The following is a 288,358-nucleotide window of genomic DNA, read 5'->3' as shown; positions in this document are numbered from 1 at the left end:
CAGAAAACGTCTTGTATGAAACTGGGGTTGGTTCGAAATCAGAAAACGTCTAATATAAAGCTGTGACTGCTTAAAAATCACAAAGGGCCTGTGCGAAACTGGGGTTGGTTAGAAATCAGAAAAAGTCTAGTGAGAAACTAGGTTTGCTAGAAATCAGAAACTTCCAGTTCGAACCTAGTCAGTTGAATGTGAAAGTCGTCTTTGGGCACCTTTCACAAAATCAGTAGTTACAATGTCATAAACATATTAGGTTGTGGCTTTTCAAACGATGTTACTTCTCAAAAACATGTTAGAAACCTGTATTTCGTTTTTAGCAAAAAAAAAATAGTTATCAAATAATGGTTTTGACTAAACCTTAGAATGCCAAAGCCAACTTTTGTCACAGTTCAGAATAGAATACCTCGAACAATTTAAAAGTAACAAAGTATCTTCAGGATCTGTCTTGTCAAACAACAAGAAAAACTAAAGTCTTCAGCATATATGTACAGGAATTACATTTAAAAAGTAAACAAATAAAATAATCTTCTTTTTATTTTGCTGTTTGCAGGTTATCAATGAATTCTGGTCACAGAATAATGGTGGAAAAATCAAGACTCGTAAAGTGTTAGCAGTATTCAATCACAAAATAAATCATCATAACAAATATAAAGCTTTTAAAGAGTTAAAGAAATTGTAAAGATAATGAATGATGTGCGCAGGGAGTTCATTATTGTACTGTAGCATTATCAATAACAGTGCAACACGAACTGGAAAGTTTTGCAGCTACTGGCCCTGAAATCTGCATAATTATATAACATTCTCAAAATACATTTGACTATAGCTTTTCTAAGACTGCGATTTTACTGACAGATTGACAGATACATATAAAGAAGGCACAAGGTTTGATACATCATAATGATACATTGTATCAATTTTAATTTTACTTATTAAATATGCATTCAAAAATTCAAAACACATGTATTAAATGCTTCATGAATAAACAAGAATACTGCCAAAAACAGTAATATTAACATGACATCTTACCTTGCATGCTCATTTCATAAATCCTTTTCCTTATTTAAATCATCGGCAATGCAAAGTTTGGTGTGAGATTGGGTAACCCTTTTTTTCTGTTGAACAATCAAATCTTGAAACTGGTTGCCGATTGGGACAATAAATTTTTGAAATCACAATTTATGTATACAATATATACGTAATCCAGTGTCGTATTATCATTTTCCAATTTCAGTTTTAAACATTGCTACTTACTTCCAGATACATGTATATATACTAGTAGACTAGTTATTTGTAATATGTTTTTAGATTAAAGGTCAATAACAGTTATTAGACATCTACAGTTTCATGTGGACAAACAGTTCAGAGTGGTTGTCCAATTGGACAAAAATGTATTTTTTTTTATTTCAACCTCTATAATGTAGCATACCGGCTAACATACTAGCGTTTATATGCTTTACGATTTTTAGTAATAATGTTCCTTTGGTACAGTCATATCTTTGTGTTATTCCTTTTTGAGTACATCATGACACTTGAAATTCATTTTGTGGTATAATTATTTGTATCCAATCCTTGGGGCAGAGGTACATCACAGAATATTGTACTTAATGTATTTCTACGGTGTCTGTGCAAGCTGCCATGAAACGCTGGTCGCATAGCCATTGAAGATGGCTAACCTTCAGAAAACAGCTCAAACTCAACTTTGAAATAATCCTAAGCAACAATGTTGCACATGTAGGGGTAATCTTGTAATAGTTAACATTTTTTTAGCTCAACTGACCATATTTTTGTTGTGTACCTGCCTTGATGATTGTAGATAGGAATTTGTTCATGAGAAGTCTATCTACTAAAAACTATGCAAATTACCTACCAAAAACTATTTAACTGTTTAGGTGACTTTGTCATTTTTAGGGAAAAACCCTCTAAAATTCTAACCAGCTTTAATTTCAAATAGGATTCTCTCTAATTTCTAACCAGACCCAGTTTTGTAAACTGGACCCTTTCTGAATTTCACGCTAGACACTTTCTGATTTTTAACAAATCCCACTTTTCCACTATATGTTTACTACATCACCTACCTGCAAATCTGTGGAAATAATAAATTTAATTAAGCCTAATTACAGATTAGTGATTATGTAAAGCTGGTATGCATCACTCTAAAAAGGAGAAGTCCCCTAGCTGCAGCTAGCGATGTGTCTGATTCAGTGAGTGAAAAATCCAAGACGAGGCTCGCCTCCTATCACAGACTGAGGGGGTACGACACAGAAGGACCAGGGAGGTGGGAGGAGGATGACCTGTGCTGCCCCACCCATCCGGCAGGCTTTGGGTGTCCCATCCTTCCTTTGATCTCCCCCTAAGTTGATCAGAGGGAGAACAACTCACATCAGTGGAACAGGGGAATCTACCTCTCCTATGGAGGTGGACTTCTGGATGGGGGTGCTCTATGCGCTCTCCACCAGATTTCCCACACCTCGCTCAGCAGGGGGGGGGGGTCTTTGTCGTGTCCTGCCCCTTCCTTGTTGGGACAAGCACAGACTACCCAGCCAACTAGGGCCCAGCTGCCCCTTAACAATATGCAGTTAAGAATGCAGCTTGTGAACCAGGCAGTGATTGGCACAAGACTTTTGTTTCGTGCGGGCCAGTGGTGATCCCACCTCCCCTGATTGGGGAACAGTCTTTTAATTCCTTTTCACAGGCGCCCTCCTCTCCCACTGCCGGCGTGGAGACAATGCATTCTCTGGAGGGGGCTCAAAGGGCGATGCAGGGTGGTGATCGGTACCCTTCTGGAGACAAGGACAAGAAGACTGGTTTTGGGTCGGTCCTGTCTCATGCCTTCTGTCGGGGAGCCGATACCCCATTGGGGCTACACAAACCGTCGGATATTCGTACGATGCCACAGTCTCCTCAACAGGTTTCCTGCCCCGATCCATGTACCCATGCCTTTGTTAAGGTGGGTTATGCAGATTAGGGAGGCCATGTTGCATGGTCATTTGACCAGCACCAGAACCTGCATGTGTAGGCGCTGCGGGAAGAACTTAGGCCCATCAACTTTATGGAATGGATTATCTTGGCTTTGGAGATTGAGCTCGCCTTCTTAAGTTCAGGCTGTTTGAGAGCTGAGCAACGAACCACGATAATTGGGCAGATGGACCTTGGCTTGGCTGCACTATGTGCGACATCCTGCAAGTCCCTACTGCCTTTTTGGCAGGAGTGGTTTCCGTTGAGCGGGAGGCAGTACTGAGTCAGTGCACCTTTCCTATTCCAATGGGGGAACCTCAAAGTCTTGTTGAAGGCTTCATCAGCTGCCCAGGCATAGATGGTGGTTCAACTCAGAGTTCCCCACTCCGGAGTCATTGGGCTCAGTCTCCCCATCTTCGTCCTCTCGCACTGGAGGCTGGGGTTCATGAAGCTTTAGCTTCAAACCCCCACCTGCTCCTTCCCGTCAGATTGTGCCTCAGGCAACACACATCAGCTTGGCGTAGAAGAGTTTCCGACTCCTGGACGCTTGCAGTAGTGACTCTGGGTATCAGATTCCCCTTAGAGTGCAAAGTCTGCGAGTTTACCGCCTTTCCTTTTGCTTTGTGACCCAGCTGCTCCATCGATCATCAGTTTATCTGAACCCATACCTCAACGACTGGTTATTGTACAACCGAGATAGAGTGGTGTCAGTGGAGCATGTATGATTAACGTAAATGCTCCTCCACAAGTCCAACTCTATACCGTCCCGCAACTTAGTTAGTACCCGTTTGAACGCAGTCCGAAAACAGGGACCTATGTTGACCTCTGTGTGTCCCTGCTTCTGTCCGTGCGTCCGAACCTTTATCTCAGAAATGCCTGGACCAATCACAATCAAACATATAAACATATATTATACATATGCACATCAATTTGTTTCACGATTTTATTCAAGATGGCCGAATGGCAGCTTTTTTTGTTCAAAATCAAGCATTTATCGGCTGTTTACAGATGGATTGTGTTCAAACTTGATATATATGTTGGACAATATAGGACCTCGATGCACATAATTTTTTTTCAGATAAGATTCAAAATGGCCGACTGGCAGCCATTTTGTTTTAATAAATGTGGTTCTACTGCCATATCTCTGACTTGCTGTGACTGATTATGTTCAAATTTTAAATATTTATTATACATCATGTCATAGATATACAGATATATTGGTTTGACGATCCTATTTAAAATGGCCGAATGGTGGTAATTTTTGTGCTAAAAAATCATAAAATATCAAGCATTTCTTGCATTTATTGATAGATTTTGTTCAAACTTGGTACATACATTAGACATTACGGGTTCCTGATGCACGTTATTTTATTTTTTTAGATCGGATTCAGAATGGCTGCCTAGTGGCCATATTGTTTTAATGAATGGGCTATGCAGGAATTGATGTGCTTTATTGGCAAAATGACTTCATTTTGGCGTCTAGTTCCGTAAGCATTAGCAGCAGCAGTTGCTTACAGGACCACAAGGCCCCCATGTTGAACTTGATGTTCAGGGTTCAATTGTCGGACCAAGCTCTGGCGGCTCTCCCTTGATGGAAGGACGTCCGGAATTTAGAAAGGGGATGTCCTAGACCGGACGGCTCCCTCACTGACTCTCATTATGGATGTGTTGCTCCAAGTTGTTTTGAAGACTCTGATAGGCTTTTTTGCCAGGAATCTCAGGACGTGATTCTTAACCGATCGTCTTCCTACGCTTTACAAACATAGTAGGCATGGAGGGCCGCCAAGGAACGGATTCTATGACCTATCCGAGATCCGAGTTGGTACACAAATCGACCGAGGTGTCTTGGGACAGAGAAAAGTGCATGTTTAGCTGTTATGGGTTGGGCAAGCAAGACCGCCCAGCCTTAAATATATCACCATTTTACGTTGAATTGTTGATATGGTCGTGGAAGCGTACACTTAATGGCTTCTTCAGTGACCAGCTTGAAAACAACACCAGGTGAGGGCACACAAAGTGCGCGGGATAGCCAACTCTTTGGCCTTGATGTCTGGTGCTTTCCTTGAACAGTTGCTTCGAGCAGGGTTTTGGAGATCTCAGAATGCATTCCTTAATTACTACCTGAAAGACCTCCAATCTATGGAGGAGGAAGTCTACAGGTTTGGGCGCCAGAGGTGATGGGTCAGGGAGTGTTCACGGACCCATCTCGCACCACCAAGGACCCCTGCGCATGAAAGCATACTATTTCTGATTTCTAACCAACCCCAGTTTGACACAATCCCTTTTTGTAGCCTACCTCGGTTTCACAGCAGACCTTTCTGATTGATAACCAGCCCCAGTTTCACACATATCCTTTCTGATTTATAACCATACCCAGTTTCATACTAAACTTTTTATAATTGTTAACCAGCTCCAGTTTACAGTAGACGTTTCTGATTTCTAACCAAACCCAGGTTCTCTCTAAACTATTTCTGTTATCTAATAAGACCCATTTTCACACTAGACCCTTTCTAGATATCTAACGACCCCCGGTTTCACACTAGACGCCTTCTGAAATCTATCAAGCACATTTTAAGCTAGGCCCTTTCTGATTTCTAACTACTTAAGGTTTCACACTAGCTCTTTTCTGATTTCTAACCCTAATTCAATGTTTTCTCCGCATCAAGTGTGCATTGTAGCGAAACAGTGCGATTCAGGCAGCAGTTTTTTGACTGAGTTTTCTGAGGTACTCAACGTAAGTGCTGTCTGGCAAAATTACTTTGTTCTTATTAGGGATCCCTGTCTTTTTTAAATGGCACACACAAATGCATGCCTTGTTCATTTCTCAGTGTAGTTATAATGGAAAAGATGAAGGAAAAGCACTCAAAGAAAAGCTCCTCACCTGACTCAAAAAGTCCACTCGGTTTGTGGGAATTGCTACCAGGATTTCCTGGCTTAGAATGCACATAGCAAATGTCACCTTTGTTTAAAATGGTTCAGAGATTTGCCATGAGGGCGTGCCTGCGCTGTAATTGGTATCTCCTGGATAGTTTTCAAAATCGTGTTCATGATGCAGAGACTGGTCGTGTTGCCAATGCTAGTTGCGTGGTCGATTTAGGTGGCCCTGCGGTTGTGAGAATGTTAGTATGGATGGAAGGGGACTGAACAGGACAGGACGTCGGTTTCGTCTCTTCTCTCCTTTCCTGCCAGCTAGGGATCATCAGTCAGAGCCAGTACAGGTCCCTCCCCTTTTGAGGGCTCGCAGGTACAACCTCGGGCTGCCCCTCGGAGTCCATTCTCCAAAATGACTACATGAAACATGTTGTGGGAGTGATGCAGGAAGTCATCGGCACTAGTGACTCGATGTTCATACCCTCAGCCTTGATGCTGAAGCAGTTTCTCTTAGTAGTGTAATGGGTTCCGGGATCCTAGACAGGGGATCCAAGTCAACAACCATCCAAGTCCCATCCACACCCACTTACTAACCTCAGACAGGGGGTTCCTGTCCACCCACTCACCATAGCTATGACGCTGATTAGAGATTCCTTCCTCACAGGTTGGGACGTGCACCTAATGGACAAACAAACCCAAGGAATATGTCCTCTGCATTGGATTCAGGACCACAATATCAATTGACTCGAACAGAAAGCAGTGCACTTCGCATTGATATACTTTCTATGCATAGTTTTGGGCTCTGCACGGACAACACAGCGATGGTCTCCTACATCAAAAAGGAGGGTGGACCAGTCCCATCGCTGTCAGTTCTGGCAGAGCAAATTCTCCATTGGTGCCTGAAATGCAATGTGAAACAAACTGAACTTTTGAGGGGTGCAGATCAGTCAAGCAGACGCCCTCTCGTGGCTCCAGAGCCCGAATTGACAGGTACCCCAATGGGTATCCTCCAGACTGTTTCACTGTGGGACAGCCCAGTATAGACCTATTCGCCACACCGTGGAATAGCAAGCTTTCAACGTATGTGACACTTGACTCCAGGAGCATGGGCTATGGACGCATTATAGATCCTGTGGACCCACATGGTTACATAAGCTTCACACCTTCCCGCTGATTCACTGGGTACTGGAGAAACTTCGACAGAAGCACACCTGCATCATTCTCAGATGGTTTCGCCACTCTTATGGAAAATCAAGTTGTGCTGAAGACAGAAATCAGGTTTCTCGCCAAGAACCAAATCCCAGGGCACGATCCACAGCCAATCGTCATCCCCTGTTTGGCCAATATTGTAGCCCAGGGATCAGGAGGAATTGTTCTATGCCTGGTTCGAGCTTTGAGTTGCTATAAGAGTCGTGCTAGGCAGCCAAGGCAAGGCAGCAAGCACATGTTTATGTGTTATGGCCAGGGTAAGACGAACCAGCCTCCCCAACTTTCATTTCTAGGTGAATCACTTCATAGTGTTCAAGCTTTATGACCGATTGTCGTCCTTAGCACAGGGTCTACAGAAATACCAAGGACGAGTGCATGAGGTTTGTGCAATTGCTAACTCATTAGCTCTTGCGTCATGTACCCCCCCCAAACACATACTTAGGCCAGGCTTCTGGAGAACGCAAAACGTCTTCATCAATTATTACTTAAGCGAATGCAATCCATTGAGAAGGTCTTTTTAGGGTGGGTCACCATCATCGTGGGTCAGACATTGATTGGTGAACCAGCCTGATGACCACAGGAATTACTGCGAATAGGCGATAGAGCAGTCATGATTTCTGCTGTCAGAGCTACAACATTCTCAGGCCCCACTTTCGAACTATGCCTTCATGCAGAACTGTTTTTGAAATGCTGGTTACTCCAAAAATAGGGGTTGGGTCTAGCGTACTCTGGCAATGCCAACTCCGTCACCCCTCAGCAGTATGCTTTTACTATTGGGAACGACACTTACAAGATAAGACACCATTTTTACTGGTCTTAGCTAGCTAGGTTGTAGTCATAAGTAAAATTTGTCCCGGGATCGGAGTACTTGAGTACTTCTTTATTTCTCATTTGCTCGGAAACCCACCACCCCTCAGCATCTGACTCTGCCTACAGTTCAAATTAGTAATTTTGACTGACCGGAGTATATGGTGGGTAACTGAACATGGTCTCTTTCAACAACCCCACTTTCCGTAGCTATTGGTTTTAAGTCCTCATATACAGAGAAAACAGGGAGTGAACATAATACAAAATGGCACTGACCTCTTGACCTCGGTCATGTGTTACGTGACCCTGACCCAAATTACTCTCTCCGTCATTGGCTGAATCGCATATTATTGCCTACAGTTTAAAATAGTCATTTTGTCTGACCTGAGTCTATAATGGGTATGAACAGAGGTGCCTCTGGAATGAACTAGGTAAATGGGCGGATTGAAAACCCTATGCCTAAGTTTCACACAGACCCTTTCTGATATCTATCTAGGCCCAGGTTCTGACTAGACGTTTCTGATTTCTAGTCAAACCTAGTTTCTCTCCGATTTCTAGCCAGTCCCAGTTTACAGTAGAACTTCTGATTTCTAGCCAGCCAGTGTTTCACACTACCCCTTGGGCTAAGTTCTAACCAGTATTTGGTTTGAGTTTTATCTTTGTGAATCCTTGCTGTGAGATATATTGAAAATATTTTTGTCATAGTAATTAGTCTTGTTACCTTAGTCTAATAACTAACTATATTCAAACTAAATCTATACTATGTACCGTCTATAACATACGTATTAGCTCTATTCCAGGCGCATTGTCAACATGCCTAAACAGTAATATGTGGCAATTCTGTTATTAGTTGGGTCACACTGCCCTGTTAAATGCACAGTTAACTTTTTAGCATATACACAGTAAGAATATACAAAGCCCGATTTAGTTCTGATGGGCGGGCTGGTACTTATGCCACAGAGTTGCAGGAGGCCATGTCAAATGATAGTGATATTGAAAGTGTGGTAGTGAAACCTCTCGAAAAGAAAAGTCAGTTACTGGCAAGCCGTTGGTCATCCATGAAACTGGCGAGGCTAATATGGTGGTATATATCTTGAGTTGTTAATAATAATATATTGTATGCCAGACATAACTTACAGCTCGTATTTATTGATAGAATAGTACGATAGGAAAGCATAGATTTTTCTGCCAGTATGATGCTGCAAACAAGTGGTTATTGTTTCTCCTAGCAGTGAGATAATAGTACCATATCGTAAAGCGGATAAGAAAAGTGGTACAAATGTGGTTGGATCATATACCATATACGTTTAGCAGAGTGCAACTGTGGTAATAATGGCGTTGTTGGTAGCGGTAGTTACAACGGGGAAAAGGTGAATATGTGCTGGACATGGACGCACAAAAAACAGAATAGGAGCTGTCTTTTTACAGATCCAGGAAAGAGTGGATAGTGAAAGCATATGACAGCAGGTTACTCGATCGGCAAAGTATGCTGTAAATATTGAGTCACAAGGAGTGTATAATTGGCTTTGGTGAATTCAGTACTTGTATGATAGAACTTATCATTCAGATAAAAGGTAGTTGTTTAGATTCAAGCGTCTGGAGGGACACCTCTCCAGGTGGAAGGAATTCCTTGGGGGTAATATAACTTTATGGTAGTGAACAGACCAGGAAAGATATGTGATCAATTGCGAGTTCGAAATGCTATTCATCATTTCAATGTGAGAATCAATGAAAACTTATAAAGTATTGAGTACATAAATCAGAAATAGGGCAAATTTAAAATTGCCACAAAATTAGCCTAAATAAGACTTTTAAATTGAGAAACATGTGAAAATGCTTAAAATTATTATTCACAGATTGTAACAAGAAACAGATTAGTTCTGCGCAATGTCCCAGGCCATATATATAGTATCAAGTTTTATTGAAATTTGGTAGTTCGTAGGAAAAAAGCTAAAAGATTACAATTGTCTAAATAATATGCAAATTAGATCGGATTTCAACTAAAATATAACCAGGTTTCTACATTATCCCAGAGCATATAATAACCAAGTTTCCTTGCAATATGTTGAATTGTACCCGAGAAACAAAAAAAAAACTTGTTTGGGTAATTGTTTCTGCTCACTGAAAAGCCAGTCTGACAGTTCCTATGTTGATTACAAAATACAAATCACATACAAACTTACACAAAATGTTGTATTGTTTCATGTTTTTGTGTGAAATTGACTTAGGTATCGTCTTGCATTGCAATGAACGATGTTTTAAACTCAGGTGGATCTACTACTGAGAAAGGAACATCATGTGTCACCACGCATGCACAACCATTGTATTTGGCATCCTCTATCATCGTTACCACGTGATCACCTATCACATATGGTCTGTAAAATAACACAATAATATATCATATTTATATATTATCATTATGATAGTTGATGATCATGATATACATGGGATGAGTTGTTTAGATGGCTTCAGAAATAGAGAATAATGCACCGTCTGGAAGGTCGCCAAAGATAGACTAGAATAACGAGCATGTTTAATCAATATCCTTGCCGAATGCAAAGTATTGGAAGTGTCATTTCCTCTGTAGAAGACGTACACAGTTAATTCACTAAGGAGTTTGTGTCGGCAGTAAGGCATCATCACGTTACCCCGTGCTTGGGCCTAGAGTAAATATGTATTTGCTGATACTAGTGAAGTTAAATATATTGTTATTTGATTCATATCTGCTTTGCACTTGTACATTCAGCGGATGATAGGGAGTACGTTTTGTGATGCTAAATAATACATTCACTGTGTTGAGTGTAAGAAAGTGGTTCACATGGCAGTCATCTTGCGTTCAGGTGTTTTTTTACTGCGTAGTTTGAGTGAAATACATTACAGGTGGTGACGAGTTTGGGGATCATAACATTAGGACACTGAATCAGAAAGCTTCTAACCAAGAAGGCCTTGACTTTCAAACAGGCGGGCAGTAGTGTAAACAAAGTAGTTGGTAATGGTAGTGAAATGAAATACAGACACAGTAATCGTGATAGGGGGAAATCAAGAAATGGCGGATTCAAAAAGAGTCAACCTACACAGGTCAAAAGTCATCTCAGCCAGAATTTGACCCCTAAACTATGTTGGAGATGGGTTTTACAAATCACGATGCAAGTTCTTGTTGATTTCGAATAATTGTCATACTAAACAAATGTGCCATTCATAGAAATATGTCCATGACGTGACCTGTACTACCAGTGACAGAGACAAAACAAGTTCTGATGATGAACAATTGAGAATTTACACAGTATATACAGTTTGTAAGGGAAAGGAGGAACTTTCCAGTATACATGAACAATTAGAAATTGAACATGTATGATTGGATATATTGAAGTTGACACTGGATCTAGTGTATCTGTGGTATCCAGTCAGTTTTACATTGATCATTTAAAACATTTATCCTTGTGTAAAACTTTAGTTACTCAGAAGGACTATGTAGGCAATCCTATAAATGTATTAGGGGAATGTAAGTTGAATGTTATAATTGGCAGAGTTTCCAACTTCCATTGTTAGTAGTTGAGGATAGGAAACATCTAGATAGAAATTTGCCTAAAGTAATTAGACTGCACTGGTCTAATCTATTTAAAGTCAACTGTGTGTCTAGGGATACAACTAATTCAAGTAATACTCGTACATATTCAGAATCCGGTGCTTTTCCACCACAGAGTATTAGGAGGGAATCCGTTTGTCTATGGTTTAAACAAGGAAGTTAGTTCCGATCCTTTTAAAGGATTTACAGCATCAGTAAACTTGAAAGAGGGCACTAAACCTATTTTTGTAAAGCACGACTTGTTCCCTACGCGTTGAAAGATGCAATTGAAAGGCAATTAGATGACCCAGAGATAGAAGGAAAAATATATCATATAGTGATTAAGCCAGTCCCACTGTAAATGTGCCCAAGTCAAACGGTTCGGTCAGAATTTGTGGCTATTATAAAGTGTCTGTAAATAGAGTAGTAGAGGTAGATCAGTGCCCACTTCCTTCACTGAAAGACTGTTTTTGGCAATTTTCAGGTGGGAGAATATTCAATAAATTAGATTTAAAACAAGCCTATACACAATTACAGCTAGATCCCGAGTCCCAGGAATATTTGACCATTAATACTTATATCGTTATAAAAGATTGAATTAAGGAATTGCAAGTGCACCAGCCATTTTTTAGAAAACTATGAATAAAAAGTGGCATTCATCGTGTTATTTGTCGCATAGATGAGTTTTCAATCTCTGCAGGTGATGACCAAGAATATGACATTATATTGTATCAAGTACTCAGACATTTGGAGAAACATAATGTAAGTTTGAATGTAGCCAAGTGCAAATACCTTGTGACGAGTTTAACTTTCCTTGGACATCAGCTGCATAGAGAATGTATTAAGCCACTTGACGACAAAGTAGAAGCCATTGTAAAAGCACCCAACCCAACCAATCAAAGTGAATTGAGAGCTTGGTTGGGAATGATTCAGTTATATTCGCGTTTCCTTGGCAATTTATCATCCATGTTGAATCCATTAAACAAATTGTTACAGAAAGGGGGTTGCCTGGAACTGGAGTGAAAGCTGTGAAGCAGGCATGACTAAATGTAAGGAAGTCTTACTTAGTTCTGATGTACTAGTTCATTATGATCCAAAGTTACCAGTTATGTTATGTTATCCTGTGATGCATAACCCCATGGAGTTGGATCAGTAATTGCCCATGTGATGGTAAATGGATCTGAGAGGCCAAATGCCTACGCTTCCCGAACATTGTCAGTAAGTGAAAGAAATCGTGCTCAAATCGAACGGGAAGCTTTGGCTATTATATTTGGTGTGAAAAAGTTTCACAAATATTTACATGAACGGAATTTTATCTTAGCAATAGACAATAAACCACTGACGGCAATTCTTGGTCCAAAATCAGGCCTTCCACTAATTGCAGCTGTTTGAATGCAGGATGAGCTGTACTTTCGTCTGGTTACCGTAAGCAGACTACGACAATGCAGATGCTCTATCACGTCTACCCCTACCGATGAAACACAATTCTGAAGATGGCAGAATTCATAAAATTTCTTGTATAGATGATTTACCTTTGAGACCAAGGGATGTGGTCAGGACTACTATGAAAGACCCAGTTCTCACCAGAGATCATGATTTCATAATACATGGGTAGCCTGATAAAGTGGATGAAAAGTTCAAACCATACTACAATAGTCATTATAAACTCTGAGGCGAGTGGTGATTCCTACGGTGTTATGCCTAAAGAACATTTGGGAATTGTCCGATCCAAAGCCTTTGCCAGAAGCTATCTATGGTGGCCTAGACTAGACGAGGATCTAGAATTTATGGTAAAATGCCCAAATGTATGTATGGCAGTACAAAAAAGTCCACCAAAATCACCCTTATATCCCTGGCAGTGGGCCAGTCGCCCATGGCAACACATTCATATAGACTTTGTCGAGAACTACCACTTCGGCCGAGACCATAAAGAAATTACGCATAGTGTTATTTTAGACTTCCAGAGAAAATAGTTTCTGATAATGGACCTCAGTTGGTGTCAGATGAATTTGAAACATTTCTGAGAAACAATGGTATTCAACACAATTTGGTACCTATCAACCATCCAGCATCCAACAGAGAGTGGCAGAGAGAACTGTACAAACCATGAAATATAACTTGACTAAAAAAGTGTTAGATCCCTGCAAAAGTTCTTTATTGCATCAATTAGCTGTATTTCTTCTAATATATACACCTCATTCAGTTACTGGTCAAACTCCAGCCTATTTATTTTTGAGGAGGAAATTGGAAACCGATTTATCCTCTTAAAACCTAATCTCGAACAGACCATAAATAAAAAAACAGGATAAACAGGTTCAATATCATGATAAGTCAGGAGTAAAAAATACATCAAGTTGATGTGGGGGAAAAGGCGTATGTAAAGAAATTTCGAAGAAATGGTGATAGGATTAGTTCCTGGTATTGATCAACGTACTGGTACCTTAATCTATAAGGTAGATATCAATGGTATCACAAAATTGATTCACATGGAACAGATTCGGGCATGTACTCAGACTTACATACTGTTGAATTTGGTGTCAAACAACCTAACCATTCTAAACCTGTTCCAGATTCCTCTGATAAGCACTACAAGTCTACAATATATAATAGCTCTGACATCCCTATTATCACAGACTTGGCTGCTAAATCTAGTGACATTTCAGATATGTCAAAATCTCCACCTACTCCTGTTCAAACTTCAGAGTATGTGGTAACACGGAGTGACAGTTGCACAACTAAAACAGTAGGAACTGTTGAACGACGTTATTACCCATTGAGAATGAGAAAACCAAAAGTGTTGTTGGATTTATAAGAAACATTTAAGAAAGAAAGAAAAAAAGAAAGAAAGAAAGAGGTACACATTGCAGCCATCTTGCGTTCAGGTGTTTTTCTTACTGCCGTAGTTTGAGAGCAATGCATTAAGCAGGCTTGCAACTACTGTTATTTTGAGGTGAATTGAAAAAAAATCCTATGCACCAAAGGCCTGGGATGAGTGATTTCTTTGTCTGTTGCTCGTGTGTTGCTCTTCTGAAAAATCATATTAGGCCTTTGAGGATGTTCGATTTTATTATTCTCACACCAGTAACTACCAAATCTTTCAAATCATGCCAAAGCACTGATGTTATTCACCTAATTTCTAATAATAAAAATGAATAGTTAATTTTGTATTCTATTTAATGAACGAACTTGAAATACGAGCAAATCATCACTTCCAAAAAGAAATTTGTTCAAAAAATTAGGATTACTAACCCATACAGATATAATTAATTTTAATAGATTCGATTGAATATAGAGGGCGCTATGCAACTCGCCTGAAGCATTGCTTTCTAGACGCTTGTATTGTATACATACCAGTCAAAACTTATGTGAAAAAGGTGTTCTATTCAAAAAAGCAACAATTATTGAGAGAATTATGTTCCGTAAAATAACTGATTTTTGAGTTGTTGCTGTAACTCCATTATGATTTTAATAAATTGATGTGATAGAAATCTGTAAAATAGAGTTTGTGTTATGCTTATAACAAAGGAATTGCTTTGAAACGCATTCAAGTTATAACACCTGATATAATCAAAACACTTTGAACCTATTAACACAAAAGTGTCACTGATTCCATTCAATTCCATTGTTTTCATCTAATCTTGTTGCGTATTGGTGGATATCACTTTGTTCATAGTAAAATATAGTCTTTAATGAGATGCGAAATGTTTGGGGTCAAGGGTAAACATTTGCTCATGGCTTAATAAACGTGACACATTACATTGTAATTTCCGCCGATGCCCGTGCATTGCATGTTGTCACTTCTCAACTCTTCTCAGGTGGTATTAATTTTTATTAAATACACACTACATAGACACAGCCACTACTTACTCTAAAAATGTCTCCTTCTTCAACTTTTCTTGAACTATTTCGTCGTATCTTGTTATTAGGGTCCTCGGAAGTTGGGTGTTTACTGTACCAGGACAAATTGCTGTAACACGGATATCATTTTCAACCATTATTGGCTCAAACTATTAAAACACAAATGGTAAATAATTATGGTACAGTATGTTTTGTAAATTTAAGATCATATCGCTTAACAGTAATTGGTCTATCTTTCACGTATACTCTGATTATTTACTTAATATATATTTATTTGTCGATTATTGGAGATTTCCCGAACTTACAATATTCAATTGTTTTATATTTGGAAGAGGTTGTCGTACAAAATAGTTTATATAGCTACAGAAAATAGACATGTTATGGGTAGATCAGATTCGTAATTACCAAATTGCCATTCATAATTTATGTTCATTTTTCTTTGACATTGACATTTAAGAATTACATTTTACATATTCTTGATGGGAATGACAATGACAATAACCTCAAATAATGACCCAAGTGTGAATCATGAATTATGGAACAGCAAACATGAAAACGACAATCATCAAGGATTCATGAAGAGTACATAAAAATATCAACGACCTAATATATCCAACACAACGCCTAATTAGTTTGATCACTGATGGATTATAAATGTGTCGCATGTTTAATCTAAATTAACATATGAATATTACTATTCTTCTTCATGTCTACTTCCTCATTTTTTTTATTATCCATAAAAAACTTTATTAAAATTAAATCATTCTAGAAATGTAAGACACTTTCTCGCAAATGCTAAACTACATTTAAACACTTGCGTATTCAGATTTATCTGTTACTTCTCGACGAATCAGAATGTGCCCTTGTGGGACTTTACTAGGAGTTAACCAGCGGGTATAAGGATGGATTAAACCGTATTGTTCGCTTTAACCAGTAAGCGTCTGAGTAAGCAGTTGTTTAAATGAGTTTCACTATATAGTTTACATAGCCGATTTCACCAGTTTTTGGTGAATTTTCTACAAACCCCACCGTGTTTAATCGGTAAGACGTTCATTCTGGCGACGAACAATACGTCGATCATCAACTCAGCAAAAACGACCCCAGTGTTCACGGCGCACCTGACGTCTTGGACATATAAGCTTATTCCATAGCCCACCTGATAGGGAGTAAGGCATGCATTTGAACAATATTTGAAAAACTTTATTTTGGTAATTCATAGATAAGTAATTACAAATAAGTAATTACACATCTTTGTTCTGTATATCCAAGATACATCTTCTCTCATATTAGACACCATAACTCGAGGTTTGTTAAAAATCCAAGGTGGCAACCAAAGCAATTCAAGTTTATAGGCTAGAATGGCACCCCTACCCACAACTCTCACAAACACTACGTTTTAGTGATTTTGTTTGGTTATGCTGAACAAAATAATGTTCACAATTCAATAGTTTGGAATGCTCTGCTCATTATTTGTATATTTTTTTTATTTTCCAAGTCGTATATAATGTATGTATTATCTAATGTAACACCAAAATCCATATATGATACATCGAAGGAGTCAGCTCCTATTATTTACATCCCACTGAATATTTATAATCGGGTTTTACCTTCATTGAGTTATTAATTTTTAAAATATTTTCTTATATGTGTAGTTGCCCTTATGTATGTTATTTTTGTTCGCCCTTGTTTGCTCATATAACAGTTATTATTGTCGTTACCGTGTCTTGATCTAAAGTTAATATGAGTCTGTTAACATAACTGAATAACAATTGTACGTTGCTACCAGTTAACAGCGCGGAGAATGGTTGAACAAATGTGCCGAATGTTTATCTTAGACTAAAGTTCTGGATAGTTTTTATAAATATTTAATATCTCATTATGGAGTAACATTAACAAATGTCAGAACACTTCTGAGTAACTGTGCGCTGTGATATGTTCCCTCTAACCTCTCAGCCATTTCTGATTGGAAAAAATTACAATATGGGGTTATGCGAAAACTGTCACGTTGTCTGTATATTCAGATATCACCGACACATTGTTGTGAATCGTACTATGTCGAATAGCAATGGTACAAAAATATGATTTGCTATACCATCTTCCTTCTAATTAATGTCATTTATAATTAGATTAATTTAAATTAAACAAGGCAGCCACTATATGCATTGCTGGCATGTTAAATGCTCATATACGTAAATGTCCAATAGGAATCCTATTGAACTGAGAAGACAACTGTATCCCGCTAGTATTCCTATACGAACACTACATTTGGTATCTATGATTTGCCTTACCGCCACACTTCTTGCAAATCCGACCAAACCACTCTTGGCGGCTGAATACACTGGCAAAACAGGAAGCGGTGTCAAGCCTATCAAAAAATGTGTTTAAATCATTATAAGAAATCTCTATATGAAAACAGGTTGGGCAGAATTTGTTTGTTTTTTACTTTTATTGCTTATTATGTCTCTAGTAACGTCTAGATTGTCACGAATAAAATTTGTCTATGTATGGAAAAATAAATATAAAAAGACCTTGAAACATTGCAATACTATATTCTAAACGTTTTACGCAAAAACAAAATATTCTGAACAAAATGGAACAATGAAGTCCTCCTAATCACATAAAAACAATTAAAATTCATGTCCCTAAAATTATACTACATGTACTGTATCCACCTCAACGCCCCCTATAGTTTAATATAACATACATTATATAACAGTTCAAAATATAGTAGTACAGCATAATGAGCAAAATGTATGAACAATACAATCAGTGTGATCCTATATTAATACTACATGTACTGTATTAATCTCGATGTATCATACACATATAAGTATCTTACATAATAATTTAACATGAAATATTTAAAAGTTCATAAATAATAGTGCAGTAATTTGAATATGGCCAGATAACAATTGTAGCCACAAAAAGAAGACAATTTCAAATGAAATTTAATCAATATCTTGAAAAATAAACATATAACACGTAACACTATAAAACTTACTCGAAAGCCTAAACTGCTCTCAAACTCGAATATCATATTAACCAATTAGATAAAAAGGACAGAATTTCTCCGCTCTTAAACACTGCACTTCAGGTAAAAAGTGGTGATGAAATACCAACCTGCAGTAGAAGAATTGATTATTATAACTCCACCATTTCCTCCATTCTTTGTCCCCATATATTCCACAGCAAGATATGTGTTTCTGATTGTAGAAGTCTGGAAGGCATGGATGTCAAGAACAGTACATGAATAACATAGAATATAAGTTGTATGTTTTAGCGCAATGTACAATGTTATAATTAAAGACGATGTACCTTGTCATATCCTTATGCGATGTACCATATTATGCCTTATGGCGATGTAACATATTATGTTTTATTGTGATGTACCATGTCATATCTTATGGCAATATAACATGTCATATCTTATGGCAATGTAACATGTCATATCTCATGGCGATGTACCGTATCATATATTATGACGAATGTAACATGTCATATCGTATGACGATGTGCCATATTATATCTTAATATTTCAAAGTATTTATTCTCATCGAATACTGTTTTTTGTGTGAGTTTTCATCGGCTCTATGATACATCGTAGTATTAACTCATAACAATTGTTTCTTCTAATTTGTAGTTAGTTAGTTAGCTAATCAGTTGAGGACATTACTAGCCATTATAATTTTATATATGGTCTGATAATAATCACAAAGCATATGACCTGTATATATAATAATGTATATAATACATTGATGATATGTGAATTATTATATTTTGAGAATGTAGAAGTTATGTAATGATAATAGCATTCCCATGAAATCACGTGATCAAGATAACCAGACACTGTAAGGTTTTATATTAAAATCAATATTGACATTACTGGAGTTTCAGATACTCGTTTAAAACACGCACATTCTGCTAAGTACTATAAGAAGACTATGAGAGAGAACAATTTATTAAGAACTAATTTGCTTGCGCGAAAAAAATTCACCCCGTGTAACCCAATATCTCCACATGTTTGGTGGACATAGTTGCAGGTCATAGGTCAGGTCATAGCACATGAGACATAGTATACTTACGAAATTAATATCTACCATTCTCTCCCATTCATATTCGTTGCAAATACCAGCATTGCAGATGAAAATATCCACTCTACCAAATGTTGTCTTTGTTTTCCTGAAAACATCTGTTAATTAAACCAAATAAATAGTCGTCAAATTATATGTAAATATGATTCGAGAGTTCGGCAAAAATTCTACAAATTACTGAAAATATAGAAGGCAGGCAGACAGACAGATAATTGGGCAGAAATAAGGGCAGACAGAGAGACATATATTCAAGGACAGTCAGACGTACATACATTTCTGTTTTTATTGCCGAGTTAAAAAATACATTACTTAATTACAAGTTTAAAAAAGTAAAAAGTAAAAATGATCAAATCAAGGCAGTGGTATCAAATTAAAAGTATTTAGTCTAGTATATGACCAAATATATTGAAATCATGACATGTAAGTGGTCGTATCACAGAGTGAATGTCAATAACGATACGAAATGTTCAATGTTCACGTAATACTGTCAGATATTTGAAGATCTTGCCCATTGACTGTTGCGATTGCGTCGTCGATTTATTACTTTTCGATGAATGACTGGATGGAGTGGTTGAGTAAGTGGTACTTGACCTCGTTGATGACTCGGTTGCTGACACGTGGTTTGAAACAAAACATTGCATCAGTAACATCAAGCTTATTTAGTTTATTGTGGCGTGTAAAATGGATGTAATATGGTTTGTTAACGGGTAGCAAAGCAAACTATGACTGTTATTGACGTGTCTTTTCTTTGTCAAAAAGGATTCAGCCTACGTTGTTCCAAATAATGTCAAGTGGTTTATTGATTTTACAGTAGACACACGCTTCACTGCAGTGGAGAGCTCTTCAAATGATAACAGCGTTAATGTTCACAGTCTTCTTTAGAAGTTTCAGACAACTGGGAGAAATCCTCCGACATTTTATTTTGGCATTCAACTGAAACATGTTCAGGCGAAAAAAGCTTTGAGTACACTACCAGGCGAGTCAGTAATTGTTTTCCCTTTATGTTTTTTTGAAACATCAAAAATAAAATGAGGTGGGGCATCATGTCGTTAGGAATTTGGTGACAAGCTCTAATGGCTGCGCCTTTAGTCTTCGATTTGGTAATATTCTCAAGCAATGTCCTTGTCTCATTAATTAATTTTGGAGTATAGAACGGTTTGTTACATCGTTTTCTAAGACTGCATTTTCACTAATAAGTTTGTGTTTCATCATACCATATTTGTAACTCAGCTTTGAAGTATATTGCTTAGTTAGCTCTTTGATTTAATTTACTAATGTCCCACCACCTTTGAATGGAATCAAACCGCAACTTCTGCTTTCTTCAGTAAGCAACTATTAATCGTGTAAAATAGTAAAGTAGTCTTAATAATATAGAAGACTGGAAATGCAGACAGACAGAAAAAACTGCGCACCTTCCATTTGTGACTTCAAAGTGACATCAGCATACATAAACGTGACTCTTTCATTGTCGTATTGCTGGCTGAACTCATTGACAGTTTCTTGACCTTTCTGCTCATGCACATCAGCAATTGTAACACCCTGTTAAAGACAAACAGACAGTCATATTTGTGTATGTGTAATAATTGTGCATTATTAACACGGAAACATCCTGCGATCGGAAAGTCAGAATTTATTTAGGAGGACTTGGAAATATGTGTTTTCTTATAATGGTCAATATTTCTCTCAGCAAAAACAATGGTACTCTATGTATACATTTTACAAACGTATCCCTTAAGCAAAAACTACATGTATAATCCGATTATGAGCCATCACTGTTCCCCACAAAACTCAATGGGTCGTCTAGTAACTGACTGACATGTTTTTGTTTTTATTTCATCGAATGAGTGAAGTTATCTTTTGCCTGTACAACAACTCTCAAAGATCATCTCCCCGACCTTGATTAATGTTTGCTATCATAGAATTTTAACAGAACAAACGTCAAATATTACACGGGATATTCGACAAATGTGAAAGTTTTTTTTTTTCAATCCATAATAAATATCTTGAATCATTCTTCCTTCATATTTAGGATGGACCATTAGAAGGTTAAGCGACACTTTTTCGGCATACACAACTCTTAATCAAGCTTTTCATTTTTTCATTTGTCAAATAGTCAATTCCATTATAAATTGTGTTCATTCTCATTTCTTTACAACGAAATAATGACCCCCCCTCTTATTTCCAGCAAAGCCAGACACATGGCAGGTACATCACGCTAATTACAGGTTCGGTTTACTCATAAATCCATAATGCACACTGCTCTGGTTTATAGGCTCCAGTTTATTCCTTTAAGTATTCATTCCCATGCAAAATATAGCATTTTTATTGAAATATTGACTCGGGTCAATTTATTTTCTATTTACGACCTTAACAACAAGGAACGTTAATGCCGCCTGTGGAGATGGAAATAGTGTGATCTTTAATCGTTTGAATAGAGCGAGATATAAATAAAACATTTTGTGTAGGGAGCACGTCATGACTCCTATGCACTAACACGGCGACATTTACACATGAACAGTCTTGTAAAACATTGGACATAATCCCAGATTATGCATGTTTTTTTTTAAATTATACTTATTTATTCATGACATGGCAATTACTGTGCTCATGAATGTTCATTAATTTGTGGGCAAATACATTCTAGAAGGGTCGATATATTATTTTGGTAGTTAGAAAGGGGGGAATTAGCAATCTTTAGGGTTAATATAAAATAAGGGACCCACTGTGATAGCAGCAATTATTCCTGTGTCCATTGGTCGTGTGCATGTGATTTGCAGATGTTCGTACTCCGACTTGCTTTGACTTGCTTTTATTGGAGGCAGTATTTACTTGTGTTGCATTATGTTATTGTTTGGAATTGAGTTTTTAATATATTGTAAATCTCTTTAACATATTTCATATCTTTTGTAGGAGTTTCCAACACTGCCCTCCGTACCATGAGGATTTGTATACGCCTGTATAAATTCACTGAACCATGTTTGGTAGTGGTAGTCGCCGGTCTTCTGATCAATAAACACACAAGTGTCGCACAAGACAATGACAAGAGTATATATCTATATATAGATATATACTACATATTTCAATTATTTGGTCATTATTACTGCCAATTTGGTGCTTTCTGCGTGTCTAAACTATATGTATGTCATGACCCTTTAGTGTATGAACCAATATGGTGTTTGCCATTTTTGCCATACTTGACCCGACCCAAATCATAATACCAAGACACGTTCCTGTTTATATTGTGACTTTTCTCATCCCATTGAGATAATTGTATCTCAATAATGATACTCTCTTGTACAATGTCTGCTGGTAATTTGGAATGATGTCAAATATAAAAAAGTGGTGGTAAAACAGAATTTCCTGAATTACAAGCTGTTAAATTGAGAGAATTAATGTATCTACAAATGTTGGTCATGTATTTGCGGGTAAATACCTGTCGTTTAATTAATTTTCACCATTACAATTTGTTAAATTGAGAGAATAAATGTTTCAACAAATATTTTAGACTTATTTTGGTATAAACAATTTGCGTTTAATTATTTTGTACCATTACTCATTGTTAAATTAAGAGAATAAATATATCAATAAATATTTGAGACTTATTTTTGTGTAAAAAAATTGCGTTTCGTCATTGCAGTTTTTTGAAATAAAGAACTAAATATACTGATATGATTGGATATTTGATTTAATTGTGCAACTTTCTAAACCATGAATTCGAACCCTCAATTAGCAATTATACGAAAGAAAATCAGTCTTTGCCTGATTTGTTTTCGTAATATAGGGCACGCATAGTGACACTTTAATCTCTAACAAAACTGACCTTGACTTAGGTTTCTCTCTTATCACGATCTGATAACTGTTGAACACGGTCAGTTGAATTCGTAAGTTATTTTATTATTTATTCATTTAGTTTTGCATGGTGGAGTTTCGTGAGATTTATTATTCACGGTAGTTCAGTGCGGGCCTCGAATCCACTGCCTTTTCAAGCAAAATTTGTTTTACTCGAAGGCACACTTGTATACCACGCCATGAAGTTGATTGTTGAGTGATGATCATTTTAAAACACTTCTTCAATGTCCCGATTAACTAGTTGCATGGGAAATCCGTAACGATTACTTCGGTTCCGGTGAATGTTTATCTAGTGGGATTCAAACCCTTTTTTTGACATGCCGTAATATGCGATCACCTCTACGTTTTATCGTGATTTTGTGAGTGTTGAATGAGGTCTAAAAACTCTTCTTCGGGCGTCACGCCATGACCTAGTTTCAACCACACGGACATTTTGCAGCCTGACTGGACTGACTATATGATCGTTATGTTTAACTGTTAAGCTAGGATTTATTATATTATTATCAAATTCATATATGCCGAAAAAACTACCCCGATTTGGGGGCATGTATTTTGTGACGTCACCATTCGTGTGTAGTTGCGGCTTCTGGAATTGTGCCAAAAAATTATCGAGAACAACCCGTAACTTTAACCAGAATCAGTAACCTGTATGTTGTACCTGTCGATAAACACAAGTGTTAGAACTTACCCTGGCCCCTTTCTTCAGTAAACATTCGGTGACAGCACGTCCAATTCCCTGAGCACCACCAGTGACTATAGCAACTTTACCAGAAATATCCATGATTTCCGATCACATATGACAATTTTTGCTTCCAACTCTTCCAAGAAAGGTTTTGATTATAATACGATCTAAATCATACTCTTTCGTCGGTGTTTATAAACCCTCGTGTGATTGGTCAATGCTTGAACAGCTTTTCCAATACTGTGATTTACTCCCTGTTAAATTGAGTCCTGTGTACAAGAATTTTACATGGGGGTAACGTGCAAATGACTGTGGGAGAGTTATGATGGGCACTGGAAAACTATATGGAAAAGTGATTAAAATGTTTCGATTACAGTGAAAGATTTTTTTCAGATCTTTGAACAGTTCGGCATTTAATTAAAATGTTTAAAATGATACAAATTTGCGCATGAAAATACACATTTCTTAATATTTTAACAACTTGGCTTTTTGTATTGGCTGTTTATCATATTTAATTTGTTATTCAGTTGACTAATAACAGACGTAAGCAGAAATCTTCGTATGAGCGTCAAATGACACATTTAAAGTTCGTTCACCTTCACGCAACATTTGCATATAGGAGTAAGGTCAGTCATATCTCTAGTCATAATCTGTCCATACAAAATGAAAATGTTATCAACATTTTAAAAGAAATGATAATTATGTCAATTTTGTATATTTGCTGAATAGTTGTAAGTACTAGTGATTATTTATTTAGAGTCAGTGGCAGTGTATGAATTTTGACACTGCAGTTGACATCTCCTAAGTTTCATGAATTAGATCTAAAACGTCTTTTCGACCCCAAATTCCATGCAAATATTAAGCGTGTCACAAGATCGAAATATACTTAGTATAGTGTAGGTACTGGGCGATTATTTATTCCTAATTTATAGTGATTTATTATCGATGTAGCTATTGATATATGAAACATATATTTAAGCCGAAGGCTGGTATACCACGAGATATTGCACAATTCACGACAAATATGCACGAGCCGCAGCGGTATACCCAACTTCGGCGGGGAGGGGGGTTATTGCTATTATATTATACCAGTATATTGACAATTGACAGTTGTACGCTGAATGCATACACAAATTACATGCGCAACGCAGTTCAAATTGAATACAAACTATTTTTTATTCCGCATGAAAAAGAAACGTATCCGCAATGAATAGAGCAGCGTAAACACACAAATTAGCATAACAAAAGATGACCTTTCTGACCTTTTACTGACTGTGTCAACGCAATTTGAAATACAGGGTTGTGTACAGTTTGGGTCATTAAAACAACGGATTTTCCACGTTTTCATTCCGGTTTTTGTACAATGTGGATTGTAATTTGCCCATTGAAAGTACAGTTGTGAAATAAACCGGTTTTGTGACTCATCATACTACTTGTAACTGTGGATATTTGATGTTCAGCGCCCGGGGGGGGGGGGGCACTTAATGCAAATCGTATTATAGGGACGTGACGCCCTTTGGGGGTCTTAATTTTTTGCTGTTTGGGTCTAGAATGGGGGTATAGATTTGCTTGTTTTTTGGTCCAATATCAGTTTGCCAGTCTAGAATGGGGTATGTTTTGCCACTTTCCATGTATTTACTCGAGTTTTAGTATTTTTATTGTTTTTTTATTGGCATATTTTCACGTAGCGGGTCGTCTTAACCGGGCGCAGAAGTCTGCAACTTTAGGCCATCATTTGTCCCGTTAATGAGCCCCACAATGCAATGTGTTCAGTGTGTACGAAATCAGCGCATGCGTAGTGAAGTCATCAACATGGCGGGAATTGACGGTGTAGACATATTTTTACAGCGAGTTCTAGGATCAAGTGAGAGAATCTCAGAAACTATTGACAAGTTTAAACGTAATTTTACAAATGTTTACTTGAATTGCGTATTGTATATTCATTTTTATTGCTGTGGTGTTTGACCATGACCCATCAGATTTGTAATTTTTTGGGGGGGCCTGGATATTCGTCTAGTATAAAGTTTGGATGAAAACTACCCGGGGAAAACTGTTATTGATTTTTTTCAATCGCAAATAATAATGATGTATAGACCGAGGGGATAGAGCCAATTTTGGCGCTTTTCCGTGACTTTTTTCGGATGGTTATACATTATGTCAATAAAATGAGCGGCAATTCTAACAAAATTCAGATTGCAGAACCCCAGCGGGGAACCATTGTCTCGAGTCAAAGAACAGCTGACATAGTGGTGAAGTGGAAAAGAAAATTTGCAATTTGTGTTCCAATAACGATATTGAAAATGAATATCATTTCATAATAACCGGTTCCAGATACTAGACGCAAAGGAATGACTTATTTGAAGCAGTAGAGAAAAAAAATATTGGGAATGAAAAGAAATTCATATAATAATAATTCACAAACTATGTATCGAAATAAAACATAATAAGTGTTATTATGATTAACTCTTTTTTACTTATATTATTTTTTATTACTAGTATACCTATTTTTTGTTACTATATAGTAGTACATGTCTTTTGTCTTAATAATAATAATAATAATAATAACGTATGTTGATGTGTATTTATAATATTATAAATTTATAATATTAGCATATCTACTACTGTATTTTAGACATATGAGCAAATGGAAATGTTAAATTCTGAAAATATTGTTTGTGAGCAAGTCTAATACTGATCATCTGCTGTTGGCTAAACATTGTGCTTTAATGGCACTATCATACAGCCATGCTGACTTCTATGTGCAGCAAACTAAATTGGCTGCTATAATATCCCAATTTTTTTGATTTGATGAATACCATGCTGGTGACTTGTCTGATATCAAAATTACTGAAAAATAAAATACTATTTTTAAAATATTTCAATTCTGTTCATGATACCTGGTATGCTATATGGGCATTAAATTTAGTTCATCAAATTATCAAAGCTGTAGATATGATTATAGCATGAGTCACAACTTTTTTGTGAATCAAATACTATTAAAATGCTGTGTGTTAAAAAGTAAGTGCACTCTATTTGTTCTTATTTCCCTTGGATTGATCATTCATTCAGATTGATGAGTCTGGATGATGAGAAAATTCAACCTATAACTGAATAAATTTAATGACAATTTGGTCTCTGATGGGATATACAAAATCACTATTTGGTCTATAATGGGGTATTGTTTTTAAGTGAAAATGGTCTATGATGGGGTCTGGGGTTTTATTTCCCGGCCGCACACCCCTACTAAAGTGAAAGGCCAGTGCCCCCCCCCCCGGGGGGGGTCAACGGTACTTGGTTCGACCGAAATTTGAGACGTGGCGGGATGCGGTGTATCATGTACGGCGACCGGCACAGCGACCTCAGTTCCAACATCTGACCTGGATACCTTCGGTATAACCAAAGTTTTGTGACAGTATGACTGACAAGTTTTGTCGTTGTTCTGGGGTAAGTTGGATGGTGTAATATCAGGTTGTCGCATAGTTTTTGTGACACGTACATGATATGCCTTGTCTCAACTCCGGCCGAAATAAAGACTTTGCACGCCGTCGTTCTAATACAGTGGTTGGTGTACACTTGGCACAAATCTGCAGCTTTCGAAATTACCTTCATCATCTCATGTAATTTATTTACCCATAGTGGAGAATTACAATACCATATATCGTCGTCGAATCCTGGGTTGTCCCGTGTTCTTTGAAACAGATGGCAATTACCCGGGTGCAATTTCACTGCAATTTTGTCAGAAAGAATTCGAACGCCGCTACGGGACACCAGTTGTTATTGGTGGCATACACTTTTCCTGTGACTCATAGTTTTTTGCATTTTTTTGTCCTTCAATCCCTGAATCTTATCTAGTACTTAAAGATCATGTTTTCTTTGTTTGAGGTTCGCAATCCATCTCAAAGTCACAAAACGGAGAACAAAGCGTTTTGGCGTTCGTTTAGGCACCTCACAGTGTTGAAGGACGATGGTTTAGGTTTGTGTGACGAACGACAATTACCCAACGACTGACGCTCACAACTTGGATCCCTAACAAAATACAATATTATGGTTGTATAACTTTTCAGATGTTTTTAATTCAGTATTTTTAATCAATATTCAAAATTCAACCACTATATTTCCCTAAAGATCAAATAATACCGGTTTTATGTATTTCCGTATTATACCTGTAGTCAATTCATGTTCCAGGGCCACTTGGTTTAGCCGTGCATTATCAGCCAATATACCATGGATTTCATATGCAAATTTTGTGTTTGGACCAATCAAATCAATGGATTAACACCATCAATATACTGGTGTAATATAATTATGAATATATAATTAAAGCTGCGAACAGCACTGCAGGGATCCAAGCATACACCTGGACACATGGCCATCTAACAGTTTATTTTAACTTACCACCCATGTGCACAACATCAGTGAATGTGTGTATATAATGCATTCAATAGTTCACACAAGAAGCTTCTGACATCAATGCAGTAAAAAAAGATAAAATTGGCCATTTTCAAAAACAGTCAAAGATGGCGGCTAAGTCACGTGATTTTGATTGTGTCAGGAGGAGTTCCAATGGGAGTGTACTAAATTTCAAATCAATCAGAAAAATGTGGCATCAGTTAAAAATAATACTCCCTGTTTGGAAGAAATCCAAGATGTAGGTCAAACCATGTGACCATTCACAAAGAGCTTCACAAACGTTAATGACATTATGTTCAACGGTTCTGAAGAAGAAGATTTTTGAACATTTGCTGTCATTTTTCGAATTTTACAATATGGCGGAAAAGGTCACGTGATAGCTTAAACTTCTTTTACGAGAATTAGGTAGCTCATATAGTAATAATGCTACTATAGAACAATCAGAGTTTCTAGACCCGCGGAAATAGGTAAAATGTCCATTTCGGTTTAACTTCAATCGCAACGTGAGAAGCTATGCTATAGCCGTAATTATTATATACAAATTATCGAGATGATCCGTTGAAGCACTCATGCTTAGCAAATACCCCAAATTTTGTACTTTTTGCCTAAAATGTCAACCATGTGACTGATCAAAATTATATTATTTTTCACGTAAGAAATTATGACCATACATGCAAAATATAAAATTGGGTTGCAGCAGCTATGAAAAAAAAAACGGAAGGCGGAAAATTCACGTGACCGCTAAATGTTGTATTGTTGATATCTATCACACATAACTTGTAATATGTAATGGCTTCATATGAACTTTTAACTCTGGGTCTATTTGCCTACTCAGCTCGGAACTGTTACATCAATACATACGATTAATGTGAATTTAGTCGACTCAAGCCTATCAGGCACTATTTATCTACAGTTCTTTACTATACTGTATGGTATCTAACACAGATTCAAAAACAAACGTGTATTCGACCGTCAGGTTCCTAAAACTCTGCAGCAGCCGCCATATTTCGTCTACGAGCCAAAATATCTATCAAAAACCTGTCAAAATTCTGATTCATCAGGGACTATCAGCATGGGCAATTTCAGACCATTTCGTTCAGAATTTTTCTAACACAGTTTGGCGAAATACGTTGTAAGAATAGGAAGGAGAACACCAGAACGATAACAAAAGGACCTCAATTACGTCTATATTTTGATCCCACACGAACTGCAAACGAAATATTTGTTTATAAATAGTTTCTACAGCTACATGGACTGGTGAATATAAATTGTCCAGAACTTATTATTAATTCTACAATCATGTGAAAAGTAAATTCATTTTACCACAGAAAGTACATAGCATAGATGAAACTATAATCATTTTATATAATGGCTAGTGTTTGTAGAATCCATTAGAAGTTTTCTAATTTACAATACAGTGTCAGATTAAAAGGAATACGATGTGTCATTTAGTAGTTAATAGTCTTCAGTTTGAAAATGTAATTCAGATATCTTTTTTTAAAAAGAGAACAAGGTTTTCCACTATCAAAACACCCAATAATCGTAAATTAAATATGGTACTACAATAGCGGGATAGGCATTGTTATGAAAACCTAAGCTCATGAAAAAAAAAATAATAAGGTAAATACTTTTTATGACTCAAACAAAAAAACAAATAATCTGAATCCGAACCCTAAACCGAACCATGTTCAAGTTTAGCGTAATCAAATATCATGGAATCATAAACAAATTGACATACATGTACAAGTATTGTGTTCACGCAAAATGCAAGTTTAATGAAAAACAGTAGAATTTAACATTTGAACAATTACGATTAGAAATTCGAACCAAATTCCATCATTTATTTGTTGGATTATTTATTAGATAATTGATTACAAAATTTAGGATGCAAATTGAATGTAGAATCGAATTCCCTTTTCCATTATGCTACATATAGACACATCGTAGCCATGTACGTAATTGGAAACGTAAAGTTTTCAGTATTGCAGGCGACGTTTGCGACGTGCATATTAATATCGACATAATGATTTTCAAATAACCGATAGATATTGTTTTGAAGACATACATTCGTTTTTTTATTTTTTCGGCAGTTTGTCCGGTTTTTCCTGTTCTCATCTCTCATTTTCCATCACCCATCGTGTATTTCTCACTCACTAGTTTACACTACATAACCGGAACAAAACTATAACCTCTGGGCTAAATTGCATTGTGATTTTCGGCGTTTATGTAACAGTACAGACATATAAATATTACATTACAAAGATGTAATGTTGTTGATATTTATATGTCATATTTGTATAACTGCACATTAAATTTCATGATGTTACATGCACAAACTGTGATGTTGCGTGCAAAAAAGCAAAATTACGTACACCAGTATTGTTACTGTAATGTCTGTAAAGTTGTGTGCAAAGTCGGTAAAGTTACATGCACAGTAAACCTGCGTAAAATGTCTGTAGATTTAGTTGCCCGCAATTTTGATAAAGTTACGTGGAAAGTCTGTAATGTTGCATGCAAAATTAGAGAAGTTATTTGGAAATCTGTAAACCTGTCTACGAAGTTGGTAAAGTTACGTGTAAATTATGTAAAGATGCATGCAACGTCACGCTGAAAGCATGCAAGGTGGGAAATTTATAATGTTGGGTGCACAGTTGATATAGTTATGTGGTACATCTATAGTGCTAATTGGAAAAGCCTGTAGCTTGTGTACACTGTTGGAAAAGTTGATATATTTAAATGGAAAGTTTGTATCTCCATGTAATAGTCTGTAAACTTTCGTGCAAAGTTTGTAAAGTCACGTCGAAAGTCTGTAAATTTGCTTGCAAAGTTGATCAAGGCACGTTAAAAGCTTTTAATGCTATGTGGGAAGTCTGTATATTGTGTGCAAAATTGACAATGATGCGTGGGCAGTCTGTAATGATACGGTACAGTCTATAAACTTGCGTGCAAAGGTATCAAAAACGTAGATACAAAGTCCGTAATTGTACGTAGGAAATCTGTAAAATATGTCTGTAACGCTACTTGGAAAGCCTGTAGCTTGCGTACACAGTTAGTAAAATTGTATGTAAAATATGTAATGCTACGTGGAAGGTATGTAATATATTGAAATGCAAAGTTAGAAAAGTTGCGTGGGAAGTTTGTAAGCTTATGTAGAAAGTCTGTAAAGTTGCGAAGTTTGTGAAGTTACAAGAAAAGTCTGTAAATGTGTTGGTAAAGTTACGTGGAAAATCCAGAAAGATACGGAGAAAAGTTACGTGATAAATGTTATATCTACCGAGAAAGGCCGTAAAGATGTCCACGTGGGCAGTCTGCAAGTTGTGTGCAAATAGGAAATTATTACCATAGTTCAATTTGTGGTACACGTGATCTATTTCTAAGTTCAAAGTACTGCGGTCATCGGGATATGTCTGCGGGTGCAGTAGTGACTGCTAGTTGCCACAGAAACGACAACATGAGATCACGATTTGTTGTGTCGTTGGAATAATAAAACGTGATTTATGAGCAACTACATTTCCAGATAATTATGGAGAGAACTGAAAGTATATTTTTCATGGTCTGTTGTTGACGACGCCAAATGAATTTATTATAGTTTCCGGTACCTAACATTTTGGTTTTTGAAATAATTCCAATTTATGAATTGACGGTAAGTAATTACAATATACATTTTAGCTGAGATTCTCGAAGTTATGCATGTGGTGGCGACATTTAGTTTTCAACAATACTATTCTGAAATTAACGGGGAACAAAACAAAATTCTATTTCCATTTTGGAACGATTCATTTTATTGAATCTCAAGAGCTTCATTTGCACATTTGCTGTAGACAAAGACGAGCGCAAACTACAATATAACCACAAACAAATGTTGATTCAGAGTATCCCTGGATCTCTGAATTTTATAAACTTGTCAAATTACCTGTCTAATCCTCCCAGTTCCACTAATAGTAGACACTGGGTCAAATATGCAATCAGATGAAATATTGAGCTGCACAACAGTTATCGGTACTTTTGGCTGGATCACGTTTAAAGGAATTACTTTGTTTCAGCAATCCACACAACCATTCTCCTGATATGACTAGTTTGTAGAGCTGGTATAATTCATGAACCGAAAGTCAGGCGATACTTAGACATACACCTTACATACATCCCATGATGGACCATACGCGATATACAACCATACATGATATAAAAACCCTACCACATATACCGCAACTCAATAAACCACTTTCCCGGAAGTAGCAAAACTGGGGTGCAAAAATATTCCTGCTTTGTCACAGAGAAAAATACAAATATGTCAGATTGTTGATAGACGATAGAAGGGAATTCTATTTTTGTGACGTCGATTGGTACACCCAGAAGCACAATATCACGCGTGCAAGTTTACGTTACACCCCAAAACGGAATGCGCGCATGCGAAACGCCGTATTTTCGACTTCCGGGAAAGTGGTCTATGGAGAACTACTTGAAGATAAATAACCCTACAATATATGAAACAACAAACCGGTTAACTCTATCACAACATTATGGTTAACCATACCCGATATAAAACGCTACCACATATACCACAGCTCAATGGAGAACCATACCAGATATACAACACTACCAAATATACAACAACATAATTGTAAAACATATCAGAAATAAAAACCCTACCACAATGTACTGGTAACCAAACATGACATGACATGCAACCCCACCACTATGACACAACATAATGATGCAACAAGTGGAAAGTTTGATCTAGTAAAAGAACATTTATATAAGACATCATTAAAAGCATTTAACTATATCAAAAAAATAATTAGCACATCAACAAATATCAACATAGCAACTTGGATAAACATTGTCGACCATATAATAAGACCATTACCAACTTATGTATGTGGAATATGGGGCTCAGAGAAATATACAGATAAAATATACATAACAAAATTAAATTTGAAAGTGTGTAATATGTTTCTACAAGTCAACCAGACAGCATCAAACCTAGCAGTTCGTGGGGAACTGGGCAGACACCCAATCTCAGTTTTCATTTAAAAAATGATGGTCTGATATTGATATAAAATATGTAACAAAAAACTAGTAAATAAGGCGATGTCCTGTAATATTATTGATCCATCATAATCGGCAAAATCAATAAAAAAATAATAGGCGAAAGTGATATGGAAAATTACTGGAAACTGGACCAAGAAAAGCATAAATCACATATGTGATGAAATAGAAGCAAGTTATGTAGATTTGTGGAGAAGTGCAATTAATTCAGAAAAATCTAAATCCGGGGAAAATAATTAATTAAGAACATACAGTACATTCAAGAAAGAATTAAAACAGAGCAGTACTTTAAAAATCCAATTTATAGAAATTATATATGCAAACTCACAATTAGCGATCAAACAAAAGCGGGTGATAAAATGTGTAAAAGGTATTGCACTAATAACGTTGCGGATATATTTCACTTTCTGATTGATCGTTTACAACACAAAGAAGCAAGAATGAAGATACTTCAATCAGCATAAACCATAAATCATCATTTTGATAAGTTAGATAACGAAGCAAAGTTTATATATAATATGGGCAACATACATATAGAACTGACAGTTTTTATTAACAAAAGTCTCATTTTGTGAACCAGTGTTAACATTATATTTATTTTCATATTTGTGTTGTTTTGTTGCATTTGACTATGTTCTATTCAAAATGAATGATGTCAAAGTTATTATTATTATATATCCTCGTATGAACCTTACATACATGTCTAAATTTGTGCAATATTTTGTAGTATATCCACCAATGGTATTGGTTTATTTCATAAAGTAAATGAAATTAAAAAAAAAACATTGTGAAATTTAGATGATAATTGGTATTGTTACTGTCCGAGCAAAATTTAAAATTACCGCAGATTGTATGTAATACATAAAATTCACTTTAAGTTGTGTAACATGTGAATTTCCAATAGCATTACATAGAATGTTTTTTCAATAGATTTCAGTAGGGCTCTACACTCTTCTAACAAAATCTATTGTGCTTATTACTATTTTAATTTTGAGATTACAAATATTGCCACAGCCATATATATTACGACCGTCTCAGTCACTTAGGTTGCTATACATTTCCTTCTCACTGATGATCACTACAATCAATAGCCACCACTAAACTATAATTTGTGATTTACAATTTTGATTTGCGATATCATATTTTTAATTAAATCTTATATAGAAATGCAATTCAATTAACATTATTGAGTTGCATTTTAATTGAAAATGTGCAAATAATATATAACGTGATTCGAAAATGTTATTAGCTAATCTTGGCTTACAGACACAATTTTAAATGTAGTGCAGCTGTTTCACCAGTGTGACAGAAATGTAGGCCCATGATCTATGTATCCTTCCACCAGAGAGTGGTAATTTTCATTCGACATCAATCAAATATTTCAATTTCATTTATTTACTGTATATTCTAGTGTTATTTTGTTAAGAGAAACCATATATATTGTGTTTCCGCAAATTATTGTACTTGGCAGTTTGGGGGATATACAATTCCCATCACATGACTATAGCAGAGCTGAAGAGAGGTGATGAATATGCAGATTATAGCAACTTCAGATGCAGATCTCGAAATAGCAGAGAAAGATCTAGAAGTAAAAGTCTATCAGAGGCAGAAGCTGAGCAGAAAAATGACGAAGACATCTTCGTAAATTTGTTTGCTAAAGGATCAAACGGTGAAATATCCAGGTGAAGCTGGCGGAGAAATGGGTGTGAAACCAGAGACATGCAAACAGGGAAAACAGATGAATTGTAATTATAGGTGTTACAAGCGTCTAGCTATGGTACCCAAGATACAAGCAAAGGTGACCCGCTGACTGAGTTGCAGGAGTACACGATAAGCTGGGCAAGCCCCCCCCCCCACACACACACAAAAGTAAACTAGGTATTTACAGTATTGTACTTGATTATACGAGGACAACAAGTGGTATATTTGTGACCAGTTAAATAGTATAAAAGTGTTATTGTGGAGCAGAGACCAACATTTGTGCCAGTTACTGGCAAGCAGGTGGACATCCGTGAAACTGATGGGGCTAATGTGTAGGGGGGGGGGCGTTGGGATATAAATATCAGTAAGTAAAGAGCAACATATGTGATATTAGATATTGAGGCAGATGCAATACATGGTATGGAGTTATTAATTTCATAATAAGTTGTATAAGTTGTAGACATAACTTGCAGCTAACATAGTACGATTTGAAAGCATTGACTTGTTGTGCCAGAGTGATGCTGAAAAAGTGGTTAATGTCCCTTCTAGCGGTGAGATGATAGTACGATGTCACACTTGGCAAGGATTTCGAGAGAAGCCCACAGCAGACAATGGTGGGCATAACACTGGTTACAGATGCAACACAGTGGTACCAGTGTGATTGCACCATATATGTTAATCACGGTGGTAATAATTGAGCTGTTGGTAGAGCTAGAAGTAGTAGCGTGCACGGGAAAGCGTGCATAGTGATAGAATATGGCAACAGGTTGCTCAGTTCTGCACCTTGTAAATATTGAGTGAATAACGGCAATGAGACACTAAGACCTAGTAATATAATCTCATTGTAGTATAAGCATAATAGTTGCGCTTATAGACATATTCGCATATTATAATTATCGAACAGTTTGAGCAATTGTTTATGTTCGCTGACAACCCATACACACGTTTAGTTCAGGCAGTTTCGCTGTTGAGTACAAAATACAAATCACATAAAACTTACACACTATGTTGTATTGTTTCACTGCTTTTGTGAAACTGGTTTATATATTCTAGTATTGCATTGTAAATGAACGATCTTTAAAACTCTGGTGGATCTACTATTGAGAACGGGACACCATGTGTTGCCAAGCATGCACAACCATTGTATTTGACATCCTCTATTATCGTTATCACGTGATCACCTATCACACACGGTCTGCAAAAATAACAGAAAAATAAATAAATTACTGGGGGATACCTATGAGACAATGCTAACATACGAGTTGGAACTACAAAGTAAAAAAAGTGTCATGCAGGCATCACCACGTTACCCAGTGCATGGAACTAGAGCAAATATGAATCGTTGACTGATTTCCATCTGCTTGGTTATTGTACGTTTTGTTACGCTAAATATTACATTCACTAATTTGAGCAGGATTGCAGATACTCTAAGCACGCATCAAGCATGTTTACTCTGTTTAATAAGGTATTTTGTGATGAAGCGAAAAAAGCACTCCACGCACCAAATGCCTGGGATGAGATTTTTCACACTCGTTTTTTGATTTTTGTCTGTGGCTCGTGTAAGGTAAGAGTCGCATAATCGACCACAATTAAGATATACTTATGGCCATTTAACGGTGGCTGGTTTTATGGGCCCTACAAGATCCAATATTAAGTTTTTCTCTTCCTCCGACTTTGGGTTTTCTCAATCATATCTCCCTGATTGGAAAGGGTATGTGACCTCACTCTCTGCTCCCCAAGAAACTCTACCTTAGTATTTGTTTGTGAATTGGTCGTCCTTGGCGGTAGCCACCTGGTTAATTACAGCAGATATGTCAGATGGGACATTAGTGTAAACGCTGTCACTATTCATGCATGCACCAACTGCTAAAATGTTATCTTTAGCATCACGTGTTGACCAACATCTTAGTCTTCACGTGCCCCAAATTACCACAACGGCGACGTAGCGGTTTAGATTTTGACTGTTGACCACCTGTCGCCACTAACATTTGTGTACGATTGGGTAACTGACTAGTATTTACGAGTGTTTTTTGTACATGTATTGATTTATCATAACAGTGTAGTGTCGATTTTTATTAAGACGAACAACGCGGGTATCCATCTCACCCACAGTATTGCAGGCATGCCCTATTCTTCAGCTTGCCACCTAATTTTGTCGATAGTACTGGAAGCAGTGTCCCGGATTGAAGGTGACAATATGATCCTACCACGTCCCTTTGGCCTTGACGTAGCGTTCCACGCCATTGTGTACACTAATGCAAATGGCCATTCACAACCAACGCCACAACACCAAGTATCTCTACTGAATCCAATGCGCCAATCAAGACTAATCAAAGTAAAGCACAATCGGGCGTGGTTAGTACATGCATGGAAGACTCCATGAGTAAACGAGCTGTTGAATTTACTTTTCTTTGTTTCATCACACACATGGAAATGATATAAGGCAACGCTTCCCTATTTTTCCTTACTGTGATGTGAATCTTTAACAGTGGAAAATCGTGACATTTTTTTTATTTTAACTTTTAATTAATGGAAAGTTTTCAATTTTTTTGTAATTTTCATAAAACAAGTAGTCGATCCTGTCGGCACGTAGTGTGTTTTAAGCTGTTGACGCACTGTGCAAAGTTGTTCAAAGTGATTGAAAAGTTGTGCAAATTATTGCAAAGGGGGTAGATGTATTTGTATTTATAACCTGTGTTGTTGGCATCTAGAAACGCGCAGTTGTAAAGTCGACAAATTAATAAAAGGCTGTTGAAAGCAGCCCATGGATGTTCACATAAGGTGGCTGTAAAATACTAGAAAACAACGTGCAAAGTTGGAAAAAACGAAATAAATATTGGCGGAGTTGCTTGTATATTTAATCTAAGTCATTATAATGACAACCCCGCAGTTAAATTTTGAAATCATTAAGTGAATGTTTCGATAATGCCTCATAAATAAGCAGATTACCACAACAGTCAAGCGAAAAATCGACAATGTTGTCGTCGCGTAGTGGGTTTTAAGCTGTTAACGCACTGTGCAAAGATGTTCAAAGTGATTGAAAAGTTGTGCAAAATCATTGCAAAGGGGTAGATGTATTTGTATTTATGACCTATGTTGTTGGCATATAGAAACGTGCAGTCGACAAATTAATAAAAGGCTGTTAAAAGCAGCCCATGGATGTTCACATAAGCTGGCTGTAAAATACTAGAAAACGGCGTGCAAAGTTGAAAAAACGAAAGAAATGTTGGCGGAGTTGCTTGTCTATTTAACCTAAATCATTATCAAGACAACCCCGCAGTTAAATTTCGGAATCATTCAGTAAATGTTGCAAAAATGCCTCATATATAAGCAGATTATTACAACAGTCAAGCGAAATACCGACAACAAACTGCTTACAAAGTTGTGAAAAGCGATTGAAAAGTTGCTTGTTTCATTTGGGATTGTTACCTGTGATATCATATTAACACGTTCCATAGTCAAAAGTTCGAAAATGTGAATAAATACTTCGAAAATGCAGTTAAATTACGGTAGTGTTAATCCAAGTATGTAGAGGTCATAGGTCAATTATTTAATGTACTTGTGCAAGCGACATCGATTTTAAAACATCCAAAAACATGAAGTAGCCGCCAATTCGAATTAATTTCAAATAATCTATGCAGCTGTACGGTTAAGTGACCGACAAATGTTTGAAGTAAAGCACAATCGGGCGTGGTTAGTACATGCATGGGAGGCTCGATGAGTAAACGGGCTGTTGAATTTCCTTTTTTTGTTTCATCATACACATGGAAATTATATAAGGCAACGCTTCTCCATTTTTCATCACCGTGATGTCAATCATTAATAGTAAAAAATCGTGACATTTTATTAAATTTTAATTAATGGAAAGTTTTCAAATTTTTTGTAATTTTCATAAAACATGTTGTCGATGTTGTCGTCGCGTAGTGGGTTTTAAGCTGTTAACGCACTGTGCAAAGATGTTCAAAGTGATTGAAAAGTTGTGCAAAATCTTTGCAAAGGGGTAGATGTATTTGTATTTATGACCTATGTTGTTGGTATATAGAAACGTGCAGTCGACAAATTAATAAAAGGCTGTTGAAAGCAGCCCATGGATGTTCAAATAAGCTGGCTGTAAAATACTAGAAAACGGCGTGCAAAGTTGAAAAAACGAAAGAAATGTTGGCGGAGTTGCTTGTCTATTTAACCTAAATCATTATCAAGACAACCCCGCAGTTAAATTTCGGAATCATTAAGTAAATGTTGCGAAAATGCCTCATATATAAGTAGATTATTACAACATTCAAGCGAAATACCGACAACAAACTGCTAACAAAGTTGTGAAAAGCGATTGCAAAGTTGCTTGTTTCATTTGGGATTGTTACCTGTGATATCATATTAACACGTCCCGTAGTTAAAAGTTCGAAAATGTGAATAAATACTTCGAAAATGCAGTTAAATTACGGTAGTGTTAATCCAAGTATGTAGAGGTCATAGGTCAATTATTGAATGTACTTGTGCAAGCGAAATCGATTTTTAAACATCCAAAAACATGAAGTAGCCGCCAATTCGAAATAATTTCAAATAACCTATGCAGCTGTACGGTTAAGTGACCGACAAATGTTTGAAGTAAAGCACAATCGGGCGTGGTTAGTACATGCATGGGAGGCTCGATGAGTAAACGGGCTGTTGAATTTCCTTTTTTTGTTTCATCACACACATGGAAATGATATAAGGCAACGCTTCTCCATTTTTCCTCACCGTGATGTCAATCATTAATAGTGAAAAATCGTGACATTTTATTAAATTTTAATTAATGGAAAGTTTTCAAATTTTTTGTAATTTTCATAAAACATGTTGTCGATGTTGTCGTCGCGTAGTGGGTTTTAAGCTGTTAACGCACTGTGCAAAGATGTTCAAAGTGATTGAAAAGTTGTGCAAAATCTTTGCAAAGGGGTAGATGTATTTGTATTTATGACCTGTGTTGTTGGTATATAGAAACGTGCAGTCGACAAATTAATAAAAGGCTGTTGAAAGCAGCCCATGGATGTTCACATAAGCTGGCTGTAAAATACTAGAAAACGGCGTGCAAAGTTGAAAAAACGAAAGAAATGTTGGCGGAGTGCTTGTCTATTTAACCTAACCTAAATCATTATCAAGACAACCCCGCAGTTAAATTTCGGAATCATTAAGTAAATGTTGCGAAAATGCCTCATATATAAGTAGATTATTACAACATTCAAGCGAAATACCGACAACAAACTGCTTACAAAGTTGTGAAAAGCGATTGCAAAGTTGCTTGTTTCATTTGGGATTGTTACCTGTGATATCATATTAACACGTCCCGTAGTTAAAAGTTCGAAAATGTGAATAAATACTTCGAAAATGCAGTTAAATTACGGTAGTGTTAATCCAAGTATGTAGAGGTCATAGGTCAATTATTGAATGTACTTGTGCAAGCGAAATCGATTTTTAAACATCCAAAAACATGAAGTAGCCGCCAATTCGAATTTATTTCAAGTAATCTATGCAGCTGTACGGTTAAGTGACCGACAAATGTTTGAAGTAAAGCACAATCGGGGGTGGTTAGTACATGCATGGGAGGCTCGATGAGTAAACGGGCTGTTGAATTTCCTTTTTTTTGTTTCATCACACACATGGAAATGATATAAGGCAACGCTTCTCCATTTTTCCTCACCGTGATGTCAATCATTAATAGTGAAAAATCGAGACATTTTATTAAATTTTAATTAATGGAAAGTTTTCAAATTTTTTGTAATTTTCATAAAACATGTTGTCGATGTTGTCGTCGCGTAGTGGGTTTTAAGCTGTTAACGCACTGTGCAAAGATGTTCAAAGTGATTGAAAAGTTGTGCAAAATCTTTGCAAAGGGGTAGATGTATTTGTATTTATGACCTATGTTGTTGGTATATAGAAACGTGCAGTCGACAAATTAATAAAAGGCTGTTGAAAGCAGCCCATGGATGTTCACATAAGCTGGCTGTAAAATACTAGAAAACGGCGTGCAAAGTTGAAAAAACGAAAGAAATGTTGGCGGAGTTGCTTGTCTATTTAACCTAAATCATTATCAAGACAACCCCGCAGTTAAATTTCGGAATCATTAAGTAAATGTTGCGAAAATGCCTCATATATAAGTAGATTATTGCAACATTCAAGCGAAATACCGACAACAAAGTGCTTACAAAGTTGTGAAAAGCGATTGCAAAGTTGCTTGTTTCATTTGGGATTGTTACCTGTGATATCATATTAATACGTCCCGTAGTTAAAAGTTCGAAAATGTGAATAAATACTTCGAAAATGCAGTTAAATTACGGCAGTGTTAATCCAAGTATGTAGAGGTCATAGGTCAATTATTGAATGTACTTGTGCAAGCGACATCGATTTTTAAACATCCAAAAACATGAAGTAGCCGCCAATTCGAATTAATTTCAAATAATCTATGCAGCTGTACGGTTAAGTGACCGACAAATGTTTGAAATAAAGCACAATCGGGCGTGGTTAGTACATGCATGGGAGGCTCCCTGAGTAAACAAGCTGTTGAATTTCCTTTTTTGTTTCATCACACACATGGAAATGATATAAGACAACGCTTCTCCATTTTCCCTCACTGTGATGTCAATCATTAATAGTGGAAAATCGTGACATTTTTTTAACTTTTAATTAATGGAATGTTTTCAATTTTTTTGTAATTTTCATAAAACAAGTTGTCGATGTTGTCGGCGCGTAGTGGGTTTTAAGCTGTTAACGCACTGTGCAAAGATGTTCAAAGTGATTGAAAAGTTGTGCAAAATCTTTGCAAAGGGGTAGATGTATTTGTATTTATGACCTATGTTGTTGGCATATAGAAACGTGCAGTTGTAAAGTCGACAAATTAATAAAAGGCTGTTGAAAGCAGCCCATGGATGTTCACATAAGCTGGCTGTAAAATACTAGAAACAGCGTGCAAAGTTGAAAAAACGAAAGAAATGTTGGCGGAGTTGCTTGTCTATTTAACCTAAATCATTATCAAGACAACCCCGCAGTTAAATTTCGGAATCGTTAAGTAAATGTTGCGAAAATGCCTCATATATAAGCAGATTATCACAACAGTCAAGCGAAATACCGACAACAAACTGCTTACAAAGTTGTGAAAAGCGATTGCAAAGTTGCTTGTTTCATTTGGGATTGTTACCTGTGATATCATATTAACACGTCCCGTAGTTAAAAGTTCGAAAATGTGAATAAATACTTCGAAAATGCAGTTAAATTACGGTAGTGTTAATCCAAGTATGTAGAGGTCATAGGTCAATTATTGAATGTACTTGTGCAAGCGAAATCGATTTTTAAACATCCAAAAACATGAAGTAGCCGCCAATTCGAATTAATTTCAAATAATCTATGCAGCTGTACGGTTAAGTGACCGACAAATGTTTGAAGTAAAGCACAATCGGGCGTGGTTAGTACATGCATGGGAGGCTCGATGAGTAAACGGGCTGTTGAATTTCCTTTTTTTGTTTCATCACACACATGGAAATGATATAAGGCAACGCTTCTCCATTTTTCCTCACCGTGATGTCAATCATTAATAGTGAAAAATCGTGACATTTTATTAAATTTTAATTAATGGAAAGTTTTCAAATTTTTTGTAATTTTCATAAAACATGTTGTCGATGTTGTCGTCGCGTAGTGGGTTTTAAGCTGTTAACGCACTGTGCAAAGATGTTCAAAGTGATTGAAAAGTTGTGCAAAATCTTTGCAAAGGGGTAGATGTATTTGTATTTATGACCTATGTTGTTGGTATATAGAAACGTGCAGTTGACAAATTAATAAAAGGCTGTTGAAAGCAGCCCATGGATGTTCACATAAGCTGGCTGTAAAATACTAGAAAACGGCGTGCAAAGTTGAAAAAAAGAAAGAAATGTTGGCGGAGTTGCTTGTCTATTTAACCTAACCTAAATCATTATCAAGACAACCCCGCAGTTAAATTTCGGAATCATTAAGTAAATGTTGCGAAAATGCCTCATATATAAGTAGATTATTGCAACATTCAAGCGAAATACCGACAACAAACTGCTTACAAAGTTGTGAAAAGCGATTGCAAAGTTGCTTGTTTCATTTGGGATTGTTACCTATGATATCATATTAACACGTCCCATAGTTAAAAGTTCGAAAATGTGAATAAATACTTCGAAAATGCAGTTAAATTACGGCAGTGTTAATCCAAGTATGTAGAGGTCATAGGTCAATTATTGAATTTACTTGTGCAAGCGAAATCGATTTTTAAACATCCAAAAACATGAAGTAGCCGCCAATTCGAATTAATTTCAAATAATCTATGCAGCTGTACGGTTAAGTGACCGACAAATGTTTGAAATAAAGCACAATCGGGCGTGGTTAGTACATGCATGGGAGGCTCCCTGAGTAAACAAGCTGTTGAATTTCCTTTTTTGTTTCATCACACACATGGAAATGATATAAGACAACGCTTCTCCATTTTCCCTCACTGTGATGTCAATCATTAATAGTGGAAAATCGTGACATTTTTTTAACTTTTAATTAATGGAATGTTTTCAATTTTTTTGTAATTTTCATAAAACAAGTTGTCGATGTTGTCGGCGCGTAGTGGGTTTTAAGCTGTTAACGCACTGTGCAAAATTGTTCAAAGTGATTGAAAAGTTGTGAAAAATACTGCAAAGGGAGTAGATGTATTTGTATTTATGACCTATGTTGTTGTATAGAAACGTGCAGTTGTAAAGTCGATAAATTAATAAAAGGCTGTTGAAGGCAGCCCATGGATGTTCACATAAGCTGGATGTAAAATACTAGAAAACAGCGTGCAAAGTTTAAAAAGTTTAAAAAACGAAGGAAATGTTGGCGGAGTTGTTTGTATATTTAACCTAAGTTATTATCAAGACAACCCCGCAGTTAAATTTCGTAATCATTAAGTAAATGTTGCGAAAATGCCTCATATATAAGTAGATTATTACAACATTCAAGCGAAATACCGACAACAAACTGCTTACAAAGTTGTGAAAAGCGATTGCAAAGTTGCTTGTTTCATTTGGGATTGTTACCTGTGATATCATATTAACACGTCCCGTAGTTAAAAGTTCGAAAATGTGAATAAATACTTCGAAAATGCAGTTAAATTACGGTAGTGTTAATCCAAGTATGTAGAGGTCATAGGTCAATTATTGAATGTACTTGTGCAAGCGAAATCGATTTTTAAACATCCAAAAACATGAAGTAGCCGCCAATTCGAATAAATTTCAAATAATCCATGCAGCGGTGTGGTTATGTGACCGACAAATGTTTGAAGTAAAGCACAATCGGGCGTGGTTAGTACATGCATGGGAGGCTCGATGAGTAAACGGGCTGTTGAATTTCCTTTTTTTGTTTCATCACACACATGGAAATGATATAAGGCAACGCTTCTCCATTTTTCCTCACCGTGATGTCAATCGTTAATAGTGAAAAATCGTGACATTTTATTAAATTTTAATTAATGGAAAGTTTTCAAATTTTTTGTAATTTTCATAAAACATGTTGTCGATGTTGTCGTCGCGTAGTGGGTTTTAAGCTGTTAACGCACTGTGCAAAGATGTTCAAAGTGATTGAAAAGTTGTGCAAAATCTTTGCAAAGGGGTAGATGTATTTGTATTTATGACCTATGTTGTTGGTATATAGAAACGTGCAGTTGTAAAGTCGACAAATTAATAAAAGGCTGTTGAAAGCAGCCCATGGATGTTCACATAAGCTGGCTGTAAAATACTAGAAAACGGCGTGCAAAGTTGAAAGAACGAAAGAAATGTTGGCGGAGTTGCTTGTCTATTTAACCTAAATCATTATCAAGACAACCCCGCAGTTAAATTTCGGAATCATTAAGTAAATGTTGCGAAAATGCCTCATATATAAGTAGATTATTACAACATTCAAGCGAAATACCGACAACAAACTGCTTACAAAGTTGTGAAAAGCGATTGCAAAGTTGCTTGTTTCATTTGGGATTGTTACCTGTGATATCATATTAACACGTCCCGTAGTTAAAAGTTCGAAAATGTGAATAAATACTTCGAAAATGCAGTTAAATTACGGTAGTGTTAATCCAAGTATGTAGAGGTCATAGGTCAATTATTGAATGTACTTGTGCAAGCGAAATCGATTTTTAAACATCCAAAAACATGAAGTAGCCGCCAATTCGAATTAATTTCAAATAATCTATGCAGCTGTACGGTTAAGTGACCGACAAATGTTTGAAGTAAAGCACAATCGGGCGTGGTTAGTACATGCATGGGAGGCTCGATGAGTAAACGGGCTGTTGAATTTCCTTCTTTTGTTTCATCACACACATGGAAATGATATAAGGCAACGCTTCTCCATTTTTCCTCACCGTGATGTCAATCATTAATAGTGAAAAATCGTGACATTTTATTAAATTTTAATTAATGGAAAGTTTTCAAATTTTTTGTAATTTTCATAAAACATGTTGTCGATGTTGTCGTCGCGTAGTGGGTTTTAAGCTGTTAACGCACTGTGCAAAGATGTTCAAAGTGATTGAAAAGTTGTGCAAAATCTTTGCAAAGGGGTAGATGTATTTGTATTTATGACCTATGTTGTTGGTATATAGAAACGTGCAGTTGACAAATTAATAAAAGGCTGTTGAAAGCAGCCCATGGATGTTCACATAAGCTGGATGTAAAATACTAGAAAACAGCGTGCAAAGTTTAAAAAGTTTAAAAAACGAAGGAAATGTTGGCGGAGTTGTTTGTATATTTAACCTAAGTTATTATCAAGACAACCCCGCAGTTAAATTTCGGAATCATTAAGTAAATGTTGCGAAAATGCCTCATATATAAGTAGATTATTACAACATTCAAGCGAAATACCGACAACAAACTGCTTACAAAGTTGTGAAAAGCGATTGCAAAGTTGCTTGTTTCATTTGGGATTGTTACCTGTGATATCATATTAACACGTCCCGTAGTTAAAAGTTCGAAAATGTGAATAAATACTTCGAAAATGCAGTTAAATTACGGTAGTGTTAATCCAAGTATGTAGAGGTCATAGGTCAATTATTGAATGTACTTGTGCAAGCGAAATCGATTTTTAAACATCCAAAAACATGAAGTAGCCGCCAATTCGAATTAATTTCAAATAATCTATGCAGCTGTACGGTTAAGTGACCGACAAATGTTTGAAGTAAAGCACAATCGGACGTGGTTAGTACATGCATGGGAGGCTCGATGAGTAAACAGGCTGTTGAATTTCCTTTTTTTGTTTCATCACACACATGGAAATGATATAAGGCAACGCTTCTCCATTTTTCCTCACCGTGATGTCAATCATTAATAGTGAAAAATCGTGACATTTTATTAACTTTTATTTAATGGAAAGTTTTCAATTTTTTTGTAATTTTCATAAAACAAGTTGTCGTTGTTGTCGGCGCGTAGTGGGTTTTAAGCTGTTAACGCACTGTGCAAAGTTGTTCAAAGTGATTGAAAAGTTGTGAAAAAATACTGCAAAGAGAGTAGATGTATTTGTATTTATGACCTATGTTGTTGGCATATAGAAACGTGCAGTTGTAAAGTCGATAAATTAATAAAAGGCTGTTGAAAGCAGCCCATGGATGTTCACATAAGCTGGCTGTAAAATACTAGAAACAGCGTGCAAAGTTGAAAAAAACGAAAGAAATGTTGGCGGAGTTGCTTGTCAATTTAACCTAAATCATTATCAAGACAACCCCGCAGTTAAATTTCGGAATCGTTAAGTAAATGTTGCGAAAATGCCTCATATATAAGCAGATTATCACAACAGTCAAGCGAAATACCGACAACAAACTGCTTACAAAGTTGTAAAAAGCGATTCCAAAGTTGCTCGTTTCATTTGGGATTGTTATCTGTGATATCATATTAACACGTCCCATAGTTAAAAGTTCGAAAATGTGAATAAATACTTCGAAAATGCTGTTAAATTACGGTAGTGTTGATCCAAGTATATAGAGGTCATAGACCAATTCTTGAATGTACTTGTGCAAGCGAAATCGATTATAAAACATTCAAAAACATGTAGTAGCCGCCAATTCGAATAAATTTCAAATAATCCATGCAGCGGTGTGGTTATGTGACCGACAAATGTTTGAAGTAAAGCACAATCGGGCGTGGTTAGTACATGCATGGGAGGCTCGATGAGTAAACGGGCTGTTGAATTTCCTTTTTTTGTTTCATCACACACATGGAAATGATATAAGGCAACGCTTCTCCATTTTTCCTCACCGTGATGTCAATCATTAATAGTGAAAAATCGTGACATTTTATTAAATTTTAATTAATGGAAAGTTTTCAATTTTTTTGTAATTTTCATAAAACATGTTGTCGATGTTGTCGTCGCGTAGTGGGTTTTAAGCTGTTAACGCACTGTGCAAAGATGTTCAAAGTGATTGAAAAGTTGTGCAAAATCTTTGCAAAGGGGTAGATGTATTTGTATTTATGACCTATGTTGTTGGTATATAGAAACGTGCAGTTGTAAAGTCGACAAATTAATAAAAGGCTGTTGAAAGCAGCCCATGGATGTTCACATAAGCTGGCTGTAAAATACTAGAAAACGGCGTGCAAAGTTGAAAGAACGAAAGAAATGTTGGCGGAGTTGCTTGTCTATTTAACCTAAATCATTATCAAGACAACCCCGCAGTTAAATTTCGGAATCATTAAGTAAATGTTGCGAAAATGCCTCATGTATAAGTAGATTATTACAACATTCAAGCGAAATACCGACAACAAACTGCTTACAAAGTTGTGAAAAGCGATTGCAAAGTTGCTTGTTTCATTTGGGATTGTTACCTGTGACATCATATTAACACGTCCCGTAGTTAAAAGTTCGAAAATGTGAATAAATACTTCGAAAATGCAGTTAAATTACGGTAGTGTTAATCCAAGTATGTAGAGGTCATAGGTCAATTATTGAATGTACTTGTGCAAGCGAAATCGATTTTGAAACATCCAAAAACATGAAGTAGCCGCCAATTCGAATTAATTTCAAATAATCTATGCAGCTGTACGGTTAAGTGACCGACAAATGTTTGAAGTAAAGCACAATCGGGCGTGGTTAGTACATGCATGGGAGGCTCGATGAGTAAACGGGCTGTTGAATTTCCTTTTTTTTTGTTTCATCACACACATGGAAATGATATAAGGCAACGCTTCTCCATTTTTCCTCACCGTGATGTCAATCATTAATAGTGAAAAATCGTGACATTTTATTAAATTTTAATTAATGGAAAGTTTTCAAATTTTTTGTAATTTTCATAAAACATGTTGTCGATGTTGTCGTCGCGTAGTGGGTTTTAAGCTGTTAACGCACTGTGCAAAGATGTTCAAAGTGATTGAAAAGTTGTGCAAAATCTTTGCAAAGGGGTAGATGTATTTGTATTTATGACCTATGTTGTTGGTATATAGAAACGTGCAGTTGTAAAGTCGACAAATTAATAAAAGGCTGTTGAAAGCAGCCCATGGATGTTCACATAAGCTGGCTGTAAAATACTAGAAAACGGCGTGCAAAGTTGAAAGAACGAAAGAAATGTTGGCGGAGTTGCTTGTCTATTTAACCTAAATCATTATCAAGACAACCCCGCAGTTAAATTTCGGAATCATTAAGTAAATGTTGCGAAAATGCCTCATGTATAAGTAGATTATTACAACATTCAAGCGAAATACCGACAACAAACTGCTTACAAAGTTGTGAAAAGCGATTGCAAAGTTGCTTGTTTCATTTGGGATTGTTACCTGTGACATCATATTAACACGTCCCGTAGTTAAAAGTTCGAAAATGTGAATAAATACTTCGAAAATGCAGTTAAATTACGGTAGTGTTAATCCAAGTATGTAGAGGTCATAGGTCAATTATTGAATGTACTTGTGCAAGCGAAATCGATTTTTAAACATCCAAAAACATGAAGTAGCCGCCAATTCGAATTAATTTCAAATAATCTATGCAGCTGTACGGTTAAGTGACCGACAAATGTTTGAAGTAAAGCACAATCGGGCGTGGTTAGTACATGCATGGGAGGCTCGATGAGTAAACGGGCTGTTGAATTTCCTTTTTTTTTGTTTCATCACACACATGGAAATGATATAAGGCAACGCTTCTCCATTTTTCCTCACCGTGATGTCAATCATTAATAGTGAAAAATCGTGACATTTTATTAAATTTTAATTAATGGAAAGTTTTCAAATTTTTTGTAATTTTCATAAAACATGTTGTCGATGTTGTCGTCGCGTAGTGGGTTTTAAGCTGTTAACGCACTGTGCAAAGTTGTTCAAAGTGATTGAAAAGTTGTGAAAAATTACTGCAAAGAGAGTAGATGTATTTGTATTTATGACCTATGTTGTTGGTATATAGAAACGTGCAGTCGACAAATTAATAAAAGGCTGTTGAAAGCAGCCCATGGATGTTCACATAAGCTGGCTGTAAAATACTAGAAAACGGCGTGCAAAGTTGAAAGAACGAAAGAAATGTTGGCGGACTTGCTTGTCTATTTAACCTAAATCATTATCAAGACAACCTCGCAGTTAAATTTCGGAATCATTAAGTAAATGTTGCGAAAATGCCTCATATATAAGCAGATTATCACAACAGTCAAGCGAAATACCGACAACAAACTGCTTACAAAGTTGTAAAAAGCGATTGCAAAGTTGCTTGTTTCATTTGGGATTGTTACCTGTGATATCATATTAACACGTCCCATAGTTAAAAGTTCGAAAATGTGAATAAATACTTCCAAAATGCAGTTAAATTACGGTATTGTTAATCCAAGTATGTAGAGGTCATAGGTCAATTCTTGAATGTACTTGTGCAAGCGAAATCGATTATAAAACATTCAAAAACATGTAGTAGCCGCCAATTCGAATAAATTTCAAATAATCCATGCAGCGGTGTGGTTATGTGACCGATAATTGTTTAAAGTAAAGCACAATCGGGCGTGGTTGTTACGTGCATGTGAGACTCGATGAGTAAACGGGCTGTTGAATTTCCTTTTTTTGTTTCATCACACACATGGAAATGATATAAGGCAACGCTTCTCTATTTTTCCTCACTGTGATGTCAATCATTAATAGTGAAAAATCGTGACACTTTTTTAAATTTTAATTAATGGAATTTTTTTGTAATTTTCATAAAACATGTTGTCGATGTTGCCGTCGCGTAGTGGGTTTTAAGCTGTTAACGCACTGTGCAAAGATGTTCAAAGTGACTGAAAAGTTGTGCAAAATCTTTGCAAGGGGTAGATGTATTTGTATTTATGACCTATGTTGGTGGCATATAGAAACGTGCAGTCGACGAATTAATAAAAGGCTGTTGAAAGCAGCCCATGGATGTTCACATAAGCTGGCTGTAAAATACTAGAAAACGGCGTGCAAAGTTAAAAAACGAAAGAAATGTTGGCGGAGTTGCTTGTCTATTTAACCTAAATCATTATCAAGACAACCCCGCAGTTAAATTTCGGAATCATTAAGTAAATGTTGCGAAAATGCCTCATATATAAGTAGATTATTACAACATTCAAGCGAAATACCGACAACAAACTGCTTATAAAGTTGTGAAAAGCGATTGCAAAGTTGCTTGTTTCATTTGGGATTGTTACCTGTGATATCATATTAACACGTCCCGTAGTTAAAAGTTCGAAAATGTGAATAAATACTTCGAAAATGCAGTTAAATTACGGTAGTGTTAATCCAAGTATGTAGAGGTCATAGGTCAATTATTGAATGTACTTGTGCAAGCGAAATCGATTTTTAAACATCCAAAAACATGAAGTAGCCGCCAATTCGAATTAATTTCAAATAATCTATGCAGCTGTACGGTTAAGTGACCGACAAATGTTTGAAGTAAAGCACAATCGGTCGTGGTTAGTACATGCATGGGAGGCTCGATGAGTAAACGGGCTGTTGAATTTCCTTTTTTTTTGTTTCATCACACACATGGAAATGATATAAGGCAACGCTTCTCCATTTTTCCTCACCGTGATGTCAATCATTAATAGTGAAAAATCGTGACATTTTATTAAATTTTAATTAATGGAAAGTTTTCAAATTTTTTGTAATTTTCATAAAACATGTTGTCGATGTTGTCGTCGCGTAGTGGGTTTTAAGCTGTTAACGCACTGTGCAAAGTTGTTCAAAGTGATTGAAAAGTTGTGAAAAATTACTGCAAAGAGAGTAGATGTATTTGTATTTATGACCTATGTTGTTGGTATATAGAAACGTGCAGTCGACAAATTAATAAAAGGCTGTTGAAAGCAGCCCATGGATGTTCACATAAGCTGGCTGTAAAATACTAGAAAACGGCGTGCAAAGTTGAAAGAACGAAAGAAATGTTGGCGGACTTGCTTGTCTATTTAACCTAAATCATTATCAAGACAACCTCGCAGTTAAATTTCGGAATCATTAAGTAAATGTTGCGAAAATGCCTCATATATAAGCAGATTATCACAACAGTCAAGCGAAATACCGACAACAAACTGCTTACAAAGTTGTAAAAAGCGATTCCAAAGTTGCTTGTTTCATTTGGGATTGTTACCTGTGATATCATATTAACACGTCCCATAGTTAAAAGTTCGAAAATGTGAATAAATACTTCGAAAATGCAGTTAAATTACGGTATTGTTAATCCAAGTATGTAGAGGTCATAGGTCAATTCTTGAATGTACTTGTGCAAGCGAAATCGATTATAAAACATTCAAAAACATGTAGTAGCCGCCAATTCGAATAAATTTCAAATAATCCATGCAGCGGTGTGGTTATGTGACCGATAATTGTTTAAAGTAAAGCACAATCGGGCGTGGTTGTTACGTGCATGTGAGACTCGATGAGTAAACGGGCTGTTGAATTTCCTTTTTTTGTTTCATCACACACATGGAAATGATATAAGGCAACGCTTCTCTATTTTTCCTCACTGTGATGTCAATCATTAATAGTGAAAAATCGTGACACTTTTTTAAATTTTAATTAATGGAATTTTTTTGTAATTTTCATAAAACATGTTGTCGATGTTGCCGTCGCGTAGTGGGGTTTAAGCTGTTAACGCACTGTGCAAAGATGTTCAAAGTGACTGAAAAGTTGTGCAAAATCTTTGCAAGGGGTAGATGTATTTGTATTTATGACCTATGTTGGTGGCATATAGAAACGTGCAGTCGACGAATTAATAAAAGGCTGTTGAAAGCAGCCCATGGATGTTCACATAAGCTGGCTGTAAAATACTAGAAAACGGCGTGCAAAGTTAAAAAACGAAAGAAATGTTGGCGGAGTTGCTTGTCTATTTAACCTAAATCATTATCAAGACAACCCCGCAGTTAAATTTCGGAATCATTAAGTAAATGTTGCGAAAATGCCTCATATATAAGTAGATTATTACAACATTCAAGCGAAATACCGACAACAAACTGCTTATAAAGTTGTGAAAAGCGATTGCAAAGTTGCTTGTTTCATTTGGGATTGTTACCTGTGATATCATATTAACACGTCCCGTAGTTAAAAGTTCGAAAATGTGAATAAATACTTCGAAAATGCAGTTAAATTACGGTAGTGTTAATCCAAGTATGTAGAGGTCATAGGTCAATTATTGAATGTACTTGTGCAAGCGAAATTGATTTTTAAACATCCAAAAACATGAAGTAGCCGCCAATTCGAATTAATTTCAAATAATCTATGCAGCTGTACGGTTAAGTGACCGACAAATGTTTGAAGTAAAGCACAATCGGGCGTGGTTAGTACATGCATGGGAGGCTCGATGAGTAAACGGGCTGTTGAATTTCCTTTTTTGTTTCATCACACACATGGAAATGATATAAGGCAACGCTTCTCCATTTTTCCTCACCGTGATGTCAATCATTAATAGTGAAAAATCGTGACATTTTATTAAATTTTAATTAATGGAAAGTTTTCAAATTTTTTGTAATTTTCATAAAACATGTTGTCGATGTTGTCGTCGCGTAGTGGGTTTTAAGCTGTTAACGCACTGTGCAAAGATGTTCAAAGTGATTGAAAAGTTGTGCAAAATCTTTGCAAAGGGGTAGATGTATTTGTATTTATGACCTATGTTGTTGGTATATAGAAACGTGCAGTCGACAAATTAATAAATGGCTGTTGAAAGCAGCCCATGGATGTTCACATAAGCTGGCTGTAAAATACTAGAAAACGGCGTGCAAAGTTGAAAGAACGAAAGAAATGTTGGCGGAGTTGCTTGTCTATTTAACCTAAATCATTATCAAGACAACCCCGCAGTTAAATTTCGGAATCATTAAGTAAATGTTGCGAAAATGCCTCATATATAAGTAGATTATTACAACATTCAAGCGAAATACCGACAACAAACTGCTTATAAAGTTGTGAAAAGCGATTGCAAAGTTGCTTGTTTCATTTGGGATTGTTACCTGTGATATCATATTAACACGTCCCGTAGTTAAAAGTTCGAAAATGTGAATAAATACTTCGAAAATGCAGTTAAATTACGGTAGTGTTAATCCAAGTATGTAGAGGTCATAGGTCAATTATTGAATGTACTTGTGCAAGCGAAATCGATTTTTAAACATCCAAAAACATGAAGTAGCCGCCAATTCGAATTAATTTCAAATAATCTATGCAGCTGTACGGTTAAGTGACCGACAAATGTTTGAAGTAAAGCACAATCGGTCGTGGTTAGTACATGCATGGGAGGCTCGATGAGTAAACGGGCTGTTGAATTTCCTTTTTTTTTGTTTCATCACACACATGGAAATGATATAAGGCAACGCTTCTCCATTTTTCCTCACCGTGATGTCAATCATTAATAGTGAAAAATCGTGACATTTTATTAAATTTTAATTAATGGAAAGTTTTCAAATTTTTTGTAATTTTCATAAAACATGTTGTCGATGTTGTCGTCGCGTAGTGGGTTTTAAGCTGTTAACGCACTGTGCAAAGTTGTTCAAAGTGATTGAAAAGTTGTGAAAAATTACTGCAAAGAGAGTAGATGTATTTGTATTTATGACCTATGTTGTTGGTATATAGAAACGTGCAGTCGACAAATTAATAAAAGGCTGTTGAAAGCAGCCCATGGATGTTCACATAAGCTGGCTGTAAAATACTAGAAAACGGCGTGCAAAGTTGAAAGAACGAAAGAAATGTTGGCGGACTTGCTTGTCTATTTAACCTAAATCATTATCAAGACAACCTCGCAGTTAAATTTCGGAATCATTAAGTAAATGTTGCGAAAATGCCTCATATATAAGCAGATTATCACAACAGTCAAGCGAAATACCGACAACAAACTGCTTACAAAGTTGTAAAAAGCGATTCCAAAGTTGCTTGTTTCATTTGGGATTGTTACCTGTGATATCATATTAACACGTCCCATAGTTAAAAGTTCGAAAATGTGAATAAATACTTCGAAAATGCAGTTAAATTACGGTATTGTTAATCCAAGTATGTAGAGGTCATAGGTCAATTCTTGAATGTACTTGTGCAAGCGAAATCGATTATAAAACATTCAAAAACATGTAGTAGCCGCCAATTCGAATAAATTTCAAATAATCCATGCAGCGGTGTGGTTATGTGACCGATAATTGTTTAAAGTAAAGCACAATCGGGCGTGGTTGTTACGTGCATGTGAGACTCGATGAGTAAACGGGCTGTTGAATTTCCTTTTTTTGTTTCATCACACACATGGAAATGATATAAGGCAACGCTTCTCTATTTTTCCTCACTGTGATGTCAATCATTAATAGTGAAAAATCGTGACACTTTTTTAAATTTTAATTAATGGAATTTTTTTGTAATTTTCATAAAACATGTTGTCGATGTTGCCGTCGCGTAGTGGGGTTTAAGCTGTTAACGCACTGTGCAAAGATGTTCAAAGTGACTGAAAAGTTGTGCAAAATCTTTGCAAGGGGTAGATGTATTTGTATTTATGACCTATGTTGGTGGCATATAGAAACGTGCAGTCGACGAATTAATAAAAGGCTGTTGAAAGCAGCCCATGGATGTTCACATAAGCTGGCTGTAAAATACTAGAAAACGGCGTGCAAAGTTAAAAAACGAAAGAAATGTTGGCGGAGTTGCTTGTCTATTTAACCTAAATCATTATCAAGACAACCCCGCAGTTAAATTTCGGAATCATTAAGTAAATGTTGCGAAAATGCCTCATATATAAGTAGATTATTACAACATTCAAGCGAAATACCGACAACAAACTGCTTATAAAGTTGTGAAAAGCGATTGCAAAGTTGCTTGTTTCATTTGGGATTGTTACCTGTGATATCATATTAACACGTCCCGTAGTTAAAAGTTCGAAAATGTGAATAAATACTTCGAAAATGCAGTTAAATTACGGTAGTGTTAATCCAAGTATGTAGAGGTCATAGGTCAATTATTGAATGTACTTGTGCAAGCGAAATTGATTTTTAAACATCCAAAAACATGAAGTAGCCGCCAATTCGAATTAATTTCAAATAATCTATGCAGCTGTACGGTTAAGTGACCGACAAATGTTTGAAGTAAAGCACAATCGGGCGTGGTTAGTACATGCATGGGAGGCTCGATGAGTAAACGGGCTGTTGAATTTCCTTTTTTGTTTCATCACACACATGGAAATGATATAAGGCAACGCTTCTCCATTTTTCCTCACCGTGATGTCAATCATTAATAGTGAAAAATCGTGACATTTTATTAAATTTTAATTAATGGAAAGTTTTCAAATTTTTTGTAATTTTCATAAAACATGTTGTCGATGTTGTCGTCGCGTAGTGGGTTTTAAGCTGTTAACGCACTGTGCAAAGATGTTCAAAGTGATTGAAAAGTTGTGCAAAATCTTTGCAAAGGGGTAGATGTATTTGTATTTATGACCTATGTTGTTGGTATATAGAAACGTGCAGTCGACAAATTAATAAATGGCTGTTGAAAGCAGCCCATGGATGTTCACATAAGCTGGCTGTAAAATACTAGAAAACGGCGTGCAAAGTTGAAAGAACGAAAGAAATGTTGGCGGAGTTGCTTGTCTATTTAACCTAAATCATTATCAAGACAACCCCGCAGTTAAATTTCGGAATCATTAAGTAAATGTTGCGAAAATGCCTCATATATAAGTAGATTATTACAACATTCAAGCGAAATACCGACAACAAACTGCTTACAAAGTTGTGAAAAGCGATTGCAAAGTTGCTTGTTTCATTTGGGATTGTTACCTGTGATATCATATTAACACGTACCGTAGTTAAAAGTTCGAAAATGTGAATAAATACTTCGAAAATGCAGTTAAATTACGGTAGTGTTAATCCAAGTATGTAGAGGTCATAGGTCAATTATTGAATGTACTTGTGCAAGCGAAATCGATTTTTAAACATCCAAAAACATGAAGTAGCCGCCAATTCGAATTAATTTCAAATAATCTATGCAGCTGTACGGTTAAGTGACCGACAAATGTTTGAAGTAAAGCACAATCGGGCGTGGTTAGTACATGCATGGGAGGCTCGATGAGTAAACGGGCTGTTGAATTTCCTTTTTTTTGTTTCATCACACACATGGAAATGATATAAGGCAACGCTTCTCCATTTTTCCTCACCGTGATGTCAATCATTAATAGTGAAAAATCGTGACATTTTATTAAATTTTAATTAATGGAAAGTTTTCAAATTTTTTGTAATTTTCATAAAACATGTTGTCGATGTTGTCGTCGCGTAGTGGGTTTTAAGCTGTTAACGCACTGTGCAAAGATGTTCAAAGTGATTGAAAAGTTGTGAAAAATTACTGCAAAGAGAGTAGATGTATTTGTATTTATGACCTATGTTGTTGGTATATAGAAACGTGCAGTTGTAAAGTCGACAAATTAATAAAAGGCTGTTGAAAGCAGCCCATGGATGTTCACATAAGCTGGCTGTAAAATACTAGAAACAGCGTACAAAGTTGAAAAAACGAAAGAAATGTTGGCGGAGTTGCTTGTCTATTTAACCTAAATCATTATCAAGACAACCTCGCAGTTAAATTTCGGAATCATTAAGTAAATGTTGCGAAAATGCCTCATATATAAGCAGATTATCACAACAGTCAAGCGAAATACCGACAACAAACTGCTTACAAAGTTGTAAAAAGCGATTCCAAAGTTGCTTGTTTCATTTGGGATTGTTACCTGTGATATCATATTAACACGTCCCATAGTTAAAAGTTCGAAAATGTGAATAAATACTTCCAAAATGCAGTTAAATTACGGTATTGTTAATCCAAGTATGTAGAGGTCATAGGTCAATTCTTGAATGTACTTGTGCAAGCGAAATCGATTATAAAACATTCAAAAACATGTAGTAGCCGCCAATTCGAATAAATTTCAAATAATCCATGCAGCGGTGTGGTTATGTGACCGATAATTGTTTAAAGTAAAGCACAATCGGGCGTGGTTGGTACGTGCATGTGAGACTCGATGAGTAAACGGGCTGTTGAATTTCCTTTTTTTGTTTCATCACACACATGGAAATGATATAAGGCAACGCTTCTCTATTTTTCCTCACTGTGATGTCAATCATTAATAGTGAAAAATCGTGACACTTTTTTAAATTTTAATTAATGGAATTTTTTTGTAATTTTCATAAAACATGTTGTCGATGTTGCCGTCGCGTAGTGGGTTTTAAGCTGTTAACGCACTGTGCAAAGATGTTCAAAGTGACTGAAAAGTTGTGCAAAATCTTTGCAAAGGGGTAGATGTATTTGTATTTATGACCTATGTTGGTGGCATATAGAAACGTGCAGTCGACGAATTAATAAAAGGCTGTTGAAAGCAGCCCATGGATGTTCACATAAGCTGGCTGTAAAATACTAGAAAACGGCGTGCAAAGTTAAAAAACGAAAGAAATGTTGGCGGAGTTGCTTGTCTATTTAACCTAAATCATTATCAAGACAACCCCGCAGTTAAATTTCGGAATCATTAAGTAAATGTTGCGAAAATGCCTCATATATAAGTAGATTATTACAACATTCAAGCGAAATACCGACAACAAACTGCTTACAAAGTTGTGAAAAGCGATTGCAAAGTTGCTTGTTTCATTTGGGATTGTTACCTGTGATATCATATTAACACGTCCCGTAGTTAAAAGTTCGAAAATGTGAATAAATACTTCGAAAATGCAGTTAAATTACGGTAGTGTTAATCCAAGTATGTAGAGGTCATAGGTCAATTATTGAATGTACTTGTGCAAGCGAAATCGATTTTTAAACATCCAAAAACATGAAGTAGCCGCCAATTCGAATTAATTTCAAATAATCTATGCAGCTGTACGGTTAAGTGACCGACAAATGTTTGAAGTAAAGCACAATCGGGCGTGGTTAGTACTTGCATGGAATACTCCTTGAGTAAACGAGCTGTTGAATTTACTTTTTTTGTTTCATCACACACATGGAAATGATATAAGGCAGCGCTCCTCTATTTTTCCTTACTGTGATGTCAATCGTGTATAGTGGAAAATCGTGGCATTTTTGTAACTTTTTTAATTAATGGAAAGTTTTCAAATTTTTCGTAATTTTCATAAAACAAGTTGTCGATGCTCACCTAGTGGGTTTTAAGATGTTAACGCACTGTGCAAAGTTGCTCAAAGTGATTGAAACGTTGTGCAAAGTTATTGCAAAGGTGGTTGATGTATTTGTATATATGACCTATGTTGTTGGCATATAGAAACGCGCCGTTGTAAAGTCGACAAATTTAATAAAAGACTGTTGAAAGCATACTCTGGATGTTCACATGAGCTGACTGTAAAATGTTAGAAAACAGCGTGCAAAGTTATGGAAAACAAAGAAAATGTTGGCGAAGTTGCTTGTATATTTAACCTAAGGCATTATCATGACAACCCCGCACTTAAATTTTGGAATCATTAAATAAATGTTGCGAAAATACCTCATATATAAGCAGATTATCACAACAGTCAATCGAAATACCGACAACAAACTGCTTACAAAGTTGTAAAAAGCGATTCCAAAGTTGCTCGTTTCATTTGGGATTGTTAGCTGTGATATCATATTAACATGTCCCATAGTTAAAAGTTCGAAAATGTGAATAAATACTTCGAAAATGCTGCTAAATTATAGTAGTGTTAATCCAAGTATGTAGAGGTCATAGGTCAATTCTTGAATGTACTTGTGCAAGCGAAATCAATTATAAAACATCCAATAACATGAAGTAGCCGCCAATTCGAATTAATTTCAAATAATCCATGCAGCGGTGTGGTTATGTTACCGATAATTGTTTAAAGTAAAGCACAATCGGGCGTGGTTAGTACATGCATGGGAGACTCCCTGATTAAACGAGCTGTTGAATCAACTTGTTTTGTTTCATCGCACACCTGGAAATGATATAAGGCAACGCTTCCCCATATTTCCTTACTGTTATGTCAAACATTTATAGTTGAAAATCGTGACTTTTTTTTAAATTTTAATTAATGGAAAAATTTCAAATTTTTTGTAATTTTCATAAAACAAGTAGTCGATCCTGTCGGCACGTAGTGGGTTTTAAGCTGTTAACGCACTGTGCAAAGTTGTTCAAAGTGATTGAAAAGTTGTGAAAAATTACTGCAAAGAGGGTAGATGTATTTGTATTTATGACCTATGTTGTTGGCATATAGAAACGCGCAGTTGTAAAGTCGACAAATTAATAAAAGGCTGTTGAAAGCAGCTCATAGATGTTCACATAAGCTGGCTGTAAAATACTAGAAAATAGCGTGCAAAGTTGGAAAAAACGAAGAAAATATTGGCGGAGTTGCTTGTATATTTAACCTAAGTCATTATCATGACAATACCGCAGGAAAATTTTGAAATCATTAAGTGAATGTTTCGATAATGCCTCATATATAAGCAGATTACCACAACAGTCAAGCGACAAATCGACAACAAACTGCTTATAAAGTTGTGAAAAGCGACTGCAAAGTTGCTGATTTCGTTTGGGATTGTTACCTGTGATATCATATTAACATATCCCATAGTTAAAAGTTACAAAATGTGAATAAATATTTCGAAAAATGCTGTTAAATTATGGTAGTGTTACTCTAAGTATGTAGAGGTCATAGGTCAATTCATGAATGTACTTGTGCAAGCGAAATCGATTTTAAAACATCCAAAAACATGAAGTAGCCACAAATTCTATTTAATTTCAAATAATCTATGCAGCTGTGTGGATAAGTGAACGACAAATGTTTAAAGTAAAGCACAATCGGGCGTGGTTAGTACATGCATGTGAGACTCCCTGAGTAAACGAGCTGTTGAATTTACTTTTTTTTGTTTCATCGCACACATGGAAATAAAATATAGAAACGCTCCTTTCCTTACTGTGATGCCAATCCTTTATCGTGGAAAATCGTGACATTTGTGTAACTTTTTTAATTAATGTAAAGTTTTCAATTTTTTTGTAATTTTCATAAAACAAGTTGTTGATGCTGTCGGCACGTAGTGGGTTTTAAGCTGTTAACGCACTGTGCAAAGTTGTTCAAAGTGATTGAAAAGTTGTGCAAAGTTATTGAAAAGGTGATAGATGTATTTTTATATATGACCTAAGTTGTTGGTATATAGAAACGCGCAGTTATAAAGTCGACAAATTTAATAAAATCCTGTTAAAAGCAGCTTATTGATGTTCACATGAGCTGACTGTAAAATGTTTTAAAAACAGCGTGAAAAGTTGCATCACACACATAGAAATGAAATAATGAAACGCTCCTCTATTTTTCCTTACTGTGATGTCAATCATTTATAGTGGAAACTCGTGGCAACTTTTTTAATTAATGGAAAGTTTTAAATTTAATTTTTTTTGTAATTTTTATAAAACAAGTAGTCGATCCTTTCGGAACGTAGTGGGTTTTAAGTTGTTAACCAACCCATCAAAGTGATTGCAAAGTTGTGCAAAGTTGCGAAATGGGTAGATGTATTTGTATATATGACCTAGGTTGTTGGCATATAGAGATGGGCAGTTGTAAAGTCGAAAAATTTAATAAAACCCAGTTGAAAGCAGTCTATGGATGTTCACATGAGCTGACTGTAAAATGTTAGAAAGCAGCGTGCAAAGTTGTAAAAAACGAAGCTAATGTTGGCGGAGTTGCTTGTATATTTATCCTAAGTCATTATAATGGCAACCCCGCAGTTAAATTTTGAAAACATTAAGTAAATGTTACGAGTAAATGTTAAAACATGATATGAATACGAAAAATTGAAATAATTTCCACGTCTTTTTTTTCTATCAAACTTTGACACTGCAGTAAGAATAAATACAAATAAATGTCTGATCTATTTGCCATGTGTGACGCCAAACCCCGAAAAAAATGGTTTCAGCAATAGGTTGGTTGAGGTTATCTCCCAGTCATGTACTAACCGCGTCCAATTAGGCTTAACTTAAAAAAGTTGTCGATCACCTGACCACGGTGCTATAAAGGTAGTTTAATGTTTGTCTCAATTGGCAGCCAATAACTGTTTGGAAATATTTCAAAATTGATACGCTTTGCAATTGTGTCTTGTGTGAGTTGACCTGCATACTTCAGAAGTCGGTATAATAATACAACGACCATTTACGGGATATTTATTCACTTTCAGAAACATTTGACTATGGGTACTGACAACAACATAGGTCACATTTCTAAGCAAATTTGCCAATTTTACAATCGTTTTTCAATACTCCGTAAGCAGTTTGTTTATTGTTTGCTAGTGCGACTATCTGCTAATATACGGATCCTTTTCTTTTGGGTATGTTTGTCTTAACTTAACTGCAGGGTTCGAAGTGACACTTAGGTCAAGTATACAAATTAATCCACCAACTTTATAATAATTTTTCTCGCCTTCGTAGGAATTTATAACATTTTACGGTGTTCTCATACAGCAATCTGCTAATATAGGTGGGGTTCGCTTGGCTTGCATTCTTGTTTTCTGCTTCATAACTGCAGGGTTCGATATGTAAACAACTTAGGTCAAATATACGTGTACAAACAAAGCTTCCAACTTCGCAATTACTGTGCACAACTGTGCCTGCTGTTATAGGCATTATGTTACGACACTAAAAACAAATTTTTATTTGGAAATACGAGTAAATGTAAAGTAATTTACAAAGTTTGAAAAGTCCCTTTAAATAGCAGGGAAGTTACGTAAAACGCCATAAAGTAGTCTGCAAAGTTAGAAAGTCTCTTTTGCCGGCGGGAATGTTTGAATGTAGCTTAAATATCTCATAATTACGAAAGCCGAGGGGGGCCTTCCTACTTCACAGTTCCAACTTCCGAGTTCCGACTTCTAACAATAATAACTCGGAAGTTAGAAGACGGAACTCGGAAGTTGGTACTGTGAAGTAGGAATGTCCCTCTCGGCTTTCGTACATAAATTATCCGCAAATTTCAAAAAGTCGTTTTTGAAGGCATCAAAATTGTTTAGATTTTAAATAAAGTTGACTGCAAAGTTGAAAAATGAATGATGATAAAGTTGCTAAAATATTTCAATAGTAGTATAAAAAATTTGAAAACTCACTTTGAAAGACAGGAAAGTTGCCTGAAATGTCAGAAAAAAACTTCGTCCACAAAGTTAGAAAAATCACCAATCTAAAAAGTCTCAAATGTAGTTTAAAAAGTCGCTTTTGAAGATGCGAAAAATGTCTGAATTGAAAGTTGTCTGCATTTTAATAATAGTTAAATCATGATAAAAGCTGATGCAAAAGTAAGAAAGTTGCCTCGAATGTCTCAACAGTTGACTGAAAAGTTGAAAAATTTGCTGTGAAAGGCAGGGAAGTATGGAAAATTATCTGCACAGCTAGCCTTCTGAAGTGGAAAAGTTGCATGAAAAGTTTCCTAACCTCATTTTTAAAAATTTGAAAAGTCAGATTGGAAGGCGGAACAGTGGCGTTGCAAAACTTCTGAAAAGCAGTTTGCAATGGTTGAAAGAATTGGAAGGTAGGAAAATTGCCTGTTTGGACTTAGGTAGAGTTTTTCAGAAAGTAGAATAAAAATTTTCATAGGATAGTTTTGAACCATATCAAACTATACATTTCATGTAAGCTTATGATTCACACTAATAACACTTTAATCCAGAACAAAAACATTTGTGCTGTAACATGTAGTAATTTTTTCATTGTGTATGTAATAACCTTATGGAATATTTACAAAGAGATGTGAGAATGACCCAAATTCACCATAGTAATCATAAAGAATAAAGTCATACTTGGAAATGTGTCCACAAACATTGTTGATACTAATAGAAATTGTACTTGAAGTCCGGTATGTGGATGTCCCCATTGCCATCATTTTTATAGTTTTATTGTAATTTCTTTTTGCAAATTTCTATACTTGAGATAACTATGTATTAGTATATGTTTGTGTTGTAAAACGTTGATAAATAAATAAAAAAATCAATAAGTCCCTGTTTAGACAAAGTCCGAAACTGATTTTTTTTAAAGTAGCAAGTATTAAACTTTCGTGTGAATGACGAGAATAAAAAATAAGAATTGTAGACACATGTGGTAAGTTAGTTGCAAGGGTATACTGTACACATAGTTGGAATGTTGGAAAAGTTGCCTGGCAAGTTGTAAACTAGGTTGGAATGTTGAAAAAGTTGCCTGGAAAGTTGTAAACCTGGTTGGAATAGTTGTCTTGGAAAGTTGTAAACTTGGTTGGAATGTTGAAAACACTGAAAATGCTGGGCAGAAAGGGGCATAGAAATTCCAAATAGGCAAGAAAGTTGTTTTAAAGAGTCGTTAGTGACGTACTAAGTCGAAAAAGTTGTAAATGTTGCCCGTAAAGTAGTCTAAATCACACGGTTAGTGCCAAAAATATATTGCAAACTTGAAAAAATCAAATGATTCAGTCAAGTTTGCAACTAACTTGTACAACAAACTTTTAAAATATTTCAGCCAACAATTTCCACCTTCCAACTTTTCAAACTTGTAGCCTTCCAGCTGCCCAACAAAGTTGTCAATTACAATATCAGGCCTGGTGCTAAATCAGACTCCTTAAAAGACAACATTGTCAATTTCAAACTCCCCAGAAATGCATATGCCCTACATTGTTTCAAAAAATTACACTTCATCGTGATAGTCTATCTTGCATTTTTTTTGCTGATCCACTCACAAGAATTGCCCTTAAAATCACATCTGTGCGTGTGTGTGTGTGCGCGCGTGTGATTTTTCCGGTGTTTTCACATAATTTTTTGGGCTCGGCCGATTTTGCTCAAACTTGGCAGGCTGGTCACATCTTCACCTAATTAGTTGGTAAAATTGATCTTGAAATAATCATAATGTCCTTGCAAAGGTTGTATACACACAGCCAGAAGACTGTGGAAGCAGAATCAAAGATTAAAACTCCAACATGTCAGATACATATTGTAGGCAGTAAAATATCAAACATTCTTTGGGCAGGGGAATAAAGTTGTTAGTGCTCGCATTAGTATTAGTCAAGCACTTGTCAAATTTGATTGAATCACAAAATAAAAACTTACAGTACTATTCGTGAGGATAGTATTTGTGTGCAAACTTTAATATGAATCAGACGATACATTGGTAAGGAATTCGCACAGACATGAATAAAACAAAATGGTTGCCAGTCGGCCAATTTTGTTCAAATCTCAAAAACAAATTGACATGCACCTGTAACCCAATATGCATGATCATGATACAAAGTTTGAATGAAATCAACATGTCTATCTCTGAGAAACATTTCATTTCAGGAAATATCAAGATATATCAAAATTTAGGCCCAAAATGGCCACCAGTCAGCTATATTTCATCAAATTGTCATAAAAATTGACGTGCATGTGTAAGTCATGATAAGTTATCTGTATGTTAAGTCTAAACGAACTTGGTCAAAGCTCACGATCCTCAAATTAATAGTCCTCCATATCGGACTCTGTAGGAGATTGGACTAATTAATGACTGATTGACTACAGAGTTAACAAGCCACAGTCCCAGTTAGTTATCAAATTTAAGATGTATAGTCTTGTTTATAGTAATATAGTTGGAATATAACCATGTCAGGAATATGATTTTTTAACATTAAAATGATTGACATTTGTATCTGATCGTCAAACAAGTACTTGTCCATATTGAGAGATATTGCTCTGGAACAGCATTCAAAATCAACCATTTTGAATTCATGTATATATATAACATGATGTATAATGAACATATCAAATTTTAATATAATAAGTCAAAGCATTTAAGAGACATGGCTCTAGAAGCCCAATCATTAAAACAAAATGGCCACCAGTCAGCCATTTTGAATCCAATCTGAAAAATAAAATGACGAGCATCAGGAACCCGTAATGTCTAATGTATGTATCAAGTTTGAACAAAATCCACCCATAAATACTTGATATTTGATGATTTTTAGCACAAAAATTACCACCATTCGACCATTTTGAATAGGATCGTCAAACCAATATATCTGTCTATCTATGACATGATGTATAATGAATATTTAAAATTTGAACATAATCATTGAAAGCAAGTCAGAGATATGGCATGAGAACCACATTCATTAAAACAAAATGGCTGCCAGTCGGCCATTTTGAATCTTATCTAAAAAACAAAATTATTTGCATCAAGGTCCCATAATGTCTAATGTATATACCAAGTTTGAACTAAATCCAACTGTAAACAGCCGAGAAGTGATTGATTTTTAGGATTTTTTAGCACAAAAATGGCCGCCATTCAGCCATCTTGAATCAGATCGTAAAACAAAACGATGTGCACCAAGGTCATATGTATATACCAAGTTTGAACTAAATCCAACTGTAAACAGCCGAGAAATGCTTGAATTTGATGATTTTTAGCACAAAAATGGCCGCCATTCGGCCATCTTCAATCAGATCAGGAAACAAATTGATGTGCATATTTATAATATCATGTATGATGTATGTGTGAAGTTTGATTGTGATTGGTCCAGGCATTTTTAAGATACAGGTCCGGACGCACACACATACACACACACGGAGGTCCCTGTTTTCGGACTGCGTCCAAACTGGGACTAAAAAGTTGGCCAAGGGTTTGAATAAAAACTTTCATACCAAGAGTCAGTACATATAACCCCTATTCAATGAGGGATTTGTTTTCAATAGCTCTACATCCACAGAATACATTTAGTCATGTGATGATGTATATGACAAAGTACTTGATAGAGCCTTTGCATTCATGCAAATAAATCACATCAATGGGACGAAAGAGTCTGTGTCTTTTATTTGGAGTTTTCGTTGGATTGCTGTGGTACAAAGTTGTTAATTGAAACATTCGGTCGCATGACATTTACAAGAATTTGGTATTACAGAATACTGCAAATGAATACACATGTTGAATCATTCTTCTGATAATTCTAATCGTCTCTAAATGTAATGATAATAGGCAAAGGTGTTCTAAAAAAAAATGTGTTGCACTGTACATTTATAGCACTTCTGCATCCAATGTAAACAAAGAATATAGTTCAAATCTACCATTAATACCCATAACATGTTCAATGTTGGACACGTAGTAAATTAGTTGATCTCACCAAGGGAAAAAAATGAGCATTGGAACGAGTGTACCGTAGATACATTTGAACTGAATGCAGATAATGGCTTTTCTCAGCTAAAGTATCAACACTGCACGATCTGCTCAATGGATAAGCTATCTTCATTCATGATTGCTCCGTCAACCAAACAAAAGACAAAGACACTGTAAACAGATTGTTTTGTAAAAAGCTAAGTTTGGAGAGTGAGAGCAGAATTCTGGAGAAGTGAACATTACAAATGCCATCATTAAAACAGTGAATCACATCTTGTAATACAGAGTGTTGCGTTTATACATGATGGCCATCTGAACAGTGATTAAAGGGCAGTAGTCATCGCACCTCATACTTGTTATTTCCATTGGAAGAGCACACTGTATTGTGGGAAAATCAATGTTTATCAACACAAATGTCGCACATGAGCAGCATGACGACCACCACCCTTTAATGCATCTCCCATATGGGTTGGTATTTGTCATTTAGTAAATACATGCAAGTATCAGTTCGGATTCTTTAATGCTACAAGCCCAAATTGGCCGTCTACATTCTGCCCTTCCCGACCGCCTACGCCGGTCTCACTTCAGCACTTCGCTCTGCCGATAGCCTTATTATTTTATTTTTGGCCTGTTGTTACAGGATGATGGCCTGCTATTAAATGTATTTGTAAAACCCCTGGTAATGACAGACTACTACATCTATTCAAACAAATCTTAAAGTGACTCCACACTTGAATTGCATGTAAACAATACACAGGTATACACCACACAGGATCCATACCAAACACAATGAGGTGCAAAACAAGTGTGGCACTTTATTTTAATTGTTTTCATTCTGTTCAAGAGATACATAAATCATCTAAAGTAAAATGCCTGATTCCATGATTTTTTTCACCAACTGAATACTGTAGAGACACATCAAGGAATCGTCCCATTGTTTTATTTTGCATAAAACTTGCATTTCCTTCAATTACTGTGTCTTGTTCGACTCTCGTGGGGCTTTCTATATACAATATACATTGCTGCCAGTGAGTTGGATGACTTAATGGTGATGTTGAAATTTTAACATCTTTCATACAAGGGAAGGACACAGAAAACCATCCCGCAAAACCATATATATTAGCATTTCCAAAACATTGGAATTTAAAATTTCCTGTCAGTTTATTCAGATCAGTCTGAGTTATGGATTTGATATCAATTTCTAGCACTTTACAGGGATGTGAGAGAAGGTATTGAGGGGAAATTGTACCTAGATGAACCCTTGAAAGGAAATTCTGTTTTGCATAGCCTGCTATACACGACATGTCAACGCCATACGATTGTTTCATACTCTCCCAAAATTTCACCTGCATCTCTACAGTATCAACCAGTACGGCGTCAGTCTGTTCATTGCTGCTTCCGGTGCATTCCTCCCCATATTCTTGACATGTCAACGGGGCCATATAAATGGAAGCAGTGTTCGGAAGCAAAATACCAGTGTCTTTCAGCCATTTATCACGAGCATATATTACTGAGCCCAACATAGACTCGTATAATAGAAAATATCCCATCCATTCACTGACAATCACATCAACGTTCTCAGGCAGTTCAACTTCCTCGACTCTGCCCCGTATAATCTCTATCTTATCTTCCATGTTATTACTTTTAACAACCTCAGCGGCACGGTGAACGATACCACTAGCTTCGATGGCGTACACTTTCTTCGCTCCTGCTTGAACACAGAAACAGCTCAATATACCGGTACCAGCGCCAATATCGGCGACAACTTTTCCTGCGATTTGGTCACAACATCCAAGAATGGCAATTCTGTAGGCATTTGTTCGCACGGTGTCCCGCAGCATTTCTTCGTGGACAGCCAGATCAGCGTAGGACCTAAAATAGTCATCGTCATTTCTTGACGATTTGGGTCTTTTGGCGATGACGTCGGAACTACTATCCGCGATATCCATTGTGTTAAAAACGCGTTTTATTCTTTGAAATTACCGGTAAACGCGATGCACGTTTTCAGATGGTGGCGGCCATTTTCATAACCCCTTATCTTAGTAATAAATATTCCAAACAACACTTCGTGATACTCTCCTGATTTATTGTCTACATACCATTTTGTATGAAACGTAGAGTGTGTCATTATACATTGCAATACAAACTTAATAAATATTGACACCAACGCAATTATACTGTTACTACGTTATGTGATGTGATGTGATGTAAAAATTTATATAAAGCTAGGTAGTCGTTTCTACAAAGGTCACAAAGGTCATTGAACAGCATCTTGTGGGGTACACGGTAATTATTGTTTTAATTTACTATAATACATTCACAACTGGTACGAGGTGATTGTTATTAGTGACGTCACTCTGAACCGCTGTAAGTATAAGCACAGATTAAGGAAATTAAATATTCACTTCTTAATTCGTACCGGTATTATATTTGAATCAGGAATTATAATATGGGGTTATGCCTGGTATACACTCATTTCAGCTAACCCATGGATGTGGTTTATGGTTAATTTATACATTTTTAAAAACATTTTGAAAACCGGTCAACCAATCACAGCTACTGTGAATTTGACGTCACTAGTGAAGATGAAAGCAAGTTCAATATGATGTCAAAGTCGTCCAATATGTGATCAGTTTGCCACATACAGTGAATCACAACCTCTCATTTGAATTTGAAACTATACATTCTAAACATTTACAAATACACTGTAAATGTAAATTGCCCCTCCCCCTCTGTAATAATTTTATTAATTTCAAATGACAGTTGAAAACAAATTGGCCAATCACAACATCTTAGCCGAAGCATTGCAGTAAATTAACCAATAAGACCCACGAAGACTCATGGGTAATGGGCATTACCAAATGGCTTCTTCAGCCAATGAAAGTTGTGTCTTCTAGAAGGTAACAATTTTATGAATATTTCTTTAAAAGCCATTAATGGGCAACATCCATGGTTAAACCGAAATGAGTGTAGACATAAGTGTATCTATTTATAGATACATACATTTCATAGCAGTGCGTTTATAACCATCACACATGGTTAATCGTTGGTTGTTTCGCGGCCCGTGTTCGAATTACATGTAAACAAACATTGCATTTACACATCACTGTGAATCCCATATTGAATCACCACCCTTTAAAAATTGTTCTGGCATTTTGTTTTGTTTAGTTTGGGATCTTGATTTAGTTCTGATGTTCTTGGAACTTCTAGTGGAGCTGCGCTTCTAATAGAGCAAATATACCCCATTTAGTAGCACCCTAGCAAACATAGCTGGACATTAATAGACATACTGAAAGCATGAAAGACAAACATAGACGTTTGTGATAATAAATTACATCTGCAATAATGTTTTTGTTATAGAAATGTTGGTAGCACACCTAATACGTTATTCCTTGAGGAGGTTTACTTGGAAGACATTCCTACCTAAAAGACATTTATGCAGCTCAGTGAGAGTGGCACCCATGCCTCTCGCTGAGGTGATGTCTATACTTCCACAAGCTGCCAGAGAGGGCAGTAGTCCTACTCCATATGAAAGTCAGACTGTCAGCATGTGTAATGATGGGGGACTTTTTGTCGCCGTTGGTAACACTGGGCAAGTTATAGGAACAGTGTCAGCTATGAAATACAGTGAGAGTCTTGGACACATTGGATATTATTATATTGACCCAGATTATAGAGGCAAGGAGGTGGAGGAACAATTGTGGCAAAAGGCTGTTGGGTATTTAGGAAATCAATGCAACATTGGAATTGATATTAAACCATCGCAATTAGAAGAATTAAAAAAGAAAGGTTTTACGGAATCTTGGAGGAACTGTAGATATAAAGGTTTAGGGAGTTCCTTATTGGCTGAGTTCATAAATACAGAGCACATCAGACCATTGACAAGACTGTCACTCAATGATATGGTGGAATACGATTGTAAAGTATCAACTGTGGAAAGAAGATTGTTAATACAGAGATGGTCTAACACACCAAAACCAGGAGGGGCATATGCTGCAATCAAAGGTTGGTGAACAATACTGACATTTATGAAATATTGAAAGGTCTAATTTGTGCACTGACCACAACATATGGTCATTGTCGCATACGACTTGTTTACCACTTCCGTGTGACTGAGAATGTTCTAGAACCGTACTGTGTCTGGGTGGAATTTTTAGAAGTTGGTTGAATAGGTAATAGGACACTGTAGAAGGCAATAGAAGGTAATGGAACATTCTAGAAATTTGTAGTAAGTTCCAGACTCATTATGTATGCTGATGTAATGGTCTATTTATAGACAGTGTGGGTATATATAGGGGAGTTGTTCAGCACTGAGATCAGATCGGAGATCTCGTTGAATTGTATTGGAGTTTAAGTATCTAGTTATTGGAGTAGTGGAGTTTTACCACGTTATTGTACTTGATGTTTGCAGAGTATAATAATACCAGTACCAGTTGAAACCTCATCTGTTGGCTCCATGTTCATATTTTATCATCGCTGCCAGGGAAGTCTTTCTGTTACTGTTGCCATTTTGGTATTTGAACAATCACACCTGTACTATACCAATTACGGTAATATTACGTTGCGTGTGACAGTCATGCAGCTTAATAATATGTACAAGATGGCATTTCACCCTGGCTACAGTTTACTACTAATATTCTGACATACTAGCAATATTCTGACATACTAGCAGTATTCTGACTTACTAGCAGTATTCTGACGTACTAGTAATATTCTGACAGTATTCTTACTAGCAGTATTTTGACTCACTAGCAATATTCTGACATACTAGCAGTATTCTGACATACTACCAGTATTCTGACTTACTAGCAATATTCTGACATACTAGCAGTATTCTGACATACTAGCAATATTCTGACATACTAATAGTATCTGACTTACTAACAGTATTCTGACATACTAGTAGTATTATGACTTACTAGCACTATTCTGACATACCAGCAGTATTCTGACACACTAGCAGTATTCTGACATACTAACAGTATTCTGACATACTAGCAGTATTCTGACATGTATTTATGTATTTTGGGCCACAAATAGAGACCTATTTTGTAGACTAACAGTATCTCACCACTATACCTTGGCTGATCCTTTGATTTAATATGCTTCCTCCTTATCATTTTGACATCCTATCTTTTCATTTTATTTCCATTGCCATAAGCTGATTGGGCACATTCTTTAGAGGTTTACTAAAATTTGATTCGAGAGAATCACACCCAGATTCGTACGCTTTACATACTGTAGTAGAGTTTCTCAAACCAATTGATTACGACAATAGCAATATTGTGGTATATATACTCTGACATAATTAACAAACTACATGTGGAAGTGTTCTAGAAATATTTTGTGTATTTTCACTACATTGGTATCAGTGAGGAGTTTTTCTAACCCATAGTTTTCTTTTATTGCAGAAGGACGTATTTTAGGATATGGCGTAATTAGACCATGCATTGAAGGTTTTTTAATTGGTCCCTTGTATGCAGATAATACAGCATTAACCCAGGCATTACTACTTACATTATTTGCATTGGTACCAAATGCTGATATCTACATTGATTCACCAATAGACAACCCATCATTCATTCACCTGTTAACCAAAGATATGCAAATGGAGCCGGTATTTGAAACTGTTCGTATGTACAGCAAAGGAAACCCTGGAATTCCTCTTCAGAAAATGTTTGCCCTCAGCGGTATTGAACTTGGTTGATTGTTTGTCATGACGCGTAGCATGTGTAAACAAAAACATTTCCATGCTTTTACCACTCTTGGTCATGTGACCTGTTGTTCTGGCCATGTGTTTAGCAGTCAACAGTTGGATCAACTCTCCATAGTATACATTGCATGAAATTCATATTCAATTTGACACAGCAACGATCGTGGCATTTTATTTTAAAAACAAATGGCATGTTTCTTTGTGGTGACATCTTTGAAGCAACCTGAACCTGTTTAACCTTTTCACCACCAGTTCCCACTTTTCATCGCAGTTTACAAAATAGTGCCGTTTATAGTCTACACTTTCCTTCAGAAGATTGGGACAAAAATAGACATATTTTTTGAGTAAAAACTGAAACTTGACTCAAATTTCATCTGTTGCCTCCAAAATTAGCATTCATTTCCAGAAATATTGAAGAATATAAAAATAAAAGTGCAGAAAAAAATGTTAGGCCTTTGTACACCAAAAGGTGAATTTCCACTCACTGCAAGATCCTGCGTAATGCATGAAAGGCACAGACCGAACGTCTGCCAGAAAAAAAAAAAATTTGATTTGGATGTTGAAATACGCATCCCTCAGAGAGGATTATGGCGTTGAGATATCCTTACTTCATCAAAACTGACCATCAAATGTGTACAACACATTATTACATCAAAGTAATTTAGCGTTGGATGAATCTAATGGATGTTCTGATGCCACTATGACCTTTGTTTGTCCTGTTTTTAAGGTCTATTTTCATTTACCGGTAGAACATTTTTCTGTAATTCTCTGATATTTTTTTTTGGAGCAAATGGACATAATTTTTCATTACCAACAGGTCAACATGTTGAGAAAAGTGACAAAGGTTCAAAGTGTCCCAGATTTGAATATACCGGGTATTATCATTAGCTTCTAATGGAGATTTATATACCATTATATGCCATTCTTATTTCCATATGTTAGTGTGCTGGGATTAAAATGAGGGTCTGACATTAATACTTGGGAGTCCTGGATTATTACATTTACTGAAAGTTGCTCATAAATTATTTTTGCCTTAACTTAAGGGTCTAAGCAGTACAAAAAATGTTACACCTAGAGTGTGTTGTGTCCTTTATGTGTAAAAAATATACAATAATGCAATAATTATTTTAAGGCAATTGTGAAATACATTTCAAATTAGAAATAGCAATGAATGACATTTTTACTTTTAGTAATATATAATGTGTGTATTGTATTTTATTACTAACATTGTATTTCTGTCAATCAATGGAAACTTTTTCTAAGGATGCAAGAAGTTTATTATTATGACCTTTGAAATTTGCAAAATGTTAAAATTGTCATATTACCACTAATCAATAACGATAGTTTCTGCGGATTCCATGAATTTGACTGAAATAGTTAGCTTTCTATGACTACTAAGAGATGATTTCAATTTTTCTATCTATATCAAAATAAGACACTAATGTCACAAAATTGTTGTTTACAAATGTTAAAAGATCATGGCTGTGCAGCATGTGTAAATGAATATCTTATTTACAAATTGTGACAGTCTACTGTTTATTGTGAAAAATAGTTGTTATTATACATCTGTCAGCGTAACGCCATATGTTGCAGCGTGTTGTAATTTTGCGGTACTGCACTGGGTATTTTGATCGTACCATATTAGGAAACGTGAATTCCAAATATGGAATGATTACACGCATGAGCGTCCTCTAATAATTAAAAAACAAACATCACGGCCCGAGGGTTTGACGGGCCCCACACAAAGAAGTTTGCTAAATCTCTTCTAAAACATATTGGATTTCGGCATTGCTATGATGTGTCCCTGGGAGGAAAAGATGTATAATAGTAAGGTTATTACGAGGATACTGCAAAGTATGCACTCAGACAGTACGTGGGAGCATCAGTCGATACTCCCGCCGTACTGTCTTCGTGCATACTTTGCATTATCTTTGTAAGAACTTCATATTATTCATCAATTTGTTTCTCTGTAGAAATGTGGGTCTCACATGACATTTGCACTCATTGACATAATTGTATTTCTTTTACTCTATATCTGGTATTTATATGGAAATGTTAACAAGATAATTAGATTATGACAGACTTGTTCAAAAATGATTATAATTTCATCATGATCTGTCCTTTTTTTACTGATACAAAATTATACTATATAACACATTTATAACAAAATAAATTTATAATGATCAATATAAATATTGCAATGAATATAACACTGGCCAAATTAAGAAAAAAAAAATATGATTTTGAGACCATAACACTTAACCAATGCACAACTTGTTTTTCATATATTTTATTTCTTTCAATTTTTATTTTTAGTCTACAGTGTTAGTAGTTTTTTAGTAATATCACTATGTTTAATTATTTTTGGTTGTTTAACTTTTTTTCAAAATGGCGTATCACACATCAGGGCAAGGTAACTTTCAAATTTCACTAGTTCTGCCAGAAACTAGAAACTAGTTCTGCACTAAAGCTAATTTCCAAATACTTAATAAATACTGTTCAAACTCCAAGTAACCTTGCCAAGTCACTTTTATGGTAGCAGAATAAGACAACGATCACATCCGAATGAATGATGTCAGTGTCTCTTCGGTTTTCATTTTCATCTAAATCCGAAAAAATCTGATTTTTATTCAGAGTGACTGTAGGTCACCTCGATACCCTGTGAATCTTTTTATATAGAGTGGTTTGCTCATACGCCAAACCAAACGCAGCATCTACCAAATCTTTTTCATCATAATCTGTCGTCATCAGTGAACTGCTAAGTTGTATGGCAAACAGTACAGCTAAGTCAATAGATCCAGAATTGGAAATTAAAAATATTTTAAAATTAATAAAAATTCATTACATCTAATTAAACTGCTAATATTATTTGTACATAAAATTTATAAAATCACAATTTAAAAATATATATCTGTTATAATATTTCTTTTAAACATCACAAAATCCGGATCCAGCCCTGACTGATTTGACCCACTGTAATCGACGACCACGGAGAGTAAACTGAGACCACGCTATAAGCTGTATTATAGCACATATAATTGGCACAAATACAAGACATTGGAAACATCCCCATTCAACCATAGCTTTATCGTCTGCACTGGATGATTGCGAAAGTCGTATTGATCCACTTTCATGTCCAGACTGGAAAATATCATGACCTAAAAAGAAATCAATTCAACATTACGCATTATAATAATTTTACATTCACTGATTTTATTCATTCCCACTTGACCTACATATGCTCTTTGATAAGAATGCACATGTTTTGGATCTTTTGGGTAAATTAATTTTAAAATTCTTGTAATAAATGAAATAAATGTGATCTATCTGTGTGTGTGTACACATGTAATGTAAGATAAGTATTACAACTGTAATACATACATTTTTATTTGTACGCATTTTCTATCTTGATGTATTATATAAGCAGTATGAATACCTGTTTGTGATGAGAGTAGCCAGGTTCCAACTAATGGCGCCAATGTCTGTCCTGGTTTTGATAGCAGTGCTGATGTTCCAAATACTAACGCTGACACGGCTTGTTTTCTATGGTGTATGACACAATCTTCGTCTACTAAGTCACTGACCACCAAATTTAATAATTTACATGTACCTTCTGTAAATACACGGTTACTGTAATCAAATGAATATATTTACATAAATGGCTGCCAATTATGGTTGAAGCGTTTATACAAGACATGATTTGATTTGTTGATAAAACCTGTCAACATGCAAGCTTCTTTCTGATTGGTTCCACTATTAGATGGGCATAGACATTATTGAACTCCTGAGCCAATTACAGTTGAATATTTGAATTTGAATGAAAGCTGATTAACGCTATTTCAATGTTTCTGGTCACCATACAGATCAATTAAATTGATGTTTTTAATATGTTGTCGGCATTTTTGGAAAAAAATAAAAAAAAAGATGCAATTTTTATACAAGCAGCCTCTCGGCTGAGATAGCTTCGCTGTTAACGATGAACAGAAGATATCATTAAAAAATGAACAATATGCATAGTATCAATGCAATGGAACTTGCTGTTTTCAACAAGAATTCAAAAATATCATTTTTCACCATAAATGATTGTGGTTTTTAACAAGAAGAAAATATCACTTTTTACCAAAAATGACAAAAATATTCACCAAAATTAGAGAATTAAAGATATCATTACAAAATGAACAAATCTGAGAAAGGTCCACATGTAGTACCTATACATGTAATATCAAAGCAATTGGACTTGCGGTTTTTAACAAGAAGTCAAAAATATCACTTTTTACCAAAAATGACAAAAATATTCACCAAAATTAGAGAAATGAACAAATCTGAAAGAGGTCTACCCAAGGTACATACACACCAAGTATCAAAGCATTCAGGCTTGTAGTTTTCAAGAAGAAGTCGGAAAAGTAAAACATTGACACAGACGATGGACGACGACGGACAATCACTCATATGATAAGCTCCGCTCGACAAAGTCGACAGCGGAGCTAAAAAAGTAAACATGTATTTTTTATGGAAAATAAAAACACACCTGTGTCAATTTTAGAATACAAATTGAACAGAAACTGTTGTATTGTTTCCTAGGCCTTATCATCTCTAAGAGAAAATTGTGTAATTGCCTCGGAAGCTCTGATCCTGTTTGTAAGATTTAAAGGGCGGTAGTCATCGCACCACGCATGCGCAAGATATATGGGTCTCAAACAAAGATGGCGACTTTGACTCAGTACAGACGTTACCAAGCTTTAATTGGGTAATTTTTAAGTGATTTGAAGCTATCGAAGGAGTCATTGGCGGTAATTAGTGCAAGTCATGCCCAGGTCAAAACTTGCATTTGTGATTTCCATTAGAAGAGCACATTGGATAGTGGGAAAATCAATGTTTATCAACACAAATGTCGCACATGCACAGTGCAACGACCAACACCATTTAAGTTAGAGAAACAGCATACATGCATATATAATAGTAATGACTTACCTTGCAATGAAAAGACAAAGTAAAATAACATATCTGGGACCAGCTGCCAGCATACATATACTTAGTAAAAGCTTGATAAAAAACAATCCTTTGACGACAGAATAAACTCCATATCGTCTACATAGGGATAGGAAATATAAATTGTTGATGTGTGGGATAATAAACGATGTACCGAGTAGTAAACTGGCCACCAGTGGAGTGATATGATTACCAAGGAGATTCTCAAGAAATATTGGGAAGAAATTGCTGTTGAAATGACAGTGGAATACCTGTGGAGTAAACAAAATTGTGTCATTAGTGTATGAATACTTGGATACACTCAAACCTGTGTATAGTGACCACCCAAGGGACACTGAAACCTGTTTATAATGACCACCTCAGGGCACTAAAACCTATGTATAGTGACCACCCAAGGGACATTGAAACCTGTGTATAGTGACCACCCAAGGGACACTGAAACCTGTGTATAGTGATGATCCAAGGATACTCAAACCTGTGTATATTGACCACCCCAGGGCACTGAAACCTGTATATAGTGACTACCTAAGAATATTCAAACCTATGTATAGTGACCACCTAAGGGACGACGTCAAAAGAACGATGTCGGATAAAAAAACTTAATTCCTTTAGTTTTTTTCCAAACCCCCCTACTAAAACTTAATTGATAAATATTGATCATGGCGTCAGACTGCATTCACCATTAAATACAAATTGATAATCGGACAGTAGTATTGCATAGCAGTTGGTTGTCAGGAGGGTGTAAAAAGATTTTACAAATGCACCTCATTTGACGCACAGATTTACACTCCAACCAAACCATTTTTCTGTGTTTTTTTTCCTTTTTCGGTTATTTCTGTCCATGATTGGATAGAAAAAAAAAAAACTACAAATACTCCAAGATGTTTTTGACTTCAGTAAAAAATAAAATCGTTTTTGTAGGATGGAAACTTTTTGAGGTCAAAACCCCCTACCCCCAAAGGAAATAAGTTTTTTATCCGACATCAATCTTTTGACGTCGTCCCTAAGGGCACTGAAACCTGTGTACAGTGACCATCCAAGGACACTCAAACCTGTGTATAGTGACCACCCAAGGATACTGAAACCTGTGTATATTGACCACCTCGAGGCACTGAAACCTGTGTGTATTGACCACCCAAGGGACACTGAAACCTGTGTATAGTGACCACCCAAGGATACTGAAACCTGTGTATATTGACCACCTCGGGGCACTGAAACCTGTGTGTATTGACTACCCCAGTAACCACCCAGGGGCACTCAAACCTGTGTATAGTGACCACCCAAGGGACACTGAAACCTGTGTATAGTGACCCCCCAAGGGCACTTAAACCTGTGTATAGTGACCATCCAAGGATACTCAAACTTGTGTATAGTGACCACCCAAGGATACTCAAACCTGTGTATATTGACCACCTCAGGGCACTGAAACCTGTGTGTAATGACCACCCAAGGGACACTCTGACTGAAACCTGTGTATAGTGACCAGCCAAGGGACACTGAAACCTGTGTATAGTGACCATCCAAGGATACTCAAACCTGTGTATAGTGACCACCCAAAGGTCACTGAAACCTGTGTATAGTGACCACCTAAGGGCACTTAAACCTGTGTATAGTGACCACCCAAAGGCACTTAAATCTGTGTATAGTGACCACCCAAGGATACTCAAACCTGTGTATAGTGACCACCCAAAGGTCACTGAAACCTGTGTATAGTGACCACCTCAGGGCACTGAAACCTGTGTGTATTGACCCACCCAAGGGACACTGAAACCTGTGTATAGTGACCATCCAAGGACACTGAAACCTGTGTATAGTGACCATCCAAGGATACTCAAACCTGTGTATAGTGACCACCCAAGGGACACTGAAACCTGTGTATAGTGACCACCCAAGGGTCACTGAAACCTGTGTATAATGACCACCAAGGACATTCAAACCCATGTATATTGACCACCCAAGGGCACTGAAACCTGTGTATAGTGACATTCAAACCTGTGTCAAGTGACCATTATAGACAGGTGGTATTTATATAGAATTTGGATTTATTGTTTATCTTCAAGTTATCCATCAGACTGAATATCTTAAAATAATAAGACGATTCTATTGCAATATGTATATGTATGATGACCACTATATCCCCGCCCAATACATGTCAGAGATAATAAATGTGGCCTAAGCCGAATATGTTGTACAGGTATATCATACTGCCTAAAATATGTCATCTCCATTCAGCATGTTACTAGTATGTTGCATTTCTATACTTGTATATACTACCAGTATACATCCCCTGTCATTGCCGGGTTGTCCCACAGAGAAATCACATCATTATGCCCTACTCTCTCTCTCACACATTGGTAGATGCCACACAGTCACCCCAATACATTGGTCCATGTAGACATGGAAATCTTCATGCATAATACATGCATTCTTAAAATCAACAGCATACAGCTATCAATGGTTACTTACTTGTACAAGATTCATAGCTGTAAACCACATAAAGTTTTTGTGTTTCTTTACTTGATTTATATAAAGTTTCATAGAAACTTCTGTTTTTGCTGGATTGAATTTCTTATTATCTATCTGTGAACTAAAAATAAAATTCATCAGTATGAAATTTATGGTTGCACTAGTTTGGACTCCATCTATTGAAACGCAGTTTTGTCTAGCGATCCTCAGGAATTATGGTACAAGATGACAACTTACCAAGGGTTCCTGTCACATGATCAATTTCAATGAAATGGCGATTACTCGACCTTTAGTTTTCACTTTGCATTTTACGTGACATAAATTATTTGAGGATCACTTTGCCAATGGAATTGTGTCTAAAAAAAATTTGGTAAGATTTGGTCAGCTTCATTAGTCCACTCAAGTTCTTGAGGGGTAAAACAATTGCTTTTTAAGTGTTTTTGATCTTATCCAATATAACATAAAATCATATTAAACGTAGGGAAAAAAAATCATTCTTTTCAGTTGTTTGCATTAAAATGTACAGTATATAGGGTTAATTCACATATTCATAAACTAGTATAGCCATGGGTTACACAGAGTACTGTATACCTCTACAGACTCTCAAGCAAGGTATTGTCTATGATGTCATCTAATCGGAAAAACAATGTTAAGATTGAAAAAAAGAGATGAACTATATGTAATTTGCATACTTAGGCAAACAATGATGCATTTGTCTGAATTTATTGATATTTGTTCAGAAAATGTTAAAAAATCATTGCGTTATATATCAAATGAAAGATATTTCAATGTAAAATTCAAATAGACATTAAAATTATAAATACTACTAGGAGAAATATTATTTAAGATGTGGTAATATTTTTTGGAAAATTTACGATTTTTAATTTTAAATTTAAGAAATTTCAGAATTTTTTCACACTGTACCCAATACAAACCTACCGGGAGTATATTTAAAAATAAAGTTATTTTTATACAGAAAAGTATTCTGAAAACAGATTTTAAATTTGAATGTTTTGGTATTAAATTATTTGTTATTATTTGTACATGTCATAGTCTGGGCTTGGAAAAGAGTAAAAAGATATACATTGATAAAAATAGAAAAATACACAAAAGCTATATAAAGTTACAATACTATTTCTCCACATTCTTTTGATGTTTTTTAAATAGAAAAAATGTGAAAACTTATTAAACACATTCACATTCCAATTGGCTTCTTACTTTCATTTGACCTAAATTCATCTGTCATTTGACTATTGTCCTGCTAATTCAAAGAACTGGTGTTAGTGGGCATTTCATTTGCTATGAAATTGAATAACAAGAATACATACACTTGCTGTTTACATTATGTTCCTAGACTTATTGATTATCTTAGATATGGCTGATTTGTGAATATTAAGCAGCGTCTTCAGATTCACTTGCTTTACATGTACTTCTTCAGCCTAATTTTACAGATATTTTTAACACATTTCCTGCCTAATCTACACTTAGAACATCTTTCTAAAAAGACTTGGTTGATGAAACTTACTACGATCATCCCCTTTTTCTTGATTTTCACTTCAGTTCTTTATATATAATATACTTTGCTAGGTATTGCTACTGTAAAATACTTTATTTTCGCTTGGAATTAATTTTCACTATTTTTACTGAAGGGATGATTCCATGATTCCATAAAATCCCGGAAATATACATTTTTTCCTACATTTTACATTCAACTTATCAAAAGTCAGTGAAAATTACTCTTATACTCTGCACCTGAAAAATCTTTTGAGCGAAAATTAATTTCAGCTAAAATAAAATAACGGGGTATTTTACAGTACTTTTGTACTTTCATAGCATTAATTAATTGTGTAACAGTGAAGCAGATTTTTGCATTGTGCAAGGAACACTAAAAGTTATAATATTAAAACAAACGATATTTGTTCTACCCTGTCACTCACATGAGAAACCTGAAAATAATGCCGATACAATCAAATGAATGGGAAACGATTGTATTACAGCCACACACAGCTCATTGCATATTACTTGTACTCAGACACACAATATGGAATTATGACATGGGCTAAAATTATTTCAAGAACCAACAGCTCAATTTTAAATCTATTTTCAGAATACATTTTTAAACGAATTCTAGTATTTTGGTGTTAGATATGGTGCTAATGAGTTAAATAAAAAAATTTTTTTTATAATTCATGAAAAATTTACAAATTTTATAACAAAAACAATGATATCTCAATTTTCCATTCCCTGATCTTTGATTTCTTTCATTTCAGATTTAAATTCTACATTCCAATATCCTTCATTTGGTCTATCGCATGATGTGTAATGAGTGGGTTGCAATTTTTCATCTGAATATCTACCGTTTAAAACAATTATATAATCATTTTTTGCCCAAATATGCTAATTAGATATTGGCCATCTCAACTTTTTCAAAATTAACAAAATATTTTCATGACATCATATGGGACCTAACAAAATTGCATCAAAATTAACGTGCAGAAAAAAAACAGCTTAAATATCTTCTGTTGCAATTTGTTTCGGGTTTGGCCCATATTTTCGTATTTTGACTAGCGTGGAGTATATTTAAACAACAAAAATCTATTGACGCGTTAAAGGTTGCACCAGAATGGATTTCATCAAGTAATTATTGAATAAATATATCAGCACAAAAAGTCATTTTCTTTACCTTTGTAATTGCATCATGTCTTCTTTGTTCATGACTTCTATAAAGGCTTGTTTTAGTAAGCGACTTCCAGCAAAGTAACCAATCATTGAAAACATAGAAATCCCAGTACAAAATACTTGAAACAGGAATGTGCTGTTTCGGTCCCAGAAGAAATACGATACAAACACAGAAAGTGAACCCAAAGCACTGAATACAGAGCAATAACCATTTAATTTTGTTCTGAAATGAAGTAGAACAGTAATCATTGCATATTACATACCGGTAGTTATACCATGCCTGTAGAATATTTGACCCTTCTCTCATGTTGTAATTGTTCCGTTCAGTAACAGTATTCAGAGACACAAAACTCATATCTCGAATCAGTGTACTGGTATCTAAGAAAATCATGTGACCTTCAAACTTTCTGGGTCAACACATTTTCTATTGTCCACCAAAATGACTGAAAAAAAAATGCACTTGACTCTTTTTTCACAATAATACATCTGATAGCAAAAGAATTCAGTCGTTCGTAAAAGTTCCCATTAGGGAAATCTGTGTCATAAATACAACACATTGGAATACTGAACCACAAGCATGAATCTTGTAAAATGATTTTTGTTGCAATTTAGATTCTTATGTTTCACTAAATTGTGACTACACTTGTGATTATATTAATAAGATTATTTAGAGAAGACTGAAAAGTATGCACTCAGGCAGTACAGGATGGCGATGACCTCTGTAACATCTCGCCAGTCACCATACTGCCTTTATGCACATCTTGCACCACAGTGTTACAGATACCCTAACATAATCATCAACCAGTGGCTACATAATTAAGATTAAATTCTTACCGTTCAGTGGCGCTTAGAGCTAAATCAGCCAATAATGCTGTATGATGTAGATCCACCATTGTAAGAAAACTATCATATAAACATAGACACACGATAAATTGAATTGTAGGATTGCCCCATGAAATCCAGAAAAGAAGAAATGAAATAGAAAACAATGGACCATTAATAGACAATGCTTGGATTCTTCTAAGTACGACAGATGGCTGATTTACAGTTCTTCCCTCACTGTGAAAAAGAACACAAATGTAAATAAATAGATGTGAAAATATCAACTTTGTATGAAAATGATAGTAATTCAGAATCATCGTTTTTGCTTTTTTTTTTTTTATTTATTTATTTATTTATTTATTTATTTATTATTATTTCACCAAATAATAAAAAATACAAGACACACACAGAAAAAATAATGGAAAAACAAAACAAGCAGCCTATCGGCTGAGATAGCTCCGCTGTTAGCAATGCACATTTCAATTAAAGAACTGAAGACATCATTAGAAAATGAACAATATGAATAGTATCAAAGCAATCGGACTTACAGTTTTTAACAAGAAGTCGAAAATATCACTTTTTACCAAAAATTACAAAAATATTCACCAAAATAAATTAATCAGAGAATTGAAGATATCATCACAAAATGAACAAATCTGAGAGAGTTCCACATGTAGTACCTATATATGTAATATCAAAGCAATCGGACTTGCGGTTTTTAACAAGAAGTCGAAAATATCACTTTTTACCAAAAATGACAAAAATATTCACCAAAATTAGAGAATTGAAGATATCATCACAAAATGAACAAATCTGAGAGAGTTCCACATGTAGTACCTATATATGTAATATCAAAGCAATCGGACTTACAGTTTTCAACAAGAAGTCGAAAATATCACTTTTTACCAAAAATGGCAAAAACATTCACCAAAATTAGAGAACTGAAGATATCATCACAAAATGAACAAATCTGAGAAAGGTCCACATGTAGTACCTATATATGTAATATCAAAGTAATTGCACTTGCGGTTTTTAACAAGAAGTCGAAAATATCACTTTTTACCAAAAATGACAAAAATATTCACCAAAATTAGAGAATTGAAGATATCAACATGAAATGAACAAACCTAAGAGAGGTCTACCCAAGGTACATATACACCAAGTATCAAAGCATTCAGGCTTGTAGTTTTCAAGAAGAAGTCGAAAAAGTAAAACATTGACACGGACGACGACAACGGACAATCACTCATATGATAAGCTCCGCTCGACAAAGTCGACAGCGGAGCTAACAAAAAACATATGTTCACAGTAGCTGATCTAATAAACTCCAATATAATCTGAAAGACTTTGATTTTACATTGTATATCCTCATTTTGTACATATCTATTTTCTTTTGGTATGCTAAATAATTACATAAATTTACAAAAGATGGCTTTACATTCTTGTACCTACAATTGAAAATATATTTTTTCATCAGCAGTAAAAGGTAATTTAAACAAGCAGCCTGTCGGCTGAGATAGCTCCGCTGTTAGCAATGCACATGACAATTAAAGAACAAAAGATATCATTAGAAAATGAACAAATCTGAGAGAGGTCCACATGTAGTACCTATATATGTAATATCAAAGCAATCGGACTTACAGTTTTCAACAAGAAGTCGAAAATATCACTTTTTACCAAAAATGACAAAAATATTCACCAAAATTAGAGAATTGAAGATATCATCACAAAATGAACAAATCTGAGAGAGGTCCACATGTAGTACCTATATATGTAATATCAAAGCAATCGGACTTGCGGTTTTAACAAGAAGTCAAAAATATCACTTTTTACCAAAAATGACAAAAATATTCACCAAAATTAGAGAATTGAAGATATCATCACGAAATAAACAAATCTGAGAGAGGTCCACATGTAGTACCTATATATGTAGTATCAAAGCAATTGGACTTGCGGTTTTTAACAAGAAGTCGAAAATATCACTTTTTACCAAAAATGACAAAAATATTCACCAAAATTAGAGAATTGAAGATATCAACATGAAATGAACAAACCTAAGAGAGGTCTACCCAAGGTACATATACACCAAGTATCAAAGCATTCAGGCTTGTAGTTTTCAAGAAGAAGTCGAAAAAGTAAAACATTGACACGGACGACGACAACGGACAATCACTCATATGATAAGCTCCGCTCGACAAAGTCGACAGCGGAGCTAACAAAAAACATATGTTCACAGTAGCTGATCTAATAAACTCCAATATAATCTGAAAGACTTTGATTTTACATTGTATATCCTCATTTTGTACATATCTATTTTCTTTTGGTATGCTAAATAATTACATAAATTTACAAAAGATGGCTTTACATTCTTGTACCTACAATTGAAAATATATTTTTTCATCAGCAGTAAAAGGTAATTTAAACAAGCAGCCTGTCGGCTGAGATAGCTCCGCTGTTAGCAATGCACATGACAATTAAAGAACAAAAGATATCATTAGAAAATGAACAAATCTGAGAGAGGTCCACATGTAGTACCTATATATGTAATATCAAAGCAATTGGACTTGCGGTTTTTAACAAGAAGTCGAAAATATCACTTTTTACCAAAAATTACAAAAATATTCACCGAAATTAGAGAATTAAAGATATCATTAGAAAATGAACAAATCTGAGAGAGGTCCACATGTAGTACCTATATATGTAATATCAAAGCAATTGGACTTGCGGTTTTCAACAAGAAGTCGAAAATATCACTTTTTACCAAAAATTACAAAAATATTCACCAAAATTAGAGAATTAAAGATATCATTACAAAATGAACAAATCTGAGAGAGGTCCACATGTAGTACCTATATATGTAATATCAAAGCAATTGGACTTGCGGTTTTCAACAAGAAGTCGAAAATATCACTTTTTACCAAAAATTACAAAAATATTCACCAAAATTAGAGAATTAAAGATATCATTACAAAATGAACAAATCTGAGAGAGGTCCACATGTAGTACCTATATATGTAATATCAAAGCAATTGGACTTGCGGTTTTCAACAAGAAGTCGAAAATATCACTTTTTACCAAAAATTACAAAAATATTCACCAAAATTAGAGAATTGAAGATATCATTACAAAATGAACAAATCTGAGAGAGGTCGACATGTAGTACCTATATATGTAATATCAAAGCAATTGGACTTGCGGTTTTCAACAAGAAGTCGAAAATATCACTTTTTACCAAAAATGACAAAAATATTCACCAAAATTAGAGAATTGAAGATATCATTACAAAATGAACAAATCTGAGAGAGGTCGACATGTAGTACCTATATATGTAATATCAAAGCAATTGGACTTGCGGTTTTCAACAAGAAGTCGAAAATATCACTTTTTACCAAAAATGACAAAAATATTCACCAAAATTAGAGAATTAAAGATATCATTACAAAATGAACAAATCTGAGAGAGGTCCACATGTAGTACCTATATATGTAATATCAAAGCAATTGCACTTGCGGTTTTCAACAAGAAGTCGAAAATATCACTTTTTACTAAAAATGACAAAAATATTCACCAAAATTAGAAAATTGAAGATATCATCATGAAATGAACAAATCTGAGAGAGGTCTACCCAAGGTACATATACACCAAGTATCAAAGCATTCAGGCTTGTAGTTTTCAAGAAGAAGTCGAAAAAGTAAAACATTGACATGGACGACGGACGACGGAGACGACGACGGACAATCACTCATATGATAAGCTCCGCTCGACAAAGTCGACAGCAGAGCTAACAAAGAATGTAGTCTGAATTTAAATTAGAATCATGTACATTTAATCCCAAGATGACATCTTTTGATGAAAAATTTACCGAAACATTACAATTATCGTCAAGGGTCAATTCAAGATCGTGACGCACTGAGGAAACATACATACAATTATAGAACAAATGAAGCAGTGTTTCAGGAAAATTGTTACAAAAAGTACATTTATCAGTATCAACTATATTATGTATTTTTAAAAACCTGTTTGTAGTGGTAATTCTATTAATCAGTCTGTATTGAAAATTTCTGAGTGACACATCATCAGTAATAATGAAAGGTAGTTTGAAATAATATTCAAAATTTAGGTTTGTGCCAAATAACCTCTTCCACTTTTCAACACAGGTTTGAGTTTTTAGGTTTAACCTATATACTCTCTCTACGATTTCTGAGTAAGCTCTTTTTAATATGGATAAGGGTAGATTCATTTTCATTATCTCTGCTATTCAAGGAAACTAACCAATTTCCAGGAATAGCATCAATAAGACCAAAATACTTTAAAAATTGATTTGATGATATGTTATATTTGTCTGAGAAAGTTTTAAAGGTGAGGAAATTGCCACTATCATCCAGTACATCCGATAGAAATACAACACCACTCTGGTACCAACCTCTAGAAAATAGTTTGCTTATTAATTAAGATATCTGGGTTAAACCAAATGCATTGCTTTGAGTAAGGGATTGTACATGTAATTGTTTTTGACCAACTCAGAAAAGCATGGTACCAAAAAGAGTTTGGCTTTAACCTTTTTTCAGCAAAGTCGGCGGCTTGTTTCTGACTGAAAACTTTAAAACATGAGCAATCCATATAAGTATAAGCTTGAAATAGCCGTTTCCAGCCACTTTTCGTTTTTGCTTTTTTAATGGTGTATGCACTTACATAAATTACAGAGGTTTTTATGTGGTAAAAATATGTAACATTTTAATGATTAAGTATAAAATAAATGCATTTTTTGGTTTTATTGAGACGCACTTCTAATAAAGCAAAAATAGTATTTAAGATAACAGCATGAGAACTAAGAGAACCAACTACAATGTAAAATACTTTGTGATGGTTATTATTAATTTTTATAGTTTTATGGAAGAGATTCAAACTGTTGATGCAAAATAATATTATAATAAATATGTAATATTTTAATGATTAAGTATACATCAAATGCCTTTTTTGGTTACTTTTATTGAGATGCACTTTTGATAAAGCAAACATACTGTATTTAAAATAACAGCATAAAGACTAAGAGAGAACCAAAACTACAATGTAAAATATTTTGATAGTTAATATTCATTTTTTATAGTTTTATGTAAGTGATTCAAATGGTTGATGCAAAATAATATAAGATGTATAATATATTTATTTTCTTTAGCAAGTTTGAAAAAACTAAAATGGCCGCCAGTCAGTCTTGAGCATGACACAAATACACATGAAAAGATAGATGCACAGATACGAATCTATCGATATTTCACGATTTTTATGAACAAAATGTGAAACAAGCTACTCAATTAGACAATAGGCACAGGTGGACAATCAATGATAAGATTACTGTGGGTGTACATCCCTAGTCAGCTAATTGCCTGGAATTGCAACATTGCTAGTCACTTTGCTGAATGGTTTTAGTGCATGTGATTGCAAAACACAGGTGTTATGTCTGTGTTTTGAAATGACTCTTTCCAAATAAAAATATACATTACCTTTCTGCTGAGAGTAAACTTTTATCACTGAACCAACCAAATAAAGGATCATTTATGGAATTCCAAACTAGAAAAATAGTCTGAAAAAAGAACAAAATTTTCTATTACCATCACAATGAAGAGAAAATACATGAACAAACATGAACAAAATAGTGTTTATTTAGCTGGGATTTTAAATAAACTAAACTCACAGTGATCAATATTATAAACATAGGGTATTTATGTAAGAACATACGTAAATATCGTATACCATATTTCATTATTTTGATTCAGAGAGGAAACTAAATTTGTATATTTATTCAGCCTTTTTCACCTACCGGATACTGGTAAAAATTTTGCAAATATTTTTCACACATTGACTAAAAAAGTCCAAGAAATTTGCTCAAATTAAAAAACAATCAAAAAAACATTCAAACTAAAAACTGTTGTGAACTAAATTCATATTTATCAGTCTTTTTAAAAGCTAATTTGTTATTCCCATAAGAGTAAATATTTGTTAAACGAGGAAGTCCACACTAACAGCAAAGGAATGCAATTTACAGCTTTTCAATATCACTTTTCTTTCTAGACATACATGTATTCCACTTATGGGCTCATACCACTAATTAAAACTCCATAGACGACAATGTTAGCGTTTGGGTGAATTTCTCCTCAAAAACGATTACAAAGATCTAAATATTGATTTAATTTGTTGAAACCAAATGTATGTTATAGAATTCTGGCCAGTAATACACACGTAGGCCAGCTAAAACTCCTACAAAATTGATGTATACAAAATATACAGATTTTTCAGGCTTTCAAATACTGGTACCTTCAATATTCTCAAAAAGCAGCCATTAAACTTGTCAATAAACTGAGCTACACACACAAGTGACAGTCTAACAGCTGATGTAATTGAAGTACACCCTCAAACATCGCATTTCAGATAAAATGTATTGAAGGAAAAGCCATTGGCTAACAATAACCATAAGATTTGAGGGTTACGAACGCTGATAGGCAATTATGGTGGCATGATCAAGACCATATTAGTATACGTTGTCCACCATTTTGAATTTCCAGCAAGGAGTATATGGGTAAAATATTACAACATCTGTTGCAAACAAATGAAGAAAATGATTTCATCCATTTGAGAAATAGTGATGCGAATTAGTTCAAATTCTCAATGTGAATAAGACTTTTGTAGATAATTTATGGAAATTATAATATTGCAAAGACACAACAAGTAAAGATATTGCCAAAATAGAAAAATAAATAACATGCTAGTATTTTGGTTGTTGAAAATGGAGTGACTATTTTTGTCCCTTTTTTGTAGTTAACACATCACCTGTATGAGATACTCTCATGGATGAATCTACAAAATACATAACGAATTGGGCATTTGGTTGAAAAATGTAAACAAGCAGCTTGTCGGCTGAGATAGCTCCGCTGTTAGCATAATACATTGCACATTTCAATTAAGGAACTGAAGATATCATTAGAAAATGAACTATATGTATAGTATCAAAGCAATCAGCTTGCTGTTTTCAACAAGAATTCAAAAGTATAACTTTTTACCCAGAATATTCACCAAAATTAGAGAATTAAAGATATCATCATGAAATGAACAAATCTGAGAGAGATCCACATGTAGTACCTAGATATGTAATATCAAAGCAATCAGATTTGTAGTTTTTAACAAGAAGTTGAAAATATCACTTTTTACCAAAAATAACAAAAATATTCATCAAAATTAGAGAATTAAAGATATCATCATGAAATGAACAAATCTGAGAAAGAACCATCCAAGGAATTTGCATATCAAATTAGAAAACATTTTGAATAGCGGTTTTGAAGAAGAAATTGAAATTTGTTAAGTTGACGACGACAGACAATCAGTAATATGAACAGCTCCACTGTGTCGACTTTCTCGACAGCGGAGCTAAAAATACATATGTATGGTAGGCACTGATATTCTACAATGATTTAAACTTTCAACTAATTTGAAGTTTACTTTAGAGGTTATAGATTTCCTCATTTTTTCACAACAGATGCTATGTCATACTTTACCCATAATCCTTTTCTGGATAATCAAGTAGTTTTAAAACTACCGGGTACATACATTGTATACTGATGAAAACTGAATATCTAGGGAATGAAAATTGATATTAAAAAAAACTTGCATTTCCCTACATTTGTGGAGCTCTTTCATCTGGGAGCATTACGTTTTCAGTCAAGACTATTGGAAACCATTTAATATCTTTAATGTTAAATATTACAAGGTTAATATGAGAATAACACAAAGTATACACAAAGGCAGTACCGGACCTGTACTTGAGGTTTATGCTTTACCATATTGCCTGAATGCATACTTTGCAGTATTCTCATGATAAACTCATTACTACAGATAATCTTTTCCCAGCTTGTAGCAATAATTTAATGTGAGATAACAGCCCGAAATGGTGACGGAGAACGTTTTTCACTGTGCGAACATTTGCGATCGATGACAGAATTCTATTTCATCACACACTAATAGCACTTCTGTGTCTGAAGTAAACAAAATGTTCAAATGTTACCACTCTCTAAATATTAAAGACTGTCTAGCACGTGTATTTGTGACGTCACCTTAACAAATACTTTCAGAAAATATTATTGCATGGAGTAGCGACCAAGAAAAATGATCAACTGTAACTGATGATCAGCTGCAAGTATACTTCCACCTTGACAGAACTCTATAATAACCACTGCTGAAATTTCCTTGTTAATACAAGGTTATGTGACGAAAGTTTATAGTCAGCAAGTTCTAATCAAGAATCCAATCCATATTTTATTTTGAACACAAAAATATATTTTCTGATGGAAGCCTGATTACAGCGAAAGCTGTTTTTGTTGATCTGCTAATGAGATCAAGGGGTCACACAAAAACCAATAAGATTGTGAATTTGAATAATTATTGGACCCTGCATCCTAATTTGCATAGTTATTGGATGTGGTGGGCATTAATGTCAAAGTGTGGGCTCTTGTCTGTTTCGCGGTAAAATCTTGCTAACATTTACAAGGACTCTATCATATCTAGTGAGCAAAATTTTGCTCTGCGATTTTTTTTCAACGAATACCTACCCCTGGCGCAAATGTAGGATGTTCAATTAGTGGGGGAGTTTCACTTTTCCGCCATCGACGTCATTATCGAAATGCATTATGGGATATGTGTTTGAGTAATGACGGATTTAAATCTAAATCCGCTACTGTACCCCCGACTATCTAAATCCGCTACTGTACCCCGCTGACTATGATCGAATAACTGTTAAGACTGTGACTGTAAAACATACCAGTGAGGGCTCACAACTTACCTCTCCAATCCAAAATGACAGTTTATCTATTTTATAAATAGATACAAACATTTGTACATAGTAGAGGAGGAACACGTTATGGGTAATTGTTAAAAACAGGGACATTGCTCCATAGTGTACATACAGTGACTCCCTTGCTGCCATGGTTATTTCTGGAGACGGCAGGAAATAACACAGAGTTCAGGTTACGTTTAGTGTACTGTACATTTCCCAATATAAAAACCATATGGAAAGTTCCCACCGGATCCAAACAGCAACCTTGACTCAATCCGTTAACACTTCGCCCACAAGTCTTTGTGCGAGGTAATCCAAAACTCACAGTTCAAGATTGTTATCCATTGTAACGGAAACAGCGGAAGGAAAAGCGTGAGGCCCGACAGCACCTGAAAGAAGGAAGCGAATTTCGGTGGGCGATGATCGTGTGATTCCCTAAAACAGCGCCACCAACATGATTTAGTCGGTGTCGCGCCTGGAAAGTTGTACACTATTCAAGGTTTAACTTTAATATTAATTGACAATTAGGCTTAAATGCAATATTCCTGCATATCTGAAATGTGTTTACGTTGATTTTAACCAGGGATGGTATTATCCGCATGAAACTTCCTTTATTTATGAACACTTGAGGAAAGAGGGTTGCCCCACAAACTAGTAAACTGACGTGACGTCACCGGACGTCGTTCTACATTCTAGATTTTCAATTAAAGAGGCGGATGTGTCAAGGTTTCGAGAATGGAGAGTTGTTTTCAGCTATTCCTTTTATTTTTGTCCACAGTTTTAGTATCTGGAGGTATCTATGGTGAGTATACATTTGTCTATATATAGTCTAGCCGAGAAAAATCTAGTGAAAGTGTTTACGTCGGAATCCAAGGCGGAGGAACCCACTGAACTGCGTCTTCGGTATCCAGTCTCTGACATGGTCTGTAGTTTTGTTCGTCAGTTCGATTATCATATTACTGCCGGATATTACAGTGCCGTAAATTGCGACGTTTTTCTTTGTTTTTCAATTATTCACCCTAGTAATCGAATACAACTGGAAAAGTAGAGACAAAAAACGAAAAATGACAGATAATCCAGCTAGATTACCTCAGGTTTACAATTAAAAATCAGAATTCGCGACATCTTTTCGGCAGCGTGTATATGTCGTAACGTCTAACGATACACTACTTATGTTTACCAGTCGAATCGAATTGTTAACGCTTAGTAGTAAATTCACCTGACATCATTACTTCCCATTGTGTTTGAAGGAATGAGAAAAGATCGCGACAGTAATCCCATCCCTTCGTACATGTAATGTGATCTATTCTCGTTATGTAATTCCGTATTGTATTCTTCGAATGCTCGTATTCATTCAGCGCCGCAAGTTCCGTCCAAAGTTCATCAAAAACGTCAACCAACATGCCAACTCGAATTCTTCACTGCAACGTTTGCACATTTTGCAATTAATTAATAGTGTTTTATGTTAGAGATTTAAAACTCATTAGTTACCGTACTCACGTACAAAGGATGGATCATGGATGAATAGAGTAAACTGGATTCAAGGTCATTACCGTTTAAGCCAGCTGTACGACTAGCCAAATGGAAAACAAAAGTAAATAAAAACAAAAGTTTACAATAATAATATTACAAAATATTTATTGACACTCAATTTATGCCATACTGAGTTCAGATTAAAATACACTCATTTTAGGTTACCCAATAATAATGTAAATATTTATATTTATATTTATATGGATTCAAATGAGAGGTTGTGATTCACTGTTGGGATGCTTTTTGTACCGCTATCTGCACAAAACTGTTAAATGATTATGTATCCTCATTTATTCAGCAATGTCAACTTCACTGTTGGACAGTTTTCAACAATTTCAATATTCAGTTCATTAACAATTTATAAATTGAAAGTGGACAACATCGACAAAGGGTGTTGTATGTGCATGGGTAGCCTGACATGTAGGTGTGAATGGCGCCCTCACCTGGCCGAATGGCTTCAGACCCCACTAACGTCAGACGAAATATTGTATATCTCGTCGGCAGGATTAATACTGCAAATTCGTAAATTTCACGCCTTCCTGTTATGAGTTTCAATGAATATTCATTTTGGTGGTCATAGTAACATCGTGCAGAGGGCGCAACAGACACTGGCAGTGTCTTTCCCGTGCAGACGCTCACTTGTAACCAAGGAGACAAAGCTGTGTTTGCATTGGGGGCAAAAATCACAGACTGTTTTCAACAAGATGATAAACATTGGGTGGAAATTTGCAAGCACCTTATCACACAATATGTCAACAAATAAACTCTGCTGTGAATGGTTACTCTTTGATGGCTGTCACTATCTGACATTCCTTCGATTTGATTGGTACTGACAAAAAATCGTTGATCGTTGTGTTTGAAAAAAATACATTGTGTGTTGGGTTAAATTTAAATAGAGCGCTACAGTCAACTTTATTTAAGTTATCAAGTTATTCCCAAAGTGATCTGAGGTTTATCTTATATTTTAGTAGACTCTGATATGTGTTTAGGTTGTTATACTCATGGCTACTACTGGTAACAGTGTTGTAGTGAACTGTATACGTTATTGAACATACAATACTGTAGAATACTTTATTTTCGCTTGGAATTTATTTTCGCTATTTTCGCTGAAGGGATGATTCCGTGAAAATAAAATCCAGCGAATATACTTTTTTTTCTATATTTCACATTAAACTCATCAAAAATCAGTGAAAATAAATTCCATACAAAACGCCCAAAAAGCCCTTTCAGCGAAAATTAATTCCAGCGAAAATAAAGTATTCCACAGTATGCTGCTTGGTTCCAACACTGAGCTAAAAACAGATTTCAACAAGTTTATATGTATGTAATATTATTACATTTTACCTTGCCCAGAATTGTTAAAGCGAGGGAGTCATCACCTGCGCTGCGCATGAGCGTGTGTTGTTATCATTGCTTGGGACTTGATTCCCGCGCGTGCGCAGGTGATGACTCTTCTGCTTTAATTGTTTTTGTACACAAAAGACAGAAATATGTTGACAAATGCATACATTGCATACATGCAACTATGACCAACCCAAACTTGTTGTTTGTTGAATAAACAAGATTAAAAATAAGTTCGCTTCCACATACTGTAGAATACTTTATTTTCGCTTGGAATTTATTTTCGCTATTTTCGCTGAAAGGATGATTCCGTGAAAATAAAATCCAGCAAATATAATTTTTTTATCTATATTTCACATTCAACTCGTCAAAAATCAGTGAAAATAAATTCCATAAAGAACACCCTAAATGCCTTTTCAGCGAAAATTAATTCCAGCTAAAATAAAGTATTTCACAGTAGTCAAAATGTCGTTATTTAGGTTGACCTAAAGCATCCTCTTTTCTTTGAAATGCAGATTTGTTACCTCAGTAGTGTCGAATGTGACGAACCTCAATGTGTTTTTCTTTATTCGGCCACTATGATTGTAGTCAACTTTCTTTTCTCTTGTGCTGCCATTTTCTCTGTTTCAATATCTTCTCCTAACCAGGCTAGGATCTTTTCGATTTTTTGGTGTTGAATTTGGTCGATATAAAATTCAATGTTTTTATTTCACAAGCAGTCAAATCGACTATCGTTGTGATTGTGAAAAGATTCTGAGTCTGCACCATACATCTTCCTTTCATTGATCCATGCTTTATCCATGAAGCTGTCATATTTTATGAATAAACATTCTAAGACTGTTGCAAGAAATAAGTAATTTGGGTCCAGGGATATGTTTTAAAAACATATCACAGTGAAAGTAATGCTGGAAAAGACACAGTGGAGTTTGGTAGTTTTTATACTCAGCAGTGTTTATACTGTATGTCAAACTACAAAATGCTTTACGAATATACAATTGCTAATTTCATGTGACGTTACGGTGTCTAGGCACCTGCAGACATATTTAATCCTTCATGTTTGGAGAGGGATCACAACAGTTAGGTTCAAGACCCACATCGGGACCCACTCGACTTGTGCCGAAATCACATCCTCATTGGACGATCTGCTATTTAAAAACAATTTGCATATGATGATATTAATAATTGCTATGTTGAAATTATATCCATTTGTTGTCATGGTATTTATTATAAGTCATCGTGAACGGCAAAGAAGATTCGAAAAATTATTTATTCACGACAATGTAGCAATTTAATTAAAAAATAACAGTTGCAGCAGCACATAAAAATGCATCGCTGACGACGGTTTGCAATCATCTCATTCATTACTACAGCATCTGACCATATAAAGCTTCACTTCCTTGAAGTTCCTTCCATCATCATGTCATGCTAGTGTGAATCAGTACATGTTCTCTTAAATTCACCACCAGGGGTATGATTTTGGTTCATTTACACAAAAGTTTCAATACTTAGCCGACTCAGACCCAAGTCTTGGCATGTACCAAGGTCTCTAATGTGAATGCCACAATTATACCAATTTAGAACCATTGTTTACTTTTTTTGTATTTAAGCAATTTTATTTGGGCTGTTCAATAATAGCATACATTTCTAACATAAAAATGAAACTCGTTCGTCATATACATACATTTCATTATTTATTCTATGATGTAGGGAATCAGGGGAGACCACTTTTCGTAGTGTGCATTTTCCTTTTCATTTTGTTTAGCAATTTGACCTTCAATTTGGAAATGTTTCCGCAATAAATGCATTAGGTTTTGGTAAGTTGGCTTGGTACTTTTTACTTTGCTTTATCTAATGTTTGATATTACAATTGCATTAGTTTGATCGGCTGATTGGGACAATTTATGTCAAACCAGAATTAGCAGAGGCTGACAAACTATTATGAGGGAAATGTTGATTATCATATTGCAATTCCTTTTCAGTTTATTTTATTCACTCGTATATAAATTGCTGCATGTCAAGTTATCAAAGATAATTACACAAAATGTTACAAACAGATGCAGTCTCGCATGCTAGTAAATCAAAGTGTTGTCAATCCAAGCAACAAAATGTATTCTCTGCAAACAAGATTTCGTTACTAGCTTAGAGACGACGTCAAAAGAGTGATGTCAGATAAAAAGAAATTAATTTCTTTATTTTTTTTCGAACCCCCCACTGAAACTTAATTGATAAATATTGGTCATGGCGTCAGACTACATTCACCATTAAATACAAATTGATAATCGAACAGTAGTATTGCATAGCAGTTGGTTGTCGAGTGGGTGTAAAAAGACTTTACAAATGCACCTCATTTGACGCACATATTTACACTCGAACCAAACCATTTTCTCGTCTTGGATGTGTTTTTTTTTCTTTTCGGTTATTTCTGTCCATGATTGGATAGAACTACTCCAAGATTTTTTTGACTTCATTAAAAAATAAAATCGTTTTTGTAGGATGGAAACTTTTTGAGGCCATCCTCAAACTAAAGCAAATAAGTTTTTTATCTGACATCGATCTTTTGACGTCTTCCCTTACTGAGTGTTTTTGGCCAAACAAAGCACCCGCATAAAAATGGTTTGATCTAACCAGTAGCAATATCAAGGCAGTTAGTATCTTACTTTAAAATATTTTATTTTAGCTGGAATTAATTTTTGCTGAAAAGACTTTTTAAGTGTTTTGTGTGGAATTTATTTTCACTGATTTATGACATGTTGAATGTAAAATATAGGAAAAAAGGTATATTCACTGGAATTTATTTTCAGTCATTCCTTCATCATTCCTTCAGCGAAAACTAATTCCAAGCAAAAATAAATTTTCGCTGAAAAGACTTTTTCAATGTTTTTTTTTGAAATTTATTTTCACTGATTTTTGACATGTTGAATGTAAAATATAGGAAAAAAAGTATATTCACTGGATTTTATTTTCACTCATTCCTTCATCATTCAGCGAAAATAGCGAAAATTAATTCCAAGTGAAAAATAAAGTACATTACAGTAGCTGGCATTGTTGCCGTTTTGGCATCTCAAACAATATTATCACTGCACCATATTAAATTACTAAAACTGTCACCCTGTAAGTAGAGGATCAATAGTGACATTATGATACAATGTAAACAATGTGTAGCCTTGTTACCTGGTATATGATCCTATAACATATGTTGTCAGAATTTTATTGAACTGTATTAACATGTATTGGATGTTTGTATATGAAACTGGTTTCCGGTACTTCAATGTATGAAAATATTATAGAAACAACAGTTTTTAAATAAACCGTGTACTGCATGGGGATGTAATATACACCCCTATGTACATTCTGTGCGTTGATTATCGTTAAACTATGTTGATCAACCTCAAAGAATTAGTTTACTTGATATATTGTATATATGTATATATTGAGAGGTCCACATGTAGTACCTATATATGTAGTATCAAAGTAATTGGACTTGCGGTTTTTAACAAGTTGAAAATATCACTTTTTACCAAAAATTATAAAAATATTCACCAAAATTAGGGAATTGAAGATATCATTAGAAAATGAACAAATCTGAGAGAGGTCCACATGTAGTACCTATATATGTTTAATATCAAAGCAATTGGACTAGCGGTTTTCAACAAGAAGTCGAAAATATCACTTTTTACCAAAAATGACAAAAATATTCACCAAAATTAGAGAACTAAAGATATTACAAAATGAACAAATCTTAGAGATGTCCACATGTAGTACCTATTACTGTATGTAATATCAACGCAATTGGAAATGCGGTTTTTAACAAGAAGTTGAAAATATCACTTTTTACCAAAAATGACAAAAATATTCACCAAAATTAGAGAATTGAAGATATTATCATGAAATGAACTAATCTGAGAGAGGTCTACCCAAGGTACAAATACACCAAGTATCAAAGCATTCAGGCTTGTAGTTTTCAAGAAGTCGTCGAAAAAGTAAAACATTGACACGGACGACGACGGACAATCACTCATATGATAAGCTCCGCTCGACAAAGTCGACAGCAGAGCCAAAATAATAGAAATGAACGACATTTTAAAAATTTTCTTTTTTTTTTAATTTTTCTGCCTGTTTGAACCTGTAACGCTCTTGACCAGAAACAAATAAATTTTTTTTTTTTTCATTCTTGAATTTGAGTTGAAAATTGAGATTTTTGGTGCCAACTTATGTTTAAAACCTGTGTGATACAACTTAGTGATATCCTAAGTCGGCTTTTGTTAGCTTTCACAAAATTTGGCATAATTCCTTATCTGTACTTGTAGGAAATAAAAAATCATAGATAAATATATAACTTTAACAATGGGCAAATAATTTATCATCAAAATTATGGCAGAAAAAAATGCCATCATTCAAAATGCTTAACACAAGATTAATGTTTTACTATCTGGTGTATAGTTGTGGGTGTGTTTTATTTTTATTTTATTCCTATTTTATTTTATTTATTTTTATTTTATTTATTTATTTCTATTCTATTCTATTCTATTCTATTCTATTCTATTCATTACAAATTACACAGTATGATCAACAGACATTACAAAGATATCAAAAAATAAACAATGAATATGTATAAAATTAAATAAAAATGTACAATTTAAATGAATAAAATACAGAAAAAAATAATATCCGAGTTACTGGAAATATTATTAAATCTGACATACATATTTCCTGGCCTGCAGATAGTTTGTATACATCTGTCTGTCTGTCTGTCTGTGTAAAATATGAATCATAGCTTGTATAGTAGTATCTTTTACAAAAAAGACAATTTGAATGTAAAAACACACAAGATACCTTTATAGCTAAAGTAAATTCATTAACAGGTGGTATATTACCACGTCTGCTTTAAACCACTAATAAGTACATAGAGTATTGTATCCAAAATCACATCCAGGTTTTGTATGCCTATGGACTGATAGCATTCTCAATATTCATGTATCGTGATTCAACCTTTTGTGTCATTTTTCTATCTGATTAAAACTAAAATGTTTTTTTTTTTTATATCAAACTTTTAATTTTTACTTTATTAATTTTGAACAAAAAAGTATTTACCATATTTTCTCAAATAGTAGTGCTCACATAAATTACAGAAATTGTTCTGTGGTTGAAATAGCTAACATTTTAATGATTCAGTATAAAAGCCAACACGATTTTTGATTTTATAAATGCTTGTATTTGAGCTGTTCTTCGAATATACTAGAGAAACAAATAATAAAACGTATATTTAATAAAATTGGAAAAAAGTATTAGGATCCTATTTCAATCTGATTGTGCCACTCCTGTACTCTTTAATACCATGCAAATTATTAATAAATTTTATTATATAATTAAATGAAATTATATTTGGTCTTTGGGCTAATGGCCTTTTGTTTTTAGTAACAACAAGTACAATCTATTATGCTTATTACCAGTATAGACAAGGCATAGATATAGGAAATAGTATCTTTTATTTTTAAGAACATGTAAAAAAAAAAGTTGTAACCAGAAAATAATTTTATCATGGACATTACTATTGAATGAAAAAAAAAATATACCGTACAAAAAAAGATAACAAGATTTATACATGTTGTGTGTACCCAATGAAGTATGCAAAAGAAGATGATCATGCATTAGATAAATGAGATCAAAAATGCTACCAACCACTTGTGCAAAATAATACAGTAATTGTATTCATGTAAACATCGCATGATTAAATTGCTACTTAATGTGGCTTGACACACAAAGGGACAATGCAGTTGCCATTCTAAATTTTCTGATTACCCTGGAACAATTTTATCTGTTTTCCACATGTGTGGTCTTCACAATTTGTGACAAAACCATGTTAAATCCATGTTATTGAGGGTTCTATGACCGTTGGCATAGCAATGGTCTGTCATGGGGAAATTACACCAGCAAATTGCTGTGAAGCATAGACCTGAAGCATGGAACTATAAACCCTTAGTTCCATGCCTGAAGTAACTAAAATTGATGACACCTCCCATATTAAACTCTATTCATAGTCAGTGTTATTGTTTATAGACCTGAAGTAACTAAAATTGATGACACCTCCCATATTAAACTCTATTCATAGTCAGTGTTATTGTTTATATACATGTACTAGAGTGTGGGGATAAATAATGATTTTGTACAAATGGCCAGCCAGATGTTAAATCCAATGAAAGAATTAATACTTTTAAAGAGCTATAAATGTAAAAAATAAAAGTTATTTATAGGGTAGGCGCATGACACAATCTAATTACATGTAAGATAAGATCCTAGTCTCTGCATTTTTTTTCCATTTTTTTTTTGCCTGTATATTTAACTTAATTTTATTTTATTTTGATCTATTATTTATTTGTTGATAGTTTTTTAATGTTTTGATAATTGCAAAACCAACTATGTGTTGATAGTAAAAAAATACTAAAGTATGTAACAAAAGAATATGAAAAAAATAATAAAAAAAAATGTAAAAATAAAATACATAAAATAAAATGCATCAGATTTTAATCAGATTGGTGCATGACAATAAATGTGATACAATAATCTACAATTGAATCATATTAATTTTTAGGAAAGCAGGGAGTATGACATATGTAATCAGTATGTAATAATGCCAACTACACCCCTTGGATATCACATGGTACAGTACAAGAGTCTTTTCCATACAAATTACATGATTAGTTGTCATACCATTGTACTAAAAGTCACAGGTGCTATGAGGCAGAAATGTAGTGTCAGAGGTGAATGCTGTTGATTTATCATTTTTAAGGAACAGAAAGGCTATTCGCATCATAAATCATGTTTTGTAAATATATATATATATATATTTTAGGAATGTATTATAATATGAAATACGGAAAAATGCCATCGAATGTCTTGTACATGTATTAGGTTGGAGATTTTCCCAATGAGGAGCTAGCCTTCATAATATTGGTCATTACCAACAATATATGTATAATCTGTGCATAAAAGAAACCGTTATGTCAGCTTAATTTAAAAAGATAAGGAACTCATAATCTTGTCACATCAGCATTTCTTACAAGAGGCATAAATATGGCACCTGCCGCAGTCACAAGATAACGATGCTGATTAGTTTGGTTGACCATATACATTGTATCTCTGTCTTTTGTGTATATTTTCAATCAAGCAATAATAGTTGACAACTCTGGGCCATGTAAAATGTCACAATAATATAAATGCTTATAAATGTCTTAGAACATGCAGCAAATCTTTTGTTAGCTCTATGTTGGAACGGTTCCATTGAAATATTTAAAATAAAAGTTAAAAGCTAGTAGAATGGGAAAATGAATATTAATTAGCTCATGAATATTAATGACCTCATGAATATTAATTAGCGACCAGCACTCAAATCAGGCTCGGCAGAACCCTGGAACCAATAGGCATATATGAAGTTTAACAACGATTACAGGTCAATATAACAACCTTCACTGATACATTTAGTTTGAAATAAGATAAATATATGTAATACAGTTGACTGTGGCACTACAATTTTGTGAATTGTCACCGGTGTTGTCATATTTTAACCTGTTTACGGAGGCATAACATGATGTCATCTGTTTTTTACTTACAATGCCGAAGTTTATGTCAATATAAAGGGACACAAAAAAACAGATGTGAAAATGATAAATATTGTTCATGTTGATTATTGTGTATTGTTGATAACAAAAAAAATTCAAGTTCTTGAAAACTACCTATTTGCTTTATTACTTGATACATACATGTTAAACTTGGATGGACCTGTGTCAGATTTGTTTATTTCATGATGATTATCATTAGTTCTCTATTTTTAGTGAATGTGTTTGTCGGTTTCAGTACAACGTGATATTTTTGAATTCTTAAAAAACTACTGGCTTGATGTCTTTGATATTTTAGGTGTACATCATTTTTGTCCAAATTTGTCAGCACTTTTTTCTTGTATTGTTCAATATTTTTGGAAATAAAACCTAATTTAGAAGCCAACAGACAAAATATGAGTCAATTTTCAGTTTTTACTCAAAAAATGTGGCTACTTTTGTCCTAATCTTCTGAAGGAAAGTGCAGACTATAAATATGACTACTTTGTGAATTTGTGATGAAAAGATGAACTTGTGGTGAAAAGTTTAGAGGTGGTGGTATTGTATATATAACATTTAATTCCATGAAGTTAAGTTTTATAAATATTTCTGACAGCTTCAAAATTAAAGTGTCTGCTTTCACTTCTCCGCAATGTTCTTTGCCTCTACCATGCATGTATTCTGAAATGCTTGACAGTAACTGAAAACCCTGACATGTTGTGCCTATTCACCTGTAACTATTCAATATGACGATACAGTATATTGCGTAATTAGGTGTTCGTATGCAAGGGATTTTTCCACACAAAAACGATGAATTGGGTCGAATTTTGTTATCGGTTGGCTTAATATAACCCCAACGGACCATATTTTTGTGAAAGATTGGTATTTTTGTCCTGATTTGTAGAAATCTGAAAAACGCGTTTCACAACTTGTCTCTTATTTAGTTTTATGCATCATTCAAGAAAGCGGCCCCCATATAGTAAATATCGTATTTATTTTATTATCACGTGTGCGCCAGCTGACTGTGGCACAACAGAACCAGCCAAGTCATATATACCATAGTAGTAGTGTTAGAAAGCCAGGTCTCTTATTCAAAATTCACCAACATAGCTAGCAACAGAATTTAAAAAGAGAAAATGTTTGATTGTGGAATGGTTAAATAACCATTACTACCAAATATGTTAAATATTGTTTTTTGTTTGTTTTTTTCAGATTTTTTCAATGATGACTCTGTGAGCAGACAGTTACAGAAATTAAATTATTATGAAGTTTTTACTGTACACAGGTTAGAAGGAAGATTGAAAAGAGATATTTCTACGCAAACAATAGTAAGTATTATCAAGTATCTCTTGGTAAATAATGAGATAACTCATTAAAACAATGCAACATCTCATGGTTGTTATGTAATAACTTTTAAATATCTGTACATAAAGTAGAAGTTATCCTTTTATCTCTTTATCCCTCTGAGCGCCAAAGTTAATTTCAGGCACCACCCAGAAAATAGTTCCATTTATAGTCTGCACTTTTCCCTCAAAAAATGTTGATTTTTAATTTTTTGTTTAAAAACTAGAAGCAATGTCACATTTTGTCTGTTCAGTCCAAAATCAAGTTAGATTCACAAAAAAATATAAAAAAAAATTGACCCATTTTGAGTGAAAAAAACAAAATTACAGCTCAAAAGGTTGAATACTGCAACAAATTTAGTGCAATATCTTGCACATTTTTATCTATTTTTCTATGATTTTACATGTGTTAATTAAGAATGCACCAGATGGGCATAATAATTTTCTGTTGACCAAAAGTTTTAATAAAAAAAATTAAAAAGTGAATTGAAAGAATGTTGCAGAGTTATTTTCTCTTGTCATTAGTTTATTAAGTTATTTATTTTTATTTTTTAGTAAATTATGCTATAAGACATGGTGTATAATTGTAAATTTACTTTATGATGGTGTGTCAGTGACTGTGGAAATACTGTGATTCTCTGATACTATGTACAGCATCATCTCACAGGAAATTTTGAAAATTACATTTCCAAATATGGTTTTAATTTAAGATATACAATGGCAGGAACAGAGGGAAGCCTAGTTCATTTCCTTGATTTGTGGAAGTGCAAGTAATGACATAGTTTTGTTGAAGGATGTACATTTGTATGCTTTGTATATTTTGACCTTGGGTTATATTTCATTTGGGTTAGTTGGAAGAAACTGTAGGAAAATTGAATTTTAGGTGGGGTACCTGGGGGTAAAATGGTTAAAGGGGCACTTCCAGTTACTTTCTGGATTAAAATTACAATCGATAACAAAGGGTAGATTAACATTGTAAACGAGATAAACAATAGTGTCCCATGATTCTTTGGTGCAATCCATTGGCTTGGAAGGTTCCCTTTTAAGGAAAATCAAATGAGAACATGTTAGATAGAATAGTGGCATGTGCAATATGTGCATGCTTGAGTGCAACGATTTGTTATAATAATAATTGGTCGATTTCAAGACGAAAACCGCGGGAAAACTACAGCGAAATTCCCGTGTTTGCCGCCATCTTGAATAAGTTATCGTGAAGTCATAAGGCGTCATAGTTTTCCCATTTCACACGGTTTTCGTTGTGAAATCGACCATTTTCGAACCATAGCCCTCAAAATAATAGATGAAATAGTTTCGGGACCCATCAACAGTAAAGGAAGAAACTTGAGGCGAAAATAATGAAAAAAAAATGACCCGACCTGAAATCAGTTCAGAATATTTTAAAATGGTCATTTTTGGTCAAACATTCTATTTTCTTCTTCAAAACCGGTAACCTGAATGCTTTGATACTTAAGTGTGTACCTTGTGTTGACATATACTAGATTTGTTCATCCCATTGCCACATCTTTAATTCTCTAATTTTGGCAAATATTTTTGTCATTTTTGGTTAAAATTGGAATTTCAACTAACCACTATTTTCAATGCTTTGGTGTTAGGCATACATGTGTTTATTATTCCATTGACAACTTTGTGTGGTTGTTTGGCAATATTTCATTTAAAAATACAAATTTAAACGAAAAGTTGTGGCATATACAGCACTAATCTTTTGTACAATAGCCGTTGAGCAACAGGCCATTGGCCTATTTTTATTTAATTTTAGTTAAGTTTATTTATTTTCCCAAAGGACTACCTTTTATTAACAGGTCTATCACAATCCAGCACATAATAACAATTTAAGGTAGCGAGACTATTATTTGTGTTGAAAATTACGATTTCCACATTTATTTATTAATTGATGAAATGCACTATAAACTTTCATCTGACAAAGTCAACGTAACCTAGAATGTCATGTAAGTTGGTTAAAATGTAGATTTTCTGAAGGAAGCAAGGCAGCTTCAGTAGTGTTTTCTAAAATCAACAACACAGGTTTAATTTGTGTGCCTTTAAGTTTAAAAGATTATCTCAAGACAAAGCAATGTTAGGATGTGTTATCAGTAGCTATCTGACACACAATGAGTGTTTCCAAACATTTGAGAGGTTTGTCTCTGCTCCTGTTTATTTCACAGATTAGTCATTTGCATATGAATGTGTCAGACACAAAGTCACACCACGGTTTAGTAACCGTGGTCACACAGCCACTGAAAAAAATCATTGATTTTAATGTTTTCATCTGCCGATTTTATCGAACTATAGCTATCCCATTCTTTTATTTTTTTGGTTTCCAATAGCCTTACACATTTGGATTTCCCTACACATGTTAAAACAGACCTTGATGGGAAAACAAATCGCTTGTGCAGATAAACAAGCTTGAAAATCTTTGCTATGACTTCATCAACGTTTTCTAAGAGTTTATGTTTTTCATTAGAAGATGAAAACAAGTATGCAAATAATAGTCCCGCTACCTTAACCCTTTGCACACCATAGATACTTTGTTGCAACAATGTTGCAGGGCCCATTACTAATTTGCATATTTGTACTCCCATTACCCAAAACTTTTTACCAATTCAGTGTGAGCCAGGTAGGTTGACATGTACACAGGGAAAAGAAGACTAGGACACTGTAGTTTCATTTCATTTAAAAAAAAAACACACATTTTATTTACAATTCACTTGGTTTCTAATTTATGATAACACCGAAATAGGCACTCATTTCATCTCTGTCCATTTCATACCAATGCCGGTCTACGCGCCCGGTAACTTCCTGTCTATGTCTAGCCATGGAACTATAAACCATGGTCTAGCGTATTTATTTGTTTCCCCGACCAACAAATCCAAAAAAATCGTCCGTAAAATATAATTTAAAAAAATCCAGTGGTTCCCCGTCGAAACCAACACCATGTCTTGGTCCTGAAAACTGGTCGTAATGTGCTGGAATGTTCACGTCGGTCCTTTCATTTGACCAGATGTTTGGTGTATTGGCGATGTCATCGGCATCAGAGTCCGAGTCACTGTCGGCATCGGCATTCAACAAGTCTAACAGTTCATTAGTACCGATGTCACTGCCACTGCCACAGTTGGTATTTTGGCATAGCAATTCACATCTCAATCTCCCTTCGTCTATTTCTTCCACTGTAAAGCCTTCAAACTCAGTGTCTGAATCAGACTCATCGAAAAATCTCAGAATTGCGTCACGATCAGTTTGCGATGACAGCTCCGAGTCGGCCGGTTGTTGTTGCATCCCGGTACTAGGGCCCGTAGTCTGCTGTTCGCTCACAGTTTGGAAATTCATCACTGAGTTAAAACTTTAAACGTATCACACAAATAGTTGTGAATAATTGCATAAAAAATCCAAAAATACTCGACAGGAATTTAATTCGTTCGATTACAAGTCAGCTGTGTTTACAAACAAATGCAAATACGCAGTGGAGGTCAACTGAATGATCGTGTCTGTCAACCACTGAAAAACCTTGCATATTCCCGCCACAGTCAAATTAGTGTGTAATTTATTCATATCTTCGGAAGAAGTATTCCTTATTTGGCAGGATTCTTTATTAGGAATATACATATGGAACAGTAGGGCGGGAATTACCGGGGCAACGACACAGTGATTGTGTTTAAATATTCAAACCAACGGTAATTGATGACAGTGTCGTTTGGCCTACAGAGGTCATTGGATATTCCCGTTTAAAACCCCCATTTTAAAGCGATATTTGAACACTGTGAATGAAAAAAATACACGGATATCCAGTGGAAATACAACAGAGGCGAAATAAGGACTTGCAGTGAAAAATAGCAACGAAACTGGGATGCCTTTTTTACGGAACCAGCGACTACGGCAATTTTCACGTGTTGACCTCTGCTGGCACGCAAGACTGATTGCGATGACAGTCTGATTTTTCGACATTAAAAACTCGCCAACAAGGAAAAACAACTGTCGGGGCGAGATGCAAATCATAGGTGTGTTTGTTGATTAAGTTTGAATTGTCTAGTTAGACTTCAAAATGTTTTCTATAATTAATATTCAATTCGCTGTATTATTTCTGTTCAGCAATAGCTTTGATGTTTAGTTTAGATTATTCGTATTCCTATTATATCATACATTGTATTTGACCTATGACGTTATTACCGCGATCAGTGATTGGTTTAAAACCGATCTATCACAACTTGAGTTTTGTGTCATGTGACACTTGAGGTCCTCGTGCCATTGTTATCGTTATTATTATTTTTACGTTTGTTGTTGTTTCAAGCCGATGTTGATGTTTCCTTTTCAAAGTTCAATAAATGTCAATCCTGACATGAGACTTTCCGACTTCGTGAATTGTTCCGACCTATAGAGTACAGTGGCTATACTTCGAGCCAAATCACAGCCACATATTGGTGCCGAGACCAGGATTCAACGGAGCAATTCAAAGTCGCGCGACACAGTGAAAGTTTCAACCAGCACAGTTTTCAACATGGCACCAAAAATCACCACGCTAATCAAGAACAGAGATAGAGCAAGAGTCAAGCTACAAGCGGTGCTACAACCCATTGAACAACTAGTATCCAACTACGAGACAGCTCAAGACAAGACCGTCGCATATCGGGAAATCGCCGCAAGAAAGTTAACCGTTGATACGCGAGTCGAAGCCCTAGTCACCGCCGACGGATATGTCACGGGTCTCATCGATATCGACGACCCAGAATTCGCCGCTACTGACAGTTATGAGGTAGATATACTGAATCGTGTTGCTTTTATTACTTTATTTGTCAATCAAAACAATCCTGCTTCAATTCTAGACCCAAATCAACGACCAGTCAGCGTACAACGCCACCCACCTCAACTCAAAACTGTTCAACTGCCTCGCCTCGAGATACCCATTTTCCGCGGAGACCCACTAACATGGAACGAATTCAACGACAATTTTAAGGCCACAATTGATTCAAATACGCAGATTACCGATATACAGAAGTTTACATACTTGCGATCATTTGTTGCCGACGACGCCAAGCAACTCATAGACGGTTATCAGATGTCCGCCGAAAATTACAAACTGGCATACGCACTGCTAGAAAAGCGTTACGGACAGACACAACTTATTATTCAAGCGCACATGGAGTCATTATGGACGCGTGCACCACCCGATTATAACGCCACATCTTTGCGAACATTTCACGATAATCTAGACACAACTATTCGCTCACTCAAAGCTCTTGGACAGGATGAATCTCACTACGAAAAGCTATTGATACCGTTTTTACTCAAGCAACTGCCAGTTCAATTTCAACGCCAACTTTCTCGATCCAACACGGATGATACATGGACTTTGGCGACGCTCAGCAAAGCAATGCTACATGAAATCAAAGCTCTCAACATTGGATCAGACGACGCTGCTGATAGCGATCACTACCCATCGTCTGTTGCTGCTTTCAATACCAACAGTCAGTATCCTCAGTCAAAACAAGCAGCTGGTACCCATGGTAACTATCAATGCAATCCACATGTCTCTAACAAAACAAAATATACTGCTAATGCCAGAACACACACTGCACAAAACAATGCTAAATCACAGCAGTATACACCCAGATCACCACATTGCACTTACTGTAATGGTAAACATTATACCACAGACTGTCGTACCATAACAACACGCACAGATCGTTTGAAATTTATACATGATAACAAGCTCTGTTTTAATTGTTTAGGTCATCATCTTTTGCGAGAATGTCGCTCCCGTTGGACTTGTCGCACGTGCAAAGGCAAGCATCATACTTCAATTCACTCGACTATTTCGACAGACACCCAGCAAAATAAATCAAGCGATACCCACATAAATTTCGCGCATGTATCAAATCACTCTCCCAAGCGACCATTTCTCAATAGGCGGTCAAATACCGACCCACCACCGCGCGTCTTGCTGAAAACCGCACGAATCACCACATTTGGCAATGGTGTTTCTAGGGTCGCTACAGTCCTTTTTGATGAGGGGGCTGATAGGAGTTTTGTGACAACAAAGTTTGCAAATTCGATAAATGCAAATCCCAATTACTCGGAAACTCTCAATCTGAAATCATTTTCCAATTCGAAAACAGGGTATAAAACGATACCTCGTACCACTGTCGGTCTTCTACAGATAGATGGTATAAAGAGCGCAATCGACTTGCTCATAGTCAATGAAATTTCCGATAATTTAGATAACAATCTCACACACGATTTACGCAATATATCACATATACGCAACCTCAAATTAGCACACCCACTTTCTCACGACACTAACATGACTGTGGATGTATTGATTGGTGCTGACCATTATTGGGACTATGTTGGATCCCACATCATTAGAGGTTGCAGTCCTGTCGCAGTTTCTTCCGCTTTCGGCTATCTCTTATCAGGGCCTATTCCTTCAACTAGACGGAGGGGAAGAAATATCCAGACTTTTCATATATCCAGTGTCAAAGCCCCAGATACTGAACTCGATAGTTTAGTCAGCTCATTTTGGGATTTAGAGACAGTTGGTGTTTACGATACAATCAAGTCAAGCAAACTCAAAGTAGCACAAAATGAACAATACACACAATATATTGATCATTGCCTCACCACCGAAGATGGAAGATACACGGCTAAATTACCTTGGAAACCGGATCACCCTACCTTACATACCAACTATCAAGCAGCAAATACTCGCACCAGAAAAATGATCGCCAAGCTACCAGACAAACTTGTCAAAGTTTACAACAACATTATCAATGATCAGTTGCATAGAGGTTTTATTGAGAGAGTCACCGATGATAGTACAAATATCGGGCACTACTTACCTCATCGCTCGGTCAAGAAGGACAGCGAGTCTACTCCAATTAGAATAGTGTACGACTGTTCAGCAACTACTGGTAAGGACCAGCCCAGCCTCAATCAGTGTTTAGATACAGGACCCCCACTTCTCAATTCATTAACGTCTATACTACTGAGATTTCGAGCAGACCCCATAGCATTAACCGCAGATATTGAAAAGGCTTTCTTACAAATTAGTCTACATGAAGCCGACCGGAAATACACTAAATTTCTATGGTTAACGGACTCAACCAATATTAATAGCCCTTTCGAAACCTTCCAGTTCAAGTCAGTTCTATTCGGCGCTACATGTTCACCCTTCATATTGAATGCAGCCATCAAACATTTAACGAATGAACACTCTTCAAAATCGACAGCCCAAGTTCTACAACAGGACATTTACGTCGATGACGTAGTTTCTAGTTGCGCATCTTCAATGGAAGCATTACAGTTCTATGAACAATCAATCAATATCCTATCTACACGCAAGTTTAACTTACGTTCCTGGAACACTAATGATGCATTTCTGAGACAAGTTATTGATATTGATGGTCGATCCAACTCAAAGTCTGACTTATCAATTCTCGGGATCCGCTGGGATTCTAAAGCTGACTTTCTGCGCGTGAAACCATTAAAAACGCCGAACTTCGGACAATTCACTTCTAAGCGAGATATCGTAGCATATAGCGCTAGTCTATATGATCCACTAGGTTTGTTTTCTCCTGTTCATATCAAAGCAAAATTGATCATTCAACATTTATGGATCACCAATCACAACTGGGATACACCCATCGACTCTGAAATACTACAACAATGGCAAAATATAGCCGACGATCTCTACAAGATGACGAACAATCACATCCAGCGCAAATATTTTGTCAACAATCCGACTAGTGTTGAAATTCACACATTTTCTGATGCATCAGACAAGGCCTACGGAGCCGCAGTGTATTTAGTATCTGACACCGAATCTACATTAGTGATGGCAAAGGCACGAGTTGCTCCCATAAACAAGCAAACCCTAACAATACCACGCTTAGAGTTAATGGGTGCCCTGATTGGAACACGACTTAGTCAATTTGTTGGTAAATCCCTTGAACGGAAATACTCAATCTCAAAATATGTGTTATGGTCAGATAGTCAGATAACATTACATTGGCTACATGGACGAGGTAAACAGAATGTGTTTACTCGCAATCGTGTGACAGAAATCAACTCATTTCAACAGGAACTCCACTACGTCAATACAGCAGAGAACCCAGCCGACTTAGTAACCCGAGGTATCACACCAGCTGAGCTATCAGAATCAAAATTGTGGTGGAACGGACCGTTTTGGTTAACTAATCGACAACACTGGCCCAGATGCGAGTTATTTGATACTCCAAACACAACCAATTCTGATCAACGTGTGAAGACAGGGGACACTTCAGTATCCACATATACGCAAGCCCCATCTTCAACGCCCACTGAAGTCTCTGAACAGACAGTACTTCACACTGTTGTTACAACACTGCCAAATTTAGAAAACGCACAACTAGGCCCTCCATTCATATCGCCTACGATACGCGAACAATCAATCTCAGTCACAGAAACTTCCACAGAAGTCAACTACAATATTGACAATGTATTCCAGATCGAACATTATCAAAATTTATCACATCTACTTAGAGTTACAGCGTTTGTATTACGTTTCATTAACAAGTTGAGAGAACGCACAAAGAAGACAACCATATTGACCTCTCCAGATGACAACAATCAACAAACAACAGCGCCCTCACCGACCGAACTAGAGACCGCCGAGCTAGTTTGGATTCAGAATATTCAACATATGTACTACGCTGATGAAATTCGAAGACTAACCAAGAACGATGGTAAACTTGGAATTCTCTGCAAGCAACTCAAGCTATTCGTCGACAGCGATCAATTATTACGTGCAGGAGGTCGACTGCAGAATACCAACTTACCCTTCAACACTGTACACCCGATATTGATCCCCGGTAAACATGCGTTCACCACAATGATAATTCGGGACACTCATTTAAGTCTTCAACATGCCGGTACTAACGCAGTCACGTCTCAATTACGCGAGCGGTACTGGATAATCTCAATGCGACGCTACGTCAAAGCAGTTCTACGCCAATGCGTCATTTGCAAGAAAGTAGACGGTACGCCATACTCCAAGCCAATTCCAGCGCCACTTCCTACCTTCAGAGTAAAACGATCTGAACCCTTTTCTTCTATTGGAATAGACTACACCGGACACTTATTCGTCAAAGACCCAATCAATCAAGCTATTGTTAAGGTCTACATCTGTCTATTCACATGTACTATCACGCGCGCCATACACTTAGAACTCGTCAGAGATCTTACGACTGAATCGTTTCTATTAGCCCTTCGACGTTTCACATCACGTCGCTCGACACCTAATCTCATCATATCGGACAATGCGTCAACGTTTGTATCAGCGTCACACCAGCTCAAAGAAATCATTCAAAATTCTACAGTACAACGCTATTTATCAGATCAACGCATAGCATGGAAATTTACTCCAAAGCGCAGTCCATGGTGTGGAGGTTTCTTCGAACGAATGATTTCTATTACCAAGACAAGCCTTAAGAAAGTTCTTGGGCGATCCTGTGTGACCTATGTCGAATTGGAGACTATTCTGACCGAAATTGAATCTTCAATAAATGAACGACCGCTGACATTTGTTTCTTCAGATATCGCCGATCTGAATCCGCTCACACCTTCACATTTGATCAACGGGCGTAGTATACACAGTTTACCACAAGCTACTGAAACGGTCACAAACCCCAATATCTTGATGAATCATCACATTGCAAATCACCGATATCGTTACCTCACTATGCTTCAAGATGCCTTCTGGAGGCGTTGGTCGCATGAATATATCACCGCTCTTCGCGAACGGCACATCAACCAACACAAGGGTGTCAAAACCAATAGAATCAAAGTTGGTGATATAGTTTTAGTACATGATGACATCAAGAAGCGCCTTCACTGGAACCTAGCCTGTGTTACCAAGTTATTACCAGGTTCGGACGGTATTGTTCGCGCAGCAGAAATCAAGACGAAAAGTGGAATGACCAACCGAGACATTTCACGTTTATATCCATTAGAGATATCAACCGACAACACGCAATCTGATCAAGAAATATCAACGGACATATCTGCGACGTCATTGATCGATTCACAACCAATCAATGATGAAGTAGACAATTCTAACACAACGCAAATTCACAGACAATCACGAAGAAAGGCAGCTCAACTAGCCAAACAAAGAATCACCATGCAGTACAATGATAATTCTGTGTGAATAATTACATTGACTCTTTATCACATAGAGACTCTTTTACAAACTTTTCGATATCACCAGAGAACTCTTTTCAAAACAGTGATTTATTACTGAACACTAGAAATAAGTAAGAACAGTATTTCTCATAATAATGAATATTGCACAATTTAGGCAAGATATTCATTTGTATCATAATTCTATGTTATAATGTTCCCTTTATTGAATATTTGAGCATTTTACATTGATTCTACAGTTAAGCAAACCCACTATGTTTTGATACAGGTTTGCCAGCAACTCGTTTGTGCCCGGAGTATGTCGGGGCGAGATGCAAATCATAGGTGTGTTTGTTGATTAAGTTTGAATTGTCTAGTTAGACTTCAAAATGTTTTCTATAATTAATATTCAATTCGCTGTATTATTTCTGTTCAGCAATAGCTTTGATGTTTAGTTTAGATTATTCGTATTCCTATTATATCATACATTGTATTTGACCTATGACGTTATTACCGCGATCAGTGATTGGTTTAAAACCGATCTATCACAACTTGAGTTTTGTGTCATGTGACACTTGAGGTCCTCGTGCCATTGTTATCGTTATTATTATTTTTACGTTTGTTGTTGTTTCAAGCCGATGTTGATGTTTCCTTTTCAAAGTTCAATAAATGTCAATCCTGACATGAGACTTTCCGACTTCGTGAATTGTTCCGACCTATAGAGTACAGTGGCTATACTTCGAGCCAAATCACAGCCACAACAACATTTTATATAGGTAATTTATTTAAATAATGTTTCCAGTTCAGATGAATATAAATTTTATATGTATTATGCGTTTATTTTGGATAAAAACTGCGGTAGAATAAATGAACTTTCACCAAACATGCCGCTGTGTTTGTTTATTTATGCAAATTGTCACAGCTCTTCACAAACACCGTCCGAAAAACCCGTTGTACAAGAAAAGTACGAGGACAATTCGTATATAATTTTCAGTCTGAACGTACCTGTATTTCTAATTATTTTCATCAACAATTTATTTTTTCATGCAAAGATCATGGGAGATCAGAATCAACTTCTGTTTCAATCTATGAAATACCGGCCGTTTACGGCCGCATTGGGATTTTGACAGCGCATTAACGGGTGGCCTTTTACGGCCGGATTGGGTTATCTTTGGTCAGAAATAAGCGGCCGTATATGGCCGCATTGGGGCGCAAAGGGTTAAGAGAAACAATAACCATAATTGCAGTTAGTCATCACCATGGTTACTTTATCAGAAGTGCATCTCCAATAGAAGTGCATATAAACCAAACATTGCATTTGTTGCATACTGAGTCGTTTTAATATTATTTTCTCTTGACCATAGAAATACCTTTGAATTTAGTGCGTCCATGCTTACTAATAGAGCAAATATGGTATAACAGTCGTTTGCTAGTCATCCAGTATGTCAAAGGAAATGAATGAACAAGGTTATGTTTGTGAGTGGGACATGGCTAATTTGATTAAAATAAACATTTTAGTTTCACCAAAAATATGAATCTGTAGGGTTATTAGAAACGCAAATTGTTAATGGGCTGCTTGAAGTCTTGTAGGTTATGTATGTATGTTTAATACATTTTTAAATGTGTCATCTTTTGTTACGTAACCTTTAGTCACAGATTAAGCAATGTAATCTTTCCCCTCACTACCAGCTGTATAGCAACCAGCTTGTTTATTGGTATAGACAATCTCAAGCCAATGCCAAGACAGGAAAAGATCATCAGCACTAGTGCTTGATTGTTTTTAAGCTAAACGTGTGATTATCTTAGCTAGTGTGGCTAACACATTAGCACTATAAGATAAGATAAGATAATTCTTTATTACAACCTTATAGAATGAATTGCATATCTATTTTGGTTTATGAAATGCAATAAAGGTGTTAAAATAAACATAACAAGTTTGATATCTAAAATCTAATACAATACAGTTACATGAAATAATGTAAAAAAAAAAAAAAAAAAAATATTAATGACCCATTAGGTGGTTTTCTCTAATGGTATTTGCTGTTTTTATAAATTTGATAAGCTCTGTTAGTAAATATTTGTTGTTTGTATTCAATATATGAATGAATTTTTCTTTGTTTGTACAGTGTTGAAAATTGTTAATTTTCTTTGAAAAATGTGAATATAACAACTCTCTTTCATCTGTGTAAAGTTCACATTTTGTGATGTAATGAATTTCATCCTCAAGTACTATATATTGCAGCATTACAGATTGAGGGTATTATTGGCTAGCTGGCTGGACACGCACAGCAGGCGTTGTTTCCCCAACCCACCCTCCCTTTTTGTTTATTTTATGCTTGTAGTTTTTATAGATTTAGTTTGTAGTTACAGATTTTGAGCTTTGTAGTTTATAGTTTTTTGAGGTACTTTATTACCTCACAGGGATGTATCCTTCCATATGGGGTTTTTCATATGGTGGCTTCTGCGCATGCGCCAACCACAGTCCCTCTATCCCCGGTCTAGAAACGGTCATTGTATTAGGTGTGAATTGGTCTCCTTCCCTGGCAAAGGCGCATTGCGGGTGTGGGCAAAGCATTGTCACGTGATCAGTACGTGATTTGACATCGTCAGTGTTATGTATTTTTTTTACAACTTAGTTGTTTATTCCAGAATTCGTACTTTTTCACATAATTTTTAATCAGGATATCTGTATAAGGTCATATTTTAGCCGGCGAGTAGTTCTTTAATTCATCTATTTTACCAGCAGCGACACATTTTCGAAACAAATTTTCATACCTTTACCCAGATATTTGTCGTTTTTGATTTTGGGGTGATTGAAATTAATTCAATTTTATTTACCATACTTCTCGGCGCGAAACCAATATTTGTCTTCAAATTTGACATTTTATGATCGAAACATATCATTAAAAATTGGTGGGCTGATTTGTTACTTGTCACACCGCATTTTATTAATGTTAAATTGAGCGACTTTTATGAATGCTTTTTAGATCGTAAATGCAAATGGCGACGTTTTGAAATGACAATGTACTCAATTCTGTGCTAAAAAAATTATTTATATACAAACATTGAAGCATTGTTATATACTTTTGCATAGAATAAAGTCATTAGTTGTTGTCTAGTTGACTTGAACTGTTATGAACCCCCCAAGAATCAGAAATATCACAGGTTTTTCGATCGACTACGTTAACATGTACGACGCCATTTTGACAAGATTTGTTTAGCGATGTTGGCACGCGAAGTTTTTTTCCCTATTAAAACGAGAAAATGAACCTAATTCCCGATATTAATCTTTGAATTGCAGGAACTGGATGTTTATGAGTTGGTAGGCTGGTTGTGATGCGTATCAGGGTTCAAAAAACCCAAATTTCATAGTGATAATTTTGTTTACATGTTTGTTTACGTAGTGGTTGCCCGAATTTGAAGTCAAAGTGAAGTCATACAATGAGGTATCGCTTTGCATGACGGTAAATTTTGAAGGTATTGTAATCTGTCTGACTTCCTGAATCCCTCCGCCCGCGTGTGAACGGTTTGTTTACCCGCACTGCGGTTCGAGACAAAAGAACGCTAGTCGTTTCCAGACCGGGGATAGAGGGACTGTGCGCCAACCAAGCGCCGGTTTATGAAATAAATTATCGTCAGCAGTCCCTGACTGCCCAACCTTATTCTCTGTCTATCGCTTCTTTGACTTAGCCTAGTTTTGACAGTTCATTTAATACAATTTAAGCATACTGTGGAATACTTTATTTTCTCTGGAATAAATTTTCGCTGAAAGGGCTTCTTGGGCGTTTTGTATAGAATTTATTTTCACTGATTTTTGATCAGTTTAATGTGAAATATAAAAAAAAAAATATATTCGCTGGATTTTATTTTCACGTAATCATTCCTTCAGCAAAATACTTGAAATTTAGCTAGCTTTGAGCTGAATTTAAGCTACCCGGTAGATAAGATTTCTCTCAAAATCACCATATATCTCAATTGTGCAGACTAATCTGCGCAATATGTCTTATAATAGTAACATGGGTAAATCAAAAGATACTTTCTATCAAAATGGAATGTTTGCAATTTAAATTTGTAAAATATTTATGCAGAAAACTATAATTATTTACTGCACACTTTTTAATATATCTCTTTTATCTATTATTTAGATTTAGAATTATTTTTGATATGAGCTTCTTGCATAAAATTGTCAATTATTGCTATGACTGTCCTGTAATACTATAAGGTTATTACGAAGTTACCTCAAAGTATGCACGAAGACAGTACAGCTGTAGTATCGACCGACACGCAGCGATGTGAACACATACTGTCTGAGCCTGACTTTCTTTTCCTTCCAAGGATACATGGTAATGCCAAAATTCAAAAAGTTTAGAACAGATTTAGCTAAGTACCCTGGGGGCTGCCATGTTTGTTTTTATATTATTAGAGGACGCTTACACGCCTAATCGTTCTATATTTGGAATTCAAATTTCCTAATATGGTGAGATGCCAATACCCAGTGCAATACCGCAAAATTACGCCACGCTGTAGCTTATGGCCTTACGGTGGCAGATGTATAATAATTGTTTTTACACTCCAACAAGGCATCTGAGACGTTTTTAAACCCAGTTATGGGTTAGTCAATTGCAGAAAAAATCATTGTTACTGAGGTGCATCGCGGCACGCTGTAGCTTATGGCCTTACGGTGGCAGATGTATAATAATTGTTTTTACACTCCAACAAGGCATCTGAGACATTTTAAAACCCAGTTATGGGTTAGTCAATTGCAGAAAAAGTCATTGTTACTGAGGTGCATGGCGAGGTTTAATGACATTTCATCTAAATGTAATATTGACATTTTTTCAAACTTTGTTCTCTCAAATCTCAGTTATTTGATCATTTTAACTCCAGTATATAATTGTGATGATTCAGTTTGTATTGTATTTTTTTGGTGATATTTTTATTGTTTTAAAATTTGTGGGGTGGTTTTTGTGAGACCCCCTTTCTGGCTATGAACTGTGCACTACACTTGAATTTGTTTTGTCCAGACTTGAATAAATATCTATTTTTTTTATATTTTATTTCAATGTATGTACATGTATTTTGCGGATTTTATTACACTATATTTATAAATTCTGACTTTTTATGACTATAAAGTGATAAAGCCTAGTGAGTGTCAATTACTATTAAATCCCTAGAAAGTATAGATCAATGATCAAGTGTCAGGTAAACAAATTGTAATGAATAAGCTAGAAAAGTAAAATAATTAAATTAGGGGTTGACCATTAGAAACTAGGGGGGCAGAATTATAAAAAAAAACGCACAGCAAAAAAAAAATAGAAAAATAAATATTGCAGGGATAAATAACATTAAAAAAACCATTAAAGAAAAAAAAAATATTTTCCATGGTTTTTCTGCAACCTCTGAATTTCTAATTGTTTGTATTTTAGTGGAAAGCTAAATTTGCTGTGATTGTATATGCATGTACATACCATACTACAAACTATACTACTCATCTGGTGCTGTTACTAAGGTATACTTAATTAGTTGCCATGGCTACATGTAGTTAGGGAGGCATCATTATGTGTATGCGTCTGTTTTCTGACATAATTTCTTTGACATGCTTTGACAGATTTTGTGCAATATGTAGACGTACATGGTTCACATATGCACATTTTATTTTTTTTTTGTTTTTTGGAAATTTGTCTGTCATTCATTCGGCCTCAAAACAGTGCAGAAGGGAAATAGTTTACTAGATATGCAATTACGAACATCTTCAGACTTGGATTTGCCTCTTTAATAACACACTTTAACTCGGTCACTAACTGTTTCATGGCATCTCTGAGTTGATGGGAGTATACACGTAGGGTACTTGTGCATCTAGTTTAGAATTACTTCATACATGTATGATTGCAAGTAGACACTTGACATATCATTCTTTTTTTGTATCCTTATATTTTAATTCAACTATAATTACAAATCACCAAAATCCTTTTTTATTATGCAAAGGTCTTATTTATTATAATCTACTGTGATATACTTTTATTTTATTTTTCAGTGAAAATAAAATCCAGCAAGTCGACAGCGGAGCTTATCATATGAGCAATGTTTTAGTTTTTCGACTTCTTCTTGAAAACTACAAGCCTGAATGCTTTGATACTTGGTGTATATGTACCTTGGGTAGACCTCTCACAGATTTGTTCATTTCATGATGATATCTTCAATTCTCTAATTTTGGTGAATATTTTTGTAATTATTGGTAAAAAGTGATATTTTCAACTTCTTGTTAAAAACCGCAAGTCCAATTGCTTGGACATTATATATATAGGTACTACATGTGGACCTCTCTCAGATTTGTTCATTTTGTAATGATATCTTTAATTCTCTAATTTTGGTGAATATTTTTGTCATTTTTGGTAAAAAGTAATATTTTCTACTTCTTGTTGAAAACCGCAAGTCCAATTGCTTTGATATTACATACTAGTATATAGGTACTACATGTGGACCTCTCTCAGATTTGTTCATTTTGTAATGATATCTTCAATCCTCTAATTTTGTTGAATATTTTTGTAATTTTTGGTAAAAAGTGATATTTTCGACTTCTTGTTGAAAACCGCAAGTCCAATTGCTTTGATATTACATATATAGGTACTACATGTGGACCTCTCAGATTTGTTTATTTTGTAATATCTTTAATTTTCTAATTTTGGTGAATATTTTTGTAATTTTTGGTAAAAAGTGATATTTTCGACTTCTTGTTAAAAACTGCAAGTCCAATTGCTTTGGTATATTATACATATAGGTACTACATGTGGACCTCTCTCACATTTGTTCATTTTCTAATGATATCTTCTGTTCTTTAATTGAAATGTGCATTGCTAACAGCGGAGCTATCTCAGCTGAGAGGCTGCTTGTTTTCTGTATTTTACATTCAACTCGTCAAAAATCAGTGAAAATAAACTCCATACAAAAAAAAGTCAATTTCAACTACTGTAAAATACTTTATTTTTGCTTGGAATTAATTTGCACTATTTTTGCTGAAGGAATGATTCAGTGAAAATAAAATCCTGTGAATATACCTTTTTTCCTATATTTTACATTTAACTCGTCAAAAATCAGTGAAAATAAATTCCATACAAAACACCTAAAATGTCTTTTCAGCGAAAATGAATACAAACTAAAATGAGGTATTTTACAGTATGAAAATATATTTTATTATCTCTCATTCACCTCAATACATTGCCATCTGAAAGCCACCATGATTAGCAAAATGAATGAAAAAAAAACTGCATCAACCGACGATGTGTTAATACATGAGTCATGCTTTTGATGAAAGAATTTACTGTGATGGTCTTAATTAATTATTATGATTGTGGGTAGAACATTACTAAATTTTACCAAAATATGATAATATGTATCAGTAGGATCATCGAAACACAAATATTTTTTTTTCTCTGCCTCATTCAAACTGAACATTATTTTTGTAAGTCTTCATGCACTGTACATGTTATAATTAAAATATCTGATTTACCAAACTTGTAAATAAAGAATTGACAGCAATGTGGTTGTTCTTAAAGCCATATCTGAATTTTCTCTTTTTATATTTGAATTACTACAACTATTGTGATGCTATAAAACCGTTTATTTTCACTGATATTTAATTTCACTATTTTGATATTTTGAGCATAATCACTGTGTTTTACAAATTTCCCAGTATATCAATGAGTACTATTATTATTTTACATGTTCAAATAGATTTAATTTAGCAGATTGACTCATCAGCACAAACAGCAAAATAAAACCCAATAAATAATTAATGCATTTACAGTATACTGTTTAATTTCCTTTAAGGTCAACTACCAATTTTATATTTATCATTTGATGTATTCCACAACTATTATCAATCTAATTTTTCAATCTGACTCTCTGAAAAATTAATGATATTTCACTCTTTTCAATAAGCTGTAATATATAGACGAATTTCTGTTCACTGCGAGATCTCGCATAATACATAAGAAGCACAGATCGAACGAACATCTGTCGCAAAAAATCAAATGATTTGATTTTGAACTTGAATTTTTTTTATTATAGTTCACTGTTGAGTGCTGAGGAATACTTTACATTTACATGTGTACAGCACATGTTAACAGGAAAATACCCAAAATATATGTTGGTTTGTTCGCGTTTGTCTAATTCCATGTGATGTTTTGACGCTACTACAATATTGTGACTCTTGTTTTTATGTTTGATTTCACAAATAATTCATAATCTTGCAGTGAACAGAAAATGGTCTACTATCTGTACTACTATGTGCTCTCAGAGTATATAGAACTGTAAAGCCGTGAGTGATGAGACTAGGTTCAGACTGTAGACATCATATATTATTTATCAAGGTCTTAATGTGATGCAGTATCTCTCATCAGTGTACACCTCAACCTTATATTCACACAATATCCAGATCTCAATCACTTACTGTGGAACAATTTGAATGCTATATGATTTCTCGCCAAATTCTTAGAGAAACATTTATTAAATTTTTAGGTAATTTTCAATAATTTCTTCATTAATTTTAGACCAAGCAAGCATAATTTTCAATACCCATAGTTTGTGAGCAAAATTGTTAAAAAATATAGAAAAAATTCAAGTTCAATTTTGTGAAATTTGACTTTGTTGTTTAAAAGTGAAACCACTTGATTTTCCTGAGAACCCATTTTAACAGATTTTAATGGTGTTCCTGAGGCCAGGGGGTAAAGTAACTTCCGGGAAATTTCGTCTCTGTATAAATTTCCTTACCTCATAAAAAATCACGGAGTAGATGACTCACCTGACTTTGTGACCTTAATAGGTGATTGTATGTCTGAATATAGTCATCATGACTGGTCAATTTCAATCAAACTTTGTGTGATAGCATTACATATCGAGTTGCAGGTGCTTGTTCATGTTATGAACAATGATTTAATTAAATGTGGCCCACTGGAGGCCATTTTTTCCTGCAATATACATATTGGTTTCTTTGGTATGCAATAGACAATTCAAAGTTGATATCGTAGTTACCAGGTGAGGGCCCATGTCCAGATAACCCCCTCAATTTTGGTACAATAAAGAAATTGGGGTCATGTACTATTTTTTGTTTGTCGTATTAAGAGTTGACTTCTTTGCAGTCTGCTGTGATTCTGATAAAAATTCTTGAAAAATAAATGTCAATTGCTTAAAATGAGGGGTGAACACGAAATAGCTGTGACTAGTGCATCATGTTGGGTGATTTCAATCAGAAAGTGCATCATTTTGGATGATTTCAATCAGCAAGTGCATCATGCTGGGTGATTTAAATCAGCAAGTGCATCATGTTGGGTGATTTAAATCGAAAAGTGCATCATGTTGGGTGATTTCAATCAGCAAGTGCATCGTGTTGGGTGATTTAAATCGAAAAGTGCATCATGTCAGGTGATTTAAATCAGAAAGTGCATCATGTTGGGTGATTTCAATCAGAATATGCATCATGTTGGGTGATTTCAATCAGAATATGCATCATTTTGGGTGATTTCAATCAGCAAGTGCATCATGCTGGGTGATTTAAATTAGCAAGTGCATCGTGCTGGGTGATTAAATCAGAAAGTGCATCATGTTGGGTGATTTCAATCAGAATGTGTATCATGCTGGGTGATTTCAATCAGAATGTGCATCATTTTGGGTGATTTCAATCAGCAAGTGCATCATGCTGGTTGATTTCAATCAGGATGTGCATCATGCTGGGTGATTTCAATCAGAATGTGCATCATTTTGGGTGATTTCAATCAGCAAGTGCATCATGCTGGGTGATTTCAATCAGAAAGTACATCCTGTTAGATGATTTAAATCAAAGTTCATCATGTTGGGTGATTTTATTAAGACAACACATCATATGAACTGATTTCAATCAGACAATGCATCACATGGACTGATTTTAATTAGACAATGCATCACATGGACTGATTTTAATTAGACAATACATCACATGGACTGATTTCAATCAGACAATACATCACATGGACTGATTTTAATTAGACAATACATCATATGGACTGATTTTAATTAGATAATACATCACATGGACTGATTTTAATTGGACAATACATCATATGGACTGATTTTAATTAGTGCATTTTCAGCCAAATGTTTCAAACTCATTATATCCTTTGTTTTCTCAATAGGATGGTCACTTGAGAGATACCAGTTTTACATTTCAAGCTTTTGGAAAAGATTTTATCTTAGATGTTCACCTTAATGAGTAAGTTATTATAGTATTACATACAACTCAACAAAACATATGCTGACTAACATATTTAATTTACAGTATACAGTTACTTCTATTTAATAAAGTAGTTAAATAAAATGTTATATATTACCAAAAATATATTATTTAATATAATAAATTGGTTACAATTATATACAATATATTTTTATAGTTTTGAAAACAATCATTTTGTCGTATTATTGATGGCGCTGGAATTTCAGGTGGCCACATAGCTGAGGTGAAGCTGTATTAGGCTTTGTAATGCTAATGAGTAGGCGTTTGTTTTAGCCAATACAGTGTAGTGCTGTTAACAGCACACTTCAATTTGGATCTTGAAGGAACAAGTCAGGTTGCCCTGCTAAGTGGGTTAGAAAAAAATTCGACATCATAGCTTTTCCAGGCACTTACTGTACTACTTACCATATATTGGTGTATTTCTGAGCCAGTTTTCTGCTCTTCAAGTATGAGATCATCCATAAAAATTGAAGTTGAAATCACATTATATCGATTTACCCCCCTCTTTCCCTCACATATACACACTACACAATTTTTTATTTTACTGCTTTCTTAGCAGCTTTGTGAGTGTCCTGGTAATTTGCACATCGCACGTAAACAGTAAAAAAAACATAATGGCTGTAAGGATCTATCCATCTCAGTCAGAGTCTGTGATTTATTTTCCTGCTCAAATTGCAGATTAATTGTACTTGCTAAACATTGAAACTGTATATTACCTGTCTTAATTAGTGAGTAAATAAATAAATGTCTTGATTTGCAAAAAAATTTGTTATGTCTAGCTAGAGTCGACAGCACTTTATGATGGATGTCATGAATGTTGTCTTCTATCCTTTCCATAAATGCTTCACCTGTACCCTATTTACTTCACAACCAATTTAAAAGTGATGATAGATTTAATATAATATTACCGGTAAATAATTTCTTATTTTATCGTTGGATGAGTTTAGTGTTTATTACTAGAAATGCTAGCGTATATTTGTTTTACTACTTTCATTGAGCGCAGCACAATTCAAGCTCCACAGTTCCTGTCAGTCAGCCGGCAAGTGTCAGTACTGTTTAATGAATAATGTGTTAATGAAAAATACAATGGAAATACTAGTGTTTGGTCAACCTGTCAGAGTAGTGGTGTAAATAGTAGAGTTACAGCCCTGTTACACTATTATGATGTTCACCTCTCCACACAAATGTCACAATGAAACTTTAGGTTTCTGTAATATTCTTTACAGAGGGATGTCCTTGCAACAAATAATTTCGTTTTACTTAAATCGCTGATGTTGTTGTACCATGGCATGTTCGCATGTAAAATAACTTATTTGCTCAATAAGAATTGTGAATACTACAAGCACACATGAAATGTCATTTACTGTATAATCATTTACACATACCAACGGTAAACATATACCTGTTAATGTAAAATACTTTATTTTTGCTTGGAATTAATTTTCGCGAAATGATTGATTCAGTGAAAACAAAATCCAGTGAATATACCTTTTTTCCTATATTTTACATTCAACTCGTCAAAAATCAGTGAAAATAAATTCCATACAAAATACCCAAAACGTCTTTCAGCGAAAATTAATTCCAGCTTAAAATAAAGTATTTTACAGTAGTGCATTTATTATATGAAAACGCACACTGCTTGGCATAACTTCCTTGGCATTTTATTGGCCACCACAGTATACCTCTGTCATACTTGTCGATTCACACCTCTAAAAGTTAACCTTATGTTGTATGTGTACTTTTGAATTTCCAAAACAATTAATTTATGCATTGCTTTTTAATTTCCTTTTTCTTTTAGTGTTTTATTTCCAGAAAACTTTGTAGAAAGATATTACCTAGAGGATGGAACTCTAGTTACAAAAGTTCCTGAATCCATGGTGAGTACATGTGCTGGTCTTATTTAATTTTTATTTCTATACTAACCTTTGTGGGAATACAAAATAAGAAATCCATATATCAGGTCATGTTGCCTATGCTTATGCTAAGCATGTGAAAAGCTAAAATTGAATTGCTGCTCAAACAAAAATTAACTTCCAGCTATATACATGCTGTGTATACAGTAAATGCATTATTTACTCTCTTTATTTAATTTTGCTATTTTTGCTGAAGAGTATACAATAATAATATTGAATTTATTGCATCCTTAGAAATAATTTCCATTGGTTGAACAGCAATAAAATGTTAGTAATAAAGTACAATACATATAAAATTAAAGTAAAAGTAAAATGTCAGTTATTGTTATTTCTGATTTCAAATATTTTGTATAAGTATTCACCAACTTGTCTTATTAGTACGTCTTCTCTTGAACTCATAATATATTTAAATATCTGGTTATCACTTTTCAATTCTTCTGGAATACTGATATTATTAAATAGCTTTTGTCTTTCTGTTTGGTACCTAAGACATTCCATGAAGAAATGTTCTTCATTTTCAATTTTGATCTGGGAACATTGCTTACAGATTCTGTCTTCTAAAGGTACATGTATTTTGGGTTGGGTATGTCTACCCTTCTCAATTTCTAATTACATGTAATCTGCTATTAAATTTAAATTCACATGGACTTATAAAATAACAATGGAACTCATTGTTTCTCTGTCAAATTAGTGAATTTAAAACCAAGTGAATACGCTCAATACATCAAAATAGTGAAAATAAATGGTTTTACAGTAGCCACTATATCGTACAATGTTACCTGTCATGTCAAAAACACAACCTTCACCTTCTATTTTAAGAATATTGCTAATTGTAATTTTCCAATAAAGCATCATTGGAATTGATTACGAGTACCTAAGATGGCAAACGTATCGTATTTCATGACAGCCTCATCTGGGAGTCTTAGATCAGATTATACCCTGACATAATGCCTCATTACCTATTTGATTTTATGATTTGATGCTGTAAAGGACATACATGCGTGCATCTAAAAACACATTTCCCTGTTCTAATGAAGTTTAAAAAAAGGAACTTATGAATTGATGTTCATGCATGCATTCATATGTGCATGTATATGTGCGTTTCCATCTGTATTTTTGACATGCAAATACATCTTGGCAGATGTATACCCATTTATTCGTTTCCTAATCTGATTAAAGATTGCTGATGCTGACCATTTTTATGCTTAAAATTATCAAAATGAATTATTTCTGCAATTCGTTATGAATGGAATTTTGTTCAAACTTGGTAAATACATGTACTTTAAATAAAAAAAGATCTTGATGTATGTCATTTTGTTTCCAGATTCAATTCAAAATAGCTGATTGGAAGCCATCTTGTTTTAAGGAGTTATTGTTTTTATTTTATCAGATGTTTCCAAATCTAAGATAAATTGTTAACCATTTAATTTTGTGAGAGACAAAGATTTACAGGTTAATAAATAAAAGGGAAAATGTGTAGCAGTGAAAATTTCATTGGGGTCCTACAGACGCATCACAACGACTTTCACAACAACTTGTCTTCATAAAAATCATTGATTCATCAAATCATAAAAATTCCTAGCATTGAAACAGTTTACTGGATTTCACTTGCTATGTATGTTTTACCAATGATTTAAAATTTAAAACTTGGTTACGGTACAATGTTGGTATGAAAACAACATTAATGCTCTTCACAACAGGAAGCAGTTCATTTATGTCTTTCTCATTTAACCTTGCTTGACACCATATTCATGGTGGTCTACATACAATAATGTGCTGTAAAGGGGGTAATTATTCACTGGGTTTTAATTTAGCTTATTTCGCTGACTAGAAAAATGCGCTAAATTAAAACACAGTGAATATGTAAAATTTAGCATAAAACACATTATCTAAATGACGAAACCGTGAATTTAAAACCCACTGAACATGCCTAAAATGGTAAATCAGTGAAATTTAAACCCAGTGAAAATTAGTCATTTTACAGTAACTGCATTCGCCCTTTCTCTCAACATGGTTACAATGTACTATTGTTAACTACACACTGGTGTAACTGCATCCACCCTGTCTCTCATTGCCATTTTTGTTTGTATGACATACAATGTACTATTCTTGGCTCCACACTGATGTCACAATATTAAATCGTGCTGAAAACAGTATGAAGAAACATGTGGTTTAAAACCAGAAACAATAATGTACTTTACTCTGTGCTAACATTGTACATTCTGGGTTTAGTATATGAAACGTTTGTACAACACCCAGTGACATTGTTCTATTATTTGATCTATCTAACAATGGCCTCCATAATATTTGTCTGTATATAAACATATAACACTGTGTACCAATAGACCCATGTCTACATCAAATTTGCTGAGAATTGCGTCATAACTGGGAGTACATTTTGTTTGGCCATATTCAGGCAATACCGGTAATAGCATTCATGTCTCTTCACCCAAAGAACAATATATTGTCTTCTTTGGAAATCAGTAATATACCTGATTATCAGAGGGATATATAGTGGTTACCAGCTGATGTCAGTCTGTTTGTACAGAGTCGTATCTGGAGCACTATTGCAGATAGACATTCACATAGTGTTATATTGAGGGCATTGCACGCTAGATCTGATCAACATATGTATTGTCTATATATTGTCATGTGACATCAATAAAAATAAAATAAATATCACATCTGCAGCACTATTGCAGATAGACATTCACATAGTGATATATTGGGGACATTGCACACTAGATCTGGTCAAATATTCAATATCTTTATAACATCTCAAGCACTGTTGCAATGAGACATTCAACCAGTACTTTCTTGAAGACATTGGGTTCATAATCTGATTTAACTATCATACAATGTATATGGTCAGTGTTTTGAACACTATTGCAGATACAGGCGTTCAACCAGTTGTAATAAAGATGCAGGGAGATTTGCCACCTCTGATGACTTTCTCATCACATTTGACCATATCCAATAGAGGCACTTATAAACCAAAACTTGCATATGTTGTATACTGAAAAGTTACAATATTAGTTTGCCCATAGAAACACCAAATACATTTGTTACTAACACAGCATATACTGTATTAATTATTTACCATATATTTTTGTTTGTCCACAGCATCATCACTGCTATTATCACGGTGAAGTTAGAGGTAGTAATTCATCTAAAGTAGCTATAAGTACATGTAGAGGCTTAAGGTAAGTCTTGTTATGTCATCATTATATTGTATTACAGACAAACTCAATGATGGTTCTGGTCTGAATCTCACAATCAAAATAGATTTGATTCACATGTCCTTTTTGCTCTAGGCTTTATACTACCGGATTCTGCCATAAATTCGCCCATCCCAAAATTTCAAAAAATTAATCATCATCAGGAAAGATTAAAATAACACCTTAAAAAAGTGTCGAAAAATCACCCAAACAGCGGTTTAACGGCCCAGGGTGAATTTACTGCAGAATCCGGTAATATGTGGACAACGTGATCATTTGTACTATTATATTGTGAACATTTAATGATTTAATGATCAAATTTGCAAATCTGTGAAAACTCTTAAAAAAGCATTTTGTTCATATTAACGCCATTAAATCACTACAGTCGCATGTTTAAATTTTGTGTGAACAAACAAATGTAATTTGTATGTTTTATATATGTCAGTATTGGTCCCATATCTAACACTACACAGAGTGACCGCTGTAACACTTCAATTCTTCAATTCTTCAAATTAAAAACATATCTAGCAGCAAATTCTAACAATTTATACTGTAAAATCTGTTTTAGAAACCGCGGCTTTTATTAAAATAGTACAATGCAACAGAGGGGATGCGCTTTCTATTAGAACATCTGCACATTGTGAAAATCTGTATTAGAAACCACGGCTTCTATTAAAATAGTACAATGCAACAGAGGGGATACGCTTTCTATTAGAACATCTGCACATTGTGAAAATGTGTATTTTTCAAAAATAATGGGTGCGACTTCTAATACAGACTTTATGATATTGTATCAATGGTTCAAACTCTACTTCCGTGCAATCCATACACATACTTCAAGGCATAATATAAATAAATCATCAATTGTATGTTATTCTCTTTCATTTCAGTGGTGTAGTATTTGATGAAGATACTACTTTTTATATAGAACCTTTAGAGGGTAATTCTTTAAAACATCTTATTTACAAGTCAGAAGATGTAAAGCGCCCTCACAGGGCAAATTGTGGTATGTTTGTTTTCGTCTTTATTCTAAAATACGGTACTTGTAAATGTAAAAGCAACCTAACCACCGGTATTGCAATATACATGTGTATGTGAAAAATCACATGTCTGATTGCTGCTTTGATATTATACATATAGGTACCTCAGGGGCACCTCTTTCAGATTTGTTCATTTTGTGATGATATCTTCATTTTTGTAATTGAAATGTGCATTGGAGCACTATCAGCCGAGAGGCTGCTTGTAGTTTTCACTGAATTCAATCATAATTTTAGACCAAACAGACAAAATGTGACATTCTAGTTTTTAATCAAGGGTCGGCAAGGGGTAATTTCGTAAGCTGTAATCAATTGTTTTTGTTTGAATAAATAAAAAACATAAATTCATAGACACGGGCAGGGTGTAAAATGTAATCAGCCATTTTATTCGTCATATTGTACAAAAACCTTAATTTTTGTAAGCGTACAAAGCATTTCCGACATTAAATGTTGTTATTTGTATTCAATTTCCAATTTTGATACTTAAACACAAATTATCAAATATATTATAAAAATGTAAAATGAAATTAGGAATTTGCCTTATCTGTAAAGTGTAAAAACCTATTTTTTACTGTAATGGAACTTTTTTTTTCCCCTGTAAAAATGTAAAATGCGGGTTTTATTAGCCCCTGTTCGGACAAAGTCCGAAAACAGGAACTTATGATTCGGTCTCCGTCCGTCCGGAGTCATATTTCAGAATCCTTTGAACCGATTCCGTTCATTCTTTGCATGTGCCTAGTACCTTATGTGGGACATATGCACATGCAGTGGTTTAGCGATTTGAATCAAAATGGCTGACTGGCAGCCATCTTGTTTTTTGAAAATGTTGTATTTTGGACATGCTTTGTCAGTTTTCATTCAAATTTGGTACATAGATTATACAGGTTAAGACACATGTCCTCTAACCATCTGTCCATTCGTCTGTCTGTCTGTGCACTCGTTCGTCTGTGCGTTCGTTTCAGAGTCCTTTGAACCAATTCTGTTCATTCTTTGCATGTGCCTAGTACTTTATGTGGGACATATGGCAGGCATCTTGTTTGTTTTTTTAAATGTATCTTGGACATGCTTTGCCAGTTTTCATTCAAATTTGGCACATACTTTATACATGTTAGGATACATATCCATGACAATTTGTTTCAAAATCCAATCAAGGATAGCCGATTGACAGCCATCTGAATTTTTGGCCGTATTACTATTCCAAGATTTATGTACCATTTTCCAAGATTTATGTACCATTTTCATTCGTATTTGGCACATTCATCATATATGTCACTTTGTTTCATAATCATATCAAAGATGGCCGAATAACAGCTGTTTTTATCTGTGGCCATATTACTATATCTCTGTCATCCATGTATCATTTTCATTGATATTTAGCATGTCATTAATGGATAAATATACATGTCAATTCAATTTGTAATTTGATCAAATTCGGCTGACTGGCGGCCATCTTGTTTGTTTAAAATGTGATAACTTGGACATGCTTTCACTTGTGATCTATGTTTTTCTTTGCTATGTCTTAAACCGGAGGGGTCATCACGCAACACATGTTTGAATTTGATGTAAATAAACAATCTGTTGTATCTGCCACTTGGGACTCAAGTTTCAAGGACATGCACGCGACAACCCTTCACTTTAATATGACGAGCACAAAGAGAACATTCAAAAATTCAACAGGGACTGTGTCATTTTCAATGACTTGTTTCCTGTATAACCTGTACCATCTATCCCCACTTACCTCCCCTTTATAAATGGAATTACTGTGGAATACTTTATTTTCGCTGGAATTAATTTTCGCTGAAAAGGCTTTTTGGGCATTTTGTATGGAATTTATTTTCACTGATTTTTGATGAGTTTAATGTGAAATATAGGAAAAAAAGTATATTCGCTTTATTTTCAGTGAAAATAGCGAAAATAAAGTATTCTTCAGTAATTTGTGGATTGTGTCTGAAGTTGACTTAAGCGCTGCAAGGGTTACAGGATATATGACTACTGTGTATGTAACTGACACATACTGCAATCAAAAATAACTAAAACTTAGTATTATAATGTTGTTAACTTGTATAGAACTCAGTATAACATTATTATTTCAGGATACAGCAATTTGGCAGTTATAGATGATTTACCAACACTGAAAAGAGTAGAGAGAGATGTAAATACTGAAACAAAATATGTAGAACTTTACATTGTCAATGATCACAGAGAGGTGGGTTATTTTCTCTATTATAAACACATGCACTTATAGCGAGTGCAGCGTGAGTGGCCGATGACGAGTTCTATAGACAACATGTGTATATATGGAGTATGGACGATATCTGTATACCCTGAGAGTTTGAAAACATGTACTTCCGATCAATGGATGCTAGCATTTTGTTTGTTGTTTTACAAATTATGAGAAGCAAAAACAGCTTATTCATAATAATGTTCAATGATAATGCAATCGATTACTGGCAATGAACTGAAAATAGTTCCGCTTTGAATAGCGTTTAGAGTCAGTCATTTTGATCAGCAGCGAAACATGAATCATGTGTGCCGCCATCTTGAATCCTGAAGTTCGCGCACTTTATTTACCACATTTTTAGCTTTGTTGTCAACAAAGATGACAGAGCGAAGTGATTGTTCATCTGTCTCTCTGTTAACAGTTAGTCTTTCAACTTCTTCATAAAAAATACTGATCTAATTGATTTGATACTTGATCCAATTTGGGTGAGCTATTTTTGGTAAAATTCTTATTTTCAACTTAAAAATTACTGATTTTATATTTGATATGTTGGTACCTTTGGTGGAACTATAATAACAATGTGATTACTTGTTGTTTGGGTTGATGCTCTGTTAATATATTGTAAATAGTTTGGCATTCTGATGATAAATATATAAACAAGAACAGAACAGTGTTCTACAGTCATAGTAATATATTAAATATAACATCACATGACAAGGATTTATATGAATATGCAGCGTATCAACCATACTCGACCGCGTTAGCCCCCAGTGTCTTCAACTCAGAAAATTATGATTTTTTAGAGGTGGGTGCTTACCCGAGCACCCCCCTCAAAAAGAGTGCAAATGACAATTTTAATTCACTATGTGACAGATTGATGGGAATATTACGTCTTTGAGGGGAAAATAAAATTACGAAATTAGTTGTGTCGTATGTATGTACATGATGATGAGGATCACATGATCTTTCAAGTCCCATGCATTCATCAATCAAACATATTTTGACCAATAGTATCATAGATTACATTGAATTCTGGGAATTATTCGATTTCATAAACAAAAATTAGCAAGATTATTGTTGTGTTCGTAGAAGAAAATCACACATCATACGTGGAGTGTTAATAAGTAAGAATTGCAACTCAGATGAACTCAATTCATCCATTTAGCCACTTAGCATTTCTAAAAATTTGTACATTTGTCGTTTTGTGTTCATCTCACAATTCATGAGATATTGTCGTACCACGTGCATACACTTGTCACATAACTCCTTGACATAATTATTACAGTTTTGAACATTATGATGTTAGAAAGGTGAAAATCCAGTATTTGTGGTTACATGTACATCAATGGATGTTATTTTAAAACAAACAAGGCTTTATTTTTATTTCTTGTTTTCCCAACATTCAGTTTGAATATTTGGAAAGGGATATTACTAGAGTGATGGAGAGAACCAAGGAAATTGCTAATATGATGGATTCCGTAAGTAAAACCATTTTATTTTCACAAATTTTTTCGAGTCAGGGAATAGATTTAAACATTTAGTGAAGATATCCTTAATCCTGTAAGTTTGTCATTTTTGATCATAAATGGTTTTGTTGACTTCTTCTTAAAAACCTCTGATCGGTTTGATGCTCGGTATAAATGTACTCTGGGTCAGATTGCTTGTTGACTTTCCAAATGATATAAAATGATGATTGGCTATATTCAATCAAAGATACACGTACCTGTATTAAAGGGGCACCTTCCAGTTAAGCCCAATTTCACAAAAAATTTTCTTTCTGGATTAAAATTACAATGGATAACAAAAGGTCGATTAATATTGTAAACAACATAAACAATAGTGTCCCATGATTCTTTGGGTTTGGAAGGTTCCCCTTTAAGTATTAAATATTTTTTCTGACTGAATATTTACTAGCGACAACGTCATGTTGCCTCTCGGAGCTTTGAGATGAACTGCTATGCTATTGGTCTTCATTCTGTTTTAATAATGCATACAGTGGAAATGTGATTAAAGGAGTGAGGTGAAATGTTTGTTGCTATTTACTCTGCATCTGTGAGTGGGCAACTGCTTCTGCAATGATTTTATTGCAATAATATATTTACCAGTATGTATACGCCGTACAGTTTTGGTATGTTTGTTTAATTGCAGTATTATCAAGACTTGAATATACGAATAGCATTGATTGGTATGGAAGTCTGGAACCAAGGGGATATGATAGATGTTGTTAGTAACCCAATGCGGACTATGGAGAATTTTCAAAAATGGAGAAAAGATACTCTTCTTCCAGTATCTTACAATGATAATGCACAACTATTAACGTAAGTACCGATATCAACATTTGCATCATGAATCTTTGTATAAATAATGTCAATAAAATTCAATCATTTTGGTTATGTCATCACTGATACGGATGACATCTACACTCATTTTGATTATGTCATCACTGATATGAATGACATCTACACTCATTTTAATTATGTCATCACTGATAGGAATGACATCTATACTCATTTTGATTATGTCATCACTGATATGAATGACATCTACACTCATTTTGATTATGTCATCACTGATATGAATGACATCTACACTCATTTTGATTATGTCATCACTGATAGGATCAACATCTACACTCATTTAGATTATGTCATCACTGATAGGAATGACATCTACACTCATTTAGATTATGTCATCACTGATATAAATGATAATGTGTGTCATCAGTGTTATGTGAATGACATCATTTCTGATGATGTCAATACTGGTACGAGTGACATAACCGTAAATAATACTTCTGTTCACATTTCCTGGTATCATTATTTGTGTGTCCTACTATTTAATATTTCTGATTACAGAGGGCGTACATTTGATGGTAGTACTGTGGGTATGGCATCTTTAGGTGGTATGTGTTCATCAGAACGATCAGCTGGCGTTAACGAGGTATGCATTACAATGTTATAAGCAAGGTTAAAATTGACACCTGGTAATTAAAATTGAACTGTGACTTGAGTATTCATATCTATATCACATTTATCAATAACTATCATTTATATTTTTATTACCTTTTGTACAAAGTATGGGGTATATAAATGTCTGACATCATTCTTGTGACCAGTATTAAGTATTTTTAATCAATCTTTCTGAAACCTAGTTATATTAAGATTTTGATTTATTTAAATATTTGTTGAATATTATTGCTTATTGCTATGCAGGGTCATATGGAGGTAAAAGGCCTTTTTTGAGATGAATGTGTTATTACTATATGTGAATTCTGAAGTTAATCTAGGGAGAAAAAGTAGAAACAAATCTGCTCAATTAGAAAAATTCAAATCTAGGTAAAGAAACAATGTGTCATACATGCCATGTGTTTCCACTTTGAACCCACCATGTTCTGCAAACTTTATTGAACAATTTAAATTAACCAAAAATAAAGTCTCAACTCGGTTTGATTTTAATCTTGCATTTTGTTTAATTAGTTTAATTAACTGTGACATTGCAGGATCATGGTATACATGCAGCTGATGTTGCATCAACAATGACGCATGAATTGGGACACAATATAGGATTATTACATGATACAACAGACTGTGATTGCCCTGCCCCAGAAAGAGAAGGCTGTGTTATGGAACCAGCTAGTGGGTAAGTCTGGTCATTGATGCATTGTGGGTAAATTTGGTTGATTGATGCATTGAACAATTGACTGGCAGACCCATGTTCAAATTTAACCTGGGATTGAACACTGAAAAGGGTCATCCCCAACACTCCCACCCAGGGTGATTCAATGGTGAGGCTAAATCCACAGGCGGAGTTTTATTCACTAACAAATGCAATTTGCGGGGCGATGACAAGTGATTGTGTGTGACCAGGCCTGGTTTACACTGAGAGAGTGCATTAAATTGCCATTATGCTATTATGATAGGAAGATGGTCACACAGTCCTTTCACTAAGTTCCAAACATTGATTATGGTGGTACCGGTGTCTGGTAGCATAGTGGTGGTCGCATCATTCAAATCCTACCTTAGGCTGAACATCAACGGGTCGACCCCTACCCTGGGTGAGTGTGCCACAGACTCAATGGGTAAGCCAATTCCACTGGCTGAGATTCATTCACTAACGAATGCAACTTTGGGGGAACCTTGCTTAAGGTCCGCAGGTGCTTGTGTTCGACAGGGCCTGGTTGACGCCATGATAGCGCATTACACATTGCCATTTGATAGGGAGATGGCCACACATTCCTGTCATGTAGTCCCAAACAGGAAATGACTTCTGTGGCAAAATGCACTATGTGTCAGCACTAGCACTTTCAAAAAAAAAAAGTCAGGAGATACAACAGTGACATTCAATGTCCGAAACTTTTGCCTGGCACAAAAACATTTAAAAAAAACAAAAAACATTGATTATGGTTGCTGTGAAAAATGCTCTATACATGTATGTCAGCACTCACAGTCAGCACATAAAAAGTCAGGAAAGATAAGTCACATTTAATATATGGAACTGTGACCCAACAATCTGAATATTACATTACTGTAAAGGGGTTAATTATTCACTGGGTTTTAATTTCGCTTATTTCACTGACTGGAAAAATGCACTAAATTAAAACCCAGTGAATATTTAAAATTTAGCATAGAACACATTATCTAAATGATAAAACCGTGAATTTAAACCCACTGAATATGCCTGAAATGGTAAATCAGCGAAATTTAAACCCAGTGAAAATTAGTCATTCTACAGTACTTAAAAATCTTGCATTGTGATACATTACGATGTATATTATACATCTGTCACCGTAACCCCATAAGTTACAGCATGGCGTAATTTTGCCGTATTGGACTGGGTATTTTCATCCTGCCATATTAGGAAACGCGAACTCCAAATATGGAACGATTACGCACGTAAGCATTCTCTAATAACAAACAAACAAACATGGCTACCCCCAGGGTTTGACCAGACCCCACACAAAGAAATTCGGTCAATACTCCCACTGTACTCTTCTCATAATCATAGTACCTCATAGTACCCAGAGGGACACTGCAAGCACAAGTTATTTTGAATAAGAAATTATCAAAGTGTTGGCAATTGAGCCACATAAATTTTATCCTATGATATAACACATTTTTGATACATGTATTACAGGTCTATTCCACCAACAAAGTGGTCTAATTGCAATTTTGAAGATTTGGAAGCTGCTTTACGTAAAGGTTTAGGATCCTGTCTGTTTAATTATCCACGTACTATTTACGGGGGTCCCATTTGTGGTAATGGATTTCAAGAAGACCTTGAAGAATGTGACTGTGGTAAACCAGAGGTATAGTTCACATGTTTCTTCTAACAACACTAGATACTATTAAAATCTAGGGCATGTAAGCATTGATACCATTTAGCTGTAAACACAAATTTATACTGTATTTGCTCTATTAGAAGCACATGTAAATAATTAATTGCATTATCTGTATACTGGATCATTCAAATATTACTTCTTTTACATGTATGCACTACTAATAGAACAAATATGGTAAAGTCAAAATAACTATTTGAATCCATGATTTGAATTAATGATATATCCGGTCCTCGTAATCTGGCACAAGGTGAACGAAAATTGTCTTTTGGTCAATTTTTCAAGTGGGGTGCTCAACTTAGTCCCTACCCTCTAACACGATTTTGTGAGCCAAGAACCCTGGGCGCTAAGTTGGACAAATATACATGTACATCTGCTGATAAAGTCTGAATGCTTAATTATGCATATACTTACCACATGTAGATGTTAATTTATTTGAAGTAGAATAAATTAGTAGTTTACATATGTACAAACTAAGCTGACTTGTGTTTCATGATGCAATCTTTCTACCATATTGGCATTATGTAATGGTGTTGTTGGATTGTTTCCTAATAGGACTGTGATAATCCATGCTGTAACGCTTATAACTGTACACTACATGCAAATGCTACGTGTGCAATCGGTGAATGCTGTGAAGACTGTCAGTTAAAACCACCTGGTACGTTATGCAGAGATGTCGTCAATAAATGTGATTTACCAGAATATTGCAGAGGACATTCACCAGCGGTAAGAATTTGATATCCCATGTTTATACCATGTTTCAATTTATACAGTTACTGCATATTCAAGACATTATTTGCATAAAAGATCACTGTTAACAAACACTACTGTAGAATACTTTATTTTCGCTTGGAATTTATTTTTGCTATTTTCGCTGAAGGGATGATTCCGTGAAAATAAAATCCAGCGAATATACTTTTTTTTTCCTATATTTCACATTAAACTCATCAAAAATTAGTGAAAATAAAATCCATAAAAAATGACAAAAAAGCCTTTTCAGCGAAAATTAATTCCAGTGAAAATAAAGTATTCCACAGTAATTAGGAAATTTTGGTTTTTTTTTGGAGACATCACTTATATTTACAGTTCCAGGGATGTATTGGTAACTAAGTAAACTCTTTTCAGAATCCGTAAAAACTTGCCAAGAGACATTGGTAAAACAAATTTCTGTGCACTCAGAATTTGAAATTATGCCCCAAATATATGTGGCTTTATATCACATAATTTTAGCCGACATCTGAACTATTAGAAATATTTCAATTAATAAAATTCCTTTGTGATTTTGTATTTTGTGATTTATTTATTTATTTATTTATTTATTTATTTATTTATTTATTTATTTATTTATTTATTTATTTATTTATTTATTTATTTATTTAACACTTCATTTAAAGAGGGTAGGCTAATATACAATAAAGTAATTTTCATTGGGCCCTCTGTAGGGACAAAAAACACAATATACACACTATAGGCTTGAGCCATTTACAACAATTTTTTCACTAAGATAAATTTTGTAAGTTTTCTTAAAAATGCCTAAAGAGGCTGAATTGTCAGCCATGATGTCAAAAATTCAATCTTGCAGGGACCAATCAGATTGCTAGGATTGTTATTACACCGTATGGAGATTATTACACTTTTATATTACAGGTACACTGGATTGGCAGAATACTAGTATATGGAATAAAGCTATATAATAAATCCTGAGAGTTAATGCAGATTGTAAATTCTACTTTTCATTGAGGCAAATATATGTAACTCTAATGGATAGATTTTTTTTTTCTCCAGTGTCCATCTAATGTTTATCGGCAGAATGGTCAACCCTGCGCTAGTACTGATGATGCCTACTGTTACTATGGTGCTTGTGTGACACATGATAGACAATGTCTGGAATTATGGGGTGGAAGTGAGTCAATGTTTTATAGTCTGTTTCCTGATGATTATTTTGATGAACTCTTCAAAAAATAAACAAGTATAAGAAAATATTTAAAATATGTTTCTAGAAAAATAGCAACATAAAGTAAGCAAAGATTTTAGTCTGCTTTCCAACAAAAAACAAAAAAACTAAATTTTGTGACGTGGAATAAAAAGTGAAAATCATTTTATAGATGCAAGATTAATAGCATAGCGTAGTATGACTAAATCCTGTGACCTTGCCCTGAAATTTATAAAGTGATTCAGAGTATCCTGCACAAATCATAGACACATTGCATCGCAAGTGTTGGCAATGTTTTAACTTTGTCATGTACGGCTCTAGACATTGCATAAATTACTGTGAAGATACCAATAATTATTACATTGAGACGTGACTGATTTGCATATATGTAACAGGGCTTGTGATAAGTCATGAATAAACTGCAAATATGGGGGTTTGCATTACATATCTGTCTTTGCAAACTATAGTTTTTGTCTTTCCTTGTTTTTGTGGGTGATTTAATTATTATTATGTTGCTGTTTCAAATCTGTATGGTTTTATTTTGAGAAATATATTTTTCCTCCTATAAATTGCATAGAATTTTTTTTTCAAAATTTTCTCTGTGTAGTTTTATTTTCTCAACCTCTCCTCACTCCCAGTGTTAATAATTGTATTGTTCTACTTCTGTATTATTGTGACATTTGACCTAGTCTTGTAATTACTTATGCAGGCATGCCCAGTAGTGCCTAGCAACCAGGAGCTCTGTCATCAGTTGGTTAAATGAACAAACCAATCCTTTCCCTCAGATAAACTGTCTCATAATGATTCTTTAAGAATATTACAATAATGGTCAACCACTTGTATATATATATATATATATATATATATATATATATAGAATGTCTGTATTATAATGTGTTTATTTGTATCTTACAGCCGCTAGTAATTCACCAGAACTGTGTTATACCGAAACCAATAGAAAAGGTGATGAACTTGGTAATTGTGGTCAAAATGAAGATGGTACTTTTGTAGCGTGTCAAGCTAAGTAAGTATATTATGAAATTAGGAATGTCAAGCCACTTCCTACCTAACAACAAGAGACGATGATAAAACAACGTCAAACACAAAAATAATGAATACGCGACTACTCCAAATTTGGTAATGGAAAATACTATCTATAATGTAATGTTCTAATTCAAACATTAAGGTAGCAAGAAGGGAAATTTTCACTTTTTTCTTGATTTTTCAAAAATTGATAAAACGGTTACTTCAGACCTTGATACATCATCCCAGATTTACAAAAGATCCAAATTGCAAAATAACGTTAAATTAAATTAGTGTTTTAAAACGCTAGAAGAAAAGACTACAACTGCCGTTTCATGCATATTTGCATAATGTTTATCATTGGAAGGGTTTAAATGATAACATCTTATCTGTATACTCTGTTGTTGACGATTCTGATATAACGGGTGATAAGCTTTCCATCGCAAACAATGCGTGTTTATCTAACGTCTATTGCCAGCATTATTGTCAGTCGAGAATTCGTCGGAGAAACATGGTCATACAGTCCGGGCATACAGTACTCCTTTCGTCCAACCTTCCGCTTTTACATCGACCGCTTATCGTTTAATTTTCGACCATGCGGTCTTGTTCGACCGGAAATCGACCGCATTTTAATCGCGTTTTTTTTTCGCTAGCTCGCTCATTGAAACACCGACCGCTTACCCAAACACGGATCACTGGCACATGAGTGGTCGAAATGGTGGTTTTGATAGTAAAGTGTGAACATACAACTAGTATTAACTATTATTAAATTCTGAACGACACCTCAAATCTAATAGTTGTATGACACTTGTATCGTGAAAGCAACTGAACTGTGACCTCTTGTTACATGTTTTGGGTGCTTGTTCTAGATGTACTATTTTTTATAATTATAATGACAGTTACGTGAAAAAGCATAGGTAACTCATTTTGACAGAGTAGAGAAACGAGGAAATGTTAATGATTAATTCCAAAAATCACGATACCGAATCCACGTCGGTCCCTGTCTGATAAAATTTGACATTCAATTTTCAAAAATAAGTCACGATCATTGAATGAGTTCAGTCTATACCGTACCGTAAAAGTGTTCCCACAACAAATATTTTCGACTAAAAACGGCCACATGCCCTGAAAAAATCGAACAGAGCTTGACATGTATGAATAATTTATTGGGCTTAAAAAAACGTGTCAAATTTGGTTATAGTCATAAATATTTGGTGGTCAGTCAATGAACAATTCGTAACTCAGGATTCACACGGAAGTCCTTCAGGGCTAAAAATCATCAACCCTACTCTGGTTTACTTTATTTCCCAACTTGCAGAGAAAACTGATTCGCCATGGACTCTAATGTATCTAAGCCTAGTATTTTCTTTCTGATCTGAGGTCAAATTCCATCCGTTTGTCAAAATATACCGATGTTTTTCAGCGAATTTTGAAGCCGGTCACAGCACAAAAACACTATGTGAATCGACGCCGGAAATTGGATAGTACGACGACCTTTCAATTAGCGTCAAATATGCTTTGTTACAACATCATTGATTGGTTGAAAGTCACATGATCGGAGCACGACCTAGGTCACAGAACCATATTTGTCCGTATTATCAACAGGACCTCACAAAAGAACCACACCCACATTTTCAATCTTTTTTAGAGCGGAAGTTGCCAACAAATGTCAAAAAACTCGTGAATTTCGTGGATTCGAATAAAATAAAGCAAGTGATTGATAAGAATGATTATTAATATTTTCCCCGATGCTCTTCAAATTTTTAGTTGTTGTTTTTTTTATTTCAAGGTTAGAAATGGCTAGTTGAAGTTGCATCGACTTCAAGGCAGTTGTTTCACCGCGAACAACTCCAGCTCTGTTGTAGTTTTGCGATGTAATTAAATTCACTCAGCCCTTGCATAAAACTGCCATTTAGCTTCATGGTCCTTCAGCTTGTTTTTGCGTCGGGGAAAAACAACAATAATTATACAAAACACATTGCGAAGACTCAACAATCAGGAAAGAAAACCCAGACAACATGTCGTACTTGTGTTGAAATACATTTTGTATTTCACGTCAGAATATTGTTCAAAATAAAATATTCAGTCCCAGCCAAATCGAGGTCAAAGGGTCAGATTGCGTGCATATAATTATAGATAGTTAAAACAAAAAGTATTTGAACTTCGTCAGCTGTTGAACATTCATAAAAACCAGAAAGACAATTATAAGACAATGTGAACCTCGGAAATTTTTCTATTAATCCTAATTTCAAATGCACGCGAGCGAGCGGGCGGTGATATTTCGGGGTTTGCGCGGTCAAAAATAAAGCGGAAATTGTCCGGTCGAATTCAACAAGCGGTCGCAAAAGCGAGTGAAAAAGGTGATTGGAAAGCGGAAGCGGGTGGAAGGTTGTGCGAAATAAGTACTGTAACTTTGCACAACTTTCTTTTAAATCGTTTTATTTTCCAAGTCAATTATCTATTTTACTAATACCATTTTTTATAACGCAATGGCGAAGAAAAGAAAACGTTGACAGACGAGGCAAAGAAAAATCTGCCACTCAGTGTCGCAGTCTGAAACAGCAATTTTTTTCAAACATCGGCCATTTTGTTTCACCATGAAAACCGTTTTATTAGATCTCTTATCAGAGACACTTGAAGGATTAGCTTGCTTGTAAACTGTCAGCGTGTACAGTGGGACAGTAATGTTTGTCAGAAGATTATCCCTCGTTGTGCGTTTGCATAACAATGGAAACCCGAACGTTCCTGGAGTACGGACTCAAATGCTAGCAGTTTTCTTCATTTTTCACACTCGAGCATGAAATTATTCATTATCTGACACTCTTTATGAGTTCTATGATATCGGAGGTTAATATTTTTGGCCATTTTTAGTGTATATTTATAATAATGCAGCAAATCTACAGTGTTTCATTAACCAAAACTGTTTTTCGCGTTTTTCTCGAGTTGAGGTTTTGACTGAGTACGACTCATTGGACTAGGACTAGGACATTCAAACTCGCAGTTATCGTTCAAAAGATAATGATGGTGCGAAATATGTCTGGGTTTTTAAAGAAAATGCTTTGTCACAGAATAAGAGTCTGTTAAAGGTGCCAAGTATGAAATAATTTGGGGACAAAAAAACAAACCTGCATAGAAATCAGAATAATAGGTCTTTTGATAACCGGGGACACATTTCAATGGACTTGATTATGGACAATGCATGACGTAAATTCCACCAGGAAATTCCGCAGTGTGCTCTCGCAATCGCGGACTTAGTCATTTTTACAAGGTTCACCATTTTTGATGTCACGTTATAATAATGTAAACAATGACTGTCCAGTTTGTGTGAACTTGTACCTCTATACTTAGTCTTTTGAAATATATAAGCTAAATTACTGTTCTGAACGAGACAACAGACAGAGAATGTTTTATTCGAAAACGTCACAAAACATTCTTGCTACCTTAAATGAAATGGAGAATTTCTTTTGGAAAATTACCTTTCCAGAATATTCCCAATAGCGACACTGTGTGGTTATTTGTTTAAATATAACCATATGAAGATGACCTAATCTTACGGGAATATTAGCTAAGACGCAATTGCATGGGCAAAGTGACTCTACACAAGACCTAATATCGTGTAAAATGCAATGTGAAAACTCATTAACAAGAGTCTTCATTGTTTTGTCATGTGAGGGGAACTGTAAACAATTGTGATGCACGACACGCACTATGATAGGAAATAACACATAAAGTCTTCAGTGAGAAGCTGTAACGGAGAGGCTTAGCCCCTCAATATGGGGGATCGTAATCCCTGTGGTTAACTTGACAAAACTAGATATGGTGCCCTCTGGAGACCTGAATGCACACTGTGCCCATCTTTATTCACTTGCTAGAGATATAATGCACAACATCGGTATATATCGTGTATGATATGCTTTCAGTGTCGAACTTTTGGTGATGGCTATTACAAATTGACGCTAATGACAAAGGAAATTTTTTTATTAATCTGAGAACAAAATTGATAATTACAGCTATTGTTACTTCAGATACTCATATTGTCATGCAAAATATGTATATTATATTTTGAAATTAGTTTATAGATATATTTAGTGGTCGTATTGTCAGTATATCCAGTATTATGTCAGTAATACAAAGATTGCTTCTAGCAATATGTAGTAGAATCTGCCTGCAGCTTTAAATCTTTTCCTTCATTATGTTCCAGAGATGCACCTTGTGGTCGTTTAATGTGTCAAGGTGGGGAAGACTTTCCAGTGAAAGGATCTTTAGCTTTGACACGACTCGGCTATGTTTATATTGATAAAGAAATGTATGTATGCAAAGCAGCGTCTGTAGATTTGGGAAGTGATGTACCAGACCCTGGTATGGTCCAGCCTGGAACAAAATGTGCTGATCAAATGGTATGTCACAAATGTTATTTTCTCGTGTCTAACTTTTTTTAGCTTCGCTGTCATTTTTGTCGAGTGAAGCTTATCATATGAGTGATTGTCCGTCGTCGTCCGTGTCAATGTTTTACCTTTTCAACTTCTTCTTGAAAACTACAAGCCTGAATGCTTTGATACTTTGTGTATATGTATCTTGCGTAGACCTCACTTAGATTTGCTCATTTTGTGATGATATGTTAAATTCTCTAATTTGTCATTTCGGTAAAAGGTGACATTTTAGACTTCATGTTGAAAGTTTGATGTCTTTGATATTATACATATAGGTACCTCACATGAACCCATCTCAGATTTGTTCATTTCGTGATGATATCTTCAATCCTATAATTAAAATGTGCATTGCTAACAGCGTAGCTATCTCAGTCGAGAGGCTGAAAAACATGGATATTGAACATGCATTTATCATATACATGTATTATACAAATGTATATAAACTCTGGATATACTAATATCCCTAATATACACATCATTGAATTCAGATGTCAGTTTTTATGATTAGATAATAGACCATTTTCCGTTCACTGCGAGAATCACGCGTTATGCGTGAAATCAAACAGGACAAACAAAGGTCATAGCGTCGTAGTGGCGTCAAACATCGCGTGAGATTCGACAAACGCGAAAGTATTTTGGGGCACATTTCCATGTCAATAATGTGCTGTACACATTTGATGATGGGCAATTTCGATTAAGTGAGGATATTCGAATGCAATATTCCTCTGTCAAAGATCGGCCGGTCGATGTGAGCTACGAAATAAAGAAATTCGAGTTCAAAATCAAATCGTTCGATTTTTGCGGCAGACGTTCGACGCGCGTCTTTCATGCATCTCGCGAGATCTCGCAGTTGTACGGAAAATCACCTATTGAAGTCAAATTCCGGGGACCAAATCTCATGGAACCCACTTTGACTTTACTTAAAGGGCAATGGCAGTGTTCTCCCCAGACTCCATGTCAAGCATCACGGCCAATTTGCATAACAATGCATCTAATTTGCATAATTTTTATTTGCATAATAATCAGTTTTTCCCAACAAATATTGTCAATCTACAATTAATTAAAGACAAGATATTTTTATATCTGATAAATTTTATATCATTTTACTGCATTGTATTTTTTGTTTTTGTATCAAGTCAAATAAAGTTTGAAATGGAACATCATAAAAAGGACAAAAAAATTGAAAAACTTGTGCTATAGCCAGTCAGTGAATATACTGTTATCCATGGATGTAACTGGTTCATCGTTGTGTATAAGTTTTAGTGCCCATGTCACTGTCGGTTCATATAAACGTCGGGGAAAACATTTTTTGGTTAAATATATAAAGTCGGCAAGATATCGAAATATGTTGAAATTAATAAATCAATAATTAAAAAATAATTCTACAATGGCAGTTCGGCGATTTTTCATTGCAATATACCTTATGAGTACAACGCTACGATCACCGTAACATTGTCAGCTGACGGCATTGCGTTGGACGGGTATTCACCGCTGCTATTGCGATCATCGGTATCTGACTTTTTGGTGTGAAATACACAAATTGTTTATTAAAACGATTCATTGACGATTATCATAAGCATTACATCTAAATTGCCAACGAGATGTTGTTTTTAAACATCGCGGAAAATCATGCATTCTGCGCCGCCATCTTTGTTACCTCGATCAGAACCCCTGATAGCCCAGCATGCATAGGTCACAATGTTGCAACGTGCATTATGTCGCCTTAGGGCGGCGTTTTTCTGTACTAAGGTACCCTATGAATGGGGTATTTTCAGAGGTCAGAGTTTGTTTTGTCTCATCCCGTCTCGTCTGCTGTTGAATTATTCATACTTTTCTTTCCAATGCGACTTAATTTCACTTGTTCTTTTTTTAATTTTGGAGTAAATAATGTCACCAGCGATTGAGTGATAACAAATCAGAGTGCAGCAAATCGGGGTTGATCTTCCCGACGTACGCCGTGACTTGTTTTGTCACATTGTTGCCGTTGCGTGCAATGGGCAAATTATTGCTATTCTAGTTATTTTTTTTTTGATTTGGAGGCTCTGCACCTTTGAAAGACTTCGCAACATATTGCAGACTTCCGTTTTTATCACCGTCTTTGTATGGCTAACAAAAGCGGGATTACCTTTCGATCAATACATGTTATTGTTTTAAATACGTGCAAGACGAGACTGACAAAATATAAGCATCACGGCTGAGTGACCAAGCGTCACGGACAAAGGGCAAGCATCACGACCGAGTGTCCAAGCGTCACGGTACCGTGTCGCTTCAGAGGCCTGGGGAGAACACTGAATGGTCATCGTACCACAATATGCGAGATAAGGGTCTCATACATGTATGAACAAAAATGGCGGCTTTTGTCTTGCTGAGACCAACAAGTACAAATTTAGAGGTTACCAAGCTTTACTTGGGTAATTTGTTTGGTGATTTGAAGGAGTCATCGGTCGTAATTAAGTGTAAGTGACATCCAGGTCAAAACATGTACTCGTAATTTCCTTAGAAAAGTGCATTGAATTGTGGGAAAAAGTTTCGCAACACAAATGTGGCACATGCATGGCGTGACAACCATTGCCCTTTACAAAAAAGCCAGTTTTCATTGTCTCGTAATATTCATAATATTCTCCTGTGTAATTAAAGCACTGATATTCATTTCTATAATTTATACAAAATTTGATTATTATTGAAAAAAACACGATCCAAAATTTCTATGGTTATTGAAAATTGCCTGTGGGAATGATATGACCTTGAGGGCCTGGACAAGTTGTGATTATATTGGAATTAATGTGTTGATATCCAAATATGCTTTGTTACTCATCAGGTAAAAAGGATTATTGATTGCAATTTATACTCATTTGTAAATACTCAATTTATTTCAGATGTGTTATGAAAATAAATGCACATCGATAGCTGAGTTAGGTCTTACTCAATGTCCATACAATTGTTCATTTAATGGGGTAAGTGTACATACACATACACCAGATATACTGATATACTGATATACTGATAGCAAGCACTCACATTGTTTCGCTATTAAAAGCAATTTAGCACTTTTTATCCTACAAAATGCAAGCTCAGTATCCCACTAAAAAAATTAACTTGAAAACAGGAATTGTATATGATGTGTGCTGTGCATAGCAGTATTCTCCTGATAGAGACTGGAGACTGTCAGAGTGAGCAATGCAGCTTTATTCCAGGGTACATGTGGTATATATGTATCATTACATCACAAATAATACAAATGTGCAATAAATATAATTATATCTGTCTGAGACAGCCACACATTGCAAACAAAGCATTAAAAATGCAATATGGGTGAAACTTGTATTGTTTGATACTGTTATTCGATACTCCATACTGTAGACCAAATCGGAATAAGATTTATAATGAATAAAAAAAAGTTTTCATTAGATGGAAATTGAAATCACCAATAAAACCACCAACTTCTGCAGTGATTGTCATTGTATATATCAAAACAACCAATGCACATCGAACAAATACTCAGATTTCCAGGTCTTGATAAATCCTACCCCCATTTATTTATCAATATAATTTATCAAATGCCAATATTATTAATTACATATTGTATATTTAACTATTTGTTATTTCGTTATGTTTACATCATGTTTAGTTTTTTTCAAACAAACAAATGTTCTGATTGTATGATAGGTATGTAACAGTCAAAATCACTGTCACTGTAATAAGAATTGGGCTCCGCCGTATTGTAATGTTGCTGGTTTTGGTGGCAGTCTGGATAGTGGACCTGTTAGACCACCAGTTGAAGGTAGGTACCCTCAACAATGTACAATCTTTTATCAAACAGCTTTGTTGTTCTAAAAAGCCCTGCATCTTAAAAAATTCTGTCACTGCCTACTGCCTTGAAGTGCATAATACAGACCTTTCATATTTCACTTGCTCTGCTTAATGTCGGTTTCTAATGTAGTTAGTTAAACCACTACAATTTATTATTAACATCTTTTGAAATTCTTCCAAAAAAAAAAAATATGCATTATATCTATTTTAATTCTTTATTAACAAAGACACTGTTAATTGATTGTGATTGCTAATTTTCATCCATCTCTGGTTGTATGTGGTTTCCATGGATACCCATCCATGGAATTTACCCATCTGTAACTTACCTTAGGCTTGTAGGTGTATAACTTTAAAAACTCCTTCTTCTCAAGATAAGAATTATTATTTTTGATTTTTTTCTATGACTACTGGGTGATGACAGAATTTATTTTTTTTGTCTATGGCAGGCTGGCGTTCAATGATCATAGATTTTCTAAAACAATGCACTTAGAGGGAAACATTTTTAAATGCTGACCTGATTCGGTGAATATCATAGACAGAAAACAAACACATTATTCATGATGTAGTTTTGACCAGCAGTTAGTTGAATTTGAAGTTATAAGCTGTGAAATTGATATTAAAAAAAACCTCAGATGAAATTATTCAGTTCTAACCAAGAGTATTTGAACCAACAGTTGAACAATTCATGTTTTTGTTTTTTTTTTGCTGTGAGATTTATGCATGAAACTTGCAAAGACATTATTGGTAATGTCTTTTCACAAACATTTTACTCAAATGCTTTCGTTCAATGACTCCATACAGTCATTAACCTGTGAGTTTTTATAGAGCACTCTGGGGTTGGCGTCTTTTTTATTTTGAAAGTAAATTGTTTTTAATTGGAAGAATTTGTACTGCTGCAGCTTGAAGAAAAATTATTCACTTAGTGTAGTTGGTGCTGCATTGGATTGTGATCAGTAGACCCAAGTTCAAGTCATACTTAAGTTGAACACCCAAACCCTGGTCAAGTTCCATTCACTAACGGATGAGACTTTAGGGGAACTTTGGTTAAGATAATCAGGTGGTTGTGTTTGACTGGGCCATATTGACACCAGGATAGCACATAAAATTGCCATAATGCTATTATTATAGGTAGATAATCACACAGACCTGTCGCATCGTTCCAAACTGGAGTATGGTTTATGTGAAAATGTATTTGAATTGACAAATGCACAGATCAAAAATCATTTTGTTTAGTAGCAACTTAACGTCTATTTGGCATCGATGCAAGATTAAACACAGCATATTCCTAATTTCTTAGGTCATTGTAACCCTCATCATAACAAATTTACTTGCATGTTTAATGTGTCAATTTGGCGACCATATCTAATAACAATTTGTCAATGTCAAGAAAATAATTGTAATCAGCACACTTTTAGTTTGACGTACACTGCTATGTATATAGTAGACAGTGACTGACATACACTGCTATGTATATAGTAGACAGCAACTGACATACACTGCTATGTATAAAGTAGACAGCAACTGACATACACTGCTATGTATATAGTAGACAGCGACTGACATGCACTGCTATGTATATAGTAGACAGCAACTGACATACACTGCTATGTATATAGTAGACAGCGACTGACATGCACTGCTATTTATATAGTAGACAGCGACTGACATACACTGTTATTTATATAGTAGACAGTGACTGACATACACTGCTATGTATATAGTAGACAGTGACTGACATACACTGCTATGTATATAGTAGACAGTGACTGACATACACTGCTATGTATATAGTAGACAGTGACTGACATACACTGCTATGTATATAGTAGACAGTGACTGACATACACTGCTATGTATATAGTAGACAGTGACTAACAACACTGCTATTTATATAGTAGACAGTGACTGACATACACTGCTATGTATATAGTAGACAGTGACTGACATACACTGCTATGTATATAGTAGACAGTGACTGACATACACTGCTATGTATATAGTAGACAGTGACTGACATACACTGCTATGTATATAGTAGACTGACTGACATACACTGCTATGTATAAAGTAGACTGGCTGACATACACTGCTATGTATAAAGTAGACAGCGACTGATATACACTGCTATGTATATAGTAGACAGCGACTGACATACACTGCTATGTATATAGTAGACAGCGACTGACATACACTGCTATGTATATAGTAGACAGTGACTGACATACACTGCTATGTATATAGTAGACAGTGACTGACATACACTGCTATGTATATAGTAGACAGCGACTGACATACACTGTTATGTATATAGTAGACAGTGACTGACATACACTGCTATGTATATAGTAGACTGTGACTGACATACACTGCTATGTATATAGTAGACTGACTGACATACACTGCTATGTATAAAGTAGACTGACTGACATACACTGCTATGTATAAAGTAGACAGCAACTGACATACACTGCTATGTATATAGTAGACAGCAGCTGACATACACTGCTATGTATATAGTAGACAGCGACTGACATACACTGCTTTGTATATAGTAGACAGCGACTGACATACACTGCTATGTATATAGTAGACAGCGACTGACATACACTGCTATGTATATAGTAGACAGCAACTGACATACACTGCTATGAATATATTAGACAGTGACTGACATACACTACTATGTATATAGTAGACAGCAACTGACATACACTGCTATGTATATAGTAGACAGTGACTGACATACACTGCTATGTATATAGTAGACAGTGACTGACATACACTGCTATGTATATAGTAGACAGTGACTGACATACACTGCTATGTATATAGTAGACTGACTGACATACACTGCTATGTATAAAGTAGACTGACATACACTGCTATGTACAAAGTAGACAGCAACTGACATACACTGCTATGTATATAGTAGACAGCGACTGACATACACTGCTATGTATATAGTAGACAGCGACTGACATACACTGCTATGTATATAGTAGACTGACTGACATACACTGCTATGTATAAAGTAGACTGACATACACTGCTATGTACAAAGTAGACAGCAACTGACATACACTGCTATGTATATAGTAGACAGCGACTGACATACACTGCTATGTATATAGTAGACAGTGACTGACATACACTGTTATGTATATAGTAGACAGCGACTGACATACACTGCTTTGTATATAGTAGACAGCGACTGACATACACTGCTATGTATAAAGTAGACAGCAACTGACATACACTGCTATGTATATAGTAGACAGCGACTGACATGCACTGCTATGTATATAGTAGACAGTGACTGACATGCACTGCTATGTATATAGTAGACAGTGACTGACATGCACTGCTATGTATATAGTAGACAGCGACTGACATACACTGCTATGTATATATATAGTAGACAGCGACTGACATACACTGCTATGTATATAGTAGACAGCGACTGACATACACTGCTATGCATAAAGTAGACAGTGACTGACATGCACTGCTATGTATATAGTAGACAGTGACTAACAACACTGCTATGTATATAGTAGACAGTGACTGACATACACTGCTATGTGTATAGTAGACAGCGACTGACATACACTGCTATGTATATAGTAGACAGTGACTGACATACACTGCTATGTATATAGTAGACAGTGACTGACATACACTGCTATGTATATAGTAGACAGTGACTGACGTACACTGCTATGTATATAGTAGACAGTGACTGACATACACTGCTATGTATATAGTAGACAGTGACTGACATACACTGTTATGTATATAGTAGACAGCGACTGACATACACTGCTATTATATAGTAGACAGTGACTGACATACACTGCTATGTATATAGTAGACAGTGACTAACAACACTGCTATTTATATAGTAGACAGTGACTGACATACACTGCTATGTATATAGTAGACAGTGACTGACATACACTGCTATGTATATAGTAGACAGTGACTGACATACACTGCTATGTATATAGTAGACAGTGACTGACATACACTGCTATGTATATAGTAGACAGTGACTGACATACACTGCTATGTATATAGTAGACAGTGACTGACACACTGCTATGTATATAGTAGACAGTGACTGACATACACTGCTATGTATATAGTAGACAGCGACTGACATACACTGCTATGTATAAAGTAGACAGTGACTGACATACACTGCTATGTATAAAGTAGACAGTGACTGACATACACTGCTATGTATATAGTAGACAGTGACTGACATGCACTGCTATGTATATAGTAGACAGTGACTGACATGCACTGCTATGTATATAGTAGACAGCGACTGACATACACTGCTATGTATAAAGTAGACAGTGACTGACATGCACTGCTATGTATATAGTAGACAGCGACTGACATACACTGCTATGTATATAGTAGACAGTGACTGACATACACTGCTATGTATATAGTAGACAGCGACTGACATACACTGCTATGTATATAGTAGACAGTGACTGACATACACTGCTATGTATATAGTAGACAGTGACTGACATACACTGCTATGTATATAGTAGACAGTGACTGACATACACTGCTATGTATATAGTAGACAGCGACTGACATGCACTGCTATGTATATAGTAGACAGCAACTGACATACACTGCTATGTATATAGTAGACTGTGACTGACATACACTGCTATGTATATAGTAGACTGTGACTGACATACACTGCTATGTATATAGTAGACAGTGACTGACATACACTGCTATGTATATAGTAGACAGTGACTGACATACACTGCTATGTATATAGTAGACAGTGACTGACATACACTGCTATGTATATAGTAGACAGCGACCGACATGCACTGCTATGTATATAGTAGACAGCGACCGACATGCACTGCTATGTATATAGTAGACAGTGACTAACATACACTGCTATGTATATGGCTTTCTACCACTGTTAGTTAGTTTCTTTGTGTTTGATTGTTTGTATATCCATGTGAAGCTTCTTATTCCCACACAGAAAATCATCGTAATTGTAATCACCCTTGACTAAGGGATGTTTTAGTTTGGATGAATTTGTGTCTTTGTGAAGTTATCTTTTTTCTCTCTTTTCTAAGTAAGTTTTATTTCTTTTGTCTTTCATCTCTCTCAGTTTGAAATTTAAATCTACTTCACAATGTGTTATAAAAGGATAGAAAACCTCTTGTCAGTCCATTTCATTATTCACACCATATTCACACACCTTCTTGTCCCATATAATGGTGTTATTGCCTGTTGTTTTCTATAATGACCTTGTTGCCTGCCAGAATGGCATTCTTGTCCCATTACTGTTGTTTCTGTCCTTTTGCCCACTACAATGACCTTGTTGCCCACTACAATGACCTTGTTGCCCACTATAATGGCCTTGTTGCCCACTATAATGATGCTGTTGCCCACTACAATGGCCTTGTTGCCTACTACAATGGCCTTGTTGCCTACTACAATGGTCTTGTTGCCTACTGTAATGGCCTTGTTGCCTACTGTAATGGCCTTGTTTCCTACTGTAATGGCCTTGTTTCCTACTGTAATTGCCTTGTTTCCCACTATAATGACCTTGTTGTGCACTATAATGGCCTTGTTGCCCGCTATAATGACCTTGTTGCGCACTATAATGACCTTGTTGCGCTCTATAATGACCTTGTTGCCCATTATAATGACCTTGTTGCCCACTATAATGACGCTGTTGCCTACTACAATGGCCTTGTTGCCTACTGTAATGGCCTTGTTGCCCACTATATTGACCTTGTGCCCACTATAATGACCTTGTTGTGCACTATAATGGCCTTGTTGCCCACTACAATGACCTTGTTGCCCGCTATAATGACCTTGTTGCGCACTATAATGACCTTGTTGCGCTCTATAATGACCTTGTTGCCCACTATAATGACCTTGTTGCCCGCTATAATGACCTTGTTGCGCACTATAATGACCTTGTTGCGCTCTATAATGACCTTGTTGCCCACTATAATGACCTTGTTGCCCACTATAATGGCGCTGTTGCCCACTACAATGGCCTTGTTGCCTACTGTAATGGCTTTGTTGCCCACTGTAATGGCCTTGTTGCCCGCTATAATGACCTTGTTGCCCATTATAATACAAAAAGATAAAAACCCAATATGGATTAGAATAATTATGATCACTGCTGTCAGCTGACATGTACAATATGGTATGCAATTTATTGGTTTTGTGCCGCAAACTTCTATTCTCAAACTTAAATAACTATTTTTGATAGAAAATTCTATTTTAAACATTTCAAAAACATCATTCTCCCAATCCATATCATTTTGAAGAGATTTTAATAGCAAAAATCTCCTTGCATTACCTGGTCAATTTTAACTGCCATTTCTGTATCATTAAATGTAGGTGTTTTCATTTGCATTCTGGATGCTTGCAAGCCAGGTGCCTCTTGAGTATGTGTTAGATGTCTCATATTGGTGTTCATGGGGGACGCCTGGACGCACAGAAATGTTGAAGGCTTTGGCATTTTAGTCTGAGTTCACTGATTTTGTCATTGTGCACATCTAGCAGTGAGAAGAAGTAATACTCTCAGAATCTGTTAACAGTATATTCCTTTTCTCTGTCACTTTTGCTTTCAAATATGGTATTACATTAAATCAAATGGCATTATTATTTCTATTATTTCTACTGTATATTATTCATTTGGTAATTTTCTTTTTATGCACATCAGTCATGTTTTGCCTCTCGAGCACATTTCATATTATGTTCATTTTTTTTTATTTTTTAAATTTTCAGCACTAACCACTGATTTGCCAAGCATCTTTAATAGTATATACTCTAAAATGCCAGCTCCAATGATCACCCTTATTCCTAGACAAGGTAAACGCATTGGCCCATTGTTTCCATTCTCATATGTTATTGTTTATGTCCAAAGTATGGGGGGGTCATTGGTCTTTTCGTGGATGACCAATACCGGTAGATCATTTTCAGTGCCTTGCGAGATCTCGCGTGATTCAACAAATAATCATGTCACATGTCATATCCTACATTGTAAAACAGGTACATGTATCAGAGTGATCATCTGTTTAGCAATAGTAAGTTTTAAATGGTAAGCTAAGATTGCAAAATAATATTCACAAAAACGGGTATATGGTATACTTTTCAAAGCAAAAATCTTTCTAGTTATTTGTTTAAAATATATATAAATTAATATTCAAATGAAGTTAATTCTTTATTAAACATCATTTGTTGTATATAGTCATGATATTCATTGAGTTGGAAATTTATTTGAAACATTTCTCACCTTAGGAACTTAAAAACTCAGAAAACATACCATGATTAATATAATAAACTGGCAGTAAATAATCTCACTCGCTACAAGTAATGACAGGAAAGTGTCCTTTGTCACATGATTCCAAACATTATTAACTCGCTCCACGCGAGATCTCGTCGGGAGCTGGAAATCTCCTATCAGAGGAACATTTGGTAGTCTTTGATACTTGAACCAAATGATGTCGGTTTGAATGCAGTGCTGTGTAACATTGGCTGTGTTATCGTCATAGCAACCTGTAGTGTGTACTAACATTAATTGTTATGTATGCTAATATTTTATTAACATTTACAACAGTATTCAGTTTTTGACATCGTGATATTATATGATGTCATGTGTTGTTTTTAGAACAGTCAAGTACAGCACTACTGCAGTGATATAATTTGGGGGGTGGGGTGGGGGGTGGGGCAAATTGTCTGTACATGTAATTTATATAGGTTGGTAATATGGGTAGCCAGACAAGGAAATCTCACTGCAAACATGACAAAGCCATTTATGAAATGAATACCATACCTAAGTTTGAAATTCAATCATATTTCTTGTCAAACTTTGTCTACCTGTTGTTTCAGTTGCTGTATTGCTCTAATACAACATGTAAACCGAAAGTTGCATTTATTAATGAACCATTAATATATGACTTATTTTGAGCATTGACACTAATATCTAATTATATTAGCACCTTTAGCATATTCTGACTTTGAATAGACTTGTTCGACAAATTGTAGTTGTACAACCTAGGTCAAGCAGTTTGCAAAAAAGTATTATCTGGTGTCAACTTATGGTAGAAGCCTACTCATACCCGGTAGATGAAAATACCCAAAATTTATTCTTTTTGTGATAAATTATACAACAGAGCAATATGAGAATATTAACATAAAAAAGTTAGGGGTAACCAGCGATATTTGTTGAGAAAATGATGGTTGTATTTTAGTGGATAGTGACCATTTTGTCGGTATTATTTACAATATTTACGAAAGTATTTACACACCTGTCATATGAAATATATCAAATTTAAGATCAACTAGTGCATTTTACTCAAAATAAAATAGTTGAAATGTGTTTAGTTTGTATGTAGACATTTTTCAGTAACCGATAATCCCATGGTTAACTCCATGGGTGCGCGCTCGTTTGCATATCATTTGCATGTCATTAACATTTTGTGCAAATTGGGAGGCTGGAATTATTTCAAAAAACTACCTGTCAGTTGTAGTTCATGAATGTTCCTATTGAGGTCATAGTATCTGATTCGTAATTTTTATTTACAAACTTTGAATCATGCTGAAAGTTAGAGAATTGTTGTAATTACCAATGGGAACATTGAAGCACTGAACATAGAGGGAGTTTCTAAAAGAGAAATGGCAAGAAGACTGGAAATTTCTGAAGGCTCCATATGTTTCAACCTGCAGAAATTTCGTCTGTGAGGTAGTATGGGCAATTGTTGCCGATCAGATCAACCAAAGCGTACAACGAAACGCGAAGTCCAGCTACTCATCTGGTCTAGTTTAGCTAATCGGTTTCACACCGCCCGCGATTTGCATACAAATTTTAATTTCAAACTCACTGGGAAAAGATTGACTTTGAGCACAATAAAATCAAGACTATATAAGGATGGTAATCTTCAAGGCTATGTTGCCCAAAAGAAAACATAACTACATCCTAGACACATCTTAGCGCAGCGCAGTTGCAATATGCAAGACAACACATCGACTGGACTCCGGCGCAGTGGACCCAAGTTATCTGGTCGGATGAATCAAAGTTTACATTGTTTCGTTGCCATGGAAAATTATTTGTATGTCAGAGATGAGGTGAAGAGTTGGAGTCTATGAAACCTTTGAACAAATTTGATGTTGGAAGCGTCATGGTGTGGGGGTGTTTTTTGGCATTGCATTTACATTCTATTGTATTCTCCATAGAAAATTCAAATGTTCTTTCACTGTTTCATTCAGACTGCCGTTTTTATTCAATTTCAATTTTTTATTGTGTGTAAAAATGCATATTTCATCGTAGGTAGTAACTGCTTGTAGTGTGGTGCGTAAATATTTTCTGGTGGGTCTGAATCTGCTAATGACAGAGATATTATGCACATATAATATTATTTAACACACTAAAGAATGCTATTTCATGGCGCCATGAGACAATAGCTCCATGATTTTTTACATAATAAATAAATAAATGTTTATTGTCATGCAGTTTGGCCAACTTTTGCAAAAATTATGAGTAGGCTTCTACCTTAATGCAAAAAGTCTTCACAATGATATTTTTTACACTGCTGAATCAGGATAAATAATTGTGTGCCTACAGATCATTAATACCAGATAAAGACTACACTGAGAATTTTTGTTTTTTGTTATGTCTTCAAAAATCTTTACATTTTATGAAGCTGTGTCTACAAAGAACTATTTAAATTAAAATGTTTTGCTGTTTTTTTTATACAAAAATTCAATGATAGACAATACAGTATTAACCTTTTCACAACCAAACTTTCTAGCCCAAATTTTTCCAATATTTCTGGAAATATATTCTAATTTTGGAGCCAACAGACAAAATTTGAGTCAATTTTCAGTTTTTACTCGAAAATTTAGCTATTTTTGTCCCAATCTTCTGAAGGAAAGTACAGACTATAAATGAACTATGAAAAGAGGGACTTGGTGGTGAAAAGCTTAAGCATAGAACTGATATCAAGGTTTAGAGATTGCTACCTAATTTATGCACATATGCACTACTAATTATTTGCAAGTAAACTGATGTCATCATCTGTTTGTATTACATCTATGTGTGTATTTATGTTTCAGATCTCAGCACACATGGCACTATGACTGTTATCTTTGTCATGTGCTTACTTGTTATACCTGCTTTACTGGTGATTATTATATGTATGCTGTATAGACGTAGTCAGATCAAAGCATGGTGGCATGCTAGGCAATATACGTAAGTCATATTATATTTTATTGCACTCACCAAACTAAACACACAAATATTCTTATATCTGGCATTTTTTTATTGGTTTTGGTCGAGATTCAACCATTGTATATATGGCTGCATACCATTCATATTTATCAAATATATATTAATGATTTTTAGCTCCGCTGTCGGAGTTTATCATATGAGTGACTGTCTGGCATCCATGTCAACTTTTTATTTTTTCACTTCTCGAAAAGTACAAGCCTGTTTGCTTTTAATACTTGGTGTAAATGTACCTTGGGTAGACCTCTCTTAGATTTGTTCATTTCGTGATATTTTTAATTCTCTAATTTTGATAAATATTTTTGTCATTTTTGGTAAAAAGTTATATTTTCGACTTGTTGAAAACGGCAAATCCGATTGCTTTGATATATTACATACCTGAGTTAGACCTCTCTCAGATTTGTTCATTTTTAGCTCCGCTGTCGACTTTGTCGAGTGGAGCTTATCATATGAGTGATTGTCCGTCGTCGTCCGTGTCAATGTTTTACTTTTTCGACTTCTTCTTGAAAACTACAAGCCTGAATGCTTTGATATTTGGTGTATATGTACCTTGGGTAGACTTCTCTCAGATTTGTTCATTTCATGATCATATCTTCAATTCTAATTTTGGTGAATATTTTTGTCATTTTTGGTAAAAAGTGATATTTACGACTTCTTGTTAAAAACTGCAAGTCCAATTGCTTTGATATTACATATATAGGTACTACATGTGGATCTCTCTCAGATTTGTTCCTTTTGTAATGATATCTTCAATTCTCTAATTTTGGTGAATATTTTTGTCATTTTTGGTAAAAAGTGATATTTTCAACTTCTTGTTAAAAACCGCAAGTCCAATTGCTTTGATATTACATATATAGGTACTACATGTGGATCTCTCTCAGATTTGTTCCTTTTGTAATGATATCTTCAATTCTCTAATTTTGGTGAATATTTTTGTCATTTTTGGTAAAAAGTTATATTTTCAACTTCTTGTTAAAAACCACACATCCAATTGCTTTGATACTACATATATATGTACTACATGTAGACCTGTCTCATATTTGTTCATTTTGTAATGATATCTTTAATTCTCTAGTTTTAGTGAATATTTTTGTCATTTTTGGTAAAAAGTGATATTTTCGACTTCTTGTTAAAAACCACAAGTCCAATTGCTTTGATATTACATATATAGGTACTACATGTGGACCACTCTCAAATTTGTTCATTTCATGATGATATCTGGAATTTTCTAATTTTGATGAATATTTTTGTCATTTTTGGTAAAAAGTGATATTTTAAACTTCTTGTTAAAATCACAATCATTTATGGTGAAAAATGATATTTTTGAATTCTTGTTGAAAACAGCAAGTCCCATTGCATTGATACTATGCATATTGTTCATTTTCTAATGGTATCTTCTGTTCTTTAATTGAAATGTTAATTGCTAACAGCGGAGCTATCTCAGCCGAGAGGCTGCTTGTCTAATGATATCTTCAATTCTTTAATTGAAATGTGCATTGTTAACAACGGAGCTATCTCAGTGATATTCAAATCTTTTGTGCTTTTTAACAAACTTGTTTGACATCATATTCATCGTCATACTTACCAGAGAAATTGTCCTATTAGTGTTAAAAAAAATTTAAAAGTTGCATTATTACCATACAAGTACATAGCAGTATCAAAACTAATTTTTGAAAACTTTTGATCTGTCGAAAAAGTCATTATATCATTAATAGGGGCCCTATAGTATCTATTTAATACTCATTGATACATCAAAGTACATGCATCAATGTTGTGGCAAATAGAAATCTCAAATTTGCTGCTCAAAACTTTTAAAAAAACTTCGCCAATTTATGTTTTAAGACAGTACCCTGGTACTTTGATGCGCCAATGAAAATTACAGGGATGTTAAATAAATAATACTGTAGAATACTTTATTTTTGCTTGAAATTTATTTTCGCTATTTTCGCTGAAGGTATGATTGCGTGAAAATAAAACCCAGCGAATATACTTTTTTTCCTATATTTCACATTAAACTCATCAGAAATCAGTGAAAATAAATTCCATACAAAACGCCTCAAAAGCCTTTTCAGCGAAAATTAATTCCAGCGAAAATAAAGTATTCCACAGTATAATAAACAAATTTTTTCTGTGGTTTTATGGACTACTTGTTAAACAGCATTTTGATATTACATTTGTACATAGAGTATTATTTATTTCTTTGCAGGGCAACATCCGCTGAATCTTGTACAGAAGTGAAACCTGTTCCACAAATGTTGAAAACTCATAAATTAACAAGTGCATCATTACATCCTGACTCTCAGAAAATACAGGTTCCTAAAACCAAACCTGTGGTGAAAAATCAAAATCGACCTATCCATAGAGTTCCATATACTGGCAGTTTTGACAGAAAATCTTTAGAACGTACTTCATCAGAAAGGAAGCCATCGGACAATTTCATAGAAATTAGTCTGAATGAAGATCAAAATAAGACAGTACCTCCGCGACCTGCGGCACCACCACTAAGACCAGCTGCACCTCCTGTTGTTAACACACACATAGGAAAACAGAAACCATTACCGCCACCCAAACCTAATATCACTCCTGGAGTAGGCCATGGAACCTCACCGTCCGGCTCCCTTGAGAGAAACACTCCTCCAAGACCAACTAGTCTACCTCTTAGAGCAAATGTTCCGGCCAGACGAGCTCCACCAAGGCCAAATTTTAAAAGACACAATCCAAATCAGACGGTATGCTAGCACATTCATTAAAATGAGTCATTACTTAAATATATTATCATTATCTTTCCATTGAAAGACATATTAACATTGTAGCATTTTGTTAGATAATGAGAGTATTACACTTACCATGCAAGGGGAATGTAGTAAAAAATATGCATTTGCACCCTTGGCAAAAAGAACACTGACCATCCAAATATTCACGCCTTCAGTAGAAGTGTATAGATATTTATATGAAGGAGCTGAATGGTCTAGAAAACAATTCTGAACAAACAGACAAAAAATCTAAAGCTTAAAAATATAATATAAATCAAAAATTACATTTGTTATATACTGAATCATTTAATATTACCGGTACCTATTTTTGAGCATCAAAATTGTAATTTTCAATTTGAAGCACAAACATTGTAAATCCAATAATAAATGGTATATAACAATATTTATTATGCCTTTCTGAGATAGTAAATGGTAAGCATAGCAACTTATTTTCACCCATGATCATGAAAAAATTGTGAAGAATATGTTGAGGAGAGACTAGTGCAAGGCTTCATACAAGTTGATAATTGCAAATTTGTAGAAAACCTTGTTTTCTCTTATATTCTCCCTCCTGTGACGACAATGTATATACTAAATGATTTGAATAGAGCTAACAACATATACATGTTAAGTTGTAAAACAATTGATATTGACAATACTTAACTACCGGTAAGTTAATGCTATACAACCTATGTTTTTAGTGACACTGGTATTCAAGTGATTATATACAGTGTATACAGTGATTTCTAAATGCTGGTTATACTCATTTTCACTAAACTACATGTACTTGAGTAGAATCATCACATGTCATAAGAAGTGAGCAATGATTGATGAGATGCTCAATAAGTGACCCTAAGGTCTCACTTCCTGGTAATTTCTTGGAGTACAAACTCACAAATGAATGCAAATGAAAATTTCTCTCACAGTTCCTCCCAAAATGCAAGCATTTGTCATTGAAGTTCTGAAATAGTGAAATAATCAAGATAAAATATACATTATTATACATCTGTCATCGTAACGTCATAAGTTACAGCATGCCGTATTGCACTGGGTATTTTCATCCTACCATATTAGAAAACGTGAATTCCAAATATGGAATGATTAAGCGCGTAAACGCCCTCTAATAATAAAAAACAAACATGCCTCCCCCCAGGGTTTGACTGGACCCCCACACAAAGAAGTTCGCTAAATCTGTTTGAAATGTTTTGGATTTCGGCATTTCCATGATGTATTCCTTGGAAGAAAAGATGTATAATAATAAGGTTATTACAAGGATACAGCAAAGTAGGCACTCAGACAGTACGCAGTCGCATCGAGCTCCACTGCATGTCGGTCGATACTCCCGCTGTACTTTTTTCTTGCATAATTTGCAGTATCCTTGTATTATTAAGCCATCAATACCCCCAGAAATTACCAGAATGTGTGACTTTTAGGGGTCATACATTAGGTCTGTCATGCATTTTTAGTCAGTCATTGTTTATTTTTTGTCATGTGATGACCCAACACTGGTTAGTCAATGGTCAATGCTTACATTAGGTCAAGAGAGATGAAAAATCCATAAAAATATTTGTATTTATACTTTTTGGAAAATGATCAGTACCCCCAATCTCCAAATGTTTGTTTTATTTTAAAAATTTTATATTTCATATTATATTAAAAAAAAGTACTTGTATTTTTCTGTGGTACTACTACTTCTTTCAGGTTTTTTATTTTGTATATCCTTTTAAAGCCTGTCGATGTTTTTTTCCAAAGTAGGAAATGAAACCATAATTAGTAGTTTCAACATACCAGGCATAGCAGTACACTTGTATGCATCTAATAGTGTTTTCTTGAAACTGAGTTTGTCCCACACAACTACTGCTCATTGATAGCAATGTCATTGAGTGTTGAGTAATTTATTACATTAAATGAAAACATACGATTTAACGTAAATGTTCAAATTCAATGTTAAATTATTTGACACTTGGTAAAATTGGCTGAATCTGTCAATGTGAAATGATTTGACACATGTTTGGATGGCTGACTGAAGTCAATGTTGAATTTGACACCTGTAACGTTGGCCAACTCTGTCAGTGTTAAATTATTTGACACTTGTAAGGATGGTTGACTCAATCAATGTTCAATGATTTGACATTCGTGATGTCAAGTGATGACTGACTCAGTCAGTCACTGAATGTAATGTCATTTTAATTTCAGAAAAAAAAAACTTTTTTTAAAAATGGCTTTTCTATATAAAAAAAATAAATGTGTGACATGTAAAGTGAATATTTTTCATTGCTAAACTAGAAAAATTAAAAATACTATGTGTTGTCATTCTTAAATTCAACTGTTATGCAAAATAATATTGTACATATTTTGTACATGTCAGGGTTTTGTACAAATATCAATTATACACTAGCTATGTTTTGTCACAAGTTCAATGTCATATGGAGAAGCAACCTCTCATGGAAAGTTAAAAGATGATTTCCTACTTAAAGGGATTGTCATGTATGTTGTGTTGAAGGTACACTGCTAATGTCAGATATGTCATGTGAAGGAATATATCAGATGTATTTGTGTGCAGGGACGGGGTGAGATATATATATATATGGTTTTCGAGTAATTATTTGTGTGTCATCAAGTCTGAATGTGTGATGTGTGGATACAAATGTATGTCTGGTGGTAGCGTCAGTAATGTGTATGGGAGAGGGGAAGGGAAGGGAGGGGAGTGAGGTATGTACCAGTGTTACATGTTACAAGGTTTTACTTCTATATTTGTCACCTACTTACATTGTTATTATATACTAATTTAAAAAGTTATTACAATACTTTAATTTTTGTGCCATTTATTGAATACTGGAAGTAAATGTGTTCACAGGCTGTCATGCTGGCATGGCTTTTAGAATATTTTATAACACATTCATTTTTTTTCGCAAGTAAAGAAAAAAAATACATTTTATATTTATTCCATAAATGCTATATGTACATTTCATTTTTCTTATAATTATATAATTATTCACTGCATTGCCAATATTGGGAGGATTTTGAAATCAGTTTTTATTTTAGAAGTAATTTTGCAATTGAAGGCAATCTTTTTAGCACAAGTCTGATTTCTACACTCCATTAAAACATTCAACTTCTGATGAATTTGTATGTTTTGAAAATAAAGTTTACAGATTAAAAATTCTTTAAGTAATTTAATCCAAACTTTTGCGTGCTTAGTTGCAATATATTTTGCAGTGTTTAGTTTGGTAATGAAAGCCAATTTGACAGAATCATGAATGAGACATTGGTGGCACATGTACCAGCCATCATTAGAGGCTGTATTCATATAAACCACTGACAGTATTAAATTACTCACTCCACTCACTGTACTAATAATGTGTAAAATTTGTATTTCAATTAAACTAACTTGTTATTTGATAATGTCTATGCATTGTATAATGAGATATGCTCTGCTTATATCATATCGATGTATGTACATGCTATTTTCAATAAATAATGGTTATTATAACTGAATTATTGTTTGTTTTATCTCAACAATTCTAGGCAATGCCATTTGAACAACACATTGTGCTGAAACAACTTGCCTAACTGCTTGTCTTAGAAATGGGTTCATTTTTGCCACATCCATAATGTTAATGAAGTGTTGGTTATAAGCGAGAACTTTGTCTGTTGGTATTGTCATTAATTGTTCATGTGTGTGCAATATTTTAATCCATCGGTATTAAATTGATTTTCATATGTCTGACACTATGGAGTATTGAGAAAGGTGTCTAATCTGTTGGGCAGTTGTGATTATGCTTCATGTGCACTGATCACAGTGTGGACATGCGTTACTGTACAAGTTCAAAATTATCACATTTATCCTGAAAATGCTATATTTTGATGTCAACAGATGAAGTGTCCTGAAAATATTACAATAGGATTTATGAAAACGGACATTTTTGTCATGATTTGAGGATTTTAAGTTTTCATAGGTTCTAAATTTTGTGAAAGCCACTGTTGTAGGACCCAAGAGAAAGTTGAATGTTGTAAAAGTTGGCTGCTAAGCCGTAAAAGTGGGTTGGAAATCTAAAAAGTATGTTGGAAGTTTCAATTTGTGTAACTCAAAACTATTAATTATAAAGTCGTAAATGTTCACAAGTTCAGTCTAAAGTCATAAGTGTTGGATGGAAAGCTATAGAAATTGGCAGCAGTTGTTTAAAAAGTAGGGTGAAAAGCCATAAAAGTTATTTCAAATGCAGAATATTTTAGGGTGGAATGTCAAAAAAAAGGTGGTTGGAAAGTAAAAACAAGTAGCCTCTCGGCTGAGATAGCTCCGCTGTTAGCAATGCACATTCCAATTAAAGAACTGAAGACACCATTAGAAAATGAACAATATGTATAGTATCAAAGCAATCGAACTTGCAGTTTTTAACAAGAAGTCGAAAATATCACTTTCTACCAAAAATTACAAAAATATTCACCAAAATTAGAGAATTGAAGATATCATCACAAAATGAACAAATCTGAGAGAGGTCCACATGTAGTACCTATATATGTAATATCAAAGCAATTGAACTATTGGTTTTTAACAAGAAGTCGAAAATATAACTTTTTACCAAAAATTACAAAAACATTCACCAAAATTAGAAAATTGAAGATATCACGAAATGAACAAATCTGAGAGAGGTCCACATTTAGTACCTATATATGTAGTATGAAAGCAATTGGACTTGCGGTTTTTAACAAGTTGAAAATATCACTTTTTACCAAAAATATTCACCAAAATTAGAGAATTAAAGATATCAACATGAAATGAAGAAACCTAAGAGAGGTCTACCCAAGGTACATATACCGGTACACCAAGTATCAAAGCATTCAGGCTTGTAGTTTTGAAGAAGAAGTCAAAAAAGTAAAACATTGACACGGACAATCACTCATATGATAAGCTCCACTCGACAAAGTCGACAGCGGAGCTAAAAAAATGGGTAGAATCTATAAAACATGTAAAATTTAAAAGCCAGTAGGAAAATTGAAAAATATGGGTGGAAAGTTGTAAAAGTTGGTAAAATAGTTGGCTGGAAAATAGTAATGTTAAGCAAAAATTATAATTTAGAAAGTTGAAAAATATGAGTGGATTTTCGTAAAAGTTAGTTGGAAAATAGAGAAAGTTGATTGAAATGCAGCAAAAGTTATTGGAAAGAATCATTAAAGTTGGATGAAAAAAAAGTCCCTGAAGGTGCTTGAGAAGTAAAAAAAATGTTCAATTGAAAGTTGTCTGGAAAGTCAAAAAAATGTCTGGATAGTAATGTGTGGCAGTCTTTGTTCAACATTTGCCAACTATCAGATTGTATTGTATTACAGCTTTTCTTTTTCACAATTATGACAAGGGTGACGAAGATAATGTGAATAAGTACAGGGGTATTACTGTCTTGTGTCAATCACTGAAAACTATTTTATTTTAGCTGGAATTACTTGTCGCTGAAAAGTATTTTATGGATTTTATTTTCACTGATTTTTGACGAGTTGAATGTAAAATATGGGAAAAAAAGGTATATTCGCTGGATTTTATTTTCACGGAATCACTGTCAATTTCAGCGAAAATTATTTCCAACTAGGAATAAAGTATTTTACAAATTATGTTGTGATATTATATATAACAGACCAACAAAGTGGCTGAAAAAGATGGATGGAAAGTCATGAAAGTTTGAGACTACAATTTGATTAAAAATTTGAAAAAATTTGGATGGAAAGTCAAAAAAAAGTCCTAAAAGGCTGGAAAGTAGTAAAAGTTGATTTGATAGTTGTAAAAGTCATATAAATTAGCTAAAAATTCATAAACCTTGGTTGGAACGACAACAAAATTGGTTGGAAAGTAGTTTTGAATGTAGTATATCATAGTTGGTTTGAAATTTGAAAACAGTGATTAGAAAGTTGCTGGAAGTGCTTGGGAACCAAAATCATAAAAGATGGTTCGAAATTCAAAAATTCTAGGTGGAAAGTAGAGAAAGTTGGATGGAAAGTTGATAAAGTTTGGTGGATAGTCGTAAAAGCTAGTTGGAAAGTCAAATAGTTTAGATGGAAAATCGTTGGTTGGAAATTACTGGTAGTAAAAATTAGGCAAATGTCAGAATTTGGTTGATAAGTCAAAACATTGAGTGGAAAGTAGAAAAATTAGGGTGGAAAGTCATAAATATTCGCTGGAAAGTAGTAAACGTCAAGCAAAAAATCATAATTTGAAGAGAAATTCATAAATTTGATAGAAAAATTATAAAGTTGTCTGGAAATTCAACAATTTTTGTTGTAAAGCCATAAATGTTAGCTGAAAAATCATAAAAGCTGGTTAGAAAAGTTGGGTGGAAAGATTGGACAAAAAGTCAAAAAATTAATCAAAGAGTCATAATCTGGTTGGCAAGATGTAAATGTTGGCTGGAAAGTTGAAAAATATGCTTGTAAAGCCATAAAAATTACAAGTTTGCCAGAAAATCACGAGAGTTTCTTGGAAAGTTGTTAAGTTGGTTGGAAAGACGAAAAACTTAGATGGAAAGTTGTAAAGGTTGGCTTGAAAGTAGTAAAAATTATACATAAAATTTGGCTGGAAAGTCAAACGTAGCAGCCTACCAGCTGATATAGCACTGTTCTTTCAAATTCATAAAGAGAAATAAATATCAAATCAATCTGTCTACTAGATGCAATCTGGCAAGTTGTTTTCAATAAGAAACTTGAATTTTGTATCAAAATCATTTTTTTTCTTAAAATGACAAATATTTATCAAAATAAAACAAGCAGTCTCTCGGCTGTGATAGTTCTGCTGTTAGCAATGCATCACAAAATGAAGAATTCTTGAGAGGTCCACCTGTAGTACCTATATGTATAATATCAAATCAATCAGACTTGCGCTTTTCAACAAGAAGTCAAAAATATCACATTTCACCAAAATTATAGACAATTTGAAAAAGGCTCATCTGAAGTACCTGTATATTCAATATCAAAGCAATTAAACTTAGTATTTTGTCATTTCACTTCCACATTGCATTAAAAAAATGTTATCGTCAATATTCCGATTGGTAGCATTCTGATTGACAACAAGATTTGAATATCTTGCTTTCGACTGTTTCTCCACAAACCCCAATAACTTTTACACAAATTCAGATATGTAATATGCATATAATATTGAAATAAAATATGCGTAAACCAGTTTTATTTCCCTAAACAAGATCTTTTTTACTCCTAATCTGGCGTGGTAACGAAAATTGTCATTTGGATAATTTTTTCGGGTATGGACATTGTTAAATGTTAAATAAAACAAATCTTCATCTTTTCTGAGGTGGTCCTCGGGTTCACTCTAACCCCTCATTTTCCTAAGATGTATGTCAGCAAAATTTAGTTTGTATGCAAGTAATCTGGATAGTAGAATAACACAACAGTTACTATAATTGCAAGATATCTGCTTCAAACATTTCTTTTCAATACCCGAGCATAACAGTTCCAAACAATGGTTGTGACCAACATGAAGATTTCAGCATATTAGGGCGTCATAGTCACCAAATCAGATGTGGGAGTTTCTGTTAAACAATGACAAACTAAATTTCCAATAAAAGCATTTTTCACAAGGAAGTGTTCTGAACAGCACTGGGTCATTACATTTGAAATATACAAGATGGCTTCTATTTGTGTAATTACTGTATCTAAGACAATTTTAAACCTCAAACACATTCATTATGTATATAACATCTCTGAAGCAGAATTCGTAACAGCAATACACGACAGGATCTATTGTAGTGAAGACAAAAAATTATTTATTTTATGCAGCTTGAAGACAGGAAATCACAGCAACACAAAATTTTGACATCTCAAACTATGTAATAGCGAACATTTTTAGCAGTGAAAAGTCAACTGTACAGAATCTTCATAATGTGAAGAATGCAACATCGTCTGAATAACGCAGTTAGGGGAGCTCAATGTAAGCATACTCCCTCACCAATTTGTGTACTACAAAGTGTAGTGATGAGGCGATGGCTAAAACCAGTCAGCTGACGCACACGTGGTAATGAAATAAATACGATATTTACTATATGGGGCCGCCATCTTGAATGCAGCATAAAACTAAATAAGAGACAAGTTGTGAAACACGTTTTTCAGATTCCTACAAATCACGACAAAAATACCAATCTTTCACAAAAATATGATTCGTTGGGGTTATAAGCCAACCGATAACAAAATTCAGCCAAATTCAGCGTTTTTGTGTGGAAAAATCCCTTGTATATGAACACCAAATTATACCAGGAACTTAGAACACTTGTCATTCCAGCTCAGCAGCCAATTAGCGACAGGCTCACAGTTAGATGACAATTTCGGTTTCAAATACCCCCGGGAAAGTGTTCTATGTTTTTAGTGAAATTAGGTGTTCGTATTTGAGGGATTTTTCCACACAAAAATGCCAAATTTGTTCGAATTTTGTTATCGGCTGGCCTAATATTACCCCAGTGAACCGTATTTCTGTGAAAGATTGGAAGTTTTGTCCAAATTTGTAGGAATCTGAAAAACGTGTTTCACAACTTGTCTTTTATCTAGTTTTATGCTGCATTCAAGATGATGGTAAATATCGAATTTATTTTAATATCACGTGTGCGCCAGCTGATTGTGGCTAAAACAAACCATGGCTGGTGAATATGCAGATGCAAATATATTTGTCATCAGCTGTAAATATAGTACTGGTAATCTCAAAGTACAAATATATTGACTGATCAACTATTGGTTTATGGCATGTATGCAGTGTTAGTGAAAAGACAGGAACACTGCAAGGACACACAAATTGAGATTTCCAATTCAGGTTAACTGTGCGGCAAGTATCTATTGAAAATGGCCGCCACGATACACAAGGGATAACAAGTCACTGATTTTACCAACGGGAAATGGAAATAGAAATACCCAAAGTAGCTGTAACTTGAAAATTATTCTTGCAATAAATTATTGATGTATTTTTAATTAAAACTGTATTGCCATTAGCGAAAAGTCACTAAAATCATCCAGCAATTTAGAATATGAAATTGCTACAGAAAGAGATAAACTTGATACACATTGTCAGAAATGGATAGACATAATTGAAGTAAGTAATTAATGAATAGTTGTACTTAAATAAGTAATGTACATTTCATTTCATGTTGTTGTCAATAAAAAAAAAATCATCCACGGGTGATATATAATCATATGGCAATAAATAATTTTCCTTTCAGTAAAATTTTTTCACTTGCAAGAATATCTCAGATTTGTGATAAGGTTCACCACATTTAATTATCAATTTCTTCAAATTTTCACATCAGAACGCACTACAGGGAAATGCCAACACAGTAGTCGTTAATGTTTTGAAAGACAAAATTATTCCTGCTTATATTTTAGTGCATCATTTAGCACATTTTTATGTATTTTTCAACACCATTTTTTTTGTTAATTATGCACCAAATAAACAGACTTGTTCATTTGCTACAGTTACATTATCAAATTTTTTTTAAAAAATGTGGAACCATTTTTTTCAGATATGCATATTTATTTTCTGAAACATAACAAAAGTTGATTTTGTTTAAAGTGTTAATATATTTCTGCTATATCTGACTTACAATCTAATTCCACGACTTTATCTATTAAAGTCCATATCACATCTTGGAATAAGTTTTTTACTTAAAAAATAAGAAACTCTTGCAGGGTCTTTATTCTGCAACTACAGACATCACATGATATTTGGTTATACAGACATAGATCTGTAACATTTCAGAAACACTGATAACTGTATATCTAGTTGGATTTGAACTGCTCTGCATGTTGTAGTAAACTCTCTTTTGTACATGTGTAATCACTGTTTTTCCAGACTTCTCGTAGTCTATCCATGTAACGTCCAAATTTCTTGTTTGGTTGTATTCCCATATTTATCAGGTCTTTTCCCGAAACTGGAAATTTTGGAATTTCCCATTTTTGAAAATCTTGATATAACTGAATGTTTCCTTTGTATTTTAAAAGTTCTAATACTTTGGGGAATATCTGTTTGTCTTTGGTTTGTCCCTGAAAAACAACAGAAAAGGCTTTGGTTAGACCCGTGAAAAAAACAACAGAAAAGTGAGTTACATCCAAGACATGAGCAAAAAATAGAAAAGTCTGTTTGAACCAGTTCGCTTTTTTCATTACAAATTCACAAAACAAAATAGTCCAATTTATAGTCTGCACTTTCTTTCAGAAGATTGGAACAAAAATAGCCAAACTGTTTGAGTAAAAACTGAAAATTGACTCAAATTCTGACTGTTGTCTCCAAAATTACAGTGCATTTCTAGAAATATTGAGAAAATGTAAGAAAGAAATGCAGACAAATTTGGGCAAGAAAGTCTGATGATGAAAAGGTTAAATAGAAGATCATGTTCAAATTATTGTTAAATATTGGTAGTTGTAGCACTAATTTAAAGTTTCTACGTCAGTCATGTGATATTTTGTACACATATAATTAAATAAACAATTATATAATTATTAATTATTAGAAGTACATATCTAATAGAAGTACATATCTAATAGAAGTACATATCTAATAGAAGTACATATCTAATAGAAGTACATATCTAATAGAAGTACATATCTAATAGAAGTACATATCTATTAGAAGTACATATCTAATAGAAGTACATATCTAATAGAAGTACATATCTAATAGAAGTACATATCTAATAGAAGTACTTGGCAACTTGGCAGGTAAAATCAATATTGTAGTACTTAGTGGACATTAGAGTGAAGTCAAAAAACAAATGATTTGTATATGGTCAGTATAAGCATAATTAAAATGTATTTTAAAAGTTAAAGAAAAAAGTCAAAACAATAAAAAAATATCTCAGCAACAAAAACAAATATTTTTTCTTAGCCTAATTAGTATGCATGACCATGTGCATCCTGGGGATGAGGATAGTATACAGGGATTTTTTTGAACAAGGGAACAGGGGCGCAGCGCCCTCATGCCATGCGCCCCCTCACCCTGGGGAGCAGATCCGCTGACAACCATAAAATTCTGATTGACCAGGGATCACATGGGGCCAGTCTTCAACTGTGACCTGCCTGACAGTAGTTTTGGCCCCAAGGAAGCCATAGAATGCTCAATTTTAACTTAGAATTATCAAAAACTCCATACCCTGGAATGGGAGAACCCTATCTCCCCCACTTGGTGGCACCGCAGTTTTTTTTTCTAGAAAACCCCTGGAATAGTTGTTGCCAATCGATTCGAAGTATCCAGAATTTTGGTGCAGAGTATCCAGTATCCAGAATTTTCAGATTTCCAGAATGTGTATACTGCCGTAAATGATATTTAGTCAAAAATGTGAAATATATTGTAAGTGGCTCACCTGACACCCACAGGGAAATGAAAGATGTTGTCAGCTTCAACCTCAAATTTGCAAATCATGGACTTTAAGTAGTTATGATATTTTACTTACCATAACTACCATATCCTTGAAGGGTTTCAACTCATCAGTATCCATTACATCTTGACGACTACTAACGAGGAACAATCCCAACTTCCTTTCCTGAACAGAAAGTTTGACTCTTTTATCTAGTATTATAACATCTTCTTCTTTATTAAATAAAGCACACAGGACTGTCATTGATTTAGGATTCATGGAAAGTGATCTGTTCCATACAAATTTAAATTCATCAACATTACCATCCACAGGAAGACCTGAAATACAACAACTTGGAATGTTTCATTCAAGTACCTAGGGTGACTCATTTATTTAAAACACGTATTTAGGGTGACTTATTTATTCGAAAAAGGTATATAGGATGACTTATTTATTTAAATGAGGTATCTAGAGCAACTTGTTTATTTAAATTAGGTATCTAGGGTGACTTGTTTATTTAAATTAGGTATCTAGGGTGACTTATTTATTTAAAACAGGTATCTAGAGGGTCTTGTTTATTTAAATTAGGTATCTAGGGGGTCTTGTTTATTTAAATCAGTTATCTATAGCAACTTATTTATTTAAAACAGGTATCTAGGGTAACTCGTTTATTTAGAACAGATATTTAGGGTGACTTATTTATTTAAATCAGGTATCTAGAGGGACTTGTTTATTTAAATTAGGTATCCAGAGGGTCTTGTTTATTTAAATTAGGTATCTAGGGGGTCTTGTTTATTTAAGTCAGTTATCCATAGCAACTTGTTTATTTAAATCAGGTATCTAGAACAAGTTCTTTATTTAAATGAGTTATATAGGCTGACTTGTTTATTTAAATGAGGTATATAGGGTGACTTGTTTATTATCAGGTATGTAGAGCAAATTGTTTATTTAAATCAGGTATGTAGAGCAACTTGTTTATTTAAATCAGGTATCTAGAGCAACTTGTTTATTTAAATGAGGTATCTAGAGCAACTTGTTTATTTAAATTAGGTATCTAGAGCAACTTGTTTATTTAAATCAGGTATCTAGAGCAACTTGTTTATTTAAATCAGGTATCTAGAGCAACTTGTTTATTTAAATCAGGTATCTAGAGCAACTTGTTTATTTAAATCAGGCATCTAGAGCAACTTCTTTATTTAAATGAGGTATCTAGAGCAACTTGTTTATTTAAATTAGGTATCTAGAGCAACTTGTTTATTCAAATGAGGTATCTAGAGCAACTTGTTTATTTAAATCAGGTATCTAGAGCAACTTGTTTATTTAAATCAGGTATCTAGAGCAACTTCTTTATTTAAATCAGGTATCTAGAGCAACTTGTTTATTTAAATCAGGTATCTAGAGCAACTTGTTTATTTAAATCAGGTATCTAGAGCAACTTGTTTATTTAAATCAGGCATCTAGAGCAACTTCTTTATTTAAATGAGGTATCTAGAGCAACTTGTTTATTTAAATTAGGTATCTAGAGCAACTTGTTTATTCAAATGAGGTATCTAGAGCAACTTGTTTATTTAAATCAGGTATTTAGAGCAACTTGTTTATTTAAATCAGGTATCTAGAGCAACTTGTTTATTTAAATCAGGTATCTAGAGCAACTTGTTTATTTAAATGAGGTATCTAGAGCAAATTGTTTATTTAAATCAGTTATCCAGAGCAACTTGTATATTTAAATGAGGTATCTAAAGCAACTTGTTTATTTAAATGAGGTATAAAGGGTGACTTGTTTATTTATTATTAGGTATGTAGAGCAAATTGTTTATTTAAATCAGGTATATAGGATGACTTGTTTATTTAAATGTGGTATATAGGGTGACTTGTTTTTTTGAATAGGTATCTAGGGTGACTTGTTTATTTAAATCAGGTATATAGGGTGACGCGTTCATTTAAGGTAGCGAGACTATTATATGTGTTGAAAATTACGATTTTCACATTTATTTATTAATTGATGAAATGCACTATAAACTTTCATGTGATAAAGTCAACATAACATAGAATGTCATGTAAGTTGGTTAAAATGTAGATTTTCTGAAGGGAAGCAAGGCAGCCTCAGTAATGTTTTCCAAAATCAACAACACAGGTTTAATCTGTGTGCCTATAAGTTTCAAAGATAAACTCAAGACAAAGCAATGTTGGGATGTGTTATCAGTAGTTATCTGACACACAATGAGTGTTTCCAAACATTTGAGTGGTTTGTCTCCGCCCCTGTTTGTTTCACAGATTATTCATTTGCATATGAATGTCTCAGATACAAGGTCACACAGCCACTGAAAAAAAATCATTGATTTTGGTGTTTTCATATGCCGAATTTATCCAATTATAGCTATCCCATTCCTTTATTTTTTTGGTTTCCAATAGCCTTACACATTTGGATGTCCATACACATGTTAAAACAGACCTTGATGGGAAAACAAATTGATTGTGCCGATAAACAAGTTTGAAAATCTTTGCTGTTACTTCATGGACGTTTTCTAGGAGTTTATGTTTTTCAAAATACAAGGTCTTTAACAAAAAATAACGTATACTTATTGTCGTCGGATTAACACCAAATTTTCACAGCTTTAAGGTGACAGTGAGAGGAACTTGAATGTGTCCAGACAAACTATTTCATCGATTATTTACCAACGAGTTGTGGTTTGAGTTGGGGGCAATGCGACTAAAACAGTAATTAAAATTCAGCACACTATTTTTTAAAACGCGTTGCTTGAATAAAACTGACCAGACACATTCAATTTACCAGACTATTGAACAACTAGGAAAAGTGAAAAAAATACTTCTTATCGCCAGCATAAATGCGTAATTATTTTTTTTACAGAAAAAGTAAATTTTCACCTTTGATTGAGTAACGCGTCGTAGAATGCAGATACCGGCATGCAAAATACACTTGTGAAAAGCTTGAAATCTGGCGATTCTAAAAATATATACTTTCCCGGGTCTATTTGTAGTCATTTAGTCACAATTAGAAGATGAAAACAAGTATGCAAATAATAGTCCCGCTACCTTAAATCAGGTATCTAGGGTGACACGTTTATTTAAATCAGGTATCAGTCTTGGTACTAACCAATGTATTGTGGCAGTCTAAGTTGATACATGCATCTTAATGTGCTTGGTGCAAGACGACCAATTAAAATCTTTTTCAGTTCCATCCATATTCTTTCACCAGATATATCTGCCAGTCCTGCAGCATTGTCTTCAATAGCTTTCAATGTGTGGATATTATGATTATCATCACTATCACTTATTCTCCCATAAAATCTATAAATAATGCATAAAATATGTTTAATTAATTGAAGTGAAAGAAAGAAATCAAATTTCAACAATGACCAAAAACAAACAAAGCCGCAATTATAATAAATAATCTGCATGTGAGCAATTTCCTCAATATGATAGACAGCCACGTACATAAACAACTGTTTTTATAACAGCAGGGCTAAAAAGTTGTTTGTTAACAGTTAAGGCCCAGAGTAGATCTTTTGTTTGTTTGCTAGTGCACTTCTAATCAGGTCACACTTGTGTACATGTATTCATTTCAAAGAGACTAACTACCTGGTAATAAAAATCTAAATCATCAGCAGCTTTATACAGTTGTATACATTTATCTCAACAGTATGAACAAGCCATGCATCGCACAGTCCCTGTTAGTTATCAAATTTAAGATATATAGACCCATAACTTCTAATGTATGTATTAAGTTTGAACAAAATCCATTCATCCATAAAAACCAAGATCAGGTTCTGGAATGCCAGAAATGCTTGGTTTTTTGATGATTTTTTAGCACAAAATGGCCACCATTCGGCCATTCATTTCAAAGAGACTAATAACAACCCAGATCATCATTAGGTTTATAAAGTAGTATAAATCTACCTCAATAGTATGAACAAGCCATGCATGGCACATCCCTGTTAGTTATCAAATTTAGGAAATATAGTTTTTTTTATAGTAATATAGTTGGAATATAAACATGTCAGAGATATGGATCCAAAGGCTGATGCTTTATTATGATTTTTAACATTAAATTGACTGACATTGATTCAGTCATCTAGTATCTGATCGTCAAATGAGTACTTGTTCATATTGAGAGATATTGCTCTGGAACAGCATTAATTAAATCAAAATGGCCGCCAGTCTGCTATTTTGAATAAGAACTGAAAAACAAAATGAAGTGCATCAGGGACCCATAATGTCTAATGTATGTACCAAGTTTGAATGAAATTCACCCATAAAAGACCAAGATCTGGTTCTGGAATGCCAGAAATGCTTGGTTTTTTGATGATGTTTTAGCACAAAATGGCCACCATTCGACCATTTTGAATCAGATCATCGAACCAATACATCTGTATATCTATGACATGATGTATAATAAATATACAAAATTTGAACATAATCACTCAAAGCATGTCAGAGAACTGCATTCACTAAAACAAAATGACTGCCAGTCGACCATTTTAAATCAGATCTAAAAATCAAAATGACATGCATCAAGTGACTATAATGTCCAATGTACATGTATGTACCAAGTTTGAACAAAATCTATCTGTAAACAGCTGAGATCTGGTTCGGGAATGCCAGAAATGCTTGATTTTAATGATTTTTCAGCACAAAAATGGCCGTCATTCAGCCATCTTGAATCAGACTGTGATACAAATTGATGTGCATATATATATTATGTATGTGTGAAGTTTGAATGTAATCAGTCCATGCATGTCTAAGATACAGGTTCGGACACACACATAGACGCACGGATGCATGCAGAGACCAATCCATAAGACCCCATAAGACAGGGACTAACAAAAGTAAAAATAAAATAAACAAAAAAATTACCTGAAATACCGAAGAATTCTAAGGTAATCTTCCTGAATTCTTGAAACCGCATTACCAACAAATTCAACTTTCTTTTCTGCCAGATCTTGTTGACCACCGAAGAAATCATATAAAGTACCATCCAAACCTGAAATCAATCACTCTGGTTAGACAGCTACTCAATAAACAAAGATGTACATGCTGATTCAACCTTTGAGCGCCAAAGTCAACTCAAATTTTAAACCCACATACTTTTTTCATAATTTTTCAAAAATATTGATCAAGACTTGTAATCAATAGGAAATTATATGCATTTGGTCTAAAAAATTTAATAAAAAAAAAAGAAAAAAAAAAAACAACAATTTTGGTCAGAAAAATTATGGTTTTCAAATTCTTACTTATGCAAGCCACATTATTTTCAATGAGTTTTAGAGCATCGATCACATAATGCAAGATAAATTAGTTTTTGGAACTGATCAACTGTAAAAAGGTATACTGCAAAGTAACACAACAACATTACTAAACTATTGTGGCTGAATTGATCAATAAAATTACATTTATCGGTTCAAATCAGTTTCAGCCAAATATAGTGATAAGTACATGCTTGTGCAGGGGCCTTATAGATAATAACACTATTTATGATTAAAAAATATTGTGAAACCAAGAATACAGAACTACAGCTTATTGAAGTAAAAAAATAATATTGTCCACATTTACAGTATTGTCAAGAAAAAGTTACCTAAAAACATTGAATTGATTGTCAAGTCTCTTCTCTCAGCATCTAGTTCCCAATCTTTTGTAAACTCTACCTCTGCATGTCTGCCATCAGTCACTTTATCGATTCGCAATGTTGTCACTTCAAAGTTCTCTTTATCATTAATTCTGGCAGTTATTGTCCCATGTTTTTCTCCTTTTGTATTTAACATTCTAACACCTTCTTTTTCAAACATAACTTTCATTTCTTCAGGTGTTGCCGTCGTTGCTAGATCAACATCCTGTGGCATGATCTAGAAACAATAAATTCACACAATTAATGTTTTATTTTGTGGTTTTTCATTTAGCATTATTTCCTGGGTATCACATATTTTGCAGTGTCACATCAGACAAATCAAAATTAAAACTAATAACGATATTGACACATTTAATGTATGTGTAAAAACAGCTAGTACACTGACTGTAATGGCCACTGTGTAGAGTGTGGAGTTCCATGTCATCCTATACATCTTTTCGAACCATGCCCCTCCAGTACTTCTCCCCCATTTCAATTGTATATACCCCTCTTCAGATCACTTACCAGTATCGTTATTTAAAGGCACATGTGTATTACTTTGGGGGGCTGGATTGTTAGGGTTAGGGTTCTGGTTAGGGGTGAAGGAACTTTAAGGAACTCTTTCCAAAAAATCTAGGTAACGCTTTAGTACACCAGTTTTATGTTTACCAGTTTCTATTATTTTTTGCTGATAAGTCAAAACATTTCAAAATACCAAATGAGTGAAATTAAATCCCAGGGGAAATTCTGTAAAATAGTCCTGCATTACAAGTTTTACATTGACGTCAGTCAATGCGGCCCATCGCTGAGGTCGGACTAGAATCACTAGAACTTGCACTGTGGTCCGACTTGGACCACTAGAACTTGCACTGTGGTTCGACTTGGACCACTAGAACTTGCACTGTGGTCGGACTTGGACCGCTACTAGTACGAACTTACATGTCCAAGTAGATCTCTAACAGCGCCACCAGCAATCCGTAGTTCATAGTTATATCGTTTAAATATATCAGCAAGTTTGTTCATTTGCGGTGTAAATAACGCACGGAATTGATGGTTGTCAAATTTCGGTTTCTTTGCTTCCTCGTACGTGTCGTCACACTCCGCCATATTCAGACTGGATGACGCGAAACTCCTTTTAGTCATCTGACGGATTCGTTGAAACACGGACCTGCTTCTCAGAGTTACCCTTGTAAGGCGACTGAACATGGTACACCGTGTTACATGTCTCTTGCACAGAACATCCAAGATGACGCAACCATGTGCATATGTTTCACAATGTATCAGTCAATGTATGAAAAAAAAGCAGCAATGACAAACGAATATATATCTATATATACTAGTAAATGATAACCGATTTCTAGGAAAGTACAAGAAACTCTCGTTAAAACCGTGTCATTGGCAATCTTGATCAGGTATCCCCGAGCTCAAGTCGTCCATTTTGCGGAAATCCTGTGACTGCGCAAACTCAGCTGATTGACGCAAGAGTTATGGGTGAAACTATTGTATAAGCATGTATACGAACCAGACTAGGGGCAACATATTTTCACACTCAGACTTAACCTGTTCATTTGAACATTATAATACTAGTAATTACATAATCCTAATCATGCTCATTAATATAAATCGGATTGTCAATGTTTAATAATTCTGTAAACGATTCCATTATCACCCACAAACCACCCCATCCCAAATGGACCAGTCTTTGGCGCCATTTTCGGATACGATTTGTTATTATATTTAAACCGCAGTCCTTAAACTGTGATCAAACTCATCCTTGCAGCGTATTTTGCTATTTGGGTGTTACATTCCGAAAACAGTTTGAGTTGAAGTTGAGGTGAGTATAAAATGAATACTGGTCTGTTACATTTCACTTCAATTGCGTGCAGGACATCCCGATTTTCATGATCGACCGGACGATTGGGGATAAAAACAACAGAACTACCGGTAGTGATAGTAGATTCGGAGCAATCTGTATATTATTAACCGAAACAATAGTACATAACTCCCGTTGTTCATTCAGTCGTCTCCAGGAACCAGTGTCTCACGAGCAATCTTTCCATGAATGTGCATTGGAGAAAAGAAAAGGGTGAACCATTTCTAATATTGGGGGTGTTGAGGTAATTTTGTTTTTCATTTTAGGTGGGTGACCAATCAACTTTAAATAGAGTAGTAAATAAGTAAATAATAAAACACTTTTCAAAAATTATTTTTTTCTCACACTTACTTTGATGATTTTTGTTTTAAATGTGCCTACCTTTACCTGACCCTAGCATGATAAATTACAATATTATTTAAAGAGGCGATAACTGTCTCAAAATCAATTTTACATGCAAAAATAGTTATTGAAACCTGTCCAATGTAATCTCCAATGTACTGAATTATGTATGAGCTATTTGATATGTAAATGCATCGCTTATTTCAATCCTAATACTACTAATTAATACAAATTTTAATTTTCCACTATTTGTTAATGTTTGATACTGTATTCGTACAGTTGGCAGTGTGATTTTGATTTTTTTTCATAAGTTACACAAACACTGAATAGCCATGACGTAAAGAGCTTAGCAAATTTATTTATTGTTATCGCTGTTCAATAAGAACGTGGCTATACATAGTGCACAACACTAGATACTCAGCAAGTTAAATAAACCCAAAGTAAATAATAAAATGCGTAATAAACCAAAAATAAGTTGAGACAGCTATTGCTGAACTCAGAAAGCAATTTTCTGCACATTAGCAAACCTTGAACTACCCCCACTTGGTAATGGTTAGTTAGTAAAAACTTGATTTTATTATTCACATGTCCACAGGGACAGACAATTTGTACATTTACCTATCCCAGCTAAAATCTTCCTGTATGGGACAGGTGGACAGGTCTTGACTTACATAAAATATGAGTGATTTTAATGCTGCATGTTGGTGATGCATCTGTCTGATTACAAGGTGCACACCAAATAATGTGTAACAATAATTTTCATGAAATGGAATAGGTGGGCTGCTTACAGTCAAACTCAGCCATATAAAAATAGTCCAACTCGGCCAGTTGTAATCGCTTTATAAGTGTGAAGTGGCCGAGTTCTACCGCTGACCGAATACGGAGGACACTGGTGGCTGCATGATATTAGTGGTAAAAGGAGATAAATATCATTTTTTTCCACATTTTTGTCTGTAATGTTTTGAGAAATAATGCCTTATATTTAAAAGAAATTATAGAAAGAAATATAAGGATTTTTCACCAAAATGTTCAAAAAAGTTACTTTCATATCAAAATCAAACTTTTAGATCATCATGGATTGTGAAAGAATTGTTAAGTTGGCTGAAGATAACAAAGGAGATATGATTGATGTGGTTTTGAAGAGCATCACTAATGACCAAGTGAGTATTGGATGTGTATGATATCAATCTTTATGTACTGGATATCACTTTTGCCGCCTGATCTAGTCATGGAGGTAAAAAAAGAAGGAGCACTGACGCCTATTGTTTCCTTTGTGTACTAAGATAGTTGGCGATTGTTTGCCAAGCAAACAATGTGCTGTCCGTTTTCCTGTTATCTGTTTAATCCCTTAATGGGGATTACGTGGTTCAGAGTCTTTCGACAAACTTCAACAATCATCTGAATGAACTGCGCATGTGCAGAACCAGAGAAACAAACATGGCTTCGGGCGTAACACGAGTTCCTATCAAAATTCCCGATATAGATTTTCCTGCGGAAGAATGGGCAAAATTGGCCGTAGTTGGGAATGAACTGGATATTTTCGACAACCGCTCGCCAGATTTGACAGTCGTTTTCAAAAGCTGAGGATGCAAAGATTCTATAAAAAGTTAAATATTTTTGCGGAATTCTATGGATCATATAAATAAAGTGTTTCAAAAGCTGACTCATCAGAGAGCATAAAATATAGTCAATCTTCAACTAAAAACGGGATTAAATGTCCAAGTGTCTAGTTTCCGCTGTGTAGTGTGAATGGTGACCTCTTGTTTTCAAGAAAGGTCACTGCACATGAGTAACGACCTCATTTATGGTCTGCGCAACTGATTTAATATTTCATCGGAAAATTGTTTCTGTGTAATCTGAATATTACCGTCAGTACACTAGTTTAAACAATCTCCAACTATCATCGAGTTCAAAGACCAAGATAAGGGGCTTAACTTAGCAATAAACAATTGAATAGGCTTATTTTCCGTCAGTGCTCCTTCTTTTTTTACCTCCATGATCTAGTGTGGCAGATGCAAGAGTGTGTTAGCCATACGACGAAGGGCCGCTAAAGTCGTATGTATCCTGTCCATAAAGGTTTTATCATATGCCTCAGATGACCTTAAACACTGCGTATTGTAAAATGACATGTTTTGTTTAGATTGATAAAAAGCGGCCATGCTGGGCCTGCATGATATGGGTAATTATTGCCCAGATGTGAGGGCGCAACTTCAATAGCGTTACAAGGCCGGGGAATACTATGTATTGTAAATGCGCTAATTATTCACTGGGTTTTAATTTCACTATTTTTGCTGATAAGTAAAATCTGCTAAATTAAATCTACGCGAACATGTAAGATAACAATAAAACTAAATGTTTACTTATTAATAAGTGAAATTAAAACACAGTGACTATTCTCTAAACGTCAAAATAGTAAAATTAAATGTCAGTGAAAATAAGTGGTTTTACAGTATATGATAACAATGTATTCATGCTAGCAATGTATCATTGTACTATGATGGTTTGAACTTTTATAGATTTCCTTTCCGATGAGTAGGCAGTTGAGACTCAGTGTTTGAATGTAAATACCATATTTGCTCTATTAGAAGCACATCTCCTATAGAAGTGCATATAAACAAAACATTCCATTTGCTGTATACTAAATCAATGAAATATTACTCAATTTACTTTGTATTTTACGTATAGCACATATGCTACTAATAGAGAAAATATGATATATCGGTATACATGTACCTAGCAGTGAAAACAGTAGAATTCAGCCATCCCTAAAAACCTGCTTGAATACCGGTATGTTTTAAAGTAATAGACCAACATTCAAACATGTTATGATTATCTTCCTTTTATCTTCCTTCCTTTCAAAATGAGCAAAGATGCTGATTTGACATATTTTGTCTATTCGACACACAATGCGACAAACACATAGTGTAAATAGAATCATGTTACTGAAGACTGCTATTATCATTAAAATAACACAAATTATGCATCCAGATAGTACAGGATCACATCAACCTCTGCTACACAACTGTGGATGTGATCACTGTAATGCTTATGGTATTCTTGTGATTGTGGAAAATTGTTGAAATGTTAATGCACCAAGTTTTGATACACAACTTACAGCTTCATTCACTTGATAGTAATTGAATAACATGCTGTCTGTCTGTGATCTGTGTTAATCAATTAATACAAAATGATATTTGTTTAATTCTGTGTACCATTACTTTTTCATGTTTATATTCTAGTTAAAAGACACATATACATCATATATTATGAGAGGAAAGGGAGATCCAGTGACTTTACTAAGGGCCATTCTACTTGGTTCACCATGTACAACAACAGATGGTGTGTCTCGTACATTATGTCTGTATATTGAATCTATTAGGCTTTTATCTGGCAATGATATAGGTCATAAAACAGCATCACAATTGCTTGGAGTTCTTTTAATGCAGGTATGTTGTTGGAACTTCACAGATGCATCAAAGGCTTGATGCCCAATCAGTTTGCCTTGATGCCCAATCAGTTTGCCTTGATGCCCAATCAGTTTGCATTGATGCCCAATCAGTTTGCATTGATGCCCAATCAGTTTGCATTCATGCCCAATCAGTTTGCATTCATGCCCAATAAGTTTGCATTCATGCCCAATCAGTTTGCATTCATGCCCAATCAGTTTGCATTCATGCCCAATCAGTTTGCATTCATGCCCAATCAGTTTGCATTCATGCCCAATCAGTTTGCATTCATGCCCAATCAGGTTGCATTCATGCCCAATCAGTTTGCATTCATGCCCAATCAGTTTGCATTCATGCCCAATCAGTTTGCATTCATGCCCAATCAGTTTGCATTCATGCCCAATCAGTTTGCATTCATGCCCAATCAGTTTGCATTCATGCCCAATCAGTTTGCATTCATGCCCAATCAGTTTGCATTCATGCCCAATCAGTTTGCCTTGATGCCCAATCAGTTTGCATTGATGCCCAATAAGTTTGCCTTAATGCCCAATCAGTTTGCCTTGATACCCAATGAGTTTGCCTTGATGCCCAATCAGTTTGCATTCATGCCCAATCAGTTTGCCTTGATGCCCAATCAGTTTGCATTGATGCCCAATCAGTTTGCCTTGATACCCAATGAGTTTGCCTTGATGCCCAATCAGTTTGCCTTGATGCCCAATCAGTTTGCCTTGATGCCCAATCAGTTTGCATTCATGCCCAATCAGTTTGCATTCATGCCCAATCAGTTTGCATTCATGCCCAATAAGTTTGCATTCATGCCCAATCAGTTTGCATTCATGCCCAATCAGTTTGCATTCATGCCCAATCAGTTTGCATTCATGCCCAATCAGTTTGCATTCATGCCCAATCAGTTTGCATTCATGCCCAATCAGTTTGCATTCATGCCCAATCAGTTTGCATTCATGCCCAATCAGTTTGCATTCATGCCCAATCAGTTTGCCTTGATGCCCAATCAGTTTGCATTGATGCCCAATAAGTTTGCCTTAATGCCCAATCAGTTTGCCTTGATACCCAATGAGTTTGCCTTGATGCCCAATCAGTTTGCATTCATGCCCAATCAGTTTGCCTTGATGCCCAATCAGTTTGCATTGATGCCCAATAAGTTTGCCTTAATGCCCAATCAGTTTGCCTTAATGCCCATTCAGTTTGCCTTGATGCCCAGTCAGTTTGCCTTGATGCCCAATCAGTTTGCATTGATGCCCAATAAGTTTGCCTTGATGTCCAATCAGTTTGCCTTGATGCCCAATCAGTTTGCCTTGATGCCCAGTCAGTTTGCCTTGATGCCCAGTCAGTTTGCCTTGATGCCCAATCAGTTTGCCTTGATACCCAATGAGTTTGTATTGATGCCCAATGAGTTTGCCTTGATACCCAATCAGTTTGCCTTGATGCCCAGTCAGTTTGCCTTGATGCCCAGTCAGTTTGCCTTGATGCCCAATCAGTTTGCATTGATGCCCAATAAGTTTGCCTTGATGTCCAATCAGTTTGCCTTGATGCCCAATCAGTTTGCCTTGATGCCCAATCAGTTTGTATTGATGCCCAATGAGTTTGCCTTGATGCCCAATAAGTTTGCATTGATGCCCATTCAGTTTGTCTTGATGCCCAATAAGTTTGCCATGATGCCCAATCAGTTTGCCTTGATACCCAATGAGTTTGTATTGATGCCCAATGAGTTTGCCTTGATGCCCAATCAGTTTGCCTTGATGCCCAATAAGTTTGCATTGATGCCCATTCAGTTTGTCTTGATACCCAATGAGTTTGCCTTGATGCCCAATGAGTTTGCCTTGATACCCAATGAGTTTGCCTTGATGCCCAATCAGTTTGCCTTGATGCCCAATAAGTTTGCATTGATGCCCAATCAGTTTGCCTTGATGCCCAATGAGTTTGTCTTGATACCCAATAAGTTTGCCATGATGCCCAATCAGTTTGCCTTGATACCCAATGAGTTTGCCTTGATGCCCAATGAGTTTGCCTTGATACCCAATGAGTTTGCCTTGATGCCCAATGAGTTTGCCTTGATACCCAATGAGTTTGCCATGATGCCCATTCAGTTTGCCTTGATGCCCAATAAGTTTGCATTGATGCCCAATGAGTTTGCCTTGATACCCAATCAGTTTGCCTTGATGCCCAATCAGTTTGCCTTGATGCCCAATAAGTTTGCCTTGATGCCCAATCAGTTTGCCTTGATGCCCAATGAGTTTGCCTTGATACCCAATGAGTTTGCCATGATGCCCATTCAGTTTGCCTTGATGCCCAATAAGTTTGCATTGATGCCCAATGAGTTTGCCTTGATACCCAATCAGTTTGCCTTGATGCCCAATCAGTTTGCCTTGATGCCCAATAAGTTTGCCTTGATACCCAATCAGTTTGCCTTGATGCCCAATCAGTTTGCCTTGATGCCCAATAAGTTTGCATTGATGCCCAATCAGTTTGCCTTGATACCCAATCAGTTTGCCTTGATGCCCAATCAGTTTGCCTTGATACCCAATCAGTTTGCCTTGATGCCCAATCAGTTTGCCTTGATGCCCAATCAGTTTGCCTTGATGCCCAGTCAGTTTGCCCTGATGCCCAATCAGTTTGCCCTGATGCCCAATCAGTTTGCCTTGATGCCCAATCAGTTTGCCTTGATGCCCATTCAGTTTGCCTTGATGCCCAATAAGTTTGCATTGATGCCCAATGAGTTTGCCTTGATACCCAATGAGTTTGCCTTGATGCCCAATCAGTTTGCCATGATGCCAAATCAGTTTGCCTTGATGCCCAATCAGTTTGTCTTGATGCCCAATCAGTTTGCCATAAAGCCCAATCAGTTTGCCATGATGCCCAATCAGTTTGCCTTGATGCCCAATCAGTTTGCCATAAAGCCCAATCAGTTTGCCATGATGCCCAATCAGTTTGCCATGATGCCCAATCAGTTTGCCATAAAGCCCAATCAGTTTGCCATGATGCCCAATCAGTTTGCCATGATGTCCAATCAGTTTGCCATGATGCCCAATCAGTTTGCCATGATGCCCAATCAGTTTGCCTTGATGCCCAATCAGTTTGCCATGATGCCCAATCAGTTTGCCATGATGCCCAATCAGTTTGCCTTGATGCCCAGTCAGTTTGCCTTGATGCCCAATCAGTTTGCCTTGATGCTCAGTGAGTTTGCCATGATGCCCAATCAGTTTGCCTTGATGCCCAATCAGTTTGCCTTGATGCCCAATCAGTTTGCCTTGGTGCTCAATGAGTTTGCCTTGATGCCCAATCAGTTTGCCTTGATGCCCAATCAGTTTGCCTTGATGCCCAATGAGTTTGCCATGATGCCCAATCAGTTTGCCTTGATGCCCAATCAGTTTGCCATGATGCCCAATCAGTTTGCCTTGATGTCCAGTCAGTTTGCCTTGATGCCCAATCAGTTTGCCTTGATGCCCAATCAGTTTGCCTTGATGCTCAATCACTTTGCCTTGATGCCCAATCAGTTTGCCTTGATGCCCAGTCAGTTTGCCTTGATGCCCAATCAGTTTGCCTTGATGCCCAGTCAGTTTGCCTTGATGCCCAATCAGTTTGCCTTGATGCCCAGTCAGTTTGCCTTGATGCCCAATCAGTTTGCCTTGATGCCCAATCAGTTTGCATTGATGCCCAATGAGTTTGCCATGATGCCCAATGAGTTTGCCATGATGCCCAATCAGTTTGCCTTGATGCCCAATCAGTTTGCCATGATGCCCAATCAGTTTGCCTTGATGCCCAGTCAGTTTGCCTTGATACCCAATGAGTTTGCCTTGATGCCCAATCAGTTTGCCATGATGCCAAATCAGTTTGCCTTGATGCCCAATCAGTTTGCCTTGATGCCCAATCAGTTTGCATTGATGCCCAATCAGTTTGCCTTGATGCCCAATCAGTTTGTCTTGATGCCCAATCAGTTTGCCATAAAGCCCAATCAGTTTGCCATGATGCCCAATCAGTTTGCCTTGATGCCCAATCAGTTTGCCATAAAGCCCAATCAGTTTGCCTTGATGCCCAATCAGTTTGCCATGATGCCCAATCAGTTTGCCATGATGCCCAATCAGTTTGCCATAAAGCCCAATCAGTTTGCCATGATGCCCAATCAGTTTGCCATGATGTCCAATCAGTTTGCCATGATGCCCAATCAGTTTGCCATGATGCCCAATCAGTTTGCCTTGATGCCCAATCAGTTTGCCATGATGCCCAATCAGTTTGCCATGATGCCCAATCAGTTTGCCTTGATGCCCAGTCAGTTTGCCTTGATGCCCAATCAGTTTGCCTTGATGCTCAGTGAGTTTGCCATGATGCCCAATCAGTTTGCCTTGATGCCCAATCAGTTTGCCTTGATGCCCAATCAGTTTGCCTTGGTGCTCAATGAGTTTGCCTTGATGCCCAATCAGTTTGCCTTGATGCCCAATCAGTTTGCCTTGATTCCCAATGAGTTTGCCATGATGCCCAATCAGTTTGCCTTGATGCCCAATCAGTTTGCCATGATTCCCAATCAGTTTGCCTTGATGTCCAGTCAGTTTGCCTTGATGCCCAATCAGTTTGCCTTGATGCCCAATCAGTTTGCCTTGATGCCCAATCAGTTTGCCTTGATGCCCAATCAGTTTGCCTTGATGCCCAGTCAGTTTGCCTTGATGCCCAATCAGTTTGCCTTGATGCCCAATCAGTTTGCCTTGATGCCCAGTCAGTTTGCCTTGATGCCCAATCAGTTTGCCTTGATGCCCAGTCAGTTTGCCTTGATGCCCAATCAGTTTGCCTTGATGCCCAATCAGTTTGCATTGATGCCCAATGAGTTTGCCATGATGCCCAATGAGTTTGCCATGATGCCCAATCAGTTTGCCTTGATACCCAATCAGTTTGCCTTGATGCCCAATCAGTTTGCCTTGATGCCCAATCAGTTTGCCTTGATGCCCAATCAGTTTGCCTTGATGCCCAGTCAGTTTGCCCTGATGCCCAATCAGTTTGCCTTGATGCCCAATCAGTTTGCCATGATGCCCAATCAGTTTGCCTTGATGCCCAATGAGTTTGCCTTGATACCCAATCAGTTTGCCTTGATGCCCAATCAGTTTGCCATGATGCCAAATCAGTTTGCCTTGATGCCCAATCAGTTTGCCTTGATGCCCAATCAGTTTGTCTTGATGCCCATTCAGTTTGCCTTGATGCCCAATAAGTTTGCATTGATGCCCAATGAGTTTGCCTTGATACCCAATGAGTTTGCCTTGATGCCCAATCAGTTTGCCATGATGCCAAATCAGTTTGCCTTGATGCCCAATCAGTTTGCCTTGATGCCCATTCAGTTTGCCTTGATGCCCAATAAGTTTGCATTGATGCCCAATGAGTTTGCCTTGATACCCAATGAGTTTGCCTTGATGCCCAATCAGTTTGCCATGATGCCAAATCAGTTTGCCTTGATGCCCAATCAGTTTGTCTTGATGCCCAATCAGTTTGCCATAAAGCCCAATCAGTTTGCCATGATGCCCAATCAGTTTGCCTTGATGCCCAATCAGTTTGCCATAAAGCCCAATCAGTTTGCCATGATGCCCAATCAGTTTGCCATGATGCCCAATCAGTTTGCCATAAAGCCCAATCAGTTTGCCATGATGCCCAATCAGTTTGCCATGATGTCCAATCAGTTTGCCATGATGCCCAATCAGTTTGCCATGATGCCCAATCAGTTTGCCTTGATGCCCAATCAGTTTGCCATGATGCCCAATCAGTTTGCCATGATGCCCAATCAGTTTGCCTTGATGCCCAGTCAGTTTGCCTTGATGCCCAATCAGTTTGCCTTGATGCTCAGTGAGTTTGCCATGATGCCCAATCAGTTTGCCTTGATGCCCAATCAGTTTGCCTTGATGCCCAATCAGTTTGCCTTGGTGCTCAATGAGTTTGCCTTGATGCCCAATCAGTTTGCCTTGATGCCCAATCAGTTTGCCTTGATGCCCAATGAGTTTGCCATGATGCCCAATCAGTTTGCCTTGATGCCCAATCAGTTTGCCATGATGCCCAATCAGTTTGCCTTGATGTCCAGTCAGTTTGCCTTGATGCCCAATCAGTTTGCCTTGATGCCCAATCAGTTTGCCTTGATGCTCAATCAGTTTGCCTTGATGCCCAATCAGTTTGCCTTGATGCCCAGTCAGTTTGCCTTGATGCCCAATCAGTTTGCCTTGATGCCCAGTCAGTTTGCCTTGATGCCCAATCAGTTTGCCTTGATGCCCAGTCAGTTTGCCTTGATGCCCAATCAGTTTGCCTTGATGCCCAATCAGTTTGCATTGATGCCCAATGAGTTTGCCATGATGCCCAATCAGTTTGCCTTGATGCCCAATCAGTTTGCCATGATGCCCAATCAGTTTGCCTTGATGCCCAGTCAGTTTGCCTTGATACCCAATGAGTTTGCCTTGATGCCCAATCAGTTTGCCATGATGCCAAATCAGTTTGCCTTGATGCCCAATCAGTTTGTCTTGATGCCCAATCAGTTTGCCATAAAGCCCAATCAGTTTGCCATGATGCCCAATCAGTTTGCCTTGATGCCCAATCAGTTTGCCATAAAGCCCAATCAGTTTGCCATGATGCCCAATCAGTTTGCCATGATGCCCAATCAGTTTGCCATGATGCCCAATCAGTTTGCCATAAAGCCCAATCAGTTTGCCATGATGCCCAATCAGTTTGCCATGATGCCCAATCAGTTTGCCTTGATGCCCAATCAGTTTGCCATGATGCCCAATCAGTTTGCCTTGATGCCCAGTCAGTTTGCCTTGATGCCCAATCAGTTTGCCTTGATGCTCAGTGAGTTTGCCATGATGCCCAATCAGTTTGCCTTGATGCCCAATCAGTTTGCCTTGATGCCCAATCAGTTTGCCTTGGTGCTCAATGAGTTTGCCTTGATGCCCAATCAGTTTGCCTTGATGCCCAATCAGTTTGCCTTGATGCCCAATGAGTTTGCCATGATGCCCAATCAGTTTGCCTTGATGCCCAATCAGTTTGCCATGATGCCCAATCAGTTTGCCTTGATGTCCAGTCAGTTTGCCTTGATGCCCAATCAGTTTGCCTTGATGCCCAATCAGTTTGCCTTGATGCCCAATCAGTTTGCCTTGATGCCCAATCAGTTTGCCTTGATGCCCAGTCAGTTTGCCTTGATGCCCAATCAGTTTGCCTTGATGCCCAATCAGTTTGCCTTGATGCCCAGTCAGTTTGCCTTGATGCCCAATGAGTTTGCCTTGATGCCCAGTCAGTTTGCCTTGATGCCCAATCAGTTTGCCTTGATGCCCAATCAGTTTGCATTGATGCCCAATGAGTTTGCCATGATGCCCAATGAGTTTGCCATGATGCCCAATCAGTTTGCCTTGATGCCCAATCAGTTTGTCTTGATGCCCAATCAGTTTGCCATAAAGCCCAATCAGTTTGCCATGATGCCCAATCAGTTTGCCTTGATGCCCAATCAGTTTGCCATAAAGCCCAATCAGTTTGCCATGATGCCCAATCAGTTTGCCATGATGCCCAATCAGTTTGCCATAAAGCCCAATCAGTTTGCCATGATGCCCAATCAGTTTGCCATGATGTCCAATCAGTTTGCCATGATGCCCAATCAGTTTGCCATGATGCCCAATCAGTTTGCCTTGATGCCCAATCAGTTTGCCATGATGCCCAATCAGTTTGCCATGATGCCCAATCAGTTTGCCTTGATGCCCAGTCAGTTTGCCTTGATGCCCAATCAGTTTGCCTTGATGCTCAGTGAGTTTGCCATGATGCCCAATCAGTTTGCCTTGATGCCCAATCAGTTTGCCTTGATGCCCAATCAGTTTGCCTTGGTGCTCAATGAGTTTGCCTTGATGCCCAATCAGTTTGCCTTGATGCCCAATCAGTTTGCCTTGATGCCCAATGAGTTTGCCATGATGCCCAATCAGTTTGCCTTGATGCCCAATCAGTTTGCCATGATGCCCAATCAGTTTGCCTTGATGTCCAGTCAGTTTGCCTTAATGCCCAATCAGTTTGCCTTGATGCCCAATCAGTTTGCCTTGATGCTCAATCAGTTTGCCTTGATGCCCAATCAGTTTGCCTTGATGCCCAGTCAGTTTGCCTTGATGCCCAATCAGTTTGCCTTGATGCCCAGTCAGTTTGCCTTGATGCCCAATCAGTTTGCCTTGATGCCCAGTCAGTTTGCCTTGATGCCCAATCAGTTTGCCTTGATGCCCAATCAGTTTGCATTGATGCCCAATGAGTTTGCCATGATGCCCAATCAGTTTGCCTTGATGCCCAATCAGTTTGCCATGATGCCCAATCAGTTTGCCTTGATGCCCAGTCAGTTTGCCTTGATACCCAATGAGTTTGCCTTGATGCCCAATCAGTTTGCCATGATGCCAAATCAGTTTGCCTTGATGCCCAATCAGTTTGTCTTGATGCCCAATCAGTTTGCCATAAAGCCCAATCAGTTTGCCATGATGCCCAATCAGTTTGCCTTGATGCCCAATCAGTTTGCCATAAAGCCCAATCAGTTTGCCATGATGCCCAATCAGTTTGTCATGATGCCCAATCAGTTTGCCATGATGCCCAATCAGTTTGCCATAAAGCCCAATCAGTTTGCCATGATGCCCAATCAGTTTGCCATGATGCCCAATCAGTTTGCCTTGATGCCCAATCAGTTTGCCATGATGCCCAATCAGTTTGCCTTGATGCCCAGTCAGTTTGCCTTGATGCCCAATCAGTTTGCCTTGATGCTCAGTGAGTTTGCCATGATGCCCAATCAGTTTGCCTTGATGCCCAATCAGTTTGCCTTGATGCCCAATCAGTTTGCCTTGGTGCTCAATGAGTTTGCCTTGATGCCCAATCAGTTTGCCTTGATGCCCAATCAGTTTGCCTTGATGCCCAATGAGTTTGCCATGATGCCCAATCAGTTTGCCTTGATGCCCAATCAGTTTGCCATGATGCCCAATCAGTTTGCCTTGATGTCCAGTCAGTTTGCCTTGATGCCCAATCAGTTTGCCTTGATGCCCAATCAGTTTGCCTTGATGCCCAATCAGTTTGCCTTGATGCCCAATCAGTTTGCCTTGATGCCCAGTCAGTTTGCCTTGATGCCCAATCAGTTTGCCTTGATGCCCAATCAGTTTGCCTTGATGCCCAGTCAGTTTGCCTTGATGCCCAATGAGTTTGCCTTGATGCCCAGTCAGTTTGCCTTGATGCCCAATCAGTTTGCCTTGATGCCCAATCAGTTTGCATTGATGCCCAATGAGTTTGCCATGATGCCCAATGAGTTTGCCATGATGCCCAATCAGTTTGCCTTGATGCCCAATCAGTTTGCCATGATGCCCAATCAGTTTGCCTTGATGCCCAATCAGTTTGCCTTGATGCCAAGGCAACTTTATTAATTTGGGAGTTGAAAATTTGTTCCCTCTCAACTCTGAAGTGCAAGCCTAGTCAAATATTTATATTTTTTTACACAGAAATTCAACTCATCCATAGAATTATAAATCATTTTCCAGTGTCCTAAGACTGGCTTACCTACCAAAATTACAAATCAAATTTTAAAAAAAATTCATAGCGTATATCAAGGTGTGTGTTTTCCTTTCCATACTGCCAGTGTTCTTTTTACTCTCCTAGGTGGATGTATTGCCAGCTAAATGCCTTGCTGAATTAGCCAATAACTTTGTTGATTCGGTGAAGACTGGAGAAATCAGAAATGGAAAGTGAGTAGTGAGTGAAGTGCAATGTAATAATGAAGTTTTGGTAACTGATAAATCTCACTACATGTTTGGTAGAGGTTTTTAACTTTATTTTTAATCCACTTTGTCGGTAAACTGGTCAGTATTCTTGCTGGTAAGCCAGTCGGAAATTCATTCTGGTCAGTAATCTACCCTGTCTGTAAACCAGTCAGTGATCCATCTTGTCAGTAAAGTAATCAACCGTGTTGGTTAACTGGTCTTGAGTTGCATTAAACTATTTTTTCTTGTTAACAGAGCATTTGTATTGTTTCCTAAAATCCTCTCATCCATTGGTACAAAGGCCACTGTTTGTTACGGCAACAACGACATGACGGGTGCCGATTATAGTTCACATATATTGAATATTTTGTGCTCTGCAAAGTAAGTTTCCAACTATAATTGTTTTTGAATTATAAAACTAAGTTGTATTTATTTTGATCATTTTTCAATCCAAAATGGCAATCAAGGTAAATCTTAATGCTATAATGAGAGAAATCACAAAGTCATTGTCTCCATGGAAGCAGCATCTTTTTATTTGCTTTTTGTCATTTATTTGGTGGAGCATAACATTAGCAAAATATTGAGAATTTGTTGTGTGTTTAAATTTTCCACATCTGTGCAAGTTAGCTGACTCCATCTTTAATATCATACAGTTGGAACAATAAAGTACATTGAATATTTGTCTTCATTACAGATGGCATCCTGATTGTGTTACACATCTTGCTGCCATGTTTAGGTAACAAATCAATTTATTGGTTCATCTTAAAACATGTATTTGACTAAGTAATTTTTCTGAAAAACACTACTTGCATGTAATGCAATGCCACAATTCATAATGTTACAGAATAGAGTTCTTATGTTAAATTGAATTATTTAATTTTTGCTGCATGTAAATATACAGTTCTATTTGGAACCGGTTGATTTGCATATTAATAAATGTGACAATAAATTTCTATGTAAAATCAGAAATCGGTTGATATGGGGATCACTGAATGTCATATTTTTTTGCTTTTTTTTTAGAGATGTACCTTTGACCAACGAGGAATTACAATTTGTTATTGATAAAATATTGAGGATGTTTAAAAGCATGGATTTACAAGAATTACCTCCTCTGATCTACCAATTATTACTACTTTCTACAAAGGTAACAATATTCCAGTTCTTAGTCTAAAATAGTAACATATAGTTTACTTTGTTGTTTTGATAAATGAATGATTTGTATTATACTACCATTAGGTATCATGTACTGTAAAACTAAATCTTCCGGCAGAAATATTTTTATTGAAGAGCAAAATTTCATTCTTTTTATGTTCTACTTAGCATGTCACGATTACTGTAAAACATGTCCTTTTAGCGAATTTGGCGAGATAACTGATTCGATAGTTCAAGATGTCGCTAATGACTTTATTATTAATTCAAAATGGCCACCAAACAACGTGTTTTTTCTCCACACACACTTTGTAAACAATACAAAAAATACAAAATACAATACAAAAAACGTACTGACATGATAGATACACTTAATTAAAAAAATAAATTAACACAAAAAAAATATACGTATTCGTTGTGGTCATTATTTTATGAAAGTGATACCTCATCACATTTGTTTTGACACGCGACAGACAAGCATTGTGAAAACAGGAAATACACAATGACAAGATAGATTCACTAAATCAACAATTCGCTATTACGTCATTTTAAAACATTTCGCTAAAATTGCATGTCGCTTTTTCAACACGTTTTACAGTATTTCTATGCTGTATTACATTGAGAGGTCAAAATATGTGCTATGTTTGGAAATATTCAGTTTAAAATGTCGTGCCCAGTTGGCGTGCAGCATTGGACGAGACTCTCAGCAACAACCAGGGATAAAAGACTGGTTCAATTCAGAATGACACCTATATGATAAATCTATCAGTAATATACTAGTATCTTATTGTTTTGTTTCAGGGTCACAAGAGACTGGTACTGGAAGGAGTATCAACATTCTTTTGTCAACAAGATAATATCTGTAGAGCACAAAATCATTCGGAATATAGGTAAATTTTAAATATTTTTGGAATGCTTTCCCATTGACTGATTACTGAAAATTTGTGAATTTTCAAGATAGGTTGTCCCTTATTAGATTTGGGAAAAATCTTGATCTGGTTGTCATGGGTACAGGAATATTTGGAAGGACTTTTCATTATTGTCAGATAGGGTTATTGTAAGGATAAGTATTTTGCATTTCTTGGAATGCCTTTTTGTTTTACATGTTGCATATATTATCACTATAGTGAGGAAGTAAGCAGTGTATCACAGGACCAGTTAAGACATATAGAGGGCACAGTGATCTTACACGTAACATTTGCTGTAAAACAAGATCAAGAACTAGGCAGAGAGTTCATCAAATATTTAAAGGTATTAAAATGATATTTTTTAATTTTGTTTTAAGTTTCAATTAACTAAAAAAAAATTAAATGCTGGCTAAAAAGTTAAAATTGTATTACAGTTTGTTAACCTGAGTCACATCATAAGTAGTATTGGTCCAAAGATATGAACCATTGATTTCTGAATTGAGGTACGCACGCACGCACACATGCATGTGAACATTCAAACATTCTAAGTTGACCCATATAGTCAGTCAGGCAATTGTGTATTGATAACATTATCTCAAAATCAGACATGATTGCAATATGTTATCAGATAGATCCTATTACGTTTCCATTCTATCAGAGCCAAACTCCTGCTCCTCTCACCTATTGTTTCCAATTGCGCTTACACGGTTGGGACCAAATGAGAGCCGAGATCTACCAAAATTCAATCCAGTTTGTTCTGAGCCGAACGAAACTGCTTCTCAATTACTTAGTATGAAAATGGCTGAAAATAATTTTGGTGTCGTGCTTGTGTTGTTTCTCTACATGGCATGATGCATGTCAAAGAAGGCGAGCAAGGATGCAGCGAATGATTATTGCCCAATGAACGGCTCTTATTTTTGCAATCATGGGTACTACCATTCGTTCATCTACAGTTATATGCATTTTTGCTGGCTTGAGCCGTATGGCTCCAATAAAATGCTGTTGTGTAAACACACCATATGTGAATACTCTCTGCCAGGCTACTAACATTGTTTTGCTTACAGGCTGGTCAACAAGGCTCATCTGCTAAGATTGTTACTGCATTCAATATGGCTTTAGCATTGTCCGTTGCACGAATACATAGATTTGAAGAACCAGTGAGTATTAACTATTATTTTACATCTGTCCCCATAAGTTACAGCGTGCAGTAATTTTGCGGTATTTTATGGGGCATTTTCATCCTACCATATTAGAAAATGCGAATTCCAAATATGGAATGATTACGCACGTAAGTGTCCTCTAATAATAAATACAAACATGAAAAGAAAAGATGTATAATAATAAGGTTATTACGAGGATACCTCAAAGTATGCTCTCAGACAGTACGCCATCGCATCGACCTCAACTGCTCCTGCTGTACTGTCTTCATGCATGCTTTGAGGTATTCCCGTAATAACCTCGTATTATGTTCTACTTTTGATATCACACTTTCAGATGTAGTTCTGATTGGTTACAACAATAAAAGCATGATATATTTTTGATACATCAAAGTAATAAAAGTAGTGCATTAATAACTTTCAAAACCATCATCAATGCCACAGAAATGTTTAATGACAATGTCAACATTGCACTGAGGCTCTTTATTGGCCTAGGCAAACCACGTTATAAATGCCAAGAGAGTGTATTTGGTTGCTGGTATAAAAACTCTCAAGGAAAATTAGTAAGTGATATAGCAAATAATCACCAAGTGAGGCGAGGTGAGGCGAGGCGAGTATTTGTCCCCAACATTTTTTTCCAGAAAGATCTTCTAAATTGCTTAATACTCAAGTGTACCATTTTATAATATATCGCTGTATATCGGAGAATTCCCACACAATAATTGTTTATTTCATATTGCCATCACTAAATTCCCAATTTTCTCAATATCTTTCCTATCTTTCCAGGCCCTGCAGGTTATATCAATGTACATACTGATAATGTCTTATGTCTGAGTTAAACGATGTAAAACAGAATGCACATGTCCAAAGGGATTTTGTCACAAAATTTGCAATAAATTTCATTGTATCAGTTCAGTTAATAGATATTTAAGCCAGTTTATTAAGTTTTTGCCCGAAATGCAGTACTTCTCATACCTGATAAATTAACATAAATTAGTAATATAAGGTTATTACAAAGATACCTCAAAATATGCACGAAGACAGTACAGCAGGAGTATCAACTGGTGGCAGCTATGTTTGTTTTTATTATTAGAGTACGCTTACGTGCGTAATCATTTTATATTTGGAATTCGCATTTCCTAATATGGTAGTATGAAAATACCCCGTAAAATACCGCAAAATTACGGCACGCTGTAACACGGGGACAGATGTATAATAATAATATTTAAACATAGTTGCTAGACATTGCACTGAATTATTTGATCACTGCGATAAACGATTTCTACAGACTGCTACAATGTTTCCATCATATTGAAATCATAAATTCACAATTGCTATTTTGTATGAAAATTAGTATTGACATTTCTGTTATCCATTTCAGGTTTTTGATTTTTTAAAAACTGCTATTTTGAAGAGTTATAAAGACGAAGATAAAAAGAAGTCGTCAAAGTGGATAGAAGGTACGTATTATGCATTCATTGACTTTATGAATATACACATGTATCTATCACTCCTGCCACTAATACAGTCTTCAAATCCATGTAACACTATACTTGCAAGGAACTTCAAGTTGGTAAACTGGCACAGCCATGGCAATTTTATCGTTTTATATGTTAGTTGCCTTTGTGAACGAATTTATAGAATCTCCCACATTGGTGCGTAATTTCCACGACTTGTCTGTTCTGCTGCGCCCTCTATAGTTGTCACCACATTTTTGAGGTGGTAAATATGCTAATGAGTATCTTGAATTGTAAGCTGCAACCAATGAGAAGGCAGCGTTTGATCTTACTATTCATATCTCACACATGATCCTGACACACAGAATTTTGTAAGTGTTCTACTCTCCCAATCCATTACTGCATGTCTTGAATAGTTAACAGCAATGAATATGCTTCAGAATTGAACAGTCAGGGGAATTTTGCATCGGACCAAGATTTGAAAGAAAGAAAAAAGTTATAAAATTGCCAGTCTAAGATCTGGAGAGAATAAGTTGCTATAAATTATCTCTATTATGTATGAAGGTATATATTATATAGACTATAAAAATACATCAGAGGCTAGTGATTCAAGCATTTGGATTCTGATCCTGTATTTACATGTTTCAGTAATGAGAGCTGTTCTTGCTTGGTTTGCAGATGCACGTCTATTTTATTTTGTAATCCAAATGCAATACTGATTTTGGATACCTTTGCCCATAACTTTTGTTTTCAAGATTCTGTCAAACATTTCTTATTGATCGTAATTTCTCTGTTTTTATTCTTTCCATTCCCTGCATCTATGAAATGATGACTGATTTTTCGCTAGCACATTATAGTGAGAAATACATCAGTTCAACATGGCTGACCGGTGGCCATTTTTTCTACAATGCCTACTCATATACACATTTTTATAACCAGATCTGTTTCATTTGAACTGTGCATGACCATATGTATTGGATTATAAATACCCTTTTATTTAATCTCTACAATTACAGCACAGCACTTTCACATATCGTAGTTTCAAACCCTTTACATCATTTACGTTGTCTTGTTTACTTACATACATTGCTAAGATGTGTGGTCAGCTGTTGAGCTATATACCGTACATATGACATGTTACATGTTTATTCTTTCAGAGCTAGTTCCAGAATCATTCAGTGTTAGTGATCAAGTTTTAGAGACAGTTCAAAACAGGTACTTCTTAATTAATCTATGTTGGTAGAATTTGGTGAACTGACCAAATGCCTATCTACTTAAAAATTGATAATTCAATTCCTGATTCCTGAATTACCACAGGCACGATGCAATTCTTTTTGTGTATGCGTAACTTACCTAGCAATGTCTCGGGTAATACAAATATATAGAAGGTCAAAAGACAACCCATGAAAAAGACATTGGCATATTTGAAACATTTTTTAAAAGATTATGAAATGATCATGAATGGGCACGAAAAGATACAGCTAGAAGAACTATATAAGACAGCTGAAAACCTTTCCAGTTGAAAAAATTGTTTTTGCAAAGATAATGTACTTGTTGTTGTTTTTTGCTGAGTGAATTTGATGGTGACATACTTTTTTAACCCCAAAAATCTGAAGATATATCCTTCTATAGTCAAAGAAAATTTTAATGTTGATTTTTCTTGTTCAAGGGCTAATACAAGTTTGTTCAAATATGATGGTTTTTATTTGAGAGAATGATTACGATGCGAGTTGGAAATATGATTCTGCGTGTTCAGAATATTCTTTCTGCAGTGAAATCTGTCCTACCTGCCAGTTTGTTGACCTCAGATCACAAATGAGAAATTGGCAAATTCAGGAATTAGGAATTGGGGAATGATAGTTTCTGCATTTTCTCTATAAGTTTACCCTTTTTCTAACTCTTAATAATAATAATAATAATGAAATGTAATGTGGTTGTTTTCAGTTTGTATGGTTGGGATCATGTTAACCAGGGTTTAGTGCAACTTGGATTTACTCTAATGGACTCATTTGGTCCCAGACCTGGTGCTTTTGGCAAAACGTTGGGTGAGTATTTTCAACCATTTCATTATTTTGTAATTGTTTGGTAATTCTTTGTAATTGTATTTGGAGATTTATTGCCTTTCCTGTAGTAAAATGGAAGGAGCATGAATTTTGTTGTTGTTGGTTTCTCTTTCATTTCACTCACATTAGTAACCATTAACATCTGCGCTAGAAATTAACAACATTTCTTTCTTAATTTTGAGTCTTGCATCATGAAATTTGAAAAGACTAATCATGCCATGTGTTCATATTTATTATAGAGAGCATTCCTAGTTCTCAGCACAAGACACCAAATCAAAAGGCATGTGACCTTGGTGCTAAGGTATTGTTGAATACTTTTAAAGCGCATGACGTGGTTCGATCTGAAATATTGGAACAAATATTGAACCGAGTAGTGACAAAGGCCACCACACCTGTTAGCCACTATATAGGTAAGGTATAAGATACTGGTATGAAAGTGTGTGATACATGTATACGATGAAAATCACTCAAATTGGAGAGGTCATGTGAATTGCAAGATAATCGCAAAATCACACAACAAATCAACATTACTAGAAATTTTAATGCACAACTAGTCTGATAAGAACAGATTTGCATTTATTCAAATTGTTTTTATAGTGCTTTTTTGAAAAGCTAGTAAACATGCCTATGCATTTTTTAATGAGACAATAAATGTCTTGCATATGTAATCAAACCTTTTCAATCATTCACAGTGTTTTATTATCTTATTTGTTGAGAATACATTCGATTCATGCACACAAAATGGAGCCACTTTTAAACGATCACAAAATGGGAGTTACCGGTAGCTTGTCATGGAATCCTTATCGCATATTGAGTGTATGTGGTTATAAGGGTTGCATACCTTTATCAATCTTTAGTAAGATATTATATGCAGTATGAAATACTGGAATAAACAAATAAAAACTAAGTTTCTGATCATTTTTGATAACCTGTTTTATCATATTTAGTTCCTGTTCAGACGCAGTCTGAAAACGGGGACTTATGTTTTGACCTCCATGTGTCCGTGCGTGCATGTGACCTGTATCTTAGAAATGCCTGGACCAATCACAATCAAACTTCACACATACATCATACATGATATTATACATATGCCATTCAATTTGTTTCACGATCTGATTCAAGATGGCCGAATAGCGGCCATTTTTGTGTTAAAAATCATCAAAATCAAACATTTTTCGGCTGTTTACAGATGGATTTTGTTCAAACTTGGTATATACATTAGACATTATGGGACCTTGATGCAAATAATTTTGTTTTTCAGATTAGATTCAAAATGGCCGACTGGTGGCCATTTTGTTTTAATGAATAGGCTTCTAGACCCATATCTCCGACTTGTTTTGAATGATTATGTTCAAATTTTAAATATTCATTATACATCATGTCATACATATACGGATATATTGGTTTGACAGTCCTTTTTAAAGTGGCCAAATGATGGCTATTTTTGTGCTAAAAAAATTATCAAATATCAAGCATTTCTTGCATTTATGGATGGATTTTGATCAAACTTAGTACATACATTAGACATTACAGGTTGCTGATGCACATCATTTTATTTTTCAGATTGGATTCAAAATGGCTGACTGGCAACCATTCAGTTTTAATGATTGAGCTTCTAGAGCCATATCTCTTAAATGCTTTGACTGATTATATTCAAATTTTATATATTCGTTATACATCATGTGTTATATATATATATATATATATATATATATACGTGTATTCAAAATGGCTGATTTTGAATGCTGTTCCAGAGCAATATCTCTCAATATGGACAAGTACTTGTTTGACGATCAGATACAAATGTCAATCATTTTAATGTTAAAAAATCATATTCCTGACATGGTTATATTCCAGCTAAACATTTTTTTATTACTATAAACAAAACTATATATTTTAAATTTTATAACTAACGGGGACTGTGCCATGCATGGCTTGTTTTATAGAACTGTTTTCAAGCACTGTCAAATCAGCACCACAGATTTTACTGGAATCTTTATCTGTGGTTCGTGAAGCGATTGATTACTTGGCATATTTACCAACAACATCAGCTGAAGGTTTATTGAAGGCTGTACAACCATTGATGAAAATAAGTATCACACTTAAAGACTCTCTCATATTGATTCTTAGAAAGGCTATGTTTTCAAGGTGAGGACAGATACTGTAAATTCCCAAATTGTCACTGCTACAAATTGTCATGATTTCAGGCTTGCATGGCATTTGTGAAGACATTTTGCGAAAGTAACTGAGACTCCATGATTCCCAGAGAAGTTTTCAGTGTACTAAATGTCATAATTTTCACAGACTCATGAACTTTTCTTTCATGAAATTGAAGGATTTTATAGCAGTGTGCTGTAGCTCTATACTTTCAAAGTGCATTTATATGCCAGGATTTGGATATCACCTCAAATAGGGGGCTACACTAACTTTTTTCAGACCTGCCACTATGTACTGGGGACTCTACACAACACTACTTCTTTTCCTGAGAAAGAAGACTCTTGCCTGTATGTGTTATGGGGGTATGTGTTTTACAGAAAGTGGAAAAACAAATATCATTTTTGTTGCGAAAGTCCCTTATACAAACATTTGAAAGAAAAATTTCTTTCCCCTGACTATTACAAATAACCATCATTTATAAAATTTGTTTTTTTTTTACTTTTAAATTCTCATAACCTATTTTTTTATCAAAGTATATATTCCATGGTTTAAAAATAAGAGACAATATTATTTCCAATTATTGACTAAGATGGCATGACCATTCTTTTGTCTTTGTACCTCTTTGTTGTATATAAGGACAACGTCTGCAATACAGTAATAAAATATGAATAATTAATTAATATACAACACTATCTACATTGATTCCACGCCTCTATGATTTTCTTCAGACATGGTGATGCGCGGAAGATTGCAGTTACAGGATTTATAAAGATATTGAAACATTTCAAAGTTTTGGGTTGTTTATCTGCTAGTCAGTCAAGTCAGTCTTTCATCTCTAGCCAGGTAAAAATAAATTGACATAATACCATTTTTAGAAATAATACTATACTATCATGTAATAGTAATATGTGTGTCTAACTGTCTGTGTGTCTGTCTGTTTGTCTAACTGTCTGTGTGTCTGTCTGTCTGTCTAACTGTCTGTGTGTGTGTCTGTCTAACTGTCTGTGTATGTCCATTTTGAGGGGGGAAAATGTATAACTGAATTTTAGAGTAAGATATTGCAGAAAATATGGCAAAAGCTCTAAAAGTGAACCAATAATTTGTAGACATATTGGCATGTATAAGGGTTACATACACTTTTTTATTAAAAAATTCATAGAGTTTCTTTGTGAATAATTCAACACATATCTGGTGTTTATTTAGGTACAAGTTGATGTTCATTCCAATCACAGTTCTTCAAGTAATGAAGCATTATGTCTAGAGATATTAGGAAATCTTAGACGATGCTTGACCCAACAAGCAGATGTCAGACTGATACTTTATGAGGTAACTAACTGTGCATTTATTAATTTTTATATTCAACCAGGTTTTGACTGGCTTCTCATAAATTAAGTGCAAACCATAAGAAAATAAGTATTTTCACTGAATTAGCAGATTTATCCATTCATGAAAATAACAAAATAATTTGCATGTGAAAAGAAACAATTCTACAGTACATGTGTATTTTGATCTAGTTTTGTCAAGGATTCTAGTGGTAAATTTGTTCAATCATCTTTTTATGCCCATTTTGGCAATAAGCGTTTATTATTACATACATACATGGTATAAACAATTATTTTTTACAAATTCGATTCAAAATGGCCAAAAAATAAAAGGTCATTTTGATTTTTCCGAAAAAAAAAAGGCTGTTCCTAAACCACATGTCTGACCATAGCATTTAAACCAAAACATAGACACATATGAACATATCTGCATTTTGTGAACAAGTTGTCTGACTGGAAACTAGTGTAGTATTTCAAGTATTCTCACCATTCCAGAATTTGATTTTTAAATATTTATTTATAAATTTCATACATCAGACTTCTTATGGTACATTGTGCCCACCATTACAGATAATTGGATTTAAAATGAATGCTTTGGTTTATGCATCATCAAATCTCAGGCCCTTGTTCTCCTTGTTACATTGTCTGTATGTATATTTCAGGGTCTTTACGATGTGCTAACAAGAAACCCACAGTTGAAGTGTGCAATACTGGAAATGTTGTTATCTCAATTAAAAGCGTACTATGAAGCAGGTACTGATGTGAATCCACCTATTGTATTAGCACCATGTATCACTGCACAAGGAGACAGTGTATACTTAGTAGAACCATTGGTACGTGTCAGTAACTTATTTCAAGACACTGAGGAATATAAAAAAATTGTATGATGTAAATTTCATGTTATATGTTGTTTTTTCTCCATAGTCACATTTACTATGTGCTGTTAGTCAATTCACTACGTTCAATTACCCACCATAGACTCCGGTCAGTCAAAATGACTATTTTGAACTGTAGGCATTAATCAGCGATTCTGCCTGTGACGGAGAGATAGAATCCAGGTCAGGGGAAGCCCCATGACCTCAAGATTCTTTTACCCCTTACGTGACCGAGGCCACCTGGCAGCGCCACAGGTAGCCGTCCATCACTCTTAATTTCTCTCCGCCTCGAGTGGAGATGAAATCTAGCGAGCTCTGCTGGATCGCCTGCTTTTTTTTTTCCTGTCTGGATTTATAGCTTGGGTTGTTGCCGCTGCACGGCATCCGACATTGTAGCTGGTAGGATAAGTTTTTCTTGTAATTTTTACCCTCGTGTCGTTTTCCCCTTTGTGTGTAGTATTTTTAACAACAAAGAAATTAAAATCCGGCGCCACTATGTAACCAGTTGGTTTTCATGGCGGCACCTTTTACAACTGTAATTCGTTTCCCTCATGCATGTCATCTTTTATTTTCAATTGCTATTTAGCAATATATAGATGTAATGACAGCACCAGGGCTCGCTGCCGTTTTCTTTCCGGTCTCCTCGTATTTCGAGTCGACCGTGCAGTGGTTATATTCAGAATTTACCAGCATAGAACCCGCATTCAAGATACTTTGTCGTAGCTACGTGCGGATTTTGGGGTTTTTGCGTGAAAGCGTGTTTTTTCCACTGGAGTTCTGAGGCCTGAGATTTTCTTTCAGAGCCATCAAAATCGCTGAGACTGACCGCGTCACAGCAAGGTCGCGCGTCCAGTAAACAAATCGGTTAATCGGTCACGCTCGGCTACCGGTACTAAATGTACCGGGACGTCGAGTAAGAGGCCCGATGGCTGAGGTACCGATATTTTTCCCGGTCTCCCCCGCTGATCGGAGGGCATCCTCACAGTCTGTTTTTTCAGGCGGTGTTTTACCCGATTTTACCGGCTGCAGCGAGGCTGTGCCCCTGGAGGCTTTTCTCCTATGGGGCCTGTTGCGGGTCTCTTTGTGGACCCTTCCTCGCACGGCACCGGATTTGCCTCCGAGTTGAGGGCTTTGGTCGAAGGACTGTCGGGGCAATTGCGTCCCTGGCAGGCCGGGTAGATCAGACGCAGTCGGAGCGAGCTGTCTCCACTGTGTCCTCTCGGTGGGCAAGCAGGAAGAGACACGAAAGCATGTTTGCATTCAAACACGTCTCTTCCGGGGAACCCCCGTTCCCAGGCTCGGCTCTCCCACTATTTTGGGGGGTGGCCGAGGCTCAGGCTAATTGCACCGGTCCTTCTCTGGATCCTTGGGAACTGAATGCCAACGGGGTGGGCCTTTCAGGACAGGGCACACGTTGACACACACACACACCCCCCCCCCCCACTTTCAGCCAGCTAGGGTTCGTCACGCGGTAACGGTACAACGGTAACGAAATTTTCCTTGTGTCCGGTCCCCGCTGTGGGTTTGACTCCTTTCTTACTGACCCACAGGGCGTCCCCAGAGGGAACCGACCCTGTCATGAGACGCACAGTCGAACACGCTTCCTCTCACATATTTAAAGTGAAAGGAGATGCAGTTCGCTCGCATCGGATACAGCCGGTACTCCTGGCGGTCCCTCAGAGTCTTCCATCTGTATGACTCAGTGAGCCATGCTTTTGGGGTGAGGCGGAGTATCATCGATCCCAGTGATACGATGTATATACCGTATTACCCCGGGCACGCGCCCAGGGGCCTGAACATACAAAATTGTGAAAAATTGGGGGTGGGCGCTTACCCGAGGACCACCCCAAAAAAGATTTAAATAAGTTGTTTTTGGGATCGTATGATAAGGTCAAATAAAGGAATGCTTTCGTACACTTTGTACACGTACTTATTTCTTGATTTATGCGAGGTTTCAATAAACGTGAGACTCGGTCAAGAACTGTGGGAACACTAAGACACAGGGTCGAATTTCAAGAATAAAACTTGTTTTATGTCAGCGAATGAAGTTGTATTACTCACTGAAATTGGCTACAAAGTATGGTAAGTATTGTAATCAATGCAAGGTTACATTTTTAGTAACCGTGATCAGTGCAAGTCGAAACTGCCGGGAAAAACTACCGCTTGTAATCCAAGATGGCGATGACCTCATTAGCATAATTTTGTTCACGCACGTATTGATACATCGTATCGTAATTACTGAAGAATAGCAGACAGGGTTATGAAACAAATAAACGTTTTATTACTGATGTGAAATGTTTACAAACTATTGTAAATACATAAACATATCCAAATGGCGATACATAAAAAACAGACTGAAAATAAACTCTGGTCGACCTCATTAACATGATTTATTCACACACCCACACACATGACAAAATTATGATGCAACAAGTTCCCATCGTCGGCATGCCTCATTTATGGTTATCGTAATGGACTTGAGGTCGGCAAAATGTTTTTTCTTCAACGACAGAAAAATTATCCACATGACCGTAATGCCATAGCTGTGATGAAGGATGGAAAGAAAGTAGCAAGTTTACGACGTGATGTCTCAAAAGTGCTAGCTCCCGTTCGCAGTCAGCTGGCACCGGTGTCGCTGGGTGTATATGATAAAGGGAAGTTGTGCAACCAAATTTGCCGAGTTCGCAGTTTTTCGCCAATAAAAAAATAACTAAGGCAAAAACTCACGGTTTTTCAGCATTTTTCTAATAAAGACATTATTCTCTATCAATAATCCGCCCAAAACAGGAACATTTCTACTAATTCTTGTGTTTTTTTCGACGTTTTTTGAAAAACCTGCGATTAGGCTGCGAAAGTAGAACATTCCGGAGGGGGTGAAACGGAAGTGCCAAGCTTAACGCGTAAAAATAGAACGCGTATTTTGACCTCTACGTGGCCAACCAAACGTTTGCGCTCGTTGCCAAAAAGCCCCGCGTCCATCGCCTGGCGATTCTACGTTTTGAAACCAAAGTGCTTCAAACCACTCACCAAGGTATGGATTATTGCAATATTGGATTCATCGTGAATGAAGAGAAAGCAGAACGTGTTTGCCACATGCTGCGTGGTTCATCTCACGTCGTTAAGTTCCAATGAGTTTTTCAGGGCCACCACACACTCCCAAAAGAGAACTACCGTAACAAACACACTATTTAAATAAATCAAACGCGTTCGTTTTTGACAAATAAAACTTTATTGTTGACGCTGTTCTTGGCTAAAAATCACCCTGGGCGTTTAACCGAGGATGTCCCCAACATATAACTTTTGTGAAAACAGGGGGGTGGGCACTTGCCCAGGAAGGGGCGCGTGCCCGGGGTAATACGGTACATGTACCCCCACCCTTGATCCAAAGCAACCCCACTGGCAAGTCTCTCCCTGTCCGCCTGAGTGCAGAGTGGGGCACAGAGCATGCAAATGGTGTTGATGGGCGGCGTTTGTCAGCCGCGGAGGATGTAATGCTTAAGGCCCCCGGGTGGAGATAACATTAGGCAACACTTCCCACTGGACCAAACGCTACCCGGTCGGTGTGGTTTCGGGATCAGACCCTATAGCGTGGGATGAGACCAAAACACCCCCAACCCCCAGGCACGTGTTCGGTGAATGGCCAGGTAACAACTTAGTGACTACTTCAGGCCTTGGGGAACTCACCTCATGGGGGAAGGGAGCCCCCCCCCCCCCCTCGCAACTGCTGAACACATGGCCACATATCACTGTCGTACACAGATTGCGCCGGTGTAGTCCGATTTGGAGACGGTGGATGACCGATCCCTGGACCTTTCCAGGTGGTGACATCCGTTTACGAGATACCGCTGAAATCCCCCCCCCCCCCCCCGTCATTGTCCCCCCTGTTGGGCACTGCCAGGGGACTCCCGCAAGGCGGAAGCAATCAGACAGGAAGTAGCAGTTTGCTGGGGAAAGACACCATACACAGGGTACATCAGCCGGAACTAAGGCCAGGCTTATACCCAAATGTGTTCATAGTACCAAATCTACAAGTGGCAGGCGTCCAGTTTTGGACTCGGCAGACTGAATCAGTACGTGCTCCTCGATCGGTTCCACATGGAGACACCATTCAGGGTTCTTCTCTCCATCCACCGTTTTGACGAGCTAGCCCCGCTGGACTTAAGTGGGGCCTACCTGCAAGTACCGATGCACCCAGTGAGTTGCCATCTCCTTTGAATCGCCCAGCTGGGCCAAGTATTCGAATTTCGGGTGCCCCGCGTTCGGGTTAGGCACAGCGCCCTACATGTTCACCAGAGTGATGAAACAGGTAGTGCTGCTGCTTCACCAGATATCGGTACACCTCAATCCGTACCCAGACTTCCGGTTACCAACAACCCGGGCAAGGGGTAATAGCCAAACACGTCAGGCTAACACGAGATTTACTCCACCAGTTGGGCTCATTAGTAAATCGACAAGTCCCACCTCGACCCAACGTACAGTTGTTGTCCCTGGGCATGGAGTTTTGACACAGAAGTAAGCTTGGCTTAGCTATTTCAAGCGTATTGCTTAGCGCTAAGCAGCCTAGCCGAATGCCTAGTCAGCGTTACCTCGGTGTCCCTCCGTGAACTAATACGGATCATCAAAATGATGACCTCGGTTCGAAGGGTCGTTCCCCAGGCCGCACTACGCAGCCGCCCGGTATAACGCTTGTTATAATGCCGAGCTCTCCTATGGGAACTAGATAGGCGGGTTTTGATTTCAGACCAAGTGAAGGAAGCCCTTCCCTGGTGGTCGTCACTGGTCAACCTCGGACAGGGGAGCCCCTTGGGCCCGCTCGCCGCAGGTATGACTCTGGTAACAGATACCCCCCTCTAGGGTTGGGGAGCACATCTATTGGGCCAAAAAGCCCAAGGATATGGCCCCCGCATTAGTTTCGGGACTACCATATCAACCGGCTCGAACTGAGAGCAGTGTACTTAGCACTACCACGCTTTCTACCCGTAGTTCGAGACCACAGAGTCCTGCTCCGCACAGGCAACGCAGCGGTGGTCTCCTTCAGGAAGGAGGGGGGGAAGCATTCCCCATCGTTGTCAGTCCTAGCGGAGCAAAATCTTCCTTTGATGCCTGGAATACAATGTGGAGCTAGCCGCACACCACCTTCCAGGGGTGAGGAACAGTCTGGCGATGCCCTTTCAGGGCGGCTCCGTCTCCAGAACACGGAGTAGCTGATACCCCAGTGGGTAGCCTCTAGGCTGTTTCGGCCGTGGGACGGTCCAAGGTTGGACCGTTTTGCCACACCCCGGAACGCAAAGCTCCAGACGTACGTAACACTCCTGCTGACTCCAGGAGCCTGGGCCAGGGTCGCTTTGCTAGCCCTGTGAACCCACTTAGTTGTGTACGTCTTTCCTCCCTTCCCGCTAGTTCACCGGGCACCGGAGAAAACTTCGACAGGGGCACACCCACATATTATCATGGGTTGCACCCAATTGGCCAAGCAAGGCCTAGTTTCCACTTCTGTTGGAAATGCTAGTCGAAGCGTCAGCAGTGCTTCCGAACTTACCGGACCTGCCGTCCCAACCAGACGGCGCACTACCAACGAGCCCAGCAGGTATCACTTACACGCATAGAGGCTCTCAGTAGACCCGCACATACGAAAGACTTATCTGAGCAGGCTGCCAACGTCCTAGCCAGGGCGAACAGGGATTCCACCTACGCGGCCTACATTTCTAGGCCGCAAGCATACACTGATTGGTGTAGTGGAAGGGAGATTGATCCATACCATCCCTCTATTGGCCAGGTAGAAGGGCTCCTTCGTCCACCTGTTTGGCGAAGTGGGTTTGTCCTACGCAGCGAGCGTTGGCTACAGGTCGGTCTTGTCCCCCACCACTCAGAACGTACGGGAACAAGACTAGCCGATTGTCCTATTATTAGGAGACTATTTACTGCTTTCCAGACGCCAAGACCCCATACAAGGGAGCCGCCCAACTGGGACTCGTCGGCTGTGTTGTCTGCTCTAAGTAGACCGCCCTTTGAGGCTCTCCAATCACCACCACTCAAATTTTTGATGTGGAAAATAGTCTTCCTACTGGCCCTTGCCTCAGGTAGGCGCTGGTCAGAGCAAGGCTGTCCTTCGCGGACGGTTGTGCCACTTTTATGGATGATCATGTTGTACTAAAGACACGAATCAGGTTTCTCGCCAAGAACCAAATCCCAGGACACGATCCTCAACCGATCGTCATCCCCCGGCTGGCAAATATTGTCAGTCCGGAGGATCAAGAGGAATTGCTTCTCTGCCCGGTCCGAGCGCTGAGTTGCCACGAGAACCGTACCAGGTTTTCTAGACGGGGAACCAAACACATGTTTTTTGTGTTACGGCCCTGGCAAACAGGATAAGCCGGCTTCCCCGACTTCCATCTCCAGGTGGATTACTGCGACTGTACTGGAGGTCTATAATACACTATCCTCCTCAACACAGACCTTGCAGAGACACCAAGTACGAGAACATGAGGTCCGTGCGATTGCTAACTCACTAGCGCTAGCGTCAGGTGCCCCCTCAAACACATTCTGAGGGCAGGCTTCTGGAGAACGTGGAATGTCTTCATCAACTACTACCTAAGAGACACCCAATCTATTGAGCAGGGTCTCTTCAGGTTAGGCCCTGTCGTAGCAGGTCAGGCCTTGTTTGCTGACCCAGCCCGAACGACCACAGGGGCCTCTGCGCATAGGTGATAAGTCAGTCTCGGCATTTTTGCGGGCAGATTGTCTGTTCCACTAGCACTTCCTGGAAGCTCCCAGGTTTCGCTTCGGTCGACCTACGCCCTCATGTGAACTGTTTTGGTCCTACTTCAAGCTTATCACCCCCGAATTTGGCTGCGGTCTAGCTTTCTCGGGCACACCGAACCCTGTCACCACAGCAGCATTGGCTTCTTGCTTCGGGGACAGCACAGGCAAGGTAAGGCACCACCCTTCTTGGGTCTTAACTTAGGTTTTTGGGTGTGTTTTCATCCCGGACTGGGGAAAAGTCTTTCATTATTCTCCTTTCTTTTTTTTTCTGTTTGCTCTTCGAACCTGCCTATTCACATAGTTCATACCCACCATAGACTCCGGGTCCCCCCCAACCTCCCCACTCTTTCCGTCGCGTTGGTCTAAGTCCTCGAGGCGGAGAGAAAGGAACCAGAAAGATGGACGGCTACCTGTGGCGCTGCCAGGTGGCCTCGGTCACGTGGGTTCGTGACGTAAGGTTAAAAAAATCTTGAGGTCGTGGGGTTTCCCCTGACCTGGATTCTATCTCTCCGTCACCGGCAGAATCGCTGATTAATGCCTACAGTTTAAAATAGTCATTTTGACTGACCGGAGTCTATGGTGGGTATGAACTATGTGAATAGGCAGGTTCAAAGAACCCTTGCCTAATTCTCTGCTGTGGTTGGAACAGCCATCGAATCAAGAAAATGATGATGATGATGATGATGATGATTTGAGTGTTAGTGATTCTCTTCGAAATGAGCTGGATGAAATGATAACAAAATTGTATGATGGAAATATTCATGTTATATGTTGTTTTTTCTCCATAGTCACATTTACTATGTGCTGTTAGTCATTCTCTGCTGTGGTTGGAACAGCCATCGAATCAAGAAAATGATGATGATGATGATTTGAGTGTTAGTGATTCTCTTCGAAATGAGCTGGATGAAATGATGCAATCTCTAACTCAGCGAATGATTAAGAGTGAAATGGAGGATTTTGAGCTGGTAAGTGACTGCAATAGATGCATATTCAAATCAAGCTTGTACCGTATTTGCATAATATAATAATATATACTGTAGAATACTTTATTTTTGCTTTGAATTCAATTTCGCTGAATGAATGCTTCAGTGAAAATAAAATCCATCGAATACACATTTTTTCCTATATTTCACAATCAATTCGTCAAAAATCAGTGAAAATAAATTCCATACAAAACACCTCAAAATGCTTTTCAGCGAAAATTAATTCCAGCTAAAATAAAGTATTTTACAGTATAATATAAACTTATCTCCAATAGAATTACATGGTAGAAAAAAATGTTTTGTGTATTTGTGGGAATCCTCATGCCTTTGATGTCTTGCTTTTTGTTTCAGGACAAATCAGCAGATTTCTCTGTAACAAGTGGAGTAGGCACAAGGAACAACATTCATGCAATACTCGTCATGGGTATTTATGAAGTACTCATGGAATATAATTTTACTGGTGGAGATTTCAGGTATTCATCTCTGCTTCTAAGCTATGACTCAAGAAGCAGCATGGCACATTTATTTGAGAGATGAACATGCATTCATAATTTGCTTGTCTTGCAAATAATGTGTGAACGTGTGAGATATTACACTGTAGAATGTGTGAGGTGTTGTGTAATAGTAATCCCAACAGAGTGGCATGAGAATTTCAATAATTTATTAGTTCCTGTTTGGATGAAGTTCAAAAATTGGAATTTATGGATTTCAGACAAACTTCACAAAAACTTGCAGCACTTTTTCGTGCTAAAAGTCAATAAATCGAGCATTTCTGCCATTCTAGAACCAGATCGTGTATGGATAGATTTCGTTCACACATGGTTTGTACATTGGTCATTATCAGGTTTTGATGCATGTTATTCTGCTTTTTAGATCAGTTTCAAAATGGCTGACTGACGGACATTTTGTATTACCAATATTTCCAAGCCATTATCGATGACATGCGTTGTCTGATTGCAATCAAACTTCACAACTACAATATACATTCATTATACTTCATTCATTCATGTCACACATCTGATCTGATTTGTTAGTCCCCGTTCGTCCGAAGTCCGAAAACGGGGACTTATAATTCGGTCTCCGTTCGTCCGTCCGTCCGTCCATCCGCAGTCATATCTCAGAATCCCTTGGACCGATTCCATTCATTCTTTGCATGTGCCTAGTACTTTATGTGGGACATATGCACATGCAGTGGTTTAGCGATTCGATTCAAAATGGCCGACTGGCAGCCATCTTGTTTTTTGAAAATGTTGTATTTTGGACATGCTTTGTCAGTTTTCATTCAAACTTGGTACATAGATTATACATGTTAGGATACATGTCCATGATGATTTATTTCACAATTGGATCAAAGATGGCCGACTGGCAGCCATCTTGTTTTTTGAAAATGTTGTATTTTGGACATGCTTTGTCAGTTTTCATTCAAATTTAGTACATAGATCATACATGTTAGGATACATGTCCCCGACCGTCCGTGAGTTCCTGAGTCTGTCCGTCCGTCTGTCCGTGCGTCAGTCTATTCAACGTCATATTTCAGAATCCTGTGGACCGATTCCGTTCATTCTTTGCATGTGCCTAGTACCTTATGTGGGACATATGCACATGCAGTGGTTTAGCGATTCGAATCAAAATGGCTGACTGGCAGCCATCTTGTTTTTTGAAAATGTTGTATTTTGGACATGCTTTGTCAGTTGTCATTCAAACTTGGTACATAGATTATACATGTCAGGATACATGTTCATGACGATTTATTTCGCAATTGGATCAAAGATGGTGGCATCTTGTTTTTGTTTTTTTATGCAGTATCTTGGACGTGCTCTGTCAGTTTTCATTCAAATTTGGCACATACATGTACTTTATACATGTTAGGATGCATGTCCATGACAATTTGTTTCAAAATCTGGTCAAGGATGGCCGATTGACAAACATCTGACTTTTTGGCCTTACTACTATATTTCCACAATTTATGTACCATTTTCATTCGTATTTGGCACATACATCATACATATCAGTGTGTTTCATAATCAGATCAAAGATGGCTGAATAACAGCTGTTTTTATTTTGGCCATATTACTATGACACGAAACACGTGTTTTGATGTAAATAAACAATCTGTTGTATACGCCACTTGGAACTCAAGTTTCAAGGACACGCTCGCGACAACCCCTCCGCTTTAATATGACGAGCACAAAGAGAACTTAACGGGGACTGTGTCATTTTCAATGACTTGTTATTCTTGGTTTTTACAGTACATCTGATGCTGAACTGGTTGTCAAATTATTTGAGAAGTACCATGACTTGTACGACATATTGAAAGAGAAGTCTTCTTCAGCTAGCAAGAAAGGTAGATCCAGTAATACTGCCAGCAGAATACCGACAAGTCTTCTCTCACTCAAATTTGTAACCATGATGCTGAGAGCCATATTCTGGTAAGTTATCTGAACATAATTTGTAATTTCATGTTACTTGATTTATTCATCTCAATAGCAGATGTTCAGCCCATACTCCATGTTTTTGTTTGTCATTGCATGGCTTCCTCATAGCCATTATCTATAAAAAAAAAATTTCTTTCCATTTTTTGTTTTTACAACATACAATGTATCATGTGACGTATGTACTTAAAATGTTGATGATTTAATAGCATTTGTAAGGATAAATCCTGAAAAAAACACTATGTACCCTAGTGAGATGCTGACTGCATTTTCTCTTACCCATTCTCCAGCTCTGTTCACTAAGAGTGACACTGTCTTCTGAGTTATGTATGTGTGCGTTCTACTGTTTTGCTGTTAATTTTCTTGCGGTCTTTACCATAATCGCGTACTCCACACACTACCACATAAACATTGTTCATAGTCGTAACTATAGTACGGTAATCTATCATCAAAAAACATTTATTTATAACCAAGTATGAAAACATAATTTTTAAAATTGCTTGAATTTACTAGCTTGCAAGTGAAAACAAAACTGTCTTTTAGCAGATCTCTAAAAAATTCTGTGTGAGCCCTTCCTATGTACATGTGCTGTTCTGACAGTTTCACTTTAATTTTTAATATTAATAGATTTAAATGTCAATTTTAGATTATATGTAAAGTAATAATTTGATTTCAGTGATGATATACCAAGTCATCAAGAATGCCTGGTGCTATACAGAGACAATCAGGATTTGTTGAGATATATTGTTAATGTAGCGTTACAGAAAATACAACAAATACATGACCGGGGACACTGTGAGGGAATGCAGGGTAAAAATCAAGACAAGATATATAAATACACTACAACTTTAGCAAGGTTGGTCTCTACATTACACTGATTTTTATGAAGGCATGGATATTTTTTATGGAAATTTATAAAATGAAAAGAAAAATTTATCTGGAAAGAATATGATTTCATCATAGAAACTATTTGGTAACACATTACCCATGAGTCTTTGCAGTTATTTTCAATCATTGGCCGATTTGCTGCCATGCATGTGTTAATTCATGAGATTGATCAAGTTGTTTTCATTTGAAATTTGTGAATATTGTATCTAAAATATTTATGCCTTCATGATATGTGGCATATTTATATCATTTTTAAGTCAGCAATATTTCGTTTGATGCATTTGACAAGTAAATATGTGTTATATTTAAATAAACACATCTGTCAACCATTCAATAGTAAGTCATGTCATTGAATCGCATATGGAAATTTATGTTCAGTTCAAAGATTGTAGTGAAAACAATAATAAATTAGTCGATACATAGCAAAATATGACACATTTGATTAGAATAACTAACGAATAATTTAAGTTTCTCAAAATTTAAAGGCTTGGGGCATTCAGTAATTTTTTCGACAATATATCTTTTACATGTACACTGTAGGTACATCAAAATCTGTTAAGATGATTTAAACTGTTAAATTATTGCCATCCAAATTGATGGTTTAACGATTATGTTTTACAGAGTATTGCTGAGAAAATATTCAACAGATGCTTATTCTCCAGATGAACGTGCAAGCAAAGACAGGGTGAGATATCACTCTTTAAATGAGATCAGAAAATGTCATCGCAGTTGGAAATCATTGAATGCATATAAGTCAATACAAAATAATTAAGAGCTGACAAAAAAAACAAAAAATGTGGGTCAAAACTAAAAATTAATTCGCACAATAGTTCAACCTCTTTGTGTTTCTAATGGTCAACTCCTTAGTAAGATTAATAAATATATACATTGTAAGGTAGAACACTAAACAAGTTATTAAATTATTGTCATTTTCATTATTTTTACATATGTTATAACATGTTACAAGAATGACGACAATAAATTTAAATTTAAATCACTCAGATCGGAAAAAATCGTTTCTATATAAATATAGATAATGTTTTGTCTGTATTGGGGCATTTTACCATTGTTTCCTATGCAAGGATACATCTCAAAATTTTTCTTGGGGACATATGGTGAAAAAAAAAAGTTATATAGTGAATTACAAGTTACTTTTTCATGTATAGAAGTATTAAAAAATTGACAATATTTTAGTGGGTTTTGATCGAGAAAATGACATTTTATGCATATTATTTTACCACTTTAAAAAAAGAGAAAAAAAAACAGATTGACAGTAAACCAAAAATATTCACACATATTGACTCATACTAAAACGAATTAGTAATTATTGTGATGACGTCATTTGCATATGATTTTGTAGTGGCTGTTTTGAATGATAATTGAGCCTGTTGTATAGCTTCATAATTTTTCAAGAACATTAATTACAATATAAACTTTAACAAATGAAAAAAAAAATACTTAAATGATTAATGTGCACATATTAAAAAATCATGAGTAGCATACTGTCTTAACATGTGTACATGTAGTTTTTAGTGTCAAATGTCATAACTAGCTACGACAAATTCATTTCAATTTGATAGTACCCGGTATATAGTGTCTACCACAATGTTGAAATCATAGCAGTATTTAATGAAGTCATTGTAAATACACAGTACTGATTTGTATATGGTCATGGTGAGTGTTGTTGCTGGATAACATGTAGGACCATTGTATTGTTTGGTCAATAGCATTTGTTTTCTCATTTTAGGGAAAGGCACTGTCTTCACTATGTCTAGAAGGCCTTCATACGATTATTAACATTGTATGCAATAGATATCCAAAAAACATGGTGGATTTTTTACACCATTTAAACAGTGATGAGAATACGAGTAAAGATGATGATATAGATGGTCAAGTTATTATACATCAACACATTAAAAAATTTCAGGTGAGAAAGTTACCAATCACATTGAATTAGGCAATACTACATATATGATTCTTGTCAAACAACTCAAATTATGTGAAAAAACTTACATACCTACTGCTTACATTTGTAGTTTGTTATTTTGGAAAACTCAACAAAACTCATTTAATGGCCTCAGTGGTAAGGATGGGAGTAGAGATAAACTATCGGTACATCCTGACAAAAAAAATATTTGCTAGGTCCATTTTCTGCATCCGTAAGGGAAACATTGGTTGGACAGAATTCAGATGATTCTAATTTGTTTTCTTGATTTCCTCTGCAACCACTCATACCTCTCAGTTGACATATTGCCTGATTATATACCATTCATAGAGGCTTTCCCCAGGCGATGTGTTGAGTTGCATTGACTACTGTATTTGCTCTATTAAAAGTGAATGCACCTTTTTATGAGTGACAGAGGTGTGTTTTTGGCCATAATAAATAATATTTGAATGATTCTGTGTACAATTCATGCACTTCAATACAAGATGTGTTTCTAATAGATTAAATACAGTAAACTGTTTTCAGCCATCAGAAATTTGTTGTTTTCATCCCAAGGGAATACCCTTGCAGTTGGATTTGCAATTCCCGATTCCTGAAAATAGATAGCATTTGCGCGTTAATCGTTTGTGTGTTTATGTATATTGCATGACCTGGGGTCAACAAACCGGAAAGTAGGACAATTCTGAACGTTGCGCGGAGTCGCAGTGCATCCAACATCAACTACTCGCATCGTAGAAATTCCCCTGAAATAAAACTGCCATCATCTTTCAACTAACTCGTACCAGCCTCTGATAATTTGCACACTATTCTGTCTAAAGCAAGAATAACAAACATACAAATTTTCTTTAGCTATCGCGTAATATTTTCATATTTTTTGCCGGTATTTTTGGAGTTGAAAAACCATGTCACGGTCATATTTACTCAGTGAAACACACACATACCATCTTAATTTCAGTAAATTTTTTTCTTTTTCAACTGGAAGTCCATGTTTCTCAGCTGTCTTAAAAAGTTCTTCTAGCTGCCCTGGTTTGTACCCACGCATACTCACTCCGCTATCTTTAAAACACTGTTTAAAATATGCCACTGATTTCTTCCGTGTTTTATATTTTTGTTCTATCCTCGCCTGCTGCTAGGTTGGTTATGCATGCACAAATAGAATTGCATTGCGTCTGACGGTAATTTGGGAATCAGGAATTGATAACAACTATTCTTGTGATTGCGAGGCAGTGAAAATGCCTGGATCCTCTTCCACTGCATGATTTTCTTTGATGATTGGTCCCTTTATCTTATGTCAGTTAGTCAGCAGCACCCCCTACCCCACCCCAGGAGATGGGTATTCCACATCTGTAATTGGGTTTTTTGATTGTTGATCTAAGTAATATACAAGTAAACTCATAAATGTTATCTTTTTCTGTTTCTTTATGAAGAGACTAATTATGAACATTGTGAATAGTGGAGAAGACGAAGATGTCACCACAAAGGATGCTGTGCCACTTTGTAATATTATATCACTTTTATCCAAATATCTGATTTGTACGGGAACACAGGTAAATAAAGTACTTTTGCTACAGATTAGCAAATACTATAAATTTGAGCTATTTTAATAAAACAGCAAAAATGTTGGGTTAATTTTACCTACAAATGTAAAGGGTGAACCACTAGAAACTCGCAACTCACAAAGAAGTTCGCTGATTCTGTTCTGAACTTTTTGGATTTTGGCATTCCCATGATGTATCCTTGGAAGAAAAAGATGTATAATTAGAGGTTATTATGAGGATACCTCAAAGTCTGAACGAAGACAGTACAGCGGGAGTATCGCTTGATGCGCAACGGAGGTCGATGCTGCAGCTTTGTACTGTCTGAAATCCCAAAAGTTCAGAACAGAATCAGCGAATTTCTTTGTGTGGAGTCCAGTCAAACCCTGGTGGCAGCCCTGTTTGTTTTTATTATATAAATTAGAGGCTGCTTATGTATGTAAACATTCCCTATTTGGAATTCACATTTCCTTATATGGTAGGATGAAAATACCCCGTAAAATAGAGAAGAATTACGACACACTGTAACTTATGGTGTTACGGTGACAGATGTATAATAATATATTATATTCCACATTGTATGGTTATGTAAATAGTACTAAGACCAGAACAGTAGGCACATGTGTAATGGGATTAAGAGTTGTACAATGGCAGTATACATGTGTGGTCAATCTATGATAATAACAAGCAAGTAACGTATCCAGTCTTCAGTTTGTAACTGATACAATTTATGGAAACAGTAAAATTGAGAATATTGATGAAATATCCTATAAAATATCTGTCAAAAATGTGTCTGTCTTTACTGGGTCAGATACATATGTGGATTGTTTTCCCAAGCATGTTTGGCCAATCTCATTTAATAATAAGGTATTTTTTGTGGATTTTTGCAGCAGTGATATGATATATTTGACTTTAACATAACTTGTACATTAGGATTGAGTATGAATTTCACTGTATGTTACTTGCGTTAATTGCAATATGAACACCTATTACAGTAGCGTATGTTTGATTGACATACATGTAATGGTTTTTTTTTGTCTTTAGTTTGTACAGCTACATTCTTGGGTTTCTAAACTTTGCCAAGAACAAAATTTAGGTAAGAAGTTTTCGTAATCATTTTGTGGCAACTTGTGACATTTTACCTATGTATCACCACACTGTTGATCTTAAAACACAACTTTGCAGCTCTGTGAACCCGAGTGAGTCTAAAATCAGAAGACAACATTTATGGCATTTATGAAATATTGAAGGCATCAACATTCCCCACTGAAATAAAAACAAGCAATAAAAAAAAACAATCACTTCAGGTATTTCGGAAATCTTGCTATTAAAAGCACACAAGGGAGGTATCGAGTTTAGTGTGTGTGTGTGTGTGTGTGTGTGCGTGTGTGTGTGTGTGTGTGTGTGTGTGTTTGTCTGTCTCAAAAACTCAAAACCTTCTGAGCTGGTTTTGATCAAATTTAGTACATAAATACCTTGGGGTAATAAACAGACATGATTAGTTTTAGGGCCATGTCCATGCATATTAAGTAGGTTATTTGCATTTATCTCATTTCAGCCTGTATAAGCCAAATCTCAAAAACATAAGAACGGATTTTGTTCAAATTTGCATGATGATTCTAACCTCTAATGCCATTGCTCCTTCACTGACTGCTGGGAAATTTCATTTCCTAGATATGTTTTTAATAAACAGCATTGATTGTATATATTCTGTATTGACACAGGAGCTTTGCAGAGTATAACTTTGATTGTGACTAACTAGTTTTTAACCGTATTCATATATATTCTACTATAGATGATTCTTCACTGACCAAGGCTTTTATCAATTTGCTGTTTTTACTGACGTCACAGTCAAATAGTAATATTACTATAACTAGAGACATAGGGCAAGATATCCATAGCCAAGTTGGAGACATGGATCAGGTAACAGTTTCCTGTTTGTTTTTAACATTATCCAATGCAAGTCAAAGTAAGTAGACAGTTGGTCGCATGCAAGTCCACTTATACATTGACATTACGAAATGCAAGAAATGTAATAGGAGTTTAACAAATTGTGTATATGACAAAGAGCTTCTGTTAGTCTCTGTGTCCCACACTATGGGCTATGTACGGTATATTGCAAACAAAATGTGTTAGGCATTTGTTTTCAGCTGAAGTGCATGGTGATGTGTTGGCCTAAGCATAATGCCAAGTTTTAATCCCTAATTTCTTACTTACTAATCTGCTCAAGTTGTAATCGACTAATAATTGATTTTTCCGCAATGTTTTGTGTATGGGTAAATATTGTATATCTTCTTAGTTCCTGTTGTTAATTTGAAGAATATTCCGAACCCTTCAACTAGAGACATGATTTCAAAATCAGGTACTTGTTTGTTTGGTTGAATGAATACAGTTTGGTATAAGGTAATAATGCCACTGATAATATTAAGCTACATTTTGTTTATTTAGGATGTAGAAGTTGAAGATAAGACTCATTATGCAATTATTAATCCAAGGACATTTGCACCAGTATTGGTAAGTAGACTAGTATTGGTAGGTAAACCAGTATTTGTAAGTATGGTAGACTTGTTTTGGTAAGTAGTAACTAGATAAGTAGACTAGTATTGGTAAGTAAACCGATATTGGTAAGTAGACTGGCATTGGTAGGTAAACCAGTATTGGTAAGTAGACTACTATTTGCAAGTAGTAAGTAGACTAGTTTTGGTAGGTAAACCAGTATTGGTAAGTAGACTAGTATTGGTAAGTACCTTGTATTGGTAAGTCGACTAGTATTTGTAGGTAAATAAGTATTGGTAAGTAGACTAGTGTTGGTAAGTGGACTAGTATTGGTAAAAAGACTAGTATTGGTAGATAAATTTTTTGTAAAATAGTATTAGTAAGTAGACTAGTATTGATAGGTAAATCAGTACTGGTTCGTACATAGTAGACCAGCATTGTACAGAGTAAGGAAGACAACCAGTATGATACCAGTACAGTAACAAGTAGACCAGTATGATACTGAGGTGACCAGTGAAGTAACAAGTAGACCAGTATGATACTGAGTAGACCAGTGAAGTAACGAGTAGACCAGTATGATACTGAGTAGACCAGTGAAGTAACAAGTAGACCAGTATGATACTGAGTAGACCAGTGAAGTAACAAGTAGACCAGTATGATACTGAGTAGACCAGTGAAGTAACTAGTAGACCAGTATGATACTGAGTAGACCAGTAAAGTAACGAGTAAACCAGTATGATACTGAGTAGACCAGTGAAGTAACGAGTAGACCAGTATGATACTGAGTAGACCAGTGAAGTAACGAGTAGACCAGTATGATACTGAGTAGACCAGTGAAGTAACGAGTAGACCAGTATGATACTGAGTAGACCAGTGAAGTAACGAGTAGACCAGTATGATACTGAGTAGACCAGTGAAGTAACGAGTAGACCAGTACAAAGCCAAATAGACCAGTACAGTACCGAGTCGACCAGTACAGTACCAAGTAGACAATATAAACATTTATATCATTCAAATCGTGATTTTTATTATTATTATGTTTTGTTATAATTTTGTTAACTAATTGCCCATTATTAGTATGCTGAATATGCATACGTAATAAAATGTCATTGACAATGTTGTTAATATATTTCACATAATATATGTTTTATATACTAGACTATTCTGCATGTACAAGTTGAAAAGTATATTGACGAGGCAGAATGGGTGTTAGGGGTAATGAAAAATGAAGCTATCTCATCAAGTAAGTCATTTACATGTTTTCATTTTGTATGCTGCTCATCTACAACTTGATGTCTCTGAGTTTTTAGTCCCCGTTCGGACGTAGTCCGAAAATGGGGACTTATGTTTTGCCCTGTGTGCGTCCGTGCGTCTGTGCGTGCGTGCGTCCGTGATCACCTGTATCTCGAACATGCATGGACCGATTAAGTTCAAACTTCACTCATACATCACACATTATATGGGACATATGCACATGCATTTTTTTCATGATCCGATTAACGATAGCCGAATAGCGGCCAGTTTAAGGCGGAAAATGCATCAAAATCACACATTTTCACCATTCCGGACCCGGATCTCAGTTATGCATGGACGGATTTCGTTCAAATTTGGTACATACATTAAACATAATAGGACCTTGATGCACGTCATTTTTTTTTTTTTTTGGATCGGGTTTGAAATGGCCGACTGGCGGCCATTTTGTTTTAAAGAATTCAGTTCTGGATCCGTATCTGAGACATGCTTGGATTGATCGAGTTCAAACATCACACACACAAGGTACATCATGTCACAAGTATGTATGTGCATTTGTTTCATGATCTCATTAACGATAGCCAAATGGCGGCCGCTTTAAGGCCAAAAATGCATTGAAATCGCACATTTTCACCATTCCGAACCCGGATCTCAGTTATGCATGGACGGATTTCAGTCAAATTTGGTACATACATTAAACATAATAGAACCTTGATGCACGTTATTTTTTTTTTCGGATCAAGTTCGAAATGGCCGACTGGCGGCCATTTTGTTTTAAAGAATTCAGTTCTGGATCCGTATCCGAGACATGTCTGGATTGATCAAGTTCAAACTTCACACACACAAGGTACATCATGTCACAAATATGTATGTGCATTTGTTTCATGATTTCATTAACGATAGCCAAATGGCAGCCTCTTTAAGGTCGAAAATGCATTGAAATCGCACATTTTCACCATTCCGAACCCGGATCTCAGTTATGCATGGACTGATTTGGTTCAAATTTGGTACATACATTAAACATAATAGGACCTTGATGCACGTCATTTTTTTTTCGGATCAAGTTCGAAATGGCCGACTGGCGGCCATTTTGTTTTAATAAATTCAGTTCTGGATCCGTATCCAAGACATGTCTGGATTGATCAAGTTCAAACTTCACACACACACATGGTACATCATGTCACAAATAGATATGTGCATTTGTTTCATGATCCGCTTAACAATAGCTGAATGATGGCCATTTTAAGGCCGAAAATGCATCAAAATCACGTATTTTCACAATTCCGGAACCTGATCTCAGTCATGCATGGATGGATTTTGTTCAGATTTAGAACAATGTGTTGTACATATGCAGGTGCATTTCGGTCATGATCTGCTTTGAATGTATATGTCACTCAAATATGAACGGAATGGGGACGTGTCATTGACAATGACTTGTTTTATACAAGGATTGTTCATGTCCATCTTAGTCGGTGTAAAGTCGTATTTGGTCTGTTTGTGGTGTTATATCTTGTACATCTTTTGGTCAGTATGACATAAATTTCATTGGTATCCTATTTTATGTAAAGTTATTTATTTATTTGTTTGTTTTTCTTTCTGTTTTTTTTTTTTTTTTCACTTAGATCTTGGTTCCCCTGGCTGTACACAAAAAGAAAGTCTTGAAAAAGCTGTATGTACAAGGCTTGGTATATTAGTTACATCTTTCCATGAGTTGGTGCAGTCTGCTTTGCCTGTAGGCATGGCCGTTGATACTGTCATTAAAATGGTAACAAGACTGTATGGTACATTGTCAATACTCACTAAGTATGTAAGTATCAAAGTAGCATGCAGTCTTAATATATATTTGATTTATTCATGCATATTGAATATATTTGAATATTATTAGTGCGCGTAGTCATGTGATATTACAATTGCTAAACAAGTATAGTAATTTTGATTTATTGTGATGATAATTGACAATAATGACCCTAACAATATTGGCTAACTGCCAGTCGTACTGTTTTAGCTAATCAGTTTGGTGTGCCAGTGAAGCAAAATCTTAAAAACTGAACAGATTTTATTCAAATTTGTTATATAGGTACCTTGGGGTGTTTTTGGTGTCATATCCTTGCAAATTAATTAGCTAATTTGCATACAAATTTTCTCATTTCAGCCTGTGTTACCATAGAGGTGATACACAGTAGTACTCTGACTTGAATTTTTCTGACACTTTCTGTTAAAAACACCAATGATTGTATACATACAAGACCCCAGCAGGGTTTAACTTTGGTCGATGTAGGCGTCCACCATTCTTGATGTTGAGTGAATGATGAGATCACTTTTTACAATGAACCCAATGAATAATTTTGGTCAGAGTTTTTATAAATGTATTGCACAAAATATATTTCTTTCTTGACAGTATATATCGTTATATAATCAACATAATGGTCACCTGTCAACAAGGTTTGAGAAGTTGGTGAAGCTAATTGGTACCCATTTAACCCAGCAGTGTTATGCTATGATTAATTACATTCAGGTTGGTGTTAATATCATACTTGACTGACTTATCCTCCATCCTAGTTTAAACTCTCACTCCATATAAAACATGATTTTTGAAGCGGATTACCCTGGGCCCCCAAGATGGACGAGTACAGTGCATAAACAGTAGTGTGCCCTCTAAGCCTATATGATGCGCCACTGATTTACTGTGATGCAACTAGTTCTAATTCTCTGGTACGTCATTGATCAATATAGAAATCTTGAAAAACATTTTACTATTGTTATGGAATTTGGTAATAAAATTAATATCACATTTTTAGAGCAAAATAAGCGTCAAAACAAAGGAAAGAGCAAAAGCATTTTTGTTTGTGCCTTGAGTCAACTATACAGTCAATATTTTAAATTGACTTTCCTAACAGTAAACAAGTTTCATTTTATTATTATTATTATTATTATTATTATTATTATTATTATTATTATTATTATTATTATTAATAATAATAATAACTTTATTGCATCCTTAGAATTACAAATGTTCTATTGGTTTACAGCAATAAATATATATGTGATTAAAATAATATCAAAGTATGATTTCAGATCATAAAAAATCCATATCAAAAGTCTCAGGATTCTCCCAAAATGAGTCATGTTAGAGGGTTAACAATTTACAAAGTCTTGAGTGATTTCTCTACATTAGCAAAAATTCATACCATGCTGTTTTTTTAGACACGCCATTTTCTGTGATTCATCAGCAATTTTGTACACAACTGTTATATAAAGTCTCCTTTATATTCTATGCATTGCACATATTCTCAGTATTGCACAATTTGGCTAGTAAGTATTTTATGACACCCAGGAAATATTTTATCTTAAAATGCAGCTATGTGAGTGATAATGTTTAATAAGGGTAACTACCTTGCTAAGATTTTGCATTTCGACCCTCTATCTTTTTTTATTTATGCAAAGTGGCCTTTGCAAGATGTATATACAAAGGAAACTCATTCACTTATGTAATTTAATTAATTTTGTAGCTAAGCCAGAATGACGAGCACAATCCCAGCATTGCTGATGCTAGTAAAAACACTAAAGGAAAAAAGAAACAAGCCACAGCTGTTGCGTCAACATCTAATGGTAAAAGTAAACTGTTAAAGGAAGCCAGGTCTATACCTAATTTAATATACAGCATTGAACAATATGAGAAATTCCTGATACAGCTATCAAAGAAGTCAAAGGTGAGCTTTCTACTATAATGTGATTATGGTAGTTTATACGGACATTCTAAGGTTCCGGCTTTCTACAATCATGTTAAATTAAGTTAAATTGTTTGGGGGGTAGTCAGAATTAAAAAAAAAAAATCACTTTTCATGAATAAATCAAAAAAGAACAAATAGAAGGATCTTGTATTTTACCTTGGTAAAATAGATAAATCTGGTTTGACGTTCCTGTGAAACCTGCAAATAATCAGAGTTGCCACATCGTAGGGCGTAATGTTTGATTGCCAGAGGGCGTACTTTAAGACACACTGAACTCAATCTGTTATTGTATAGCGCGTTGTATTGTATGATGCAATGAATGAATGAGTGAGCCTTGCGAGTGAAATGAATCATCAGTGACTGTGACACGCTGTAGTTTGTACCATGCTGCTGCAGATAATTATTTCTTTTCATGACACAGATATCCTCATAGGTCCACTGTGCATGTGTGCTGGCAAAAACCATTTGTGCTTGTTACTGCTGGTGTGTCAGTAGAAGTTTTTTTTTTCGCCACGTACGCGTTCATGTTTACTTTACATAAACATCGATGCACAGTGAAAACACTAATATTTTTCCCGTAATTAGTTTCCATTTTATTGCGTATTCTTGGTGCTGTTTTGAACCGATCTTGCATACTGATCCACAAAATTGTCCGGTCTTCACGCACTGTTGTCCCGCTTGGTTGGCCAGATTTTGGTAAATTCGCCATATTTTCATAGATTTCCATTTTTGCCAGATTGTAATGAACACAATGTTCAGAAATTCCCAAAGAACAAGCTATTGCCCAATTATTCCTTCCTGAAGTATGCCGAAATCTGTAAGACTCGGGCATATTCAATTCAAAACTTGCACGATATTTACAAAATAGGTAGAGCTATCAATGAAAAGTTATGTAAAACAGAGTGACAGTTGTTAGCAAAGAAACTCCTGCCCTTTGACCCTGATTGAATCGCACTAGAATCACGATTGGCAACTACAAATTCATCATATCATGAATATTTATAAAATGGGCGAGAATAATGACATCTTTAAACAATGGATTACTAATATGCAAATTTTATGCAAAACAACGGTGAAAAAAAACACCTTGTTGAAACCATCGGATTTTCATGTCCGTACAATCGATCGAGTGATGATGTAAAATAATGACAATGGTTCGTTAGAAGTTTCAGATTTATTGTATTGTGTATCTACATACCATTGAATATTATTTTGGTGAGAGAATTACAGGTTTTTCAAATCATGGCCATCTTGACAATACTTTTGACGTGTAGTGTATCGTATTATTTTTAGATAAACCTAATGCAATACAATAAATCAAGTACAGCACGTGATTTCCGTATTATTACTGAAACTGTACAAGCAGCACTTAGACAACAAGAGACAAGCTCTGAGGAAGAAGATGAAGCAGTGGTGGTCAGTATTATCTTATCACAAAATATGCACTACAAGCGGGGGGTTTGTAAACAAACTTTGTAAACTGAAATATTCGTTTTCATTATGTCTCAATTTCTATGATTTGCATTCAAATTTGCTATGGTTCTGTTAATACACTAGCATAGCTAATTAATGTTGATTGTTGACCCCAATCAGCAGTACTGTAACAACAAGTCACATCAATTTTAAAATTAAACCAATAGATTTTGCTGTCTTATATATGCTGTCTTGCTGTCATAGCTTAATTTACAAAACGTACAACTTCACGTTTGATTTCCCATGGAAACACGTCAGAATACATGACCATTTACCATGGAAAGACGTCAGAATACATGACCATTTGCCATGGAAACACGTCAGAATATATGACCATTTCCCATGGAAACACGTCAGAATACATGACCATTTACCATGGAAACACGTCAGAATACATGACCATTTCCCATGGAAACACGTCAGAATACATGACCATTTCCCATGGAAACACGTCAGAATACATGACCATTTCCCATGGAAACACGTCAGAATACATGACCATTTACCATGAAAACACATCAGAATACATGACCATTTCCCATGGAAACACGTCAGAATACATGACCATTTGCCATGGAAACACGTCAGAATACATGACCATTTACCATGGAAACACGTCAGAATACATGACCATTTACCATGGAAACACATCAGAATACATGACCATTTGCCATGGAAACACGTCTGAATACATGACCATTTACCATGGAAACACGTCAGAATACATGACCATTTATCATGGAAACACGTCAGAATACATGACCATTTGCCATGGAAACACGTCAGAATACATGACCATTTGCCATGGAAACACGTCAACAGGTGATTATGTCTACAGGTCAACAGAGAATACAGGTTTATAGTAAGAATTCTGCAAAGGTATAATAGTGAGACGTCTGCAGAGTAAATAAATGTTGGCAGGTGAAAATGGTTCAATAATGCATGCATTATATTATGTGTATGTACAGTATACATACACCTACATCATCTGATCCAATAATTTGTAAAGTTGAGTTTGTGTTTAATATTTCAGCCAGCAACAGCTGAAGAAAATGCAGAGGATAATAATGAACCACCAGTGAAGAAAATGAAAATTAACAAATTGAAAAAGGGTAGAAAATAATTTTCTGCCAAATTAATGTTAATTGTATTTAAATGCCTTTAAATGTTCTAACTTTCAGTGTTAAATTTCATTACAAATGTATTTACTATAAACATAGCAATATTCTGAAAATGTCTGAATTTATTTGAAATAATTTAAAGCCAACTCACTGTCATTAATTATTGACTCTCACCATGGATACTGTGTAAAAAGTTCAAACATAATAAACATTTGGGTACATTGTCTCCACTATAAGAGGAACAAAATACTGTAGAATACTTTATTTTCGCTTGGAATTTATTTTCACTATTTTCGCTGAAGGGATGATTCCGTGAAAATTAAATCCAGCGAATATACTTTTTTCCCTATATTTCACATTAAACTCATCAAAAATCAGTGAAAATAAATTCCATACAAAACACTCAAAAAGCCTTTTCAGCAAAAATTTATTCCAGTGAAAATAAAGTATTCCACAGTACTTTGTTTCCGTTTACACATGGATGGGTAATTGTCTCATAATTTCTAAACTGATGGAACAATTCCACTCTACGTATTAAATTCCTGGAGAGAACACTGATGGATATCTTTGAAAGTATCAAAAGCAGGTCTACCCTCAGTGTCTAGCTCTGTATGTTATGTTTGAGAATATTTGTATGTACGCAATTAAATCATACAGTCCTATGTGTTAACTGTTTAGATGTCTGAAACATTGGATCACACATTGATTCTAGGCTAAGTATGTTGGTGTGTAACACCTGCACAGTTGTCTACTTTGAGACTATATATATTGTACATTAGAAATCATGACATGTCTTTATGTTGACAAATGTCTTAGGGCATTGTAAATATGTTAAAAGTTGAATGATTGCTTTAAATAACAAGTGTCTAAATAAAGTATTGATTTATCTTTAATTCACATACATGTTGAAGTGTTTGTAATTATCACTGTGATGCAGTGAAGATCACCATTAGGCCCCCAAAAAAAATTGTTTTGTTGCCCTCAGCGACCGACCAAAAAATATTCAATATAGGTTTTTCCTCTAAAAATTAACGATCCCGGACCATTGTCTGATCCTCAGGGTCCGGGGGGGTAAGTGGCGACTTTGAACCTCAGGTTGATCTGTATTTCTCTGACATGTACTATGAGGTTTAGAAAAGGAAGAAAAAAAATTCGTCCGACCGACCATTATCCCTCTGTCATATGTGTCTTTCTCACTGTGGTGTAGCGTGGAACACCATTATCCAACTCGTATGTTGTTTTTTATTTCGGATTTTCAGAGTTACAATGTGGCACACATTTTTTGCCAATTTTGATTAAAATGAGGCTTTACTCCCAAAAAACATACTTAACATGCAGAGATCCAAAAACAAATCTGAAAGTTTATGAGGGGTTTTGTTTTTGAGTCGATGACTTGTTCTATCTGAATTGCCAAAATGTTGAAATCAATAGCCAACTATCAGTTGCTAGATTTTGGAGTACGGCATAATATAGACATAACAAGAAACTTTTCATGGGAAAAGAATTATGCACTATTCTATAAAATGAATTAACACGTACATACACAACACAGACAAAAAACACAAACCTTGTATTCATGTGTCAATGGATGCAAGCATTGTCTCACGAAAGCCGTGCACAATTAAACAATGGGTCATGTATGAATGAATGGCTAGCTCATTAATAAATGTATGATATTTAGATGTAAATCCAGTATTCCAAGTTTATGAAAAAGAGGGAAAGTAAAACTCAAAAATGTAATTAAGCGAAAAATGTTTGTAAGATCTGGATGTGTTCTAATAGCGATTGTCAGGTGTTACCCCATATTTCAAGACAGTATGTAATGTGCAGAAAAATAAGAGTTGTATAACAAAAGAAAAATGGATCTAGAAACAAAATGGCGAATATGTGATATGATTTAATCACTTTGTTAATGTGCAATTTCCAATCAAAATGGTGATTGATAGAAACGTTGAGTAGTAGTAGTAGATGAAACGCCCTCTACAGGCGACCCATTAATTTCTAAGGTGGTCAACTTATTTTGTGGTGTTTTAATAACCATGTAATTATTCGGTATTAATTGTAAGTTTATAGGCACTGCTCAATTCACAAACAAGTCATCAGTTATGTGTTTAAGATTATTTTTTATAAATTTAAATAGATTGGTATCATCGGCGAGGAGCCTAAAATCAAATGTGTTTGTTGAGTTAACTATATCATTAATATACCGTAAATTAGAAACATGGTTGGGTCTAGAATTGATCTTTGTAGAATACCACATTTGATTTCTGTAAAGGTGGATTGAATGTTATTGATATGGACACATTGCTTACAATTAGAATGGTAGCTTTTAACAACTATAGAGGGAGCCCTTTTTTGCCATGTGTTTTTGTGTATGGAAGATGTATTTGATGGTCAATACCGTTTAATAGTGTCAAAATCATTTCTGAGATCAATAAAGATACCAGAAGTAAGAAAGCCATGGTCCAGAGACCAGCTCAACTAGAGCAAGCTTGGTACTATTTTTTTTTTCTTTTGCGGAATCGGAATTGTTTTTTTAATAAAATGTTTATATTTAAGAAATTAATGAATTGCTTGTTAATAATACATTCTAAAATTTTACTTAAAATAGGGAGGATGGGAATTGGTCTGTAGTTGTTTGCCTCTGGTAGAACCCTTTTTGTATATTGGAATGATTTTAGCACTTTTAATGAATCGGGGAAATGCTTTGTTCAGCGAACAAATGATAACGTGGGCAAGGGGCGGGCGATGATGTTTGCAGATTTTTTTTGTTTTAGGGTGCATGTGGTCAAGTTTCAAGTTGATGGATTTGTTGGGGTCCAAAACTGTAATTTCATATACTACAAGAACATCGTTCTCACACACACTGGGTGAAAAAACAATGGAGCAGGATAGTGGTGTTTTAAATATTTACTATAATTACCAGTAGCAGTGATTTAGTTAAAAAGTTGAAAATAAAGTGTCTTTAACTGAAAAGACTTTATAAGCATATTCCTATAGGTAATTGATGTTGCTTGGGTTATTTCTCATTTTAGCGAATAATTTATGTTCGGTTTTAACCGATTGGAGAAGGCCCGTAAAAAAACAAGGTTTGCAAGAAAATGTGGCTTTGTTACTGTCAATGCTAGTCTGGATGTGTTTTGTAGAAATTCTGAGAATAATGTCGGGAAAATAATGATATGGTTTGTTTACAACCCCGGTTTGCAACATGACAGTCGTATACTGACTGCCACTCAAGATACAGCGCCACTTTAAATATAGTACGGTACTGAACGCCAGGATACTCTGTGCGTTCGTTCTGGAAAAGTCCAGAACGGCTAAAAAGAATACAGACGAGAAACAACCGTTTCAGTGCATGCAAGTCTGCAGTGGTCGTGTCCTGGCGATTTCATATGTATGAACCATAAACTGGAAAGCGGTAAACACCTAAATGGCCTGTGTGACATAATTGTTTGTTGAGAGGTCGTTTACAGGCGATGATATATGTGCCTGTGCGAACCTGGACAAAATTGAAAGACGGTAAACAATCCATTAGAATGTTGTACCTGGGACACAAAAGGCAGTCCAGGGTCGAATATTCGATACCTTTATATTAGAGTGTCGACAGTCCCTCTGTCTTGATATTTACTTTTTACTTGGTTGAATTAATTATCAATGCGTTAATTTTCTTGTTTATTTCGCGGTAATAAGGCTTTCGTGGTAGCCCGGCTTTCGCCTCGCATGATATTATATTTTATTGAAAAAACGCCAAAAAACAAGAGATTGTATGGAATTCTAATGGCAGTCATATTTACACCTCTTGAAATAATTGGTGGTGTGAACGCAAGATCACGAGATCCTTGACTTTTTAATTACAGGCATAATGTACGTCGACGAACTTGTTCTAGTGAGATCACGACACAAATTTACGACATGCCCTGAATGCGTGACCTATTTACATGTCAGACACATGTCACCCACTTCTTTAGGATCAGGTGTCTCACAACGTTCACCAAGCTTTGAAAACAATCACAGCCCCTCTGACTGCTAATATTAGTGTGGTACTGGGAAACAATCTTTCTCTCGCTTCTCACTGGATTGCATAGAGTGACGTAGTAGCTCGTCTGTTTACAACATAATGTTGGTAAAACTAACTAATTATACACACAATCAAAAATCAATAATGACAACAAAATTTAGCATCTAAACAAAAAATAAAAGAAACCACACAAATTATATACCTGTTTTGTTGATTTTAAAAATGTATTCGACAGAAGACATGAAGACATGTTTTTAAAATTACTAAAATCCGGGATTTCGGGCAACATGTATAAAATAATCACAGATATGTACAGGAAAGTAAATTGTAAAGTAAAGATCAACGGCAGATTGACGAAATCGTTCGCACCCGCAACAAGACGTAACACAAAGCTGCAACTTCAAGAATCACTCTCTCTTCAATAGCGACATACTGTACCTGTTTGGTTTAATTCAAATACATGCCACTCAAATATTTGAATGCTTTAAGCAAATGACATTGTCATACTTTTTGAAAACGAGATTGGTCTTTAAATTGTCTAAATTGTTTATCTACCCACACAAAAAAAGTGGAAGTTATCTGTCAGCACAAACAAAACAAAAAATACGACAACAAATCTGCTGTTATCAAACAATTTGGAAGAAAAAAAAAAGTAGTTGAACAATTTATTTATCTGGGTATTGTTTTAAAAAAAGCCATGAAAAACTTAAAAAGTAAAGGACAATGTTAAAAAATCCAGTAGAAAAATAATTGTGCATCCTATATGTACTGACAAAACAAGTCAAAGGTGAATATCACTTCAATATGACATGCCCTTCTTACAATGGTAAAAGTAAATCACTCTATCAAGTGAGTTGTACCAATTTCACGACCCTCTCCTCAAATTTATATTTCTAATTAGAAACACAAATATTACCGGGTACATCGCTCGTCCTAAATGTATCAAAACACATGATACAAGACAGCAACACAATTCGTTTTTTTATTTTATTTTAGGTATTCCTCATGTATTCTCAATAAATAATAATAATAATAATAATAACTTTATTGCATCTTTAGAAGTACATATTTTCTATTGGTTTACAGCAATAAATATATAAGTGAAATTACAGTTCCTTAGTATACTATGCTATCACATTTTCATACAGCTTGCATTCAAGTTAGAAGTGCATCTCATCTTCAACCATTTTGGTTGCAGACTATTCATTTCCTATCATTGCTAGGATTTTTGTTCTACAATATGTGCAATAATTCTTAATTTTGCTACCGCTTCTCCGTGTTTTGCATTTGCTACTATTTGATAAATAATTTAATACTAGCAATTCTTCTTTAGCTGTCTATATGTATGTAGCTTATTCGTTTGGTTTGTATTTTTATCATTATCATGTATTTGTTCTTAGCTGTTCATTTTTTTAGTTTGTTGTAAACTATGTTGATCAGATTTGTGTCACTTTTATCCATTTGTGATTATTACAAAATGCTTTTGACACCAGATATCAATTAAGTATGGCTTAATATGTATTCCAAGTCTGTATGCTTTATGAACTAATGTGTTTCCATTCTTTTTTAGCCAATATTTTAAATAGGATGTCTACCTAATTCTAAAAAACATGCGCGTTACTGGCCTTATTTAATTGTAAGATTTGTTGTGAAATGTCTTCATTGGTGGTAGTTCACTATTAAAAACTTATTTTAATTGTAGTACAAAGTCACTGTCCGAATTTTGCTGCAGTAGATCACGTTATCATAGCATCAAATAGTTTTAGGTAGGTTTTGATTGGAGAGGTTTTCGGAGCATAGTAACCGTTTTATTTTAAAGAGGGATTTCATCGTTCTGTTGCTGGGATCTTCTTGAAGTCTGCTAATCTTATCAGTTGCATTTTAATCCTAGGTAAGTATAGGCCAAAAAAAAACTTTGTTGTTGTAACCATTAGTTACAAATTTACGTTTTGTTATGGTTTCGCCAGATTTATTGAAAATCATATCTTTAGACTTTGAGACAGTTACTTATGATGTTTGTACTGAATTTGTAGCATTTTGAAGGGCACATGCTGACTTTGAAATAATACTAAGTTTATCTAGATATAATACTGTCAAATTATTTATTTTAGCTGGAATTTATTTTCGCTGAAAAGGATTTTTGGGTGTTTTGTATAGAATTTATTTTCACTAATTTTTTATGAGTTGAATGTGAAATATAGGAAAAAAGTATATTCGAATCTATTTTCACTGGTTGAAGCATCTTTTCAATGAAAATAAATTCTAAGCGGAAATAAAGTATTCTACAGTAAGCAAAATTTGGACTAGGTAAAAAGGTTGGTGAGTCATTTTGTACATAATTAATGTTAGCTGCGAAGGTATTGGTGCCTGAGTCATGCCGTCAACTGAACACAACCAACAGCGTATATTGATGGAATTACACAATATAAATTTCTGGATACAATGTACATGGTTTTTCGCTGTTTGTATAATAACCGAAAATTCTAAATCCGATCGAATGTTTTTTTGGAAATTAGCGAAAACTATAACGAAAGACTACCATCACAATGAGCACGTCGTTAAATACGTCGTTGCTTTCTTTTGAAAATTGTTTCTTTTGACACACCGGCAGTGCACCGTTTTCTTTGGAATGTCTGGTATTTTAGCACATATAAAAAGATCACCAAGGAGGCCTTGTCATTTTCAAGGACTTGAATTGACTGCAAGAATTTACTGTTCCACTTGTATTTCCGTTCATGATACAGCTTCCTCATATCAGTCATATACTACGCATGTATCAGTAACCTACCGAACCTTATATCCAACCCCTCACCTTCCCGCCTGAATCCACCCGGTCGTCGCCGCCGAATAGTGTCGTAAAAAACTGGTTCGTATTTTGCCGGTCGCCGGTACTCGAGATCATGAGTTTTGTGTTAACATCCTTGATAGTTTAAATATTCCAAAAAATTGCACGTTGAATGAACGGTGTCGCCATCGGTAGTGTGGATGACGGTAGAATTGTCCTTGCTTGCAATGAAAACACTATGAGTTTAAGGACGATCTTGCACGTTTTTACTTGTTCAACCAATAACATCTTTCCTGTGTGTTTTTTTTTTACCGAACTCTTGTCGGTCAGCTACTAAGTTGTTATTTTCATCCAAGGCTCAATACTCGCAATACGCTTTTTCCAATGACATTTATTGATTAACATCTTTCTAGGCTACATGCCCATATGACTAAACATATAGTACATGACTGTATAATTTCATGAATCCTATGCAAGGGCTTCCTCTCTCATTTGGTCGGCCTTGTATATATATATATATATATATATATATATATATATATATATATATATATATATATATATATATATATATATATATATATATATATATATATATATATATATATATATATATATATATATATATATATATATATATTCCGAGGTTTGTAATGCTGAGTTGGATGTCATTAATATTTATTAATTTGTCACGAGTGGAAATATGCTAAGTTAGTTTGTAATCAATGTGGTTCTTAGCGTGAGATATAAATGGCACTAAAGAACGAGCGCGTGGATGGATGTGTGGTGTTTTTATACAACTATTGTTTTTCTCTGTAAACATTTACATCGCCTGGGGGGAATGAGTGGGTAATAAATATTACAAACTCAGTGATATCAGATTGACCTTGATGGCAACCCCGATCAAGGACACTAGTATATATCCTTACACGTAAAAACACTACAGTTGTCGCACCGCGTCGTATTCGGTATTGGACCCTTAACCGTGCGATGTACGAAACGCGTGCGTAAAATGCATTGGTTTCAAGTTGTTTGAGCGAAATTCGTCCGCGCGCTGCGCGACGACTGTGGCATTTTAAATAGATAAATAAGTAAATAAAAGAACTGGGGGTAATCTTGTGGATGGTACAACGCTCCTACAGTCACAGTTTTTCATACATTAGGTTGGCTGCCCGTGGGCTACAGCATTGGTTTTGTTACGTTGTTATACTTATTACATTTCTGATTAATCATTCTCCGCCAAACTAAGACACACCACTGATACCAATACATGGCCGATTGGCCGATTAAAAAACGGTTTATATATCCCCATCTAATGTAACATCCATCGGCCAGAGAACGTTTTCATATCGGTCAGTAGACATTTAGACGTTTTCAGGGTTATGTTCTTTGTCATTTAAGAGTGATAAATATGGCGTCCGACAAGTGGTTTGTTATTTTTGATAACTCCTCGTTGCCAAGCATAATAGCATGTTTAAAAATTAAAGACAGTCAGCTGATAAAACCGCGTTGTCAATGCCTGTCGGGTCTTCCGCAATTGCAGAATGAATGCACAGCCGTTTCATCGTTATTTTACAGAAATTTTTGGGGAAGTTAATCTGATTTAAATTCATGTCATACAGATCTCTTTTTGTGTATTTTAACTAAATTTAAATTGCAGACTGTTGCGTGATCTATAATTGTAGAGAATGGTACGGTGAAGAAATCAATTACGCTGTAATCTATATTGCGGATATGCACCACTATCATTTTGCTCAGCTCTAGCTCTATACAAACAAATTTACTTTCAATGTGACAAATCCCAGTATATGTATTATACATTTCAAGGCACAAGTCTCTTCTTTGATTTGTTGGTGTAGGGTCAGACATATACTTTATGCCAAATTCGTGTAATTTTCTCAAGTAACAATATCTATTTATAATGATCGGCATTTAGGTAGATCGTTTACGACCATATCTTAAAACGACCAAGGTGTAAAAGTAAAAGTTCAACATTGCACAGTATTACATCATGTAATTATTGTTTATTAAAAATAAATAATAGCGCCCAATGTTCCCAAAGTTCACTCAGATGAAATAGACACCCCATGCTTGGTTAACGCTTGGGTCAAAAAAAAAAAAAAAACGTTTTATCCAAATTATTATTTGTGCATTATATATGACAAAAACATCTGGTTATCAAAACCTCCGTCTTGAGAATCGAATTACCATGACACCATATGTTGAGAACATCTTCCTTTGGTTTCGTTAGTTATATTTTTTTAATCAGTGCTCCCTGATTGTTATTCGAATAATATATACCAATTTTCTTGACCTGAGTCGTAGACCACAACATTTTAACTTCATGTTTCCACGGCTGACCCAGCTACGGGCTTCATGTTTTCAGAATTGATTGTTGCTCCATATAGAAGCGTTTTGGTAAGTAGAACAGTTGATTAGGGTTGAGTTTTCAGTAGAAAAGAAACTAGCAAAAATCGTCACTAAATGATGTTTGCTGGCAATGGTCAATAATTATATTCGTAATTGGTAATTATCATGTAGAAATTCTCGCTTCAAACTCGAGAGTGTGGCGCAATTCCTAACACCAATGGGAATATAGTTCTATATGTCCACTGTACGATATGAAAAGGTTCTTAGTCCGTTGTTACATTTGAACTTCGTGAAATATGACATTGATGTATATGAAATAATTTGCTTAAATATGACGGAGCAAGATTATTAAGGACAATTGCAACTATTTTGATTTTATTGTGTCTTGTACTAATACCACAAATTGTTTGGAGTTGATTGAAAAATGAGTTGTTTTGAATTATTATGTCTAATATAAATTTAGTACAAGTAACCACAGTTCAGCAATTGAGAAAAGAGGGCATACCCAGCAATAAACAGATATTGAATTCCTAGCTAAAATCACCATTCATTACAGAAATTTATATATCTACTTAAAAACAGAGATGGTGAAATGATTAAAAACATGTTTTGTAAACAGGTGCTTCACAACACGAAATGAAATTGCATATGTTTTTTATTACCTATATAATTATTGTTAACTAATAGAAATGTTACATTTTAAATATGCAATAAAATGTTACTACAGTACTAAAGGGGTATCTTTGCCTGATACCTCTAGTGATATTAAAAAAACATATGCTCGTCCAGTTTTTCTCACTACACAACATGTAGAATGTATGTAGTGCGTGAACTCTCGTCCAATGGACGGTTGACTATGATCAAAAGCCTGTGCACAGTTAAAAAGAAAAACGCATTCAATCGTGTCAAATGTTTTCTCAAAACAATAGCCATCGTTAAAACGGCGGGAATATTGTGTTCGTATGCATAAAGATTTTATCGATCAACGTATAGATAGTATTTGTATATACTCTATCGCATAGTGTTAGTAATACAATCCAGGGCTATGACGGGTACAACTCAGACTGTCCCCTTAAAAAAAATTAAATGAAATAGAGAATTAAAAATTTAATACACAGTAACAATACTATGTGTTGACCATTTCCTTCATGTCAGTCCCTATTTTAAATTTGGGTAACCCCCTTAACATAACCGTTTTACCTCCCGGTGCCTAGAGGGATAGATAAATTGTATCGTACTGTGACCTCTCAATCACACAATGGACGGAAGTAGGTATTCGTAATACGTGTGATCTCGGCTAATGTAATCCGGGGGTGTAACCCACAGATTTGTAGAGGTTTTAGTCTATGATAATTGTATTATGAAACATTGTGTTAATTTTTTGTTGTTTTTAAGGGGAGGGAGTTAAGTCACAACTATTTTTAAACGGACATTGTTTGTATAATTGGCCCGTTTTGAACGATCTGTAAATACGTTAATGTGACTATAAATCATTCCAAAATACACACAAATATATTCATGTTTTTTTACTTGACATAGTTGCCAATATTCACAGCCGAAGGTATAAGAGCTGATGTTGTGGGGGGGGGGGGGTTGTTTGCAAACCAAGAAGTAAAGATGACACAAACATGTAATTACCATGGCATATTGAAATTTACTCTCTTTAATTGTATACCCTCAATTATATGCTTTTTGACTATTTTCTGCAAACACGCCAATCAATTCAATTCCAGAATAATAACAAATTATCGTGTTCTCGGTAAGAAAAGTAGTGATGTAAGTCACACCCGATGTCTTGCATTTACACCAGGGTTTTTTAGGGGGCGTAACTATGGTGGACCCTGGACAACGCGCATAATAGGACTAACTCACAAATGGTCTATGATTTTACTTTTTGTGTAATTTTCCATTCATCGCAATCAAGCATCAGTAGTTGACAACTCTTAGTCGTGTTAAACGTTATAATAAGATACGTATATAAACTTGTGTTCGAACAAGTCGGCAGACATCGAGTTAAACATCAAGTCAAGTTGACCAGAACAATCAAATGTCATTTAGGGTCCTTTTCAAATTACAAGCTAGAGGCTCAAAAACAGCACACTTAAGTTCTTTCATTGCTAAATTTACGAACAAGCTCATGAAATCTTGTAATTACCCATTCACTTGTTTATTGGCTTCTCAGTTTTTGGATAACGAGAAGGATATACTGTCGCAACTTCCAGTTTTAGCGCATTATTTTGTTTGAGGAAGCTACATGTACACGTAGGCCAGGGAACTAGAATGTCAGAAGGCATCATGAGAAACATGTACAATTTGTTTGGTTGTTCCCATGGAGATATATATTTATAATTGTACATAACAAACTGATAAACATTATCGTACGATTTCCAATCAACGTTTGCAAATAGTATGATAAGCTTCTTCCTTCCTGCCATCGCCATATTGTTCCGAACAAGACAGCAGCATTGCCAGCTAAGTTGTTTAGGCTGACTGGTTTGCTATGCGCGCCTACAGATCGTAATGCGATTAGAACAAGTTTTGTCAAACCAACCTCCACAGGAGACGTCGAACTAATAGTGGGGATACGATCACGTTGAATGTAAACGGAATATCATGATGCCGTTGCATTTCAATGTATTTTATTTAGTCGAATAAATTTCTTATAATAAACAAAATATATCATTGGTGTATCTGGTGCGCGCCACAATGCTCGTAAATTAGCGCATTCAGTCGAACGGCTTACCTTCGTGAAAGTGGTTTGAACTAGCCAGTTTTAATCATGTGATGAGACGCGCGTAACAAACCAGTCAGCAACTTACCTGGCAATGATGCTGTTTTGGTGTTCGGAACAATATGGCGGTGGCAGTAACGACGCAGTATGAGTAGTATTGTTATTTGATACTCCATACTGTCGATAAACTAAAAATGCTGCGTTAGCGGAACAAACGACCGTGATCCTTGGATGAAAAATCAAAACCACACATACGCATGTGTAGTGATTGTTATTGTACGTACCGAAAAACCAGTGCACCAGCGCATTAGAAAACGTTATTGTTTCATCGAATGAATATTCGGATGTGTTTGAGAATCTGGCGTTTCCATGTCATAATAAATCGTAGTCCAATGTATTCACCAACATACAGTATCAAACAACAATAATACAAATTGCATGTTGTTGTCGTCCATATTGCACCTTTAAAGCGAAAAGCGGGTTGTCCAACGAAGTACAACAGAGAGAGCAAAGACAACCAAAATCGCGCGATGTAAAGACATTAATATTAATAAGCATTGTTTTGTCTGGAAAATGCAGTTTATATATGAAATGTCCATCATAAAGGTTCTGGTAACTATTTCATGCTTTTATATATTTTTTTAATGTACACAAATCTATAAATTGAGTGAACCGGGGGTTAAAAAATAATATCTCATCCTACTGTAATAAGTTTATTATCATATTATTATTGGTGTCTCGACAAATATACATAAGCATGATGTTATAACCGGAGATCCACTTCCCGGACTTGCTCGGCGGACACGATCATGCACTGTGCTTCTTGTTGCGTCACTCTGAGTCTGACCAATCGTCTTTCATATGCAAATTAGTTTAGATGGGTTTTTCCCCTTACAGCACCGTTGAGTAGATCCGAAGATGTATATAGTACAGAGGTTACTTCCTTCTTCCTAACAACAATAGTAGTCATCAAGACCCACACAGCTCATAGTCTTAGTGGTAGTCGTGTGTCTTGTCGTTTCACTTGTGCTGCGATATCAAGTTTATCATTAGATTTTCAACGATTATTTCCTGCCGCAGTACTGCTGCAAGTAACTGGAACTTGGAAGGGCAAGTTGGACAGTTTAACAAGTCGTCGTCTGGAAGCTGGGTGTTTTCGGCAATCACTTCCTCATTTACCTAGTTCACAGTAAGTATACAACCGCGTTCATATCAATGCTTATATTTGTACTTGACAGTACACGCTATGGCTCTATTCGCTTATTCGGAGTTCCTTCGCTGATTCAGAAGTTCCCTGGGCCAAACCTGGACTGGTTACCTCCCGGGCGGGACAGGCTGTTCCGATGGTCTTAGCTGGCTGTGCGAGGAAGTACAACTCACTATTGCGATAACTTGCATATTGCGTTGTCATACCCCGCAGTAACTTTAATTCTACTGTATCTTCACACAGGCGCGAAACGTGTGTTAGCTAACTATTACAATATGACAGCCAAGAAAGACGTTGAAGTCAGATGGGAGGGATATCTGACGAAATCGCCAAATCTTGATAAAAAATCGTCTGGATTGAAGGTAAGAAAGTTATACAATCTTGAACAAAGAAAATAATACTGTAATGATATCTTCACTGTGTCTGTGCTGCAGAAGCAGAACATATATTCCATGCATGTATGGGCATATTATATAACAATGGAGTATTGTGTAATAACACAATGTGACTGTGATGTAAAGAAACCATTCTGCTAATCTACAATGGCGAACTTAGATTTAAAAATAACTTTAAATTATTGAACAACTTAATATTTTTAAGACTTATTTTGTATGCATTATTTTTACTTGTGTAATCAGAATTCCTAACAATATCATCATATTAATAATCATATTATTTGTATTTATAGTCACAAAGTTTATTATTACATAGAAAGGCTTCATTTATAAAAAAAAACTACAAAATCTGTATATTTAAAAAGCATTGACTTATTGGTATTATACACCTATATCATTCACAATGATAATCAAGTTGCAATAAAATATGCTTTTCCATCCATCCCATCCAACTTAAGTATTCTGCGGGCACCCAAATTCAAGGCCAAAATTTCAAAAAATGCCTTGAAGTGTTTGAAAATGTGAAGAAAGTACTGAGGTAATCAAGAAATTCAGATAGGGCATTGAGGCAGTTGCCTTCGTGAATTTTAAGCACTCTTCTACTATGTAAATATTGCTGACGTTATGTTAACATTTTATTACATTGACACTTTGGCTCATTTCCATAAAAATAAGAAGTGACTATTGTGTTGAAAATAGTTTGGGATTTTCCAACTCAAAAACAATTTCTCAAAGTATCGAATCAAACTGCCATTGTCACTCAGAATTATATTCCGCTGTTACTAATTAGGTTTAATTCAAGTAAACAAAACAGAAAACATTAAGAAAGTAATTAAAATATATGATTTTGGTTGAGATTTTCTTTGCCCACCTGGCAAACAACTTTTCAAAGCTGTTAGAAACTTGGCAGTGTGCCAAGAATATATTTAACTATGAAGTAAGTAGCTAACACAGAAGTGTTCCAACCATTTCCTTATTATGTTAAGGAGAGTCTTTCCAAAATATAAACTGAATATCTGTAATTTTATTTTTATGTATCACAGACAATTTGTAAAGGGAATTCACTAAGGAATTATGGAATATATTGTTGGGTTTTAATAGCATTTGTTTTTAAATTACGTCATGTGATTAATTATTCATGAAGAAGTTTTATTCGAACAAACAAAATGAGTAAACAAAAACTGAAATACCAAGGAATGCATTCAAAACTGTTATGGCATTCAAATAATTTTTCCAGGACTCACAACACAGCAAACTACTGTAAGTAGTTGACCTTAAATTTGTGACTTTTAATGAAAGCTGAATTTTTCTTAAATTTAAGATATAAAATTCTAACAGAAAACCTAAAAAAAAGCATGACATGCTGGTTTTCATCTAATGTATTCAGTGACTAGTGACTAGAAACATGAATATTCTGCTATGATTCTTACAATCAGATACAACCTGTAGATTTTGAGTCAGTGTTTGATCAAGCAATTACCAAAAATGTTTTGACCAACTGAAAACAGTGGGATCAATGCATGGCATTTGTCTCACATTACAAAAATTTCCAGCTCGTTTACGTTTACGCAGTGTTGAGATAATGAATCCCATCCATTTTATTGACATTCTCAAAGTTAAATCAGAGCCCCTTGAAGTGTTTAGTCCTATATACAGTGACATGTTTGGAATCTTATTGTCAAATAACTCAAGCATTAACAAAGACATGTCATTTGCATATTGCAAAACAAAATGCATGTCAGTCTATCAGTCTGCAGAATACTGCTCTGTGAATCAAAAAAGGGATCTTTGTCATTATTGGTATGTAATATTTGGTGAGTGAAATATTGCTGACATGCTCCCTATATTATGCCACCATTTATTCAGCTTTGTGCAATACATATGTACAGACAGACTGTTGTACACCTCGGGTCCCTGGAACATGTACATTTCTCAAATACAGGCATGAGTCTGATCACCATACCAGTTTTTAGGGTGTTGTCTGAAAAAAACACAAAAAAAACACAAAAATATTCAGAAAAAAATTAACTAAAAGTTAAATTTTCATAACAGTGTAAATAATGGAAAATAAAGTAACGCATACTTAAAAAGTCTACATGGATACTGTGACATTATCCACATACCATGAAACTATATTTGAGTGGGGTTACTGAAAAAAAAAGTAACCATGCATAAAGTAAACAAATTTCTGAGGAACATGCACTGCAATGTTTGTCAATTTTTTATAATTTTTAATCATATACTGAGCCTTGTAATAAATTTAATCATTTTTGTTTGAACAACAATTTATTCCTAGTTAATAATATGCTTAGGAACCTGACATTCTAACCCCTGTTTTGTCCATCACTGCCACGTCAATTTGTAAAAGTTTTATCTCGTTTGATTTTAGTGACAATTTCAAGGCAGGCATTTTGCCAAATGGTATGTAATCATTCAATCTGTGCAGAATGTAGAATTTAAAAACTCTTCCTCTTTTTTTTTGCAACCTTGTTTTAATCCTTTTCACCTTAATAAAATATGTTGATGTTTAAATTTGTGTAATTCAATAACCCCTGAGATATACTGCTATGATTGACATTTACTTCCTTGTACAGTGACCTTTAGTCTTAGTCAATATCCCAATAACAATGAAACATTAAAATAAGTACCATGTGAGTTTAAATAAGTGATTAAATAAATGCTGGCCAACTGAACTTTTACAGAAATTTTATAACATGAAATATTTAAAAATGAGAAGTTTCTAATTAAAATGTGTATTCAGTTCCTGTTTAAAAGTTTTAAAAGATGAATGGAGATGTAAATTAACCAGAAGTCCACGCCATAAATGCAGAACAAGTAAAAATGCTTACCATATGTATTCTGACAGGCCACTCTTTGTAGAAAGGAGGGAACAATTGAAAAAAGTTTTCATGCGTATTTTAAGTTGCCTTACTGTCACAATGGTGACTGTCCACTCTTTGAAAACATGAGAGTGCATGTGGGAACCTAACATGTATTAACAGTTTTACAATTCTAAAAACAGTTCTATATTTGAAACTTAAATGTAGATGGTTGTATTGCATCATGTTTTTTTACACAACTACCGTAAAATCTGTATTAGAAGCCGCATCCCTAATAGAAGTCGAACCCATTCTTTTTAAACAATTGGGAACCAAAAAATCATCATTTCTCATATGTGTAGATGCTCTAATAGAAGCCGCACCCCCTCTATTGGATTGTACCATTTTAATAGAAGCCGCGGTTTCTAATACAGATTTTACAGTAGTATGTTTTAATTCACCCATTTGTTTGCACAGGAATGGACCAAACGTTGGTTTGTTTTTTACAATGATAAAGGAAACCCTATACTTTCCTACTATCGAGACGAACATGCCTACAAACAAAAGAAGCGTTCGATAACCGATATACAGCTGAAAGATTGCGAGGCAATTACGCATCTTGAACACTTTGAAATGAGAAAGTATAAACGACAAAACGTGATATGTATTGAAAAAGCTCCCTATAAAAAGAAGAAAACGGAAGAAAGGCGTACATTTTATCTGATTGCAGATACTAAGTATGTATTCATTTATAATTGCTTGTCAATAAAATTGGACATTATCACAGTGTGCATCTAAAATTGATTGCCTACTTTAAAATAAACATAAAGAAATTATCCAGAATTTTGTCCAAACTTTAAATTACAGTTATTATTAAATAATCAGCCAGGTAACACAAAGAAATTGATGTCTGACAAAAAAAAACTGTGCTTTGCATTCTAATATTTAAAATCTGATCAACATATTTAATAACCATATATGGTCATGTGATTTTTAAAAAGCACAACTATCTTGTCTGAAACATTGTTCTAGATATGGACATGCAACAAGTGCTTGTAAAAAATATGTTGGAGATCTGCCATCTCTGATGAGTTTCTTGTTTTTGTAGGGAAGACATGGATGCATGGTATGCTGCTTTAGAAGATGTTTTAGTTTCTCTTGGAGTAATGGAACGTGTAGAAGGTGATGGAATGAGAAAAAGATCATATTCGCATTCAGTACATTCAACTGCTAGACGAATTCCTGGGACTAAAAAGCCTGAACACAAGTCAGCTCCACCTTGCGGCATAGGCACGATGTATGATCAAAGAAGATCTGATGGTAGCTCAAGTAGTAGTGATCATAGAAGATCTGATGTCAGCACATGTAGTAGTAGTGCATCTGAAACAGAGGTATATACATGTCTTTTAGTCTGTAACAATCCTGTGTCTATAATACTGTAATTGTAATTGTAACCATCCCATATCTATAATACTATAATTGTAATACATTGTTTGTAACCATCCCATATCTATAATACTGTAATTGTAACCATCCCATATCTACAATACTATAATTGTAATACATTGTTTGTAACCATCCCATATCTATAATACTGTAATTGCAATACTTTGTTTGTAACTGTCCCATATCTATAATACTGTAATTGTAATACTTTGTTTGTAACCATCCCATATCTATAATACTGTAATTGCAATACTTTATTTTGTAACAATTCTGTATCTATAATACTGCAATTATAATCATAATACTCATTTTTGTAACCAATTGTATCTATGTATTTATAATACTCTACTATCTTGTATCTATAATAGTATCCAATGGAGCAAGACATATACACTGCTAAAGTAATAGTTGAACCTGAAGTAGAGGAAAGAGTGAAATGTTGTCTTAGAAGACATGTAATCGATGTCAATTCTAATGGTAAGTCATTGTAATGATTACAATGGTAAATCAATTACAATAAATGTATCAATGTAAACTATTCAACACTAATGTTTACATTCAGTTATAAATTTACTTGTAGACATTTCATGTTGATTCCTTTGATCATAGTGACACATGTAATTGAAATAGTTTATTTATATCTCAGGTTACAATATGGCTGATTTGGATATTAAGTACGAGAACATTCATTTCATTTTGGATCAAAAAACGTGGGAAAAAGAAACAATGAGACGACATTCAAGTGTTAATGAGGAAGAAGAGAACTATCAGAGTTTAAGTGTTCTAACAGAAATGCAAGGTGAATCAAGCATTGACAATGAAAATGTGTTTGACAGTCCAGTACGACAACCTGTACCTACACCAAACAGAAGGATAGGAACCTGCCAGAAACCTCCCATCTTTGTCATACCAAGCGAACCAAAGATTCCTCCGACTATGAGAAGGCAATCATCTGACTCCAATTTTTATCCAAGTGAAAAAGTATGTATTCCAAGAACAAGGAAGATGTCTGCTCCAGACATTTTGTGTTTCCAACCAAATCTAGATATGTTAAACAGACCGCTGCCAGATATCCCAGAAATAAGGAAATCACATCGGTTCTCGTTTTTAGAGATTGAAGAGGCTCATCATTCAAAGCTTGCAAACAGGCCATTACCACAAATTCCATTGACTCTGCAGGTACCTGAGCAAAGAACAGGAGAAGCACTAATAGATGGACCATGCCCCAAATCACCGGGGTTAATACGAAAACGTCGTCCGTCACTACCAAATCTTTTAGATGACGATGATTTGCCACCGTTAAAACCTTTCGACATATCACCGCATGAAGTTGGTACAAAACATAGGAATAAAAGCTGCAAACCACCTCTACCACCCGCTAGAAATGAGGAAGAATACAGTAAAAAATTAAAGTAGGTTTATCATTTTGATTTTGGGTGAGAGGTAATTGCTACAGTGCAAAGCAGCCACCTGTTATAAATATAACATTTTATAAATTTAAAATTGCTGTTTAAATTCCAGTTGACCAATCCAGCATCATAGTGAGAATATATTAACTTATTCATGAGTTACCGGTAGCCTAACATAATCCAATCAGAAAACCTTAAAAATTTAAATACTGTTAAAATACTTTATTTTCGCTTGGAATTAATTTTTCGCTATAATTGCTGACTAGAAGTGATTCTGTGAAAATAAAATCCAGGGAATTTACCGTGTTTCCTATATTTTGTATTCAACTCACCAAAAATCAGTGAAAATAAATTCCATACAAAACATCCAAAAAGTCTTTTCAGTGAAAATTAATCCCAGCTAAAATAAAGTATTTCACAGTAAACTATCCGCAGATGCTGCATCCCATATACATATATGATTGAAGATGCAAATTGATTGTAGGCAAAATTGAGCTCTTGAGCCAATTACATACATGTATTGAATTTAACTAAAAGCTTAGGGAAGACGTCAAAAGATCGATGTCGGATAAAAAACTTATTTCCTTTAGTTTGGGGGTGGGGGGTTTTGACCTCAAAAAGTTTCCATCCTACAAAAACGATTTTATTTTTTAATGAAGTCAAAAAAATCTTTGTAGTTCGTTTTTTTCTATCCAATCATGGACAGAAATAACCGAAAAGGGAAAAAAAAACAGAAAAATGGTTTGGTTCGAGTGTAAATCTGTGCGTCAAATGAGGTGCATTTGTGAAATCTTGTTACACCCACCCGACAACCAACTGCTATGCAATACTACTGTTCGATTATCAATTTGTATTTAATGGTGAATGTAGTCGGACGCCATGACCAATATTTATCAATTAAGTTTCAGTGGGGGGTAGGGGGGTTTGGAAAAAAACTAAAGGAATTAAGTTTTTTATCTGACATCGATCTTTTGACGTCGTCCCTTAGGGCTGCTGGTATTTACAAAAATTTATTAATTATTTTTATAAACTAATATAAAGATTTCTTGTCACTCACTATATTTTCCAAATAATTGCATAAGTATTTGTTTACCTGTATGCAGTGGTTAACAGCATATTGGTTGCTGTTTTTCAGATTATTACAAGCAGATATGTGGAGAAATACTGGTATTATAGTGAAAGTAAAGAAATCCTATATTTCATGTAGAAACATAGCTTTGGTTTCAATAGCTAGAAATGTATGGTAAGTGAAATGTTATTAAGAACTGTTGTTTATAAAATGCGGTAAAGGAATTTAATTCTGTTCCTGTATAGGAGATTAGCTTGTTCAGAACTCATCACATATCGGTGGTTCCTGGTGTATAAATACTGTAAAATCAAAGTTTAGGAGGATTTGTCTCCCTGGATATTAAGACTGAAAAAAAAAAGTTTGCTTCTTATCATAAGGCATGTTAGTTTGATATGGAAGTGCGCCGCCGATTGTAGCATAAGGGAAATGTTGTCTTCTGTTTGTTTTTTATCTAAATCAACCTTTAATGCATGCACTGCATCGTTTTTCACTTTTCCCAAGGACAAGAAGTACAATTTACAGGCCTAATTCAATTTATAAACTATATTGGTTCTATTGGCTATTTAAATTGAAATGTACAGTACTGTCATGAAGGAATGTACAGCCCAAAAATTATTCTTTCGTAGTTTAATTTCTATGAATCTTGTTCAGTCAGCCAACCAAATGTCACTCTGGCCAGTTTTCCTGTGTTATACCGTCCTCAGTATACAATAGTTCAGTTTTCCTGTGTTATACCGTCCTCAGTATACAATAGTTCAGTTTTCCTGTGTTATACCGTCCTCAGTATACAATAGTTCAGTTTTCCTGTGTTATACCGTCCTCAGTATACAATAGTTCAGTTTTCCTGTGTTATACCGTCCTCAGTATACAATAGTTCAGTTTTCCTGTGTTATACCGTCCTCAGTATACAATAGTTCAGTTTTCCTGTGTTATACCGTCCTCAGTATACAATAGTTCAGTTTTCCTGTGTTATACCGTCCTCAGTATACAATAGTTCAGTTTTCCTGTGTTATACCGTCCTCAGTATACAATAGTTCAGTTCAGTTTAAATGTTATTGTCATAAAACTAAAGCTTAGTTCTGAACTTGCAGGATCGCTGGTTGGAAATCCACGAATCCTATCGTAAAAGAATATTTCAATATTGGTGATAAGATTCTAGCTATCAATGGTGTTTATGTCAAATCAGTATCTGATGCGTATGCTAAGATTGAAATCACAACTACACCAGAGGTAAGAATAATTACATTATTCGCATATTGTGGAAACAAATGTTTTTGACACATGTTGTGTACACTGCATGAGACTCGTACTCAATATTCAAATAAGGATACGATTATGCAATAAAGATTATTATTAAGATATATTATAATATTATTAGGCCAGACTTTTATTATTCCTTGTTTCGCGAACCAGCTGAATGAACAGGAGCCGAAAATGAAATAAAAATAAATTTATTTCAGCGTAATTTCTCGCGCCCGACGACTTGAAAGTGCAAAAAATTGCTAAAAAAAACTTCATTTTTTTTCCGCCCGTGGGAGTATCATGATCAATGTACCGAAATCTCGCGCAGATGAGAAACAAGGTTATACATGGAATAACATTTTATTTCATTTCTTCTCTCCGATCAATGATCTCACTTACAATTCTTTGAGAATCACACAAATCTAATAGAAAAAAAAGAATTAATTTTATTTTTTTCTGCCCTCCTCAAAAAAAATTTCTTATAAAATCTTGAGAAACAAGGAATAAAAAAAGTCTGGCCTTACCAAACACCATATGATGGGTCAATAAAAACTTAAATAATTTTAAATAAGTTCATTTTCAGAATGCTATTATTAATAGTACAAATCATTGCAGTTTTGTAGCTTATAACTGATGTTGCGAATTCCATTCGATAGGTTGAAGTTAAAGTTGCCAGGTTACCACTTGGTGAGTTATATACACTGAAGAAAACTGAGAAAGAAGACTGGGGTATTGTCCTAAAAACCATGAATGTAAGATTTCCTGTGCATTCAGAGGTAAGCTTGAGTGTAAAGAATCGGTAACGGTTTTAAATAAATGACATAGGCGTATCTCTGGTCGAAAAGAGTCAGATTTTAATAAGATCAGTATACAAATAAATGCAAATTTTGGTTTATGTGCACTTGTATTTGATATGCATATTTAATTAATTATGGTATTTAGAAGTGCATCAAATTCCTATGATCCATTTATGGTAATTATGTTAACATTCACCATTCTACGAAGGACCCTCCTACCCATCCCACAGAAAAATACAGTCATCTTCTATGCAACTGTATATGTATTTAAACAAATCCAGAAAAGACAACAATTAACACTGCCCATTCTTACTGAGTGTAATGATGCTTTCAGATTACCCAGGTTGTAATCAATGGTATAGCACATCAAGCTGGATTGAAACATAAATGTAATGGTATCTCCGGTAGATTGTGTAATTGGGCCATTACAGAAATCAATTTACAGCCATTAGGATTGTCCATCAGCAAAAAAGATGTAAGTATCGTTATTTAATATTTGATCTTACACAAATGTCTATCATTCTTATGATACACAGAACGACAAGTTACAACTTTTATTGAAAACAAATGTTGATGTCTTTTAATTATTCCAAATTGCAAATTGACAAACTATTGTCAGAAAGTTGCAAGTTGTTGATTAGAGACCTCTATAGGCTTTGCAACCATGTCAACATTATATCAACATTTCTTGTCAACAAAAGTGGTTGTCTGGATGACAGCTGTCTTTTTAAGTGAAGGTGCAGTAGGTACGATTCCACCCACGTAGTTATTTGGTGCTTTATATATCTGCCTCAAAGTAACTGAATATATCTTTTTATGTTATTTAGGTAAGGAGACTGCTTGATACTCCTAAAACAGAGATTTCACTGTTGGTTCAGCCTTGTGACTTTGTAATGGAACTGAAAAAACAACTGCAAGCAATGCCAAACTATTTCCAGTATAATATTTCATTACCATCAATTTGGAAATGAGATAAAACCTGTGAAGTTGGTCTCCATGAAGGGACAAATCAAGGCAATATTTAAGTTATCTAACTGTTTACTGCCATAAAAATAAGAGCAATATTCAGAGCTAATCCTGTAATGTTCTGTCATAATAAATGCAGATGTTTTTGTGGTATTAATTCACTTACCCTACAGGTGCGTGTGCAAGGAGTACCATATGTGGGAGTATTAAATCAAGCAGATTTAAAATAGTGAAGTGAAAACCATACTATTCAGAATTTGAGATGACTTCCCTGTTCAGGGGTCAACATTTAAAACAAATACAGAGTTGTTTAGCAAACCAAGCAACCAGTCTAAACTGTTATCTACATAAAAATGTTGACTCGTTTTATAATTTCAATCAAAATTCAAGTCTGTTTTCCAACTATGTATACTCTGTTTACAATCACTATAATTACCCTTTGAGTGCCAGTTATGTCCCGGTTCATTTTGTAAAATTCTCAGTAAATTTCATCACCATTTTGGGCCATACAGGCAGTTTCAGATATTGCTTTTAGTTTTTGATCAAAAGGTTTGTCAATTTTTATCAACATTTCATGCCGAGAGGAGCAGAATATACAAAATGATTTTGTTGATGGTGCCAAAATTTGACAATGGTGCTCAGAGGGTTAACATTAATGCGACTATTTACAATCTTCATGATAATATAAGTGATAATTTTTGGATGTTCACAATCGCAATTATAATACAAATTTCCCAACTCGTTTTCAAGTGTGGCTGTTTACAATATCCATATTAATACATCTTATTTGGTGTGTGTTTGTATTACTTATATTCTTTATCACTTTTCACATGTATTTTCTCCAATGGAGAGGTGGTTCCAATTTTAAACCAAAGCTGAAACCAAAATATTAAAAAGTTTACAACTTGTTAGCAGATGGCATCGGATAGTATCAGACATTTTGTTAACTTTATCAGTGTATTGAATTAATCAACCTAACTTTTTTTACCAAGTATGTGGTAAGATTTGGTTTCGTGGTATGTAGTGTTTTCATTATTTGGACTTGTCTGGCTTAAGTCTGAATGGTTCATTTGTAGGCAATAAGTGTCACTGTTGTCACACAGTACATGTTAATTGTAAGCAAACAATGTATGTTATACATGTGGTGTCGGGCGGATACATAAGGGATTCATACAAACCCCCTAAAATCAAAAGATTTATATAATTTTGTTTGTTTATTTTTCTTTTTACCAAGAATGAACAACAAAAATTCTGGATTCGCCTCTACTGTATAAATTGCATTGGACCCATATTGTACATAACATTGTGTGGCAACTTGAACTTCAAATACGGTAGAATACTTTATTTTCGCTGAAAAGGCTTTTTGACTGATTTTTGATGAGTTCAATGTGAAATATAGGAAAAAAAGTATATTCGCTGGATTTTATTTTCACGGAAACTTCCCTTCAGCGAAAATAGCGAAAATAAATTCCAAGCGAAAATAAAGTATTTTACAGTAATTGTATTTGTATACAACAGAAGTGTCAGAAATGTTTAATGTTACTGAAAACATACCAGAGACTTGTATGTACTATGTACATAGACTGTTTAACGTGAGCTGGTAAAGGCTTCTACATATACCTTGTATTCATTAATGTATATCAACAAATTTTATTCTGTGTCTGTCTGTTATTGATACCAATGAATTGTTTTATTGATAGACACCATATACTAGAGACATACAATGGTGTCATATCAAGAAATTAAATGTGTCTTTGTAAGTTTAAATGCTACACAAGTATAATGCTTGTGTATTTCACTGGAATCATTTTTTTTATTTTAGTAACTAATTCAGAACATTTTTAAAATATTGCTGAGAAGCACCAAAGGTTACAAAAAGCCAAATCTAAGAAAGGGTTTTCATCTGTGAAAAAAAAAAACAGTGACTTTATCAAAACCCTGAGTATTTCTTCTAAGTGTATTCTGTCAGTGTACTACTAGTATCTCAGCAGATATACTGTGTCTGTCTGTTATTGATACCAATGAATTGTTTTATTGATAGACACCATATACTAGAGACATACAATGGTGTCATATCAAGAAATTAAATGTGTCTTTGTAAGTTTAAATGCTACACAAGTATAATGCTTGTGTATTTCACTGGAATCATTTTTTTTATTTTAGTAACTAATTCAGAACATTTTTAAAATATTGCTGAGAAGCACCAAAGGTTACAAAAAGCCAAATCTAAGGAAGGGTTTTCATCTGTGAAAAAAAAAAACAGTGACTTTATCAAAACCCTGAGTATTTCTTCTAAGTGTATTCTGTCAGTGTATTACTAGTATCTCAGCAGATATACTTATTTTAATTTCTTTATCAAGCTGAAGAAATTCAATTGGTGCTAACTGTATTTTATTATGATGTTAATTTTTAGGCTAATTATTATTTTAACTGCTGTATAATATTAAACCTATCTTTACAGTAATCTTATGTGTACAGGCAAATTTATGATAATTTTACAGACTTGACAGACTATGTGTATGTTAACATAATATTTTTATATTTACATATTTTGATAGATGTATTATATGAACTTGAAAAATGCAAATTTATGAATTTACTTGCAGAAGATATAATCACTATTGTGTGCTTTTCAGAATTCAACTTCTTGATTTACAACTTTCTTCTACCTTAAAGTTTATTCTGTTGCTATAACAAGTGCAAATAAATATTTACCTTTCACCCTGTTATGTTTTATTTGTATGAAACATGAATTCCAATCCTGACTGTAAAGTCATGCGTGCACATTATATTTTTGAAAACCACTTTGTATGATTTGCAGATTCATGGGAGCTTTGGTTTTTGTAGAGTTCAGGAGGAATTTTATCCAACAGAATCCTGGAATTAGATTTAGAAGAACTTTATATAATAGGGTTAAGTGACTTAGATTGATCACAACTATGGAAATTATATTTAATTTGGTAATTATCACACACTTCAGTGCTCCAATATTTCAGGATTTGTTGCAAAACCAATTGATTTTATCATTTTTCCTATTGATTCTATTAATCAGGGAGGTAGGTGTTCTGCATTTAATACAAAGTGGAAATGCACCTATAAAGTTGCAAGCAGTGTCAAACAGATCCGAGGCATTGCAATATAAGCACCCCTTTTCAAATGATATAATTTGTTGTAACTACATAAAGACAAATGACATGAATTTGGCATTGAATTGTCTTTGTTTTGGAATTAAATATGCACTTGAAATGTTTCTTGCCCCTCTTAACAAATCACAGGGCATTTCAAATATGTACTTGAACCAGTAATTTTTTCTACCACTATTTTGGTGTAATAATTTGATTTTCTCTATATTATACTGATAATTTTTAGACCAAATAGACATAATCTTCTATTGGCTACCAATATTGATCAAAAGTTAGGGAAATTCTAAAAAAACAAATGTGGGGTTTATTTTGTGAAAAGTAACAAAAGTTGACTTGGTTTCTAAAATGGCTAGAGTGTTACTACTGTCTGTTGAAAATGACTTATTATTGGGGTTATGGATCAAATTCAAAAGTAACAAAATTCTTGAGTTAGATTTTGCTCACCCCCCCTCCTAAGCTATTATTTCCGTTTTTTATTTGGACACTCTAATATCTAGTAAGTTCACATCTTCACGTAGTCAGAAATCCTGCATGCGATAGTGTCTTCATGACGTGAACAGATACAGAATAATGGCTAAATATTTACATATCAATGTTACGTTGCTTTTGTGCTAAGATTAAAAGCAGTATAAAAATCCAAACATGTTAAAGAAATGCACACAGATAGCAAAAATGCCTCGGGTTAGATTGGTTGATTGGATCAGGAGTGTCGACAACAAGAACCTGGTTTTCTTCGGCTACATAGGGCGACAAAATCATAAGATGGTGTGACGTTTTTGGAAATACTTTTATGCGTCATACTTTTGTAATGGTGTTATATGTCACCTAATCACCTGAGTGTATTGATATGTAAAAAGTAGTGCCATTGGTGTAACTGAAAATGACAGAATAAACAAGAAGTTAAACTTGAAAGCTCTCTGGTTTCTTTGATGTTTCATGTGTTCCTGGGTCAACACATCACACTAATGAATACTATTTATTTTTTGTGAAATAATGTTTTTTCATGAATTCTTATGGAAATTGCTTCAAAAATGTCCAATTTCACAGCTTTTCTCAAAAAATATATTACATACAGTTCATTTCCTTCCTTTATTCTGCCCATGACATTCATTTATTGCACGAAAATATGATCAGCCATCTCGAATCAGATTCTGAAACAGGTGCATGTGTAAATGTGTTATATGATGTATGCGTTGAAAAAAATCAGCCATTTTTAATCAAATCTGGAAAAAAATGGTGCACATTAAGGACCCATTATGTTCGATGGACATACCACGAGTATGAATTTAATATGAAGTTCAGTTCCAGAATAGTAGAAATATTTTGATAAATTTTAAGAACTGAAATGGTTGCTATTCAGCCATCTTGAGCTGGATCATGAAACAAAATGCCTGTGCATTATATATTATGATGTCAGAGATATGACCCTGGAATTGCATTTGTTAAAACAAAATGGCCACCAGTTAGCTATTTTCAATTTGTTCTGAAAAACATATGACGTGCATCAAACACATTATGTTGTTAATGAACATACCAAGGTTGAATGAAATGTCCATACATCACAGATTTGGTTTTCAAATGACAGAAATACTTGATTTTGATGAAATCTTAGCACTAATATGGCCAACATTTGGCCATCTTGAAGTGGATACTGAAACAAATGCATTTGCATAAGTATGATATGATGTGTGTGTGAAGTTAGAATGTCTGTGTTACTGAAGTTGATGCACAAACAGACGCCCATGAAATTAGCGTTTTTTTTAGCTAGCAAAGAAAAAAACGAAACAAAATTTATTTTGTCTCATGAGGGCGCACATCATGAGATATTTCAAAATTCACTATTAAGATATTGACTGTTGAAAGCCTCCATGGATACCTGATATAAATAGTATAAATCATTTTCAGAAGACAATAAGTCATACACAAAATCAAATATATGTTCTTTTAGGATTCAGACGCAAATATTTTATTATACTTCATGGCTTAAACTTTTGCCTTAGCATTTTGTGTTAATCTTACACATTACAAAGGTCAGGGACACACAACGATGGCAAACACTAAAGGAAAGACATTGGTCATAGAATTCATTTTTTAGGTTTTACTTGCCGTTTTTAGTTTTTTTTATACATCGTATCTATTAAACTAGTTAAGTGACAGACATATGAAATAAAAAAACAAAACTTAATAACAGCAAAAAAGTTTGTCACGCTTTACCCACTAGTTTCTTCTGCCAATTGTAGCAGGTCATTGATGATAATTCAGGACTTTTGCTGATGAATGGAAATATATTTTCAAAGTGTTACTATAACTATATGATGATCCAAGTTTTGGCATTTTTATCAAAATGTTCCTGTAAATTATTTTAAGATGTGCATAATGATTAATTAGCAGACCATGCAGGTAAAAATGCTCAGCCATGTTGTTTCTAGTGTCTAGGAAACAACAATAACAAAATACATTGTACAATTAACACATAATTACCAGTAATGAAATAATATTTATTAAAGTAATAATGATAAAAACAATAACAATTCTGGATGTGGTTACACTATCAGTGTGTATAACATAGTCATTTCTGTTGTGAACACTTATATACATTTAAGATTGTTTTTGTAACTAGATACTTTGATTGCATCTTTCCGACTAATTCTGTCATACTTTGTCCTTGTTTGTCTACTTCCAGTGGTAGATATATTGACAGACTTGAAATCTGGGAGACATTGTGATTGTTCAACAACAACTCTGCTAGTTGTTAAGTTTCTGGAAGTAATACTTGGCAGTTTCAACTGTAAATGTTCAACCTTTGTAGAGTTGGTAAATAGTTGGAATGATTTTCTGCTGTTATCCACATTATTTGATGTCATGGGACATAGCCTGGGCAATTTTAGCTGGGTTGAGTCTGTTTTCTTGTTCTTACTGTAAAGCGGTTCATTTTTAAGAATACGTTCTGTTGCTGAATAGGTACTACATAACAGTTGTTTATTTTTTGATTTTCTGGATCTTGATGAACGTTTACAGTCATTATGTCCTTTTACATTGAAGTCATCTTTTGTTTCACAAACTTTTGGTGATAATCTTTTATGTTGGTTCCTGCTACGAGATGTCTTTGAATTCATGGTAACAGCAGCACTATGTTGATCAGACTGAACTTTTGATGGCTGTACTGGTCCATTGCAAATCATAGAACTAATCTGCGATGATTTTTTAGTATGTGAAGTTTTTATGAGAAGCTTCTTATGCATCACTGTAGGTTTTACATTGACAATTGGTAATGATGTATTGGAATAACATGCTAAAGATTTGTCAGGTACACCACCTTCAAGTGGTGCTAAATTCTTCTTTGCTGTGCAATTCTTAGTTGTTTCATAAGATTTGTTTGCTTCAGTTGAAGACTTCTTTCTAGGACTAGAAGTTAATCCAGTCCTAATCTTTCCATGTACTTGTTCAGCAACAATACATGGTAAAGTTGTCTGTAGTGTTGACTCAATGGCTTTTGAAGTGTTCTCGTTGGCAATGTATCTCAATCGCTGTGACATATTAATCACTGAACATTTAGGACTTGCTGGATGAGATGGTGAAAAAGAAGTGGTCTTTGAATAAGCTTTGATTGGAGACGGAACTGATGGTGGCACAGGTGACAATGAAGAGCTTTGTTTAGATATTACACAATCTGAAGGAGTGAAGGGTGGAGTGTGAATATCTTCTTCATGAATATTCTTATTTGGTGATGAAGGTGGTTTTAACAAGTCCAATGAAGGTATTATCTCATCAGTGTCATCATCTTCAGTATCAGATGAACTGTCCCAATCAAATAAGAAGGACCTTACAGTGTCTGATATAACTTGCTGCACTTCAGGAGAAAATGGGGATACATATGCTTGTGTTGGTTGCGCTTGACTAGTTTTCTCCTGGTTTGAATCGGTAGTAGGCGAAGATGGAGTGTCGTTCACATCAAAACATGACACATCTGAACAACCAATCCTGTTCTCATTATCACCATCACCATTATTTACCTTACGATCACACAGGAAAGCTGTGAAGACAAAATTACAAAATTAATATGATTAGTTTGCTCAGAAATTTGTCTGAAATGTAGTTGAATTTTTACAAATGGGCCAAGTTGAAAATGTAAGACTGGCAAATCCAGGCAAATTTGGCAAGTGCTCCTGTTTGTTTAGTTTTTTGATTTATTTGTTACTTAGACTAACATCTAAAAAACCAAATTTAATACAGATTTTGTGTTATGCTGTTAAAATATACAAAGAGGGCGCCTTAGTTTTATATTGTGACCAGAGGACAGGAAAGCTATAGTTACAGTTTCTTACTAAAGATGCCAGTCTCTCCGAATAAAAAATAAAGTCCATACAAAACACCCAAAAAGTGTTTTCACCGAAAATTAATTCCAGCTGAAATGAAGAATTTTACAGTATGACGATTGGTGATCTGGGAAGATATTCAAATGTTGTGAACGTCCGAAACGAGTTAAATGTGCGAACGAGTTTACTTTTGTGGGATAAGTTTTTAAGGTTTAATATGATTATGAGTGCATATTAAAATGCACTCCAAATGTTTTCCTCCGAAAACAAATTACATTACTCAGTCAGCTGTGTTTAATCACATAAACTTGATGTTACGTTTTTCACGTAACTTTAGCTGTAGGGGGACTTTTCGTCCACCGAGCCTCGCTTGTCTTTGGGTAAAACGGCACAGTTTAAACTACAAGTTGACACTGACAGTGATAGTACAAGAACAACTGGTAAACAATGAACATACCTGAGTCTGAGGCAGAACACACCATTGTGCAGTTTTTATAAGAATTATGAACACCAATATGAAGAGTATTTGTAAAACGTGTCTTGTATCGACGACGGAGAACTTGTATAATGACCACTACAGTGGAACACATTTTCATTATTGCGTCGTCTGGCATGGCAACCGCAGACGACATCTTCAACCTCGTTCAGTACTTAGGAAGTTACTATTTACTGCATTTCAAGTATATACTTGTACGATTTAATTATTTGTCATAATCACTTTAATATTACATTATTTAGTAATTAAAAGTATTTAAAAGTTGTCAAAATATAAATAACTACTGTAATATTTGTTCATATATTAAATATTAGAAATTTTTTGTTTGAGGGCGCTAACACGTGATGCATTTCTCATCCCAGAGCTCTCAGCGCTTGGGCCATATCGTGTCAAACATTGGCAGTGACAAATGTATTGTGGCTGCATGAGGGTAATTTAAAACAGGAATTATTAAATGGAAAATAAACAAACTATAATTTAATCGAATAACAATACGACATCGATATAAAATCAAAATAAATAAGGAAAATTATTATAATAGCGATGAATACCTAGGAATAGATAAGTGCCTACACTGGGACATGCAACATGTGATCATGCAACACCGGGTATGCGATGGGAAACATCGGGGTTAAGACTCACCAGGATATTTGCCACATTTTGATTTTGTATTTGAATTCATTACGGAAAATCAAATAAAATAAAACGAACCAAGCAACAAAATGTGTTTCATTTTAATAAATTCATAGCGTTTCATTTATTATCAATATTAACTTTACCTAATAGTTTCATTTAACATCTCAGAAGCAGACACATTTTATACTCCGTTCGGACATAGAACGGGGTCGATTTCCGTTTGTTCTTCCATCCGCACCAGTATCTTAGACATGCCTGGGCCAATTACATTCAAACTTCATACACACATCATACATATACACAATGCATCTCTTTCTGGTCTGTGATCCTATTCAAATATAAAGCAATCTGATTATGTTATGGTCGGTAATAGGTAATAATAAGGTTCACTGTAAAACACAATTTGGCAATGAGAATTTGCTGCGTATCTGTTATGAGGGTCGACAAGGGGTATTTTTGTAAGCTGTACTCATTTGTTTTTATTTTCGTAATAATGTCATTTAAATAAATAAAAAAACGTAAATTCGTAGACATGGGCAAGGTGGAAAATGTAATCAGCTATTATTATTCGTCCGTAATTTGTACAAGAATCTTATTTTTTGTAAGCGTATAAAGCATTTTCCACATTACATGTCAAAATTCGTACGCAAATTCCAATTTTGAATCTTGAATACAAGTTATCAAATATGTTATAAAAATGTAAAATGTAATTATGGATTATGAATTTGCTTTATCTGTAAAGTGTAAAAACCTATTTTTTTACTGTAAATAGAACTTTCAGTTTATTCCCTGTAAAAAAGTAACATGTACCAGTTCCCCCCCTCCTTTGTTCCTCCTGTTATGTATATGATGAAAGACAAGTTTATTGCTGGAAAATATGTTTACATTTATTTATTGCTTGGCGAGTTTGACAGCTATGTAATGTAATAAAATATCGATTAATAAGTGGGTCAATGTTTTTTATCACTTTTTCAATATAAGTTTTCTAATTAAGATTAAGTGGTCGATGGATACGCCAAAGTGAAGAACGCCCTCTTTTGGATTTTCATTGATTCCCATACTGCCCTCATCGGTCAATAATTTCTCGAGGGGGTTGAAATGATAACAGCTGTGTACCAAGTAAACAACTGGGCGGACCATGCAAATTACTAGTACATTTCCCATGACGCACTGGTGCAATTCCTGGGATTGCGGAGCCGCGCTTTAACAATCATATAATTTGTGTTTGGGGGTATTTATTGTAAGTTTATTTGCACTACACCATTCATACACTGTCGTTGGTAATGCTCAATGCTTAATAGACTTAAATAAATTGACAACGTCAGCAAAAAATCGAAAGCATTTCATCACATATTAAAATTAAAAATAAAATTGTACCTACAATCGGAAAAGCTATTTTGCGACTGGATGGAACTAAGGTGGCAACATATATAGCATTCCAGTATTTTAGCGATTGTGTCTGTAATTTTGTTAGTGATTTGTAACAGTATATTTTAACTTATGTTACAATCTATTTATTTCTTTTAGTCTTACTAATAGTTATTTTGTAGTTTTAGTGACCAAACTTGTTATACTTCTAAGTCGGTGTTGTGTCAATATTTGTATATTTTGTTTTTTGTTGGAAGACATCGTCTTTTAAGCTAAATAGTGTATCTGTGCTGTAAGCTGATCCACGTTATAAAAAAAACACCTTATGAAAACCCCAGTATGGCTGGGATACAATACAGGTTAATACCAAACTGCAAAATATTGTATTTGTCCCCAAATCAAAAGGTAATTTAAGCGACAACAAGTATCAGGGGGAAATTCTTTCTCTCGGGGTCCTCCGCACTTGTCAGGGGGGGATCTCGTCTCGTCTCTCTATCGCGTCCCCTTGAGGTACGGGATCGGGAAAGTCGCTTATACTTTACAGTCAAATAAGACACACGCAACGAAATACGTTTCAGCTCTCGTCTTAGTCGGTCAATCGAGCACTCTATAAGACACGGCGCCCTGGGGAAAAAATCCCCAAGACTCTCGCAAGGCTGACCAAGACTCTCTTAGACTGCGTCAAGGCTCGCCCCAAGGCTCTCCAGGACTGCTCTCGACTCTCAGACTGCCTCTCTCTACTGCGTCTATCGTGCTGTGCTCCCCAAGACCAACTCAAACTCTCTTTATTCATTTTCAAAACTCTAACCAATTACAAAGCAGTAAAAAGACTCTAGGGCGTAACTTTCAATCATAAAGCCAATCAAACTAAGTACTGAATACGTCATATCTTTTGATTAATCGTTCACTACATTAATAACTATGGAAACCAACTGTCAGAATAGCGACGGATATCTCGTAATTAGTTCCAAATCACTGAGCCAAGTTCCGTCCAAAACTTCAAATAGGCCTAAACGATGACAGACATAACACAGCAATTCGCTAATAATCAACTAATTAAGTCGGTCAACAGATACGCAAAAACAAATTCATGACACAAGCATATACATATAGCAAAACTACCTAAACTTGAATTATTTTGAAATTTTAAAATTAATTGAGTTAATAACGATATGTATATTTCTATCATGTATTACACGTTGATTAGGAGTGCAATAGAAACTGGGGGAGCAATATAACCTAAGTACTATTGCCCCTCCCGGGTGAAATATGACCAGGAATCAATAGGAACTGGTATTTCATTGCGTGCTTTGCATAGAAGTCAAAACAACAAAACGTGTCAAAAATTAGTGTAACAGCAGATTCGTTGAACTGCCAGAATTAAAATAAAGCACGTTGCCGAGTACTAACGCACTAGTAATGATTATTAGTATGGATTTTAATTAGCCCTATACCAGCCAATTTACGCAATCGAAATAACATCAATTCTAAACAACTCTACTGGACACATCTCACACAAAGTAAACTACCTTGCGAGGGAAACTTTTCAGGATGATCAAAGAAATATAACATTTAAGTTATGTGTGCGAATTTTAACTATTTATCACTTAAAATGAATGAACACTTATAACTTATAACTCAAGACCAAGGAACGTAATGACACGTATTTTTTCAAAGCGTATACAAGTTAGCTCTTCAGAGAAAATGTCGGTTTACCCAAGTACACTACATATGCGGACAAAACTGTGAAACAATCGTTGTATTCGGTGAGAATGTAAACCAAATGTTATACATCATTAACTTACATTATCAACTGGTCATATCTGACATATTCGTGTACACGTCTTTATTTTACATATATATTCAGTGGGCCTTGAATACTATTGATTTAACTTCGCTAAAAATAGGGGCGACGATTTCATCATTGACTAAAACTAAAGGCATGTCTACTACCGGCGAAGTCCAAAAAGCGAGCAAGCTCGACTTGGGCAAATCCACTGGTATTACTAACACCACAGTGTAATATAATTAATGAACTCCCAACCACCCGTACTGAACTAAGTACAGGCACTGTTCTAGACGCTCTTATTCCCAAACATGGTTTGGGATTGTATAAGCTACGAACGCCTGAAAGCGTTCGTAAATCATATAGTGTTTGATCCAGAGTTTTGGTTAATTGGTGAATTTCACTGAAGTAGGCGTGCATTATTTAATACCTGTTGATTGTTTTTAAAAAACGTCCATGTCTAACACAGTCATTAGTAGAATAAATCAAGTAAACTAAACAAATTGACGCCATTTACTAATTCTGAGTGGTGTGTACGGTTTTACAAGAGTGTTTCGTAACCAGTCTTGTGATTGGTGCATGACAAATTATAAATATAGGCCACGTGGGAACGCTGGTGCCTTCATCCCTTGTCTATTTCATGCACTAAATACCGGTCGATACCCACTTACAGAATTTGATTATGTTTTCGTTATTGTATTATGAATGACATTAAATGGAAAAGAAATATTACTTCACTCAAGGAAGTAATATTCCTGTTTTAGGGGTGTGAGAAGATTTTGCACAGCAGTGCAAGAGTTCCATTACTTCTGTGTATCTGTCATGAATTTGTTTTTGCGTATCTGTTAATCGACTTAATTAGCTGATTATTAGCGAATTGCTGTGTTATGTCTGTCATCGTTTAGGTCTATTTGAAGTTTTGGACGGAACTTGGCTCAGTGATTTGGAACTAATTACGAGATAACCGTCGCTATTCTGACTACGAATTCTGACAGTTGGTATTCATAGTTATTAATGTAGTGAACGATTAATCAAAAGATATGACGTATTCAGTACTTAGTGTGATTGGCTTTATGATTGAAGGTTACGCCCTAGAGTCTTTTTACTGTTTTGTAATTGGTTAGAGTTTTGAAAATGAATAAAGAGAGTTTGAGTTGGTCTTGGGGAGCACAGCACGATAGACGCAGTCGAGAGTCCGGTCCTGGAGAGCCTTGGGGCGAGTGTTGACGCAGTCTAAGAGAGTCTTGGATCAGCCTTGCGATAGTCTTGGGAATTTTTTCCCCAGGGCGCTGTGTCTGATAGAGGGCTCGATTGACCGACTAAGACGAGAGCTGAAACGTATTTCGCTGTGTGTGTCTTATTTGACTGTAAAGCTTAAGTGACTTTCCCAATCCCGCACCTCAAGGGGACGAGATATAGAGACGAGACGAGTTTCCCCCCTGGCACGTGTGGAGAACCCCGAGGAGAAGATTTTACCCCGTGATATATCACTCCAGTACATCCATTGTAATTGGCTATGTAAGGTTTCTATTTATAGCAACTGGTATTTCAGTAGTAACAATACTAGTGAAACACACTCACCAAATTTTAATATTCAAAACTTTATCAAACTAAAATTTCTCAACACATTTGCGCTTATATAGCAACAGATAAACGGATGGTACAAGCTCATTATAAAGTTAATCAGGCCAGGTTAGGTTAGTTTATAATGAATTGGTTACTATGCTCAGCAAAAGACACATAATGCATTTTTCATGAATGTTATACTATTACCATTGTAATATGACCAAAATACCATTACCAATCTACCATTACCATTACACCATTACCATTTTGTCATTACCAATATACCATTACCATTGTACCATTACCATTACACCATTACCATTTCGTCTTTACCAATATACCATTACCACTGTACCATTACCATTACACCATTACCAATCTACCATTACTATTACCATTCCCATTACACCATTACCAATCTACCATTACCATTGTACATGTACCATTACCGTTACACCATTACCAATCTACCATTACCATTGTACCATTACCGTTACACCATTACCAATCTACCATTACCATCGCACCATTACCAATATATCACTACCATTATAACTGACAGACAGTCCATGATCTACCCAGACCCAAAAGGCCGTTAAATCATATTAAATACAGATCTAGAACTTAACATATACTCAGTTATCAACTACATTAACACAGCCTGAAAGGATATGTCCAAACTCACCAACAGAATGCGAAACAACAAGCCACGTCGACGCAATCACACCCGAGTTCGTCTCTCATCATCTTTAAATCGAAACGATTTTGCTAATTGAGATATGTAACGCACAAATTATTAGTTCAAGAAAATAAATACGTCGTGCATATTTGTTTGTTTGTTTGAGTAGGCGGAATGGAAAAAATATTAATGTATATAATAAAATAAAACAAACATATGAATTTTGTATTTTTTAATGGAATATGTTTTAAAGTGTGTTTATTTTTATATCAGCCGTGATTTTAGTATAACACAGCTATTTTGACAATTCCACAGCAACTTTTAATATATAGGTGGCGAGATTCAAAACTAGAATTTGTCATGACAAATACAGTGACCATAGATAAACTTCCATAGTTGAATATCTTGGTGTGGTAATGCAGTGCAATAATTTTTGATAAAATAAAACTCCAGTCATCTGATCGATGCTTCAACTTGTGACATCGTGGTAAACATTAAAGCGAGAGAGTCGTCACCCGCGCATGCGTTAGATGGACATAGCGTGTCATTGTTTACAAACAAGCGTCTACCCTTTGCGTTTTTAGCGTATGTTATCGTCGCTTGGGACGCAAATCCTGTGCGTGTGCAGGTGACGACCCTTTCACTTTAAATAAAAAAGACATTAATCCGTTGTACAAGTATATAAAACCACAGTCTCGGAAATTTTACACTGAAGTCATCAAAGCCCTGTATATATCAATTAGTTACTTAGCTCAAGTATGAGCTTGTGCATTGACGTTGTGAAATGTTGACCACCAATCATGTGTTGCTTGACTGCAATTGAACACAGTAGTTTATAATCATGTCATCTTGAAGAATCTTATAAGAAAGTGGTGTATGTTATAATATTGCTCTTTTTATAAAACGAAAAATGAATCTAATATGACAGTTTCCTTCTGAGTGTTGAATGTCTACTAGGTCATCAAATGCCATGGACAGATTCTTTTGCATGCCCCCCCCCCCCCATATGAGTAAGTTATATGTTTCGTTGTTTGACTCGTGCATTGAACTTGGGTGTACAATGATTGTTCACTATCCCAATCAGATTTCAAAAACGTAGCTATAATATTTTGCTGAACTCCAGTTATAAAACACATTGGACGCCGTGCATATTAAAAACATATTCATAATATGTTATGAATATGCTATCAATAATTTTCTTATAGCATTCAAGTTGTTTGTTAATCTTGTACATATTTGGTAAAAATATTATTTTCACCTATTTTTTGCACGTAGTGATACGAAACCTACTCCTATTTTTTTGAGAGTTGGTCATAAATCGCATGATAATATTTATTGGTTTATTATGTAAAATCATAGAGCTATTGTCCCATGGCACATGAAATAGCATTCTTTTGTGTGTTACATTCACGTATTTTGAGAAACTTGTCCTAGGCTAATATTTTTCAAAAATAGCTATTTTTAAAAGAATTCCATAGAACATGTTAAACTAAAATTGCATTTTTCGACCCATTTTTTTGTAATAATTTAGGAAAACAAAATGTACCCCATCATTAATAGTACAATGTATATGATTTGTTCAGCCTATGTCACCCGTACAATTTGAGATATTGCATCATATATCTCTGCCGTAGGAACCTGAGGTAAAATCACTATAATACTGCCAAAATGCCCACTACCCCCTAAAATACAAACATCATTACTTTTTTAAAGTCAATATTCTTATGATGTCCGGAAGTGAAATTTATTGGAAAATGGATGAATTCTGAGTATTTACACTCATGAGATTAGGGCTTCCACCTTAAGAATCCGGGTCCTGGACGAAAGCTTCCCGACATTGCAAATACAAATACAGACTTTGTATGTAACCGTTATGATTTTGCGTCTATTGTTACACTTTTCTTGTAGCATTTCAGATATTCCAGATAACTTTCCACTTAACTTTATACTTTGGACACATCTACAACCTACTACCCACACCGCATTTCGGACTTTTTACCTACATTTACCAACGTTGTATGCAACTTTATATACATTCCACTGGCATCACATACGTTACAAGTGAATTAACCTTTTACATGTAATTTCACAGACTTTCCAGGAAGCGATACAGATTTTTTGCGTAACTTTACCAGCTTTGTACACAAACTTGGCCCGCCGCAACATTTTATAATTGGTAAGGCCAGACTTTTATTATCCTTTGTTTCGCGAACCCGCCGAATGAACAGGAGCCGAAAATGAAATAAAAATATAATTTTATTTCAGCGTAATTTCTCGCATAACAAATTCAAGTTGAATTTTCGTGGGAGTATCATGATCAAAGTACGGAAGTCTCGCGCAGATGAGAAACAAGGTTATACATGGAATAAAATTTTATTTCATTTCTTCTCTCCGATCAATGATCTCACTTACTATTCTTTGAGAATCACACAAATCTAATGGAAAAAAAGAATTAATTTTATTTTTTTCCCGCCATCCTCAAAAAAATTGCCTTATAAAAACTCGCGAAACAAGGAATAAAAAAAGTCTGGCCTACAAAATAAAGAATACCAATGTGAAACGGTAAAGTCTATTTACAAATTTATTGATTTATATCTTCACAGCATTTAAAAAAAATCGTTTCTAATTGTCTTGTTTATAAATGTATTCAAACGCGTAACAATCTCACTTTCTTCCACGCTTGGGCAAGATTTTCCTCTTCTGTGTCTTCGTCACATCTTTTTCTTTTACGGCGAGACTCGTTCAAGTTGTAAACAGGAGTTTGTGTATGCGCTGGAATCTCTTCATGTGATCCGACATCGACTCTATTTCCATTCGATGGTTGCATATTTGACGATGCAACCGCATTCAGAAGTCTGGATTGTATCTCCTGGTAAAGAATTTCAAGTTGTTCCGGTGTAAATAGTCCCAATGTTCTACCGTCTTCTAGGGCATAAAGACGTAAGGGTGGCAGTCGAACTCCTCGTTCAAGCCATGCTCGTATGCGTGAATACATAATATCAAATTCGAAACAAGGTATATCTACCATTACTAGATTATCGTAAGCAAGATCAACACCGCCAGCATTTGGGAACACGTCATCAGATCCTACCACCCTCACGAGCACGTTGATAAGTTGTTCATTTCTTTCATTGACAACTTCATTATAATCACTCTGACGATATCTTCTAAAGTGTTCATCACCAGGTGCATTGAAATGTACATCAACAAATTCTTCATCATTAGATTCAATTGATAACGAATCGTCGATGAACTCTTCACCTTCGTCACTGCTGACGTCACCATTACGTATGTATCCATTTAACGATTCATTATCGCTTGATTGGATTGACAACGAGTCATTGATGACGTCATCTTCGTCACTGCTGATACCGTCGCTACGCTGGTCAATGCTCAAAGATTCATCATCGCTTGATTGAATCCATAATGCCCAATCACAGGCGTCATCTTCAGCGACACTGATATCACTATCACATCTGTCAATATTTGACGATTCTTCTTCACTTGATTGATGTAATGTGTCATTGATGACATCATCATTACGTTGGTAAATGTTTAACAATTCATCGTCGCTTGATTGTATTGATAATGAGTCATTGATGATGGCATCTTCATCGATAGTGACATCATCACGTTGGTCAATGTTTAACAATTCATCGTCGCTTGATTGTATTGATAATGAGTCATTGATGATGTCATCTTCATCGATAGTGACATCATCACGTTGGTCAATGTTCAACGATTCATCATCGCTTGATTGTACAGATAATGAGTCATTGATGATGTCATCTTCATCGATAATTATTTCGTAAGCGTTATTATTTACTGGTGGGCAGGCATTATTTACACGTAGTTCTACGAATGAATATGTTGATTCGTCAGTTTGAATTGATAAAGAGTCATTGGTAGCATCATCTTCGTCACTACTAACGCCTTGATCACACGGAAAACTTTCCTCTCGAGGATTATCGTCACTATCGCTCATATCACTGTAATATAATTCCGAACTGCTTTTGTTTTTCTTTCTGTGAATTTTCACATCATTGGTGATAACCACCTCCCATTTATCGAATGGAAAAGCATCATCGCTTACTGGTATATGGGGAGGAAACTGCCATTCTACTGGATGTCCAGTGGATGCTAAAGATGACATCCTCCAAAGTAAGTTCATTTGTCTAGTCCACCATCTAGGTCTTCTACCCGTACTCATCCTGGCAGTTGTACGTTGTGTTGGTCGAAGAAACGCCTTCATCACAGATGGATGTATCTTCACTATTTCTTTTTGTTTCACCATATTTGAATCTGTAATACAAATAAATAAGACAAGACAATATATTAATAACGATATTTGTTGTTCAGCTTGACTACTTGTTTCTAGGCTGTTCGAATGCATTATCTAATCTAATACAGTTGTATACGTATCTTCAACAATGAATAGAACCCACATTTATGCTTTAAAAAAAAACGGAACTCATTTCATGGGCACTTCTCCCCGGCTCAACGACCTTCCATAACAATGGTTTGCAATCTAACTAATATGGTTTATTTTACTATAAAACAAACAGGGTAATTGTAAATCCTAAATGGATTCACATATAATATTTACTTTCTTATTAAATATGACAAAACTAGAATAAATATATTGAACTTGTAATTCGAAAGAAGAAGGCAATCGTCACCGCACATGTGTGTAGTACGTTCACACATTGAGTGACTAATCACTGATTGGCAATTCATATCAACTTTCACTCACCTGTGTTGTACAAACGGCTCTAAAAATTACGTATGGTTCGGTTTCAGGTGCGACGATAGTTCACTTGAATCAAGAGGAGTTATCCACGATGTGCGGTCACGGTGAGATGGATCAGCAATAATCGGAGAAGTGTTCGACGCTACTTGCAAAAGCCACGGTGATTGGAACGTTCGAACTACCATTGTGATCTCACAGTGGTAAAAGCATCGTCATGAAAGTGTTAATATTAGCGAATTTATAGAATTTTAGAAAAAAAATCTTGTCGGCAACAACTGAATGGGTGAAAACAAAATGTTTAATTGAATAAAAACATTGTGAACGCGACATGAGCAAGTTTATTATTGCTGCGTATCGCCGAGATGCGCGCGTCGCCGTTGATGGCGCACCGCGCCACAAAACTTTGATGGTTCCCGACATCCTTTGCGAATGGGGCTGTGAACCAGCCATGAACGAGAAGGCTCCATTAATTTCACGCTCAAAACAAGCGTTTTCGGGAACAAAATACGATGATCGTTTTATGAAAGAATCAAAACTGGATTTCTAAATAAATAAACGAATTACTATGAACCACATACATTCTCTGAGTAAATCAACTAAAGATTTGTCACGTAGGTTGTTGTGCAATTTCTGTTTTAAATGTCCATGCAGAATGCTCTAATAGTATCCACTACGAAGCCGGGCACAATATTGTATCATCATGTATTGATTTGTTAGCTCACATGTCTCTTTTCATGGTCAAAAAATAAAAACGTTTCTAAGACTGTCAACAGACGGCAATTCTTTTTCTCACTTACACCAAATAAGTTTATTCAAGTCATAGTCTAACAGAGTCATGTACTTTTCATTTTATTTTTAATAAAATGAAAAGAATATTTTTTTATTTACCTTCATTTACTCTTCGTTGAACATGGCCGAATCGGAATGAATGAATGAATGAATGAATGAATGAATGAATGAAATATGAATTCATGTAAACCGGAATGTCGGTAAAGCGTTGTCACGTGATTTGTAATACTGACTGAGTACTCGTAGTTTACCCATTTCGTGGCTGCTAGTTGTTACCCATCAAATCAGTTTGCTAAACGCATGCCTAGCTCCCTGATGTAGTCAACTTGAAGTTTGCATTGTGGGTAAGAACCAGAACACTCGAAGGGGTAGAGACTGTGCTATCATGCGATATGTGATATCGAACATTCTCGATCAGTACACGATGGATGCGATTGGTCACGCGTTCCTGTCAGCCTGATAAAATATTTTAACAGGCAACATTAATTATTATTATTATTTTTTGCTATTGCCCAAAACACAGTCCCTCCACTGTGGGACGATGCCCAAAATCATCGTTTTTTCCCGATCAGCACAAAAATGACAGCAAATGTCATGTCAAAGGTCATTGAAAAGACGTGTTAAGAAACAACAGACAAACAAATGAACAAAATGGCGATGCTTGACATGTTGAAAGTTGAGTTGGCAGGCGATAAACTGGAGGCGGGCCTGATAGACGCTGTAACACAAGAGGAACGAGACGCTGTTATCTACGAATATATAGAAAAATACAAAGATGAGCAAAATAAAGTATACGTACCCGATTTTCAAACAGGTATGCATTGTTAAAACTGTCAAAGTTGTAAAGTTATTGTTGATTTACTCTAGCGGTTTCCCGTCTTCTCCGAGTCCAAGCAAGGTGCATTAATTCGGTCATCGCCACACATATAAAAACCGTGGTTCAATGCCACTGACAACATTGGCCATGAATACAAGTAAACAGGTGGATAGTCAGCATTTTAAATCTTGGTGGTGGCTGGAAGAGTGTGCAACCGAGGTGGATCTTTTGCATTTTAAAAACTCATTTTTATTTTATAATCTTTTTTTATTAACCATTTTCGCTTCTGAAATCGATTTTAAAACCCAATTTCGTTTATGAGAACTGTTTTTCTTTTTAAAACCAATTGTTTAAATCTATGTCGTTTTTAAAATCAATTTTCATTTTTGAAATTAGTTTTGATTTTTAAAATAAATTTTCGTTTTCAAAATTCATTTCGTTTTTAAAATCCATTTTCGTTTTCAAAATCCGTTTTCATTTTTAAAACCCATTTTCGTTGACCTTTGAATAGGTATAGGTATATATGTACTTTTTATTTTGAAGCAAATTTTCCTTCAGAATTTACTGAAAAATCACAGTTGTTTCCGGCCTATTGCATTAACTTTAGTATAATAATTGTTTTTGATAAGATTCTCATTTCGATTCAATATTTGATTTGTGTTTTCAATCTCATTTCAATTTCAAAATCTATTTTCATTTTCGTTTTTTGACCTGTGATCTCAACCTCTGACCTCATACCAGGTGACTTCACAGTAAATTGGTGTTGATTCTGACATTTTTTTTTTATTTCCACCAGTGATGTTTATATGGCTTCTTTACGCAAGTTCTTCATCAGACTAACTGTTACGTTTGAGTTTATTTTATGTATTTATTAATTGTGTAGTTGGGGTTTTTATTGAAACGTCATATTGCCCTCGGTCGCTTTATGTTGTGTTCTTTTGTCAATTTATCCCAATTTTGCATATTTATTTGTACTGAGTTAGGGAGTCTGCTTTGGCTATAAAAGCCTTTTGTTTTACGTTGACGAGTAGACGGCAATTAGACGGTAAACTGATAGCACTATAATTTTTACCAGTATCACTGACTGGTTTATCAGTTTATAAGGAAATGGGATCTGTTCTTGAACATTGTTAGCTGTCCGGGCTGGTTTGTGCGTTCGCTCTGGCGACGTGTTGGAGGAAGCTGCAAGAAGTCCATGTGTGAGCTGAAACTTGGTACGCTTCGACGGAGATGAAAGAATGAAGATTGACACCACCTGGGAGTCGTGACAAAAGTTCGAAGACGACGGAGTGACAGGCCAGCATAGAACGAACTCTTTGATTTGATTTGATAAGTATTGTTAATTTTGACTGTTTGTTCTTTTTGCCGTTGTCTATATTGGTTGTATGTTACTGCTAGCATTTTTGTTTGAGGTGTGGTGTAGCACACAAAGTTATGTGACATTTGAATAGGGCATTGAAAATATACTACCATTCTATCTTGCACACTGCTTGCGTTCGGACGTTTTATTTGTTATAAAAGTCGAGTACTAGTGTCTGAACGTAACAAGAACTTTTTAAGACATGGTTCCACAGCTTACACTGTGTCATTGAATGCAAAAACAAATATCAGGGTCAAGTTGAAATGATATTGAAAACACAAATCAGATATGGAATTGAAATGAGAAAAACAATTAAAAACAGTTGAAGTTAATGCAGATAGAAGGAAACAACAGTAAATTTCAGTAAATTCTGCTTCAATGTGAAAAATACATATATACCTATAGTTCAAAGGTCAACAAAAACGAAAATAGATTTTGAAAATGAAAATGGATTTTGAAAATGAAATTGGATTTTAATTTAAAAATGAAAATGGTATATGTAAATGGTTTCAAAAACAAACAAAAATGGATTTGAAACAATTGGTTTTGAAATTAAAAACATCTCAGAAACGAAAGTGGGTTTTAAAAATCTGTTTCAGAACCAAAAATAGTTATTAGAAAAGGATTATAAAATAGAAATGAATTTTCAAAATGTAAATGAATTGTAAAAATAGTTATAAAATGCTATTTTATGAGCCACTTTGGTTGCCGTAGTGTACCAATGCACTTTTTTTGCAGTGTCTTACAAATACATTTTTCTTTTTCTTGAATTTTGAAAACTGCATTTTTAGTCTCCGTTCGTGCGTCCGTCCGGAGTCATATCTCAGAATCCCTTGTACCGATTCCGTTCATTCTTTGCATGTGCCTAGTACATGTACTTTATGTGGGACATATGCACATGCAGTAGTTTAGCGATTCGATTCAAAATGGCCGACTGGCAGCCATCTTGTTTTTTGAAAATGTTGTATTTTGGACATGCTTTGTCAGTTTTCATTCAAACTTGGTTACATAGATTATACATGTTAGGATACATGTCCATGACGATTTATTTCACAATTGGATCAAAGATGGCCGACTGGCAGCCATCTTGTTTTTTGAAAATGTTGTATTTTGGACATGGTTTGTCAGTTTTCATTCAAATTTAGTACATAGATCATACATGTTTGGATACATGTCTATGACCATCCGTGAGTTCCTGAGTCTGTCCGTTCATCCGTCCGTGTGTCCATCTGTCCGTGCACAGTTTGTTCAGGGTCATATTTCAGAATCCTGTGGGCCAATTCTGTTCATTCTTTGCATGTGCCTAGTACCTTATGTGGGACATATGCACATGCAGTGGTTTAGTGATTCAATTCAAAATGGCCGACTGGCAGCCATCTTGTTTTTTGAAAATGTTGTATTTTGGACATGCTTTGTCAGTTGTCATTCAAACTTGCTACATACCCTGGTAGATTATACATGTTAGGATACATGTCCATGACTATTTATTTCGCAATTGGATCAAAGATGGTCGACTGGCAGGCATCTTGTTTTGTTTTTTTATGCAGTATCTTGGACGTGCTCTGTCAGTTTTCATTCAAATTTGGCACATACATGTACTTTATACATGTTAGGATGCATGTCCATGACAATTTGTTTCAAAATCTGGTTAAGGATGGCCAATTGACAGCCATCTGACTTTTTGGCCTTACTGCTATATTTCCAGAATTTATGGACACATACATCATACATATCAGTGTATTTCATAATCAGATCAAAAATGGCCGAATAATGGCCGTTTTTATTTTTGGCCATATTATAATCTGCAATGAACTCGTGTTTTGATGTAAATAAACAATCTGTTGTATACGCCACTTGGAACTCAAGTTTCAAGGACACGCTCTCGACAACCCCTCCGCTTTAATATGACGAGCACAAAGAGAACTTTCCAAAATTTAACGGGGACTGTGTCATTTTCAATGACTTGTAATTTAGCGCATTTTCCAGTCAGCGAAATAAGCCAAATTAAAACCCAGTGAATAATTAACCCTTTTACAGTACCTAATTTAGTCCCCGTTTGGACGAAGTCCGAAAACGGGGACTTATAATTCGGTCTCCGAATAATTCAGAATCCCTCGGACCGATTCCGTTCATTCTTTGCATGTGCCTAGTACTTTATGTGGGACATATGCACATGCAGTGGTTTAGCAATTCGTTCAAAATGGCCGACTGGCAGCCATCTTGTTTTTTGAAAATGTTGTATTTTGGACATGCTTTGTCAGTTTTCATTCAAACTTGGTACATAGATTATACATGTTAGGATACATGTCCATGACTATTTATTTCACAATTGGATCAAAGATGGCCGACTGGCAGCCATCTTGTTTTTTTTTTTATGCGGTATCTTGGACGTGCTCTGTCAGTTTTCATTCACTTTATACATGTTAGGATGCATGTCCATGACAATTTGTTTCAAAATCTGGTCAAGGATGGCCGATTGACAGCCATCTGACTTTTTGGCCTTACCCGGTACTACTATATTTCCACAATGTACCATTTTCATTTGTATTTGGCATCATACATTTCAGTGTGTTTCATAATTGGATCAAAGATAGCTGAATAACGACTGTTTTTATTTTTAGCCATATTACTACTACACGGAACATGTGTTTTGATGTAAATAAACAATCTGTTCTATACGCCACTTGGAACTCAAGTTTCAAGGACACACTCACGACAACCCCTCTGCTTTAATATGACGAGCACAAAGAGAACTTTCAGAAATTTAACGGGGACTGTGTCATTTTCAATGACTTGTTTTGAGTGATTTCATGCAGTCAGTAATAACGGCGTCATAATGATAATATTTATTGCACTATTTTGAACTAGTTTCTTTTGTTAACAGCAATAAAATATTAGTAATGAAATAAAATACATATAATACTAAAGTAAAATGTCAGTTATTGCTCATGATTTCTGATTTCAAATATTTTGTATAAATATTCTTCAGCTTGACTTATTATGTCTTTGCTGGGTGGGACTCGTAATATATTTAAATATCCGAAAATCACTCAATAACTTTTGTCTTTCCATTATTTATGTGTTCTGTATTTTCGATTTCGTTCTAGTAACATTACTTGCACATTCTGTTATTTAAGGGTGTTTTGAGTTGGGTATGTCTACACTTTACTTTTAATACACGTACATACATTTTTTTTAAACTGCTTATTCTGAAACAAGACATTATAATTTTATGTTTCAAATCATGTCAGAGCAAATATGGTTCAAAAGTGTACAAGTCTTTCAACTTTATATATGTTTTTTATTATTTGTTGTTACACTCATCTTTCACATATCTTTGTCAAATATTGCTTAATATTAATATGTGTTTTATTTGCAGCATTTTCAGAGACTGTTTTTGTCTGATATGAAAAAATGTAAATTAAGATACTCTTGTATGCATTATATGTCTGGGTATTTTAAACAAAAAAATAAAATTAATTAACATAATGTTATATAACAATGTATTTTTATGTAATTTTTTTTTTAAATTCCAGGTATGGAATGGTTCAACACAACACAGCCACTGTCTCTGCATAAAGATCTACATGGCAAAATAGTCATCTTAGATTTCTTCACATATTGCTGTATTAACTGTATGCATATATTACCAGACTTAGAAGCCATAGAAGACGAGTATTCCGTTGAAGATGGTGTAGTTATCATTGGTGTACATTCTGCTAAATTCACAAATGAAAAAGTATCAGCAAATATTCTAGGTGCTGTCTTAAGATATGAGATATCGCACCCTGTCGTTAACGATCGTGACGCAACATTGTGGAAAGCTCTACAAATACAATGTTGGCCCACAATTGTTGTTGTCGGCCCGAACGGAGAAGTTCTACTTGTTCTTGCTGGGGAAGGTAATCGTGAAAAGCTACTTGATTTTACACGGATTGCAGTTGATTATTACAAGTCATCTGGAACACTAAGTAGTCATAATATTACAATAGAACTGGAGAAGAATAAGTTATCGAATAAAACGCTATCATTCCCTGGAAAGATTTGTATGGATTTCACTGGTGATAATCTTGTTATTTCTGATAGTGGACATCATAGGATACTGATAGTGTCTAAAGAGGGTGTGGTCAAGGAGTGCATTGGTGGACCAAATAGTGGATATAATAATGGCAGTTTTGAAGAAGCCAAATTTCATTCTCCGCAGGGAGTCATTTGTCATGGAGATTATATATATGTTGCAGATACTGATAATCATGTTATAAGACAGGTGAGTTGAAATTACAAAGTTTTAGTGTGAATAACTCCCTGATTGCTTGGCCACAATGCACAGGACAGCGACGATCTTGTAGCAAAAGGATTGACCGTCATCTCTATAATAGATGGAATGGCAAACAAGGAATATTTACATCTCAAGTTCAACACATTTAAAATGAGTAATTTTGTTCCGGCAATGACTGTGGCATTGTAAGGAGAAATCCTTCTCTGCTTTCCGTATTGATTAGTTTTTTTTTATATTTTGATTTCAGATTGATTTAAACAATGAACTAGTAACAACAGTCGTTGGTACAGGTGTGTTGGGGGAAGATAAAGAAGGTGGTGCCATTGGTGAATTACAACCAATATGTTCACCGTGGGATTTGGAATTGGGATGTTCACCAAGCAGTGATCATGACGATATTATCTATATTGCTATGGCAGGTTCTCACCAAATATGGCTATATTTTCTGGAGGATGCTGATTGGTTGAAATCAACGTAAGTTAAATGTTTGTGAGTAATAGACCTAGACATAAATGGCCGTCCAGATCTCATTAAAAGTGAGATAGCCACAAGATTTTTTTTTTTGTCTCTGCTGAATGCATTGACAAATATATATATTTATTTAATATTTGTTTTCTTCTGGGGAAAATACAAGCCGTATCACTGTCAAAAATGAGTAAGGGACGACGTCAAAAGATCGATGTCGGATAAAAAACTTAATTCCTTTAGTTCCCCCCCACTGAAACTTAATTGATAAATATTGATCATGGCGTCAGACTACATTCACCATTAAATACAAATTGATAATCGGACAGTAGTATGGCATAGCAGTTGGTTGTAATAATGTAGGGAACATTCGCATGTGCAAACTACTTCTCTGGGTTCTGCGCATGCTCTAGGTCCATTCCCTGAAATTGACCTCATTTGACGCACATATTTGCACTCGGACCAAACCATTTTCTCGTCTCTGTGTTTTTTTCATTTTCTGTTATTTTTGTCTATGATTGGATAGAAAAAAAAAAAAAACTACAAATAATCCAAGATTTTTTTGACTTCATTAAAAAATAAAATCGTTTTTGTAGGATGGAAACTTTTTGAGGTCAAACCCCCCCCCCCCCAAACTAAAGCAAATAAGTTTTTTATCCGACATCGATCTTTTGACGTCGTCCCTGATGATATAGCTTTTACATCACAATTAATCTCAATAGCTGAACAAAGACAAATATTAGGAATAATATTATTATCCCATATGCAAGCCAAGTTTTCATGTTTTTGTTTCTCCAAATGAATACTGAATTTTTAATTTGCTTTTTTTTGTGGCCTTGTCTTGAAAGAAATGTTATGTGTGGAACATTGCTCTCTGGGTTTAAGTGTTGGATAAATCAGGTTGTGATCAGCAACACAAAACTTGAGAATTCTGACAATTTTGTGTTAACAAATGACATAGATAATGGTACATAACATTTCAAAATTGGTATAGATTGTCATTCCAAAAAAAATTCTTTGTGTCTGTTTTAATGCTTTTGCTCTTCTATTCAGACAGCCTGATATGTAAACAATGAGTTTCTCAAAAAAAAAAAATGCTTTGTCTAATGTGGAAAATATATTACTTGAACATAGTTACAGTTTATCAAACATATGCTTTTTAAACTTTCGTTACTGTCTTAGCTACTCTTTGCAATGGCAGAACTGAGATGTTGATAACTGCTTTCATTTTGGCTCATAGTGATGTCCATGGTAGCATGCATTATCTCAATGGTACTTAACACACATTGACGTATGAATTCATACTGTAAATGCATTAATTATTCACTGGGTTTTAATTTCACTGTTTTTACTGATAAGTACCGGGGGCAAATCTACATGAACATGTACATTGTAAAATAACAATAAAACTCATTGTTTCCTTGACAAATTTTTGAAATTAGAACACAGTAAACATGCTCAAAAAACTTCAAAACAGTGAAATTGAATGTCAGTGAAAATAAATGGTTATACAGTACGATAATATAGAACATCACAGTATACAAGTCACATTTTTACTTTTAACAGGAACAGCATGTGCATGTAATAATGATATGCATTCATTAACAATTTCACAAAGAAACATTGCATTGTGAGCAAGGTTTTCAATATATTTGATTTGTTTTATTAAAGTCATTACAAGAAAGGAACTTGTGTGCGGTTTGCTGGTAGCGGTAATGAAGAAAACCGTAACAATAGTTATCCACATAAAGCATCTTTTGCACAACCATCTGGTATCTCCATAGCAAAAGAAGAACACAATTGTCTATTTATAGCTGACAGTGAGAGCAGTAGTATCCGAACTGTTTCCTTGAAAGATGGAGCTACGAAGTGTGTCGTTGGAGGAGCGAGAGACCCAATGGTCAGTATACATGTAGCAATAAAATAAGTGTAATAAGGTTACCCTGACTTACCTGTGAACACTAATATAGCTTAGTTTGTTAGTGTCATTACGTTCATGTGATGTGGTTTAATTGTGATGCTGATTCAGGGATTTTTCTAGAAAAAAACAAGAGAGAGCACTGCAATTTAGCGATGCCACAACTTGGGGTAGATAGGGTTCTCCCTACCAGGGTGTGGAGTTTTTGACTCCCGTGTGCGAAGCACAAAAAGGGAGTCTTTGCAGTTAGTGTGTCTGTATGTGTGTGTGTGTGTGTATGTGTGTGTGTGTGTGTGTGTGTGTGTGTGTGTGTGTGTGTGTATGTGTGTATGTCTGTTCCACTGATATCTCAAGAACCATACATCAGTTTTTGATGAAACTTGGTGCATAGATGCTCTGGGCCAATGCGCAGATTTGATTAGGTTTTGGTAAAAATCCATGCATATTAATTACATAATTTGCATGATAATTAGCTGATTTTTAGCTGTTTCATGACTGTTGCACTGATATCTAAAGAACCATTCATTGGATTTTGATGAAACTTGGCACACAGATGCTCCAAACTAATGCGCAGATTTGATTAGTTTTGGGTAAAAATCTGTGCAATATTAATTACCTAATTTGCATAATGATTAATCAATTTTCGGCTTTTCTACTGATATCTCAAGTACTAATCATCACATTTCAATAAAACTTGGTACATAGATGTCATAGGACACTGCACAAACCTGATAGTTTTTAGGGTATTATCAGTAGATATTAATTACCTAATTAGCATAATTAATTAATTTTCAGTTTTTGATATTTCAAGTAGTAGTTGTCACATTTCAATGAAACTTGGTACATAGATGTCATAGGACACTGCACAGACCTGATAGTTTTTAGGGTAATATGAGTACATATTAATTACCTAATTAGCATAATTAATTAATTTTCAGCTTCTGATATTTCAAGTAGTAATCATCACATTTCAATGAAATTTGGTACATAGATGTCATAGGACACTGCACAGACCTGATAGTTTTTTGGGTAATATCAGTATATATTAATTAGCTAATTTGCATAATTAATTAATTTTCAGCTTTTGATATTTCAAGTACCGTAGTAATCATCACTTTTCAATGAAATTTGGTACATAGATGTCATAGGACACTGCACAGACCTGATAGTTTTTAGGGTAATATGAGTACATATTAATTACCTAATTTGCATAATTAATTAATTTTCAGCTTTTGATATTTCAAGTAGTAATCATCACATTTCAATGACACTTGGTACATAGATGTCATAGGACACTGCACAGACCTGATAGTTTTTTGAGTAATATCAGTATATATTAATTAGCTAATTTGCATAATTAATCAATTTTCAGCTTTTGATATATCAAGTAGTAATCATCACATGTCAATGAAATTTGGTACATAGATGTCATAGGACACTGCACAGACCTGATAGTTTTTAAGGTAATATGAGTACATATTAATTACCTAATTAGCATAATTAATTAATTTTCAGCTTCTGATATTTCAAGTAGTAATCATCACATGTCAATGAAATTTGGTACATAGATGTCATAGGACACTGCACAGACCTGATAGTTTTTAAGGTAATATGAGTACATATTAATTACCTAATTTGCATAATTAATTAATTTTCAGCTTTTGATATTTCAAGTAGTAATCATCACATTTCAATGACACTTGGTACATAGATGTCATAGAACACTGCACAGACCTGATAGTTTTTAGGGTAATATCAGTAGATATTAATTACCTAATTAGCATAATTAATTAATTTTCAGTTTTTGATATTTCAAGTAGTAATTGTCACATTTCAATGAAACTTGGTACATAGATGTCATAGGACACTGCACAGACCTGATAGTTTTTAGGGTAATATGAGTACATCTTAATTATCTAATTTGCATAATTAATTAATTTTCAGCTTTTGATATATCAAGTAGTAATCATCATATTTCAATGAGACTTGTTACATAGATCTTCTAGGATTATGCAGAGACCTAATTAGTTTTAATTGGATATTAATTACCGAATTTGCATAATATTCCACTGATATATAAAGAACCACAAATTGGATTTTAATGAAACTTTTAAAAAGAACTATGCAGAAACCCAATTAGTTTTTGGTAAATATTTATGCTTATTAATCACCTAATTAACATAATTAATTAACACTGATATCTCAATTACTGATCATCACATTTGAATAAAATTTGGTACATAAATGCTCTAGGACAATAGACAGGCCTGATTAATTTTGGGTTAAAATTTGTTCATATTAATTCTCTAATTAGCATAATAATTCATAATTTTTTTGTTCTGTTCTGTTCATATTACCGGTAGTTACCTGATGTATATAATTAGTTTACAGCTTTTCCATCAATATCTCATGTACAAGTAATTTTTAATTAATTTTTAATGTGTCTTCAATACTCTCAGCACACGGGAGTTCTTTCTAAGCTTTCTTTGATTGATAATTCTAAGGTAAAAGCATTCCATGGCTTCCTTGGGGCCAAAAGTACTGTCAGACAGGTCACAGTTGAAGACTGTGGCCACATGTGAGCCCTGATCAATCAGAATTTGACGGTTGCCAGAGGATCTGCTCCCCAGGGTAAGGGGCGCTGTGCCCCTGTTCCCTTGTTTAAAAAAATCCCTACTGAATGCTGATGTCCTCCGTAGTGTATTTATAACTGTTGCCGTTTTGAAATAATGTACTTTTTGTGATATTTTTTCTTTGTTTTAATTGAGAATTCTTTTAATGTTCATTCAGGATTTATTTTCATTTGGTGATGTAGATGGTAAAGGTATGGATGCTAAATTACAACATCCTTTGGGTGTTGTGTGGAATCCAAAAGATGAAATGGTCTATGTTGCTGACTCCTATAATCACAAGGTATGTGTAAAATTCATGTAATAATGGTGGGTTTGGGTGTCTGTGAACCAAACACCAGTAGTGATATTTGCACTGAGCCTGTGGTGTAGTCATTTCCTCCGTTCAAATGCTTCCTGAAAATAAACACAAAAAATTGCCCCTTTAACCAGTGCAAGTGTGCCGCAGACTCAATAGGGAGGTAAAATCCACAGGCCGAGATCAACTAGTGGATGCAACTTTGTATAATGTCTGCAGGTTCTTGTGTTTAGCCGGGCCTAGTTGACACCAGGATAGCTCATTAAATTTGATTGATTGGTGTCTGCACAGCTCTGTCTTGTAGTCCCATATATGGATATGGTTTCTGTGGCAAAATTGTATGTATTTATTGCAGTTTTTGTCTGTCACAAATTATATTATAAAAAAAACAATTTTGTCTTCCGTCTACTTTGTTTTTTAGATTAAAATAGTGGATCCTGTGAAGAAAACGTGTAGTACCTTGTATGGTAGTGGTAACTCTGGTAACACTGGTGGAGATGCTGATTGTGTTGAATTCAATGAACCTAATGGCCTATGCGTTGATACACGTGATGATAAATTATATGTTACTGACACAAATAACCATACTATTAGAATTATCAATTTACAAAATAAACAGGTTTCTGAAGTAAGTTTTCATAAGTGATTTAACAATAAAATTGCTTCTTGTAATTTATTTGTTATTCTAACATAATATGGCCCGTGATGCTGAATGACCAATTGTGTTTTCTGTTGCCATAGTTTTTTAGCTCTGCTGTCGACTTTGTCAAGCGGAGCTTATCATATGAGTGATTGTCCGTCGTCGTCGTCCGTGTCAATGTTTTACTTTTTCGACTTCTTCTTGAAAACTACAAGCCTGAATGTTTTGATACTTGGTGTATATGTACCTTGGGTAGACCTCTCTGAGGTTTGTTCATTTCATGTTGATATCTTCAATTCTCTAATTTTGGTGAATATTTTTGTCATTTTTGGTAAAAAGTGATATTTTCGACTTCTTGCTAAAAACTGTAAGTCTGATTGCTTTGATATTACATATATAGGTACTACATGTGGACCTCTCTCAGATTTGTTCATTTTGTGATGATATCTTCAATTCTCTAATTTTGCTGAATATTTTTGTAATTTTTGGTAAAAAGTGATATTTTCGACTTCTTGTTAAAAACCAAAACTTCAATTGCTTTGATATTACATATATAGATACTACATGTAGACCTTTCTCAGATTTGTTCATTTCGTGATGATATCTTCAATTCTCTAATTTTGGTGAATATTTATGTCATTTTTGGTAGAAAGTGATATTTTCGACTTCTTGTTAAAAACTGTAAGTCCGATTGCTTTGATACTATACATATTGTTCATTTTCTAATGATGTCTTCAGTTCTTTAATTGAAATGTGCATTGCTAACAGCGGAGCTATCTCAGCCGATAGGCTGCTTGTTTTGAATTTTTGTTGAAAACAGCAAGTCCCATTGCATTGATACTATGCATATTGTTAATTTTCCAATGATATCTTCTGTTCTATAATTGAAATGTGCATTGCAAACAGCGGAGCTATCTCAGCCAAGAGGCTGCTTGTTTTGTAATTGTACTCTAAATTTTAATTTGAACTTTTTTTTTGAGGAATCGGTATGGAAATATGTACGAATATTTCATGAATGATAAAAATGATTTTAAATCAAATTTGAATGACAGAAAAAAGTAAGCATTTCAACGTGTTGACATTGTGCATCATAAACTATTGTGATATCATGTATGCTGTCTTTAAAATATTTTGTAATCATTCATTATTTGCATAATATTGTATTTAATTTATTTTTGCAGTTAAAAGTTGTATTCGTAAGTGAAAAGTCAAAAACTGAACTTGACATGGATCGTAAGAAACGTGCACGACTGACCCCTATGAGCACACCAATAGATAGACAAGACACATTGTATGTCTGCCCTGGAACATGTATAAATATACAATTAGATATACAGTTATGCCATGGATTGGTTTTAACACCGGAGGCACCCACTGGATGGCAGATATTACCAAATGATGGTGAGTGTGTGACTTAATTTTCATGCACATTTAATACATGATTTAAAAAAGGGAAATCTGAGGTATTTTGTGGTCCAGTGAACTTTGAATGGACTGATTCTATGAAGGAAAAAGTTTTTTTTTTGTGAAAAAAAGATGTTTTATGGTTAAATTGTTTCTATAAGTCAAGGTACAAATTTTGCACACCCAATCACCTTTTTTGGTGGTGCACACGCTGACCAGAAACAATTTTGTTTTTTTTAGGCCTAACCATTTGAAAGCCAAAGCTTTTTCTTATTTTATGAAATAAAATATATTTGTTCAAATATGTTAATTTGCCCCAAAATTAAATCAGTAAAAGTCTACAAAATTTTGGTTGGAAAAGTTATAAAATACAACGGGTTAAGCTGATGAGCCATCATCAAAGTTTACTGTTGATGTCTCATTGATAGTTTGAGTAGGTACATTTCATGCATCTCAGATGAACGACTGACATAATTACCGGTACACCCAAAATATGGTTGTCTGAGTACAGGAAATCATGGTTAGCTGTGCGAGTCTCATATCTATAAAGTATATAATGTGTCTGTAAGTTGCATGCATGAATGAATGAATGAACAAACAAATGAATAAACAAGTTAATCATAATAACAATAACGAACGAATCAATGAAAGAATGAATGAACAAGCTTTATTTCACCAGATGCAGTTTTATAATAAATATCATTAAAAATGATAAAGTTAACCATAATAACAATAATATCCACAAAAATAATGGCCTCTGGCGTGGTCACAGAAATAGTTTAATCCAGTCTAGTCTGTCGCCCAGGTTTCTATCAAGATATTAAGCAATTAAACATAAACTATAAAGCATTAACAGGATAATAAAAAATTATTTGCAATCGTAAGTACAACGTTATTTACTATTCTATGAAATTTTCTGACCCGTGTGGTTCCAATTTCAGATTGTAAAAACAACATCTTGCTTGACTGATTTGCAAATAAATATCTGTGTGTTATACTGAATATGAGATTGAATTTCAATCTATAAAACATCAAAAGCATTGATAAGAAAATTATTTTTCTAATCATTTGTAAACTTACCAAATCATGACTGGCATTTATTGTATTTGTATCAAATTCTTAGAATTCATGAATTTAATTTGATTTTGACCTAATATATGTGTTAACCGATTAACCGCATCATGTGATACAAATGATGATCGGTTCAGCATGATGTGGGAACATGAACAGTAAATTAATGGATGAGACTTGTTTTTTTTTTATCTGTTTCAGATGACTTGTGTAATGAATTGTTTGCCTCTGTACAAAAACTACGAGGTAAGATGCCCAATATCAACCAGCAGCCAATGATAAAACTACAAGTACCTTCTACCTACTGTGCCACAACTACATCATTCAAGGTGGAATGTATCTTATATTTCTGTGAGAACACTGGCAAATGTCACATGAAAGGAATTGTATTTGAGTTACCAATTAGAGTTGGTGAGAAAGTAGATG

At 35.3% G+C, this 288,358-nt stretch overlaps 10 protein-coding genes across 12 annotated transcripts in view; 6 read left to right on the top strand and 4 right to left on the bottom strand.

Annotated features, from left to right (window-relative positions):
- Positions 1–1,536, top strand: part of LOC102807738 (15-hydroxyprostaglandin dehydrogenase [NAD(+)]-like) — a 13,841-nt gene extending 12,305 nt beyond the window's left edge. The window contains exon 8 of the transcript XR_014930699.1: positions 548–1,536. The gene's annotated coding sequence lies outside the window, so the exon portion shown is untranslated. The remainder of the gene's footprint in view (positions 1–547) is intronic.
- Positions 1,537–9,743: 8,207 nt separating this feature from the next.
- On the bottom strand, positions 9,744–24,083 carry LOC102807495 (15-hydroxyprostaglandin dehydrogenase [NAD(+)]-like). Its single transcript, XM_085504711.1, has 7 exons — positions 23,891–24,083; positions 20,766–20,892; positions 19,345–19,451; positions 18,383–18,479; positions 17,551–17,627; positions 15,272–15,411; positions 9,744–10,214 (listed from the first exon to the last, which is right to left on the bottom strand). The coding sequence occupies exons 1-7, from the start codon at positions 23,981–23,983 to the stop codon at positions 10,064–10,066; spliced, it is 792 nt and encodes a 263-aa protein (XP_085360837.1). The 5' UTR covers positions 23,984–24,083; the 3' UTR covers positions 9,744–10,063.
- Positions 24,084–66,183: 42,100 nt separating this feature from the next.
- Positions 66,184–68,542, bottom strand: LOC100376889 (protein arginine N-methyltransferase 6-like). Its single transcript, XM_006820950.2, has one exon. The coding sequence runs from the start codon at positions 68,455–68,457 to the stop codon at positions 67,348–67,350; it is 1,110 nt and encodes a 369-aa protein (XP_006821013.1). The 5' UTR covers positions 68,458–68,542; the 3' UTR covers positions 66,184–67,347.
- Positions 68,543–68,734: 192 nt separating this feature from the next.
- LOC102807234 (uncharacterized) lies at positions 68,735–74,731 on the top strand. Of its 2 annotated transcripts, none has more exons than XM_006820949.3 (3): positions 68,735–68,794; positions 69,869–70,513; positions 71,920–74,731. In XM_006820949.3, exons 2-3 carry the CDS (start codon positions 69,871–69,873, stop codon positions 72,213–72,215), a joined length of 939 nt encoding a protein of 312 aa, XP_006821012.1. In that variant the 5' UTR covers positions 68,735–68,794; positions 69,869–69,870; the 3' UTR covers positions 72,216–74,731. The 2 variants fall into 2 exon arrangements, with proteins under 2 accessions (XP_006821012.1, XP_077868477.1); XM_078012351.2 differs by having other exon boundaries at positions 68,785–68,875.
- LOC100376739 (solute carrier family 68 member 1-like) lies at positions 74,525–92,437 on the bottom strand. Its single transcript, XM_002738354.4, has 8 exons — positions 92,005–92,437; positions 88,679–88,758; positions 83,190–83,414; positions 82,360–82,578; positions 79,677–79,797; positions 77,193–77,461; positions 75,658–75,851; positions 74,525–75,379 (listed from the first exon to the last, which is right to left on the bottom strand). The coding sequence occupies exons 1-8, from the start codon at positions 92,146–92,148 to the stop codon at positions 75,150–75,152; spliced, it is 1,482 nt and encodes a 493-aa protein (XP_002738400.1). The 5' UTR covers positions 92,149–92,437; the 3' UTR covers positions 74,525–75,149.
- A 209-nt stretch (positions 92,438–92,646) lies between these two features.
- Positions 92,647–165,709, top strand: LOC100376587 (disintegrin and metalloproteinase domain-containing protein 12-like). Of its 2 annotated transcripts, XM_078012350.2 has the most exons (21): positions 92,647–92,800; positions 103,677–103,792; positions 124,144–124,220; positions 126,040–126,118; positions 129,278–129,357; positions 130,263–130,378; positions 132,503–132,615; positions 134,037–134,108; positions 134,779–134,948; positions 135,486–135,570; positions 136,130–136,269; positions 137,764–137,935; positions 138,521–138,691; positions 139,751–139,868; positions 140,814–140,922; positions 145,123–145,318; positions 148,228–148,305; positions 149,018–149,132; positions 155,960–156,043; positions 159,287–159,422; positions 161,665–165,709. In XM_078012350.2, the coding sequence occupies exons 1-21, from the start codon at positions 92,734–92,736 to the stop codon at positions 162,194–162,196; spliced, it is 2,826 nt and encodes a 941-aa protein (XP_077868476.1). In that variant the 5' UTR covers positions 92,647–92,733; the 3' UTR covers positions 162,197–165,709. The 2 variants fall into 2 exon arrangements, with proteins under 2 accessions (XP_077868476.1, XP_085360362.1); XM_085504236.1 differs by lacking the exon at positions 155,960–156,043.
- Positions 165,710–169,951: 4,242 nt separating this feature from the next.
- Positions 169,952–180,617, bottom strand: LOC100376435 (CCA tRNA nucleotidyltransferase 1, mitochondrial-like). Its single transcript, XM_078012357.2, has 6 exons — positions 180,104–180,617; positions 179,135–179,402; positions 178,417–178,543; positions 176,657–176,850; positions 173,638–173,879; positions 169,952–172,231 (listed from the first exon to the last, which is right to left on the bottom strand). The coding sequence occupies exons 1-6, from the start codon at positions 180,368–180,370 to the stop codon at positions 171,968–171,970; spliced, it is 1,362 nt and encodes a 453-aa protein (XP_077868483.1). The 5' UTR covers positions 180,371–180,617; the 3' UTR covers positions 169,952–171,967.
- Positions 180,618–180,867: 250 nt separating this feature from the next.
- Positions 180,868–230,381, top strand: LOC144341666 (Fanconi anemia group I protein-like). Its single transcript, XM_085504710.1, has 34 exons — positions 180,868–180,998; positions 182,447–182,539; positions 184,619–184,825; positions 194,462–194,547; positions 194,818–194,943; positions 195,257–195,298; positions 195,583–195,706; positions 196,513–196,601; positions 196,839–196,962; positions 197,684–197,776; positions 199,158–199,236; positions 200,391–200,448; positions 201,178–201,273; positions 201,540–201,706; positions 203,243–203,444; positions 204,182–204,296; positions 204,657–204,779; positions 205,438–205,608; positions 213,201–213,377; positions 213,747–213,868; positions 215,645–215,824; positions 216,504–216,683; positions 217,337–217,400; positions 218,463–218,642; positions 220,088–220,207; positions 221,240–221,291; positions 221,991–222,118; positions 222,644–222,709; positions 223,850–223,934; positions 225,565–225,749; positions 226,341–226,457; positions 227,452–227,652; positions 228,967–229,089; positions 230,180–230,381. Exons 2-34 carry the CDS (start codon positions 182,453–182,455, stop codon positions 230,267–230,269), a joined length of 4,059 nt encoding a protein of 1,352 aa, XP_085360836.1. The 5' UTR covers positions 180,868–180,998; positions 182,447–182,452; the 3' UTR covers positions 230,270–230,381.
- A 12,675-nt stretch (positions 230,382–243,056) lies between these two features.
- On the top strand, positions 243,057–256,242 carry LOC144359146 (uncharacterized). Its single transcript, XM_078012343.2, has 11 exons — positions 243,057–243,360; positions 243,622–243,740; positions 247,070–247,329; positions 247,701–247,983; positions 248,407–248,515; positions 248,685–249,450; positions 250,583–250,690; positions 251,608–251,746; positions 252,415–252,534; positions 252,890–253,030; positions 253,383–256,242. Exons 2-11 carry the CDS (start codon positions 243,654–243,656, stop codon positions 253,524–253,526), a joined length of 2,157 nt encoding a protein of 718 aa, XP_077868469.1. The 5' UTR covers positions 243,057–243,360; positions 243,622–243,653; the 3' UTR covers positions 253,527–256,242.
- Positions 256,243–273,371: 17,129 nt separating this feature from the next.
- Positions 273,372–288,358, top strand: part of LOC100371273 (NHL repeat-containing protein 2-like) — a 17,178-nt gene continuing 2,191 nt past the window's right edge. Inside the window, exons 1-8 of the mRNA XM_006819484.3 lie at positions 273,372–273,864; positions 278,764–279,494; positions 279,754–279,980; positions 281,643–281,871; positions 284,680–284,802; positions 285,239–285,445; positions 286,639–286,858; positions 288,134–288,358. The exon at positions 288,134–288,358 is cut by the window's right edge and continues 2,191 nt beyond it. Of these exons, the coding sequence (XP_006819547.3) occupies positions 273,693–273,864; positions 278,764–279,494; positions 279,754–279,980; positions 281,643–281,871; positions 284,680–284,802; positions 285,239–285,445; positions 286,639–286,858; positions 288,134–288,358 (2,134 nt within the window). The 5' untranslated portion in view covers positions 273,372–273,692. The remainder of the gene's footprint in view (positions 273,865–278,763; positions 279,495–279,753; positions 279,981–281,642; positions 281,872–284,679; positions 284,803–285,238; positions 285,446–286,638; positions 286,859–288,133) is intronic.

This window comes from Saccoglossus kowalevskii, chromosome 10 (genome assembly GCF_978046115.1).
Source record: "Saccoglossus kowalevskii chromosome 10, keSacKowa6.1, whole genome shotgun sequence".
NCBI lineage: Eukaryota > Metazoa > Hemichordata > Enteropneusta > Harrimaniidae > Saccoglossus > Saccoglossus kowalevskii.
This window is presented reverse-complemented; position numbering and strand designations above follow the sequence as displayed.

Bases quoted from the DNA above. Each gene is read 5' to 3' on its own strand.
- LOC102807234 (XM_006820949.3), top strand. From the start codon at position 69,871: ATGTTGGTAGCACACCTAATACGTTATTCCTTGAGGAGGTTTACTTGG. The intron at 70,514-71,919 runs GTTGGTGAACAA...CTTTTATTGCAG, and splicing joins GGCATATGCTGCAATCAAAG to AAGGACGTATTTTAGGATAT.
- LOC144341666 (XM_085504710.1), top strand. From the start codon at position 182,453: ATGGATTGTGAAAGAATTGTTAAGTTGGCTGAAGATAACAAAGGAGAT. The intron at 194,548-194,817 runs GTGAGTAGTGAG...TCTTGTTAACAG, and splicing joins GGAGAAATCAGAAATGGAAA to AGCATTTGTATTGTTTCCTA. The intron at 222,710-223,849 runs GTAAGTAGACTA...TTTATATACTAG, and splicing joins GGACATTTGCACCAGTATTG to ACTATTCTGCATGTACAAGT.
- LOC102807495 (XM_085504711.1), bottom strand. From the start codon at position 23,983: ATGGATATTTCTGGTAAAGTTGCTATAGTCACTGGTGGTGCTCAGGGA. The intron at 20,893-23,890 runs GTAAGTTCTAAC...TGTCTTTAACAG, and splicing joins TACTGAAGAAAGGGGCCAGG to GGTGTTACAATTGCTGATGT. The intron at 17,628-18,382 runs GTTGGTATTTCA...ATTTTTTGATAG, and splicing joins AATCAATTCTTCTACTGCAG to GCTTGACACCGCTTCCTGTT.
- LOC100376435 (XM_078012357.2), bottom strand. From the start codon at position 180,370: ATGTTCAGTCGCCTTACAAGGGTAACTCTGAGAAGCAGGTCCGTGTTT. The intron at 179,403-180,103 runs GTAAGTTCGTAC...TATTGTTTCTAG, and splicing joins TTAGAGATCTACTTGGACAT to ATCATGCCACAGGATGTTGA. The intron at 173,880-176,656 runs GTTAGTACCAAG...GTTGTATTTCAG, and splicing joins TAGACTGCCACAATACATTG to GTCTTCCTGTGGATGGTAAT.
- LOC144359146 (XM_078012343.2), top strand. From the start codon at position 243,654: ATGACAGCCAAGAAAGACGTTGAAGTCAGATGGGAGGGATATCTGACG. The intron at 248,516-248,684 runs GTAAGTCATTGT...TTTATATCTCAG, and splicing joins AATCGATGTCAATTCTAATG to GTTACAATATGGCTGATTTG. The intron at 253,031-253,382 runs GTAAGTATCGTT...TATGTTATTTAG, and splicing joins TGTCCATCAGCAAAAAAGAT to GTAAGGAGACTGCTTGATAC.
- LOC100376587 (XM_078012350.2), top strand. From the start codon at position 92,734: ATGGAGAGTTGTTTTCAGCTATTCCTTTTATTTTTGTCCACAGTTTTA. The intron at 134,109-134,778 runs GTAAGTAAAACC...GTTTAATTGCAG, and splicing joins TTGCTAATATGATGGATTCC to TATTATCAAGACTTGAATAT. The intron at 148,306-149,017 runs GTAAGTGTACAT...ATTGTATGATAG, and splicing joins ACAATTGTTCATTTAATGGG to GTATGTAACAGTCAAAATCA.
- LOC100376739 (XM_002738354.4), bottom strand. From the start codon at position 92,148: ATGGCAGCAAGGGAGTCACTGTATGTACACTATGGAGCAATGTCCCTG. The intron at 83,415-88,678 runs GTAATGTATATT...TCTTTTTCACAG, and splicing joins AGTTTACTCTCAGCAGAAAG to TGAGGGAAGAACTGTAAATC. The intron at 77,462-79,676 runs GTAAGTAACCAT...TTTACTCCACAG, and splicing joins CAGCTATGAATCTTGTACAA to GTATTCCACTGTCATTTCAA.
- LOC100376889 (XM_006820950.2), bottom strand. From the start codon at position 68,457: ATGGATATCGCGGATAGTAGTTCCGACGTCATCGCCAAAAGACCCAAA.